Raw genomic sequence first — 288358 nt, 5'->3', positions numbered from 1 at the left:
GTAAAAATGTTACTAAATAGCCGGGTGCAATGGCACACACCTAGAATTCCAGCAACTGGGAAGACTGAGGAAGTAGGATCATAAGTTCAACTTAGTGAGACCCTGTCTCAAAAAGTAAAAAGATCTGGGTATGTAGCTCAGTGGGAAAGTTCCCCTGGGTTCAATCTCTAGTAAAGAAAAAAAGTTTTGAAATGGGAAAAGTCTAAGAATTAATACTTATTAATAATAGGAGGTAGTATCGAGAGGAGAAACAAAATAGATGACAGAGCTAGGTCCAGGCTGAGAGAAGACGGAAGACAATAAAGAGCTGGAGAGGAATTAGTCTGATCAGAGACAAACACTTCCTGAAGGTGTAGGCCCTGGGTTCAGGGTAGGTTGTCTGGGCAGGAAGTTGGCAGGAAGCTTTTCACACCTAGACAACTGGCAGGGTCAGAAGGATTTCAGATATCCATCTGGAAAGGGGGAAGCCTCATGTTTCTCCTCCTCTGAGGCAGAACTCATCCTACATGTTGTTCCAGATTCTTGTTGGTCACCTCAGTGCTTGGTGGGTGTTCCTTTTTCTACAAATGCTGTGCGTTATTTGCTTTCTCTTGTTGATCAACATCTACCACATTTTGATTTTTGATTTTCATCTCAGAAAGTAACTCTAACTATGCATTGGGGGAGCTCTGCAAACTCCTTAATGTTTCTTCATGTACAATATGATGTATGGGAGAAACTGGCCCATCAGCCCTGGGCAGAAGAGAAACCGAGAGGCTATTGTGCCCAGAGTCTTCTTCTCAACTCCATTCGTGCAAGTATTATCACTTGAATGATCCTCAGAACCTCAAGACCATTATGTCCAAGCAGAATCCTGTCTTTTTCTTTCTAACCCTCCTCCTTCTCCTTTGTCCCTTAGTCTTGACCTCCATTTCCCCAGTACCTGGGCTCAAAACCAGCAAAAATATTTGACATGGCCTTCCTGTTTGCATCACTAAATTCTCATAATGCAGGAGGACTGACTTTGGACAGTCACAAATGATACTGTTCAAGTTGTGACTATTTGCAAGCAACTTCAAAGCCTGACCTCCAGCTACTTTGAAGGAGATCACCCCCGACCAGTAGGGTTGTCATCAGGTGTACACCAGAAGGTGCTGCAAAGCCCTAACAAGAACCTGAACCACAGCTTTCCATGTTGCTTGCTGAGTGGGGAAAGACTTGTTTAGCCTAGAAGCCAGGAATCCTCAACCCAATGCATGATGCCCTCAACTTCTGAAAAATTTGCAAAAGTACCCCTCATAAATGACAACTCATCTATAATGCTAGGGTCCCTCCCTTTTCAGCTCCTCAGGCCTCAATTAGGCTTACCTGCACTTGATCTCTGACAGTGACTCTGCTTCCTTCTGTCCTTGCACGAACAGCCTCCATGGTAAAGTCCTCAAACGCATACCTAACCATGACTCTTCCTAGACCTTTGGGAGGAGCCAGTCCTGCAGAGGTGCTCCAAGTGCTCACAGTCAAGCCTAAAGCTTTCTTTTCCTTCTCCTTCCAGCCTTTTCTTCCCCAGTGCTGCCTCCTCTGTTCTAATTCAATTCATCTGCTAGGCGGGGTGTAGCGGTGCCTGTAATCCCAGTGAGGCAGGAGGATCTCAGGTTTGAGGCCAGCCTCAGCAACTTAGCGAGGCTCTAAACAACTTAGCAAGAACCTATCTCAAAATAAAAATAAAAAGGTTTCAGTGATAAAGCCTTTGGGTTTAATCCCCAGTATCAAAGAAAAAAAGAAAATGGAAAACATTCATCTGCATGGCTACCCTGTGATAAAAACACCAGCCCATGTCACATGCTCTGTCAATTTGGTCAGGATTTCCAGAGTCCTGCATCATGATATTGTTACCTTTACTAACATTCCAAACTATAAATGATCAACTAAGAAGAGCAAGACCGTACAATGCCCAAAACTCAGCAGATGATTCAATTTGCATGAATCTGTGGTATAGGTGAGAGAAAGAAGAAGACAGGGATCTGGTGCTAAGAGGCCCCTGGACTGAGAGGCTCACTTGAGGACCGGGAATTTGGAAGATGTGGCAATGGAGAGGCCGTGCGGTCTCCTCTGCACTCCCAGGCCTCGTTAATGGAGTCAATCTGCTGAGTCTGCCAGACTCCCAATGTCACAGAGTCAATCTCGCACAGAGTTTTCACACTCCATGGCTAGGAAAGTTCTGGAGGCAACTGTGTTCTCCCCAGAGTGCTGGTGGACTAGAGCAGGCACTGATGTGAGTAGACAGGAAGTAGAGGAAATGATGCGGCCTCTCCATGACCCCAGACTTGGTCCTCAAGATTTTAGGAAAAGGGAAGAAGAGACGGGAAGTAGAGAATAGCAGAAGCAGCCAAATGTGAGAGGAAGGCAGGTGAGAGCAGAAGACCAAGACCGTAAAGCAGGGAGAAAGCCTTACTGCAAATGGAGACAGTGGGCTTCGGTGACAGCAGCCCATGCTGGCTCTCCTCGTCCTCTCTCCTGTGTTTTAAATGGACGAGGATTTTGTCTTTATTCAGGAAGGTGAGGCCCACAGATTAGGAGATTACTGCCTTTTAAAAGTAGCTGTTTCCTAAGAGGAAAGGGAGTGTCCTGCACCACGTGCCAGAGTAAGTCAGAAGGCAGGAGGAGAGAGGGGAAAACAGAGGCCAGAGCCTTCATTGTGGTTTTTGTGGGAAGGCACAAGAAAGGCAGGCTAAATGAGCTGAGTGGTTTTGTATTGGGCAGTGGCTGTAACTTCAGTGGACGCTGGCTTCTGGGTTGGTCTCTAGCTGTCTGATACGTGCCCCTGGGTGAATTAGGGCAGGGAGATAGTAATCAAGCCTGATAAAAGGAGATGGGGGACTTGTGGACTCAGGATTAGCTGGTTCACATAAGAAAGGTGAGCTTGCAAGCAAGTAATTTGCCATCTCTGGGGATTAGTTAACCCGGCCACAGAGGTAGTCAGGAAATACACAACATGCATAATACATCTATAGCATGTGTCACATGATCAGGGAGTATTTGCAGGGCCCTAACCTCTCTATACGCTTCTCCTGTCAAGTTAGGGAACAAGAGACAGAAATGGCAGTGAGAGCCCTGTTCCCAAGTCCCTCAACAACTGTTCTGACATTAACCCTCTCTAGGCTTCAATTTCACTTCATCAGTTCCTGCTGTATGACCTTAGGCAAATGAATTCTCTCTGAGCCTAAGAGAAGAATGAAAGGAATCTCTGGACAGAAGCTTCTCTACTTAGTTTGTCTCTCAGGCTCTACAACTTCTGTCTCTGAGAACTCTCTGGAGCCAGCTGGACAGGTTCTGGCATCGCTCCATATCATCACCTGCAGGTAGCTGGGCCCAACTCTGTAAACTGAAGATAGTTAGCAAGACCAAGAGGAGTGACTGTCTAATGGAGACATTTCAGGTAGCAGTAGAGAGGCTCTGGGGCAATGTCACATGACTCTAAGCAGACAGAGATCAACACCATTAATTGAGAGGGCTGTTTGGGCCAGTGTGGACAATCACCAAGCAGCAGCTGAAGTGGACTAAGAGAGGACTCAGGACACAGAGTTGTCCCAGAGCATGAGAATTCCTTGCTAGTTCCACACACAGAAGGCCTGTACCCCTTGGCCTGTCAAGAGACCTGCTATAGCCCTAATAATGAAATCAGGGCTCTTCAGTAAACACACAGTAACTGTTTTCAGCTCTGTTAGGCCCTATAAGAAATAAATTCACAACCTCAGAGGGAAATATCCTGTCCTTTTCAAGTTGCTGGTAGTCCCTGTGTGTTTCCAACTAAAGAATGGACTGTTCATTTAGAAGTGGACATTTTAATTTTTATTTTCAAAATATTTTTTAGTTGTAGTTGGACACAATACCTTATTTTATTTCTTTTTATGTGGTGCTGGGGACCAAACCCAGGTGTGAGGATATGTGCTAGGCAAGTGCTCTACTGCTGAGCCCCAACCCCAGCCCCTAGAAGTGGACTTTTGTTTTTAAGAGAGAGAGAGAGAGAGAGAGAGAGAGAGAGAATTTTTTAATATTTATTTTTTACTTTTCGGCAGACACAACATCTTTGTTTGTATGTGGTGCTGAGGATGGAACCTAGGCCACACACATGCCAGGCGAGCGCACTACCGCTTGAGCCACATCCCTAGCCCAAAGTGGACATTTTTAAAAGCAAATTTGTTTCTCCTATTCACCTTATTTCTACAGATTCCATAAAGGCTAAAAACCTAGAGTTCCTCACTGCTAATACTCACTCCTCAATGCTGCCTACTCCCCACAGAAAGATATCTTTGTATAATTTCTGTTGAGAAGGCAACATTTCACTGAAGTGATTTCACAGAATTCTGTGGCCAACACTCTTGTCACCCTGACTCCCAGACAGCACTGTGATCGCGTGACTCCTAATCTAGGACCCGGTGGTACCATTTCTAAAATTCTTGACTCATCCTACCCAGGCTTTCTTGAAGAATGTGAAATTCAACCCTCCCACATGCCCTTAAAAATGTCTAGTGTGCATTCCAGTTGTCGTAGTAACATCTTCATCCTGCCTTCCTGCCTTTTATATATTTGGGTGCTGATGGACCATCAGTTACCATGAGAACAGGAATGGCTTTACACAAAGAGAATATCAGTGCTTATCTTTGTGTCTTATGAAAAAATCAAAGCCCACATCCATAAGGACAGCCTTCGGAGAGCTGAGAGAGCTTAACTACAGAATGACGAAAAGCCCTGTTTTGTGGGATGGAGAAAGCCAGTAGGGATCATTTTATTTGTTCTCTGAATTCAGTTTGGGAGAAATGATGTTTTGTGCATTAATTTTTAAAAGATTCAGTTGTTCTAGTCATTCTGGCTCTTCAGTGATTAGATTAGTTTTAAATGCATATTTCTGCCATCAGCTTTGAGGACACTTGTCACTCCTCCACAAAATTGTAATTATTTTGCGTGCTAAGCTCTGCTGAGCTCCCCTACCCTCACCTCACAACCCGCTTACGACAGGGTGGCACCATCTGACCTGGTGTTCCTTGCTGTTTCAGACCCAAGTTCTGTGCATTTTCTCTCTTTCAAAGCTGAACGATTAAAAAAACGCGAGTTCTTTGAGTTCAAGGGCATCATGTGTGCTTCTCCAGAACTCCCTGCATCGTCCTACTTGTTTTGACTTCAAGCTTCCCATTCTGATGTACGTACGGAATTAAGTTTCAACTGCCAATTTTAATTAGTTAACGTCACAGGATTTGTGTGTGGGAACAAACTTGAAGGTAGGAAAAAATCAAATTCACAGTCTGACTAGCAGCCTGTGTCAATGACACATTCTTTAATTAGTCATATCGATGGAATTAACATGTGTGTTTACTGCATGCTAAGCATCTGACGTGTATTATCTCATTTAATCTTCACAGTATCCTATGAGGTAAGATGTAGTTTTACTCTTCCACTTCATGATTGAGAAAACAGAATCACAAATAGGTTAGGCAACATGCCCCAAGGTCCCACATCTATGTATCCAGTGGAACATGGATTTGATACAAGCATCTTGTTCTGAAACACTTGACTTACCCCACTAGCCAAGGGAAATCTAGATTTTACAAAGACATCCTAAATCCAAGGCTCATTGAATGGGTTTTGGACATCTGTACAAAGTCACCATCCAGGGATCTTGTTTTAGCTGCTCATTCTCTGTGTAATATCTTTCTGCATTACCACTTTGCACACCTGTCCAGACAGAAGCAAACACCTAGACTCACTTGTCACTCCTCCACAAAATTGAATCATTCTACAAGTGTGAGAATAAAATCATTGTCCTGTAACTCTATTCCTGGTCCTTTGGAATGCAACATGCCCCATAAAAATCGAGGTCCTATAAAAAGAATCTTACATTTTAAAAAAAGTTGTGGCGTTTTAAAAGGGGATTTTACTCTTTGACACACTGGTCCCACTCATGAGTATTCTAAGAAATTAAAAATAATAAATCTATACACAAAAAGGCATTCAGCATTGTATGTAATAGCAAAAATTGGAAAGAATATAAATGTCCCACTATAATGGATCATTAGGTAAATCCTGATATGTCAACTGAATGGAATACCACACAGCCATTAACACACAACTATGAAGATTAAAACACACACACAAGAAAAAACATGCACTTATTCAGTCTAGCATCTGAAAATTACCCTTCACCTAAGACTATGACAGTGCTTTTAAAAAAATGTTTAGGGCCTGGGGATGTGGTTCAGTGGTAGAGGTCTTGACCAATATATATGAGGCTCTGGCTTTGAGACCCAGTGCTGAAAAAAAAAAAGTTTTTGATGTTATATGAAAAAGAGGGCACAAAATTTTGGAGCTAGTTTAATAATAAATACAGAAAAAATATATGATTATGTTTGTAAATGGCCTGGAGATGGCAAGTGGCAAAAAGAACAGGAATCAAGTGATTCCTAGACAATGCCTACCATACACAAGATTCAGTCAATCAATATTTTTGGATAACTTTTTTAAATGAAAAAAAAATCAATTGTTGTATTAGTTTGGGTGAATCCAATTACTAATTTCATTAATAATTTATTTAATGCTATTGTAATAATGTTAGTATAATTTTTAAAAATTATAGAGTAGCAGATCCAAGGTGCAAGAGCTCTCTATTTATTGAAGGCGGAGCAGGACATAGTCAGCTCAGACTATCATAACAAAATACCCCAGGTGGGGTAGCTTAAACAACAGAAATTGACTTCTCAGCTATGGAGGTTGGGAATTCCAAGATCAAGGTGCCAGCTAGTAGATTTCAAGCTGATACCTCTTCTCTTGGCTTATAGGTGGCCACCTTCCACTGTGCTCATACAATGAGGTGAGAGACATGTCATTTGAAAGAAGGATCTGTCAGCAGTCCACTTCATTTTGATCAGAGACTGAAACTGAAAGGGAAACATCAAAACAGAGATGGGTGAATGAATTCTTCTCCTCAGTCACTCTTTCCTCCTATGCCCGGAGTGACCCTCCTTTCACTCTCTCAAGGTCAACACTACCGAACCTTCAACATCCTTCTCTGTCCTAATTGGACAGTGGTTTTCATCTGTGCCCATTCTGCGGCATTGTGCACACATGATGATGCACAAATACAAAGAGCCTGACCACACCTCAGCACAGGTTCCCATTGCTGCCACGTTGAGTTCTTGGAGGCTGACGTTGGCAGTATGCATACAGCTCAGCCACTTTACAGAAAAACAGAAGCCCACTGGCTATACACACCCAACACCAGGCCTGAAGAGATCAAGGGTGAAGGACACAGAGAGAGACAAGTCAAGTGATTCAACTCACAAGGTCAATAGATAGACCATCATTAGCCTGGAAGGGTGGGTAGGCACTGTTGTTTATAGCTCTGCTGGTGATGTATTTACAGCAAATGTGACTATGGTCTATATAACAGTTAACTGGTGCTCCAGAAGCCACAGATCAGAAGGGGTTTGAGGGACACTGGTGTGGGCAGTGGCCTGAATGCAAGAGCTTATAAGACTGTTTGTGTAGCCTCCCCAAGTCTGCTCTTTGTCCTTGTGCTGGAGCCTGATCTCTCATTTATCATTTGCATATCTTATATCCTAGTGGGGAGATAAAACACCAAGCTAAAATAACTGGGGAAGGCTGTTCACAGAGTAGCAGATCCAAGGTGCAAATCAGTGGGTAGCAAATGCAGATGCAGAACTAAAGGTGTCAGGAGTACTGAAGGGCCAGCAAGGTCACTGTGCACCGTGGAAAGTGGGTATGAGGCTAGTGGAGGGTTAGGGAGTCAGTTGGTCCACTGGCATGTGGCCTTGTTTAGAGGCCAGGGGCAAATTGTGCAGGGACAGTGAGAATACTGGCTTCCCAACCTTAGAAGAGAAAGATACAGGGTAAGGCTGCATGCAGGGGGAAGGGAGTTGGTGAGGGAGGAAAGTCCTTAGAGACTTTCCTTCCTTCAAATCTACCTCTCCACCCACCAACGTGAGAGGAAGCCTCAGGGGGTATTTCCCCTACCTCTGCTGTCCCTCCCCTCTTCACCTCTGCTAGAGATAAAGAACAAAGAGAGAAAAGCCTTTATTTAAAAAAAAAAGAATTGTAATTTATGTACATAAAATTGACCTTTCCAACCATTTTTAAGTGTGCCACTTAGTACTGTTGAATACGCTCGCATTGTGTGTAAACGTGCCCGCCATCCCTCCATCTGAAATTTTTCATCTTCCCAAACTGAAACTATGTACCATCAAACAGTAACTTCCCAGTCCGCTCTTGCCTCAACCTCTAGTGACCACCATTCTACATTATATCTCTACAGATCTACCGGTTTTAGATTACTTACATAAGTGAATCTACATATACATATTGTTTGGGGGTCTGGATTCATTTAGCATGTACCAGAATTGATGTAGCATGTACCAGAATTTTCATTCTTTTTTTTGTTTGTACCAGGGATCGAACCCAGTGATGCTTAACCACTGGGCCACATCAATTTTTATTTTTTGAGACAGGGTCTTGTTAAATCGCTGAGACTGGCTTTGAATTTGCAATTTTTCTAACTTAGCCTCCCAAGCTACTGGGATTACAGGTGTGCACCACCACGCCTGGCTTCGTTTTTAAGATCAAATAATATTCTATTGAAACCATACACCATCTTTTGTCTATTCTTTCATCTACTGATGGGCACTTGGGTTGTTTCCACCTTTTACCATTGTAAATAATGGTGCTATGAACATGGGTGTACAAGCATCTGTTTGGTTCTCTATTTTCAGTCCTCAGGTATATACCTATAAATGGACTTGTTGAATCATATAGCAAACATTTTTTTCTCTTCTTTTTCCTCTTTTCTTGGTGCATTATTTTTTCTTTTTGGTTCTTTTTATATATACATGACAGTAGAGTATATTTTGTATATATACATGCATATAGCATCTTTTTGATTGTTGTTTTGTGGTGCTGGGAATCAATCCCAGAGCCCTATGCATGCTAGGCAGGTGCTCTAACTTTGAGCTACATCCTCAGCTCCCTCATAGAGCATCTTGATCCATTTTGTGTATCATGGACTGGGTGATTTATAGAAGAACAGAAATTTATTTCTTACAGTTCTAGAGGCTAAAAGGTCCAAGATCAAGGCACTGGCATTTGGTATCTAGTAGAGGGCCTCCTTGCAGAGTTCTCCCCTTCCAGGCAAAAAGGGGCTAAACTCCCTCTCTTAAACCCTTTTATAACAGCTTTACTGTTTTAAGTCCAAACGTCTTCAACACCTCCAATAGGCTCTAATTTCCAACACTGTTAGGTTAGGGATTAAGTTTCCAATACATTAATTTGGAGGCAGACATTCAGACCATAGAATATAGTACTTCCATGTTTAACTTTTTTAAAAACTGCCAAACTGTTTTCCATAGTGACTGCACCATGCCTTCATCTATTTAATTATTTTTTTTTCAGTTCTAGGAATTGATTCAGGGGCCTTGAGTGCACTAGGGAAGCATTTTACCAGTGACCTACATCCCTGGTCCACTTTGACCTACTTTCAGTGAAGAGCAAATTTATTCCAAAGTCCTCATGTCAACGTGGCCTGGAAAGATGGTCTCACATCCAAGTTGAGGAGGCAGGAGCCTTACTGTGTGGGGAAGTCACGTGGCCAACCTTAGCTTCAGATGCCCCACCTTAGCTGCAGGGTCAATGAAAAACTGGTGAGATTCAAGATGGCAGATTAGAGGAGGCTGCATTTCTAGTTGTTCTTGGGCTGGGTATTCAAGTAGCAGGAATACGGCTTTTCAGATAGGTGGGTGAAAGAGGGAATTCACTGAAAGTCAATATGGACAGTCAGAGTCTCTCAGAGACTCATAAATTCAGGTGCATTGAACAAAGGACAAGAAAGGAGTCAACCAATTGCAGCAGTGACAGTGGCACTGGTTCACCAAAGAGGGGAGGAATGACACAACGAAACCCGACAGACTCGTCTGGCATGGAAAAATGAAAGTACATGGAAGAGAATGCAAAAAGAAAAAGAAAAATGGAGGCAGACCTCATGAGCCAGCCATGTTTTATTCAGCACTGGAAAGGCACATCTTTGGGGCAAAATGGCCGTAGGCCACCACAAGGGTCTGGGTTTTATAGCTGAACCAGGTCTTGGAAGGAGTTAGTGACTTTGGTGGGCCCTTTTGACAGGCAGGGGGCAAGGCCAGGTCATGGGAGGAGTTTTGGTGGTAAGATGATTTAGGGTGGGGTGGGAGGACAGGTAGGGGAACAGGAAAGTAAGTTCCTTTTGGGTCTATTGTCCATATCCTTCAAAAAGCTTGTGGAGTAGAAAACAGCCTGAACTTTGCTGATCCAGAGGCTGCACAGTGAACTGGTATTTGAAAAGTATCTTGTGTTTCTCAACTGGCAAGTGGAGAGCTGAGGCAGGAGACATCTTGAGGAGGCCATGCTGCAACTTCCTACTGCAGGAGTCTGGGAGATCCTAGCAAATGTTGCTCTCCTGTCCCAGCATGCAGCTACCATATGGCCTAGGGTGGACTTAGCAGAATGTGAGTGAAACAGATACAGAGAAGATTGTTCTTAAGGAAATTCAAATCAGAGCTGTAGAGGGGAGTTCAACTCATTTTCTCTTTGAGTCTGGTGGCTCATGTGACTGACTAACTGAAGGGGGTTGGGAAATGGAACAGGCAGGTGTTTATTCTTGGTGACTAAGCCAGGCAAGACTATTCATGGGCAGCGGAGTGTGAGAGACATGTGCAGAGTCAGCTCTCTACCTTACCAGTAGAATTTCAGGAGGCTCCTGAGATCCAGACTCCCAGCAGAGATCTGTACCTGCCTAGTCCTAGGGTGTGTTGATCTAATCTCTCCAGAGCAGACACCACCCAACGAAGTGCCAAGGTGTGATTAGCTAAACCCCAGCGGATGGAACTCTCCACTTAAAACTCTGTAGCAGCCCCACCCTGGGAGGGCATGTTCATGGTGTATCCGAAGAAAATTCCAATGGACAGTACTTCTCATTCTGTCCTACCTCATACTGGTGAGAAGGGAAACCGAAAGCTATTTCAACCAGCTTCAGTTTTAGGGCACTCCAGCTGACTGCTTGGTGAATAACACAAAAAGAGGAAGGGATTAACAACCCCAAACCCTTGCTCTAAGAGATACATAGCTCAGTCAGGTGTAAGCAGTGATCATCCATCCTCATGGATAGTTTTGATGACCTCAGTGGAGATAATTCTTTAATTTTTTTTTTTATACCAGGGATTGGATCTAGGGTTGTTTAACCACTGAGTCACATCCCCAGCCTGTTTTATTTTCATTTTGAGACAGTTTCTTGCCAAGTTGCTTAGGGCCTCACTAAGTTGCTGAGGCTGGCTTTAAACTTGTGCTCCTCCTGCATCAGCCTCCTGAGCTGATGGGATTACAGGCATGCATTACCATGCCCGGCTCATTTTTCATTAAATATCTTTTTGTCCTCTCCTGCCCTCCCTCTCTTTCTCTCTCCCTTTGTTTTTGGTGTTCTTGCTGAGCTGACTGGTTCATGAAGATATTTGTTTCTTGTTTACCTTATTTTGAAATTTATTTATTTTTGTTGATGTAGATAGACACAATACCTTTATCTTATTTAATTAATTAATTAATTTATATGTGGTGCTGAGGATCCAGCGCAGTGCCTCACATGTGCTAGGCAAGTATTCTACCACTGAGCTACAACCCCAGCCCCATTTACCATTTTTTTTTTATGATTGTTATTTTTCTTTTCTTGTATTTTGATGGTTAGGGCTTTTGTTTGTTTCTTTTGTTTATCCTTCTCTTCTTTCTTCTCCTTACAGCCAAATTCTCTTGTTCTTTCTCCCTCTCCTCACTTTGTTTCTTTTATTTTCCTCCTTCTTTTTAAAAAAATATTTATTTTTTAGTTGTAGTTGGACACAATACCTTTATTTCACTTATTTATTTTTATGTGGTGCTGAGGATCAAACCCAGGGTCTTGCCCGTGCGAGGCAAACGCTCTACCGTTGAGCCACAACCCCAGACTGTATTTTCCTTCTTCTTTATAGACATCACTTACCACATTTCTTCTGCTTTCTCTCTGATCACATTTTGAACATTCTAAATTTTCTTTCACTTTCCTATCATATTTTCTTTTCTCTTAATGAATTAAATTTTTACCACCTTTTATTTGTTATATAACTCCTGCCCAACTATTCATGTTGTTACAGTTATTAGCACTGTAGATGGCATCATTGGCACTTGCTATTTAATGCCAAATCTAGTTCATAGCTATTGATTGTTTTTGCTGTTGTGAAGTGCTGAATCACCATTCCTGTTTTTATGGTAATTGGTGTTATAAATGTCATAGTAGGCACAGGGTATTTATTTTAATGCTGTATATTGTTTTTTTTCTGTTGTTGCTATTGTTTGCTTCCCTCTTTTCTATGAGGTTCTGGGAATATACTGGGTTGTATACTACAAGTTCACAAGGTACAGACTCCTACTGAGTAAATTCAGCTAAAAGAGAACACACCTCTTCCACATGCAAACTAACCATGCTTAAACTTCAATGATTTTTTTACTTTAATATAAAGAACAAAAGAGATGAAAATCTTCTAATGATTATTCCCCAAGTAGGAATGGCTAGGGGAGCCCATCAGGTCCTACTGTGGTCATCCACTTCTAGGCGGAAACAGAAATTAACACAAAGTCTGTGGGTACCACACCTATGAGGGGTTTCAATATAGATAATTTCCATTCATTTAGATCATTGTTAAGTGAAGAAGAGCAATCACAGAGAGTGTACCCCCACATACCCTCCTGTATTCCACAAAATTGCCAGATCGATAAGAAGGACCCCACTCTTTTGAGACATATAGGACAAGTAGAATCTTCAAGCCCTGACAAAATATGCACTACATCAAAATACACTAATCATCAGCAAAGAAGTAGCAGTGAAACCATACTATAAAATCCACTTGGAAATAGTCTAAAAAATTCAAACCACCTGATATCTCAGAACACTTTGGCAATAAAAGCCTATTCCCTAAAAAAGCCCACAAACAACAGTGGAAGAGAAATCTATCCCAACCGATGCATAAAACACAATACAGGAATATTAAAAAATAATAAAAAACAAAGTAACATGATGTCTTCTAAATTTCATAATGCACCAACAACTGACTCTAAAGATAAGTGGATTAAATACCAAATAAAGAATTCAAAAGAAAGACAAAATTAAGATAAATAATTTTTAAAAAAGAATTCAAAATAATTATTACAAAAACAATCAATGAATTCCAAAAGAATGAAGAAAAACAACTGAATGAATTACGAAAATCAGTATTGGGTATGAATGAGAAATAAGGAGATAGATATATAATCTTGGAAATGAAAGACACAAAATAAATCAAAGTGTTCATTTGAAAGTCTTTAATAGTGTACACCATGAAGACAAAATCTAAGAGCTGGAAGACAAAGTGGCAGCCCTTGAAAATTCAGACAGTATTAAAAAAATAGGTAACAAAGACCAGAGTACAGTGCTGGGGTATGGCTCAGTGGTAGAGTGCTTCCCTCGCACATGTGAAGCATTGGGTTCAATCCTCAGCACCACATAAAATAAATAAAGGTATTTGTCCATCTACAGCTCAACAACAACAACAAAACAGATGTATTGGGCTGAGGGTATAGCTCAGTTGGCAGAGTGCTTGCCTACCTAGCATGCCATGCACAAGGCCCTGTGTTCAATCCCCAGCATCACACACACACACACACACACACACACACACACACACAAAGACCAGAGTATACAACAACTCTGGGACAACATTAAAAGATCAAATTTAAGAATCATTGGAATTAAAGAGGCAGGCTAATGGCACGGATAACCTCTTCAGGGAAATAATAATAATGTTTGAACAAGAATGAGATGGACATCCAGAGACAGAAAAAATTCAGAATCCCAAATAGACAAGATTATAAAAGAACCTTTGGTATGCTTAACATACCAAACAAGGATAGAATTTTAAAAGCCCTGAGAAAAACATCAGATCATATTTAGAGGCAAGCCTATCAGAATTATTTCTGATTTCTTTTCTTTTCTTTCTTTCTTTCTTTTTTTTCTTTTGAGTGAGAGAGAATTTTTTAATATTTATTTTTTAGTTTTTGGTGGTCACAACATCTTTTATTTTATTTTTATGTGGTGCTGAGGATCGAACCCAGTGACCCGGCGCATGCCAGGCAAGAGTGCTACTGTTTGAGCCACATCCTCAGCCCTATTTCTGATTTCTTAGCATGAACTTCAAAACTCCATGAACTTCAAAAATCCAGATTTGGAATAATGTGTTCCAAGCCCTGAAAGAGAACAACTGTCAACCAAGATTGCTATATTCAGCAAAACTATCCTTCAGAATTGAGGCAGAAATTAAAAACCTTCCAAGATAAGCAATAACTAAAAGAATTCATGACCACTGCACTGTAGAAAATACTTAGATAAATACTACACACAGAGGAACTAAAAAAAAAAAAAAAAAAAACCACCCAGAATTCACAAGTGGACAAATCTCATTTAAGCAAATGAGAAACAGGGCCAAATTAAATGTTAAAAATAATAAATCAAAATGACAGGAATTAAAAACATATCTCTATAATAACATTGAATGTAAATGGTCTCAATTCTACAATTAAAAGACATAGGCTGGCATTAAAAAACAAGACCCAACTATATGTTGTTTGTGAGAGACTCACCTTACTGGCAAAGATAATCATAGGCTGAAAGTACAAGGATGAAAATTAACAAACCACACAAACAGAGCCCCCCAAACAAGCAGGACTAGCTACTTTCATATCCAAAAAAGCAGATTTCAAGCCAAAATTAATGAGAAGAGACAAAGAAGGCAATTTCATACTGGTAAAAGGAATAGTCCAACAAGAAGATATAAAAACAGTAAATAGTTATGCTTCAAATTCTTGTTTACCTAATTACATAAAACAGATATTACTCAAAGATTCAGTATAATATTACTGGGTAATTTCAACATTCCTCTCTCACAAATAGATAGTTCATCCAGTCATAAATAAGTAAAGACTCTTCAGACCTAAAAAATTATTATAGATCAAAACCGACTTAACAGACATCTATACAATATTTCATCTGGCAAGAGCCAAATTCACTTTCTTCACAGTTACTCAAGGAATCTCCAAAATAGAACATATTTTAAGCCACAAAACAACTTTCAGCAAATATACACACATACACAATTTATTCTTTTCTAATCTAATGGAATGAAATTAGAAATTGACACCAAAAAATAAAAAAGAAAGGAAGAAAACCTACAGATACCATATAAACACATGGAAATTAAATAATACACTTTTGAATGATGAATGGGGAATATGTGATAGACGAAATTAGAGGAGAAATTTTAAAACTCTTAGAATAAAATGAGGATTGTGATACAACATACCAGAAATTCTGGGACACTATAAGGAAGCTCTAAGAGGAAAGTTTATATCCATAAGTGCCTACATAAGATAATCTGAAAGATCCCATATAAGCAACCATGTCATGCATATTAAGACCCTTGATAAATGAGAACAAACCAATTACAAAACCAAAAGGAAGGAAATAATTAAGATTAGAGCCAAAATCAATGAAATGGAAAATAAAAATCAAAACAAAGGATCGATGAAACGAAGAGTTGGTTCTTTAAAAAGATAAACAAGATAAACAACTGTTAGCCAAACTAACCAAAAGAAAAAGAGAGAAGGCCCAAATTAATAAAATTAGAGATGAAAAAGGAGAAACACTGCAGACAACACAGAAATCCAAAATATCATTGAAGACTAATTTGAAAACTTTTTCTCCAATAAATTGGAAAACTTAGAAGAAATGGGCTTATTTTTAGAAATATGTGACCTGCCAAAACTGAATTATAGGAGAACATTAAAAATCCTAAACAGACCAATAACTAGCAGTGAGATAAAAGCAGTAATAAAAAGACTTCAAATAAAGAAAAGCCGAGGTCCAGAGGTGTTATCAGCTGAATTCTATCAGACCTTCAAAGATGTACTAGTGCTAATGCTCCCAAAGTATTCCATGAAATAGAAAGGGATGAAACTCTTCCAAATTTACCCTATGAAGCTAGTATTCCCCTTATACCAAAACTAGATAAGGACATATCAAGAAAATTACAGACCAATATCCCTGATGAACTTAGATGCAAAAATCCTTAATAAAATATTAGCAAATCATATTCAACAACATATTAAGAGTATTATATATCATGACCAAGTTGGTTTATTCCAGAATTGCAAGGATGGTTTAACATTTATAAATCAATAAATGTAATTGATCACATAAATAAAATCAAGGACAGATATCACAGAGTCATTTTAATAGATACCGAGAAAGCCTTCAACAAAATTCAGCACCATTATAAAAACACTGAAGAAATTAGGGATAGAAGCTTACATCAACATCATAAGTCTATATATTACAAACTTAAAGCCAAGATCATAGTGAATGGGGAAAAACTGAAAGCATTTCCTTTAAAATCTGAAACAAGACAAGAATGTCCACTTTCACCACTCCTATTCAATATAGTACTAGTAATTCTAGCTAGAGCAATCAGGCAAGAGAAAAAATAAAGGGGATAAAAGTAGGAAAGGAAGAAGTCAAATTATTATTGTTTGCAGATGACATGATCCCATACTTAGAGGATTCAAAAACCTCCACCAAAATACTGTTAGAGCTAATAAATAAATTTATCAGAAGTCTGAATATACTGAGTTGAAAAGGCAGAATACTATAAAAAACAACCTGAACTGGCCCTCTCAAAAATGTCAATGCTATAAAAGAGGTGTGGGGGGGATTATTTTAGATTATTTAGATTGATTAATGAATTCTAAAGAGACATGACAGCTAAATGTACTACATGACTCATAGTTGAATCATTACCCAAAATAAATATGGACTATGCACTATTATATTAATATAAAATCCTGGTATAAGTGCTTTATGTGCACATACATATGTGTACTTATATTATTAATACATGTAAAGAGTGTGCAGGTACAATTTTGACAAAAAGTTAATTCATAAATTGCCGCAGTCCGGCTGCAGCAAAATAACCAGGGGGTGACAAACAACTTGTGTAGATTGATACAGCAGGAGTGGGAGCCGTTTATTGTAGGACAGGAGGGGTATATATACATTCCACACAGCTTATCTTAATTAACATAAACTAGATACAGCAGTCAACCAATAAGGAATCTCCACACTTAATGGCTTGCTGGCGTTACTTCACAAACCACTCCCCCTGGCAAAATGCCAGGCGCCATCCTGACTTGTTTACAGACCCTAACAATAAATCTAGCTCATTATGGTTCTCTAAGTACAGGTGACTTTGCCTTCTGGGGAATGTTTGGCAATGTCTGGAGACATTTGGTTATGGAACCAAAGTGTGCTACCAGCATCAAGTGAGCGGAGAGATGGTGGTAGCACAGCAGCGCCTCAGCTCCTAGAGTGCACAATGTGGCCCTGCAATAAAGAATCAGAGCACCAAAATGTTGAGAGTAACAAGGTTGAGAACCCAGATCTAGGCAAAGGGTTAGACATTTTTTTTTCCCCAGTATTTTGGTAGGCTCGAATTTTTTTTTTAAATTTATTTATCTATCATTAGTTTAGGTGGATACATTAGTTTGTTTTTATGTGGTGCCGAGCACTCTACCACTGCCATCACCCCGGCCCCTCAAAATTTTTAAAAATACGAAGGTGGCCCAAAAAAAGTGAAAGAGGAAAAAATGTGTGAGAGAAAGGTGAGAAGGTGAAAAAGAAAGTGTAAGTGAATTCTTTCTAGGTTCTTGGCTATAAAGAAAGATGCAAAGGGGCAGGGGAAGCAAACACTCATGGCCACATGGTCCCAACACTTCCAACCTCACAGAAGAATCATCCTGGGTGTCTGTGTTAGTAATGTCTGACACCCCCCCTCCACACACACACACCAACCATCACCACTGAGGGGCCAGTGGGAGGTCCTGATCCTCACAGCTCATCCATTGTTGTTACAACAGAGCCTGGTTCCAAAAGGTATGTGGGGGGTTGTCTATTGGATTCTCTTTCTCTCTTCCAATCCAAAGAATGAGGCATGGCGGAGGGGATGCTGAAGTTCAAAGCATGCATAGAAAGGACCATAAATTTGAGCTGGAGTCACAAGGGATTACAATAAACTGAAGCTGTGGAAAATCAAAAAGCTAGAGTAAGCAGAAGTTACAAAGCAAAGAAAAAATGTGTAGAGCAGAGAGGATTAAGTGTCTCAGCTAGCAGGATCCATAGTCTCACTACAATGGCATACGTGGGAAGAATTGCTGCTCTGGTACTGAAGTCCCTGGTGATGTCCTGGATCCTGTAGCCTAAATACTGGTCCCAGAGGTCCACTGGATCTCATAGGAGCATCACCTCATTCCTCGCCCTTTTCTCTGCTCAGTTCTTTAGGCCTGTCATGTTCCTTCTGCCTCCCACCTAACTTGGTTAATGCCTTTCAGGGGCAGATATAGGTTCTGTGGGGCCTAAAGCTTGGAGACACTCTTTAAGAAAAAAAAAAAAAAAAGAATCTGGAGCCAGGAGCCAGGTATGGTGGTGTACAACTGTAATCCCAGCAATTTGGCAGACTGAGGCAGGAGGATCGAAAATTCAAGGCCAGCCTAAGCAATTAAAAAAAAAAAAAAAAGGCTGAGGATGTGGATGTGGCTCAGTGGTAAGGTCCCCCTCTAGTACCTAAAAAAAAAAAAAAAGAAAGAAAAGAAAAGACATAGCTAGTTCACTGGTACAGCATTTACTTAGCACATGTGAGACCCTGGGTTTGATCCTGAGCACAGAGAGAGAGAGGAAAAAGAGAGAGAAAAGGCTGGGGGCCGGGAGAATCCAACAGCATGAATACAAAATTGCTAACACTTCTCCAGCTTCATGGATAATCTGTCTCTGAGGCCTGTTCCTCTTCAGGTCTCAATTCTATCATTTTCTTAGGGACATCTACTTACCTCTTTTCCCTCCTCAACTAGGTTCGATCCTTCTATAACCCAGTGCTGATACAATAGCCAATAACCAGTACATGTATGAAGACATGATTTGGTGTCAACACACTTTATATACAACCAGAGATAAGAAAAATTGTGCTGTACATGTGTAATAAGAATTGTAATGCATTCCCCTGTCATTTATTTTTAAAAAATCAATAAAAAACCCCAACACTTTCCATGTTAAAAAAATAGCCAATAATTAGATGTAGCTACTTAGATTTAAATTAATTACAAGGAAATCAAATCAGATATCCAATTCTTAAGTTGGGTTTCAAGTGTTCAATAGCCACAGGGCTTTCATGGCTAGTGTGTTGGGTGGTGCAGGTATATTACATTTCCATGATTACAGAAGATTCTGTTAGACCCTGCTAATGAAGGCATAATCAGTAATGTAGTATCCTCATTCTGAAATAGGGAAGGAATTCCAAAATTAATTAAGTTCAATAACAGATTGTTCAGTCCTGAGAGGAAGAGAAGGGTTACGTACGAAGCTGGAAAAGTAGCCAGAGACTAAAGCTGTTTCTTTCTTCTGGCCTTCAGCCCAATGCCTTTCTGATGGAAGTTGCTAGAAACATGTTAATTGAAAGATGAAACAAAGGATAAAAAAAAGGGATAAAAAGGCCACTGTACTAGGAACCAGGAAATCACTGTTGAGAAAAGTTTTGAAGTGAGAACAAACAGAATTGCAGATAAAGGGTCTAGGGTGGTCCACAGGAAGGTGGATGCTTATGGTTTGAATGTCTCCCCTCCAAAATTCAAGTGCTATCAGTGATAATGGGACTTTTAAAAAGTGATTAGGACAAAAGGGCTCCTCCCTGGTAAATGGGATTAAGATCTTTATAAAAGAGGCTTCATGCAGCATTTGGTCAATTTACCCTTCTGCTTTTTGCCATGTGAGGATACAATGTACCTCCCCAGAGAATGTAGCAACAAATTTCTACCTTGGAAGTGCAAAGCAGCCCTCCATAGACAACTTAATGGGCCAGCATCTTGATTTTGGACTTCCCATCCCCCAGAACTGTGGGAAATAAATTTCTGTTCTTTGTAAAGTACCTGGTCTCAGGCATTTTGCTATAGTAGTGTGAACTCGACCACAGTTCAGGAAATATGGCAAACAAGGGAAACAGGAAAAAAAATGGTAATAGAGAGAAATAAAATGAGAGCTGAATGGGGTCATGCCAAGCTTTAAAAATGATGGTCACTAAACAGGGTTGGAAGATGGCCAAGCAGTTGTGAAACAATCATGGAAAATTCATAGTATGGTAGGCATTTAACAAGTGTCCACAGAGTAACAAAAAATTACAGCAGTATCCCATCTGGAGTTAGAATGTAAAGTTACCTGTTTAAAATATCAAGGATGGGGCTGGGGTTGTGGCTCAGCGGTAGAGCACCCGTCTAGGCCCTGGGTTTGATCCTCAGCACCACATAAAAATAAATAAACAAAATAAAGGTGTTGTGTACAGCTAAAAAAATAAATAATTTTTTAAAAAATAAAATATCAAGGATGCTGAAGTATTCAGAAAAGAAATTTTGATTTAAAATTTTTTGATTTGCTTTTGAGTGTATCTAATGAACAAACTAAATAATAAGGGATAGACAAAATGAGTATGACAAAATATTGTAAGTTATTGGAGATGGGGTTTATTGCACTTATTTTGTGTATGTTTATAAATTTTCAAAAAAAAGCATGTGTGTGTGTGTGTGTGTGTGTGAGAGAGAGAGAGAGAGAGAGAGAGAGAGAGAGAGAGAGAGAGAGAGAGAGAGAGAGAGAGAGAGAGAGAGAGAGAGAGAGAGAGAGAGAGAGAGACACCAGGAATTGAACCCAGGGGGTGCTCTATCACTGAGCTACATCCCCAGCCCTTTGTATTCAGGCTGGCATTGAGCTTGCAACCTTCCTGCCTCAGCCTCTTGAGTTCTTTGATTATAGGCATACACCACGATGCATGGCCATAAAAGTTAATTTTTAAATTAAGATAGAAATATCCAGGTCCTGCCTCTTTTTTGCTTTCTTGACTAAGCCTCACTTTCCCTGGGTGGTGGAGGCTTAAGGAGTGGGAGGAGATGAATCAGGAGACATATTTGTGGGTGTGTGGGCTTGCAGAATGGGCTATGTGGTTGAATTCTCTCATAGGTTAAATTATTTAGCAGTAAACTCCAGAGGGTTGGAGTAATGAAAGTGCAGGATCATGGAATGGTCACTATGAGGAAAGTGGGAGCCTTACAGGGCTGCAGGAAATGACAAAGCTGGAAAGATCTACAAACTTAAGGTTGGACTATTTCAATAAGAAATTGGTTTTATAGAGGCTTGATCTTCAGGGTGTTGACACTGGGAGGTGCTGTGGACCTTTCAAAGGTGGAGCCTAATAGGAGGTCCTTTGGTCACTGTAGACATGCCTTCAAAAGAGACTGTGGAAACCTGCAGATCGTCTGTCCCACTTCCCTGCCACCTCTCTTCTTCCTGCCTCAAGATATGCTTCTTGCTCGACTAAGTACCTCCCACCAATGTCATCTGCACCATGGGTAATGAAATCAAGAGGCAATCATCACCAAGCCCACACTATTTCATTAGGACTCTGAAATACACCTGTTCTTTTTATAAAGTTAATTGTCTCAAGTGATTCATTGTAGTAACATAATGTTAATGAATACATCTTCTTGTGCCCTTGTAGAGGGTTCAGTCTCAGAATAAAAATATGTGAGGGGTGGGGATATTTCCCCTTAAGAGAGAAATCCTGTGGCCCGCTGAGTATAAGGTCCAGAGATGGGTAGGTAGAAAAGGTAATGGCAACTGGAACTTAAATAAAGATGGGAAGTTTGGGCTCTGGCAGAATTTCCCTGTGCAGGATATAAAAACTGCCAGTCAGGGCTGGGGATGTGGCTCAAGCGGTAGTGCGCCTGCCTGGCATGAGTGTGGCCTGGGTTCGATCCTCAGCGACACATACAAAGATGTTGTGACCACCAAAAGCTGAAAAATAAATATTAAAAAAAAATTCTCTCTCTCTCTCTTTTAAAAAAATTAAACAAATAAACAAACAAACAAAAAAACCCTGCCAGTCAGAATGTTGAGAGCCACAGCCAAAGGGGCCCCAGCAAACTTCCAGCTGCCAGCAGGCTTCAGACTGCCAGCTGATGATTGGCTCACAGTGGCCCCAGCAACATCTAGCTGATTGGCTCCTCTGCGGTGATGTTCATTGGGCTGTTTCCCTGCCCTTCAGACTGCCAGCTGATGATTGGCTCACAGCGACCCCAGCAACATCTAGCTGATTGGCTCCTCCACGGAGCTGCTCATTGGGGGACTTCTTTGGCTCCGCCCACGCGACCCAGCCAATCGGCCTCAAGAGCAGGAGGATTGTGGGAGGTTGAGAGGTTGGTGTGAGGAGAGGCTTGTGGAAGCCGGTGGTGGCAGTTGGGCTCTGAGGGTTTTTTCCCTGAGGAGCTGTTTTGTTTGGCGTTTGTAGTTCTAAAAATAAAGTTAGTTTCTTTTTGACAAGTGGCTCCTGAATTGTGCCAAGCCAGACTTCGGCACAGAAGTCCCTACTTCTGTTATGGCTCCCAAGTTTACCTGACCAGGCATCTAGCTGAGGGGATTTGATCAGAACTTGGTCCTTCTTCTTCTGCCTAATCTGTTTGAGCCACCTACCTGGCACTGGGACTCACTCCTTTATCTCCCAGTCTTTTGGGACCCTTTCAGGTGCGATCAGTTTGAGACATGATTTACATACCATAACAGCTCCCTTTCAAAGTGTACAAATTCAGTGAAATTTAGTACATTCACAAGATTGTGTGAATGTCTCTACTATCCAATCCCAGGGCATTTTCAGCACCCCTACCCATTAGCAGTCACTTTCTATTCTCCTCCGACAAAAAATAATCTACTTTTTGTCTCTATGGACTTGTCTATTTGAAACATTTCATATACATGGATTTATACAATATATGGCCTTTGTGTCTGGCTTCTTTTACTTAGTATAACACATTCAAGGTTTATTCATGCTATAGCATGTGTCACTACCTCTTTTTATGTTCAAATAATATTCCATAAATAATAATTTATGTTCAAATATATGTTGAATATAGATAATCAACATACACTTAGGTTGTTTTTACTTTTAGGTTGTTAAGAATGCTGTTCTGGGGGCCAAGGTTGTAGCTCAGTGTTGCCAAGCATTTGTGAGACCTTGGTTTCGATCCTCAGCACCGCAAATAAATAATAATAAAGGTCCATTGGCAACTAAAAGCAAAATTTAAATAGAATGCTGTTCTGAACATTCATTATAAGCTTTTGATTATGTTTTTTAAAAATATTTTTTCTAGTTATTGATAGATCTTTATTTATCTATATGCAATGCTAAGAATCGAACCCAGTTCCTCACACATGCCAGCAAGTGCACTACCACGGAGCCCCAGCCCCAAGTATGTGTTTTTTGAATATGTGTTTTCAGATTCTTTCACGTATAACCAGTAGTGAAACTGCTACGTCATATGTAACTCTACTTACATACTTTAGAACTGAACTGTTTTCTACACAGTACCATCCTTTACATTCCCACTGTGACATGTGTGGGTTGCAATTTCTCCACATCCTCACTGATATCACCTTGTCATTCTCTCTTTTATAAGTCATTGGTTTTAGATGAGGCCCTTCCATTTTAAAGTTCATTCTCTTTTCTCATGCCATTGGCCAAACTTCCCTCCTCCTCAGTGGACTCTGCCTCCTCCTAGAGTTGCTGATCCCTTCTCTTTTAAATTCCATCCTCATCCTTGAATAGAGCCTTCCTCATAAAAAGCCCTGAGAGCCTCAAATCATGTGCCTTCATTTCAACCCTTGCCACTTCCAGGTGATCCTTTGGGCCTGCATATGTTTTAACACAAGTTAGAAGCTGCTTTCACAAGTTCCTCTTTGAATCCTCCACTATAGGATGATTCAGAATCCTTGCTGATTTAGGTTTAGGGAAAATAAAGGATCCATTCTCCCATCAGATGCCCTTCAGGTGTCCTATAAAGATCTTAGTTCCATCCTCCTCTTAATCACCTTCATAAACTGTATAATGCATTGATAAATCAAAGTGGAAACAGAAATCTAACTGCTCTCAACTATAATGGAATCAGCCTTCTTCACTGGACCTTTTTATATTTTATTTTGACAGGGTCTCACTAAGTTGCTTAGCCTCACTAAGTTGCTAAGGTTGGCTTTGAACTCATGATCCTCCTGCCTCAGCCTTCTGAGCCAGTGGGATTACAGGCATGCACCAACACACCTGAATGCAATCTGTACTTTTGATAAAATCTTCCAGATGTCTGAGAGGCAATGAACTAGAGTTAGCAGTCTCTAACTGGGGAGGAAGGTGCGCCTTGTTTCTAAAGCCTACAATCACAGTAAACACAAGATCTCTCTGTAGGTTCTCCAAAAGGAAGGCTCCTCTGGCAACTGGCCAAGAGCTTACACTGCATTAGTACAGATAGTACAGTATATAAATGGCACTCCCAACAAGCTCACGTGGGTTATGATCACCCCAGTTCTCTAGTAAAATGATTCATGAATTTCCTTTTTCTAACATTTGTGAAATACTGAATCCTAGGTTGCAGCCTTCCTTTAAAAACACTGTGAATCTCTGAGATCACCACAAGGCACATTGAACATAACTATAAGTAATTCAGTCAAACTAGAACATCCCTAGAATGGTGCTCAATCAGCTTTAAGGTTAAAAGTGTGAAGGGAGCCAATGTAGGTGTCAGAGTGGTGGGATCAGAGGAAGCAGTGAGTTGGGACAGGAAGGCAGAACAAGAGGCAGGGACGAAATGCTGACTCAGAGATGATATTTAAACTTAAAAGGGCACTGAGGCCTTTGGGGGCAAGGAGAAAAAATGCAGTTCTTTCTCTTTCTTGTGTGTGTGTGTGTGTGTGTGTGTGTGTGTGTGTGTGTATGGGATTGAACTCAGAGCCCCACACATAGCAGACAAGTGTTCTACCAGAGCTACAGCCCTTTTCATTTTTTATTATTTGGGTCCCCCCCCACCAACTTCTGAAAATCCAAAGTGGCTAACCATGCCTACCTTACCTGAGAAAGTAAAGGTAGCTCTTCATCATTATTTCATTTATTATGATGATGATGATGATGATGATGATGACACAGTCTCACTAAGTTGCCAAGTCTAGCCTTGAACTTGCAATCCTCCTATCACAGTCTCTGGCATGCAACACAGTACTCAGCCAGTTTTGTCTATTAAAGTCTCCTCACAAGGCTGAGGAGATCTTGGAAAGTCAGCCAAATAATAATGGCTAGTTTCCAGTCACCAGTTCATGACTCAGGGTCATTTAAGTTTAAAGGTGGCAGAAGGTGTGAAGAAATCTAAGGGTGCAGGAGAAGTGGAGACAAGTCAGATGACACAAAAGAGGAAAGGCCTGAGTCCACAATTCATTCCTTCTCTCTGTACCCAACCCACTACACATTGTCAGATCCTTTTCATCACAAGCTTACATGCCCAGTAAGGTCAGAGCACTAGTGACAATCTTAATATCCATTTGGCTCTGTGGCTAATTCAAACCAGAATCAGACTACTGAGAAAAAAATTACAGAAATAAAATATTTATTTTCAAAAAAAAAAAAGTGGGGGGTGCAGGAGAGGACTGTGGATGTAGCTCAGTGGTAGAGACCTGCCTAGTATGTGTCGGGCTCTGGGTTCATTCTTAGCACCACTGAAAAAAAATAAAGAAAAAAGAAACAGTGCCCAAGAAAGGGGTGATTATAATGTAAAGCCTGTGCTTTTTTTGCCGTATCTTCTCTAAATAACAGACCCCTTTTAGCAAAAGAAAATAACTCGTGCAAACTGGAACTGCCTTTTGAGAGCAAGGTTTAATTTCTGGCCCAGAATTATGATAATAAATTTTTAAAGGACTATCAATCCCATCACATGGTGTAAGAATTGTTCAAGTTTTTCCCCTTAACTTCTGAAAATCCAAAGTGGCTAACCATGCCTAGCTTAACTGAGGAAGTAAAAGGCATTTCTTCACCATTATTTACCATAGAAAGCACCCTGAGCTTGCATTTCAAGGTGTCTTCAGTAAAGTCTATTTTGCCTGCAGGGTCGCGTTATTTGATTTCTCTTCCCCAAGTTGTTCTCTGAGCGCGGAGAACTCTATCACTTAAGTCTTGTTCTTCCCTTTTTTCCCTTTGGGAGCCCCTGGCCAGCGGAAGCCTCGCAGATGCAGGCAGTCGGCCACGTTGTGTGCGATGTAGTAGAGGTTCAGCATGGCCGCGGGGCTGAGGATGTCCACCTCGGGCTTCTTCTGCTTCTTCCCACGAGACTTTCTGTGGCTTTTTCCTTTCTTCTCTTTACCTGGCTTTTGAAGACAAGGACAAATAGAGTGTGGCAGTTAGTGTCTATAAACTTGAGATGACTTTCAACACTCCCTTGTTGAATTTAAGAAAAAAATCCAAACAACAGAAAATTTTCATGGAATAGGAGATGTCACATGCCAGCTAATGTGACAAATATTTAGTAAGCACCCCCTATTAAAAGAGACCCAACACAATGTGTGACCCTTGTTTGTCTTCTGATTTGAATAGCTGCAAAAAGGCATTTTTTTTTTTAGGAAATAAGAAAAATTTGATAGTATCAGAGGATAATGAATTCTGTTAGAGTTGATAATGGCATTGGGTTACAAAAGAAAACACATGTCTCAGAGATGTACACTGAAATCTGCAAGGATAAAATCAAAGAAGACCTGAGATTTGCCCTACTCTCCAGTAAGGGATAGATGAAGTAAATGTGGCCAAATCTTTAAAATTTCTGAATATGAGAAATGGATACATGGGGATTCATTTTACTATTCTGTTTTTTGTATATAATAATAAATTTTCACAAAAAATTAAATTTAAGGGCTGGGGATGTGGCTCAAGCGGTAGAGCGCTCACCTGGCTTGCGTGCGGCCCGGGTTCAATCCTCAGCACCATGTACCAACAAAGATGTTGTGTCCGCCAAATATTAAAAAATAAATATTAAAAAAATTCTCTCTCTCTCTCCCTCTCTCTTTAAAAAAAATTAAATTTAAAACAATATAATAAGATAATTCAGGGCTGGGGCTGTAGCTCAGTGGCAGAGTGCTTGCCTAGCATGTGTGAGGCACTGGGTTCGATCCTCAGCACCACATAAAAATAAATAAAGATATTTGTGTCCATCTACAACTAAAGAAAATTTTAAAATATATTAACTCATGTATCAGGAACCTATATAATGGACACCTATAAAAACTTACATTGAGGTGTTCTATGTATAGGATGCCAGAAGATCATTTGAGAGAATGAAAAGCCAAGCCACATACTGGAAAAAAAAATTGTAAATCACATATCTGATAAAGGCCTATATCTAGAATAAAGAACTCTAAAGACACAATAGTAAGAAAATACAAATGCCCAATACAAATAGGCAAAAGATTTGAATAGACTCCAAAAAAAAAAAAAAGGAAAATAGGTACATGAAAGGATATGCAACATCATTAAGTTAGTAGACATATACAATTAAAACCAGAAAATAATACTAATAATATTAGAATGGTCCAAGTTAAAAAGACTGACCATACTAAGTGTTGGTGAGGATACGGAGGAAATGGAACTCATACACACTGCCAATGGAAATCTAAAATGACAAAACCACTTTGGAAAACAGTTTGGCAGTTTCTTATTAAGTTAAACACATTCCTATCGTATGACCCAGCCATTTCCTAAGGTATTTATCCAAGAGAATGAAAGTATTTTCAATTTAAAGACTTTACTTGTAACAGCAAAAATCTGGAAACACCCCAAATGTCCATCAGCAGAAAAATGAATAAATAAATTGTGGTACAACCATACAATGGAGCATTAATGAACAGTAAAAAGGAATAACTATGGTAAAGGATCCGAGGTAGTAGAAAATATGTAGAGTTGAAGGGCCCAAAAAACCAAACAATTAATGTGGCCAGTCTACAGGCAACCTGGGGGACCAGCTGAGTCTAGAAAGGTAGGTAGGGCATAGCTTTGTTTGAAGGCTCTGTCAACTAATTTGTTTGACCTTGATTCCAAGGGCCAAAGGAAGTTATTAGCTTAAATGACTGTGTAAACCATTCTGCTTCAGTTCCTTGGGCCCCAAAAGAAAATGGCAGTATTAAACATGTGCGGGTAACTCAGGAATGACTCTCCTAAATCAAGAGATATTTACCTAGTGCCTTTCATTCAAGGAAATGGAAGACCCACAGAGTTATCAAACACATTTTTTCACTACAATCTAATGGGGATAAGGAGTAAGACTTTCCGAGGCAAAACAGGCAAAAAGCACCTTAAGTGAGGTGCAAAGGGCTACATAAGGAGGCACTTTGGGCTGGGTCTTATAAAAAAAAAATTGAAAGAGCAATAGCTTGAGGTGAGTCTGGTTCAGGAGACTTTCAGAAGCACGTGGGTCTACTGTGGGATGTGGGTTTTGTTTTGTTTTGCTTAAGCAGATGACATGGGATGTTATAAGGTCACAGACGTTATAGAAAGAACAGTGAGGGTTAAGGAGGACCAAGGAGCAGGAATGCTTGTGAGGGCTGGCAGTGCAGGTGGTGGGACCAGGGCTGCCTTCTACTTGAGTCAACAGCGCATCCCACAAGGGACTCTGGAGCGGAAGAGCAGCCAAGTGCCTGAGCCAGTCGCTGTTGGCTTGTACTGGCGTTCTTGGGTTCCATACAACTTTGCCGATCTCCCTCTCCTCCCACCCCCCCCCCAAAAAAAATCTTCTGGGTGTGACAATTTTGCAACAGAACCAAGGAACGGCAACCAGACACTTAACAGAAGAAGATCTCAGCCTGATTTTGCTGCTCCCATCCCCCTTAGCAGGCTCAGACCACCCGGGATCACTCTCCCACCATCTTACATCGCCCGTTCAGACCGCTGGGTCAGACACCACCCACCCACGCGGACTGGAGACGATCTCGGCGAAAGCACTCCTCTCAAACGCTGGCGGGCTTAAAGCAAAGGAGCGAGTGCCTGGGAAACTCCTACTTCCACAAGACGGGTATTACCATGGTCATTTCTTTCTCAGCTGAGCGGGTGAGTAAGACGTGTGATTCCCAGTCCCGAAAAGCAGAAGGCAGCCCAAATTCTTCGTCTACCCCGCCTCCTCCTGCCCACTTGCCAGCGAACCGCCGCCCTCTCGGGCCTCGGCGGCGCCTCCCAGGAAGGAACCCGCCAGGCGGCGCGCGGGGACTTGGGGCAGCCCAGCGTGTTCAGGGGACAGCTAGCCACCTAGCCGCCAGCACACCAGGCGCCTACTTGGCCACGCCAGGCACCCACACGCGTTACACCGAGCCGGCAGGATCCCTGCGCGGGGCTCGCGCCCCTCGGGGGCGGGATTCGTGCGCACAACGCCACCAGCGCGCGCCGCGGGGCGGGGCCGCTCAGTGTTTACCCGTTGCCAAGGCACCCGGGCCTGGAGAGCGGCGGTGGAGCCCACCCTGGCTGTTCTGGGATGCGCGCTGGCGCTCGCCGGCGCTGGAGCTTTTTCTTTGCCCGGATGACCGCGCCGTGCTGGCTGAGCCATCACCTCCAACGATGGCGACGGTGGCCACGAACGTCCAGGACACCTGCTTGGTTCTGGGGCGTCTGGGTTGGGGCTGTGAGACCCGGCTGGGCACTTGGCGAAGGGGCGGGCCGCGGGCGGTGTTCGGGCGTGGGCGGTACCAGCCTTGGAGTGGACCGACTAGGGTGAGTGAGAGTTGCGACGCTCTCTGGGCTTACCTTGGAGAAACGTGGTGACCTCTTTTGGAAAATCAGAATAAGGACTTTGAGGGTAGAAGTGAGAACAACGTGGAGGAAATGTTTCTAAGAGTCCGGTACAGGCCCCAAGAGAAAAGGGGGAGCAGAATTCTTGTATTCCTGCTTTCCCTAGTTCCAGAGCCCTGCTGCAAATTTTTAAATTCAGCCGTCTTGAAAGGAGACCTGTGGTTGGGTTTTGCCACTATGGTGTGTTGACTCCGTAAAGGACCGAGAAGAAAATATTCTTTTTGATGAAAATATTCTTCATCCTAATGGTGGTGGTATACACAGGTGCAGGGCTAGCTATATAATTTGCAAGGTTCAGTGCAAAATAAAAATGGAGGGAAGCAGGAAAGGACACTACTAAAGGTACTTAATTATAAAACTTTTTTTCTGTGTCCTCTATCAACTTATCACGCTGGATTAATTTGCTCTTTAATGTTATGTTTCCTTATATACTGGAACACTCCCCTTCTTAGGGGATAACGGATGGATGAGCCCTAAGGGATTGAAGTGTGTGTGTCAGGAATGTGTTTGGTACCATGTTAGGGAAGATGTTCATCAGTCTCTGAATGTGCTGGGGTGCAGCCCTGCCCTGCCCTGAAGTAGGGGTGGGATAGGGTAAAGATTGGGGGTCATGGACGGTGATAAGAAAGAGACTCAGCAAAAGCTAAGGCTCTAAACCCCTCCCCCCAAATGCTTCATTGTCCCATCAGATTGCATTTATAAAACCCAAGTTCAAAGAAAGCTTTGGCACCATGAATTCAGCTTTAAACCCAAAGCAAAAGGCCCTTCTGAAAATAGGACCTAGTGTGAATACTTAGGTTTCATATACCCATGAAGCTGCTTGCACAGGTGTTTACATTTGTCAGATTCATTGAACTATACACATCAAATAGGTGCATTTTATTTTATGTAAATTACACCTTGATAAATTTGATTTTAAAACTTTGGCTTTTAGAAGCTTCATCCTACCATATCTGAAACACTTCTCATAGCATATGTGCATCCCTCTATTTGGATGATGACATCAGTAGCCATGTAGGTACCCAGGCTATGAATTAGTCATCTTTGATCCCTCCCTTTCTCCTTTGATCCTTGCCTAGAGCTCTCTCTTTCTCACTGGCACCTGAGACACCTTCAGTCTTTCTTAGGTCTCTGGATGGTGCTACCTGATCCCAATGCCCAGTCTCAAATCCCTCAATGTACCCTTCACCACTCCTTGTTAGGCCCTGACTCAGGGGAATTTCCTTTTCCCTACTTCCTCTCACTCAGATCACCACCCTCTTCAGACCTGTACAGTCATTTTTCTGGGTTGCTACAGAGGTCTCTTGACCTACCCTGATGCCCCTGCACTACATCCTGATATTCTTTTTTTTTTTTTAAATGTTTACTTTTTAGTTGTAGTTGGACACAATACTTTTATTTATTTATTTTTTATGTGGTATTGAGGATCGAACTCAGAGCCCCAAACATACTAGGTGAGCATTCTACTGCTAAGCCACAACTGCAGCCCCCATCCTGATATTCTAAAGCATAGATTTAACCATGTCTCACTCATTTTCAAAAGTTGTCGATAACTGTTTCCTGATACCTGAGGCTGGATCGTTTATAAAGAAAAATTAGTTAAGAACTCTTCAGCATGGTATCTATGACCTTTCTTAATCTTGCTTCAACCTGCTTTTCTAGCTTTATTCTCACTGGCCCCACAAATGTATATATTTTTCTTTAAAAAATTTTTTTGTAGTTGTAGGTGGACAGAATGACTTTATTTTATTTGTTTATTTTTATGTGGTGTTTATTTGTTTATTTTTATGCTAGGCCAGTGCTCTGCCACTAAGCTACAGCCCCAGCCGCCACATGTTTTGTATTTTGTGGCACTCCTCTGTCTTGGAATTTGTTGTGCTGTCACGTTCCCCAGCCTCTGCATATATGGTCCCCTTTACCTGGAATGCCCTCTCCTCTCTACCCATTGGAAGCCTATTCAGTCTTCAACATCTCTGGGAACTTTTAATAACTAGCAACACATTTTGCCAATTAAACTTGGCCTAGACCTCTGGCAATGCATTATCTATCCATAGTTAGTATGATACTGTCTCCTTCACAATGACAACCTCTTTAGGCTTCTTATTGTATGCCACTGTAGTTAATGATAGAAATGGAAGAACTTTCATGATACAACCTTCATTCTGTGAAACCCATGGCTACTTCATTCTCATTGACCAGTGAGTCTGAGTTAATGGGGTTCCCTTGTATTATAATCTGTTTCCATTGTCATAATGAGATACCTGAAGCTGGATAATTTATTTAAAGAAAAGTTTACCCCTTATATTTACATATCGATAGAAGAAATTTTAAAAAGATTTATTTAGCTCAGCATTTTGGAGGCTGAAAGATCAGGTATCCCATTAATTTGGCCTCTGGTGAGGGCCTAATGGCAGATGGCATCATGGTGGGAGCATATGCAAGAGGGAGAGATCACATGTTAAGACAGGAAGCCAGAGAAGGAGTCAAGGCCTGCTCTTCTGTAATAACCCACTGTTGTGAGAACTAACTCAGGATCTCATGAGTTAATTGCCCTTAATCCCTTCTAAGGGCAATGCCCCCCAATGACCTGTCCAACTTCCACTAAGTCCCACCTCTTAAAGGTCCAGCCACCTCTTAGTATGGCCACACTGGGACCAAGCTTCCCACACATGAATTCTTGGGGGACACACTCAAACCATTCCCAATCAGTCTTCTTCAAGTCTCCCCACTTGTTTCTGGGATATGCATTTTGTTCCCGGCTCAACAGAACTTACTTGGTCATCACATACCTATACCAAAGTCCAGTCCTTCAGCCTCATGTCCTTCTCCCCCAGTGACCCTAAAATGAGAGGTGGAAACATTAATGACTCCCTCTCTGGGAATGACAATCTCTATGGTGAATAATTGCCTCCTTTTGAGCTTGGTTCTCAGCCTCCATTATTCCCTATGCTTAGGACACCTCCCATTCATTCCACTTGCTCACCTCCAAGTCTCCACCATCAATGGTAGCACTACCCTCCGAGTCTCATGCTCTTCATCTTCTCTCACTTATTTCTATCCATCTCAGATGGTAAGTGCATCACCCAGGCCTGGGTGACCTTTGGAAATTCTCTTATACCAGCCTTTCCCTTGGCATCCTCCTCATGTCGGAAGACGTTCATCCTTTCGGCACTGCAAATGATAGTGAACATGAAGGGAGCCTGATGCCAGGCAGTGCTGAGGGCCATTACCAAGTAGGAATGACGCATCGAAATTTCCTTGCCAAGCGTACCCCATGCTGCTTAGAGGACATTTGATGGAACATTGCATGCATGCTTTAATAAGGTGACCTTGCTCAAGGACCAAGGCGGATTTGGGTTTAGAGCTGATCAGGTTTGAGGAAGTAACCGGCTCCTTGAGTTTAAGGCGTTGCCAGTTTAAGATAATGGGTTTTAGGGAAGTTGGAAGTTGAAGATTATTGCTGGGATTAGGGTGTTCCTGCTGCTTGTTCCCATTGAGTTCTCGTGAGATTAAAATGGGATTTGGAGAGAGCCTCGTGGAGTAGGTGGTTGGTGCGGGAGGCGGCAGAACGCGTTTGCCCCTGGACCTGTGTGAGGTGGTGTGAGAGCTGGAATAAAGAATTGCTGTTTGAATCTACAAAGCTGTGTGGTGGCTCGTGATTCTGGTGCCAAGCCGAGACATTGGCCTTGGCATTTTGGTGGCCCGTACGCGGAACGTCTGAAATTTGGAGGTGAGTAAAATCGCTCCCCCCTGAGGGAAGGCGAGAGAATGGGTGACCATTTCAAAAAACAATGTGTTCTTGTTTTGATTTATTTCGTTTTTGTTTCAAGCTGCCTATCCCTAGAAATTTCTCAGGCAAACTGGGAAAAATGGTTGGCTCAAGGTTTGAAGTTTGTTAGCCCCGAGAAAGAGAAAATTGATACAGTGAATTTTTATTCAGTTTTTGTTTCATTCATTTGTGGTTTTGTTTTGTGTTATCTTATTGGGTTGCGTTATCTTTATAGAAGATTAGAAATTATTAAAAAAGAAGCCGAAAAAGTGTTAAGTAAATTGTTAGAGATTCAGACCATGGAGGAAGACATTTTAGGTCAAGCAAAAGAGAAGGTCTCTCGAGCTAGTCAGAGAAAGGGAGAAAATTTAAAGGAAAAGGGGTTATTAGAAAAAAGGCCACAACAAGAGGCTGTCACTAACTCCGTTTTACCAGAGGGTGTAATTCAACCAACAGCCCCACCGATGGAGACAGCTGAGTGGCCCTCAAACCCCGTAGTTGATAGATGGGATCCTGAGACAGGACCTCAAAGATTAGCATGCCCTGTATTTGAACAGGCAGGAGGGCGGCGAATTCACCGTATTTTAGAATTTAACACAGTAAAGCAGTTAAAGGAGGCTGTAACAACCTATGGTCCTCAAGCCCCCTTCACGGTAAGCATGGTGGAGTCCATTACTAACTTGGACATGACGCCAGCAGATTGGGCTAGCATGTGTAAATCTGTGCTAAATGGAGGACAATATTTGTTATGGAAGGTTGCCAATGAGGAATTTTGCATGGAGACAGCTAGGCGAAATGCAGCAGCCGGTTACCCTCAAAGAAATCTTGAAATGTTATTAGGAAGGGGACCTTATGAGGGTCAGCGGCAACAAATGGAATATGATCCTGCTGTATATGTACAGATTGCTGCAGACGCAGTTAGGGCATGGAAGACTTTACAAGGACATGGAGATTTACAAGGTCAGCTATCTAAGGTAATACAGAGACCTAATGAACCTTACGCTGACTTTGTAGATAGGCTTATTCAAACGGCTGCCAAAATTTTTGGTGACACAGAACAAGCAATGCCATTAATAAAACAACTGGCTTATGACCAAGCAAATCGTTGCTGCAGAGAGGTTATTAGACCATGGAGACATGAAGATTTAAACACATATATTAAATTATGTAGAGATGTTAATGAACAAGGGCAAGTCTTGGCAGCTGCAGTACAACAGGCTTTAGATGCCAGGCTAGAAACATGCTATAATTGTGAACAAACAGGACATTTTAAAAGGAGTTGCCCCATAAGAGGAGGGTTTAACAAAACTAGAAATCAAAGGAATAGAATACCGGGTATTTGCCCACGATGCCGTAAAGGGAGACATTGGGCTAATGAATGCCGTTCTCAAACCACCATAGAAGGTACTCCCTTATCAAAAAACGGACAAGGATCAGGTATTTACCCACGATATCGTGGAGAAAGGCACCAGGCTTCATTGCCAAAAAACGGACCGGGGGGCCCAATGCTCCGGGGCCCACAACCACAAATATACGGGGCAGTGGAGGAACCCAGCAACCCCATCAGGGTGGTGCCCAGGACACATTGTCCATTAAATCCCTCATCAGACAAACCCGAGGGAGCGCAGGGTTGGACATCTGCGCCTCTGCCAGAGCAGTATTAACTCCAGAGATGGGAGTTCAAATCATTCCCACAGGAGTAAAAGGACCTCTTCCCCAAGGAACAGTAGGCTTATTGTTGGGACGTAGTTCATCTACATTAAAAGGACTTATGATAAGTCCTGGGGTAATTGATCCCGATTATGTAGGTGAAATAAAAATTATAGCTAGTTCTCCAGGAGGTATATCAGTAATTTCACCTGGAGATAGAATAGCACAGTTGTTAATACTACCCAGCCTACATAATAAGTTCTCTAGTCTTAATGTAGAAAGAGGTTCCAAGGGATTAGGCTCCACAGGTGTAGATTGGGCTATGTTGTCTTTAAATTTAGATTCTCGCCCAATGTTAAAACTAAATATTCAGGGTCGTGACTTTAATGGACTGCTGGACACAGGTGCTGACCTTAGCATCATATCTCTTCAAGAATGGCCAAAACATTGGCCATTACAACAAGCCACTCAAACGCTTCGAGGCCTAGGAGTGGCGACTAATCCCCATAGAAGTGCTATGGTATTAGATTGGAAGGATCCTGAAGGATGTGAAGGAACTATACAGCCATATGTTTTGGATCACCTTCCTATTAATTTATGGGGACGAGATGTCCTAGATCAACTAGGTTTGATGTTAACAAATAACATCAATCCTAATGTGCCCACTACTAGGGCTAGACAAGGTATCAGGAAAGAAAAAAGATTAGGAAAACAAGAACAAGGTATAGCAGCGCCAATTCAAATAGATCAAGGAACAGACAGACATGGGTTGGATTTTCAGAAAGGGCCACTGAGACAATCAAAATTACTTGGAAATCAGAAAGACCAGTGTGGGTTCCTCAGTGGCCCCTGACTAAAGAAAAGATACAAGTAGCCCATGATCTGGTCAAACAACAATTAGCGGAAGGACATTTACAACCTTCCGTATCTCCCCATAATACTCCCATTTTTGTTATCAAAAAGAAATCGGGTAAATGGAGATTATTACAAGATTTAAGAGCAATTAATAATGAAATGGTCATTATGGGACCTGCTCAATCAGGGATTCCTCAGTTGTCTGCTTTACCAAAAACGTGGCATGTTTTAGCTATAGACATTAAAGATTGCTTTTTTTCGATTCCAATTCATCCGGAGGATAGTCCACGTTTTGCATTTACTATCCCTGCATTAAATCATGAAGGTCCTGATGAGAGATATGAATGGAAAGTACTCCCTCAAGGAATGGCTAACAGTCCAACTATGTGTCAAATATATGTTAATAAAGCAATCCAGCCACTTAGAAATCAAAATCCTGAACTAAAAATATTTCACTATATGGATGATGTATTATTGGCACATAAAGATAAAAACATATTGCTGGAATGTTATGCCACACTTACAAACTTGTTAAAAAATTATAATCTAGAGATAGGAATAGACAAAGTACAATTAAATTTTCCAATTAATTATTTAGGAGTTCTATTATCCTCAACCATGGTCCGTCCACCTAAAATTCAAATACGAGTAGATCAACTCAAATCACTTAATGACTTTCAAAAGTTGTTGGGAGATATAAATTGGATAAGGCCTTATCTAGGCATACCAACAGGAGAGTTGGGACCTTTATTTGATATTCTAAAAGGTCCATCAGATCCAAATTCACCCCGAATGTTAACTCCTAAAGCTAGAAAGGCATTAAAAATTATTGAGACATATATGGAAAATATGCATTTAGATAGAATTGATATAAGTTTGCCTTTATTATTTATTGTACTACCAACAAAAAATATTCCTACAGGAGTATTTTGGCAGGAAGGTCCATTATTGTGGATACATTTATCTTATTCTCCTAACACTATTCTTACTAGGTATCCTGAGGCTGTAGGACAATTAATACTCAAAGGTATAAGAGCAGCAAAGACAGTGTTTGGAATTTCTCCCAATAAAATTATTACTCCATATACTATGGAGCAAATTGATGAGTTAGCTAATGAATTAAATACTTGGGCAATAATCATGTGTAAATCGAATGTTTCATTTGATAATCATTTACCATCTAATCCTTTGTTGTCTTTTTGGTCTAAGCATCCTGTAGTTTTTCCTAAAATGACAAGAAAAACACCTATCATGAATGCTCCAAATATATTCACTGATGGGTCTAATAATGGTACAGCTGCAGTAGTTACCCCTGATCAAACTTTTACATTTTTAGTTCCCAAACAGTCAGCTCAAAAGGTAGAGCTTAATGCAGTTCTACAAGCTTTTGTAATGTTCAAAGATTCTGTATTTAATTTATTCTCTGATAGCCAGTATGTAGTTAATGCTATAACATCCCTTGAAGATGCTGGTAGGATTTCCCCTTCCTCTACTGTTTTCTCTTTGTTTTCCACTATACAAAGTCTAATCTGGGATAGAAAAGATCCATTCTTTATAGGACATATCAGGGCACATACAGGATTGCCTGGAGCCCTTAGTTTGGGCAATGATTTAGCAGATAAAACTACACATGATATACATATTTTTTCTACTGTAGAAGAAGCTACAAATTTTCATAAAAGGTTTCATGTTAATGCTAATACTTTACAAAAGCGTTTTAAAATAACTAAGGAACAAGCCAGGCATATAATAAAACAATGTCAAAATTGTGTGACCTTTTTACCACAAGTTAATCTTGGAGTCAATCCTAGAGGATTGATACCTAACCATATTTGGCAGATGGATGTCACACACTTGCCAGAATTTGGAAAATTAAAATATTTACATGTTACAGTTGATACTTCTTCCGGATTTTTGATGGGCTCCCTTCATGCCGGAGAAAAAACTAAAGATGTTATAGCTCATTGCTTACAAAATTTTGCCACTGTGGGTGTTCCTAAACAGTTAAAAACTGATAACGGTCCTGGTTATACGTCTAAATCTTTTAAACAATTTTGCTCATCATTTGGTATTACTCATATAACAGGAATCCCATACAATCCACAGGGACAAGGCATAGTTGAAAGAGCTCATCAAACTATTAAAATGTACCTATTAAAGCAAAAAGAGGGAATTGGAAAGGGGTATATATCCCCCAAAGATAAACTTAAAATAACTCTTTTTACTCTAAACTTTCTAAATTTGGATTCATCAGGACTTAGTGCTGCGGAAAGACATATGTATCCGAAAAATGTACATAAGCCTAAGGTACTTTGGAAAGATATTCTAACAGGACAATGGAAAGGTCCCGATCCAGTTATTGTCTGGAGTCGGGGTTCCGTTTGTGTGTTCCCACAGGGAGAACAGCAGCCGATTTGGATTCCAGAGAGGTTAACCAAAACAATTTCTACAGAAAAAGAAGATGATTTGACTGAAATCCATAACAGCTGAAATCCAGAGCTCCAGCTTGGCTATTCTTACATCTGCGACAGTGATTAACCACGGTGCCTTTTTTTTTTTTCAATATCTATTTTATTATTGCATTTTTCCCACATCGTAGTTCTATTTTATTTTTTGAGCTCATACAAACCTAGGTTAATGTTTTTCTGATCAGTTTTGTTTTTTGACTATGTTTTATTTTTTGACTGTGGAGTTTTTAAACATTGCAATGGAGATTTTACCTAGGTAAAGCTACAAGGCCGTTATTATTGTCTTATATGTTGTATGTTATGTGTGCCCTGTTTTGTGTTGCATGTCAGTATGTGTGTATGTCCATATTTTTATGAGGAGCGCTCATGAAAAAATGGATCCGAATTTTTTTTTATTCACGTGATTTAAGTGGTTTAATCTAATTAGGTAAACAGCTGTTAATGATTGTTTTCAAAGGTGGTTAATAGATCTGTTTGCTTACTATTGTTTTTAAAGGTGATTAACAGATCTGTTTGTTTACTTTCACTTTTCCTTTTCATTATATTTAATAATTCTGTTCAGGATAATGTCTCTTTAACATCATTGCCAGAATTCCCATCTCCATCCCAGTGCCGGTGAAGACTAAGAAAACCAAACTACAGCTTCTATGATAGCTACCACAGTAAACTGTATAAACTGATGCATCAATGAATATAACTCAACAAGTAATGCTCAATCAAGGATTTGATTTACTTTGGGAGGAAATGGACATATTGATAGACTCCTCCGATTTGAACTGCCTGCAGAACCTGACTGGACTATTTATCAGTTGCATGCATTGTGAACTATCGTCTGGTGCAGCGAATGGTGGTAATGCTGGCATATTTTTGCTGATGGTGTCACCAGTGATGCAATTTCCTTGCCAGCGCACCCCATGTTAATTGTGGTAATGCTGGCATCTTTGCTGATGGTGTCACCAGTGATGCAATTTTTCCAAAGGAGCCGTCAATTGGCTTGGTGTCGTGGCATTTCTGTATCTTCCTCCCTTCTACTAGTGATGGTCTAAAATTTGGGGGCCAACAGAGGTGAGGCAAGAACCTCACCCCCCCACTGGCACCAAGGTTAAATTTGGGGGCCAACAGAGGTGAGGCAAGAACCTCACCCCCCCACTGGTGCTTAGGCCTATCCACAAGCATGGCTGAATGCTGGACCGGTAGTCAGCGACGGGTTGATCTGATTGCAGTGGATTCAACCTAAGACAGGGGACTGACGCCTAGAGGTCAGTTCATCCGATGACGGGTAAGAACCATATGTTGAATTGGACAACCTACCAGGCACGGTCCTAAGCCACATTGCTTGTTGTTTAATTAATCAGAAGGGGGGAGATGCTGAGGGCCATTACCAAGTAGGAATGACGCATCGAAATTTCCTTGCCAAGCGTACCCCATGCTGCTTAGAGGACATTTGATGGAACATTGCATGCATGCTTTAATAAGGTGACCTTGCTCAAGGACCAAGGCGGATTTGGGTTTAGAGCTGATCAGGTTTGAGGAAGTAACCGGCTCCTTGAGTTTAAGGCGTTGCCAGTTTAAGATAATGGGTTTTAGGGAAGTTGGAAGTTGAAGATTATTGCTGGGATTAGGGTGTTCCTGCTGCTTGTTCCCATTGAGTTCTCGTGAGATTAAAATGGGATTTGGAGAGAGCCTCGTGGAGTAGGTGGTTGGTGCGGGAGGCGGCAGAACGCGTTTGCCCCTGGACCTGTGTGAGGTGGTGTGAGAGCTGGAATAAAGAATTGCTGTTTGAATCTACAAAGCTGTGTGGTGGCTCGTGATTCTGGTGCCAAGCCGAGACATTGGCCTTGGCAAGGCAGCTTGCTGAGCACTTTGCACGTGTTCTGGTATTGTCACTTTACTAAAACCAGTATGTTAGTTTTCATTATATTCTCTTGTTTGCACATGGGATTGGAGAGTAAGTAATTTACCCAAGTTCACTCTGGCAGGGTCAAAGCCCTCTCTGTGCCTCCAGACTGTGCTTTTAAACACTACAGTTATTCAGAAAGGTGCCCTGAACTTAAGGCCAGATGTGGATGTAAGTCTTGGCTTCATTACTTATTAGGTGTGCAATTTTGGGCAATTCGCTGAGCTTTGCTTTTTCCCTGTGGTTTGCTCTGAAGGTGATATGTTAGACTGAAAGTGAAAGTGCTTTGTAAATTAATATTTTTTCCAGTAGATCTTACTTTAAAAGGTATAAAGCACAAGAAAGTTTGCTATATCAGTAGATAGACAGGACATCAAATAGCCTACTGATAATCGAACAACATCAAAGGCAGGACTGTTCTGCATTGCCTGAATCAACTGTCACCCTTTGCAGTGGAGAAATCTCTAGTATTGACCTGCAGGAAGTGAGGGGGTGCTGCTGAGGTGTGCAGCTGTAAGGCAGATTTTGTTATAACACACATTGTAGGTTATTGGTAGAATCAAAAGATGATGTCATTGGCCATGTATGCATTTTTTTGAGATACCAATGTGTGTAAGAATCACTTAGGGCTAGGGCTATAGCTCAGGGGTAGGGTGCTTGCTTGGCAAGCACAAGCCCTGGGTTTGATCTCTAGTACTGCAAAAACATGAAAATCAAATCAAATCAAAGTTTAGGACTTAAGTTCGATCCTTTTATTCCACAAGAACTGTATAAATTTTCCTGTGTAAATGGGAAAAAGATGTTAAATTTAGATAAGTATTTGACCTCACTTCAGAAAAGCACTAGTTAATTTTATCTATTTATGAATTCACATCCTTATGTCTCCTTCATAAATAGTAAAGCTAACTGTGCTGTCTTTAAAAACATTACCAAAATTGAAGCATGCATTCTAAGAATATCTAAATTTAGAATATTCTATTACTATCTTTCTTAGGAGTTACACTTAAAAAATCCTTATTTCTTCCTTTCTACTCTGGACTGACTGAACCTCCCTCCTTCCTTCCTGTCCCCTTCCCTTTCCTCTCTCTCTCCCTCTTTCCTCCCTTTCCTTTTTTCTTAGTACAGCACTGCATTCACCTCACATATGACCCCAACTTATTATAGCTCTAATATCAAAGAGGAAGATACAGAAAAAAATGAAATTGTTCTTTGTAGGTTCTTTTCTGTGGTCAGCCACTAGGGTCCCAACGGTGAGAACCCTGGGGAGCAGTAAGACCAGCTGAGGCAGAGCTCGGAGAGCAATCATTAAGAGCAAACTCTGTGGAGGGACAGAGAGTAAATATTTGAGTCTTTGAGGACCTTATGTTCTCTTTTGTGACTACTAAACTTGGCTGACATAGCATGAAAGCAGTTGCAGACAACACTTAAATGAGTGTGGCTGTGTTCCAGTAAAACCATCATAGAAACTAAAATTTGAATTTCATAGAATTTTCATGTATGAGAAAATATTTTCCTCCTATGGATTTTTTTTCCTCAACCATTTAAAAATATAAAAGCCGTTCTCAGCTTATGGGCTGTATAAAACTAGTGATAGGCCAGAATTCCCATAGGATGTAATTTACTGATTCCTGGTCCAGAGAATTGAAGCGCTATTTGTTTTTCATGCTGGGCAATTCTTTGAGAGGGAGTAGTGAGGTGGGAGGTAATAGTAATCATTGATCACTCATGTTTAGCAAGCATTATTTTAAACAGTATACACACATTGACCCATTTCATCTTCACAACCACAGAAGGTAAATAGCAGTATGTTACATTTCCACTGAAGTGGAAAATACCTGAGATAATCAATTCCAAAGGAGGAAATTATTTATTCTAGCTCATGCCCTATTGCATGTAGTGTGTGGCAAGGCCATATTCTTCATCGTTGGAGGAAGTGGCAGAGGTAGCTACAATTGCCAGGAAGCAGGGAGAGAAGAGAGGAAGAGAGGGGTTGGAGAGGTAGCTCAGCGGTAATTTAATAGAGTGCTTGCTCTGCTTGAGATCCTCGGTTCAAACCCCAGTACTACAAAGGAAATAAAAATGGGAGAGTACAGCATTTCCAATATACCCTTCAAGAGCAACGCCCTTGGTGACCTAACTTCCTTCCACCAGGCTCACCTCCTAAAGATTCCAACACTTCCCAATAGTGCCTGAGGCTGATGACCAAGCCTTCAACACATGACCTTTGGGAGACAAAGATCCAAAGTATAGCAAATAGTATTATTCCCATTTTACAGATGGGTAATCTGAGGTATAGATAAATAATTTGTTGCATATTACACAGCTCATAGAAGTAGATCAGGCTAATAGCTCACAAAGTTGGGTCTAGTATCTGTTTATGCCATTATGCTGTATTTCATTTCTGGGTAAAATATCTTGTGGCAAAGACATATTTCACAGCCATCCACATGGAGGAACTTTGTCTTGCCAACTCCATTAAGCATGTGAACAAAAAGTTACAGAATGTTCAAAGTAATGTTTCCATTTGGAAGCAAGGGGACAGATGGCACTGTCTTATTTAGTAAGGAAGTCACTGTCACTGAAGGTGTTTGAGCAGAGGTGGGATGACTTTTGTACTCTTTCAGTTCCTTAGAAAGACTTTAGTTATTTTCTATAAAATAAAAAATGTAAATCTTTGCTTTTTGAAATTTAAATCAGGCTGATTACTAAAAGAGCAAACAACTTTAACATATCCCCATAGCATCCTCAAACATAATCTCATTACACTTACAGACTCAGGAATCTGAATATCCAGAAGAACTGCTAGGAGGGAATTATATTTCAGACTGCTCTGACCTATTGCTATGGGAACTGAGTGAATCTCCCATAATCCCATTCCCATCTTAAGAAACAGAAACACCATTCTTACCATCTATAGATGTGTTAGTCAGCTTTCCATGATTGTAACAAAATATCTGAGGCAATTAACTCATAAAAAGAAAAGTTTCATTTTGGCTCATGGTTCTGGGGGTTCCAGTCCAAAATTTAGTTGCCTGTTGCTCTGGGCCCCTGGCAAAGATAGCACTTAAAGGCAGGAGTGTGTGGTGGAGCAAACTACTCACTTTAGGAGCTAGAAAGCAAATCCCTATGATCCCATAATCCCCTTTGAGGTAATTCCTCCCATCCCCATGACCAAAAGGACTCCCACTAGGCTCCGCCTCTAAAAGGTTCTATCACTTCCCAATACCACCACCCCGTGGAGCAAACCTTTAATACTTGTATCTTTGAGGGACACTCTTCCAAACCATACCAGGTTGTTAGGACAACTTTGTATTTTCCAAAAATTATCTATTTAGATTTACCCATACCAACATTTCCAAAAGTATTTTCATGTTGTTACAATGTTTTGCAGATGTAGATGGAGCTTTGGTCTTCCTTCTGTGGTATCCTAGTTTAGAGGTCATACATTTTCTTATATTGTTAAACAGCCTCCAGGGCCTTATGCATACTAAGCAGGCCTTACCACTGAGCTACTCTCCTGTTCCTTTCATTCTTTTTGTTGTTGTTGTTGTTGTTGTTTAGAAAAATGAGAAAGTAGATGGAGTCTCAGAAGTAGGCAAAGATTATATTTCATGTATAGATAGATAATCATGCTGTAGTCCTTTTTACTCTAAAATGTATTTTTTTGTTTTCATATTGCAAAACATCATATAAAGTACATATTAAGATATGTATTATTATTAACCACATGTAAGAATGAACTAGTTGCTATAGAACCTACTGAGTGTTTCACAAGTGTTGATTATAGCTAATTTTTTTTTCTGTGCTGGGAATCAAATTCAGGACCCTATACACATGCTAGGCAAGTGCTCTACCCCTAGGATACATCCCCAACTCAATTATAAATAAATTCTATCATTTGTAAAATATTCTTTTATTACAGAAAATATTCTTTTAGCACAATATTATATAAAAGTCTGGCCTGGAACTATATTGTAGGAAGAGTATTTGTTCATTAGCTGTGCCCAGTATTTCTGATATCATGGGAAGACTTTTTCTACCTTTGCAAAGTACCTAAAACACGTACTTTAGCATCCACCTTCTCAAGTGCCAAAAGAGTGGCACCCCTTGATCCATCCTGGATTATTAAGGTTGTAATTTAGCTAGTATGATATCAATAAGATTAAGATACAAGTTTGGTTAATATATGAACCAGTATAATTTTTATTCCAGAACCACAACTGCATTTTTCTTTTTTCTTTTTTTTTTAGTGAGAGAGGGAGGGGGAGAGAGAGAGAGAGAGAGAGAGAATTTTAATATTTATTTTTTAGTTATCGGCGGACACAACATCTTTGTTTTTTTTTTGTATGTGGTGCTGAGGATTGAACCCGAGCCGCACGCATGCCAGGCAAGCGCGCTACCGCTTGAGTCACATCCCCAGCCCAGCATTTTTCTAAAATATTTTTTTTTAGTTGTGATGGACACAGTACCTTTATTTATTTTTATATGGTGCTGAGGATCAAACTCAGTGCCTCACATATGCTAGGCAAGGGCTCTACCACTGAGCTACAACCCCAGCCCCACAACTGCATTCTTAATTTCAGCTTGTTTTGTTTTTAAACATGGGCTGCCTACAAAAGGACTAGAAGAAATAATTCAAACTTAGCACAACTATTTGGTGGAGAAACAGAAACTATGAAAATATGTGTCTTATAGCACTGTCTTTATACAACAATGATAATTGTTAGGTGGCAGAACTGGAGGAGCTATGGACAAAGGAGATCAAGAAGGTCAATATGAACACCTCATAATACACTTAAATGGATGATTCTCAAATGCTCATTTGGAAGCAATTGAAATTCTCAAGAATCTCTGAGAAAGACCCACCACAAATCTCAAGAACTTACTGGAAATCTGCTATGACTCATGTGTACCCATATGTCTGGTTACAGTTGTTTCCAGAGAATAATGGCTTCTTTTCTCCTTTCCACAAAATTTAAGTACCTTCTGTTAATAAATTATAACTTGGAATCATGCATGGCAGGGGATTTTGAGGAATGTAGTTCCAGGTTTTTCTTTTGCAATACAGAGACCCCAGAAGAGAATGGTGACTCAGGATTGCTAACCCACATCTATAGTTAACTTCTTCACCCATATTTAGCTTCTGACTAAAGACAATATTAAAAAACTGTGGTAGGTGTTGTGCTTGTTTTTAATTATACACTTCCTCCTCTGCAAGAGTATAAACAGGCTTGCCTTCCTGTAGGCTTGGCCACATGAGTTGCTTTGGCCAACTGCATGTGAGTTGTGAATTATATCTGAGCAGCAGCTGTAAACTCATTTAGTCTCTTGCTCCTGTTTTCACCATGATAACTAAGACTACTCCATCAGTCAGTCAAAAGTCCAGAATGAGAAGACACATGGAGCAAGCAGGGTTCACCTCATAGCCACAAATGAGAAGGAAAAGTTTGTTGTTATTAGTCACTGAGATTTGGGGGTTGTTTGGTGCTAGAATATAAGTATACTGAAGCTAGTACCAACAGTGGGGTATTACCATAAAAAAGCCTGAAAATATGTGGTCTTGGTTTAAGAGCCAATGCTTAAATGAGAAAAACGTAAAATTACAAACCCTCCTTAAACAATAGCACAATTTGGTAAAATCAATGTCCTAAAAACTTGCATGAAAAGTGTGGTGGGTAAAGAGGTTTTAAGACAGAATGTTGGCAGCATGGGTTGGTTAGTTTTAGCTGCATTTGTTAAAATACTACAAGCAAGGGGTGCTCATAAAATTGGCTTATTTTCAAGCTAGTATTATAGGGAAAAGAATATAAAACAAATTTCAAGACTTATAAGGTTGAAAGTTGCAACTGTTTTCGTTCAACTTATGAGAAAATTTTAAAATGCCTTGAATCAAAAAGGCTATTTAAGACAATGCTGAATTGAGGGTGTGATGTTCAGGCCTTCTAGTAAGATCTCTGATTTGATTATGTGGACCTCAGTAAACTCTTTTAAGTAGACAAAAAAACTCAAGGAAAAGTGACTAAAGGCTCTATAGAAGCCTGATAAATACAATGTATCTGCAACCAAGTCTAGAGAGGAATAAAAGGGCATTGGCAGGGAATGGGGTTGTAGCTTGGTGGTAGAGTACTTGCCTAGCACACGTGAGGCACTGGGTTCAATCCTCAGCAGCACATAAAAATAAAATAAAGGTATTTTGTTCACCTACAACTAATATGTGTGTGTGTGTATGTGTATTACTTCATATTGACTATAGCTGTTTACAAATGGCAAAGCACTCTATGCCATATATATATTTTTATTTGTTTTAATTAGTTACACATGACAGTAGATTATATATATATATATATAATATATATATATATATATACCTTCTGTTAATAAATTATAACTTGGAATCATGCATGGCAGGGGATTTTGAGGAATGTAGTTCCAGGTTTTTCTTTTGCAATACAGAGACCCCAGAAGAGAATGGTGATTCAGGATTGCTAACCCAATATATATATATATTGGCAAACAGACTGGAATTCGATTTTTTTAAAAAAATTTACTATTGTTTGATTGTAGTACTAGTGATCGACCCCAGGGGTGTTCTATCACTAAGCTACATCCTAAGCTCTTTTTATTTTGAACTTGTGATTCTCTGGCCTCAGCCTGGGATTGTAAGTATGTGCCTTAGCACATCTGGATGAAACAGATTTTTAAAAGCTATATTACTGAGTACTGGTCCAACTAAGGACAATGGCTATTCAAAATATAAAATGATTTTTGGGCCCAACATTCCTTAAGCTGGAAGCTATGAAATCTGTTCAGATACCAAGAACTCAGTGGGAGTTTTCTCCAGTACTTTTTCAGATGTGGTCAAGGATATAAGGAAGACCTTACCTAACCCCAGAGAACAATGAAGGTTGGGGAGCTACATCTACAGAGCAGAGTGAAGAGTTTTCTTTCCTCAGGTTAAGAAGACCCTACATTTCCCCAGTAGGATTTCAGAATTGCTATGGGTCAGTAATTGCTGTGTGCCTCTCATTTTTCCCCTTAGAGGAGAAATGTTTATTAGGACTATCTTCTCTCTCTCAGATGTAAATATGTATGGGAGGAGGTGAAGCAAATTACTTGTTTTTATTTATCTTTATTTACTTAAAAAATAGCTCTATTGAGCTATTCACACAAAAATTGTATGTTTAAGTTGTACTGATTGGGCTGGGGTTGTGGCTCAGTGGTAGAGTGCTCTCCTAGCATGCATGAGACACTGGGTTCAATCCTCAGAACCACATAAATGTAAAAGAATCCATCCTTAAGGAAGGATTGGGTATATTTTGTCTACAGGATAGGAGCAGATATTCATGACCATGACTGTAAGAGATAGTGCCCCACCCTTGTCACTTGAGGGTACTGTATACTTCTCTGGTCTAATATTAGGGTTGTCCTCATTCAATTGCATTTGGTCAATGGAATATGAACAATTTGACTTATGCTATGTCTAGGTAGGAACTTTAAATGTGCTTGCATGGTATGGTTTGTTTCTTGCTCTTGACCTTCATTGTGAAACAGTATGTACTAGGTAGGGGATAGTCCATTAGCCTACTAGTAGAATAAGAAGATTTATGGAAATGAGTTAATCTAGCAAACCAGGCTGAGTCAACAGAACTGTGGCTGACCCCCCAACCCATGATGTAGAAATAAATATTTGTCATAAGTCATTGATATTTGGAGTTATATATTAACCTGCTATTAAATCATATTAATTTGACTTTATTCCATTTATGTTGAAGACTTTAAAAGACCAACTTTCTAATTCAAGCTTATTTTTCTTTTTATTATAGTGCTTAACAAGATAAATGGTATTTTCAACAATCAACACAAACAAAAAACTACTCTACTTTATAAATCACTCAAATAGTGTTCTATGTAGAAACAGTAATCACCATTAGAGGGTGGTTATTTGGAATTTATTCCTAACCACACACACAGATTCTCAAATTGAGAGATTCAGATTTGTTACCTTAGATATGGGGCTGGATGTTAATACCTGAAAGCTAGTACCAGCATATCAGTAAAAAAAAAATGATGTGATTTAAAGTCAGTTATTTATCATTGGTACTTCAATTTCTCTATCTGCATTGAGAATTAATCTTCCTTTAGAGAAGAATTATCAAGTATGAAATGTTAAAGCTTGGCATACTCCTGTGCCTCAGAAAGCACCCATGTGTATATTTCTAAAGGGCAACTAATTTGTTCTTGACACAAATTGAGTATTACATGGCTTTAAAAGAAATAGATTGATGATTGCTCTTACCTTGAAAATTATCTTTTCATTCAAATAATATTAAAATCATACTAGCTGGACCCCAGATTAATATAATTTACAGAAGATATTACTCAGTAAATTATTTGATTGCAATGAGGACAGGTGTCCTACTTAGGTAAAGATTTTTTTAAATATTTAAATAAGTGTCATCCACTATATACTTAAATTCTTCATGACTTTTCCATAAAGACAAAAATCCTGCTATCCTAAAGGAAAAAGAGGTACTTATTAGATTCTGGTATAATTCCTTTGGATATTATCAGGTACCCTATCATAACCTCCAAATAGTTGACAAAGCCAATTTAGACAAGACCTCTTGGCATAGTGTCCTGATGCCATCATAAAAAGAATCAGTAGTGTCTGTTGGAAGGGTGGAATTTAAAGTGAAAAAGCTAGAAGATATAGATGACATAACTGGGGAACACAAGAAAAAATGATCCTGACTGAATTAGGAACCTTTCTAAAAACCTTGTTTCTTTTGGAAAGTATGCAGTTCTGCTGCAAAAAGAATGTAATATAAAAAGGTTGATATATCAGCCCTTTTATTTTCTATGAAATGTGCAACTTTTAGGTAGAAACAGCATTGCTAAATCTCCACAGGACACTTTGCTAGCAGTAAAAAGAAAATAAATCAATCAACATTTCAGAAGAAAAAATAGTAAGCTGTGATTCTCTTGCTGTTCTTTTCAATTAAAAAAAATAATCAACACAAATGGACATGCCATCTCAATAAATAAAACCTCCTGTGGTTAACTTGTCATTTAAAAAAATGAATTAAATGAAAAGGATAATTTTCTGCAGTGTACCCAACCATTTAAATACTAAGTAATTTCAGAAAAACATGAAACATCCTTAAAGAAGGCCTGATCATTTCATATTGACTATGGCTGTTTACAAATGGCAAAGCACTCCATGCCCCATACAGAGTATACAAGGAAATAATTTTCACATTGAACATAGCTCTCTTACAAAATAAAAGAACCACTCTACACAATACACTCTTTTATAACATGCAATGTTTAGGGAATAGTAAATCATCATCCTTCGCAAAAAGGTGCAGGTGCTCTAAAATCATCTTAGAACTAATGATTTTAGAAAGAAGTGTCCAAATTTTAAATGTAAAATGCAGTCTTAAAGTTGGTTTCACCTAGTTTTTTTAATTTTTTAAATTTTTTTAGTGGTACCAGGAATTAAACCCAGAGTTTGTGCTTGCTAGGCAAGGCTCTACCACTGAGCTATACCCCTAGCCCTTTTTTTAAAAAAAATTGAGACAGGGTTTCATTAAATTGTCCAGGCATTCCTCCTGCTTCAGTCTTCTGAGCAGCTGGGATTTCAGGCATGTGCTACTGCACCCAGCACTTTCTTCTTATTTGTGACTTGCTCCTGTTCCACTACCTATGATAAATGCCATGGATCAAATACCATAACAAATTTCCTCTCATTCTTAGGGCCAGCAAAGGTTAGCCTGGTTCTAGGCAAGACTAAAGCAGGTCTCATCAAAAATCCACCAAGAGATTTCCAAGGCTGATGTTAGGGCAAGCAGATCAGTTTGTTGTGACTCAGGAGCCATTTCCAGGCTAAACTTCCTCCAGAATAGCCCTGAACTATGCTGGCTGCCTCAGGTATGGGCCAGATGCTCCCTTGACATGCATCCTAGAGCCAGAAACAAAGGCTAAATGGGCAGAGCACCATTTATTTGGAGCCAACCTCCATCTATCAGATGCTTTGTCAATAAGAGCTCAGTCAGTGATTTTGGAGCAGTTCCTCCCAACAGATGGGCTGTGAAAACACCTCTCTCTCCAGCCACAGCTCATAGGAATAGTGGAAATCTTCTGGAAGATCCAACCTCTGCCCCAGAACACTCTGTAAGCAGTTATCGACAGGTGAAAATTCAGAGTCCTGGGGTTTGTCATATCGGCGGCTGTTAAAAGCCTCGATGTTGGCTCTCAAGGTGCATTCTTCTGCTTGGAAGTCCCATGGCCTGGCATCAATGTCTGCATTGAGAAGAAAGGAATAAAAGAAGTATACCACCAAGACACCACTTCTCTTCTATAGAGCATGGTCTACGGGATTCCATCAGTGAAACTGCTCAGAACTCTTTTATAAAGAACAATGTACAAATTAAATATATAGCATGCTGACATTTAGGCTTAGAAGATACACATATGCCCTCCAACTTAAGTTTGTATATACAGAAAGGGTAGTCTTGAAATTGTGTACAGTAGTTACCTCTGAAAAAGAAAACAAGGGCTCTGAAGGAGGTGGACTCTTTCCTTCCTCTCTTTTTCTTTTTTCTTTTCTGTTCTTTTTTTTTTTTTTAGGGCTTCATGCATACTAGATAGGGGCTCTGATACTGAGCAATGTCTCTAGCCCTTTTTAAGAATTTTATTTCAAGACAGGCCTTGCTAAATTGCTGGGTTCTCAAACTTGCAATCCTCCTGCCTCAGTCTCCCAAGTAGTTGGGATTAGCAACCTGGCTTATATTTCCTTTTCTTTATCCTACTTTCTTTAAAAAAAATATTTTTAGTTGTATTTGGACACAATGCCTTTATTTCATTTATTTTTATGTGGTGCTGAGGATCAAACCCAGGGCCCTGCACGTGCTAGGCAAGCACTCTACCTCTGAGCCACAACTCCAGTCCCTCTTTATTCTCCTTTCTTACTAGTTAGTTATATACTATGTTTTCCAAAAAGATAATTAAATATCCATTATTGAGCTTTCCTAGGGTAAGGAATAAGAGTTTCCTATTTGAATGCAGTCATCAGCTCTCAAGAGAACAAGAGGAGTGGACATGGAGAATGAGAATGGGCTGCAGGTGTAGCTCAGTGGTAGAGCACATTCTTAGCCTGAACCCTGGGTCTAATCCTCACCATCACCCGGCTCCCCACAAAAAAAATAAATAAATAATAAATAAAAATAAATGGACCAATTATTAAGACTTTCTCAATTCCTTGAAATCTCCCCTAGCACATGACAAATTGGTGTCACCTTATTTTAAGATTATGAAGATGTCCATGGAAGTAAAAGCAGAAAACATAATCTGATTTGCTTTCATTTTTCAGGGCTAGAGATAGAAATTTCACAAATTTCTTATGTACTACATTCAGTAGTTTTTTTTGTCTTTCCAATTAATGGGTATTGAACCCAGAGGTACTTCACAATGAGTTATATCCCCAGCTCTTTTTAGTTTTTATTTTGGGACAGGATCTTACTATATTGCTGAAGCTGGCCTCAAACTTGGATTCTCTCAGATTACAGGTGTGCACTACTACTCCAAACAGCCTATTCAATGATTTATCACAAAAAGTGATAAAAAAAGTTTGTGTTTGAGTTCATAAGGGCAGCAACCAGAAGTATGTCATTTTTAGGATAAAACATTTTTATGCTTTGGGCTGGGGTTTTAGCTCAGTGGTAGAGTACTTGTCCAGTATGGGTGAAGCACTGGGTTCAATCCTCAGCACCACATAAAAATAAAAGAATTGTGTTCATCTACAACTAAAAAAATTTTATGCTTTAAAAATGCATAAGAAGGGCTAGGATTGTGGCTCAGTGGTAGAGCGCTTGCCTAGCACGGGTGGGACCCAGGTTCAATCCTCAGCACCACATAAAAATAAAGGCACTGTGTTGTGTCCATCTACACCTAAAAAATAAATATTAAAATAAATGCATAAGAACTTATATAATAAATTGCACTTTATGTCTTACAGTAGAAGTTACATGCTGGCTTGTCATATACCAGCAATATATACCCAAATGCTTCCCTTAGTTCTCTGAGTTCTTTATTGCATCAACCTCTAAAATTTAAGCAGCTTGCAAATTCCAGAAAAAATAAGTTATTTATCACCTTACTAAAGTTTTTTTGTTTGTTTGTTTTTGGTGTGTTTTGTATTGCGATGTGAACTCAGGAGTGCTTTACCACTGAACCCCCTTTTATTTTTATTTTGAGACAGAGTGGCATTGAACTTGTAAACTTCCTGCCTTATCCTACAGAGTATCTGGGATTATAGATGTGCAAAACTATGCCTGGTATAAAAACTCTTAAATACAATTATGGAAATAATGGTTATATCCCACTACACCAAATGCAATACCATGGGGGGAAAAACTCTCCCAAATAACATTTTTCCAAACTCCATTCAGTCTTAGTATAAGTTCTGATTGCTCAACCAGATATTATGCCTCCTGATATCAGTCTATATGTCAGTTTCCAACATTGGCTTGGAGGTATGATAGCCACACAAGTTTAAATTGAATTTACCAAACCTTAAGATCTAACTTTCAGCATACAGGTAATGACATGGATAAAGAAATAAGGTAAATGGTACTTCAAGACAATTGGTCTAGTTAATGTTATGGAGGAAAGAAGACTGCTATATTAAAAATGAATTAACATATATAATAGCCTGATGCAATTTGAGATTGTGAATAAGATTCTGACTTGGGAAAAACAGCGATAAAGAATACCTTGTGGGTGATTCTGACCGTTGAGTATTTACATGGACCATGTTAAAATTTTTATTAAAAAAAAAAAAAAGAACACTTTGCGGGGCTGGGTTGTGGCTCAGTGATACAGCACTTGCCTAGCATGTGTGAGGCACTAGGTTTGATCCTCAGCACCACATAGAAAAATAATAATAAAGGTATTCTGTCCATCTACAACTAACATATATATATATATTTATATATATTTAAAAAGAACACTTTGGGACAATGTAAGAATTATGAATATGGACTTGATTATTGGAAAAAAAAAGAAAATATATTGGTATGAAAAGATAGAGTTGGGGCTGGGGTTGTAGCTCAGTGGTAGAGCACTTGCCTGACACATATGAGGCATTGGTCTGATCCTCAGCACCCACATAAAACAAATAAAATTTTTAAAAAGAGAGGTAATGTTAACTAAAAAGAGATTATAAAGAAGCATATACTATTTACTTTCTTTTTAATGAAATATACATAGAAAAGGATCTGGAAGAACATACAATGTCAACAATGGCAACCTATTGTGGTACAAATATGATGTATATTCAAGGGTATAGTAAAATGTTTTATTGTATTTTATTTTTTTTTCTAACTGCTTTGTAATAATAAAAAAAGTCATAAGCCAGGTGTGTAGTGTATGCCTGTAATCCCAGGTACTTGGGAAGCTCAGGCAGGAAGATTACAAGTTCAAGGCCAGCCTCGACTCGACAAGTAAGTAAGACCCTGTCTCAAAATAAAAAATAAAAAGGGCTGGGGATGTAGCTGGGTGGGGTAGTATCCTGAGTTCATTTCCCAGTACTGAAAAAAAATTAATTAAATTTAAAAATATCTTTTGAAGAAAAGATCATTGAAAGGAACATTTGGAAAGGAGTGTTTCTCTCAATTTACTTGCTTTTTTCCCCCCAAATAGATAAAAATTGGAAAAAAGATACATATACTTTATAATAAGCTACTTATCATACCATATGATAGTTCAACACATGTACATGTTGTATAATTTTTCAGATCAAGGTAAGTATATCTCCTCAAACATTTTTCATTTCTTTGTGGTAAAAATATTCAATATTCTTTGTCCTTTTTTCTCTTTCCTTCCTTCTTTTATCTTTTTCCCTTTTTTCTTATTTTTTTGCAGTACTGGGGATTGAACCTTGGGCCTTATATATGCTAAGCAAGTGCCCTACCACTGAGCTACAGCCCTAACTCTCTTCTAGCTTTTCTGAAATATCAATTTACTTCTTTTATCAAATACGTTTTCATAGTTCATATAGAACAAGGTACAAACTAGAGTGTGGGGCGTTAAAAAAGTTTGGTGTATCAGCCTCTGACCTATTTTCTCATCTAAAATATGTAACAATTCATGCCAAAAGAGTAGAGACAAATGTTTATTTAGTTTATTTAAATCCTGGGCATCTCCTGGAAGTCAACAGCTTTGAGAATACTCACCATTCCCATAAGCCCAGTCATCGTTCATGCGGTGACGCACTTTCTGGTAAATGGCTGACATGGTTTTCATGTTGCTTTTCCTCCACTGGCGCCCCAGGTACTTGGTCTGTATCTTTAGCAGCTTCAAGACATAAAGTTGCAGCATGGCCTGTTTGACTTTGAGGGCCCGTTTTAAGATTGGTGCTGATTTAAACACCACCAGCATCTGTCCAATGAAAGGGGGTGGGGGTAAAGAAAAGAAAAAGATATAAAGATATAAAGGAAAAAGATATGAACTTTATAAAGATATAAAGTTTCTTGGAATTTCCAACTGACAAATTAAACCTAAGAAAGCCTTGGGGAGCTATTGGGAATATAAGGTCTAGACCCTAAGATTTAGTCTTCAAGAATATAGAGAGCTTGAGGCTGGGGTTATGGCTCAGCGGTAGAGCGTTTGCCTACCACATGCGAGGCCCTGGGTTTGATCCTTAGCACCACGTAGAAACAAATAAATAAAGGTATTTTGTCCAACTACAATTAAAAAAAAAAAAAAAGAATATAGAGGGCTAGACTTGTGGCTCAGAGTGCTTGCCTAACATGAATGAGGCACTGGGTTCTATCTCCAGCACCATATTAAAAAAATAAAGGTAAATAAAGGTATATACACACACACATATATACACACATTATATATTTTATATATATAAAGAATGTGTCTTTTAAAATGAATATACAGGAATCACCCAAGAAAACTTGGAATGGAACCACCATTTGACCCAGTCATCCCACTCCTTGGTATACCCAAAGGACTTAAAATCAGCATACTATAGTGACATGCCATATCAATGTTTATAGCAGCTCAATTCACAATAACTAAACTATGGAACCAAGCCAGGTGCCCCTCAACAGATGAAAGAAACTGTGGTATATATACACAATGGAATATTACTCAACCTTAAAGAAGAATGAAATTATGGCATTTGCAGGTAAATGGATGGAACTGGAGAATATTATGCTAAGTAAAATAAGTCAATCCTAAAGAACCAAAGGCCTAATATTCTCTCTGATTTGTGGATGCTAATTCACAATAAGTGGGTGGGGAGAATAGAGGTATTTTGGACTAGAGAGAGGGGATTGGGGGGAGGAGAGGGGGCACAGAGGTAGGGATGATAGTGGAATGAATTGGACATTATTTCCTTATGTACGTGTCTGATTACATGACCTGTGTAATTCTACATCATGTACAATAAGACAAATGAAAAGTTATACTCCATTTATGTATGATGGGTCAAAAATGCATTCTATGGGGCTGGGGATATGGCTCAAGCGGTAGCGTGCTCACCTGGCATGTGTGGGCCGCTGAGTTTGATCCTCAGCACCACATAAAAATAGAGATGTTGTGTCCACCGAAAACTATAAAATAAATATTAAAAAATTCTCTCTCTCGCTCTAAAAAATGCATTCTACTGTCACATATAACTAATTAGAACAAATAAAAATATTTAAAAAAGAATACAGAGGAATCATTCTAAAGTTTCTAATATTCAAAGGGCATGGCAAAAGAAGTTTTGTCTGCCATAAACCCCATTTCACTGTTACCAGTTTTTTGTATATATCCTGAAGATAATTCTATGTATAACATGTTACTTTTGTTTTTCTAATACTAATGAGAGGCAACTATCAACAGTATCCTATCATACTATTTCATATCTTTGTTTTTATTTTACAAAATAACCTAAAAATTATTCCATACCAGTATAACACTGCCTCATTCTTTTTAATGGTTATATAAATACTTACCATCATTTCAGTTGGGTCCTACATTAATGGGCATTTAGATTGTTTCTGAGACAGCTAAGTTAGCTTTGTAGTTTTAGGGGGTTAACAAACATAACACAATATTGGGAGTTAAAAAACAGACCAGTCTTTAATGCTATAAAATTAAAATAACACACCAGGAGACAGGAGGTTGGAAAGTCACCTCAGCCAACTATATGGTTGGCAGATGTACCAAAAACAGAGTGAAGAAAAACAAGATGTTTAAAATCAAATCCACTGAGGCAGGTAAATGATCTGTCCTGCTCCAAAAACCACTTAGAAACTTTCCCAGGTGATAAGGAAAAAATTCCAGGAGGTAAGAGACAAATGCATGTGTTAAATAGTCACTAAAGTAACATATGTTGCCTTTGCTTTATTTGCATAGTAAAACTCACACTTTAGTGAAGACTTAAGGAGGGAATGAGACATGATATTGAGAGACTGGGTCCCTGCCTACCCTATAGATCTTTTTCCTTTGTTGGAGGTTAACCTGGGATTTGTGTCTCCCAAGTGCTACTTTCCTTCTGATTGAACATGAGAATACAAAGCCTCGTTCCAGGGCTAATGTTCCTTTATTTGATTCTTTTGATAAAGATCACAAATACCCAAAGAGCCAGTAATATTTCCAATCTTTGGTTATTACCAGCAATGCCTTAATGAGTAATGTTACATTTGAATCATTTGGAATGTGTGAACTACCAACCCTAAAGGAATGTCCATATTCAGTTCCCTGGTGAACAATCATTTTATTTCGAATAAGCACCCAGAATTAGGTGATGAAATTTATGTAGCATCCAGTGTCTAAGATCTCATAAAGCAGGTTGTGCATAAATACTTATTAATGATTAAAAAATTCAGTCAGATAGATATTTCTGTGATCTAAAGCCCCACTCACCATGGTCCTGGAATGTTTCCATTTGGTCAGTTTATTGAGCAGCCTCAGGAGGTTGATGCAAGAAAAGAGATTTCTCCAGCAGAACTGGTTGTTGTCTCCAGCTTCCTGAAATAAAGAACATCCATCATTATCTCAACACAAGGTTTGTAATACCCTTAGAGGCCTGCAAATCACTGTTGATCAGTTTAGGTTAGGGTTTCCAATATGGAATGCTACCTCCTTATCTTCATGCTCTTTACACACTTAAGAAATCTCAGAGCACATAATATCCTTCACTTGGAAACCTACTCAGCTGAGATGGGGGTATAGCTCAGTGGTAGGGCACTTGCCTTTTATGTGCAAAACCCTGGGTCTGGTCCCCAGCATGCACAATGGCCAAACCAAAATCTTGGAAATTCCTCAAGTCTACAATGTGACAGGAGAATGCAAGAATAGGGAGGTGTATATATGTAGAAGTGAGCTATTGTCTGGCAACCATAAAATTACCTCCTCCTCCCCTAGATTAATTTGATGCCAGCAAGACAGGCATACATCTAATGTAGAATGAACATCCAAGAGTTTTGAGGGTATTAGTCTTTCCTAATTCCTAATATCGAGAGTCAAAAAGTTTCTCAAAAACTTTATAAATAGTATTTAGAAATAATATTCTTCCTATAATAAATGTTTAATATTGTGCTTAGAACTAGTCCCAGGAGAAGCTGGGCGTGGTGGCACATGCCTATAATCCCAGCTAATCAGGAGGTAGGAAGATCGCAGGTTTGAGAACAACCTCAGCAACTTAGCAAGACCCTGTCTCAAAAAATAAAAAGAGTTGGAGATATAATTCAGTGGTAGAGAGCCCCTAGGTTTGATCCCCAGTCCCCAAAACAAAAACATTTGCCCATGTTCCACAATCACAAATAAGTTATTTGTTTGGTAATATACCTTGAGTCTAAGGATTCATTTCAGGGACATCACATTATACCCTATCAGAAGATCTCCAAGATGCATTACCAGGGTTCTGTTCTGAAAGATCCTAGCTGAGTGAGCAAAGCCAAATAAAAACCCAGGCGACACCAATTATGTGGATAAGTAAGACAGATCATCAAGAACAGAATGTTTTCTTCTTTTTGGACTGATGGAATCAGTTTGGTCAAAATCTGAACACTAGAAGGGATTTAGCTATTCTAGTCCAATTCTGTCATCCATAGAAGCAAACATTAAGGCCAAGAGAGAAGGGGCTTGTACAAGGTCACACATGAGTGCTCAACCATAAGTGCCTAATCTCTATTGAATCTGAAGATTGTTTTCTGTTCAACTTCTAGTTACATTGCTTTCTGAGCTTCCTGAAGACCCGAGGGTAGAGAAACCCCTTCTGATATCCTGCTACAATTCCAGCAGAAGATAACCGTGTCCATGAAAAACAACAAGAGCTGGGTGTAGCTCACTGATAGAGTACTTGCCTAGTATGTGTGAAGTTCTGGGTTCAATCTGCAGCACTGCAAAAAACCAATTATGTGGATAATTCTAATCTCTTCAAAAAACCCCACAAAAACTAATAATAAAAAACAGTAAGGTTTCCTGCTTAAAAAGCGTAACATCAGACTTGAGTTCAGTCAGCCTATGATCAGACTGAACTTTTAAAGCAGGGCTCTGACTGTGAAATCCGATATATCTGGAACTCCTCAATAGCTTATTGAAGTCTGTAAGTGATGATTCTTACTTTCTAATTACAAACCAGCTCTGCATTGAAAAATGAAAGTTATTGATATTAATTTGTTTTCTAATGAATGCAGGAGAATTTTATAGCTATAGGAAAGTCAAATGTTCATCTAATGACCCAATCCCTCCCCTTCAACTGATGAAAATCCTATAATCTATAGAAACCTGCTCAAGATCCCTTCATGGCAAAAACAGATCTGTCTGTCTTTTATATATTTCCAGCTACTAATTCTTTGTTTTGTGCTTCAGGTTATCATGTCTGTCATCCTTGCATTTATTTGAAACTATTACAAAAAATTGCTAGATTTAATATTCAATGACTGCAAATTCACAATAGCTTTTCTCAGCAAATGATTCTTTGATCAATTTCTTTATTATGGCTCATATAACTCTCAAAACAAAGTCATATTTTTTATTTTAGATTTTCTTTTCCACATCATTATAGAATAATTCCCTTATCATATGGGTTTCTGACAGATTACGGCTAGATTTAAGGACCTAGATCTAGTATCATAAAAGAGAATAATGGTTCTCAAGTGGAGTTAATAGGTAAGAAAGAAGAAAATTTCAAGATCCTTCTGGGTACTTTAGTGAACTACATGTGCCTTGGAAGGGATGTATGCATGTGAGTTTGGAAAATCACCCCAGAGATTCTAATCTCCCCAAGAATCCATTATAGAAATAGTGACCAACAGGAAAATTGATAAAATGCTAAATTTTCTTTTAATCCATGGTTCTTTCTCTGTATAAATAATTCATGGAAAATTGATATATACTTTGTGGTATATATCAAATATAGTATGTGTGAAGTTCTGGGTTTAATTTGCAGCACTGCAAAAACAAAACAAAAAAATTATGTGGATAATTCTAATCTCCTCAAAAACCCCCACAAAAACTAATAACAAAAAACAGGTTTCCTGCTTAAAAAGTGTAACATCAGACTTGAGTTCAGTCAGCCTATGATCAGACTGAACTTTTAAAGCAAGGCTCTGAGTGCGAAATATGATATATTTTTATCTGTGATAGAAAAACAATAATGCTAAAGGTATCATTGGTTTTAAATAGTGATGGTAAATAGTAGAATAAAGACTTTTTTTTAAATCAAGGTCATAAATCATTGGTTAATAATGCCTTAAAGGAATGTTATAGAACTTAGTGTTTGAACATAATGATTATTTACATTCCAAAAAGAAAACCAAAACAGGAGCTGGGGTTGTGGCTCAGTGGTAGAGGGCTCACCTAGCACGTGTGAGGCATTGGGTTCAATCCTCAGCACCACATAAAAATAAATAAATAAAATAAAAGTATTGTATCCAATTATAAAAAACTAAAAAAATATTTTAAAAAAGGAAAGAAAACCAAAAACAACAGAAATCTGAGGTGTCTGGAAATATCTGGATTAGGAAGTTATAAAAACTAAATTCAATAAGGTTGATGAAAAGATTCAGTATATAATTTTAAGTGGTGTGAACATATTTCTATAAGTTTTTCTGAAAAGATATTAAATCCAAATTTGAACAATTTTGATGACCCACGTTTTAAAAATTAACTTAATAATTTCACTTGCTTAGATCTGAAAGGAAATGTCAAATATTTCTTTGCAAATGGCTAGTCATGCAATTTCTGATCCACTGTTGACTGACTCTGTGTAGCCCTTTATAAGGCTTTCAACATCAGTTCACCACTCTGTTTCCTCATCACTAAAGGGTGGCATTGGGCAAGATAGGGACCAAGAAACTTCTAACTCTGGTACTGCATGATTCCATAAATACTACCTTTTCCTCATTCCTTCTCCTGAATCTACATGTGGACAGCTTGAATACCCACACTGTTCAAAACATGTCCTCCTCTGTATGTGATACTGATATTTTAAATGACATTCTATAGCATGGGAGGGAATAATCATTTGGAACTTTAGGTCAGCTTTGTAGCAGTGACAATAGATGCACAAAAACTTTTTCACATTTTCTTTGCCCAAATCTGTTAGAAAGGAGAAGAATGAAACCAGGTGTGGTAGTACATGCTTATGATCTCAGTTACTCAATAGGCTAAGTCAGGAGGATTGCTGAGCTACATCCCCAACCCTTTTTATACTCTACTACTTATTTTTTTAAATACTTCTCTTTTACCATTGGACATTTATCTCAGTTTTTCTCATCTAACCTCAAACAAATATCCTTTCATATTTTTCTGATCTCACTAAGGATCTCACTAAATTGCTTAGGGCCTCACTAAATTGTGGAGACTGGCCTCAAACTTGCAGTACTCTTGACTCAGCCTACTGAGTTGCTGGGATTACAGGCATGCACCACCATGCCTGGCTGCATGATTTCTCTTTAGGTCTTACAGGCCCACAAAGAAAACTGACCTAAAAACTTGCCCACATTTCACAATACTCTAAAGCAGTGTTCTTTAAACATTGTTATTGCACATACCTACCATAAAATAATCTTTGTGTACTCCCACATATATCTATGTTGGCTCATACATTATAAATGCATCATTATAATAACATTACATTATAAAGTATATATAAAGAAAGAAAAAAGACATTAATATATATAAACGATCTACTATCCCCCAAAACATCAATTTGTGCCACCGCTCTAAACAACCATCCAGATGTTGAGCATCTGACAGGCTGGGCTATATCCACTGCCTTTTACAGCCACACCTAACTTCCCCATAATCATATATTCACCGTCCTTCATTTAAGTTTAGATTTGAAATTTAATTTTGTCCTACCTATTGAATTTGAATACAGACAATGGAGATCCAGAAACCTTAATTACTCCTACATGGGTGAGGATGACCTATTCTAAAGCTAACCCTTCTGACAGAATGGAAAGAATTCAGAAATAATATGCCATTAACTATTTCATGTCCACCATGCTATGCAGCTGGAGTTCCAAATGAAACTGAATTGAATTCAATTAAAATTCAGAAAACATAAAAATATGAACCAAGACTACCTTAGCCTAGTAACTCTATTTCTAGGAGTCTCTTTTAGGGAAATAATCAGAAAAATATGAAAGGATATTTGTTTGAGGTTAGATAGGGAAAACTGAGATAAATGTCCAATAGTAAAAGAGAAGTATTTTAAAAAAATAAGTAGTGGAGTATAATTAATAATTATGTTCTCAAGAATGTTTAAGGGGGCTGAAGTATATAGCTCAGTTGTAGAGAACCTGCTTAGCATGCATGAAGCCCTGGGTTTGATCACAAGCACCACCAAAAAAATGTTTAATAAAGTCATATTGTGAACACAAATTTTACTATGACAAGTGAAACAACTATATAAAATCCTTATTTTTCAAAAAAATAATGTATCTATATGCTTGAGATATTGTTTAAAATAAATCCTATACTTAAATAGCCAGTACATTTTCTGTGCTTTCAATTTGTTAAGACTTAAAAAGAGATAAAATTTTACTCTTATAAACATCAGCGTTTTTTCTGAGTACAGAAGTTGTCAGTTTAGATAAATCATTATATTGAGATCCCATGTGGGTAAACTTGTTAATCAATGAAGGCCATGACTGGGCACAGGGAATATACTTGCAATGTATATTCAAGAGAAAAAGAGCAGGAAAGATGGTGGAATGAGATGGACATCATTACCCTAGGTACATGTATGACTGCACATACGGTGCAATGCTATGTTGTGTTCAGAGAAATGAAAAGTTGTGCTGTAATTGTGTACAGTGAGTCAAAATGCCTTCTGCTGTCATATATACCTAATTAAAATAAATAAATTAATTAATAAAAAAATTTTTAAAAAATAAGAAGAAAAAAGTCTGTGGTTACTAAACAAAACCACCAGGTGCCACTATTGTTCCACAGAAAGGACTAGCATGACTTTTTTTTTTTTTTCTTAATTAAGAAGGATCAATGGCCAGGTGTGGTGATACAGGCCTATAATCCTAGCTACTTGGGAGACTGAGGTGGGAGGATTGGAAATTTGAGGCCAGTTTGGGCAGTTTAGCAAGACCCCATCTCAAAATTAAAAATTAAAAGGGCTAGGAGCCGGGTGTGGTGGTGCACACCTGTAATCCCAATGGCTTGGGAAGCAAAGACAGAAGGGTCTCGAGTTCAAAGCCAGCCCCAGCAATGGCAAGGCCCTAAGCAACTCAGTAAGATCCTATCTCTAAATAAAGTATGAAATAGGGCTGGGGGTGTGGCTCGGTGGTCAAGTGCCCCCGAGTTCAGTCTCCAGTACCCAATCCCCCCCCCCCCCCCCCCCCCCCCCGCCAATTAAAAGGGCTAGGGATATAACTCAGTGGTAGAGCACCTATGGGTTCAATCCCTAATACTGCTAGGAAAAAAAAAAAAAGGATACATGCCTCATGCTTTCACCTACTCTTGGATAATAATAAAGTCTTTAAGAAGGCATAATAATCATTTCGATAATTTTATGCTCATATTCCAAAAGGTCAGTTGCAATTGATGTGAAAATATAGTTCTCATCAATTTCTGTATATGAATCAACACAGCTGGAATGGTATCAAAGAATAAAATTCAAGCCTAAAAACTGGCTTTTTGTTCTGAAATACTCTACTAACAGAATTTTATTGCTACTGTGTACCACTATTTTTGTATAAAATGTATCCTTCATTCAACTATGAATGGCAGGGATGCATGTCTTTATCCTGACTCTGCTATTTCCCACTGTAATGTCTTGGCAGTTAGTTCTCCATTTACAAAATAGTAATATCAAACTCATAGAGTTGTTTTAAAGATTGAATATAATCATGTAAATAAGCTGTTTAGACAATTTGTTATTTCTCTGTAGGAGTAAAAAGTTTCCAGTTTTTCCAGCTGCCGAGACCACATCTAAATAAGACAGGGAATCTCTGTACTGGTGGCAAAAATATGCTAGATTGGTATCCTCAGGGTCTTTAATCTCAGGTCTAATTTGGGGTTTGTTAGCTGTGAGGAGTGTACTCTATGAGCAGACAGTTTCATCTACTGGGAACTCAGTTTTCTCATCTTTGAAATATAAGGGAATTGGGTCAGTGGCTCTTAGGTCCCCTCCAGGCAAAACTCCTAAGGGTCATAAAACCTGTACCACAGAAATATATTTTTGCATAATACACTTATTTGACTCAACATTTTTCAGGTATTAAAATTGGGGGGAAAAAGGGTTGTAGCACCCATGGGTACCATCATTCAATCATTTAGCATTTATTGAAGTCTTCAATGTACCAGACATAGTGCTAGATTCTAGGGACATAAAAATAAAGATGGTGTTATCCCCCCATCAAGAAGTTTACCATCAAATTGAGAAAGTTGCAGATAAGTAATTACAATGCAATAGGATAAGGTTATGGACTATAGTATTCTAAAGAACTGTGGCAATAAATGATGAGGTAGACAACTTATCTTTAAATATACTTTTTGGTCAGTCAGTTGCAGGGAATTCAGAATAACTCAGAGGAACTTTTCTGATTAGCCTAGAGCTCTTTCCAGAATGAGGAACTTTCTGGGATATCCTTCTATGGCTATACTGACTTTTGCCTCAGAGAGGCAAGGTATTTTCTGAAGTACATGCCCTGATTTTTATAACTAATATGAAAATGAGAAGCAAATGGGCTATAGCAGAAAGAAGATAATTGTGCTCAGTAGAAATTCTGCCATTTAGCATAGATGTTCACATTGAATTTCAGTCCCATTATCTTTCTAAATTCCTTCTCCTCCTCAGTGTTTTTCACTGGCTCTTTTCTCTAAAAAAATGCTAAGCTCAGCGTTTCCAAATCATTCTCAACTGGGTCAGCAGCTCTTAAACCCCTACAGCCTCTACACACTTGCCAATATGCCTTCATTGATCTGAGACTCCCAAACTAGGACATTATGGGACTGGAGAAGAAATGAAAGAGCAAATGCCAGCTTTTGCCACCTGGAAATTTCAAAGGCTACTAAATCCCCATAGGCTTACCAGACTTTCGGTAGTGAGCTCTGGCAAATCCTGGATGGTACAGCCGGGGTAATCCAGGACTGAGATGCTGTAAGATACAGAGATAAGGACAGGATTTAGGTAAATGGCAACAGCAGGAAATGGCTGCATCTGAAAAGGGCAGGAGTTATTTTTCTCCAACAGGCTCCATCCATTTCCAAAATTGCTTAGTGACCTCAGGTGGAACTGAGGGCACTGGTACTGGAAACCCCACCTCCAGTTTTCTCTCCTTAGTCATGAGAATAACCAAGGAATTTTTTTCAGGCTGGCCCTATCTAGCAGATGTAGAGTTAAAGCAGAAAGGGAGTCTCTTTTCTTAGCTCTCTTTGCTTCTTTAAGGAATAAGTAAACTTGAGCGCACTTGTGCCTCTGCATTTAAATGCATACATGAATATAATTGCTCCCAGAGACGCTGCCCAAACCCATCTCGCTAAATAACAATCTGAGGATGTGAGGATGAAATGAAAACTTCTCTAATGTCTCTCACCAGATCTTTCTGAAAGCCAGGAGCTCTAGGGAATGACTATAGACATCACTCCTAAAGGAAGATTGAGGCAAGGGCAGCTTCCTGCAGCAGGGCCAGTCAAATAGATCAATAATGGTAAGAGCATCTGTTCCTAAAATCAACAGTGGGGAACTGCAAGAAAACTACAGGCTCTTTGGTGAGCCTGGGAAGCAGGCATGAGGCAGGAAGGAAAATAAGTCACCACATGATGACAGAAGCATAGTCCCTCAACAAATGACTGTTCTATTTCTTTCCTTTTCTCCCTCCACTGGTATAATGCAGAATTTGGGTATGTGTTTTTTTTCTCTCTCTCTCTCTCTCTCTCTTTCTCTCTCTCTCTCTCTCTCTCTCTCTCTCTTTGGTACTAGGGATTGAATCTAAGGGTGCTTAGCCACATCCCCAGCCCTATTTATATTTCATTTAGAGAGAGGGTCTCACTTAAGTTACTTAGGGCTTCATTAAATTGCTGAGGCTGGCCTTGAATTTTTGATCCTCCTGCCTCAGCCTCCTGAGCCACTGGGATTACAGGTGTGTGCCACTGCACCTGGCTCTGATGCTCAATCTGATATTCAAGGTGGTTTTAAATACCAATCTATCTGAGTAAGTGCAGTTCAAAATGAGAAAGGATGTTGGCAAAGCAGGGGATAAGAAATATAAATATGGGGTTTCTTAGACCTGCCTCCACACATCAAAGGTCAAATCATATATAAAAAAGGAAACAACTTATTTGGTTGGAAATATTTATCATTATCTTTAAAAAATCTAGGCCAAAATAACCTAGGAGAGGCAAGGTAGGAGAGGGGAGGAAAAGAGCAGTGAATCTATCTGTCATCTTGATTCACTCTTCTGGATTCTCCCAGAGTTTCCAGTTCTGTATTGCCCTATTAGGATAAACATTCATCTACCTGTCTAACTAGCTCCACTGACAAAGCCCCATGGCAGAATAGGTGCTGGTGATTAGGAAGTGGGGGCAGGAAATCAAAGATGCAATTTATTTCTAATCTCTCACTGAATAGAATTCTAGCCTAAGGGAATATCAAAGAAACTTACAAGCATCTAGAATATCTAGATTGAAAGAGCCATAAGAGAACTGTTCAATGATGAGCTGTGGGTGTTCTAAATTCTAAGGGATCATTTAAAATAAAACATATAGGTTTTACACCAGAGGACCATTTTGTCTAGGGTAACCTAAGCAAAAGCTGTAGACTGTGACTACCATTCTTTGAATTATAAAAGAACCTGATTGGATACCTTGTAGATTGTCTACCTCTTCTTTTCAGGCCCATGGACTTGGGGAGGGGACATTCAGGTTCTATACTTCCCCAGCCATAGTTAGATCTCTAACCCTGGCAATCTTGAATAAGGATTGAAAGTCCATTCAGTCTCTGAGATGGCATTGTGACATGTTCAGCTCATGTGGGCATATATCACCAAGTCATCTGAGCAGTAGATAGACAAATCTATCAGTGAGAGAGTCTGAATGGAGTATAGCCCTCATGTCCACAGATGGAGGTACAAGTTTTCCTGGGCTCACCACACTATAGACCAAACCACAGCCCCAAAGCTCCATTCCTGCCTTAGGTTCCTTTTTTACTTTTAAATATATTTTTGTGGTTCTTGGGATATAACTTGGGGCCTTGCTAGGCAAGAGCTCTATCACTGAGCCACATCCCCAGCCCTGACTTAGGTTCCTCAAGATAACACCTCTTGTTTTCTTCTAATAAACTCCTTATTATGCATGAGTCTAGTCTAGTTGGAATGGATTACTTATAACCAAGAGTTTTGACTGATATACATAGGTGCCCTCATGCATTTGTGGCACTGACACAGCCCAATCTACACTTTCATTTTCCCTGATAACCCACAAGAATATCTTAAGTACCATTTTTTAAAAGACCAGAGCAGAGGTCTCCATGTAATTAGAACAAAACTCATTCTCCAGTGTTTCCCCCCAAAGCAACAATATTTAAAGCAGCACTTTCATATACACTAATCTTAATGCTTATTAAAGCTCTTTGGGGGGGGTTATGGCTCAATGATAGAGCACTTGCTTAGTATGTGTGAAGCACTAGGTTTGATTCTCAGCAGTATATAAAAAAAAAGTAAAATAAAAATATTGTGTTCATATACAGCTAAAAATATTTTCTTTAAAAAAGCTCTATGGAGCTGGGCTGTAGCTTAGTGGTAGAGCACTTGCCTAGCATGTATGAAGTTCTAGGTTTATCTCTGGGACTGCAAAAAGAAAAAAAGGGGGAAAAAAGCTCTATTATATAGTTAGAGGAGGTATTCTCATTTTAAAGATGCAAATATGTGGCTCTGAGAAACAAAGTATTTTGCTTAAGATTACATAGCTAGCAAATGGCAGATCCAGGTCAGGAATCCAGGTCTCATGGTTTCAGGCTCTGTGGTGGAGGGTGTATGTGCATTTTAAACTACAAACAAGAACTGCCTCTCAAGGAATTCAGGTGGTATGACAGACTAGTGAGACAACCTCTCCTAGTCCTTCCCTCATTAGTCACCTCAAGTGTGACAGCAGCCCCTTTACTTCTACTTTAAGAATTTAGCCTCTAGTAGAGGAATTCTGGTAAATTCTACTAACATGTTTCCAATTCTCATGAAAGTAGCAAACTTAGGGTGCAATTCCCCAATCCTAGCTTGACTAAAGGGGTGAAAGGCAAACTACATTCATAGAAAATCCTGTTTTGATCCTGCCTGATGCTTACTTTAAGAACTCACAAGCATTGTAGTCTTGATCAAGTCAGTTAACCTGTCTGAATTTGGCTCCTAATGAGAAATAAACTTATAATATCTCTCAGCACTGCTGAGGAGATTAAATGAAATAATTAATATGAAAATATCTTATTTTTTTTAAACTACAAATTGATCTACCTAAATAAAGGCCTATTGTTTAACACTTGATGGTTTACAAAGCAGTGTGATTGCTCCAGATGCTTCAACATGATTTATACAAAGATCAGAGATGGCCAGACTGCTTGTTGTAGTGAAGGAAAAAAAAAATCTCCTGAGTCTTTGCCACAGGTCCTTTCGTTACAGAAACTTCATCATTGCAGCTTCATTTCTATAATTCAATAGTTTTCAAAACTATTATAATACAAGAAGCCAAACTATACATCAGCTAACACTTCAGGGGAATTAAATTTAATAGGGACAGCTCCAAGACAGGAGGGACTAGGGTCACCAGGAAAACTGAACAGTACAGACATGATATAGATTTTTCAACCACCCCAAGATAGCTCCTTGAAATAAACCTGTCAAGAGTCCATACCTGTTTTTGGCAGTGATGTAGGATAAGATGTTTTGATTGAAGAACTTCAGGATCAAAGGGATGCAGTTGGCAAATACCAAATGTTGTGATACATATTCAAACTGAATTAAAAGATCAAAGCAGAAAGAGCTACTGACTTCAGGGAAAATAGAAGGTATGTATGAAAAAAGAGAAAAGTACACATTTGGTATCCATTCCTAAGAATATTGGGGTTGGGGTACAGCTCAGTGGTACAGCATGTGTGAGGCCCTGGGTTCAACCCCCAGCACCAAAAGCAAAACAGAACAAAATCAAGACGAATAAAGAAAAAAGAATATCCACTTTCTACTTGTGTTATCAGTCTTCCTTTCTATGAAATGATAACATTTATCTTCTGCCAGCCCATCCTACATGGAGAGGGACAACCTGCAATGTATTGTAAGCTCCTGACCAAAAGCAAAATGTAAACAAGCCAGAGCGAAAAACACTCCACATAAATAGAATCACTGTGAGATTTGTTCCTAAGCTTAACAGGAAAAGAAGGCTCCCTAAGAGAGCTGTTTTCCATACCAAACCTCTGGCTCATAATTTCAACTGTGATTGATATAGCAGGGACAGGTGCAGCTTACTCCTGGCAACTGCTGGCATCACTCCATCAGGATGGAGACAGCACATAGTAAGCAAATGAACCACTGGAATGTGGCTCCAGCTGCAGTCTGTCTGGTACACAACATTATTCCTAGTACTTAGAATATCAGTTAAGAATTTTAATGAATGAATGGCCCTTCAGCCAACAGACACTGCACTGAGAAATCCAAGATGTCTTTGATGGGATAAGCACTAGAACATGGGGGCTCCATTTGCCTTCTTGAACTTCCATAGCGTTTGTGTCCAGGTAGACCTAGTGAGGTATATTGGTCAAAAGAGCAGTGTTATGGGACTAGTCACCCTGGGTTTTGTCTATGATATACCGAGAAGCATCAGAAACAATTTCTCTACAGATGAAGAAGCTAGAACCTGGGACAGTACAGAAACTGGGTTGAGAACTGTTGTGTTTTCAATCTCCTAGCTCTGCCTCATCAGCAAAATGGCAGCAAGCAAAATGTCCCTGCGTATGTGGTCAGAAGTGGGGAGTAAGCTTGTATCATAACTACTTCCCTCTTTTGCTCAATATTTTCTCCCTGGAAACTGACCCAGAGTATTTTCCAAAGCCCCAGACAGAGGAACCAACACATATCCATTATCGAAGGGCAGAAAGTTTTTTCAGGTTGAGCTATGTCCAGGCCCTGTAAGGATTCACCCACACTGACACACAATGGCAAGGCCTATCAAGCTGCACACCAGTCCAGTTATTTATCTACATACCACCCACCAAAAGAAGCAGACATAAACACACATCCATAGTTCTCTGTTCTCTTTCTGCTGGGAATACCATCTCTTACCCACTCTTATTCCTCCCAACCCTGTTGCTTCTCAGCAAACATCAATAGAAGTGTAAATAACCAGAACACCCTATCACACCCAAAGATGTCATGAATGTACTAAAGTGGAAGGATACTCTGTTTTAGTCATATAGGGCCATGGTCATAAAGTCTGCAGGGGCCTGCTTATACTCCGAGGACCTACTTTCTATCAGCAAGCTTGATTCTGACTTCTTAGGAGGAAAATGGAAAAAGCCTCTGGGCAAGAATGAGCTTCCTCTCCTCCCTATAGCCTCCCAGGTGGGAAGCCCCCATCTTATCACTAATCTTGGTAATGCCCACAGGACCAAGTCCAAACTCCTTAGCAAGGCAAACAATGCCTCCATGGGAAAACGAAGCAGGGTCTTAGCTTTTCTTAATTTTGTGGGGTTTTTTCACCCATAAAACAGGAATAAAATAAGACCTTCCTTATAGGGGTGAGAGAATTAAGTGAGGCCCTACACAAGCTTAGGGGTGCCAGGCACATTATGGGTACCCAGTAATTGTGTGCAATCTACTTATTACAATCTGTCCCTGCCAACTCCTATGGTTCATGTATCATCAGGCTGTGTTCATCTCCCCCTATTTCAGGCAGAACTTCAGCAACATTTAATTACAGTTTCTATAAGAACTTTGCTCTCTTCCCTCTGGACCTATTAGCTTTTCTGCTTGAATTGCTTCCTGTCCTCCTTCCCTGACAACTCCCATATACTGACTAACATCTGTTTCAGGACTCAGGTTAGAAGTCACCTCTTCTTTGTCTCAAGTTGGATTAGGTATTTCCATAGCAGCTAATGTTTACCTGCATCACAGTACTTATCACTCTACAACTGGCTATTTATATCTGTATTCTTTACAAGACTTCAACGCCTTTAAGAATCAGAACAGTGCCTTATTCAGAATTACAACTCAAATTACTTTACATACAGAAAAGTACAGTCAACTTACTGCCCCCACTTTTTGTGGAACATTTGAATTCTGACTTACATTGTTTCAGAACTGGCTGGGCATGTTCCTAAGAATTTCTATCCATGACCATGAGCTATCTTTCCAAGGACACTGACATCTGTATCTTTCTAGGGCAGTTTCCCACATCCCACTCTATATCCTTATCCCAAGCTTACACAACAAAAACTAGGTTCTCTCAATGAGGAAAAAGAAAAAGTCAAAAGATGCTTAGTGGGACTATAAGGGCCCTTGTGTCCTTCACCAGGGCCAGGAAAACACTCAAAGTACTGTGGAGAAATGCTCCTAGATGCTCACCTGGTAGATATGGTTGAGTTTGAAGTGTTTGAGGAGTAGTAGGAGCAGGGCAGCAATACTTTTTACTATGATCTCCTTGTGCCTATTCACATCAATGCCTAGTTTCATGCTCTGGAGAACAGTGATGCTACAATGGAGAAAGAAGTCAGTGTAGAAGGTAGCCCCAATTGGAGGGAGGGCTATAAGAACACAGGGATTTGGGTCAGATACAATGATACACAAGAGAGCCAGAACCTGGAAAACTTGAACTTCTATGCTAGGAAAACCCCCAGAGTTCCCACTTATAAACTTGTCTGGAGAAAAGCTCCACTGATCTCTTTGTTGCCATATCTCTCTTTGGCAAACTCATCCCTCAGCAATGTCCACCCACATACTCAGGCAGCCAATAACTGGCACTGAAATCAGACCCCCCAGTGCTGGGTTTTTAAATAGAGCACAGTAGAAAGCCCTGCAGGAAAAGGGGATACTGATGGGAAAGGAGAGACCTCTTTGAAGACAATCCCTGTGTTAATAAGGTGGGGTAGGACAGAGAGGCCTTGCAGACAAGACATAATATCTAGCAGCTGCCCCAGTGGGAGTACTCACGGCATCTCCTCAGGCAAGACATCGGCCAAAATATTGATAGAGTCTGTCTTAGCCTTGGAGGTTGGGGCTGCAGCCAGGAGAATCTTAAGCAGAGCAATCTGGGAAGTAGAAAAGGAGAAGTCACATTTCTTCTACCCCTCACCAGCACAATGAAAAGTGTTTTAAGCATTTCTCTTAAGTTCTTCTTTCTGTGACCAAATCTCCCCCGCATCCAGAAGTGCAGAGGTGACCAGTCCTGAGGTTTGCCTGTGAGACTAAAGAGGAAGCCAGAAGGGAGCTTACATACAGTTTAGCTCTAAGATTTCTCTTTCCAAAGGGGAGAATGGAAGAAGTAAAGTGGGAGGGGCAACACACAGAAATAAGATGGAAGAGGCATAAGCCCAACTTTGCCTTTCTTTTTCCTTCTCTAACTCTGAAAACCATCAGCATTATCACCACTCCCAGCCTGAGGATCTCTAAGACATGACAGATAGTGGCAGATCTCAGGATTCTGGTACTTACCTAGAAGGTTGGCCCCTCAATGCATTCTATACAGAACCCATCTCATTCTCCACTCCTCCCAAAGAAGGACTAGGGAGAGGAGCTCTGAGACAGGCTCAGAATTCTAATGTATTAGAGAATGCTCTGTATGTGGGGCAAAGCCTCAGGAAAAAATTCAAACGATGGACAGCTCAGTCTGAAATGGTTCTTAGCTGTCTCTTTCTAGCAGCAGAGAAGGGCAGTTCTGGCCCAGCCATCTCCTTACCATGTATTGGGGGAGGCTGTACAGCATGCCTTGGTAAAGGATTTCACATGGTGTTTCTGGTACCACCTCTTCTCCCTATGGCAGGAAACACATAGTTTATCCAGGCCACTTTCTGGGTAACCAAAGGCCACATTTTCTTGGTTATAAGAGGCAGAATGAAAAAAGCATCAATGTGGGAGTCAGATCTAGGTTGCTATCCTGGCTGTGCTAATGACTTGCTATATGACCATGGATAAATGACCTTTCCTCCCTGAGCCCTAGTTTTCTCTTCAATCAGATCAGTGGGTTGGCCTGGATGCCTTCTGAGGCCTCTTCCTATCCCAACAGTCTAAGAATCTTGTTTTCTCATTATTTGCAACTTATCTAGAATTTTTATTTCCATGTCACATGACAGATCAAGAGTCAAAACTCCCACCTAGGAGTTGGCTCAAACTACTACTTTGCTGGACACACACAGAACCACTCTGGATAAACATGGGTTTAACTTAGGCTATTGATACTCCTGGGAAAAGATACCCCATTCTGAGATCAATGGAGAGCTCTAGAATGCTCTACGAGGCAGAAAGGTGGGGTAGGTGGCTCAATAGGGAGGATTAGTAAGGGAGTTAAGTAACCTATAGCCAGAGAGCCAGAAAACAAAACAAGGATGCTTTTTAGGTGGATGAAAACTAATTTTTCCCTCTTCATTAGTCTTACCAATATCACTTTCTCCTTTCTGATCAGGCCCTTCATGCATGTCTGACCTCTTGATGACCCTAACTTAGTCTTTATCAGAATGGGGGTGCAGGTACTCAAAAGGCTGCTTAGACCTCAGTGTCATCTTTGGCAAATACAGTCCCTCCTCCATGAAGGCCCCTCTGTTATAGGGCAAGGATCAATGCCATGAGACCCTGAAGCAGGGTGGAGTGACTGGGCCCCTTCTATCCTACATTACTCAGCTAAGGCTTACTGGACATAAGTCTTAAATGGGCATTCAACAAAGCCTGGAAATCCTGGCAGGTGTGCCTTTCTCTTCCCCAAAAGGCCTACTTCCTAACTTCTTCCCTGTCTTCAAACCCCCTTGCCCATAATCTCTCAATGGCTTCTGACCCTACTCCATGCTTCATGAAGAAAACAGAAGCAAACAAAAAGACACACCATCTTTTCAACATCAGATCTGCCCAGTCTCTGACTGCATTCTTTTATTCTACCTACCCTGACTACCCAATCTAAAGTAGTCTATTGGGCTGAGGATGTAGCCTGGTGGTAGAAGGTTTGCTTTGCATACACAAGGCCCTGGGTTCAATTCCAGCATCACCCCCCCAAAAAAAAGCTACAAAATATACCTGTATATTACAGTAGTCTACTATAGATGCTTCTATCATGTTATCCTATTTAAATTTTCTTCATTGTATCTATCATTCTCTGATAGCCTCATTTATTTATTATTATCCATTCTTCTCCTTTTTTTTTTTTTTTTTTTTTTGGTGGTGCTGGAGATTAAACCCAGGGACTTCTATACACTAGATAAGCACTCTACTTATATACACACTGGGCTATATATCCCCAGCCCTGTTCATTACTTTCTTCCCAAACTTTAAAATGGCATGGAAGCAGAAACTTGGTCTTGCCTGACACTCAGAAAAAGACCAACAAGCTAAATCAATGCATGCATATATGCTCTGTAACAGTACTGAAGACAGAGTCCCTTCTTCCCTCCTCCTGTGCAGGACCCCCTTGGCTCACCAAAGACATGGGGCATTTCTCTAGTTCTTCTTCATTTTTGATCTGCACATCTGCGATGGAGACATACTTGTGCTGGTGAAGATAAGAAGACAAGGACTGAAGGCCTCAATCACATTATTTAACTTCTTCACTAACAAGGAAATGTTCTACTGTGGGTCTGTTACTCCAAAAAGAGATGAACTCTTTGAAGGCAGGAGTCTTATTAATCTTGGTATCAGCAGCACTGATCAAAGTGCTTCACAAACAGTGTTTTTATGTATGACATATTTCTACCTTTGTTGAACAGCAAATACCTAAGCATTTACCTTCAAACAAAGTGCTAAGGGAAACCAAGAACAGGTTTTTGCCCCTAGACCACTGCCCTGAGAGTCTTGATGGCCATGCATGTGTGTATGGAATGGTGACTCCGTACTCTGTGCTGACACCCACATAGATGTGGAGCAGATTTCTACCCAATCTTGGGCCTTTGAAAGTAAGCGGACCTATGGGGAGAGAAAAGTGAAAGGAAAGGAAAGGAAGCAAGGAGTGGGAAGAAAGAGAAGAATGGAAATAGGGAAAAGGAATGAGAGGAAGAAAGGAAAACTTTTTCATCTATCTGAATGTAGTAAACTGGATAAGTAGAAAGGGATTTGGTTTTCCCTATTTGGCCAAAAGGCCTGCAGGGGAAATGGAGAAGGTCCTGAATGTGTCTGGTAGAAGAGCTCCTCCCAGTACCCCAAACCCTGGTAATTCAACTTGCCTTGATGGCTCCCTATCCCTGAAGATTGAGAGCCCACCCTGGTCACCTGCTTTAGGGTCTTCACACTTTCATGGATGGGTCTGGGTAATCCAACCAAGGTATCTGTGTCCCTGTGAAAGGCCAGAATCACCAAACCATAAGCTTCAAAAATAACAGAAAACTACCCATGCATCCTGGAGTCACAGGGACAATGCCACTTTCAGCATCTACCTCTGATACTCTGGACTTTCTTCTGCAAGCTTCCCCCATCTTGCTTCAGAACACAAAGATAACAATGGCACACAGAAGTTTTCCTGAAAATTAGGAGATTCCTTGGAGACTCGCTTGGTCTGGCAGTGATAGGTTTCTACTTTAAAGGGTATGCAGCCCAAAGACACTTTTGACATTAAAACCCCAATAACAAAGCCTTCTAGGTTTTGTAGAGGCCAGTGGGAGGCTTTCATGATAGTGAGGAAACATGGGAAGACTGGATCTGTTATGACCATAATCTCCTCTTCTTCATCTAATCTAACACCCTCATGAGTAAATTTGTGCCCAGTTGGGAAATGACTTGTTAATTCAAGATGCTATGCCTCACTAAAAACACAAGAGTTCTTTGAGGAATCTGGAAGGAACCCAAGGAAAAATTTCCACAGAAAGAATGCAAAGTAGTAACTGGGGCCTGGTGGTTCTAGGGTACATTATGACTACTTGAAACACCCCTCATTGCAAGCCACCTGCTCCTCTAGTCCCCTAGGAACCATTTTATAGCCAGTTTTGACCACAGAGTCACTTACTGCCCCAGGGTGAATCCGATGAACTTGTTCCTGCTCATCTCCAAGAAGTGCTCAATGTCCTTTTGTCTAAGAGGATGGTAGAGAGAACAACCCCAGAAAAGGGAAGAAAAGCAAACATTGAGAGAAAGAAATTTTCTGGGCTCTTGCCCCTCCAACTGGAAGCTTGGAGCAGTGGGGGGACAATGGCAATCAACAGAGGGAACTTCAAATCCAGAAGTTCCGACTGTCAGGCCAGATTAAAAAGCATTGAAAAAAGAGTACTCCAGGGGTTGGAGTTGTAGCTCAGTGGTAGATCTCTAGCTTGGCATGTGTGAGGCACTGGGTTCAGTCCTCAACACCACATATAAATAAATAAATAAATAAAAATAAAGGTCTACTGACAACTAAAAAATATATTAAAAAAAAAAAAGTATTCTGCCTTGGACCTTTGGTCATTGAAACTCCAAAGCTCAGGGTCCCTGGTGTAATAAAACCTACCTGACCTTTGGGGCCCAGGGCAAGCCCTTGGGAAAGGCCACTCTCTCAGCTGAGAGGGGTCCCTGTGAAGGTGGAGGTGGCACCAGAGGGTCCTGCTCTAGCAGGTCTAACTCTCCATCTAAGGTTCGTTCTCCATCACCAGCAGATTCCTCTTCCTCCTCTGTGGCTGGATCCTCAGTCTTGAAAAGATCCCTTTCATTGTAAATATCGAGGCTATCCTGCTTAGTGAGGAGTTGCTGGAGGTTGGGGGAGGAAAGCACATTAAGATCTCACCCTGAGCACTGTTGTCTAAAGCCACCCTCTTCCTACAGCCTTCCAGACTTTAGGGAACATGGAATCGGACCCCAGCTTATGTGAGAAACATTCTGTTTCTTATCTTGACCTTATAGCCTAAGTAGCCAACCCCAGGACAAGCAGCCCTCTGGCAACCATGTGGCTAGGAACAGAGCATAGATAATCCTAAAGTTATAGTTATTTAGCTTTCAGATAGCATTGATGCCTTTTTAAATTTTTTTGCCAGAACCTTCCTTCCTAATTATGATCTGTTGAAGTGAACATTCAATTAGTTTGCCTTATGTAAGCATACTCCAGCTGGCTGACTGAGGAAGAGGAGCACAGAAGATTGCTTCTAGGCAAGAGAAGCAAGTTCTGAATTTCAAATTTTGTTATAGAAAGAGATTGGACAGAAATAGGCCAAAAAGTTAACAGTCACTGCCTCTTGTTGTTAAGTTGTGGGTGATTTTTCTTTCCTCCCTTTGTCACATTTTTATATTTGTTCCAAATTTCTACAATGAGTAAGCATTACTTTATAAAATAAAAAACAAAGATCAAAAAAATTCCACTGCATATAATGCAAATTGGATTGCTAAGCATGACTGTCTGGCTCTGTTATCTTTAGTTGGTGGACTCAGATAGGTCAGGCAGATATTTTCATGGGAACATGGCTAAGTCTCGGTGTATCTTATTCTGACTTTTTCAGGACTGTACACTATACCTAAAACCTTAACTAGTCATCTCTTGACTGTAGGTTTGTGTTTTCATGGTCAGACAAGAGTATGACTGGCTCAAGAGTGAATCTTTCTGCTACTAAAAAATGCTAATACCTAACCTCAGACATGAATTTGCTGGTAGCCCCTTTCAGGTTCCATATCCCCAGGACTCTACCCCAAATAATGTTCAGGATGCTTAGGAACTTCATTCATTGAGGCCCACATCAATGATCCTGAAGAACTCATGGCCATGATATGATATCACAGAGTTCCATCAAAGACAGCACAGGGGCCTGTCAGGGCTGAGTATAGAGGACAAAGTAGAGATTCTAAGGTTTTGGGTTGATCACAGGGCCCACCTGGAGCAGAAGCCAGGTAATTTACTTCCCTTTCCTACCATACCCAGAATGGTTTAGAATCTTGATTCTTGGCCACCTGGTGTTGCAGTGCTACTGTATGCTTTGGTCCATACCCTTCGAGAACCACGACGGCCTCGCAGCTTGGAGGGTGGTGGTGCCAGCTGAGATTCCCCCAGGTCAAGAGTGTAAGAGGGTGGGGAGGCAGCACGCATGCTCTTCACCACCTGGATACTGTCCTCGGCCAGTGGAGGCAGGCCCAATTCTGCCCGCTTCTTTATTTTGAGAGTCTGCAGATGCTCAAATCCACCAAGGGTAAACTAAAAGAGGAAAGGGGCAGAGAAGAGAGAGGAAGGGCGGGAAGTCAGAGATAGTAAGGTCAGGGAAACATGGATTGAAAGAAAAAGTCAAAATCTCCAGTCTCTTCAGATTCCTTTCTAAATAAGGAAGTAGTAAAACAGCAAGGGGCAGACATGGTTCCCATTTCAGTCTAAGGAGCTCAGAGGTCAGGATAAAACCCTATTTACTGATCCAGGGTTGGAAACAGAAGTTAGAAAGGGAATTCCTGGGAGCCTCCCCTGAAAAAACAGAAAATGATCTTGGTTTATTAAAAATTTTCCACTTGAGCTTACCTTTTCATAAATTATTTTAATTTATTTTTATTTGTTTTTGGAATCAGGGATAGAACCCAGGGGCACTTAACCACTGAGTCACATTCCCAGTCTTTTTTAGTTTTTGAGACAGGATCTCAGTAAGTTGTTTAGGGCCTCACTAAGTTGCTTGAGGCTGGCTTTGAACTTGTGATCTTCCTGCCACAGCCCCGAGAGTTGCTGGCATTACAGGTGTATGCCACCACACCTGGATTTTTTTTTTAAATCTTACTTTTTAAGAGGCTCATGAAGATGTTATGAGCCCACAGAATTAATTTCTTCTGCAGTCAAATGACAGTTCCCCCTATGAGGCCTGCCTGAAGGGTATGTTGATCAGGCAGTCCTGTGGAATGGGAGCCAGAGATGAAGATTAGTTGAATATACTTGCAATCATATACTTACCAGAACTTCATTTTGTAAAAAAAAAAAAAATTCCTTTGTTTATCTGGAGGGAGTGCAGGCATTAGTCCCAACATTTTATAGCTAAAGAAACTGAGACACAGAATTTCCCAAGGTTCCTTAGAATGAATAGAACTATTTCTCCCAATTTTCAGCCAGTATTCATTCAATGAAACATTAGCTCTATAAAGGGAAGGTGCCATTAACACTCCAGCTCATGGAGTGGCATCTCCCATTTGTCCAACAGAAACAGTAACCTGCTCTGATATAGAATATCTGATGTCTTTAGGATGGCTTTGTTACCACGTCTTCTTAGTTATTGACTAAAAGCTGGTCATTCTGCTGCCTAGCTCTAGCTCCTGGAATCAGACTAGAAGAAATTGAGGTTAGGCATTGTTGATCTGATGAGATGGAATGGGAAGGATCGGCGACTCACCATAACCACTTTCCAGAGCAGAAGAAGGACCTTTTTAATGGGAAAGTGGGGGGCTAGGCCACTGCAGAACTTGGTAACCATGGAGAAGAGCAGAAGGGCAAAAGGTTCCTCATTATGCATGGAGAAGCCTGAAAGTATAAAGAAAGACAAGTGAGAAAGTGAGGATGAAGTAGCTGAAACCCTGCCCCTGTATCCCTGATTTTGAACCCACTAAGGAAAGTGCTTGCCTATTCTGAAGAATACCAGAGTCTTTGGTCCTGAGAATGAGTCTTAGTGAAACTCAGAGGGAAGGCCCTCAAGAGCAGAAAGGGAGGCTATAGAGGTAAAATGACTTGACTCCAAGAGCTTAGGGTGATGCTTTGTGGATAAATGCCAAACAGTTATTTTGGCATTTATGAGGATATTGCTTTCTGGCTGAAGGAATTGAGATATTTCGTGGAACACATTTCACTTTCCCACATCAATAAATGTATTTTAAAAACCTCATGCAAGCCAGGCGCAGTGGCACATGCCTGTAATCCCAGCACCTCAGAAGGCTGAGGCAGGAGGATCATAAGGTCAAAGCCAGACTCAGCAATGGCGAGACCCTAAGCAACTCAGTGAGACCCTGTCACTGAATAAAATACAAAATAGGGCTGGGGATGTGGCTCAGTGGTTGAGTGCCCCTGAGTTCAATCCCTGGTACAAACAAACAAACAAACCTCATATGCCTTCACATCCTATCCCTGTTAGATGACCATTACATTTGAAAAGAGCTCAGTTTTCAAAGAGGTTTAACTCATTTTTTCATGTGGGATTCATGGAATGGGAAAAGGATAGCTATCCCCACTTCTAAGCATATAAAACAAGGCATGGAGAAGTTATGACTAGTTCTCGCTCATAGACACAGGGGAATGGACAATCAAGCCCAGTCCTTATGCTTGCCATGTAGTATCTATCCCAAAAGAAAGTATGTTCATTTTAAAAAGAAAAAGGAAAAATAAAAAGACTATGTTCCTATCCTGGGCAGATGTTCTACTTCCCCTCCATCATTAGCACTCCATTCCAACCCTTTCTTGAGCGCAGCCACTTCTTACTCAATTCAGTGCGGAAGGTCTCCCGTGCTGTCCTCCACCCATAGGGGTCTGTCTCTCGCTCCAGGCGGATATTTTCCACCATTAGGTACATGACACTCAGCAGTACCCTGGTGTTACAGAAGAGTCACATGAGGTTTCCAAGACAGTTCTCAGCTTGTAGTCAGAGACCCCAAAGATGGGAGACCTCCCCAGTGGGAGTCCAACCCAAGAAGACTAGTTAAAGGGCAACTTCCTAGTGGTAGGATTTGGGGAAAGGGTAACCTGGTGCTAAACATGTCCCTGTCTCAAACTCACATCAGTCTCACTTACCGGAGCTCTGTGCTATCAGCAATGGAGACAGCTGGTTTCCGAAGAGCACTGCTACAGGCCTGGCTGTTGCTGCCGGGGAGGAGGAAGACAACAGGAATCTATAAGGCCTACTTTCTTCCTAAGCTCCCACTTATCATACACATAAACAAGAACATCTGTCATTCCCTGGCTATGCAGCCGCTAATAACACTAGTCTAAAGTAAGTGAGTTCATAGTATTCCCTTGTCCTCAGCAAACCTTCATCTGTGGTGAAGACAGGCAAGGTGGGTTCTGTGATATCATTCTTATGATCCCCAATATGCCTTCCTTGCACTGTGCTGGACACAAAACAGATGCTAAGCAATACCTGATGAATAAGAAGTAGATTTTACCCCATCTAAACTGGTGGGTGACAGACATGAGACAAAATGAGGGGTGACTGTAGTAGCAGCAGATAAAGCCACTGCTAGAGCTATAAACTCTAGGAAGAATTGGGCACAATGACAAGAATTGGTCCTGTTCCTCTTGGGTCATGTTCATAAAGGTAGAACAGCTTCCTTCATGAATTCCAGAATTTGGCTGAGATGAAAAAGTTCTTAGATAAAAAAGGAGCCCAACCAGGATAGGTTCCAGGATTGAAGCTATAGTTGGGGCAAAAGCTGGGGCTGAACACAACTTCAAGAATGGAGGACAGAATATTAGGAAATGGCCAGATGGAAAGGAACTTTCAGTGAGCTTTGAGCTGAGTAGACCCAGCTCCTATAGGTGTCTCTACTAAGGAAATCATCATAGAACATGAGGTACCATCAAAGAAGAGGGTTATCTAGGCCAGCCCCTCCCCTAAGGTTTCTTACTCGATTTCCATGTGGAGAAGCTCCAGGAAGGCCGAGAAGGTCCCCATCTGATAGAGCAGGAAGCAGTTGTACCTGGACCAGTGTAGCACATCAACCTCTGAATCACATTCCCCAAAAGTGCCTAAAGGACCAGACAATTGCCATAGAAGTTGAGCAGGGACAGGTATCCCAGTTCTTTCCACCTTGCCCCATGGTTTTAAGGCTTTTCTCTAATACCCTGCCTAATAAATAGACGAACAAATGTAGGGCAGAACTTCAAAACCCCAAAGAATTTTATCAAATGAGTAAGGGGAGAGGTGAGGTAATCTCCAGAGTTAGGTCCAAAGTACTCAACAAGGGAGTTTTAAGTTTGGGTTCCCCCAGTTGTAGATCCTGAGATAAGTAAGGACTGAATCCAAGTAGTTTATTTGGGAAAATCAGTAGAGGAGTAGAGAAATGAGATAGAGAAGGCAGCCCAAAACACTCAACCCCAGAGGAAGCTCTGGAACTCTATAAAACAATTCAGAAATATTCCAACCATGAGGGGTGAGATAATCAGGCTTTTCATCTACTTACTACTGTCAGTCATTTTATGAGGTCTGCTGGACTCAGAAAGCATATTAATTACCTACACTTCCTGGCTGCAGAGAATATCCTTAGGCAAAAATACTTCCATATTGGCCACTAGTCAGAGCATCAAACCCAAGAGATGGGGTGGCACCACCTTATTTGTTATAGTTTTTCCTTTACTCAATGTCCATCTTTTTTCTTCTCCATTTATTTTTCATTTTTTACAATTTCCCAACTAGTTGGTTTGCTAACAATCCTTATATTTATGATCTCAGGGCTTATTTTCACTACTCCAGGTAGGCTATCTATCTCCTTTTCCTTTCCAACACCTAGCTAACAGGTCTCTTCTGGGAAGAGTTCCCCAATTAATCTCAATTAGTTCTAATTGTCACCAAATTACTCACAGCATCCCTTCCTGTTGCTATGTTGGCTTGAATCTTCAAAATGTCAACAAGAAACCATGCAGAGTGTCCATGTGTGATCTGTGATATACCCTTGCCTTCCTTCAGTGTTGGGGCCTACAAACAACTGAAAGACATCTCTATGCTTAGCTGGTGGTACACTGTCAGCTTTGACCACACTGACTCTCTTGGTAATCTTCACATATGCTTACAGTCCAAATTAGGAAAAAAGAATCCCATAAGAAATTCTGACATGCCTAATAAGGTCATATCCCAAGGGATCCAGAATAGTACCCGACACCAATTTATCTTCCTCATAAGTGTGGGTTATTCCTAGCCCATGGCAAGATGTGTCCTTGAGAGGCAAGCGGAACTTGCTTTCCTAGCACAGTTTGCCTCATTCCACTTCCCTCCTCAGCCTCTACTTGTCTCTAGAAATAGTCGGTGCTCACCTTGGGCCAAATACAGAACAGCCCTGGCCACCTTCAGTCGCCGCTCCCTACTGACCACTTCCAGCCGGTCCAGAAGTCCCATCACATAGGTCTTTTGGGCATCTTCTTCCAATTCCAGCCATTCCTTCCCTTGCACTGGGAATAAAAGACCATATACATACAGTATTGGCTATTGCCAACCCTTCTCAGAAAGGCTCCTGATAGCACCTCTGATCTCAGCCCCTAACAATTCTTTTTTTTTTAATTATACATGGATACAATGTCTTTATTTCATTTATTTATTTTTATGTGATGCTGAGGATCAAACCCAGGGTCTCACACATGAGAGACACATGCTCTACCACTGAGCTACAACCTCAGACCCCCTAACAAATATTTTTTTCCAAAAGTTTTCCTAATTTGTTATGTTTTGTAGTGCTGGGAAAACAAACAAACAAACAAACCCAGGGCCTTACATGTGCTAGGCAAGTGCTCTACCTACAAGCTATATCCCCAGCCCAAAGTTTTTCTTATTTAGCTAAGAAAGAAAAAGGAACAGGAAAAGGACCCAAAATGTTCTGTGCTGAACCCATTCTGTAGCCTCATCGTCAAAATTTTCTCAGTCTTACACATACACAGAGCCTATTCTGTCCTATTTTTCTGCCTTTCTCAAGGAGTTCCTGCTATCTCCATCCATACCTAACTCCTAATCATCCTTAAAGGCCCGAAACAAGATGACCTCTTTTACACTAATGCTCCAGTCAAAGACTCTTTTTTATTTTTCTATGACATTTAGTATTTTTCTCTTGGACTCAACTAGTTTTGTATACACTTTCCCATTGCTATAAACCATAACTTCTTTGTAGAAGTGGAAAATTTATCTTCTCCCGGATTCCTGCATCTAATACAACACATACTCACCACACATTTGTTGAATTGAAAATTGAATTGCCTTTTACCAAGTAAGAAAATGGAGATGTGAAGATACCATAGTGTGGGCACAAAAAATTGCTATTGAGAGTGGGGCAGAGTTAGAGGCAGAGGTTAAACATTAATGTCAAAGACTAAAGTAGGCATGAGGTTCCATCAGGCAAAAGGGCACTAGTCCAGCCTTGCCTTACCACCCTCTGTTCTCTTGGACCCTTATACCAGGGAAAGAAGCCCAGCTCAAGATTCTCTCGCTTCTACCCCATTACCTCTTTATTTGAGATATAGAGAATCCTGTATCCCACGTGCAAGAGGGAAGGGTATATGGTCATGGGGGAGGAAGCTGAAGAGTTATATTTTGCTATAGCCTTTTAATAGATCAGACTGGGATATCATGGAGGGAAAAAATCATGTCTCTATGAGTATGGGTCTGGGATCACCTTGAGTCTTGAAGTCTTCTTCAAAGCATCTCCTGTTAGTGGTGAATTCCAGGTTCTCAGTGTAGCTATACAATTCTGTAGCAGGAAAGACAGAACAGGGTCACATTTGGGAGACCCTAAAGAAAGGGACTGAGGCCAGGCGCAGTGGTGCATGTCTATAATCCCAGTGACTGGGAAGACTGAGGTAGGAGGATCGCAAGTTTGAAGCCAGCTTCAGCAACTCAGAAAGGTCTTAAGCAACTTAGTGAGACCCTTTCCCAAATTAAAAAAAAGGGGGGGGGGCTGGGGATGTGGCCCAGTGGTTGAGCATTCCTGGGTCCAATCCCCAGTACAAAAAAAAAAAAAAAAAAAAAAGCGGGAGGGCAAGGTGGAGAGGGTGGCATGAAAGAGCTGAACTTCCAACACATTCCTGTGTCCAATTCAATTCAGAGCCAGCTTCCTCCCTTTCAGAGCAGTTAAAAATAGCCACTTGTGTCCCTGGGTGATTAAACCATCAAACCTGTCCTCCTCCTGCCAGCTGGCTGCTGCAGCAGAGAAGGCAGCCTTCGACATTTGGTGAGGACCAGGAGGAGGATTGGAGCACAGAAGGTTTAAAGTCATCCCTCCTGTTTCTTAGGGCTGTCACCCATTCTACTTTGTCAACTCAGAATGGAACTATCCTATCTCTACAGAAAAGAAAGGCAATACAACTCCTGAAATTTAGTGGCAAGATCCTTGTGTTGTTCAGGAAGCCAGCACAAGGACTGAAAAAAATACCTGCTGATTGCTCTTCAGGGTTGGAGGCAGTTCACTCTCCCTGCTGTGTTTCCTTGAAAGGTATAAAAGTTTAGGTTTCTGTCCATAGCCACCTGGGCAGCAAACCATGTAGAAAGCAGTTATGGTTGCAAAAGGGCTGATTATGCTCAGGAAAACCTAATTTAACTAACAGTAGTCTCTAATATAAAATACAGAAAGCTTGAGAATAAAAATGTTCATTCCTATAAATACACAAATTCTAGAACATTCTACCTGTACCCTTGTCTTATAGAAGATAAAAAACTGAAATTTTAAAAATCAATAGGTGATTAACAAGAGTTCCTTAAAATCTCTATTCCCCACTCCCCTGTCAGAGATAATTACAAAAAAGAGAAATTCCTTTATATTTCAGTCAGCTGTCTAATAAGAAACCCCTTGTCAGAGCTTCTGAGTCCCAAGTTCCAGAATCTGGGAGTGACCAGAAGTAAATCTCATCTCTGAATCTTAAATAGTTTAGTCATTAGTGGAGAATGTGGATATTATATATCTTATATATTTTTTGAACCAGGGTCTCACTAAGTTGCTCAGGCTGGTCTTGAACCTCTGGGCTCAAATGGTCCCCCTGCCTCAGCTTTCCAAGTAGTTGGGACTACAGGCATGTGTAGGCAGGCAAAGATTTCACTGTGACTTACTTTTTTTCTTTCTTTCTTTTTTTTTTTTTGCGGTGCTGGGGATTGAATTTACACAAGTTCTCTACCATTGAGCTACACCCCAGCCACTATTTTTTTTATGAGTAGAGCATTACAAGCCCAGTCAGAAATGTGAACAAGGCTTGTCCATGGCCATACCACCCTGAATATGCCCAATTTCATTTGATCTTGGAAGCTAAGGAGAATTGGACTTGGTTAGTACTTGAATAGGAGAAAAATAAGCAAAAGCTCTTAGGTACTGGGCTTTGATTTTTAAAGTTCTTATTTTTTAAGTTTTAGATCTCAAGATTTCATATACAGATAAGTAAAAACACATTTAAGACACCTGTGTATCTTCTACCCAGATTAAACAAATGTTAATTTGCTATATTTGCTTCAGACTGTTCCCCAGTCTTTTATTCCCTTCTCTAGAAGTAATCACTATAATAAAATTGGTGTGTGGGCTGGGGATTTGGCTCAAGTGGTAGCGTGCTTGCCTGGCATGCGTGCGGCCTGGGTTCGATCCTCAGCACCACATACCAACAAAGATGTTGTGTCCGCCGAGAACTAAAAAATAAATATTAAAAATTCTCTCTCTCTCTCTCCTCTCTCACTCTCTCTTTAAAAAAAAATTGGTGTGTATCCTTCACATGTATACTTTTTAAAAAAAAATTTTTAGATGTTGATAGACGTTCATTTTATTTATTTATATGCGGTGCTGAGAACTGAACCCAGTGCACACACATGCCAGGCAGGTGCACTGCTGCTGAGCCACAGCCACAGCCCCTCACATCTCCACTTTTACTACACATGTGTATATCTGTAAACATCATATGATATTGTTTTGTTTGAAAAGATTTTATCTAGTGGCACACACCTGTAATCCCAGTAACTCAAGAGGTTGAGGCAGGAGGATAGTAAGTTTGAGTCCAGCCTAGGCAATTTCATGAGACCTTGACTCAAAATAAAAAATAAAAAAGGTTGGGGATGGAGCTCAGTGGTAGAGTACTCCTGAGTTCAAACCCAAGTACAAAAATGTTTTTATCTAAAACAGTATCATATTGTATAAATTGTGCTGTCACTGCTTTCCACCAACTTTTGTTTTTAGCATTTATTGATATAGAAGCATGTTGATACAGATCAACTATATTAATGGCTACAGTGTAGACTGCTGCCCATGCTGAACTAAAGTCACTTGTGTGAATTTGGGGTGATGCAAAATACCACACAGACACAGAATACCTTTTATAAGCTTCAGGACGGCTTTCCCTGGCTCCCGGCCTCAGGCTCCCCAAAAAGGGGGGCAAGAGAAGAGGCTGATGAGAGAGAGAGAGCAGTTTTGAAGTGGGCTTTTATTTGAGAGGAAGCTGTTTCTTAGGACATTCTATCCTAAGAAGGCAGAAGGGGTAGGATTACGAAGGAACAGGTGAGGGTAACTTAACCCCACGAGGTAACGCCTACTCCTGAGCAGAGGTAAAACCCAAGTTATTGTGGGGTGCAATAATTGTTTAGTATCTCTTGCTCAGGACTTAAGGGTATTTATTTCCAGAGCAGCTCCTGACAAGTAGACTATAACACTGATATACTATAGTTTATCCATTCCCCTACTGATGGGTATTTTAGATTGATTTAAATTTTTCAGAATTATAAACAAGACTGTAATAAACATCTTTGTACATTTTTTTGTGCCCAAGTGTAAGGTTCTTTAGAATATATATCTAATATATCTAATAGAATTACTGGGTCATAATAGATTTTATATTTTCAATTTTATTAGATATGACTTGTATGCAGCTGTAAACAACACATTATATTGTTCTGTTTGAAAATATTTTATCTAAGTAAGCATGGTGGTACATGCCTGTAATCCCATTGGTTCAGAAGGCTGGGGCAGGAGGATAATAAGTTCAAGTCCAATTGCCTTCCAACTTTATATTTAGCTTCCCCATACTGCTATACGTAGCAGTGCAGAAAAATGCTCATTTCTTTGCATCCTCACCAACCTTAGGCTTTTAAGTTTTGCAATATGATTACTGTGAAGTTATATCTCATTATTTTGCCTTTCCCCATTTACTAATAAAGCTGAACATCTTTTCATATGTTTGTTTATTTTTGTGGTGCTGGGGAGTGACTGCATGCTAGGAAAACATTGAATTACACCCCAGATACTCATATAATTACTGACCAGTTTTCTCTTCTATGAATTCATATTCATATTCTTTGTTCACTTCTACTGGGTTGTTCATCAGTTCTTTGGCCATCCCTCTCTCTCTAATATACATACATACATATAAACATACATATTCTGAATTTGAATCCATTGTTCATTATTAAGCTTAGTTCTCTATTTCTCTGTCACTCATGACAAAATTTATTCTCTGTGCTTATTCACAGAAACTTCTTTTAAAATGTTTGTCTTTTTACTCTGAAAAAGTATGTTTCAAGTCTCACTTCCATGTGACAGAATATTTAACTTCTGTACCATCTTCACTGAAGCTCGTTTATTAATAACTAACATTCATAACATGTGTAACACTGAGGCTCTTAATGTGAGGTCACGTTTACCCTAAGCTAAAAATCTAGACAGAGATGCAGCCCAAAGTGAAAGAAGAATGGGATCACTTAACTCTAACTCACAAACATTCAAAGGCAGAGCTCTGCTATGATGGATGCAGGTGACATGGCTAGTCTTGCTCAGCTGGCCAGTTGTCTATAGAGTTTTCTTTAGACATTGCTGAGATTTTCATGAGGGGCAGGTATTAATGGAAGGGAGAAAGATGGAGGTAAGAGAAGATTAAGAGAAAGAGAGCGAGATTAAGGGATAAAGAGAGGGTAGCAGAAAGAATGGGCATGCAAAGACATGAAGAGAGAGAAGTTGATGGGAAGAAGGTGGAGAAAAAACTGATTTGAAAATGTACCAAAACAAATAAATAAGGGTGAGCAGAAAGAACACTATAGCCAAAGAGAATTCACAAAAGACAATATGAAAACAAACACAGAGATAATTACCACTAGAGAATGGAGAGGAAAAGCAATGTGGAGAAGAGCCTTTGTTCAACAGCCACTTGCTGAGACCAGAGAAACTGCCAGAGATCACAGGCACCTTCCTCTCCTCCTGGTTATTGTTCCACTTCCTAGTGACCCATATATTTCATACCTGACAACTCTGCTGCATGCCCATCTGCATCTCCATATTCAAACTCCAGAGTGGGGCAGTCCACAGAACCCTGTAATGGAAAATTTTTTCTGGTAACTAAGGTAACTTGGGGAAAGGATTTGCAAAGGGAAATTTATACCTTCATTTCACCTTCTTCCCCTGTTGGAGGCCAAGGTTAGATCAGGGAATCAATTACAAAGTCCATTTTGGCCCTTTCACCTGAGAAGTTCATTTTTCTAAGCTAAAACTTGAGGCTTGGTATAAAAAGGGATGAGGGTTCCTACATAAAAATCAGAAAGTGGTAAAGGACATGATTTGTTAGCAGAAATGAAAGCTACAACCCATACCCTTATCTAATCTACATAAACATGGACCAGAGGGGCATCTAACTGATACCTTAAAAAATGAGATGGACAACTTATTAGAGAACAAGAAATGGGTCCTAGCCTTATTTCTGTCATTAACCCCCTGTATGATTTGGGGCATGTCTCATACTGTGGATCACAGGTCCTCATTTACAAAGAGTTTTTTCAGCCCTAATATTCCACAACTTAAGGTTGTCAAATGGGGTACCATTTCCACTCCAAGTTGAATTAAAGGCTTAATTTCCTATGATGTTGCATATATAACCATATTAAAAATACTTTTAATATAATCCTACCACTTTAACATTGAGGGTATTTTCTTTAAGTATACTTTTACACAACTTTAAAATTTTGAATTTTAGCTGTCACAAACTATGCGATCATGGGCAAGTTAATCTCTCTGTGCCTCAGTGTGGTATAAAAAAATATATTTCATCTTTGCCCTTGGTTCTTGGCACAGAGCTCCTAATAACTTTAGAACTTCTTGATAGGACTGTCTGTTATTCATAATGAGCCCCTGTCAACCATATCAGAAATTATGCTAATGAGGTGATTCATGGAGGATCCTTAGATAGTTTCAAGGCAGGAATTGGCCCTGCCAGAAAAACCAATGTGTGTTTTGAAGATATAACTTGGCACCACCCCACCTGAGTTGTGGTGACTATAGACTGATTTCAGTCACATGATCAATGGTTTAATCATGCCTAAGAAATGAAACTCCATATGAAAACCATGAAACAACTACTTGGGTGACTTTTGGGTTGGTGAACAAATAAATGTGCTAGGAGTATGGCTCTCTAATAGAGGGCATAGATGCTCCATTCTACTTTAGGCTCATACCTTTCATTTGGCTGTTTCTAAGTTGTATCTTTTACTAAAAATTTGTAATCATAAGTATATGCATTCCTGAGTTCTATCGTTATTCTACCCACTGGGGCTGGTATCTAAAGTGAGATTGAGAACTTAACATGTAGGGTATGAGATAACTCTAGGTAGTATCAGAATTGAATTGAAATGTAAAATATCCAGGTTTGTCAGGGAATTGTTGGAAATTGATGTGCTCAGTTTTCTAATCTGTAAAATGAGAATAATAGGACTTACTTCACAGAGTTGACATAAGGACTAAATGAGTTATTAGGAAAGGCACTTAGTATAACACCTAGCATTTGGCAGCACAATGTGGGTGGTTACTCTACTTATAATTTTAATATTTTATTTTAAGAGCATTCTTCTCATATTATTATGACAATTACTTTAAATAGTTACATACATGGATGGGTATCTATTGGTTTACTTAATCAATTCTCCAATTTTGAACATAAAGTTATAATACTCTTACAATTTTTTTTAATACTTGGGATCTTTCCTAAGATTCTTATAAATTCTTATAATTCTTATAAAGGGAATTTTCAACTCTTATGGATATTTTTGTGATTGTCTGTATACCACAAGATGTTTACTTACACTGCCAACAAAGCAAATCATGTAATCATGTTTAACTCTACTATAACAAAATTTCCAAGTTTTTTATTATGGGCACAATATATATGTAATATCTTTATTTTATTTATTTATTTTTATGTGGTGCTGAGGATCAAACCCATTGCCTCACGCATGTGAGGCAAGTGCTCAACCATAAGCTACAACCCACAATATTTTATTCTTATTCTGGTAAGGAGAAACTTAAAAAGCTTAATAATCCAAAAATGGGAAGAACACAACCTCAGAATAAAGTGGTTTCATTAAAAACAGTGTTTTCAGAAAATAATAAATATAATTTATATATTGTGCTAACATACAAGAACTGGAATAAAAATTTACCCTTACTATATGAGATGAACTGATGTTTTCTATTATCCTATTCCTCAAAAAAATAAAAAAATAAAAAAGTTGGTCCCATTTATAGGTTGCCCCCTACAGTTTGAAAACCACTGTTTTAAAATTTTAAATTGCATACATCCTTTGAATTCAATATAGAGAGGTTAAATTTTAGAAAAACTCACTTTGTTGCCCTTAATTTTCCCACACAACATTAAAAACTTTGTCAAGGACCTTAGGAACCAATAAACAAGAAGATCTGGCTAAAAGAAGTGTAAGAGTGAAATCTTTTTCTTTTTTCCTTCCTTTCTTACCTCTTCTCTTCATGGTACTGGGGATGGGTGGGGGTAAAACCTATTATGAATCTTCTTTTTACAGCAGGGGGTTGTTTACAGGGGTTTGAACTCAGGGACACTCAACTACTGAGCCACATCCCCAGCCCTATTTTGTATTTTATTCAGAGACAGGATCTCACTGAGTTGCTTGGCGCCTTGCTTTTGCTGAGTCTGGCTTTGAACTTGAAATCCTCCAGTCTCAGCCTTCCAAGCCACTGGGATTACAGGCATGCACCACTGAACCCAGCTATGAATCTTCTTATTAAGCAAATAATTATTCTCTAACTTCCTTTTTTAGTTCATGAGATGTTCATGTACCTTTAAGGCTTTGGAAGAGGGTAGGTCAACAGTGCCCTCTGTACCAACAGTAATTCTCTTCTAGTAATTATCTACAAGCCCTAGAGAAAAAAGAAAATAATTTCCTCTAAGGATTGTCTTCCACAGGACAGCAAAGAGAAGGAAAAAAAAAAAAAGAGAGAGAGAGAGCAGATCTGGCTTCTGGGTATTGTAGTGACAGGGGATGTACTGACAGGTACATCCTGCTGCAGTGCAAGGTGGAGGAAAGCTAATCTTTCCAGCTAGGCTTTTGGCAGGCATTGAACCCAGATAGAGATGATCACTGCAGTTGTTCATTTCCAGGCATGAAGAATACAGCTGCAGACAATAAGCAGGTAATCTGTAGTGCAAGTGGAAAGCTCTGAGTCTCCAGACACCGAGCTCACTGGCAAAAGCAAAGTACTATCAGAGCCTTTTCCTGAAGGACAACTTGATAGTTGGAACATGCCTCCTACTTCAGAAGAGATTAGGGGTAGGGAGTGTTTTTGAATTCTCTCATAGACTATATCACTCTAAAATTATTTTATTTGCTGATTGTCAGCCTCCTGCCCCCACTTTCTAGTTAACTGCACAAGGGCAAAGACCTTTCTTGTTCCCTGATGTATCCCTGGAAACTAAAACAGTGCCTGACATATCAAAAGGCCTCAATAACTTTGTGAGACTGAGAACTTAACATGTAGGTTCTGAATTAACAATGTATTGCTGAATTAATAAATAATTCATCCCCTACCATTTTTTTTTTTTTTAGCAATTTTGCAGGGGAAGGAAGCATACCAGATCCCTCAGGAGGGAGATGATGTAGATATGATCCAGAAGACAAAAGGGCTGAGCTCTTGCTTATATGAGATGGTGACTTTGGGCCGGTCTTTTCACCTCCTCTATCTTTTAAAAAGCAAGGGTTGGAAGTTTAAGTGGTAGAGCACATACTTAGCATTTTCTAGGCGCTGGGGAGGGAGGGGAAAAATAATGAAAAGGAAGATAACAATTCCTATGTGGCTTGTGTCTGATTAGGAAGCATACCTGAAATCACTTGGGAAGCTGTGAAATACTATCCAGTGATAAACTGTGGACTGGAACACCAAGACCTAGCTTTTAGTGCCAGCTCTGATGATGATGTTGATGATGATGATGATAGTAATATAGTTAAGAGCTACTATGTTACTGACCAATTAATTACATGAATTGTGTGAACATTTTAGATTCAATCATCTCATTTTGACTTTATCACAATCTTCTGCGGTAGGGAGCTAACCCCATTTCACAGATGAAGAAACTGGAGCTCAGAGAGGTTTGGTAATTTACCAAAAGCCACATAGACAGCAAAAGGTAGTGTGGGATTCAAAACCTGGTTTGACCAACCAAGAAGCTTGGTGTTCTTAGCCACTCACTATGCCAGATGTCTGATCTTGGACAAGTTAGTTCTGTCTCTTTTACTCTGTAAATGAAAGGGATAGACCAGTTGATACCGAAAGATTCTTCCACCTCTGACAGTTTCTGATCTATTCTCCTGATCCCTGCTCAGATCCAATTCTACTCTTGGATAGTTGATGAAAACTGGCTGGGTGAGGGTGTGGAGGAGTGATAATAATTCAGTCCTTTCGTCGTCCTAGTTAGGATTTCTTTTTTAGAAGAGGAGGAAGAGACCCAAATATTCATACTCCTAGCGGTATCTAGTTCCATTCAAACAGCCCCAACCTGAATCCTGTCTCATTTAACCCTTACGGGCAGGGGCCCGATGTCCTCAAGTGCTCCCCACACCCAGCGGGGTGGGTGGTGGCAGGAGACCCGCGGCCAATGTAGACCATCCTGGGAGCCCATCGCAGGTACCCCGGAGTGGGAAAGGGGCCACGCACTCGTTGACCTTCCCTCCCGCAGCCAGCTATGGCCTCCCACCCCTGAGTTTGGCCCCTTAACCTCTCTGAGTCTTTCCCTCCCCTGTAAAACCGGATCCGAATTCTTGCTTCCTGGGACGAACAAGTGAGATTAATATTTGAAAAGTATCTGGTACGCTCACTGCCGCGCTGCGTCTTGGTGCCAGAGGGGGCAGGGGAGGCCAGAGGGCTTGGGGCAAGCCCCACAGCCAGACGTGCGAAGGGTCGCGCTGCAAAACCAAGTCCCGCTGCGGTGGACCCTGCAGGCACCGGCTCCAGGAGGGCCGCCCGCGAGCGCCGGGGGCTCCCGGGCCGAGGCTGAATCACCTCAGCCGCCGCTTCCCGCCTTCAGGCGTCTCACAGCCCCAACCAAGGTTCTCCGAACTCCTCACCTCCGACTCCCGCCGCTGGCTGCGGAACGCCTCCCGGCCCTTGGGTGCCGCCGGCTTCCCTTTGCCGCCGCCGTTGCCATTGCCATTGGTGGGCGGTCCCCCGGCCCCGGGCGCCGCAGGGTCCTCCATGCCGCAGGTCAGCGGCGCGCCTCAGCGATCTCTGCCCGGGGCGACCCGGCCGCCGCGCGCCCCGAGCCGGGCCCTGCCTCTCCGCCACTATTGGCTGTGACCTCTCCCAGAGGCCCCACCCCGCTGCGCGATTGGCTGCTGGGCCGGTCGGAGCGGGACTTGGAGGAGGTGGGGGCTCTTTCAAGGAATATTTTTCTCCCTACCCCCCCTTTTCTTTTCTTTCGTTTTTTCTTTTTTTTCTTGCTTTTTAATTCCTGCAGCGTTCCTGGTGCCTCGACACTCTTAGGTGGCTCCCTGCTCCACCTCCCTCCCTCCACGGGTCCTTGATCTTAAGGCGGTTTACGTCTTCGCTTCTCAATGGGTGTCTCTCAGCGCTCTCCCCTTCCAAACAGACATTTTCCGGGAGCTCTAGTCACCGCTCCCTGCCCCACTGCGTCTGCATTTCCCTATTATCACACCCCAGATCCCCAAATCCTGGCTGCTGCATACGTCCCATATTCCGCTTAGCCGAAGGGGAAGGTTGGCACCGCCGGGTGGAAGAACTCGCTCTCTAGGGAAGCTTTCTGAAGAGAACGCATCCCTCCCAGAGTGAAGGCTGGCTAGGGGACTGAGGGTTCAGAGTAGGATTGGTGCTTTGAGGGCTGCTCCTGGTCATCTTCCCTTCTCTGCTGTACGGGCACCTTACTCATAGTGTGAATAGACAACAAGCCCTTCTTCCTTTCCTTCCTTTTCTTATAAGATCCTTCCTAGGGCTCAGAGTTACTAGGGACAATTCAAGGTTGTGTGGTTTTTCATCATTTATCCAAAAAGCAGCTTGTGGCAAATATTTTTGGCAGCTCTGACTTGGTAATGGACTCCAAACAAGCACACTGAAGGGAATGGGTGGAACCAGACCACTATCCACAGCCCAGTTCCTGTAGGAAAGGATTTGGGGACTTTTTGAACTGTGCTTAATGCCAGGCAGGCATTACACTAGGCACTTTACAGGTATCAGTCATGCCTCTGACAGGTTATGCTCACGAATCAATTATTATTGATGAGGAAACAAGTACTCACAGAGTACTCCTTGCGGGCAGTTCCCAATGTATCATATTGTATCTTGTCTGTGTCCTGCCTATGTTGATCTCTGAAGGAAACTTTTGTTTTCTTGGTTGACTTCGGTTATTCCTTAAACATTCTAGTTATCACCCCCTTCTTTTTCAGAAAGCCTTCTTTTTGACACTCCTCTTTGCCTTGATACAAATCTTAGCATTTCCCAAAGGAATTATTCCCCTTTTCCATATCTTAGGGATAACTCCAACCCTTTCTTGCCATCTCTCTCCCTCATTCTTCCCTTTGCCAGTTGGTAGATGACAGATCACCGCAGGCATGTGAAAACACCGCTTGGAGATTTCTGGATTCCTTTCTATGATCCCCTACATCTCCTTACTGACCTCATCCATCTTCCCATTACTCTCCCATTCCCAAGACTGCCCCAACGTGAATATAAACTTCTTGTGAGTAGGGCCAAGTTTCATTCATTTTTGTATACTTCATTTCTGTAGGTTTAACACAGGATTTCACCACCTCTGTCCTATTGACATTTGGGGCTGAAAAAAAAATTATAAGAGATTGTCCCATGCATTGTAGGATTCATGGCCTCCCCTCAGTAGATGCCAACAGCATTCTCTGTGACAACCAAAATTGCCTCAAGATATTGCAGATGTCCTGGGTAGTGAAATGGCCTATTGAGGTCTCCTAGTTTTCAGAATTGAGCTGATGTGAATTTCCAAGAAAGTCATTGGCTCAAGGCCTAAATTATTTAATTTTGAAATCTTTTCAGAGAATAATTTTTAAACTCTTAAAAATTTATACTCTGCATTAAAATTCACAACCCACGCCTAGCTCATCACTGCTTTAATTTGATAAACCTGCCACAGCACAGCCCATTGAGTTTCTTACTAAAAAAGAATTCATTATCTACTGTTCTTTCTCCCAATATTTCTCCTAAGCAGTCATACCTCCAGGACAGATAGTCCCAGAACTTTATATTCTTTTGAGAGCCTACTAAATCAGTAGTATCCCCACCAGAGGCAGCAATCTCTACCAGTGGTCAGTTTTGAGGCTTTGCTCATTTTCCTGCCTATCCCTAGGGCAAAGAAATCTACTGGGAGCAGAAATGAGGATAGGCCTTCTATCTCCTCTGGCCTCTAGAGCCAGTTGCTGACCCTAAAGCTCCACCTGGCTTTACTTTCAGAGAAGGGATTTGAAAAATTGGTGCTGTGGAGATTGCAAAGGATGAACAGATATGACAGAACTTGTCATATATAGGAAGATATCCAGAAAAAAAACTAGAAGAAGTAACAAGAGTCCACAGATTAACTGAAAACTTGATACTATTGGCCACGGAATTGGCATACAAATTTTCTTTTAGCTTGTATTTCAATGAAAGAATGACAGTCATCAATACCACTGACCACAGAGATACCCACAAATATACCTGGGAGATAATTAGTCAGGTCTGGTCTACATGTCTTTTCATATTGCAAGGATGGCCACAGTGTTGGGTTATTTTAAAACCTACACTACCAGCTGGGGGCAGTAGTGCATGCCTGTGATCCAGGCAACTTGGGAAGCTGAGTCAAGATGGCCGATCACAAGTTCCAAGACCAGCCTCAGCAATTTATTAAGGCCCTAAGCAATTAAGTAAGACCCTGTCCTTAAATAGACTGAGGATGTAGCTTGGTGGTAAAGCACCTTTGGATTCAATCCCTAATACCAAAAGAACAACAACAAAAAATCCCCCAAACCCTACACTACCAATTTCCCTTGTCCTGAAACTCAGGCTGCTGTCAGAGGTTCAGAGGTATAGATTAGGTATAGTTACCAGTCACAAGGATCAAACATACCTTCTTCCCATTTAAGCGCTCTAATCCATGGAGTCAAATACTTGATTAAGTAGATAGCACTTGGCATTGAGACAACTTTAAATTGTCTTAAATAAGATGCAGGGTGATTTAAAGTACCTTGTTTTTTAGGGTATTAGGCAGCCAGGATAATACAGTAGAAAAAGGATAGAACACCCTCTTTTCTGCAGAAAGGGCATGTGTGGGTGTAATAATTCAACGGAGTCTGTAGGGCCCTAAAATGAGAAAGGGAATTAATGTTTATGCACTAAGCAGTATGTGCCAGGTTTCGTAAGCAGTACTTTTTACACAACAGGTCATTAAATCTTTATCCTAAGAGATATGCATTATGTATTTTACAGGCAAGAAAACAAGAGCTTTGATTGGGTATATTATTTGGCCAACTTACACAACCTGTAAATGGCAGAGCTGGAATTCAAACCCAAATTAATCTGATTCAAAGTCCAAGCTCCTCTCCACAATACTGTGAGGTAAAGAAACTTGCCCAGCAGTGGGCAGCCAGGCTGACCCTGTGAGTCTGAAACTAAGACCCAAATACCCATTCTTCACAAAGGAGGTGTCAAGCCCTGCTGGAAGGGAACAAATCCTGCCAGTTGACTCACAGGCCTCATTACATGCTGCTAGCAGCATTCTCCTCTTAACTGGAATGGCACAAGCTTTGAGCCACTACCAACTGCCCCAAATATTTTAACCCAATGGCCCTTATTTTAAATAAATGGAAGTCAAAGAGGCAGAAGATTCTGATAGGGAGGAAAACACCTTGCATATAGTACATAGAACTAGTTTAGGTTGTCAATTAAAGGAGATGGCTACCCTGGTAGTTGGGAAAAATCAGGTGAATGGATTCATCCTCCAGGTTACCTGGGTTAGAATAAAACCTCCATGGGCTGGGGATGTGGCTCAAGCGGTAATGCGCTCGCTTGGCATGCGCGGTGGTGCTGGGTTCGATCCTCAGCACCACATAAAAATAAAATAAAGATGTTGTGTCTACCGAAAAAACTAAAAAAATAAATATTAAAAAGTTCTTTTTAAAAAAAAAAACAAAAAAATCCTCCATGATTCATTTTGCTCTTCCTTTTGGCTGGTTGTAACTAGGTCCTGAGTATCTGGATCCTTTGGTCCCAAACTGTGGGGATATTAACTTTCTGTACTCTCTAGTTAAAGGCAGGGCATAGAGGGCTTGAAGGACCTAGAACCATCCTTCAGTTTCTGTACCTTGATAAGACTATAGCCTCAATTCCCCAGGGTAGTGGTTCTGACAAGGCACCTTCTTTACAAACATAGCCAGGATGTGGTGGTGGGAGAGAGGAGAAGCTATTAGTGGAGGCCCAGCATGGAATAAGGGTTTCAAGGTATAATTAACTCTAACACACCAGTAGTAACGGCTTTGGTTTTTCACATCCTTGCCCTATAGCAGGCTTGTTAGCTCATTGCCCAGAGTCTTCATTTCTGAATTCCTAGTAAACAGAAGGAATCCTCTCAAGACAAGAATCCATTTTAAGAATATTTTATTTTGTCTTTTGAGATTACATAATCATTATTGCTGATCTAATACAATCACTTAGACATAAAGATTTCCAAGAGCTTCTCAGAAATGGCGATCCTTAGAAGTTTTTGTTCCTTTTAATAAGATGATAGTGAGAACTAGATGATTATTTTTTATATATGTATATATAGTTTAGGACTTGTCCACATATAATTTGCTGGTGTTGCCTATTTTCTTTCCATAATTTTCCTTTATTAAAAAAGCTTAATGCAACAATGCATTTTGATTCTTTTTAAACCATGACAAAGTTAGTTTTGAGATAACCACAGGAGCAGCAATTTCAGATCTGTTCAGATAAAAGCCAAGCAGCAAAAAAGCTTTGCAGGAGTGTGTGGCCACAGAGAGCCATGCTCACTTGGGAAGGTAGGATGGGGAGTTGGGAGGGCAGAGGGAAGGTAGACTAGATGCATTTTTTTCTCAGTGAGAAAAAAAGGAAATTGAATATTTCCATTAAGAAGGCAAAAAGACCTTGAAACTAGCATGAATTCATTGGAGATAAAGTGGTATGTATCCCCACAGGCCAGGGTCACATACAAAGAGATAATCGGCCTTCTTTCCCATGCCTCCTGATACCTAGGATGCATCTAAGACGAGAGGCTGGAGGAAAGAAGACATATTTGCTCTGATTCCAAGGGTAGAGGGAATAACAATCAGATTCCAACATTAATAATCAATCCAAATTGGAGGCCTGGGACTCCTTCTTTTTAATGGTTGATGAAACAGGGTCCCCAGAGAGAGAGGAAGGGAGGTCATCTGAAACTCAGAGGCAAATGGCTCACCATGGGCAGCAACACTGACAACCTAACTTAGAAGCCCATGTGGCTCCTCTTCTATTTTGGAGTGAGTGTCTTCACTATCGTGAGGCAGAGTGTTAAAAGTACCAGCACATAGTAAGCTCCACAGAGAGCAAGGCTTTGCTGGGAAACAGCAGGTTATGATTTTTGGTCTAAGAACATAATAGGCAAGAGTCCAGATATGTCTAATGGAATCTGCTGGACATAGATGAGGTAAGATTTGAATCTTTTGGTAAAGAGATCCAATTAATACAACCATCAGAACTGGGCAGGCAAAAGAACTTAATAGTCTAGCAGAAGTTTCAGCATTTATAGTCTTCCTTATAAATTAGAATATAGTCACGTATGTGGCACTTTTCCAATAGTGCTAAGAAACGGCCTCTGAAGAACCAGACTCAATGGGCTGAGTCTATATTTTATTTAATGGTGCAAATAGCCATCTACCAAGTTATACCTCCGTATCTCCAGAAGAAAGGACATTTCCAGACTAGCTCTAAGGGTATATGTGAAGACCAGGGGAAGTTGAACAGGGTGGAGGTAGAGGGTGGTCAGGATTGGAAGGTTTTAGTAACTCTGGATGGTCTGGTATTTCCTTGAGTCACCTTGGTCTTGAGACTTTTGAGGCAGACCATCATAAGGAAAAAATGGGAAACAAACATGAAAGCATTAAATAGGGCTGGCTGAGGGAAGAGAGACTTATTTAATTCAAGATTCCTAGAGTCATTCCAGATTTCAATCCTTAGAACTAATGTGGTCCCAATGGAAACCTTTAAGTCAGCAAGTTAGCCTCTAAAAGGAATTCAGCTTTTGGGTGGGATATAAAATTCCATGTTGCTTGCATTACTAATATTTTTTATAATGCTGGAGTTACTCAAGAAATGAACTCTGAAACAGAAATCTTAAAAAGGTCAGAACACAAAAGATATGCCAGCTGAACAAAGACCACTGATCAAACTGTAGTTGGTTTTACCATGGCAATGGCCAAAGGGATAAATGAATGATGAGGTTCAAGCTAGTCAAACTAGCTTTGGTCATCTGGATACAGGTTATAGTGTCATCTCTACCCCTCAGCCAGTCAAGCTGCCAAGTCTTTTCTGGGAACAAACATACCTGCTTCTTAAGAGTGTCAAGTAGTGGGCCTAAAACACCTGTCCCATTTCGGAGGACTTAAACCTTTAAATCCCTGGGAAAGTATAGCCTTCCCTACTTGTTTCAGAAGTATTTTTAGATAATAACAAAAGTTTAAGCAAGCAGTGTTCCACAACAAGCCCTCCTTTTCTGAGACAGTGCCAATCTGAAGGGGTCTTCCTGGGAAAATATCCAGTAAAATGACAAGAAAACAAAACTATGAGTCCTGGTGGTACTGGCTCTCACTTCCTGAGTAGAGTTTGATGGGGTTGGAAAGATGGTTTAAAAAAAAAAAAAGTCTGACAAACATCAAGAGCTGTTGATGAGATCATGAAGGTATATCCCTCTTGGAACCAGAAAGCATCAAAATGGACATAAATATTCAAGAAGAAAGGAATGCTGGGTAAGGAAGGACACCCCAGTAGGCATAGTCACAGGCCCAGCTAAGTTCTTAATGCAGTTTGCCAAGGCCTTAACAATCCTTGCTGACTAGCCTTTTTATAGAGAAGGCAGTGATAGTCAAGGCTGGGAACTCAGGTCACGTTAATTCAGTGGCTCCCAAAGGCCTTACCTGGGGAAGGGCCAAAGCTAAGAAAGGCAGCTGCTAAAAATTTATTCCAGAAAACCCAGGGAACAGGAGGCCTGGAATCCCTGGACTAACTCCTGAGCCTGAACATGAGAAAAATGGCCATTGCTGAGGATTCAGAGTCAATGGGGAATGATGTGTATGATGCATTAGGAATGGGTCCCCCATTTCTTTCCTTCCTCAGTCTGTCCTCTGTAGCTCTCATGGCCCTCGGAGCAGTAACCACACTCTGGGCCAAGGCTACAGGCACAGGATTCTAGATTTTAATAAATAAATAACCTAACACACAGGGTGAGCACGGCGGGCAGCTGATTGAAGGAGCAGCTTGTAAGGTCTTTCTTGGATAGTAGTGGAGAAAAGGTGTGGAGTTCTATTCCTTATAATGTCTTCTGGCTTGAGTTACAGGCACTTAATACCTGGAGGGAAATAAAAAAGATAAGACTGATTTTATCAGGTAGTGGGGGATGACAGAACAAGAAGAGCCTACTTAAGGTGTAACAGGGAGGCAGGGGCTTTTCTGGAGAGTATGGTGAGTGTAGATGATTGTGTTTTTTCTTCACATCAGTGAAAAAAGAACAGTATTTCTTGGGGAAGGGAAACACTAATATATGCAGAAGATCTCAAAGAATCTCTTGCAGGTGACACTGAGGGAGTGGTGGGTTTATTCTGTGTTCATGCAGATGTATGTGGTAGGGGAAAAGAAGACCAATTCCAGAGCAGGAAATTCTTCACTACACAGGATTCCCTGGTTTCTGGGAAGCCCAAGCACCTGTAGTAATTAGGCTTGAAGGGCCCATTCTTGTTGAGTCCCAGATACTTGGCCTGTTCATCTGTCAGTTCTGTCAGGTGGGCATCAAAGGTGGGCAGGTGTAGGCTTGCCACGTACTCATCTGGAATAGACCACAGAAGCCCTGGTATGAGCATTCATGCCTCCTATCTGGCTGTCCTCCCTAAGTAGGGCCTGAAAAAGTTTAAGATACCTTCTAATTCCTGAAGCCAAGTGAAAAAAACTTAACTTTTGCTCACTGACCCTCAATTCTAAGGAAAGGCTGCTTTTTTTTTTAAGCCCAGTGCCTTTCAAAGTTGTAACATTTCTTCTTCTTTCAGCCTTCAACCTTTCCTTCTTCCCAGAGGGGTGAGAGAGATGAAAAAAGCAATAAGTCTTAGGGTCTAAAAGAAAAAAATGGGATAGTAGGAGGACTAAATAATGGGAGGCTATAACTTTAGTTCTGCCTTGGACTCTATTCTTTGGGTCACTCAAGGAGACTGGAAAGAAATAACTAAGAATACTATTAGACTGTTTGCTTTACTTTCAGTACTCTTCTGTATTATGAGTTTTGATTTATATTTTATTATCTGTACAATAAGTAAATATTCATAAATTATGAATAACACAACTTTATGTAATTTCTTAAGTATTTGGTCTTCTCAACTTTATTATATATTCAGTCAGAACATGAACTGCTGTATTTCCTTTATATTCTTTTAATTGTCTATTAAAGGGAAAATATCCAATTTGTAACAGGTGCTAAAACAAAACCAGAAGTTGATTATATTCTCTGATCTTTGCCTGAGGTATCTGTAAACACACTGGGTCAATTCAGGTGTTTAAGGCAGGCTTTTAAAAAATTTAGTAGAGTTTAATGTTACCTTTGTACCAAACACCCACATAACTACACTCCTACCAAGAACCACTCAGTCTCTTCCTTGATCTCAGGCAAGGGGGCTAGTTGTTGGAAGGTGTAGTATGAAAAGCAAGGGCTGTTTAGCAGCCTAGAATGGAATAAATCAGATGTCACATGGTGGAGATGATTCTCTTTTGGAGGGGGATATTTTTTAATCTCCGAGATTCTTACATACAAAATACTTTGAGAGATAAAAATCCTTAAAATTCACAGGTAGGTAACCTAAATCACAACAAAATGTCAAAACTCCGCTAGGGTAACCCATGTGGAAAATGGGATAAATCAACTGGGAGTGGAACCTAGGACTCCTAGCTACTACTTTATAAGATAAAGATTTTCCTACCCATAAGAAATTATTGCCCCAAGCTTCCTTTATTTAGCCTCTGACTCTGAACAAAAGTAAGATTGGGGAAAGAAAAGTATGTGCTTACCCATTTTCTTAGGCAACAGGTAGACATCCTGCTTATAGCGACCCTCAGGAGCATTGTAAAGCTCTATCAAGGCGAGAGCCTAGAAGAGTAGAGAGATGGATGCTGACGTGCCATTCACAGCCATCTACCCTGTATAGAGTGAAACCCAGCTGGTCTAAGGACCCTTTTCAGCCCACTGCTATTCTACTCTGGAGGTCTCACCTGAGTAGTAGCAGTGATTGAGAGCACAAATGTAGGCACTGTGGAGCAGCTTAGGTTCAGTAGACGGCCCTAGTGGTCAAAGGTAAAGACACAAAGGGGTTAGGAATGTCACTGGCTATTGAGGAGAGAGAGAAGAGAATGACTGCCATTTCCCAAACCCTTTCCTACTAACATTGATGGACAAAAAGCAGGTGTTCAATACATACAAGTTACTTGACATCTATTTTATTTTTTAAGTGTTTTAAAATTTTTATATAAAATATTTTTTTAAAGAGAGAATGAGAGAGGGGGAGAGAGAGAGAGAATTTTAATATTTATTTTTTAGTTATTGGTGGACACAACATCTTTGTTTTGTATGTGGTGCTAAGGATCGAACCCGGGCCGCACGCATGCCAGGTGAGCGTGCTACCGCTTGAGCCACATCCCCAGCCCCAAAATTTTTATATAAAATATTTTTAACTGGTACATAAAAACTAAAATTAGCTGGGCATAGTGGCATAGGCCTGTAATCCCAGCAGCTTGGGAAGCCGAGGCAGGGGGATCAAAAGTTCAAAGCCAGCCTCAGTGGTTAAGTGTCCCTGGGTTCAATCTCTGGTACAAGAACAAAACAAAAAACCCCTAAAATTGTACGTATTTATGGGATACCATGTGATGTTTAAATACACGTATCTATTATATAATGTTTAATTCAGGGTAAACACATCAATCACTTCAAACATTTTTCATTTCTTTATGGTGAAAACTTTCAAAATCCTTTCTTTTAAGCTGGGAGTGGTGGCACGTGCCTGTAACCCCAGCTGCTTAGGAGGCTGAGGTAGGAGAACTGCAAATTCAAAGCCAGCCTCAGCAACTCAGCAAGGCCCTAAGCAATTTCACATTTTTTTTTTTTTTTTTTTTAGGAAGAGTGAAAGAGAGAGAGCGAGTGAGAGAGAAAATTTTTTAATGTTTATTTTTTAGTTCTCGGTGGACACAACATCTTTGTTTGTATGTGGTGCTGAGGATCGAACCCGGGCCGCACGCATGCCAGGCGAGCGCGCTACTGCTTGAGCCACATCCCCAGCCTGGCCCTAAGCAATTTAACAAGACTCTGATACAAAATAATAACTAAAAAGGGCTGGGAATGTGGCTTAGTGGTTAGGCACCCCTGGGTTCAATCCCCAGTACAAAAAAAAAAAAATTTTTCTTCTAGCTTTTGAAATACACAGTACATAATTGTAATCTGTAGCCATCTTGCTGTGCAATAAAACACCTGAACTTTTTACTCCTATCTAACTATGACTTAGTACCCATTGACCAACCTTTCCACATCCCTCCCTCCCTGCTACTCTCCCCATCCTCTGGTAACCACCATACTATTCTTAACTTTTATGGGATCCATTTTTTTTAAACATTCCATGTGTGACTTCATGCAGTATTTGCCTTTCTGTGCCTAACTTATTTCACTTAACATATTGATTTCCAGTTCTATCCATATTGTCATAAATGATAGGATTTCATACTTTTTATGGCTGAATAGTATTGCACTGTTTATATGTACACATTCTTTGTTCATTTATCAGTTGATGAACACTTAGGTTGTTTCCATTTCCTGATCATTGTAAACAGTGCTGCAATAGAGTGCAGATGTCTCTTTGACAAACTTATTTCATTTGCTTTGGATATATACAAGTAGTGGGATTGCTGGATGATAGTTCTGTTTTTAGTTTTGAAGAACCTCCATACTGTTTTTCATAATGGTTGTACAAATTTACATTCTCATCAATAGTATTCAAGGGTTCCCTTTTCTCTACATCTTCACCAGGACTTGTTATCTTTTTGTCTTTTTTTTTTTTAAAAAAAAATATATATATAATGGTCATTCTTTTTTTTTTTTTTGGTACTGGGGATTAAACCCAGATGCACTTTAATACTGTACTACATTCCCAGTCCTTTTTATTTTTTATTTTGAGACAGGATCTCACTAAGTTGCTTAAGACTTTGCTAAATTGGTACTGACCTTGTGATCCTCCTGTCTCAGCCTCTTGAGTTGCTGGGATTACAGGTGTGTATCACTGCACTAGGCAATAATGGTCATTCTAAACTAGAGTGATGTGATATCTCATTATGGTTTAAAATTACATTTCCCTGGGCTGGATATGTGGCTCAGCAGTGGACCACTTGCCTAGTATGCACAAGACCCTGTGGTTCAATCTCTAGCACCACAAAAAAATAAAAAATTAAATTACATTTCCCTGATGATCACTGATATTGACCCTTTGTGTGTCTTTGAAGGTACTAACTAAATAATTTATGGAATTATGCAAAAAGGAGTAAGCACAGTCACATAATACTGCCAAGGAAGGGAATATTTCTCTTGGATTTTCCACACTCTATAGCAAAATACGCTCCTTCTGAGGAATGACATCCCTTTGAAAGACTGTCATAGACAATGATCTTGTCAGGTGGGGGTCTCTCCAGGTTGTGAAGAAAGATATCTATGAATTTAGGAAACTGATGATTTTTTGCTTCTTTCTCAGAATGGGTCTTATGAATTCAAGGGCAGCCTTGATTCTTTTTTTGGTGTGTTTGTGGTGCTAGTGATGGAACCCATGGCCTCATGCATGATGGACAAGTGCTCTACTATTGAGCTACATCCCCAGATCACAGCCTTGAATTTTAAGTGTGTAATTCAGGCAGAAGAGCTAGAACTGCCTCCATGCCACATTTCACTATTTCGTTTTCTAGGAAGCCTGACCATTCTTTTTGCTCAACAAAATAGCAAAAAACACCTGTGGTGCTTGATTTTGACAGCAAAATTATTAAATGGGACCTCCCAGGAAACTAAAAATAAGTTACCAGACAGTGGGCTATTAATGCCCATTTAACCAACCTGCCCATCCCTTATCCATACCCTTTATTATTTCCTTGTGAAGAAATAATCAGTCCTTGTATAAATGTCCTAAAGTATTTGAGAAGGTGAGATGAGCTATGAAAAGAAGAAGAGAATAGTAAGGATGCTCAAACTTAACTTTATGGAATTTATTTTCTTTAATATAAAAAATAAAACTAACTGAAAATTAAAACCCAAGGAAAGTAGTATTATCCTTGTTATTTTGGTGTTTTTCCCTAAAGAGAAAGCAATAAGAATAGGGGCTATCATAGCAATCAGGATTCCTATGACTGGGGAAGAGAAGCCTTCAGGAAAAGAAAGAAAACACTGACACGAGAGGGAAGGCTACATGGAATGAAACTCAAGAAGAAACCAGGAGGGGGAAATATGAAGAACCAATAAAGAGTTGAGTACCTACTAACATCTGGCTCAATTCATGGGAGTGGACACTCAAAAAAACAGATCAGCAAAGACTTAGCTTTTCCAGAGCCTACCCAAGATAGTCTGAGTTAGTCAGGAATACCTACTTTGTGCTTTCTGATTATATCATCCCACAAATGCCATTATCTCTTTGTAAGCATCACTCAAAGAGATTCTGTTCTGTTAATTCCTTCCACAGTAATAGTTATTATGTGACTCAATGTGGAGAGTGACATGGAGAGACAGGATAATTGGTGAAAAGTGGGGAACTAAAATAGTTTCTTAATTGTTGAATGAAAAGATCTTTCATAATTCGAAGAAAAATCTCTTGGTAAAGTAGTTAAACTTGTGTTTAAGAGAAGGGGTTGAAAAAGATAAGGGAACTTGAGGAGGAAAGGACCAGGGTACTGGAGTCTCCCCTGACAGCGGGGAGTATCTCTGCCAGCCTCAGTCTTACCTCTGCCAGCAGTACTATCCTCTTGCCATCAGGCCATATCACATGGTCAACTTGGGATCTCACTCGTTCCCAGGTCAGTTCTGGTGTCCGCAGACTTGCCTAGAACACATACAGCAAGAGCATCATTAGCCATGGCAAGTCCCATGTTGGGGACAGAAAGAGGTTGAAGGAAACCATTTCAAATAGCAAGTTGAAAAGAGCAACCAACATGCCACATGGAGAATACCTGTCCTGGGTTGGTTAGGACTGTTCCATTTCAGGGAATTTAATCTTAGGCCCAGCCAGGGAGAGATCACTCAGGATGTCATTCCACAACACATATTGTACGCCCACTCTGCTGAGCACAGTAAAAGGTGCTATGGGAAATACAAAAGAAACCAAAGGCATGGCTTCTGCCTTCAAAAAGCTTGCACTTTAGTTGGGGACACAAAACAATACATATGTGAGAGGAAAATACTTACAAAGCAACATGCAAACTAGTGCAAACTAATATAGTGCAAACTGAATACATAAGTGCTGAGAGACACAGACAAAAAGTAGGATAAGAGCTGAGTGGGATTAGCTAGAGAAGGCTGAATGTCCTAGACACAGCATGCTGGGGCCAAGGTTCTACCCTCATGTCCCAATGTCCCAAGTTCCACCTTATTAATGATGGTGGTTTACCCTAAAGTTACAGAAGCTTTGTGACCTAAGTGCAAATGTGAGGTAGGCTTTAAAGAAATGCTTATGATAGAGTAAAGCTCCCAATGGCTCACCCTCCTTCCATTTCTGTATATTGTATATTCAGAGAACAAGAGAAAAAATGTTAAGTTTATTAACAGCAGCAAGTAACAGTCTCAGGGTGAACACTTAAGACAACTGCTTCCTTCTTTCAATGGGCAATGCCTAAAATAGAAAGGCAGTTCATATTTTAAAACTACTATTGGTTCACTTGATAAAAATGAAAATTTCTGCCAAATACTAAGTTTCCAAAGAGAAATACTTTAAGTTATACACTGATCATTATATTAAGCACATATCATATTTTAAGTATTGTAGTAAAGGACACAAATATAGGTAAGGTTGGATTCCTTTACTAGAATGCAAATGATTTATAGACAGGGACAATATCTTCTTTTCATTTCTATACCTCTAAGTTCCATCTAAACATACAATGGGGTGCTCAATTAATGTTTGGAAATTCACAGGTCCTCGCCCTGAAGAAGTACCAATCTAGTGGGAAAACAGACATAATTATATTTCAGTGTATTCAGAACCATATTCATGGACTGAGGCATTTCTTTATTAGGTAGATGGGAAACAAATGAATGCCCAAGAATGTTCAATCTAGCATTATTTAATAATAGAAAAAAATAATCAACAAAGCAATGGCTAAGCAAAGTTCTATACAATGGACTATTATTCAAGTCTTTTAAAAAAAAGTAGGGGCTTTGGGATGTAGCTCAGGTGTAGAGCACGGGCCTGGTGACTCTAGAGGCTGTGTACTAAAGCTCCAGATTGGCTCTGATTCAGGGAAAAGAACCCAAAGATCAGTTAGAGAGAGAGAGAGAGAGAGAGAGAGAGAGAGAGAGAGACAGACAGACAGACAGACAGACAGACACAGACACACTTATCTCTACCATTGGCCAGGGTGCTCCAATGACCTGACTAGTAACATCTGGGTGGTAGTCATACTCCTTGGCAGAAGTGTTCCTAACCTACAACTGACACAGCTTTATATGTCTCAAGGCACAAATAGGGGCTGGGGGTGAAGCTCAGTTGTAGAGCATGTGCTTAGCATGTATAAGACCTCAGTACCACTACCACTGCAAAAAATGAAAGAAAAGAAAAAAGACATTCAGATGGCTTCACTCTGGATTTATAATCTTTAAGCAATCTACCAGGAAAAGTTTTCTCTATGCATACTACAGTCCCAAACTAAGCATACATCCCACTGTAAATTAGCCATTATTATGCTTGCACAAACTGATATTATATGATTTTGAACAGTGCACGTCAGTCGTTGTTCCCCCCACACCACAGGAGAAAAACTGTGGTTGTAGTTCTATAAAGCATATAATCAACAATAAGTCTCAGGCTAAATCATTCTTTGCCTGAAAGAACATTTTTAAAGTTTCTGAGTTTAATTTTTTAAAACACAAGTCAGATTTTGTTACTAATTTTTCTGAAGCCATCCAATGGCTTCCTTCCTACTCAGAATAAAGTTCTTCCTTATCATAGCCTATAAAACCCCTGCAAGCCCACGACCTCCTTGAGCTGCCTCTGTCTTCACTCCTTTGCCCATTTTGTTCCTGCCACCACAGCTTCTTTTCTGTTCCTCAAATACCAAGCAGGTTTCTACCCCAGGATCTTTTATTTGCCATTCTTTTTTCTTTGATGGTGCTGGGGATGGAACCCAGGGCCTTACCCTTGCTAGGGAAGTGCTCTACCACTGAGCTATACCCCCAGCTTGCTATTCTCTGAACAGAATGCTCATATCTTTTATTCATGTTTTCCCCCAAATGTCATATCCTAAAAGAGACCTTTCTTGACTGCCCCAATAAAATAGTATCGTCAATATTCTCACTTTGCTTTTTTCTTCAATACTATGCACTGACAATAACTATTTTTTATCTGTCTCCCACAACAGAATATAAGCTCTGTGAGAAGCAGGATGTTGTGCACTGCTATTTCTCTGACCAATTACTACTGGAAACAGAACAGAATGAGTACTCAGTACACATTTGCTAAACAGCAAATGAATATTCTGGTTTCAACTATTAATTGCTTGCTATTTCCTTAAATTTCACTTTATATGTCTTGAAACACTATCACCAAAGGTTGACAATTTAATCTTTCAAAAGTCCTTCTGAGTATGTCCCTTTCTGGACTATATAATTTAGTCATATACCTTTCTGCCAAGACCACAAAAAGAAGTGAGAGACGGTCTTTGATTCATGTCATGGCAAAGATGGCATCTACCTAGCAATACAAGCAAACTAGACTAGTTAAAACTAGTCTAGTTGCAACACAACAGCTATTGTAATCCTTTTAAAATAAAAGTCATCCTGTTAATACTAAGATGAATTGTTATAAGCCCTAAAATAGCTCCCTGTTTCTCTCAGAGTATAATCAGGAAAACTTAGGATGCACTACAAGGCCTATGAAATCTGGCCTGATCTCATCTTCATCTTCCCTGCCCTGTACTCATTCTGGGCCGAGCACACTGGCCTCCTTGTTGTTCCCCAAATAGACTAGGCACACTCTTTCTTCAGGGCATGTGTACTGGCTGTTTTTCCTGCTTGAAATGCTCCTTACCAAAAAATCAACATGGTGAATTCCTTACAGTCTGCTCAAACAGGCCAGGTGTAATGGTGCACACCTGTAATCCCAGCTACTGGGAGAACTAAGGCAGGAGGATTTCAAGTTCAAGATCAGCCTCAGTAACTTAGTGAAACTGCATCTCAAAATCAAAGATAAAAAGGTCTGGGAATTCGGTTCAGCGGTAAAGTGCCTGAATTCAATTCCCAGTACCACCAAAATATAAATATATAAAGTTTGCTCAAATATGGCCTTCTTGTGTGATTGAACCTTCTTGTGTGATTGTACCACTGAGCTACATCCCCTGCCCTTTTTATTTTATTTTGACACAGAGTCTCAATAAGTTGTTGTTGAGGCTGACCTTGAACTTGGGGGTCCTCCTGTCTCAACCTTCCAAGTTGCTGGGATTAAAAATGTGCACTACCATGCATGGATAACTAAATTATTAATAAGTAAACTATCATACATGGTGAGACACAGTAGTGGGGCCATTCCACTGACAACCCAAGGTACAAACATGCTTTAGTAGATTGTGTTGCCAGATTTTATTTATTTCTGTGGTACTAGGGATTGAACCCAGGGCCATGAGCATGCTAGGCAAGTGGTCTACCACAAGGTACATCCCAAGCCCCTACCAGCTATTTTTAATAACAACAGAGCACAGGGTTAAAAGAAAGAACCAGGTAAAATAGATATTATCCAATAGGCTCTCAATATATCAACTAATCCTTACCTGGAAATGCTGAAGCTCAATCAGAGCAGCCCTCAATGGACATGAAGGATGCTATGGTTAAGCCATTTACTCAGAGAGAAATACAGTTGTGCCATAAAGATGCCATAAAAATGTAAAAACCAGGGTGAAAGTCAACTGAGAGATACTATGGTAAGCCTGAAAAGAAATAACACCTTCTATTAACTATGACTTGGGACCAAGTATTATTAGGACCAAGTGCTATTATATCTGGAAAATTTTAGGGTGAATATAATCAAATTAGAGAAGTACAGTGATAAAGTTACCAGGTTTGAGGTATACATATTATTACACAATAGCACTGGATTGTTTGTGAATCCTACAGACCCAATTACTATGGTTCAGAAAACATGTTAAGTAAGGGGAGAATTAGCCTAGTAAAAGAGGAAGAGAAAAGAAGAAACCAAAGTATTTGACAGTCACAGTTAATCTTAAGCAATGTACTCATCCTAGCCACAGGTTTCTCTCCCTTGACCTGTTTATATGGACCAACCTACTTATCTTTATGGTAAAATCAAATACCACAATACTGACTACCATTCTGACTCACATTCATTATATCTTGTAGTTTTTGAGTTTCCCCAGCTCTCAATGCAAAAATAAGAGAGAAAATGGCTTATAGTACATAATAGGTATCAAGCTTGGGTGGAAGAAGACAATCATTTGAAATGATTAAATTAAGACAAAGAGGCTTCAAGATATCCACAAGCATAGAGGGCTAGAAAGTGAACAGATGTGGACAACTCTGCCAGGACAGTTGTGTTTATGATGGCTGATGATCCTGTTCTTTCAGTTTGTTTCTTGGAAAATAAAAAGAAAAAAGAAAAGGCCCCAATAATGAACACTTGATCTTACCACATCAATCTCCGTGTTGGAATGTCCCATGTTACAAACGATGCAACTATTCTTCATACGGTCCAAGTGTTCTCTGGTTACCACATTCTTATTACCTTAAAAACAGAAGAGAAATGAAAAGAAGTTGGACTCCTACTTTATATGATATATAAAAATTAACTCCAAATAGATTAAGACCTGCCACGAGACTAAAACTATAAAACACAAAAATAAATCTTTTCATCTTAAGCATATCAAGAAACCAAGGAAAAAAAACAGGTATACTAGATTACATTTAAATCAAAATTAAACACTTTTGTATTGCAAATGACATCACTAAGAAAATGCAAAGACACCTAATTATCACAAACAAGACAAAACAAATAATAAACAAACCAAGTCCCCGTACTCCAACAAACTAGTGAAAAGATAACCCACAGAAGGGGACAAAATTCTTGCAAATCATATACTGAAAAAGGATTTGTATCCATAATATGTAAGAAACTCACACTCAATAATAAAAAGACAACCCTATATAAAAAACAAAGAATCTGAATAGATATTTCTCCATGACCATGTGAAAAAAAAATGCTCAACATAATTAGTCATTAGGGCAAAATAAATCCAACCTATGATGAGATATTACTTTATACCCAATGGGATGGCAACAATAATAAATTGGTGAGAATAGAGAGAAATTAGAACCACCATGCACTACAAGTGGGATTGTAAAATGGTTCAGTCAGTTTGAAAAACAGTGTGGCAATCCTCAAAATGTTAAAAGTAGAATTACTATATATATGACTTACCTATTCTATTCCTAAGTATATATCTAAGAGAATGAAAAATATATATTCACACAATAATAAAAAAATACTATGTTCACAGTAGTATTCATTCACAACTACTTCAAGGTGAAACCAAGCCATATGTCCACATAAATTAATTAATGGATAAATAAAATGTGGTATATCCAAACAATGGAATACTATTCAGCAACAAAACGAATGAAGAACTGATACATGTTGTCATATGGGTGGACCTTGTTTAAAAAAAAAAAAGCGCCAGTCAAAAGATCACATATTATATGTTCCATTTACATGAAATTTCCAGAATAGGCAAATCTTGAGACAGAAAGATTAGTAGTTATACAGGGCTAGAAGAAGGGGAAGGATGGAATAAGGAGTGACTGCTTATGGTATAGGGTTTCTTTTCTTTTTATTTCCAGTGCTGGGGACTGCTCTGGACTGTTTCATTACCAAGCTACATTCCTACATTCCTGAGTCAGGTTCTCACTAAGTTAGTTGCCCAGGCTGGCCTCAAACTTGAGATTCTACTGCTTCAGTCTCCTGAGTTGCTGAGATTACAGACATCTGCCATTATGCATGGCCAGGGTTTCTTTGGGGGATGTTGAAAATGTTCTACAATTAAATAATGGGATTGCTATGGTTTGGATGGGAGGTATCCCTCAAAAGTTCTTGTGTTCATGCAAGAATGTTCAGAGCTAAAATGATTAGATTATGAGAGCTGCAATCTAGTATGTCCATCCTACTTTGAATGGACTGACCAAGTGGTAACTGTAGGCAGGTAAAGCTTAGCTGGAGGAGGTGGGTCACTAAAAGTATGCCCTAGAAGGGTGCATCTTCCCTGTGGTCCTATCCCTTCCATTTTCTCTGCTTCCAGACCCCACCATGAGCTGTTTTCCTCTACTGGGCAATTGCCTATGATGTGCTGCTTCATCTTGGGTCTAGAGCAATGGCGCTGGCAGTCTATAGACTGAGATCTCTGAAACTGTAAGCCCCAAATAAACTTTTCTTTCTCTAAGTTGTTCATGTCAGGTATTTTGGTCTCAGTGACAAAAAGCTCACTAAAACAGAAATTGGTACTAAGAAGTAGGGGTCACTGCTGTGACTGACATGACAATGTAGTTCAGAAGCCTTTGGAGCTGGTTAGTGGTAATTTTGAAAAGTGTAGAGATGCAAGCTAGAAAAATTTTAGAATGTTATAAGTGGAGTCTAATGGTTGATTCTGGTGGCAGCTCGGAAGGTCAAAAGGGTAATGCTCATGAAGACTGAGGGAAATGAGAACTTTATGGGGAGTTGGACTACAGGTCACTCACGTTATATTCTGACAGAGAACTTGGTTACATTTTGCTCATGTGCTAAGATTTTGTGTAAGGATGAAATTAAAGGTGGACTAATTAATTTGATAGAGGAGATTTCAGGCAGGACAGCATTCAGTTAGTGGCATGGATATTTCTGGCAGCTGTTAGCCAGGTTTACATAAGAAAGAGGAGCAAAAAACAGAACTAAATAATTTTAAAAACTTATAGTTTGCCTAGAAAAGGCTTTTAAGACTGGGACCAAGTATGCTTGTTGAAGATAAGTGTTAAGTACTTTGCATGAAACAACAGGAAAGATGCTTTGAGGGCATCTCAGGAATTTGGAAGACCACACTCACTGGGGGTTCCAGGGTACAGAAGAGAACATTCCTTTGAGAAGAGATCATGGCATACCCTGCTTGCGGGGCTAGAAAGTTGTTTTACCATGCTGAACCATGTAGCACCCAAAGGCCACTGCAGCCCTGATTCCAGGGGGCCTGGGTATTACACAAGCTAGCAGCAGACTTTGACATCATCTATGTGGAGCTGGTTCTACAGGATGTTAACATTAAGGAATCATGGAGGCTTTCACTGAGATTTCAAAGGAAGGCCTGTGAGTCCAGGAGAAGTGTAGCAAGTTGGAGTCCCTGTAGGCTGCCCTTGAGAGGGTGAAGCTATGAAGGTGAAGTCAAAGCTGGAATGGAGACCCCAGGAATTAAGAGATGCCAGTAATGTAGACTGTCCACCAAGAAAAGCTGCTGGCTGCAGAGAAAGCTGGGCTAAGAGAGAGCTATGTACACTGCAACTAGCAAGGCCAAAGGGGCCATGTGCTCTAGATGCTATACAAAAGTTAGAAAGGGGCAGAGGACCTATTTGCCTGGCTGGGTTTTGGTCTTGCTTTGGCCCCATCCCTTCTTTCTATGCCACTATTCCTCCCTTTTGGAATCATAATGTTTATTCTGTGTTACTGTATGTTGGATATATGTAACTTGCTTTTTATTTTATAGGGGCTCACAGCCAAGAGTTTGCCTTGAGTCTCAGAGGAGACTTTGAACTTAGACTTTTAAGCAATGCTAAAACTGTTGAGACTATGGGACTCCTGGAGCTGGACTAAATGCATTTTGCATTGTGAGATAGACATAAACTTTTAGGGAGCAGAGGTGTAGTGTTATGGTTTGCATATGAGATGTCCCTCAAAAACTCCTGTGTTAAGGAAGGAATGTCCAGAGATACAATGATTAGATTATGAGAATGGTAATCTAATCTGTCCATCCTAGTTTGAATGGACTGACCAAATGATAAACTGTAATGGAGTTGGCTGGCAGTCTATGGACTGAGACCTCTAAAACCATGAGCCCCAAATAAACTTTTCCTCCTCTTTTGGGGTATTTTGGTCACAGAAGTACAACTATCTTACTAAAAAAAGAAATGTTGTACAACTTTACTAAAAACTACTGAACTGTACACAAGGATGAATTTATGCTTTGTGAAGTATATCTTTAAAAATTAGGTTATGGTGATGGTTGTACAACATTTGAATTTATTAGAAAATACTGAATTATATATTTTGTTTATTTTGGTGCTGCGGATTGAACCCAGGGTCTTGGGCCCCCAGCCCAAACTGTACTCTTTAAATAAGTGAAATATATGGTTTGGAAACTACATTTCAATTAAAAATAAAAAAAGATTCACAGAATTGATGAATCTTTTAAAGTTCCTTTTCCCTTCCACCAGCTCTTCCTGAGGCTATAAATACACTTTTATTCTTAAATATGCTGAGTTCCCCCCTTAAAGTAGAATTATAAAAGAAAGCCAGTGTTTCTATGATTTATAAAAATAAAATAAGCTTCTCAATCTAAAGAAATTAGCTCTCTCTGCATATTCCTCTCTCAAATTCAAAATCTATTCATTTGAGAATTAATACAATAACCTCTCTCATTTTCTCTATTAAGAATTTTGCTCTAGCCTTGACTTAATTCCAGGGACTAAAGACATACTTCATTTTGGAGATAAAACAAATAATTAAGGGACTAGGGGTACAGTTCAATGGTAGAGTATGTGTATTTTTAGCATGCTTAAGGCCACTTCATTTTGGAGATAAAACAAATAATTAAGGGACTAGGGGTACAGTTCAAAGGTAGAATATGTGTATTTTTAGCATGCTTAAGGCTGGGTTCAATCACTAGCAACAACAACAACAAAATCAACTGTATACATTTAAGATCTGGCTTCCCAAATAAACCTCTACAAATGAGTCTCATCTTAAGCTGTATCCTAGGTAGCTAAAGATGGATGGAAATATAACAGTAATAAAGGGTATAAGCAGGAAGGAAAGATCAACATTAAACAGTTACAATAGGTGGGAGGGAAAGGGAGAGAAAAGAGAAATTGCATGGTAATGGAGGGAGACGCTCATTGTTATACTAAAGCACTCATAAGAGGTTGCAAGGGGAATGGGTAAATAAACAAGGAGAGAAGTAAAATACAGTAGACGGGGTAGAGAGACAAGATGGGAGGGGAGGGGAGGGGGGATAGTAGAGGATAGGAAAGGGAGCAGAATACAACAGATACTAATAGGGCATTATGTAAAAATGTGGATATGTAACAGATGTGATTCTGCAATCTGTATTTGGGGTAAAAATGGGAGTTCATAACCAACTTGAATCTAATGTATGAAACATGATATGTCAATAGCTTTGTAATGTTTTGAACAACCAATAAAAAAAAAATAAAATAAAAATAAAAAAATAAATAAAAAAAATAAAGGGTATAGAGAAACTTTCCTAAAGGGAAGATCTAATGATGTACATTTGGTCTGAGTTCTTAAGAGGCAGGAAAAATATGAAAAAGATTGACTGGTTTTATGGACTAATATCCTGGCTTTTGTGTTTGGTTTTCAGAACATTTCCAATCATATTTCAATTACTCCATGAAAGAGTTCCCAAGTATTACTCCATTTAATATGTCATAATCATACCTGTACAGGTAATAACAATGTCCACTTGTCGGATGACCTCATTCAATTTCACCAGTCGAAATCCATCCATACTGTAGAGATAAAGCATGATCATTTCTTAAACAGACAGCTGGACAGCCTTTTGCCACTGAATCTCAAATGTTATTACCAAGTTCCTTTGGTACCTGAAGTGTCACTTCCTGAGATAGCTGGAACTATTTCTATCAGTGAAAAATCCAAACCATTTACTTAGCTTATACAAGAGAAATAAAAGTTACCTTTGTATCACTGGAACTTATTTCATTCTACATGAGTTACATGAGTTCCCAGCCAAGTTTCTAGAAAGTACCACCTAGTCACTGAATCTACTTCCCCCACCGAAACTGCTCTCCCAAGATCATCAATGATCATGCTGAAAATAAAAGTATGTCTTAGATTCTTTCACTACTTGATTTCTTCTGTGACATTAAACATTACTTACATTCTTAAAACGCTATACTCTTTGAGCTCCTTGATACTTTTACTTCCTGGTTTTTCTCCTACTTTTCTAATCATCTCTTATCAACCTCTACCAACCTTTAAATACTGGTACTCTATTGGATTCTGCATAGACTCTTTATTCTTTCAGTATTCATTTATAACCTGACCTTGGCTGCAAATGAACACTTTTAGGTAGATAATTTGCACATTTGTATCTCTTAACTCTCTCCAAAGCTTCATAGCAAAGGACCAAATTGTCTACTGGACAGCTCCTCACAGATATCCCAGAAGAATCTCAAGCTTACCATGTTTGAAAATAAACTCATTATCTTCTCCACATTCCTATCCCCAGCTACTCTTCCTATATATTTTCTACCTTGATCAGCAGTATTACTGTTCACCAAACTGAATTAACCAAAGAAACTAGAACATCCTGGCCTATTGCCTCTCCCTAACTGAAGCTGTCCCCAAATTTGGTTGATTCTATTTTCTCAATTCCTTAAAAAATCTCTTGAATCTATATGTTCCCTTCTCTCCCACATGCTGGCCTTGCCTAAGTTCATGTCTTTTTATTTCCTTAATTACTGCAGTAACCCTCAGCCAAAATCTCATTACTTCTAGGCTTACATCTCAAAATCATTTTGCAGAGTGACATCCCTAAATGCAATAGAAACTTGTCACTTCCTTGCTTAAAATACTTCAGTGAGATTGACTATCTTCAGGATAAAATCTAAATATTTCTACCTAAATAAATATTTATGTATCAGTTCATATCTATAAGCTAATACGAATTGTACTGCAATCAGTATCATATTCAGGTTTCTCTAATGAACACTGAAAGTATTTGAAGAATGATGATTCACCTCATATGTTAGAGCCTTAACTCAGAGGGTCAGCAAGTCTGCTGGGGAAACCTGTGGGTTTAGGGTTAGGATGTATGAGGAGTGGCTGGACACAGGGAAATGGCTTTATACCATCCTGAAACCTTACCCTAGAGAGTTAGTGGTAAAGACTGAGTGGGGTATAATTTGAAACTTAATAATTAAAAGAAGAGTGCAAATAAATTCCCATATACCATTCATTCAGAGTTAGTAGATTTTTACCCTTAATTTGGATATGTCTGATGTTTCCTCATGATTGGTGTTATGGTTTGGATGTAGTGTCCCTCAAAAGCTCATGTGTGAGACAATGCAAGAAAGTTCAGAGAAGAAATGATTAGATTATAAGTCTTAACCCAATCAGTGAATTAATCCCCTGATAGGGATTAACTAAGTGGTAAATGAAGTGGTAGGTGTGGCTGGAGGAGGTGGGAATTGGGGCTTGGCTTGGGGGTATACATTTGTAGCTGACCAGTGGAATCTCTCTCTCTCTGCTTCCTGATCACCTTGCGAGCTGCTTCCCTCTGCCACACTCTTCTGCATGATGTTCTGCCTCACCTAGAGCCCTGAGGAATAGAGCTAACCTTCCATGGACTAAGATTCTGAAACCGTGAGCCCTTAAATAAACTTTTCCTTCTCTACAGTTGTTCTGGTAGAGTCTTTTAGTCACAGAAGCAAAACAGCTGACTAAAACAATTAGATTCAAATAATACATTTTGGGAAAGAATGTCATAGAAATGTTCTTTTTTAGTGTATCACATCAGAAAGCATCTGATACCAGCCTATTTCTTTCCCCCTTCCCTCCTTTTCTTCTTCTTCTTCTTCCTCAACTCCCACCCCTTGGGTGTGTGTATGTTTGTGTGTCTATGTGTTGGGAATTGAACTCTGGGCCTTGCACATTTTAATAAGCACATGTTCTATCCTTGGTCTCACTATTTCGTTTTCAAAGGGTCACAGACTACATATGCAGAAAATAAAGGGTCTTTGGCTCAAATTCTAAAGCTTAACTTTTCTCAGACCGTAGCTCCTTGACCTTTGAAAGTCTGAGCTTACTATTTGGCAGCCTTTCTCAGGATCTGGACTTCTACAGGGTGAGAGATGGTACTACGCAGGCCATTTCTTGGAGGTATCTCCAAAATGGTCTATAAGACTTTAGTGTGGAGGAGGAAACAGGTCTCCCTTGCATGCTTACCAGGCCTGCAGGGCACAGATGGGGTCTATCTCAGTAACGTACACAATGGAGCCCATGGCTTTCAGAGCAGCACAGCACCCCTTCCCAACCTGAAGTGGGGAGAGAGCACACATAAAAGAACAGGTGGTGAGAAATAGTTTCTCAAAGCTTCTGGTAAAGTGTACCTTCCTTCCCACCCTCAAACGGAATTTTGTTGAATAGATTCATGCTTGAGTTAAAACAAGAAAAACAAATGCAGTTCATAAACAAACTCTGGGGGCCCTTGCTTAGCACATTCATGTGCACAGAACACCCACACTCACGATTTATAATCAAAACACAAGCTAAAGGAACATCACAAACATTGGTGCTGGAACAAGTCAGAAAAATCAACCTAAGAAAAAATGGCAAAACGCAAAGGAAAAAAGAAAGACTGCACTTCAACCAGAAAGCCTCTAATTTTTTTTCTCTCCATCTAAAGTGGTAAATGAACATACTCTTACGTCCATAAGTATGGGCAATAGTTCTAGAATATGTCATCAAAACACATTTTTTAAAAAATATTTTTTAGTTGTAGATGGATATAATATCTTTATTTATTTTTATGTGGTGCTGAGGATCGAACCCAATGCCTCATGTGTGTAAGGTAGGCGTGATAACACTGAGCTACAGCCTCAGTCCCATCAATAATAAGTTAAACTTTACCTCTCCGTAGCCACAGACTACCACTTGCTTTCCACCAAACATCATGTCTGTTGTCCTTTTAAGTCTAGGGGGAAAAACATTTAAGTTAAAACAAACAAACAAATAAATAAATAATTATCTCCTGAGGTTAAATCAGGTTTCTTTCTTTTTTTTTTTTTTTTTTGGTGGTGGTGGTGGGGAGTACCAGGGATTGAATTCAGGGGCACTTGACCACTGAGCCACATCCTCAGACCTACTTTTGTATTTTACTTAGAGACAGGGTCTCACTGAGTTGCTTAGTGCCTCACTTTTGTTGAGGCTGGCTTTGAACTTGTGATCCTCCTGCCTCAGCCTCCGGAGCTGCTGGGATTATAGGCATGCCCCACTGCACTCGGCTGTTTGTGTAGTTCTTGTTGTTTATTTTTCATTTTGATGAAAAGCTTGGTTTCTACCCTACAGAAACTAATAACCAAAAGACTAAAGAACATATTTTCTCACTCCTTGCCATCCAACCAATTCTACGTATATGAGAGATTCACACCACCCCCCTTTATTCATGTTTTTCTTGGGAGTGGTGGGGAAGAGAAGATGAGAGTTATGTGGTAATTTTTTTCCCCCAGTATAGGGGATTGAGCCCAGGGGTGCTCTACCACATAGCTACATCCCCAGTCCTTTTAATTTTTTATTTTGAGACAGGGTCTCACTAAATTATTGAGACTTGCAATTCTCCCGCTTCAGTCTTGGAACTCTCTGGGATTATGGATATGTGCCCAGTTACAGAGTAACTTTTAAACATTAACAGCAATATATATAGACTTAATATATAATATTTAGAATATATAATATGTTTAAATAAGAGGAAAGATAAATAAGAAATTAAAGTGATTTTAATTTAGGAGCTCTGGTTTCATGAAAACATTATTTCAGCTTATTGATTCAGATAATATAACAATGGTACATGAGTAATACAGTTAGTGGTTTCAGAATGGCCAGTGGGTCCTACATTAATTCAACAGGGAGAGTAATTAGCAACAGAGTGAAGGAGAGCTTTGACACAAGTTGACACCGACCACAGAAGTAGTCAGTGAGTTTTATGGAGTTGATCCCTTCTCAGACATGTTCTATCTCAGTCTGTAATTCTCTACAAAGCTGATTCTGTTTCTGGGGTTTCTCAAAAGAATTTGTCAGAGTGATTTCTGGCTCCTCTTGGGATGCAATAAGACTCCTTTCTCTGGGAATCCTGTGCTAGGCAAAAGAAAGTTTTCAACTAAAAAATGGACTGTGTTGCAATAGACAATCTCTACAAATATTTGTAGGTCATTTTACTCTTTTATCTACCTGTTTACCTCTTCTGTTGAATAGAATCAATAAAATGTTCCAAAGGCAAAGTAGTAATCCTTCTTTCAATGATTTGGCAACTCTACCAATAAGTATACACACCCCAGTTAAGATCATCAAATACCAATAAGTGCAGAGGCAATTCTTGTTGAGTGAAGAGATAAGTCTGGCAGGGCTACTACTATACTTAGAAATCGTGGCTTAGGGGAGTGGTTCTGGAATGGCTAGCACAGCAAGGAGAATCAAAAGATCATATTTCTGGGTCTCCTTTGCTTCGACTACCCTCCACCATCCTTTTCTCCTCTCTTCCCAAGGAAGACACTCTCTCACTGTGACTACAGGGGGCTGTGGGGAAAAGGAAATATCATCAACCACTACTCTGCAAACAACAGCTAGGCACTTTTGTGGATGGATTCCAGTTAGGTAATGATTTCCCTGGGATCTTAAAATCCATATCTGTCATAAGGTTCAATGATAAAGAACAGAAAAGACCTCAGCCAAGAAAGGATTTTTTAAAAAATTTTCTTTTTAGTTGCAGATGGAATACTACCTTTGTTTTTATTTATTTTTATGCAGTACTAAGGATCAAACCCAGTGCCTTACACGAGCTAGGGAAGTGCTCTGCCACTGAGCTACAGCCCCAGCACCTCCAAGAAAGGATTTCTTTAAAAAATATTTTTTAAGTTGTAGATGGACACAATACCTATATTTAATTCATTTATGTTTATGTGGTGCTGAGGCAAGTGCTCTGCCACTGAGTCACAATCCGCCCCCCCCCCCAAAGGATTTTGGAAGGCTGGGTGCAGTAAGCTGTCTGGTGCTGAATTAGAATCATGCCAAGTTCCTATTTCTGTCTTAATTCTTCTAGCCCTAGGGTCTCTAGAGGAGCTCTTACATGATCTGAAAATCCTACCTGAAGCACTACCTTTGAAGCACTGGGAAAGCCTCAGTCTCCAGAAGGCTGCCCTTGCTGCATTTACACTACATCCTAGTTATAGGACTTCCCTTGTTGCCATGGGGAACCAGCCCAGAAACACAGAAGGTCAGTCACCAACACCTTTCTCATATAGACACTCTACTGGAGTGAGTGTTCTCCCCTTTCCATGCATCCCTCCCTGGAGCACAGTTTGCCTCTCCTTTCATCTCTCTGGCTCTCAGCTATGCTGAGAGGAACAACTGTTCTTGACCCAGTTGGAAAGTTTTTCACTATTGGCAGGTTCCTACAAGCTCTTAGCACTCAGAGAGTTTCTAGAGAATAGTTGACGTTTTCTTGTTTCTTTGCTGTGGAAACTAACTTTACTCCTGTTCCACTGCTTCTAGCTTTCTCACTTCATACATTTCTGACTTTAAAGAACATTTCTTACCTTCAGGGTAAACCCTGATTGGGAAGGATTCTGTCCATTTTTATGAACTGGTGCAGGTATCTTTATGAATTTTTTACTGAACCTAGTATAGGCTGCTTTTAGTTTCACAGATTTAGGAGTTGAAAAGTCAAAAAGACAGCTAGTTGTGTGGATAAGCAAATGGTTTAAGGAAAATACCCAGATTACTATTGATTTGATCAGGCTCAAGTATTCACAACAACAGCAACCCTTTTATCTACATAGAACTATGTGCAGAACTATAACAGACTAGACTAAAAATCTACTAAACTGTTCAATCTATCAGCTAATACTGTTGATCCTATAGTAGTAATAATTAACAATAGATGGAATTTGTATTGGATAGCCCCCAAATAAAAAAATTCAAAGCAAAAAGCTTCCCCTAAAGTCTAACTCAACCCTAGAACTTATTGTACAGAGTCCTAGAAAGAAGGGCAAGGGAGATTAACACTGAGCAAACTTATCTTCTCATTTAATCCTCACAATAACTCTTTGAGGTAGGTCTTACTGTCACCATTTCACAGATGAGGAAATACACATAGGAGAATTAAATAACCAGTCTATTTTTTATTTACAGTTAATAAGTAAACAACAGAGCCATCACAGTGATACATGCTTATAATTCCAGCTACTCGGGAGGCTGAGGCAGGAGGATCATAAGTTCAAGGTCAATCTCAGCAACTTAGTGAGACCCCTGTCTCAAAATAAAATAAAATAGGATGGGGAAGAGCTCAATGGTAGAGTGAACTTGGGTTCAATCTCCAGTATTGCTAAATAAATAGATAACAGAGTTCATTCTAGCTCCAATGCCCCGAGATTCCAGCAGGTTAGTAATATGTTCCATAGAGCCTTTCTTCACTTTTCCATTAACATACACATGATGGGAACCATCTGACTTGGCAATATTCTAAACCATTTTAATGGTTTCACTTAGGAAATTATGGTGTACTATAGTTTGGATCTGGAATATACCCCAAAGCCCAGCTGTTAAAGGCTTGGTCCTCAGATTGGTGCTATTGGGAGGTAATGGAAACTATGAAGTGGGGACTAGTGGAAGGTCTTCCAGTTACTGGCATGTCCTTGAAAGGGAAAGAGGGACCCCAACCCTTTCCTCTTCTTCTCTTCCCATGTCCTGGCTGTAGGGTGAACAGCTTTGCTTCACCACACTTCCCCTGCCATGACGTGCTGCTTTGCCACAGGCTCAAAAGAAACAGAGTCAACTGACTAAGGACTGAAACCTCTAAAGCTACAAACCAAAATAAATTCTTTCTCTTTATAAGTTGATTGTCTCAAGTATTTGTTACAGTAACAGAAAGCTGACTGACAAGTGGGATATTCCTAGCAACAATGAATGAATGTTAGAACACAAGTATAGAAACAAACTGAGTATTAGAAGAACACAGGATTTGGTATGAAATGAGTGGATTTTGTCAGACTTGCAGTACCTACAGATCTGAAAAAGCTAGAAATTCCTCTGGAAATTGTTTCTTCACCACAGGTTTCCAAATGGCCACAAAATTACATGACAGTTAGAATTTAAGAATTTTATGATACAGCATGAGACAGGACCTAGAATAGGATGACTACGAACTGTTTTCTAAATTATTAAAAATATTTGCTTGTTTATACTGAATTTAGTTAATGACTCACAGGTCTGATAGGGTCACAAAGTAAGAATTCTGCCTATTAATAGATACGAGCTAGTCCCATTGCTTAAGTAAAATGGATTTTCTTATAATAGTGATACCAATGTAGTTCTGGGTTATAAAATATTGGGTGTGAAGTGGTGACAGATCCAGAGGGGCCATATGAATCATTTCTAGAAATAACCAAAACCAAAAAGAAAGTAACTCAAGCTCATCTCAAAGATAATAAACATTACCCATCAAGAATTGATTCACGGCAACAGTACAGGTTGTCAAATTTCTGTTTGGTGACTGAGTCATTGACATTCATGGCTGGGACACAGAGCTTCCCAGCTTTGGACAGTTGGTACAGCCTGGGGATAAGAAAAGTCAAGAAGAATATAAAACAATGAGATGTTACAATCTTCTGTTGGTTTCATATCAAATCCTAAAAATGTATTGAGGAGGTGGGCTTGAGGGCATGAGACATGACAAGTTCCATCCTGTTAGGTGGATACTGAGAAATGAAGAATGTGTTTTAGAGGCTACATACTGCTTAGGAATAAAGACCTTATCCAAAAGTCATGTGAAGAAAATCCTTGACCTAACTTTAAGGCCTTAAATGTAAAAATTTTAAGTTTCATACTAATTTTACTTTACTCCCCCCCACCCCAGCTTTTTTTGTGGTGCTGGGGATTGAATCCAGGGCCTTGCACATGCCAGGCAAGTGCTCTACCACTGAACAAAATCCCCAGCCATGATTTTCCTTTTTAATTATAAAAGGAGTAACTTTAAGTACAATCTTAAAAATCATGCATAATCTCACTATTCTAAGGCAATAATTTTAATTTTCAAATAGCCTCAAATTTATAATGTCCATATACATACCTATAAATATGCATATCTATGAGTTTTATATTAAATTAGTCATTAAAATCAGATCTATTTGTTTTATTCAAAATTCATACCTTCTAAGAGTCTAAAGTTTATGTTATAACTTATGATTTTGTATATTCAAAAAGTTCATGATACACTGAAGTAGTCATGGTGGCTTATTCAGAATTTTCTTCCTACGAATTTTATTTCATAAGGTCTTTGTGGGTGAATAATTGCAAACAGAAATGATTTCAAATTTTATTAAGGGAATTATGTTCATTTGGGAACAGAACTCTAAGTCCTTGCTCTTTACATAAGCAAGTAAACTCTGTGAGGGTACAGTTTTTGTCTGTTTCGTCCACTATTAGATCCCTAGAACCTAGAGCAATTCACTGTAGAAGTTCAAAAAACATTTGTTGAGTAAATGGATTTGTCCAAAAAAGAACAAGCACTCACTGCATCACATGAACTAGAAAACATGAGAACCTCATTTGTTTTCCTTTCACTATTTTGTTATTTGTTATTTTCAAAAAAAGTGTACAATCTCAGATCTCATAGCAGGATCCAATTTTTAACATAATATGTTCTACAAGTACGTGATTACAAAATTATATATCTAGGCTGTATGAAGCCACTTTGCTCATGTTGAATCTTACCTATGGACTCCAGTAACACTCTCCTCGACTATGCCCTTGATTTTCTTAAACATATTGGGGTACTTTTTATAAATCCAGTGAGTAAGATCCCCTCCATCATCCAAGATCTGCAACAGTAAGCATCAGTAATGTTATTCATTTTGCTGAAGACTCAAGGGTTCTCTGGGTCTTGTGTCTCAATTTCTAGTTACCTATTTAAGGACATTTAAATTTCTCATATGGTCATACAAAGTAACTTAAAGCCAGAGCTAATGTAATAATCTACCAGTAATGATACTCAAGTAAAAGACAACAAGGGGGTAAAAGGCCAATTGTAATTCTCATAGCCAAATGACCCTCCCACATAACACATCTACTATATTACAATACCCTGCAATATGATGAGGATCTTTCTTTTTATGGGTTGACATCTTAAGTGGTTTTCTAATTAGCTCATGAATGTACAAAGATATTCACAAAGCCTAAACTTCATGTAGCTAATTTCTATAGGTTAAATTCGGGACTCTAAATATATTCAATCAAAGCTTAGCTTAAATTAAAGGATGAATAATTAGTCTCCATCTCAGAACAATGGTTTATAAAACTGCATTTGTTAATACTTTACTTCTCCCAAAGTAGAGGCACTCTCCCACCCAATGTATCAGGCAGCATTGTTGGGTTTTGCCTAGCACAACCTCACACTCTGTATAAACCAAATTAAAAATAACTAGGAAGCCGTGCAGCATGTAGGTGTGCAAGCATGCCTCTGAGCAGCTCATCACTATTTCAGGTTGGGATTAAAGATAAACACAATGCTGTGCCCACTGGAGCTTTCATCAGCAGAGGAAAGCTACTGAATTATAAATAAACTGAAGAAAGATCAGCTTAGAATACTATCAGGCACTAGGCTACGGCACTTGAGCCCTTCACTGGGCTGTCAGAAGTGTGCTTGGCAGAACTTTCTAAATTGTTATGCCTATCTGTCTAGAAAATCCCCAGAGCTGGCACGTGCCCATTTTACAGTTCCATCATATCAACCCTACCACAAGTACTAAAATGTCATCCTGAACCCCGAAGTACACAAACTCCCCAACTTCATGTCTACCATCTGGTCTTTTTCACTTCCAATCTATTTTCTCTGACTTACTCAATCTTGCTTGAGAGGAGAGACTGAGATAGGGCTCACATTAGAACTCTTATCCTCATTCCATACTTCAAACAGAAATCCTCAGAACTGATGCTCTAAAAAACCCAAAGGATTTTCTGAGTTTCTCTCTCCATTTTTGCCTGATGGAATCCCATGAGATTTTCTGTTTAGTCTCTAATCCCACAAAAAAGATCAGAGACAAAAAGGACTGAATAATTGTAAACTCTCTGGTCAGTCCCTCCATTCTCATCTACTTTTCCCTTTTAACAAAGGTATATGATATAGGCTATCTCTAACATTTATATAATGAATGTAGCTCATAATTTTCCTCATGTAATTCTATTATAGAAATTCTGTTCATCTGGGAATCTTCCTAAGGTTGGAAAGCAAGGAAAAGCATTAGATCTTGACAAGATCCAAAGAAGTACAGGGTCCTAATTTTTCTGGGGTGACAACTATTTTTGTCCTTGTATAATTGTCTTTATTAACTTTCCAGCTATTTGTGCTGGCTCCACATTTCATAAAAGCTCTCTGGGTTAAATACCATATCCTCCCTGTGTTTATGACTATAAAATTAGAGTTTTATTCCCAAGAGAAACCCCTTGGCATATCTTCTCTAGTGTCTGTCAGTCATTACTCTCTTCTGTCACTGTTAAAATTGCTAAAACGAGGTGACTCATCTTAGAGCCACTGTATTATATCCCTCTGGGATACAAAAACTTTAACCCAGCTTCATCAAACCAGCACCTGATGCCATGTGACTTGGACTACAGAATTCAGAAAAGACTGTTTCTCTGTCCTGTACCAGGTGAAGCCTGCTCCGTGGTCTTTAGCAATAAGCAATGGTTTCTTTTTTCAGTGGATTCTCTAATTTCTCCTCTCACTAATATGCAGAAATGTTTGCAAAGCCGGGGTGCCTCATACTCAGTGTAGCTTTTTGCCAGTATGTGAATCTAATGTGCTATATCAGCCTTCAAGATTTGTTCTTTTACAAAAATGAAACAGAAATAAAAATGAAGAAAAAATTTAAAAAAAATCCCAAACTTTGCCTGGTCATCTTTTTTAGGCAGGAAATGAATAAAGAGAAGAAATTTGAACTTGGAAGATCTTTGGGTATGCTATAAATTCAGTACATTAATTCTTTTAAAAAGCTCAGTACATCAGGGGCTGGGGGTTTTCATTTATTTAGTGTTTTTGGTGGTTGCTACTGGTGGTGTGGGGTGGGGGTAGTGGTAGGCAGTGGCAGGAGATGGAAATGCATTACCCTTGCTTTTAAACCAGCCAATGCTCTTGGGCAGAATTTTAATATTACTGAGAAAAATGAATGCTTCCAAATGATCAGTACCAACAATTAAGTCTCTGAAGTTGCTTGTTTTAAATATTTTGTTTTAGTTGTAGTTGGACACAATACTTTTATTTTATTTTTAGGTGGTGCTGAGGATTGAACCCAGGGCCTTGCACATGCTAGGCAAGCGCTCTACTGCTGAACCACAACTCCAACCCCTAGTCTCTGAAGTTTTAAGAGGTTCAATTCTCTTGGGAACCCAGGTATCGCAGATAGAAATAGAGCCATTTTCCTTCCTTCTTGTTGGGAAATCCTCTCCCAGGTCATAGAGCCCTCCCTACCATCATCCTATCAAACACACACAGAAGTGGGTTAGCAGAAATCTGACCCACCATGTTTGGCTGCCAGCCCTCCACATTCACACATCTGTCAATGCACCACCAAAAGTCATCTTCTGACTCTCCTTTCCAGGCAAAGACAGGAAATCCTATGAAAAAGAAATAAAGAGAAACCAGTAAAGGTTGTAAAAAGAGCTGACTCCCAATTTTTGGCAAGAAGTCACTGATTTTCCCCAATTCTAAACACTCTCAATCTTGTTATATTCCTTGGACTGACTTTCTTCAATGATTAGTATTGCCTTCAGCCCTTTTACCCATTCTTTTATCTTTGATGGTTATTTTGTTCTTGTTAGCCCAAAGAGGATAAGCATAAAGACAGGAGTATGGTGGTTTCTAAAAATATGACTAAAGGGAAAAAAGAAGAAACCAGAAATAAATACTTCTTGATTCAGTCAAACTGGCACTCTTACCATTTCCCAACTGCACTTCGATCTTTGTTGCTTCTATACTTTAGTCATCCCACCCTCAGGAAAACTTCATCAGGAAAACTCTCATGCTTTCCTCCATCTGCTAAAATGTTTGCTTCATGTCATAGCCCAGTTAAGTGTCATGTTCCTAATGAAGACTAATTAACCCAGTTGGAAGCAGGTGCTCAAGGAATCCAAACTTTTCTAAATCTACTGTATGTGTACTGAATATGAATTCATGCTCAATTGTCATATTTACTACATATGTCCTTATATTATCATTATTTATGCAAATGTATTCTCTCTCTTCTAGTACAGTGTAAGATTCTAAGGGCAAAGATATTGTCTCATTTGTCTTTTTTTGGGGGCGGGGGAATCGAACCTGAAGGGCCTCTACCACTGAGCTACATCTCAAGCCCTTTTAATTTTTTAAATTTTTAGACGGTGTCTTCTCACAAAATTGCTGAGGCTAGCCTTGAACTTGAATTCTTCTGCTTCAGCCTCCTGAGTCCCTGGGATTTCAGGCATGTTGTACTGCACAGGGCCTCATTTGTTTTTTGATCTCTTTTTTAAAATTTTATTTATTTTTATTTTTTTAGTCATACATGACAGCAGAATGTATTTTGACATATAATACATAGATGGAATGTACATACATCAATCATATTGTCTATTCTGCTGCCCTTCCTATCCCTGTTTTTTTATCTCTTAAAATAATAAACATTTGTTGGGAAAGAAAAACAATGATACATATGTACAACTCATTGGGCTATTCATTTAATATTTGTGTACTTTTCTATCATATGTACATCAATAAAATTTTATAAATAAATGAATATAAACAACAACAACAAAAAACCACAAATGAAATGCCAAAAGTACTAGCAAAAGGAGAGACATGCATGCTGTGTAAGGCTTTTCCAGGGGCTCTGACATATTGCTTGGTTGGTTCCCTGATCTGTGCCTTGCATCAGAAAGTGAAGGCAGGAAGCTGACAAGGTCCATACTTCCCTATTTCTTTTGTCCTTCAAGTGTCAGTAGATGTTATGATCAAAATTAATTTGCCAGGTCAAGTCCTCTTTACTGCTGAAGCAGAAACACCAAACATCAAACCAGAGGAAACTATTGATTGCAAAACCTGCAAGGCCACAAAACTGTGGCTGAAGCATTCTTTTCTCTAATCCACATTATCTTAAGACAGCCAGTAACATTCACCAGTGTTCTATTTGTCAAAGTGGAGCACGAATAACAGAATATTACATATAGGTACATATATGCCAACTACAAAAGAACAAAGTTAACTAGATTGTATTTGACAAGAGAAACCTAGAAAAAGAGCAAACTTATCAAGAACAGGGATCCATTTCTTACCAGGCAAATGCTTTACTGTCAATCTTTCTAAAACATTTATATACAGACAATGGCACTTCTGGGAGACTTCCTTTAGCCAAAGACATTAGAAAACAAGCAAAAGAACTTACCACTTTCTGCTAGAGCAGCAGCCACTTCATTGAGAGTGGAATAGATGTTACAGGCAGCCCATCGGCACTGTGCCCCCAGAGCACCCAGAGTTTCCATAAGTACCTGTGTTAAAGAGAAGACAGGAGATGAACAAGCTTATACTAACATATATTTTTTAATAATTATGTGTATGTGTATATGTGTGTGTGTGTATATATATATAGCTGTAGATGAACACAATACCTTTACTTATTTATTTATTTACTTATTTATTTTTGATACCAGGGATTGAATTCAGGGGTACTAGACCACTGAGCCACATCCCCAGCCTTATTTTGTATTTTATTCAGAGAGAGGGTTTCACTGGGTTGCTTAGCACCTCACTCGAGATCCTCCTGCTTCAGCCTCCCGAGCCTCTGGGATTACAGATGTATGTCATCACGTCTGGCTTTATTTATTTTTTAGGTGGTACTGAGAATTGAACTCAGTGCCTCACACATGCTAGGCAAGTGCTCTATCACTGAGTTACAACCCAGCCCAAGTTTATATATTTGACAATGAGAAAGTACATCAGGAATAACAGACCAATAATTTTTAAACCATGCTCTATAGAACCTCTCCAGGAGCCGGGGACATGGCTCAGTGGTAGATCACTTGCCTACCATATGGGAGGTTCTCGGTTTGACTTCCAGCACTGTCAAGAAGAAAGGCAAGAAGGAAGGAAGGAAGGAGGATCAACAGAACCTCTTCAGTTTTCTGAACACAGGGCAAGGCAAGAGGCTCCAGCTGAATTCTATGCTTCACCCTATTTGTATACTGAATCTGCCTAATATTTCATAAAACTAAGGACTTCAGAAACCCCCTCCCTTTTTTTTTTTAACAAAACATACACTTACAGTTCTGCTTCTGCTTAGGATTCAGAAAAAACAAGAAAAACTTCCACCACCCTAACAACAAGAAAAATCTGGTAATCTATAAAGTTAAGCTTCAGCCCATCAAAGAGCCAAGGTCGTAAAATGACCAAGTAAACTGAACTCCCAAGAGTGATAAGTCTTTATTTTTTTAATTGTAGTTGGACACAATAACTTTGTTTTATTTATTTTTATGTGGTGCTGAGGATTGAACCCAGTGCCTTGCATGTGCTAGGAGAGTGCTCTTCTGCTAAGCCACAACCCCAGCCACTGATAAATCTTTTTAAAGTAGGAGGAAAGATTGTTTTGCCTTTGGCAAAATATGGGAGGAATAGGTGGTACTGAGATAAGAAATAGCTGCAATACTTGAGATAAGAAAAATTAACTAAAATTTTAATTAAAGGCTAAGCATTGGCTAGGCATGGTGGCACATGCCTGTAATCCTGGAGTCTTGGGAGGCCGAGGCAGGAGGATCGAGAGTTCAAAGCCAGTCTCAGCAACTTAGCAAGGCCCTAAGCAACTCAGTGAGACCCTGTCTCTGAATTAAACACAAAAAAGGGCTGGGGATGTAGCTCAGTGGTTAAGTGCCCCTGGGTTCAAGACCTAGTACAAAACAACAACAAGAAAAATAAAAGGCTAAGCATTGGAAAGTTTGTCATATGGATTTCTGGAGCCCCAGTTAGACATGAGGAGTTTCACATGCAGAGAGCTGATGGCTGGGCCCAGAGGCAGGCATGGAACCTGGACATATTTCTATATTTTTCTCACTGTAGGAAGAATAGGATTCATGACTGTCTTCAGGTACCATGTAAAGATTCAGTGCTCCTGAGGGGGGGCAGAAACAAAAACTCTCTGCTTCTGGGAGAGTAGCAGGGAACCCTCTTGAGCACAGGACAGTTCACGGATCTGCTACCTCTCCAGGAAGGGCAAAAAACATCTTTTGCCTGAGACTCCCACAGGTACAAGGCAAAATCTGGCTGCTACATAAAGGAGAGGCAAGAACGCTGCCTGCCTAACACTGACTGGACTTCTCCAGCCCTCACCAGGAGGCTGACCCTGGGAAACAAAGAGCAACCACTTGTGCTATAGTGGGGGCAGGCACTTGAAGACAGAGTTCCCTGTAGAATATATATACTGAAGCAGTTGAATGCTGAGGATGATGGCAGAAACACTAGAAAAGCCCTCTGGAAGTAAAATCAAATCACAAGGTAACAGTATCCCACTGCTAAAGGAATTTGAAGCCTTTGATGCACAACAACAAAAGCTAAATCTAGTTCAATTCATAGCTGTAACAAAAAATAATATGCTGTCACTCAAAAAATTTTAAGGAACACAAAAAAGTGACAAAAGTAAGCCCAGTGTCAAGAATTACAGCCAGAAGCTAGGAGTGGTGCCTGAAGTAGGAGGATCACAAGTTCAAGCCAGAGTCAACAACACTGTGTGACTCTTCTCAAAAATAGAAGGGATACCTGGGCATGGTGGTCTATAATCCCAGTGACTCAGGAGGCTGAGGCAAGGGGGTTGCAAGTTCAAAGCCAGCGCTGGGCAACTTAGCAAGACTGTCTCAAAAAAAAAAAAAAAAAAAAAAAAGCAAGTACTGGGAATTAGCTCAGTGGCAAAGCACCCAGTGGGATCAATCTCAGTACCAATAGATATGCATAAAAAAATAAATAAATAAAAAGGGCTCTAGCTCAGCAATAGAGCACCCCCAGATTCAATCCTTTGCTGTTAAAAAAAAAAGAGTTAATAAGCAGTTATTTTCCAAAATTAATAAAAGAGGATCCAGAAACAATGACATTCCAATAGCAAAGATTATATTAATGCCCAGATCTTCTTAAAAGAGCCAGGGGTCCTTGGAAATATAACTGATTCCAAGGCTACAGCAGAGCTTAGAATATCTTCTACTGCAATCAAGAAAACGTTCAAAGACATCAAAATACAAGCCATGGAAGCCATACCAAAGGGCTCCTCCTGGCCTGGGGACAACATAAACATCAAAGTAATGATAGTAAGGCCTATCACCCACTACATAAAATAAAAAACAAAAATTTTATACAAATAAAAATAAATGAAGGCTGGGGCTGTAGCTCAGTGGAAGAGCGCTTGCCTGGCACATATGAGACACTGGATTCGATCCTCAGTACCACATAAAAATAAAATAAAGGTATTGTGTCCATGTATAACTAAAAAAAATAAATGCAAAGTCTAATAAAGAATAGGATAGTTACAAAAATGCATTAATTACAAAGAGAAAAAAATAACTTTTATGAAGGAAAAGCAGGGAGATTTCATCTTACGGGATCAAACAACATCAACAATATGGAACAAAATGAAATTATAACCACCTAATTGGATTCAGTGGGGAAAATGCAGCATCATTTCTGTGATAGTCCTATTATAGATGCATAATCTCAATCAAATAATGAGGAAGCAGCAGAAAAACATAAACTGAGGACATTACAAAATAATTCCTCTGTAATCTTCAGGAGTATCAAGCTCATGAAAAGCTAAGAAAGAATGAGTAACTGTTCTGGACTAGAGGAGATTAAAGATATCCAAAGTACATGTATGAAGACATGAATTGGTGTGAACATACTTTATATACAGAGATATGAAAAATTGTATTCTATATGTGTAATAAGCATTGTGATGCATTCCACTATCATGTATTTAAAAAATAAAAGCAATTAAAAAAATAAAAGAAAATAAAGGAGACCAAAGAGAAACATGACAATCAAGTGTGACACAGGTATGGACTGGATTATTTTGTTATGAAAAGTCCTACCGAGAGGCTGGAGTTGTGGCTCAGTGGTAAGAGCACTTGCCTAGTATGTGTGAGGTCCTGGGTTCGATTCTCAGCACCACACACAAATAAATAAATAAAATAAAGGTCCATCAACATCTAAGAAAAATATCTAAAAAACAAAGTACTACTGAAACAACAAGTGAAACTCGCATTGGATCTGAGGAGTAAGTGGTAATAAACAATGTTAATTTCCTAATTTTGATGAATGTACTGATTGTATAAAAAGAATGTCCTTGTTCATGGAAACTATACACTAAATATTTGGGTATTGCTGTGGTCTGAATGTATGTGTACCCCAGTGTCTTATGTTGAAATCTAACCCCCAAGGTAGCAGTATTAAGAGGTGTGCCACCTATGAGGAATAAGCCTCAACAGACACTGAATCTGCTTGTCCTTGCCCAGCCTCTAGAATTGTACATAATACATTTCTTTTGTTTATAAATTATAATAAATAGCAAGTTTATGTTGTTTATAAACTACTCAGTCTAAAGTATTTTATTATAGCAGCCCAAGATAACTAAGACAAAGGTGAAGGGAGTATTAGGTTAGCAACTTACTCTTCAATGGTTCAGAAAATAAAGTTGTCTGTGCTGAACTTCCAATTTTTCTGTATATCTGTATTTATTTTGAATTTTTAAAAATTATTAGAGCCAGGGACAGTGGCATATGCCTGTAATGCTAGTGACTCTGGAGGCTAAGGCAGGAGTATTACAAGTCTGAGGCTTGCCTTAGCATCTCAGTGAGACCCTGTCACAAAACAAACACACAAACAAGATAGTTGTTGGTGGTGGGGGGTGCTGTAGCTCAGTGGTAGAGCAACCCTGGATTCAAGCTCCAATACTAAAAAAAAGAAAGAATTGTGAGTCAAGACAGTTGGCTATTTGGGATCAAACAGGAGTAAAGGCAGGTGAGGAAGCAGAGGAGGAGGATAGAGCTTAGAAACTGTTTAACATGACTTCAAATCATTATTATTTAGAAGGAAAAGCAATGGAATTAGGGTTAGAAGAACTGTGGGAAAACACCTAAAATATATAAATAGATCTGTGTCTATTAGAAATATGGACAGGAAACCATTAACCATGGTAGTTATTTGTGGAGACTGGTTTATGAGACTTTTTCTTTCTTTTGTGAATGCACAGTTTTTTTTTTTTAAAAAAAATCTTTTTATTTGTTGTTTTTAGATATACATGATAGTAGGGTGTATTTTGACATATTATACATACACGGGGTACAACCTATTACAATTTTGATTCCATTCTTGTGGTTGAACATGCTGTGGAGTTATACTGGTCATGTATTCATATAGGAGTAAAGTTATGTCTGATTCATTCTACTATCTTTCCTATTCCCTTCCTTCATTCCCCTTTGTCTAATCCAATAAGTTTCTATACTTCCTCTCCCTATCCTCCCTTATTATGGGTTGGCATCCAAATATCAGAGAGAACATCTGACCTTAGGTTTTTGGGACTGTCTTATTTCACTTAGCATAATATTCTAGAGTACCATCCATTTATCAGCAAATGTCATAATTTCATTCTTTATGGCTAATATTCCACTGTGTATGTATGTATGTACTGCATTTTCTTTATCCATCTGTTGAAGTGTACCTAAGTTGGTTCTATAGCTTGCCTACTGTGTATTGAGCTGCTATAAACACTGATGTGGCTGTGTCACTGTAATATGCTGATTTTAAGTCCTATGAGTTGGATAATGGTGGTTCATCCGAAGTTTTCTAAGGAGTTCCCATACTGCTTTCCAGAGAGGTTGTACCAATTTGCAGTCCCCCCAGCAATGTATGAATGAACCTTTTTTCCCACATCCTCAGCAACATTTAAAAAAAATTTTTTTTTAGTTGTTGATGGACCTCTATTTTATTTATTTATTTATATGCAGTGCTCAGTACTACCACTGAGCCACGACCCCAGCCCATCAGCAACATTTATTATTACCTGTATTCTTAATAACTGCCATTCTGACTGGAGTGAGATATAATCTCAGTATAGTTTTAATTTGAATTTCTCTAATTGCTAGATATGTTGAAAATTTTTTCATTTATTTTTGACCATTCATTTTTCTTCTGTGAAGTGCCTGTTCAGTTCCTTTGCCATTTACTGATTGGGTTATTTGTTATTGGGTTATTTGTTACTGAGACTTTGTCTTTCTGCATTATAATCTTATGGTAATGTTTGAAGATTCTTAAATGGACATGAATATGTAATCAGGAATATAAAATAGAGATCTAAAGCAAAAGGAAAAAATACTCTTGTAACTATTTTAAGGAAAAAGAAAAATATAAGGAAGTAATGATAAAATAATATTAAAATTGATAAACAGTGATTAATACTAAGGAAAAATAGAGAGGGAACCCTGAAGGCTGGTAATGTTCAGCGAGCGTGGAGATAAACAACAAACTAGATATAACTTAGCAACATGAGACAGTAGAGAAATACTTACTATTTTAAGTCACCATGTCTCATGTCCCTGACTGAGGAGGCCCAAAAAAGGTTTCAAGAGCATTTCTGCCTCAATTCATTAGACTATAACTTCAAAAAGAGTTAGCTTTCAATTTATTATATTAATTTTGGTCAGTCAAGGCACTCTATTCCTCAGAGAATATAGAACCCAGAAAAGTCTCAGAGTGAAAACAGAAATCATCTGTCTTGAGGAATCTCTACTGTCCTTAATCAGGAATGTGACCACATAAGAGTGTGCTTCGGGAGAGACAATCTTTTGAAAGTCAATCTGGACTTTCGCATATTTTTTGAGCTATACAGATGACTCAGACCTTATAAATTCCATAATAGACTATTTTCTCAATCTACCTATTTCCCTCTAGTGGTATCAATATGGTTGTATCACATCTTTATTTTTACTTATTTGTTTATTTGTAGTGCTATTACATCTTTGAGGATGACTCAAAGAGAAGATTTAGAACACTAAAGGAGCATTTTTGGTTGTCACAATGATTGGCAGGGGAGTGCTACCAGCATTTATTGGGAAGGGCCAGGGATCTGGACATGATGAAAGTGCAGGACAGCCATTTATAACAAAAAATCTGTGCCAGTCTGGTATAATTTTCAAATGTCCCACTGAAAGTTCACAGGTGAAAAAGCCATTTATAATTCTCAGAGTTAGAACCCAATTTCATGTTATACATTAAGAATATTTTTATAGTTTTAATACAAAATAAGAATAATTTTTTCAGGAAGGCAACAATTATGTAAATCAAGAGAAAACTCATACTTTTCATTGTGGTTGTTGCTCAGAAATTTACAGAGTTGTTTTCTATTTCAGAAAATCATATAATTTGGTAATGCTGCCCTGATGCTCTGGAATCAATAACACACATATTCTTCCACAGTGCCCAAGAATCACATACTGAAATTTTTAAAAATTATAAATTACTTTCCTCTTATTCTTCTTTTGTATATAAGATCTTTTTTTTCCAGGACTGGGGATTGAACCTGGGATACTTTAAAATGGGGACTTTATCTCTAGCTCCCCTGCCTCTTTTCAACATTTTATCTTATTTATTTACTTATTTCTCTTTTTTTTTTTTTTGACACAAGATCTCACCAATTTGCTAGATCACAGGTGTGTACCACTGTGACTGCCTTAAGTTAATATATATTTTTTTTAATTTAAAATTTTTGTGTGTGGGCTGGGGATGTGGCTCAAGTGGTAGCGCGCTCACCTGGCATGCGTGTGGCCTGGGTTCGATCCTCAGCACCACATACAAAGAAAGATGTTGTGTCCGCCAAAAACTAAAAAATAAATATTAAAAAGTTCTCTCTCTCTCTCTCTCTCTCTCACTCTCTCTTTTAAAAAAAAATTGTGTGTACCTAAATATGCTATATCTGAATTTCATTTTGAGACAATTTAGGGACACTAAAATATTTATAGATAAAAAGGAGTCATTAAATCTGTCAAGGGCAGGAATCACTGTTCTAAGCCCACTGTGATTCTAGTCCCCTTCCCAGGAATGGAGGAGCATGGGCATGTGATCAGTTCTGCTCAGTGAGACCCAATGGAGAATCCTCAAGAACTTCTGGGAAAGGTTTCCTTGCTCTTAAGAGAAAGGAAGAAATGGTTCTTCCTTTTCATGTCAGCTTGTTTTGACTAGACTAGTTGTAACCACCTTACAATCAGCAAGCACACTGAGGAGGCAGCCTAAGTGAGTTATGGAGAAATGCAGTGGAAGCCGTGAGATCTTGCATCTGAAGTCACTCTTCCCACTGGACTCTCCTCCCTGATGAAGCCAAAGGGTGCTCTACCACTGAGCTACATCCTCAGCCTTTTTCATTTTTTATTTTCAGGGCCTCATTAAGTTACCCAGACTGGCCTCAAACTTGTGATCCTCCTTCTTTAGCCTCCAGAGTCACTGGATTATGAGTGTGTACCACTCTGGCTCCCACTGCACTTTTAGCTATGTAACATAATAAATTTCTTTACATATAAGTCAGAATCAGATGTTTTCCTTTCTGCAACTGGAACCAGGCTAACACAAAGTTGCACCGTAGAGATGACAGTGGAAGGGATAGTAAGAGGAAGCAATGTAGTACAGTAGAGAAAGTCTAAGCTTGCTTATATTGATACACTGATGTATTACTAAACCCTCAGAGCTTTAGTTTCCTTGTTTACAAATGAAAAGAGGAGTCTCTGTTTTACATCATGTTGTGAGGATTAACGAACTCCATGTCCAGCTGTTAACTTGGTGCTGGCATGTTATAAGCACTCAATGGCTGGTGGCAATTATTAACTATTGCTGTTAAGAGGAGAAGGAACAGGACTCACAGCAGTCTGCGCAGTGATGTGTGTGCAACCCACAATTTTGGCTCCAGCCAAAGGCTTTTCTCCTTGAGCTCGCTTCCTCAAAGCCATCAGTGCAGGCATTTCTGAAAAGGTCCAATACAAACAGCAATATTAGGAAGGAGGGAACAAAAGATAAAGGAATAAACAGAAAAACTTATTCTCTTAGATTTCTCCTAAAACTTGGAATAGAACCACCATTTGACCCAGTTATCCCACTTCTCAGTGTATACCCAAAGGACTTAAAATCAGCATACTACAGTGATGCAGCCATGGCAATGTTTATAGTAGCTCAATTCACAATAGCTAAGCTATGGAACCAGCCTAGATGCCCTTCAACAGATGAATGGATAAAGAAATGTGATATACATACACAATGGAATATTAGCCATAAAGAAAAATGAAATTATGGTATTTGCTGATAAATGGATGGTACGCTAGAATATCATGCTAAATGAAATAAGCCAATCCCCAAAAAACCAAAGGGAGAATGTTCTGATATGCAGATGCTAACACACAATAAGGAAGGTAAAGAATAGAAGTTCATTGGATTAGACAAAGGAGAATAAAAGGAAGGGAGAATGAGAATAGGAAAGACAATAGAATGAATTGGACATAACTTTCCTATGTTCATACATAAGTACATGATCAATATAACTACACATCATGTACGACCACAAGAATGGAAGTTATATTCCATATATGTATAGTATGTCAAAATACACTCTACTGTCATGTATATTTTAAAATAATGAATTTTTTAAAAGGGAAAAAAATTTATTCTCTAAGGTTAAGATTCTTCTGCTGGTCAGGTTCTCTGTTAAATCAGGTTTCTCAAGGGATCAAGATATTAACCAGAATTTTCTTTTATAAGGGGATTTCAGAGGCAAATGTAGGGTTCTGACTCCCTATATGCCAGTCCTAATAGTCCCTTCTATACCCCCTAGAGTCTCCTTTCCCATAGTGTTTTCTGAACTTGGAATTTTTCATTTTAAGTATCCTTGACTATCACACTGAAATTTCAAAAGCTAGTAGGCCCCAGGATGAACAAAGAGATTAACATGGACAAAAGACACAGGCAGGTGGAGAAGGTGCTTGCTTTCTTTACCTTGTTCAGCAATTTCAATTTCTCTTCGTCCAAATTCTGCCTGTTTGATGTTCTTGACACAGAAGTCACTGCTTCCCTTAGAGTTCTTTTGCTGTTTGTCCCTGGGGGATGTCTCATCATCAGAGCTATCTGTATATGAAGCCGCTGGAATGATAGAAACAAAAACCCTTAGGGAAAAAAAATTTGCTTCCTCTAAAATTCCAAATCATGGAGGAAACTGAGGTTTCTCTATTCCTTAGCACCATACAAATTTACACCTTTGGTAAGCACCTAAATGGCACAATGGAGCTGCCCCATCATCTGTGGTAAAGCACTACCCACAGGTCAGAAAGGAGAACCCAAGAGATTGTCAAAAACATTCTCCCTAGATTATATCAATTTAGAATCTAGGGCTACCTGTTTTTTGTTGTTGTTGTTGTTTTGTTTTTTTGGATACCAGGGATGGGGATTGAACCCTGGGTCACTTTATCACCGAGCTATATCCCCAACCTTTTTCATTTTTCATTTTGAGACAAGGTTCTCAGTAAGTTGCTGAAGGCCTTGCTAAATTTCCAAGGCTGGCCTCGAATGTGCAATCCTTCTGTCTCATCCTCCTGAGTTGCTGGGATTATAGGAAAACGTGTGTCACCACATTCCACAATGGCTAACTTTATCTTCAAAACATGTAGAGGTTCTTGATATGCAAAAAAAAGAGAGGTTACACCATGGTAGCAATAGGTAAACGTTCCTGATGAAAGATTGAAGTAATTAACTTATGAGTTTCTGGGATCCCAGCTATCCTTCTCTATCTGTTGCTTAAATGCCTGATTTCACTTGTATTTTAGTACAATAACTAAGACCTAGAAAATAAGAAACCCATGAGAAAGTAATTAAGAACCACAAAAAGTGTTTGTCTGATAACAGAGCTTTCTTTTTCAAGACTGGCTTTGATGGGGCTGAACCATGCCTGCAGACCCAATTAGACACTGACAATGAAGTATTCAATGTGCTCTTCCTTTTTCTTGGCCTCAGTGGGTCCTGCATTAAGCATTTTAGATTCCCAAATTGGTGAATAAGTTCTCTTTTGGTACAATAATGTTCTCATAACCAATCCCTTTAGTGATATACATTAGTAGGGGAAAAGTCCAAGTGACCAACAGGTAGCTGCTGCTACTGCTATTCACATGCTTAGCTAAAGTCTTCTTAGTCTTCATATAATTCTGTAGTTGCTAATGAGTTACTGGATGCTTCGAACCAATTTTCCTTCTTTAATTTATGTTCAAGTTTCAGAGGATAGTTCTTCCTCACTCTCCGAGTTTTTAGGGGAGTGGGGAACATAAAGCATTGCTATAAAGTACCTTATATTACTCAATAGAATAAAATGTTTACCATCACTTTTAAGGGTAGAAAGCTGCAAAAGCACAGAGCTCCTAGGGCCTATGGTGCTCTGATCTGCTTATATCCAGAGAATTAAGACATTGCTGGGATTTCTTAGCAGAGGGTCTATCTCTAGGGGTGCTGTAAAAGGCAAGTCTGACTTTGTCCAGTTAATCAGGCACAGCTCTGCAACACTGTTGGGGCAGCAGGGGCTTGAGGATCTCTCTTGAGCTGGAAAACTGCCCTGGAGCAAAGTCCTAACACGAGGCCACAGGAATGAACAGGGGCACCATGGGAGGTGAGGGAATTAGTAAATTCCCAAAGAGACTTTTGTTCTTTAAAGGAGCTAATCTGTACAAAAAGTTTCTGGTTCCCTCTCCTAAAGTGAGTAAGAGCTCAAAGTACTTTTGGCAACAGAACTCAGAAAGAGCTTTCTGGGCAGTCAACTGTTTTACTAATCAATATTCTGATATAGCTTAGGAGTTGAGGCTTAGGGGAACTATCCTTCTTCAACCTGAGAGAAGAAAGATAACAGCCTCCCCCAATCCTGATCCAAATTTACAAGAAAATTACTTTTGAAGAAAGAGTCAACATTCAGAATGACTTTGAAATTTCATGTTTTCCCAAAGCCATGATGATTTTTATGCTTCCCAGTAGCCATTTAAATATAGTGGTCACATGTTCTGGAGTCAGACAGACTTCAGTTGAAGACTCAGTCTCTATTTCTGGGTATATAAAGTACAGATGATATCAGAGCCTATTCAGTAGGGCTCCAAACCTATTCATGCATTCAGTCATTCACACTTTCATTTGTTTATTGAACACATTTTATCTATGCATCTACCATGTACCAGGCATGGTCTAGGTGCTGGGAATATAAGACAGATATAGATGGTCCCTACATTTATGGAGTTTTCAGTCTAGCAGGTGAGTCAGACATGAAAGAACTAATTATTTAGAGATTTTTTTTTCCTCCCTTCCCAATACAGCTGTAATGTGTGCTGTGAAGCCAGAAATCAGAATGCCATAAGATAGCATAATTATTTGTCAGGGTTGAAAATGCAGCTCAGTGGGAGAATGCTTGCCTACCATGAACTAGGCCTGGGGTTGAAGCCTAGTTTGATCACCAGCATGGGCAGGTGGTAAGGGCTGGAGATGTTGTTCAATAGTAGAAAGCTGGCCTAGCCTGCACAAGGTCCTGGGTTTGATGCCCAGCACCCCCAGAAAATAAAAAAAGAAAAACAAAACCTTGTCAGAGTCAAGTTGTTGAAAAAATTTAAAAAAAAAAGACATTACTAAATAAAGTGCTTAGTATAATGCTTGGCATAGAGTAATTAAGTCTTCAATAAATTATACCTGATATTATTATATGCTTTTGTACATAATTTAAATAATACCAGATATAAAATCTTTAAGCATTCTTACTCAGCTTTAGAATGAGTAAAGAATGACATACATACAAAATTATTTAGCAGTTTCTTTTTTTTTTTACTATCTCCGTCATCTCCTACTTAATCTACCAAAGCAGCAGGTGGTTGGCTGGCAGTGATTAAAAAGGTTGAGACACTAGTCCTAACTACTCAAAATAGCTCTCCCCGCCTATGTCTCTTTAGCCTCTAAGGATGAGTCAGGGGAAAAAACAAAACAAAAAACTAAACTAAAAAACTTCATCTTAAAGAGAAGCACTCCAATTTTTGGCTGGAGACTGCACCGCCCCCCATTCCTCCTACTTTCCCACCCTCTCTTTCTTGTACCAGGGATTGAACCCGCACTCCACCAACAAGTCAAATCCCCAACCCTTTTTATTTTATTATTTATTTTGAGACAAGGTATTGCTAAGCTGCTAAATTGCTGAGGCTGGCTTTGAACTTGTGATCTTCCTGCCTCAGCCTCCCAAGCCACTGGGATTACAGGCATGTGCCAGTGTACCCAGCTCTCCCTAATTCTAAGAATAAAATTGTTTACATCACCTCTCTATTCTAGATGCTAGAGGGAAAAATAGAAATATTTTACTTTCTTAACTTGGTCAACTGGTTATAATTAATTAAACCAATGTTTTTCTTTGAGCCAAAATGAATTTTTCCAAGTCCTTTATACAGAACTCCTGTCAGGTAAAAATCCAAAGCAGTAGTTGTTTAAATTGCACTAACGTGTGAACACAAAACAGCTGAAAGATCCAGACCAAGAGAACGTGTTATTTTTGCAAACATGGTGGAAAGATTATTCCTGAACTTAGAGTGACAGTTATATGCATTTATATTTTGAACCCACTCATTTCTGCCACTATATTTAAAGTGGCACATTCAGGGGCTTGGGAGAGCTCAGTGGTAAAGCAGTTGCATAGTATGTGCAAGGCTCTAGGTTCAACCTCCAGCACTGTGAAAAATAAATAAATCAATTAAATAAAATATAGATCAAGTTGCAGATGATTCCAATGTAGCTAGTGAAGTCTAACTAGCCCATCCCCTAAGATCATAGGCTGGAGGTTTGGTTCAGAGGCAGAGCACTTGCCTAGCATGCTGGAGGCCCTGGGTTTTGTCCTTAGTACTGCAAAAAAAAAAAAAAAAAAAAAAAAAAAAAAAAAAGATTGCACATTCTTGAAAATAGTTGAGGTAACATTAAACTAATATTCTTTCTAGAAAAAAATTAGAGAAAGCCAATACCTTAAGTCTGAATAAAGTTTCTAAAGTATTTGTAATTGTCAGCATACTCTGAAATAGTCTAATTTCATTTAAAAAAAAGGGGGGGGAATAATTAGCTGGTTGCAGTGGCACAGATTTGGAATCCCAGCTACTCAGGAGGATGAGGCAGGATAATTACAAGTTCAAGGCAGGCCTGAAGAACTTTGTGAGACCTTGTCTCAAAATAAAAAGTAAAAAGGGTTGGGAATATAGCTGAGAGGAAGAGTACCCTTGGGTTCAATCCCAGTACTAGGGGGAAAACAACAACAAAAAAATGCATTAATAAACTATTAGAGTATAAGATCCTAGATCTAGCTTTACCCCAATAGGTTAAGCAACTAATTTTCAATTTATCCAAATGTAAAATGGGGAGTATTAAGGAACCTCTTTCTCCCCATGCTCACCCTTTTCTCTAACTACCACTAGAAAGATTCTATCAGTAAATGAGATAATACCCTTCAGTTTATATGTAGAAAAGCAATATAAAGAATGATGTAGCTTTACTATTAGATGTGTTTCTGTTTTATGAGTTCCCAGAATTAAAACAGTTTGATGAATCACTAACCACAATCTAAGCCACAGAACATACAGAACATGCATCTGTGCATTCTGTGGCTTATACCTGATCTAGCTTTACTTCCTAGCAGCTGTAATACTGTAGGTTACTGCTAGAAGAGCAGTCAGAATTCTGGCTGGATTAATTCTATTAAACTACTTTAAGTCAAGAAATTCCTCTTGGGCCCAGTCTATTCATTTGGTAATGGAAGGAACAGTTGGGACCTTCGTGTCAGTCACTGTACAGCAGATTTCACCAATAAGATATGTGAAAAGCTATGACAGCAACCCAAATACAAACAAATAAAATTTTGTTGTTTGGAAGATATTTCAAACTTTATAAGCACCAATCATGAAGAAAGTGACTTCTGCTCATCTTTTACCAAATTAACTCACTGAAAAAACAGGATTTTTTCCAGAAATTTGTTAAAGAACACTCTGACCTTCCAGGATTTTGTGTGTGTGTGTGTGTGTGTGTGTGTGTGTGTGTGTGTTATTGGCAACTTAACCGGGGGTGCTTGACCACCGAACTATACCTCCTGACCTTCTAAATTTTTATTTTCATGCAGTCTCACTAGGTTTCTGAGGCTGGCCTCAAACCTGTGATCCTCCTGCTTCTGTCTCCTGAGTTTCTAGGATTATAAGTATATACCACTGTGCCTGGCAAGAATGAGCTGACTTTGAAGAAGACTCTTGTTCTTTTGCTTTTATGAGGCTTTTTGCTTAGGGGAAGAGTTTTGAGAAGTTTCTTCCTTATAAATGAATTTCAGAGATTAATATAGCCTTTTCCAACCTAGGTTCCCCTAGGATTAAGTCCTAATGCTTTGAAGCATGCATTGTATATAATGAATTAACTTCTCTCCCACACATCTAGAAAGGTACTAGTTATATATCATCTTTTGTAGAATTAAGAAAACAGCATATCAAATAATTTTCTATGTTCTATAAAAAATCAGAAGAGGAACTTTGGTTGAGAAAGGCTGGTAGCAGTTCTTAAAAGAAAGCATGGCAAAATTGGGTGTGAGGATGGTTAGAAAGAGAGAGAAGGTCATTGCTTATTTAAATCTCTAAGTATCTTCAGCAAAACAAAAGCTTTGGATGGGAAGGTATCTTATTTTGATATGTCATAAACCTTCTTTTGGCTGCTTATATATATGTAATATATCATTTTACACCTAAACAAAGGTGTAAAATATAAGGCTTCTGGGGTTATGGGTGCTGTTTAGTGGCACAGTGCTTGCTTAGCAGGCACAACTCTGGGTTTAACCTACAGCAGAGGGGAAAAAACAAAGAAAACAAAATTCTCAGAATGCCTTTTAAAAATATTTATTTATCGACTACCTTTTATGTATTAAACTTAGTTCTAAATGCTAGGAATACAGCAGTATAAAATAGATAAAAATCCCTGCTCCCATAAATCCATGATCAAATAGGTGGGAAAAGATAAAAATAAATTAATAAAATATATAGTATGGGACTGGGGTTGTGGCTAAGTGGTAGAATGTTCACCTAGCATGCATGAGGCACTGGGTTCAATCCTTAGCACCACATAGAAATAAAATAAATATATTGTGTCCACCTAAAACTAAAAAATAAATATTAAAAAAAATATAGTAGGTCATATGATAATAAGTGCTATGGAGAAAAAGGAAGAAAATATAGAGAGTGGGTGAGGTGATTGTACAACATTTACATATAATTAATTTTCTATTAAATTATTTATTTATTCTAATTTGTTATACACCATGGCAGAATGCAATTCATCTCATATTACACATATAAATAATTTTTTTAAAACGTAAAGGGCAGAGGGAATAAGGTTTAAAGTCACAGTTCTGTGTTTAAGTTCTTTTTTTTTTTTTAAATCTTTATTTTATTTATTTATTTTTATGTGGTGCTGAGGCTCAAACCCAATGCCTCACATGTGCTAGGCAAGCACTTTACTGCTGAGCCAGTACCCCAACCCCAGAGCACAATTTTTCAAGTCACTAATTGTACACTATATGATTAATTTTTAATTGACAAAATTTTATATATTGCATTTATTGGATACAACATGATGTTCTGAAAAAGTATATATTGTGGAATGCCTCAACAGAACTAATTAATATATGCCTCATCTCACAAGCTTTCTTTATGGTTAAGAACACTTAAAATTTACTTTCTTGAAATTTTGAAGAACATAAGCCAGGCTGATGAGGCACAACTATAATCCCAGTGATTCAGGAGGCTGAGACAGTAAGATTGAAAGTTCAAGGCCAGCCTCAGCAACTTAGCAAGGCCCTAAACAACATAGTGAGACCCTGTATCAAAAAATAAAAAGGGCTGTGGATGGCTCAGAGATTAAGTACCCTTGGGTTCAATTCCTGGTACCTCCCTGCCCTCCACCCAAGAACATAATATAATAATACATTGTTATTAACCATGGTCACTATGATGTATAAAATTTTAAAAGAATAGCCAGGATAGGCCTGAATGTGAAGGTGATATCTGGTGAAGAACTGAAGGAGGCAAGATAGCCAGCCACTCATATATCTGGGGAAAAAAAAAAAAACTTTTTAGGCAGGAAACAAGTGCAAAGGTTTTGAAACAGGACAGTGACTGGCATTTTTCAAAATAATAATAAAGAGGTTGGCTACTATGGTTGGAGGGGACTGAACAATTATGGGAGGAGAGAGTTTTGGAGAAGTAGATATGATAAGAAACACAATGGGAGGCTGGATGGTATGGAGCCCTTTAAGCTACTGTAAGAACCTTAGGCCTTATATTTATTTTATTTTATTATTGTGCTTGGGATAGAACCCACAGCCTTGCATATGTTGGGCAAGAGCTATACCATTGAACTACACCCCATCCCCTAACCTGACATTTTAAAAGAACAAATTTGGCTCCATGTCAAATAGACTGAAGATGGGTAAAGAAGAAACTAAGAAGCTCAGTTTTTAAGGTATGGGAGGTTTGAGATGTTTATAAAACATCTAAGTGAAAGGCTGAGCGGGCAGGTGAATATACAGTCATTTTAGTAGGAGATAAAATGAGAGAATCAAACACCAATTGATTGAGTATTTAAAACTCTAAGACTGAATTCACTTAGGGAGAGAATATAAACAAAGAAGGGAAGAGGTCCAAGGATTAGTTTTGGGGGCTCTCCAATGTTGATTTCTGTAGTCATTTAAATTATAATGCATGCTAAAAAGGACCTCAAGTTCTTATTGATATGCATTTGCATATCTTCTCAAATTCAGAAAGCTGTGAGTAGATTCTATTATTGTTGGCTCACTTGATGGGCACAGAGCTCTTTCTGTACTACCTCATCTGTACCACTGGCTCACTTACGAATGTGCCAGGATGCACGAGTTTTCCAATATCACCTAATAAGGCAAACATGGATCAGAAACTAGAAATGGGGTCTATCCTAACTCCCAGTATAAGAATCAAGGCAGTAATACCTCTTCCTTCAGATTTTGTTTACAAAGGGATTAACGACTATGTGAAGAAAACAAAACCAAAACCAAAAATGAGGTAACAATGTGTGTGATGTAGTTGCTGAAAGAAAACATAATCTTAGATTTTATTTTTTCCCACACTTTTTATTAGTGCATTACAATTATACATAATGATGGGATTTGTTGTTACATGTTCATGCATGCACACAATTTGGTCAATATCATTCCCTATTAGGTTTCATTTTTAAAGCACTAAGTTTAAGGAGGTAATACTTCCTGTGGATTAGATCAATCATATCTGGAATATTATGGGCATAGATTTGCTTTTAAAAAGAAAATCTAGAATGCATCCAGATGAGCAGGTTAGTAGGATGCCTCCTAACTCAAGCAATAAAAGATGTTGAGTTTTATTTCTAATTAAAATCTTTAAATTCCAGAAATTACTTAAGAGTTCATCAGACAATAAATAAATAAATGAAGCAAGGAGACACCATATCATCTAAAATGTTCCCAAAGAGGCCAGATGGACATTTGCCAGAGATGCCACAGAAGCAATTTCAGCATTCCAGTGAATTATATGTTTAAAATCTTTTTCATCTCCAGGATTTTTTTTTCTTTTTCTGGTGCTGGGGACTGAACCCAGGGCTTTGTGCATGCGAGGCAAGCACTCAACAACTGAGCTATATCCCCAGCTCCAGGATGTTTTGACTCCCTGTTTCCAAATTTAATATCCTTAAATGGGTATATTGACAACTTTTAAGCTATAAATATGGCAGTTTCATATAGTTCAATCTAAAAGGTCCAAGTTTAGAGAACTGGGGTTATAGCTCAGTGGTAGAGCACTTGCCTAGCACAGGTGAGGCACTGGGTTCAATCCTCAACACCACTTAAAAATAAATAAATAAAATAATGGTATGTGTCCACCTACAACTAAAACAGATTTTGTATATATAAAGGTCCAAGTTTATCAGGTTGACACCAGTTTAATATCATTCACCAATGATATTAGAAACCAAGGGTATCACCTACATTCTTTTAGGTACAGAGATATTTGGTAAGTACCCTCTCTGAACATAGGACTTGAATGAGAAGGCAGGTATTGGTTTCCTCTGCAGGAACACAGATAGATATGTGGATCTAGTTATGTAGGGAAGATACTATACTGGAGTTAAAAGTATCATTATTTATCATCCACCTTTTGCATATGTGTGTGGTGGGGAGCTTACTGGGGATTGAACTGAGGGGTACTCTACTACTGAGCTACCTTCCCAGTCCTTTTTATTTTGAAACAGGTTCTCAATAAATTGTCCAGGCTTCCCTTGAACTTGAAATCCTTCTGCCTTAGCCTGCTGAGTAGCTGGGATCACAGGTGTGTGCCATCATGCATCACCATACCCAGCGTTAGCGTTGATCTTTAGATAATGTGCACATATTTTACAATTCACATTTTCACATTTTTTATGGCTTTTAGAGTTATGTTAACCAGTTAATGAATTTTTCAACTGTTTATTTTAGTGCAGTAAGATAGTATGAAACTCTGTATTTTTCTATGAAAACTCATAGGCATTTATGTCACAGTTATTGTGGGAATACAGTAAAAAAGAAAAATTAAAAGTGTGGTCATGGGCTGGGGTTGTGGCTCAGTGGTAGAGCACTTGCCTAGCATGTGTGAGGCACTAGGTTCGATTCTCAGCACCACATATAAATAAACAAATGAAAAAAAAAAATGTGTACATAAGGCCAGGTGCGGTGGCGCATGCCTGTAATCCCAGAGGCTCAGGAGGCTGAATCAGGAGGATTGCAAGTTTAATGCCAGCCTCAGCAACACTGAGGTGCTAAACAACTCAGTGAGACCCTGTCTCTAAATAAAATACAAAATAGGGCTGGCAATGTGGCTCAGTGTTTGCACGAGTTCAATCCCAGGTACCAAAAAAAGGTTGTAAATAACAATCTACTTAACCTTAAAGCTACAGCTTCCAAACAATCCTTCTTTAACTTTATGTAACAAATATTACTTTCCTATATATATGAAGAATAAAATTTCAAGTCATGATAAAATTTTTTAATGAATATTACTATTTATAATGTGAAGAAGTAATAACTAAGGCAAACTCTCAGTTCTCTACCCCATTCTACCACAAAGCAGAAATAAAAGAGCCCCATACTAGATCAGACTCATCCTGGGTACCACTAAACAAATGGCCCTTACCTTCCAGGGGTCTATATAGTAATAGCTCACATGGCATTAAATCATAACTTGGCCCCAGAGCACATATACTTGAATTAATGCTGCTGCAAAGGAAGGAGTAACAAGAACTACAATGTCACAGCTCTGGAGAAAAGACAAAGGGCCCACTGCTTGAACTAGCTACAATGTTTTCATTGTTCATTGGAGTAACTGAAGTTTCCCCTTTAATTTGCAAGTACCAGATGGAAGGTTGGGAAACTTTTTTTTTCCCCCAAAAGATGGAAAAAACACAAGTCTTTATACATGCTATTCAATGAAGGTCATCATCAGTGAACTGCGTACTCCCATCCTTCGGAGTGGATCAAAGAACTTAATTTCCTTAGTGACCCTCTCTGCCTCTACTGGAAGAGAGGGCCTCTGTGAATTTCCACCCTGAATTCCCAAGGGAAATCCAAAGATTCCATCCCAAATTTTGGTTTAAATTTTGATTCTAAATATTTATTCAAGACACAGGCATCAGCAAGCACAGTTAGCCTTGGATAGAGGGGAAGGTCTGTTGTACACCTATTGGCCTTGATAGGTGGGTTCATGGCAGCTCAGTACTCACCTGAGCTATAGCTGTCAGTAGATGACTGAGAAATGGAACGAGAGAGAGAGCGACGTCCAATTTTGGTGGGACGCTTGTTGAATTCTTGCTTCTGGTCAGCAAACTGGATCTGCTAAGAAGAAGAATCCTAGTTATATAAAGAAAAAGAACCTCTATTTTGAGACAGCAATTCAAAGTTATTGTTGTTGTTATTACTCATTATTTTACCTTCCCTACACTTACCTGAAAATTTCAGAATATTCAGAATATTTCATTAAGCCAAATAGTGCATATTTGGAATATTAAGACTCTTTGGAGAAAAGAGTAATTTTTCACTTTTCACCTACTATATTTCTATTAAATTTAAATCTTTGATCCACTCTATATAATACTTTTTACAATAAAATTGTGACCAAAAAATGAAAAGGAAAAAAGAATGTTTTTTTTCAAATGAATTTTTAGTAAGTTGAGTCATATTTAGAAATCTCTTCTATAATTTCACTGAAAATTAAAGCTGAGAAGAATCTTAAAAGACTATCCATACATCTAAACCCTTCTATATTTCCAGATGAGAAAATTACCAAGATCCAGGTTTCAAGATTCTCAGGAAATTAATGGCACATCAAACTTTGAAAAAGGCTTTTTATCCAGACAGAACATTCTGGAATTGCACTGAAATCCTGGCCATGCCACTCATTAAGCTGTGTGATATTGGCCAAGATGTTTTTCTCTTTTTCCCATAAATACAACAGACATAAAAGTACTCACCTTACAGGTTTTAGACAAAATTAAATGAGACAATGCATGTAAACTGAAACAGCATGAGATTCAATAAATCCACGCCATATCCCCACTTCTACATTTCAGTATTCTTTTCACTCCCTTGCGGGTAGATATTTTAAATTAGACTTTCTAAAATATATTAGTTAGCTATACCAACTAGTAAATAAACATTTATTATTTTTAGTGTTTGGTATCATAAAGTACCTAAAGGCCACAAACTTGATCATTTATTAACTGTAACATAACAGATGTAGAAACAGTGGATAATTGAGCTGAATATACATAAACCCCACATCATAATCTGTAGGATGCAACTGGAAAATATCTGACAATGACTTTCTTACAAAAATTTTAATCTCTATCTCCGACAGTTTAGCTGATACTTTTTAATACTTCACAAATCAAGGCTACATCATTTATTCATTTAATAACCTTTTTTCCCCCTACCAAGTGTTTACATAATTACTCAGATTCTTCTGGACCAAAGGTGGCACTGAGGAGGGTCTACTGAAAAGAATCAAAGATCTGACAACTGATTCTCCCTTTAATGATGGAAAGATGGATCCCTGATGAGCAGAACAGATACAGTATAATAGAATGAAAGCAGCAACTGACGACTATACTTCCTGTAGTTAGAGGTAACTATTGAGTCATTTAAGTATTGAGATAGAGGGGGCCAGCGCCAAGCCAAATTGAATTAGCTTAGCATTTATTGCCTTTTAGGGGAAATCATAGCATTTCCATAGCTATAACAATAAATAAAACCTTCAAATTGTTTTCGGCAATGGGAAAATGCATTGTATTGTATTGCTTGTTGCAAAATGAAAAATGACAAATTTGATTATTTTGCTAAAGTAGCAATTTATTCTAAAAGGACAAAGTACTCTATGTACTCCCAAGGAATGTACATGAATTTCATGTACTTCTAGCACAGCATTAAGCACATTGAATGTAACTATCTACCTACCTACCTGTATTCTCTATAAATTATGGATTCCACAAAGGCAGGGGCTGGGTATCTTATTCACCCTTATATCCTCTGGCACAAATGCCTGGCATTTCCCAGCACTCAATCATGTGCTGAATCAATGAACCTAAAGCAACTTATTCTATCTTCACTGTCTGTACTCGGTTGAATATTGAGTAAATATAACAAGCAAAGGCCAAGTCCAGAGTTAAAGTAATTTTTAAGAGCAAAAGCTGGGAAGGGGAAGAGGGAGGGTGGGAAGCTGTGGAGGTGGACAGCAGTCAGGTTCAAAACTCTGGTGTCCATTTCACCAATCTCATTCATGAGAGTTATAGTCTTTATTCTAAGAAAAGGAATAATTGATTTTTGCAAAGCCCAAGCTAAGTCACTAACTCAGCTGTGTTCCCTTAAAAAAAATAAAATAATAAGTAATAGCTGGTGTGGTGGCACACTCCTGTAATCCCCAGTGACACAGGAGGTTGAGGCAGGAGGACTGAAAGTTCCAGGTCACCCTGGGCAACTTAGTAGACCATGTCTCAAAATAAATAAATAAATAAATAAATAAATAAAAATAAAATAAAAGGGCTGGAGATGTAGTTCAGTGGTAGAACTGGTAGTTCCCTGGGTTCAATTTCCCAGTACAACAACAAAAAAGAATAACAGCAGAGACACCGTGCCCAGATATGCAACTCGATTCCCCATCCCAACCACAGACCTGCACACATACCTAAGAGCAAGTGCACGCGTACCCACACACAACCCACTAGAGGGGGTCAGTCACTTTCATTCTTGGGATTTGTAGGACTGGGCTAAGTACACAACTGTTTACCCCAGTAACACTAAGCCATACGGCCATCTCATAAGTTTCCCTAAACTGAGTTCCCTTCTCTTCGTCTTTACATTCAGAGTAATCCCTTCACCCAACAGCAAGTTTAGGATATCTTTTAAACTGAAAAATACGCTGTGTAGGTTTTATGCATTTAGAACACAGGGTTCTTGCTTACTGATTAGATATTGAATTCAAATTCTTCAAAGACAGAAGAATATTAGAAACTAACCACTTATATATTGTTAAATTATACAATTTTCTCAAGAAATAGATGTTTATCTTTTGCTGATAACCAGAACACATGAGTTCAGTGGGTCACACCTGATGCGTGCCCCTCTTCAATGGTTAAGCACCATTATATTCCTCACTCAAAAGTCCATTTTGTTATACAATCATCTGCCCACCCCAGGTGTAGTACTTTGGTAGATTTTACCCCTGACTTTCTTACCTCATCTGAAACCAGAGTGCTTTCAGGTAAGCTTCCTTTTTCATCCTGGAGAACACTGCCTAATTCCAACAGGCAGCAAGGCAATGGAGGGAAAAGGTTGTTAAGAAAGAGGTAGCTCAATGTTCAACGGAGGGACAAAAGCAGGACAGGAGGAGAAGAAAAGTAGAAGCAGCTGGCTTTGGACAGTAAGTAATAGCTACAGGAGCAGCAAAACTGGTAAATAAAAGCTTAGCCTCACCTGGGCTTTAATCCCAGAGTTGCCATTGACAATATATTTCTTCTTGCTGCTCAGCATAGTGAAATTACCAGCCCCACTGCCACCTCTTTGGTTCAGGGACCCTTGTGGCCAGGCCTTTAAACTTTCCTCATCAGCAATTCTCTTGGCTCTGGTTCCAGCTAGCTTTTTTTTTTTTTTTTTTTGGTGTGGGGGTGCTAACCTTCCTTGGAATCCCTGAAGCAGCTCCAATACCCTGTTAGCATTATACCCCCAATATAATAAGGCAGTTCTGTTAGTGGCTCATCAGCCATTTCTAATTCTGTTAACTGTTTTAGCTGTTTTGCTTTTATGATTATTTTTTCCTGAATACCTAATTACAAGGATCCTCTGACCTCTAAACCTTAACAAGTCCTTTGACAAGGCCCAACTTGCATGTGTATAACAATAGCTTATTTATATAACCTGTGTGCTTTTTTGCCTGCTATAATTAACTTGCTAATTAGGTTCTTTTTTAACCTTACCTCCTCCTTTTCCATGTCAGATGATTTTAGTTAACCTAGTCTCATTAGAAAAAAATTAACTACAGAGACACTAAAACAATGAGGGAATTTATTGAGAGTAAGGGAAAAAAAAATTAATAGTGCCAAGTGCTCAGCAGCCCCTATTCTGCACTCTGTCCTTGGATTAGCCAAACAGGGGACACTGATTTCAGTTCTATCACCAAGGAAATCAACTTTCTCATTCCATTTCTTTACAATTAATTGTGTATCCTCTATACACGTTTTAACATTTAGTTTCTGGTCCCATCTCAAGATTGTTTCTGATTTGGCACTGGGTGGCCCAGTTTGCTTTTTTTCCAAAAAAAAAAAAAGTGTGTTTCCTGGAAGGTGTGACTACAAAGGAGAATTTCTGATCTCAACTCCTCAGAATCACAACCACCTTATTACATGCCAAATAAAGACTCAAACAGGAAAAGAAGCACATTGTTTATTTGATTCTGAATGGGACCCAGTGAATAAATAGGAAAGCTACACTGATTGTTGCAGAGATACAGGTGGGGAGAAGGAGAAGAAGAGGGAAAGCTTCAACTTCAGGAGACCCTGTCTCAAAAAACAAAAAAATGAGTCAGGGTGGTGGCTCATGCCTGTAATCCCAGAAACTCAAGAGGCTGAGGCAGGAGGATTTCAAGTTCCAGGCCAGCCTCAGCAAATAAGAATCTGTCTCAAAATAAAAGATGAAAAGGGGTAGGAATGCAGCTCAGTGGTAAAGTGCCCCTGGATTCAATTCCCAACACCAAAAGAAAAACAAAAAGGAAAACCAGATTCTTGGGGAGAATAGAAGATCTATTTACCCTGCAGAGGATCAGGCTGAAAGAAACAATGAGTTTCTTTTTAAATACATAGCTGTATCTTAATATCTGTAATGCTCATTTATACATTAGGGAAAATAATACTTATTTCACCTAACTTCAAATGTATGCTAAAACACAATAAAATAAAGTAATATAAGAAGGTTTTGAAGACCACATGATATCTAAGTCTAAAATATAAATATTTCTATTCTCTAAGGACCAAGGTTTTTAACTTAGAATCTATAGATGTCTAGAATCCCCTAAAAGAGTATGCAAAATTTGTGGTTTCCTGGGGAGAGAGACTGCAGTTTTCATCAGTTTCTCCAACGAATCCCTGCTGTAAGTACTGAACCTGACTGAGGGCTGTAGTCAAGCTACCACTACCACCAATTACCAGATACCTTAATGGTTTTTGTCTTGCTTCCTAAGTAGAGACAGTTTAAATATTCTTCAAGACTTCTTTCCTTTTCAAGCTAAATGAGCAATTTTGCCTACAAAAGGGATTCCTTCTAGCGGAAAGAATAGTGAGCTGGCTCTGTACTCAAGAAAGTCTCAACCAGATTTCACATGGAAAAGTACTAAGCACTACAGACAGACTCGGTGGGAGGAGAAAAATATTAAAATGTAAACACATTAAAAAAAAAAGGCTTGTTGCTGATCTCTATGTACATAAGACAAGGTATTTTACCTGACATAGGAACTAAAGATTTCTGGAGGAAGTAAAACATATCAATAAAGACAATGTTTGGAAGGACTACATTTCCCAACATTTCAGGAGTAAAATTGCTGAACAAAGCTAAGAAAATCCTTCACGTGAAAAATAACTGAGGAGCAGAGAAGCTCCAGCAGTTTTCCGGTGGCTGATGGAACATCACCTCAAAGGTCTACTTTGTCAATTCTTAAGTTTGGGGTTCTTCATGCTTCATCCTTGCCTGTATTCCTGCTGGGAATCTGATGTGAGTACAATCAGCTGCTGTGTGTGGACTTGAGCAAGTCCCTTTTTGCTGGTGATTATTATTATTTTTTAAAATGAATTTATTTTTTAAGTTTTAGGTGGACACAATATCTTTATTTTACATTTATGAAGGTGCTGAGGATCAAACCCAGTGCCTCATGCATGCTAGGCGAGCGCTCTGAGCGCTCAACCCCAGCCCTTGCTGGTGATTATTATCAAAGTGAGGTGCTGAGATTCACCTCTCCTGAATGGAGGTTCTGGAGGTTTCTGCGTTTCCTCTGGTGGTGGGATCGCTTCTGAGGGAAGTTTATTACACTAATGTGTGGTCTGGGATGCAAGTCAGACTGACTTGTGTTAAAACTTTCTTAACTTGATGTTTTGGCCAAACAGAAGAGCTGGCTCCAGAGTTTTCTCTTGGGGATTAAAAGACACTAGGACAGTTCACAGATAAGGTCTGGAATCTACAGGTAATACACTCAAAGGTTTTCTGCTAGGCAGCCCAAGGAAGCACTTTCAGAACAGGTCAGAAGTTAATGACTTATGCAGTATCTAAAAGAAAGCCTCAAAAGACTTTGGTAAAGAAGATAGCAAATGAAACATCTGCATTACTGACATCAAGCCCCTCCCTATTGCTTCTCATTCTTGTTCAAAAACTACTGATCAAAGGTATCTTCCTGGTTTTTGGGAGAGAAGGAACAAAAAATTGATACATGAAAAAAAAATTGATAAAAAAAAAAGAGTACAGCTATGCTTTATTTTAAAATGTTCTCTAAAAACTAGGAAGACCCAGGTCATATCCCTTAAGCAACAGTCATAATTCTTTTAGGGCAGTTTTCCTGTTCCTGTAAATAGAATAGTAAATGGACAAAAGTGCAGGAGAAACTCCTCTCGAGGGCAAGTGTCAGCAGGTAAAATGGTGAGGACTATTCTTTACAGCCATATGACTTAGTATAAAGTTTTTATTGATTCTGAATTGGCACACTTACGTTCAGTAAAATTCTTCTGTAATATTCCTTTATAGAAATAGTTTAATAGTTTAATATCTTATTGTGGTCCCTCCTCAATAAGAAAATCAAATTTCTTGCTCCCCCTTCTGGTTATTGATAATGGTCTAAAGATTAAAAAATGACCAAAACAAAAACAAACAAAACGTTAAAAAAATAAAACACAAAAACAAAAAACTGGTTACCAGAATTGAGCACAACAGAGCATGCCTGTAATCCCAATCACTTGGGAGGCTGAGGCAGGAAGATCGCAAGTTCAAAGCCAGCCTCAGTAATTTAGGTTCTAAGCAACTTAGTGAGAGCCTGTCTCCAAACAAACAAACAAACAAACAAACAAAAAACAAAAAAGAAAAAACAACTGGGGATATAACTTAATGGTAAAGCACCCCTGGGTTCAATGGGGCAGGGGGGGGGGGGCGCACAGAGATAAGGATAACAGCATCAGTTCCCCTGTTGGCCTCTGTTAGGTTTACTACATATTCAGTCTCATTGTCAATGGTTATTCTTCAAGTCCATAATTCCATAAGCACTTAAAAGAACTCTGAATATGTTGTAGAGAGTCTAACCATTTACCATAGAAAAATACACATATAGGATGCATGAAATCAGACTAAATGTAGAGGAAACCAGTTAGGAACATACAAAATTTTTAGTAAAAGTTGTAATTGGATCCAGAAGGTTAGATTTTATGTGCTATTTCTTATCAACAAATAAATCTTTGTAATCATTCTATTTAAACTATCAGGCAAATACAATATTTTGAAGAACTATACCAAGAGAAGTATAATTTCTGCCTTGTAGAAATACACATATAAAAAATAGCTGGAGAAGGGTTTTGACTGGAAAAAAATAGGAAGGGAAGAAATGTTTTAAATCTTTTCAGAAACTTGAGAGAGCACCAATTTTATAAGGGCTGCATTTTTTTTTTTTTGCCCTCCCTTGCTACTCATTTTCTTTATCCCCATAAGAAATTAAGCATCAGAAGCAATCACAGAACAACAGGACCCATGCAGTAGGCCAGCAGCAACAGTGGGCCAGCCCCCGCCCACCATGGAGACAGCTAACAATCCATGTGGTCTCTGGCCAGGAGGCTCTCAACCTTCCTTTCCTAGCTTCACTAGTAATTAAGAAACAGGGGTGAACCAGTGCATAGGAACTAATCAGAAGTTAGAACAATAACTGTTTTCCGAACTACAGATCTTGATGGAGCTTCTTACAAGTGTTCCTGTCACCTGTCAGAAAAGGTTGTCTTTCATTATAAAGAAACAGAAGGAAAAACAAAGCAACCAAACTCACCATCCACTCGGGCATGTGAAAAGCTGAGGTACCCTCATTACCGTCCCACTTCTCCATTGTGCAGGCTTGGGTAAGATATGTCCTGAAGCAAAAGGGAAAGTTGGTTTGGAAATGCCAGGGTTATCTGAGGGCCCCAAAGCAGACCCAAACCTGGTGATTCAGAAGGTCACTGACCAGGAGAAACCGCATCCCCTTTCACAGAAGCCTCCTATTCAAATCAAAATCTTTAGTCAACTGCCTAACAAATCCCTTACCAGCCAGCTTCAAAGCCTTCTGCTTCGGATTCAAAACCAGAGCGGTGCAAAGTTCTGCACCCTGGCACTGTACTTCCTTCAGGGCACTCTGTTCAGTGCTACCCAAACACTCTACCCCACCTCCCCAGTGGGGACTTTCTGCAACAACAAACTGTCTTCCTTCTTCCCTGTGTATAAGGCACTGGTTAATTTTCTCCCGCCCCTAAGGACACGTCACTAGAGGTGCTGATACCAAGATCAATACAGATTGAGGTCAAGAAGGCGCTCCCATTTCTCAAGAGCTGCTAGATTTGAATCAGTACAGTAAACAGGCGTTTCCTTGAAATCAGAGTTCCTTATGGCTTTCAAGTTCAAATAGCTATGCAAAAGCTCCCCACCTGCTCCCACTAGGGGTCTGGCACCATGCTCTGGCATATCTCAAGTTAAATTCTTACTTCATGGGAAATTCAGATGGAGCCAGGGAAGATATTTTTGCAAAATCAAAACTTCTTAGAGGGCCTGAAGAAAGTTCTGGGGCCACTACTCCCTCTGCTGGCTCCCTGTACAATGTACACAAAGGTCTGAGAGCCTAGAGCTATAGAAACAGCATGGTGCTGACTATAAAGCTGCTACAGCAAGGTCAGTGAGGAGCCACCACAGCATGGGTTTGTTTACAGGAGGGCCAGGTTCCCAGCCAAGATTCATGCTAGTTTTTATTCACGGTTCTGTTATCAGGAAGAAACAGGATGCCAACCTGACAGCCCTAGAACTATTTATTACCTTAAAGGATCTCAGAAGTTCCTTCCACTTTGTGTCTCCACACCAGCTCTAAATATCTCTAAATATCTCAGAAGTTGGGAAATAAGATATAACTAGTAAAAAGGTGATTCGACTCTATCCCCAAGTATATTATCCAATAAGAGTGGTAGAGCACTTGCCTTGCATGCTCAAGGCCCTGGGTTTGATCCCCAATGCCATACACACACACATACAAACACATGGAAAAATCCTACCATAGATTTCAAACACAAAGGGAGCCCAAGAAGACAAAACAAGACAGGCCTGCTTTGGCTCTCTATGAGCACCAGAGAGTCTTGTGTAATTCCCATTGCAGATGACAATTTCTTTGGAGCTGAGAGTCATAATGTCATAATTATGATTTTAGGTACATTCCCTTTTAGGGCTATCACTGGTTAAGAGAATAGCTCTTTGGATATGGAATGGAAGGGAGGACAGTAATATCTAGGCTCTGAAGAGGTATTAAAAGATGCCAGAGAGGGAAGAATTCAAATGACTGACGAGAGATATAAACTAGAGAGAAAGGCAAGTGAAAACAGAACAGGACTGTTGGACCAGGTACACACACAGGTGTCAGGGATTAGAGATTACAGGGAGCGTAGAGAGCAGGTGCAGTAAGAAGAGAAAACAGCAGAGATAGAACTAAGGAAGCTGTGGTCACAAATCTCTTGATTGAAGCAACCACAGTAATGTCAAGATACAGAAGGCTGATGAGAGCCAGGTGCAGTGGTGCACACCTATAATCCCCGTGGCCTGGTAGGCTGAGGCAGGAAAATTGCCAAGTTTGAGGCCAGATTGGGCAATTTAGTGAGAACTTGTCTCAAAATAAAAAATAAAAAAGGCTGGGGATCTAGCTCAGTGGTAGAGCATCCCTGGGTTCAATCTCAAGTACTAAGCAAAAACAAAAACAATTAAACCAACCAACAAAACAACAACAACAACAACAAAAAAAAAAAACAACCCAGCAGGCTGATGAGATGCACAGGATAAAGCCTGCTGAGGTCAGGGTGTCAACTTTAATGGAGTCTTAGCTCTCAGCAACTTCCAGTAATTGTCCTCAGGTCTTCCTTTAAATCCAAACTTCTTCAAATGAAAAGTCACATCTGATACCCAATTTCCAACGGTGTACTTCATCTGTACTTTAAATGCAACATGTCTAAAATCAAAATTATTCCTCCATCTTTCCTTCCATTTCTCACTTTTCTATTTACGCTAATGATGCCATTGCTCCCTCAATCAGATATGAAACCTCAGTCCTCTTTGATTTTCCTCTTTCCCCATGACCCTAATCATTGCCAATTATTTCTGAGCCTTCCTCCTCCAAGACTTCCTGCTATCCCTCTCTGTTCATTTCCACTGCCTCCTAAAAAGGATTCCTCTCTGTTCGTTTCCACTGCCTCCTAAAAAGGATTCTAAAAAGCCTTTCCGAGATGATCTTTCACTACATACCACTCTAAATATACTCTATTCTCCAGGATTCCTTGCTATTTCCTGAGAATAAAGACTATACAGTATGACAGCCATGAGCACAGGTTCTGGAATGACAGACTTGGGTTAGAATCCCATGCTGCTACTTATTTAATCTCTCTATCCCTCCAATTTTCTATTCTGTATGGTGGAAATAATTATAGTCATCTCACAAGATTGATGCAATGATTTAAGTAGGCTACATACATTAAGGACTTAATGATATCTCTTAATTTTATCATTCCTATGCTGTCCTTCACCACCTCAATGGATGTTCCAATGCCACTTTCTCAAATAAAAATGCATTGGTTTCTGTCTTCATATCCATCATCTTTGCTTATTCATATTCTCCAAGGTTCAGCTGAAATGACAGCTCTACTATGAAACCTGACCTTAAAAATAGGATAATAGGATACAGCTTTCTGTATCTTAACATGACTCTGGTGTTTTGCTCAAGAGCTCCTTTGTGACCACAGCTTCCTTACTTACGCATCTGCTGTTTTCTCTTCCTGCTGCACCTCTAACACTGTTCTTTGGCTACATCGTTATTCTTACCCTTCCTCATATCACAGTCACTGTGAACAGTGACTCTTGCCTGACTCTAGGCTCTTCAGGGGCATAGCAACTTCACTTTGCTTATAGTGCCTGACACAATAGAAGCTTAAGAAATGATCAACCATGTTTTAAAATTTCGTATACTTTGTACTCTGGGGCACCTTGCATAACTCAACATATTCAATATGTTTATTTTATAGGCTCTGCAATGTGATTTTATATTTATATAGCTAGTTACATTACTGACCACAGGTATGACTTACTTGATGGTTAGTCCAGGATAGGGTTTTAACCCTTAATTATAACACTATTTCTGTAGAAACATATAATCCATTTTCCATTGCTTGATCTACATCATAATGCTTCTAAGAACATATCAAATCCAAAGTCTATGTTACTGCTAATGTGAAGCCCAATCCTTAAAATAATATATTTCAGTAATCAGCAAATTACTACATATTGGCAATCTCATTTATATTCTCTATATACTGATTGGTAAAGTATTATAGGAAATAGTTGCTTTTGTGGTAGTATTAAATCCTGGAAGAAAGTGACTTCTAAAGAAACCAGGATTAGGAATTAAAAAATAAGCACAATTAAAATATATCACTTTATGGGCTGGGACTGTGGCTCAGCTGTAGCGCACTTGCTTTGTATGTGTGAGGCACTGGGTTCAATTCTCAGCACCACGGATAAATAAATAAAATAAAGATCTAGGGCTGCGGAGGTGGCTCCAGCAGTAACACGCTTGCCTGGCATCTGCGGGGCGCTGGGTTCGATCCTCAGCACCACATAAAAATAAAGATGTTGTGTCCACCGAAAACTAAAATATAAATATTAAAAAAATTCTCTCTCTTAAAAAAAAAAAAAGATCTATCAACAACTAAAGGAAAAAAATATCACTTTGGTAGGCTAAGCTAAATGTTAATTGCATTTTTTTTTTAGTATAGGTTTCAACTAAAATACACTTCATTTGAAAGCTGCAACCTCACTACGTCTTTCTGTACTGATTCTGAAATGAACATAAAATATCAGCGGTTACATTTGAGAACTGAAGGTCCATTTACTGACAAGGACTGAGTAAGGCATGAGATCTAGGCATAAGTACTAGTTATAAACTTGCTTCCAATACAATTTCTTTTTTTTGGTTGTTTTTGTAGGGCTGGAGATCAAATCCAGGGCTTCATGCAGGCTAGACAAACATTCTACCATTGCCCCCCGCCCCCCCCCCAAGAAAACTCCATTTACCATAATGTGCCCTACAAGATATACCTACAGCCAGAGCAAGAGTGAGACCAGTGCATGAGATTATAACACCTTAAATGATTAAAGGAGGAGTTAGTAACTTCAACAAAAAAGTTGTACTAACTATACCAGCCCCTGCAACCTTTTGCTTTGCAAAAATTGTCTGGGTGAGTGAGCAGCTCAGAAGAATGTCATTTTAACTCCAAAACCAGCTCAAAGTCCTGTATGTCAGCAGTGTTCCTACCAATGGTGACTTGAGAGTGGGATCATCATTGAGAGTGTGTCAGATGATCCAAAGTCAGAGTGAATACATGCTCACTCTGTACAGAAGGAGAAAGCACGAAAATCTACTATTTCCAGAAGTCAAAGATAGAAAGAGAACCAGGATGTGAAGAAGTTACTAACACAGTAGAACAGTTTTAAATGAAAGGTGATGAATCTGGATCCTAGGGAGTCATAAGGCACAATGCAAAGAATACAAGAATGTAATCCTGTCCTCTATTCCTGGCTTGTCACTAATGGTTTTATTAGACCTTGGCAAGTCACCTGACTACTCTCTTCTTTGATTTCCTCACTATAAGTGAGAGGGAGGGGAGAGGCTGAACTGGAAGGTTAGAACTGGTTCTTTCCAGTCCTAACATTTAATATTTCTAATCCATCTGTTTTCTCTCAGGCCATAAGAAATGATAGTAACCAATCTTTAGTCACCCAAGTTACAGCTTATTACAGAGACCAAAGTTTCTAACCTAGCTGGCTGGAATTGCCAGCTAGGCCTCAAATCTCCCTAGCCCCTTCAACTAGGCATCTTACCTCTCAGTTCCTCACTGATTAAAAGACTCACACACTTTAGGCACATTAGACTCAGCATGGATCTTTACCAGTAAAGACCACAGGCTTAAAGTTTGATAGACTGGTTTGAAGGTAAGCTCCAGGACTTATTAACTGTGTATCCTCAAATAAACTACACAACTTTTTTGAGCCTTTGTTTTCTCATTTGTAAAACAGAATAAAAACACCTTACATTGTTTCTAAAAAGACTCCCCCCCTCCACCCCTGCAAAGGGAAGGGGGAAGAGTAAGGGCTGCACATCACAATGATGATGGGGGAAAGAAGGAAGGGTGAGGAGAAAGGTAGGAAGGAAAAGAAAAAGAGAGTATAAGAAAAAGGGGATTAAGAGAAAAATAAATACTAAGCACTTACAAGGAAAAGGGAACTGAGAACAGTGGGAAAGGGAAGGAGAGGAGAAAGGCAAGAGGGGAGAAAGAACTTCATAAAGATTAAATAAGAAATATATATATGTATTATCTGGGAGTGGTGGCACATGCCTGTAATACCAGCACCTTGGGAGGCTGAGGCAGGAAGAAAGATTGCAAGTTTAAGTCCAGCCTGGACATTAGTGAGGCCTTGTCTCAAAATAAATTTTAAAAAAGGCTGGTGTGAAGAAGTTATCTTGTCCAAAACTAGATATAGCAGAGCAATACAAGACTATCTGGTTGAATCACCACTTATTAATTGGGTAACCTTGTGCCTCTGTTTTCTCATCTGTAAAACAAAGGAAATTAAGAGTATTGACCTTCTAGGATTACTGAGAGGAGCAAATGATATACAAAAAGCACTCAGAAAAGTTCCTGGAACTTGTCAGTGATAATTAAAATTTACTATTATTATTAATAATTATAACATGTACATTCTTCTTACGAACATACCCAAATCCATCTTTTCTTCTATATATGAATTCATTAATAAAACCATAAATATTTATTGGTGCCTACCATGTCCCAAGAACCTTATAGATAGTCTCAGCCTTTATGATGTTTAAAGTCTAGAGAGATGCAATTAAGTTAGTAATTACAATACAATTGTGAAAATGATAATGTCAGTACAGGGTATATTGCATGTTGCAAGGGAACCAATGACATGTATTGGGGGCATAGCACCAGAAAAGCTCCCCTTAAATGAAAAGTTAAAGGGTATGCAGGAATTGTTGGTGTGTGGTGAGGAGGGAGTGAGAACAGTATTTCACATGGAGAACAGAATGTGTACTACAAGATGTCTCCACCTCTCCTTTCTTCCTAATACAGATGTCTGAAGTCTAGCCATCATCATGTCCATTCATGTCCATCTAAATCAGTGTTTCCCAAACTTGAATGTGTGTATAAATTATTTGAAATCTTATTAAAATTCCCAACTGGATTTGGTAAGTCTGGATAGGTCTTAGTAGGTCCTAATATTCCTTTTTTTTTTTTTGGCAGTGCTGGGGATTGTGCCAGGGCATTGCACATGCTAGGCAAGCACTTAACCACCAAGTTACATTTTTTTGTTTTTAAACAGCTCTCAGAAGATGTCATTATTACTGAGTCTATACTTTCAGAAGTAACGGCCTAAATATTTCCATCCCTGTAATGGCCTACTTTGATTTGTTAAATTCAATTTATTTATATGTGATTATCAACATAGTGATCGTTGTGAAATCTGATCATATCACTTCCTTTGCCACTAAAGCTCCACAAAATCAAATACAAACTTCTCAGCATGATGACATACAAGGCTTTTTGAGTTGGCCTCTGATACCTCTAGAGCCTCAGTCCTCTGTATTTCTAGCCCCTATATTAGGTTAAAAATCAATTCTACAATTACTAATTCCCCAGAGTGATCTCTATCATAGCACATATCAGTGTGGATACTAAAATCAACCATTTGTCTATTTCCACACTAAAACTGTGAGCAATTTGAGGGCAGATATTATGCATTTTATCCCTGTATTCCAAGTGCCTAGGACATGGTAAACAATAATGAATATGTGAATGAAAAAATGACTTAATCAGGGGATGAGGGGCTACTACAGTTGTAGAGCAATTGTGTAGCATGTATGAAGCCCTAGAGTTGATCCAAAGCACTGAAAAAAAAGGAGGGGGGGAGACTTAAAGAATAAATAGCTAGCTCAGAAGAAACCCCCAAAGGATAAAATACAGAACAGGTACCTAAAGAGTAAAGGGAAGAAAAAGGGAAACAGATACCAGTAAGAATTAACAAAACCATAAACAGAAACATAACTATGACAAAACTGCATGCCTACAATCTAGCAACTTGGGAGGCTGAGACAGCAGTATCACAAGTTCAAGGCTGGCCTCAGCAACTTAGTGAGGCCATAAGCAACTTAGTAAGACCTTGGCTCAAAATTAAAAATAAAAAGGGCTGGGGATATAGCACAGCAGGAGAATGCCACTGGTTTCAATCGTCACTTTGTATGTATAAACAAACAAAGGACAAATAAATAAAATACCTAGTATAGCTAAATGGACCTCCTCATCACTGACTAGTCTAGTCAGTATTTCTCAGAACAATGCAGAGACTACAATATATTGAAGTCTGCACCAAGCCATCCTCTTCACTCCCTGTTAAGTCCTTTAGAACGTGGGAGTGGAGTGTGGACTTAAATCTTCAATACCTCTGACACAGCTAATATAGCTCCATTTGGGTCAGGGTTCAGTTTGCTATATGGTTAACACCTCCAGATAAAACTGTCCTCAAAGAGAATTCATACTTAAACTTGAAAACAACCAGCATAAAAATCAGAAGGAATTTTCATTCAGGCCCCTCAATTTCTGGGAATAAGCTGGCATGCTGGCAAAAGGAGGCTGAGGCAAGAGGATCACAAATTCAAGACAAGCTTCTGCAATTAAGCAAGACCCTATTTCAAAATAAAAAATGAAAATAGGCCTAAGGATGTGGCTTCAGTACCACTAAAACACAACAACAACAACAACTGGGAATAAAGGATGAGGGGTAAAATAATGAAGTACAATGCTATTAAATAAACACTGACTGTGGATTTCTGACAATTTTTTTGTGTGGGTATGCGATTGAGCCCAGGGGTGCTCTACCACTGAGCATCATCTCCAGCACTTTTTATTTTTTATTTTGAGGTGGGGGGGTCTCACTAAATTACTAAGGCTGGCCTTGAATTTGCAATCCTCCTGCCTTAGCCTCCCAAGTTGCTGGGCTCACAGGCATGCATTACCAACCCACCTTTACTATATTCGTCATTTTTGGTACTGCAGATGGAATCTTGGGGGACTTTACCACTGAGGTACAACCCCAGCCTTTAAAAATTTTTTTGAAAAAATTTATGACAGGGTCTTCTAAGTTGTTGAGGCTTCAAACTTGAATATTCAATTTATTGAATCCATTAATTTGTTAATGGGCCTCTGGTTGTTTTTAATTTAGAGGCTATAAAAATGATGTTGCTATGAATATTCTTTTTAAATTTTTTTAATTTGTTCTAATTAGTTATACATGACAATAGACGCACTTTGACTCACTGTATACAAATGGAGCACAATTTCTCATTCTTCTGGCTGTACATGGTGTAGTCACACCAGTAGTATAACCATACATGTTTATAGGGTAATAATGTCTGTGTCATCCTACCATCCTTCCCATTCCCACAGCCCCACTCCTCCTCTCACTCCTCTTTACACAATCCAAAGTTCCTTCATTCCCCTCACCCCACCCGTGGATCAGCATCTGTTTATCAGAGACAACATTCAGCTTTTGTTTTGGGGGGGATTGGCTTATTTCATTTAGCATGATATACTCTAGTTCCAGATATGAATATTCTTCTAGATGTCTTTTAGTACCCTTATGAAAACATTTCTGTTGATTACCTATCTAGGAAAGGAATTGCTGGGTTATAAGGTGTGCATGTTTGGCTAGATAGTTAATGCCAAGCAATTTTTTTGAATTACTTTTACTAATTTATATATCTACCAGTAGGAAATCAGTGCTCCAGTTACTTCATATCTTTGGTCTTTTCTTTTTTCATTTTAACTGGAACTGTGGCATGTAGCACTATGCCCAGCTTGTTGCTTTTTCTTTTGTTTTGTTTTTTGATACTGGAGATTGAACATTGAACCCAGGAGTGCTTTATCACTGAGCTATATCCCTGTCTTTTTATTTTTTGAGACAGGTAAATGCTTAGGACCTCACTAAGTTGCTGAGGCTAGCCTTTGAACTTGATATCCTTCTTCAGTCTCCTGAGTCACTGGATTACAGAGGTGCACTATTGTGACTGGCCAGCTTGTCATTTTAAATAATTTGTTGTTTTGAATTATTTGTAAATGATTTTCGAAACAAGTTGCAAAAATAGTATAGGTAGTTCCCATGTAAACTTCATCTAGCTTCTTCTAATGTTGCTATCTTATAAAATCATGGTAATTATCAAAACTAAGAAAGTGATATTGGTACAATACTATTAACTACAGATTCTAGTTGGAGTTCACCAGTTTTCCCACTAATGTCCGTTTTCAGTTCCCAGATCCAATCCAGGCTGCCACATTGCATTTGGTTGTCTTGCTGTTACTTTCAACCTGTAACACTTCCTCAATTTTTCCAAGGCTTTTCATAACCTTGACAACATAAATCAACAGAATCCTGGAATATGGCTGTACACTGACTGGATTAAAAAACAAATTAGTCAGTTGAGGTAGAGCACAACAGTAATTACATGGACTCAAGAGGCTGAGACAGGAAGATTGCAAGTTCAAAATCAGTCTCAGCCATTTAACAAGACCCTACACAATATAGTAAGACCCTATCTCAAAATAAAAAAATAACAAGAGCTGAGGATATGAGTCAGTGGTTGAGCACCCCTGGGTTCAATCTGTAGTCCCCCCCAAAACAAACTTGTTTGTTATCTACTAATCTCTTTTGATCAATTTTTAATAAAATGAAGATATTAGCCTTTATTTTTCATTTTTTTGGTATGGGGATTGAACCCAGGGGTGCTTTATCACTGAGCTACATCCCCAGCACTTTTTAGTTTTTATTTTGAGACAGGGTCTCGCTAAGTTGCTGAGTCTGGCCTTGAACTTGCTTCCTTCTGCCTCAGTCTCCCAAGTTGCTAGGATTACAAGTGTGCATGACTACACCTGGCTTGTCTTGATTTCTGATAAACTTATGCCCTAAATGTTCAGAATCCCTCCCTTCTTACTTAACATGAAGTACAATTGTACATTAGTACAGTCATCTATTAATATCTGTGGGGGACTGGTTCCAAGACACCCCTTTTGCCCATACGAAAATAGGTAAACACTCAAGTCTCTCATCTAAAATGGCATAGTACTTTCATAGAACCTGCATATAACCTTAATAGTTGTTCTAAATTGTTGGGAATGATGACAAAGTCTATAAGTGTTCAGATACAATTATTCCCCTAAATATTTTCAACCCATGGCCAGTTGAATCCAAGATGTAGAACCAGGAGACACAGAGGACTAACTATATAACTAACTATATAACTATATAACTATTTCCATTAAGGAATCAACAGGGCCTTGGGGCTGGGATTGTGGCTCAGAGGTAGAGAGATCACTAGGCATGTGTGAGGTACTGGGTTCGATCATCAGCAACATATAAATATAAAATAAAGATATGGGTCTACCTATAACTAAAAAATAAATATTTGAAAGAAATCAACAGGGCCTTGGAGATGGGGTTGTGGTCAGTGGTAGAGCGCTTGCCCAGCATGTATGAAGCACTGGTTTTGATTCTCAGTACGGCATTTAAATAAATAAAGGTCCACTGACAAAAAACAAAAGGGAGAGAGATCAACTGGGCCTAAACAGTTTCAGAATTGTTGGTCTGTTTTCTAATTTTTCTGGAATGAGGGTTACAATAATTTTTTTATGTTAAGAGGAAAAAAAAACTTATGGTAGACAGAATAATTCTGGCCTAATATTTTTTCCTTTGTCACAGAAAAAAAAAGAATAGATGCAGGCAGTTTTTTGTTGTTGTTTGTTTTGTTTTTGTTTTTTAAATATTTTTAGTTATAGATGGACACAACACCTTTATTTTATTTGTTTATTATTTGTGTGATACTGAGAATTGAACCCAGTGTCTCACATGTGCTAGGCAAGCATTCCACTCAGCCCCGATGCAGGCAGTTTTATAGGTTTGGTAGTAATAAAATAAGGGAATTCACATCTACCAGGTTCCCACACACAGTGAACTTGGACAATAATATCAATTATGGGGTTCAGGAAAAGGGCTATAGGAGAATCAAGAAGTATCAAGAAGCATTACTGGTTTACAGTAATTTAAAAATAGATAACTAGTGGCCAAAGAAAGTTTCTAAGTAGGCAATAATCTCTGCAGAATGATGTGACAAAATATTTTCAGGAAAGAGGCTTACTTTGTGTAACTGATAAGTCAGTTAAAGAGACTCTCAGGTGTAGTGGCATATGATTTGGCATTTGATCCTCCTGCCTCAGAATCAGGATTCTGAGGCAGGAGGATCAAAAAGTTCAAAGCTAGCCTCAGCATATTAAAAAGACCTTCAGCTATTTAGTGAGACCCTTTCTCAAAATAAAAAATAAAAAGGCTGGGGATATAGCTTAATGGCAAAGCACCCCTGGGTTCAATCCCCAGCACCAAATAGAGAGATAGATAGATAGATAGATAGATAGATAGATAGATAGATAGACAGACAGACAGACAGGCAGGCCCTAAAGAGATTAAAGCCTGGATTTCCAGATTATAATCATGTGAAAGAAAAAGGATAGAAAATTTGAGAAATCACATAAAGGAAGAACTAGCAGAATCTAGACAATGATCTGGATTTAGAGTCAAGGTTTTAAGTTCAACTTTGTAGTATCAGTTTTCAATACAACACATTCAATTCCATGTATCCAGAAATTATATCATTACTATTTTTATGTTTGTGATAATTACCTCTACCTAGCACTTTTCTGCCAAAAAATTCTGACTGCTTTTCAAAATCCTTTGGCATTTCACCTTTCCCATGACAGTCAAATAGAGAATATTCTAATGAGTTCCAAAGCAAATCAATCAAGCATAACCAGGATTAGCAGATCTTTTTACAGCCAAAACAAGATACTATATATTTAAGAAACAAAAACATTCCTCATGCTAACCAAATCAGGATTAAGAACTGCTGCTCATCATCTGAAAAAAGAAAAGAACTCTTCTAAAATAAGTGACATTAATTGCTCACCTTTAATAATTATTTTAATATTTCTTCATTGAGCCTGTTTTCCATAGTTTTCATTAAATGTGGCTCCCTCTCTCAAAGACCTCCACATTTTCAAAAATAAAACAAAAAGTTACAGAAGAATGTGACTTTAGAAATTTTATAATTAAATCATAATCTTCTGTAGAAGAAAAAGTAAAACTCAAAGTTGGGCCAAAACTATACAGCTAACTATTGGCAGACAAAAATCTGTACTTCCTAAGTCCTGTATTCAATATTATTTCCCTATTCTCATCTGCTCTCATTTTAAAACTATTGTGGTTGGAAGCACTAAGAAAATATTAAACCATTCTTTTCTGTGAAAATAAAAAAGAAACAAAAAACATAATAAGAAGCAAAAATAAGTAGAATATAATTCTTAAAGAAGAGCTACTGAGTAATTTTCTTTCTATCCCCTCAAATAACCTATGAGTAGTCAATTTCTAGAACTTGTATTAATAAATGATAAAAGTACTTGTATGGTACTTTAAAGTACTTGGAGACAAATATATATAATACATCAAATCTTATTCTCTGAGGTAGTTATATTTTATAAGGTTGCAAAGAATACTAAATTTGCCAATACTAAACCATTGCTCCTAGGGGAAATACAAGTTTTGGTTCCTGTGATTGCAGCATTTTTGTTAATCAATAGATAGCCTAATTTTATATGTATTTCTAAGGGGTTTATTTTGTTTTTTTGCAATGCTATAGGGATTGAACCCCTTGCCTCACACATGTTAAGTACATACTTTATCACTAGCTACATCACCAGCCCTATGTGTATTTGTCAAAAGATGTCATATTTAATACATATTGTTGATTTATTTAAATCAAACCCACAATGAACAGTATGATGACTCTACTTGAACCAAGCTTATCTAAAATGTTTTAGCTCTCAGACTTTTTGTGCTTAGAAATATAGTACTTTGGCAATATACTCAAGGGCCATTTTAATTTTGGGGGTACTGGGGATTGAATCCAGAGGTGCTTTATTGCTGAGCTACATCCCCAACACTTTTATTTAATTATTTAATTTTTATCTTTGTTTTTTGGTACTGGGGATTGAACTCAGAGGCACTTAACCACTGAGCCACATCCCCAGCCCTTTATTTATTTATCTATTTATTTAGTATTTTATTTAGAGACAGGGTCTCACTGAGTTGCTTAGTGCCTCAATACATTGCTGAGACTGGCTTTGAACTCAATATCCTCCTGCCTCAGCCTCCCAAGCCACTGCACCTGGCTTATTTTTTGTTTTGAGACAGAGTCTTGCTAAGTTGCTTAGGGCCCTCACTAAATTGCTGAGGCTGGCTTTGAACTTGCAATCCTCCTGCCTCAGCTTCCCCAGTTGCTGGGACAATAGTTGTGCACCACCATGCCTGGCTTGAGGGCCATTTTAGATAGCAAAGTCAGAAAAAAAAAAAAAGGAAATGAAATAATTTAAAACACACACACAAAAAAAATTTTAAAGTGACAATAAATTGATCACAAAAAGGACTCAACATCTTTATAAGAGATGAAACAATAAGACAGAGCACTGTTTTGTTTGACCTCAGCTGGAAACATGCATATAGGGTGACTCAAACTTTTTGCCACTCTGTGCAGTGTTGATAAAGAATACCCGTGGTCCAAAAAGGACCACAGGTATTGATTTTGAAGTTACAAATAAATTTCAGTGAGCACACAAATCCACAAACAAGGTATCTGCAAATAGTGAGGAGTGACTGTGCTACCGGATTCCCTTACTCTGGGTTCCTTTGCTCTAGATAATTGCAAGGCAAATTTACCCTGATGTTAAAGATTCTCACAGAAGTCCTACTTGCAGGTGCTATAAGTACCTCTTGTGAAGTTCATAAATCACCTCAACTTTGTTTCTAAGCACACATGTGCTAGTCAAAATCTTCTGCCAAATCCAAATGTAACAGTGACAGGAAAAAGAAGAAGAGAATTCAATCTATTTTCTTTTATTTTTTGGTAGTACCAAGGATCAGACCCAGGGGCACCATGTATGCTAGGCTACCAATCTACAGCCTGTCAATCTATCTTCTTAAAGCAATATTCACCAACATTGTAGTGTTAACTGGAGCCTATGACTGGATGCAAGAGCAAGTCTTAAACAATGTATACGTGTAGGCTTATAAGGGGTCATATTCAGACATGCAAACTATCTCTACCCAAATAGGCATACCCATGCTTGGGCTGTCTGGCTGCTGAAAACAACCCTGGCACACATACAACCTAGTGCTTCTTTTTTTCTTCTTCTTCTTCTTTTTTTGTACTAAGAATTGAGCCCAGGGTCACCTTCTACTGAGCAACATCCCCAGTCCTTTTTATTTTGAGACAGGGCTTTACTAAATCACTAAGGCTGGCCTTAAACTTGCTACCTCAGTATCCTGACTTGCTGGGATTATAGGTGTGCACCACCATGCCCATCTACAATCTTATTATTCTGCCATGCTTCCTTACTCAGTCTCTTCCTCTTGTCTCCATACCAACTGTCAAATGTTCTCTATTCTTCTCAAATATCCAACTATGATATCTATCCTGTGCTCTCATTACTTCTACTCCTAACTTCACAGAAAAAAAAAAACTAGATTAAAAAATGTGTTTCCAACTTCTTGACAATAAAACCTTTAAACTTATCCATATTCATCCTCCCCTATTACCTTCCTGTTTTAACAGAACAGAATTCTATCTTCCCAACTAAATCAAATCCTACTATGCCCGTAATCAAACTCTTTCATCTTCTCGGGGACTACTCACCATCAATTATCCCTTCTCACTTTTGTTTCTTCAACTTTTCACCCACTATTGGCTTCTTCTCATCAGCACAGAACGAATTCAGGTTTTTCCCATCTCTCCAAAATAAATCCTCTACCTTCCTTTCAGGTATTGCTCTCTGCATTTATCTTTAAAGTCAACTCCTTGGATTTCTAAACTCACTATGTCCCTCTTTTTTTTTTTTTTTTTTAATTTCCATTCAGTCCTGAATCTTTTATGGTCTATCTTCTGTTTCTGCCAATCCAATGAAACTATTTGTGCCATCCATGGTCACTGTATCCTTGCTGCTAAATCTTTTTGTTTTGCAGAGGGTACCAGGGACTGAACTCAGGGTTGCTCTACTCAGGGTTGCTACATCCCCACCCCTTTTTATTTTGTACTTCTAAAACTTTCTTTCAAAAAAACAATTTGGGAACATGCCATGAATCACTTTAATATTTCAGGTGCAAATTCTTTCTTTCTTTATTTTTTTATGTTGTGCTGAGGATCAAACCCAGTGCCTCACACATGAGAGGCAAGTGCTCAACCATTGAGCTCCAACCCCAGTCTTTTTTATTTTGAGACAGGGTCTTGCTCAGTTGTGTGGGGCTTTGCTAAATTTCTAAGGCTGGCCTGGAACTCACAATCCTGCTGTCTCAGCCCTTGAGTTGCTGCAATTAAAGGTGTACACCATCACAGCCAACTCTTATTGCTAATCTTATAAATGCTTCTCAGGATTTTAATATTTCATAATACTTCCTCTTTGCAAGATTCTCTTTCCTCAGCTTTTCTGACCACCTTTCCTTGATCCTTTTATAACCACCTTCCCCTTAATATCTAAAATACCTTTATTCAGTCTTCGTAGCTTCTTTTTCTCTTTTGGTCCCTTAAATGTAGGAATTCTTGAAGATTCTATTCTATTCTATTCTCATTTCTTCTTTATACAAAACATTCTCTTGCCCACATACATGGCTTTAGTTACTGGATTTTTTTTTTTAATAATAATACTAGGGATTGAACCCAGTAGTACTTTACCACTGAGCTATTTCCCAGCCCTTTTTATTTTTTGAGACAGGGTCTTGCTAAGTTGCTGAAGCTAACCTAAACTTTCAATCCTCCTGCCTCAGCCTCCAGAGCCCCTGTGCCTGGCTCATTTACTCCTAATGTGCAAGCAATTTCCAAAACTCTGGACTTAATACTTTTGAGCTTCAGTCTAGACAATGATTTACTAGATGCTTCACTGTATGGTGTTCCCAAAGCCATCTCCTCTATAACAGATCTTAAATTATTTGCTTATTTTTTCTAAGAAAGGGAAATAAGTAATTAAATTTATGATAGGTGCTACAAAGGAAATGATCAACAGGCTAAAATATGAAAGAAAGAAACTACCTTAGATAGAGTGTCAAAGGGAATTTTTAAGGCAGTAGTGTTTGAGATAAGACAAAGACGAGAAAAAGCTTGCTTATGAAAGGAATGAGATAGTGGTTGCAAAGACTTGATGTAAGAAAGAATTTGACATGTTTAATAAATGGAAAGCTGACATATGTGGCTGGAGAATGAGGCTGAAAAAAAATACACAAAGACCCAAACATGAAAGTCCTTATAAAAGCTAAGATAAAGAATTTGGATTTTATTCTAAATATAATGGATGTTATACAGGAAGCAACATAAACTAATTTATATTTACACCTGCTGCTGTGTAAAAAAAATGGATTACAAACAGTCAGGAAGGGAAGATTAATCAGAAAGTTGATACAATGGATAAAGTGAAAGCTATACTCTGGAACAGGCTGACGACAATGAGATGAAGAAAAGCAGACAGTTTTGAGGTGATTTTAAAGGTAGAACTCATAAGACTTGCTAATGCATGGCATGTAGGAGGTGAGAAAAAAGAAAGAATGATTTCCAATTTTAGTTTGAACTAGTTTAAAGGTGATTTACTGAGAAAAACTTGGGTGGGGTGAAAAATAAAAGGTTTTATGAGAGAAATCAAAGTTCCATCGTGTACATGTTAAGTTCAGAAAATCTGTGAAACATGTTATGGACACAGAATGTATGATGATAGGCCCATAGAAGTCTGGAGTTCAGTAAGAGAGGTACACTGGAGACAGTGTGACTGGAAGCTGCCAAGCTCACAGTGGCAGATTTTTATTTGAAAGTCTGAATTTTATCACCGATAATAAATACTATGAGTACTTTTTCTTGCTCTCTCTCTCTCTTTTTCCCTGCTATCACTTTTCCTCAAGGTGACAGGCTTACTTTGTCCCAAAAAAAAAAAGTCTGCCAAATACCCAAGTATAATTTATTAAGGTCTGTTAAAGTGGTATTCTGTTTAGAGGAAGGGTTGTTCAGTTTGCAACTCAATCATGAGTGCTTTCCCTTCAAGATAATCACCATACTCCAGAAAGAAACAGAAGTGCTTTATATGCATTTCCCATTTCACAAAAAAAAAAAAAAAAAAAAAAAGGAGAGAGAGAGAGAATGAGAATGGCATACCAGAGTTGGTATTTAATAAAATTAACAATTTAATGGTTTCATCACAGGCATTCCTAAGTAAAACTGTAAAAAGAAGTTAATCACAAGTGCATGGCAATGGAGAATTCAATGACAACTCACGAAGTTTGCTACCACTGCCTTGGTAAGCTCAGGAAGTTTTATTTTCCATTGGGTAAGTACCATTAGTGCAAATAGTCACATGATAGACAAGGCAAACAACATCTTAGCATTATTATCAAAGTGTTTTTGACCATACAGTCCCTGTGGAAGGGTATCAGGGACACTCAAAGGAGACCATGAACCATACTTTGAGAATCACTGCCAGGTCTGGAGGTTAACAAAGGTTGTGGGGAGGAAGAGGACATGAATGTTTTTACCTGATGACAGGTATCTCAGAAAGTCTTTTCATTTTTACAAACTTTAAGACTTTACTTATATTTCAGAACTTATGCACTGCCAATGGGGATTTCCTTTTCATCTTTCTCCTTTTAGTTCAGGGTCTTTTCAAGGTCAAAAGAATTTTCATAAAAATACTAAAATGTCATTTAGTTTTTTACTCTTCATTCTCTTGCTTAGTACAAAGAGGAGTTTTCCAAACCTCCAATGATATCATCTCTGCACTGCCTAATGGATGTAGCCTTGTGTTTTTTTGCTAAAAATTTCCAACATTTGAGAAATGTAAATAAAAGTGTTTTGTCTCATTACTTCTACTGTGCTCCTAGCTTACCTGCTAGATTCTCTGTAACTTCACATAATAAATTATTTTTAAAACCCAAAGGTGTGTCAGGCATCATGATGGATGCCTGTAATCCCAGGGACTCAGGAGACTGAGGGAAGAGGATCCTAAGTTTGAGGACAGCCTAAACAAATCAGTGAGACTCTGTCTCAAACTAAAATGATGAATAAAAAAAAAGGGCTAGGGATGTAGCTCAGTGGTAAAGCATCCCTGGATTCATTCTCTAGTACAAAACAAAACAAAAACTTCTACCATGGCTGCATCATCATCTATGTCTAAAGATACTGAAAAAGAAGAAACTAACATATTAGAGCATTCTCTGACTCATAGAAGAAGCTACTCCAGAGAGAAAATTTTTAAGTAAAAAATAGAAATCTATACTTCACTTAGATTTAAAAGATAATAATACAGCTTAGTTTGTCTTACGCAACATTATTTTTTTAACAGTATTATGGTGCAAGTTAAGTTATAGCATCATTTTCAGACTAAATCATTTACAGTTTAATAAGAAAGGAACTAAATATTTACAACAGAAGCAAAATGAGCTCTTTAAAGTGTGTCACATGATGTGAAGACTGACTCAACACAAAAATGAAATGAGCCATGTGTGATGGCACATACCTGCAACCTCAGTGACTCAGGAGCCTGAAGCAGGAGGATCCCCAAATTTGAGGCCAGCCTTAACAATTTAGCATGGTCCTATGAAACTTAGTGACACAGTTTCAAAAAAAAATTTTTTTTAAGGTGTGGGGAGGGGCTAGGGTTGTGTCTTAGTGGTGGAGTGCTTGCCTAGTATATATGAGGAAGTGGGTTCGATCCTCAGCACCACATAGAAATAAAGTATATTGTGTCCACCTAAAACTAAAAAAATACAAATTTTAAAAAAAAAGGTCTGGGGAGCTGGGCACGGTGGTGTACACCTATAATCTCAGCAGCTCGGGAGGCTGAGGCAGGAGGATCGGGAGTTCAAAGTGAGCCTCAGCAATTTAGCGAGGTCCTAAGCAACTCAATGAGACCCTGTCTCTAAGTAAAGCACAAAAAAGAATTAAGGTGTGGTTCAGTGGCTAAGTGCTCCTAAATTCAATACCATCAATATAAAAATCCAGTACCCATACACAAAAAAAGAACAAAGATGAGATGACCCAAAATCACCACTTAAAATGCAGTCATTGTAAATGCTTCCAGAAAAATTGCCAATAAAAATTTGAAAAAGCTCTACTTAGGAGTTTTTTTATGTTGTTGAAATAATCTGTAGACAGTAAAGGGGTCTGTATTTCTAATGATAAGAATCTTTTTTTTTTGTATTGCTGGGGAGAGAACCCAGGGCCTCACACTTTCTAGGCAAGCACTGTATCACTGAGCTATATATCCCCAGCCCAAGAATCTCCTTCAATTCTGTTTCAGATAGGTACCTAGCAAGGATCAGAAAAAAAAATCCACAAAACCCTTCTCTGTGGAAATTCCAAGTCTCAGAGGAACAATGTAGCCAGAGTAGTCTTCCAGAAATCCAACAGCTCAGAGTTTGGGCTGGCTGCTTTCCCTTCTCTTTACTATCAAGAAAACAATGCAGGGGGTGGGGTTGTGGCTCAGCGTTAGGCCCTGGTTCAATCCTCAGCACCACATAAAAATAAATTAAAGATATTGTGTCCAACTACAACTAAAAAAATAAATATTTTAAAAAAAACAATGCAGGGGGTGGGGGAAGCATGACTACTTTTCTCAAAGAAATCATTGCTATGGGAGTTATGTAACAAAGTGGTCTTGGGGAAGAACTGGCTCTTAATTTTGATAATCATCTAACTAAGTACAACAGAGGAACATTTCTTAAAGAAGTCACCAAAATTTTCCAGAGTACTCTGCCTGAGTGGTAACAGAATGGGTGAGCTCCCAGAAGAGTGATTTGAAGGTCACCATGATGCCTCCATGAACAAAAGGAAGAGAACATGTTTTTCCCAGATTCAAACTAGCTTTGAAGGCCTAGATTTCTGTTCAGTAAAAAGCTACCAGGTAATCTCTGAATTAACTACTGTTTACAATTCCCAGATCACCTATATTTATAGTGACTAACATATCTCTAGTTTTTACCATGAAGTTTGCTTCAAATTTATTATGTACTGAAAGAATTTAATGAAGTAATAAACAGCATATATACAAAAGAGAAATGTCTGTAGATAAACTCTGGGTATCAAATTAAAACATGGATAAACAACAGACTCTTAACAAATCAGCTTCAGAGTTCACATGTGGAGAGAAAGGGAAAGCAGAAATACAGAATACGAATACATATGGAAACTAAGACTGAGCAATCAGCATTCTAAGATAAACCTGAAGGAAGTGATCATGAACATAATCAAAATTGTAATGTGGGTGGTGTGGAGGAATAATATATTGTTACATGCAATCTAAGGAGCTGAGATTTACAGGCGAGTTGCTGGGATCACAGGTATAAGCCACCTTGTCCAGGAAGTATAGGCTTTTTTTGTGTATATAGGTGTAGCCCAAGATCCCTCTCCCATATATTCAGAAAGGAATCCACAGGGGAAGTTGGTGCTGGTACTCAAAGTAGATTATTTATTACATTATATTTGTGAAAAGCTTTCAAGTAAGTATTTGTGTACCATTCAAAAATGGTAAATAAAGAATACAACTGAAAGGAAATTGAAATCTTCCTTAGAATAGTGAAATAAGTGTCTTTTAATTACTGGGGTTCAATATTTTCCCTCATCATTTCTCTCCATCAATATAAAAATCCAGATATTTATTTTCTGTTCATTCATTAGATTAGAATTCTATCTTTCCAAGGACCATAACTGCACACTATCACTGTAAAAACACAACTGACAGTAGTAGTAAAAGTGAGAAAAAGAACCAAAATTTTCCCATTAAGCAAGTTTAGACCAACAGTCCAGAATTATTGACCATCTCCATGAAGTTTCTTTTTACTTTATTTCATTTTACTTTTGTGTCATACCATGGATGAACCCAGGGTTGCTCTACTACTGAGCTACATCCCCAGCACTTTTTATTATTTACTTAATTTTGAGACAGGGTCTCATTATGCTGATGAGGCAGGAGGATCGCAATTTTGAGGCCAGCCTCCATGTAGCTGGACTACAGCATGTAACCTATTGAGATTGGTTTCTTCATTTAGAAAAATTCATTTAAGGTTCTCTCATGATTTTTCATGGCTTGATAGCTCATTTCATTTTACTGCTGAATAAGAGTCCACCGTCTGCTGTGCACAGTGTTTCACACCTGTAATCCCAGCAACTCAGGAGGCTGAGGTAGGAGGATTCCAAGCTTGAGGCCAGCCTGGGTAAATTAGCTACCCTGTCTCAAAAGATAAAAAGGGCAGCTGGGTAGTAGAATGCCCCCGTGTCTGGGTTCAATCCCCGGTAGTGGGCAAGGTTTGGCAGAAGGTGTGGGGTGTAACAGTTTATTTACATTCTGAAACACATCTTGGCTACTTCCCAGTTTGAGAAATTATAAATAAAGTTTCTATAAATACCTATGTATAAGTTTTTTCAACTCCTTTGGGTATATACCAAGGGTGCAATTGCTAGATCATATAGTTAAGAATGTTTATTTTACTTGTCCATGTGCAGTATTATGAATTGAACTCAGGGCTTTCTGCCACTGAGCTATATCCCCAGCACCGGTTTGTACCAGCGATTGAACCCAGGGGTAGTTAACCAATGAGTCACATCCTCAGCCCTTTTTACATTTTATTTTAAGACAAGGTTTCACTGTGTGGCTTAGGGACTCACTAAATTGCTGAGGCTGGCTTTGAACTCGGCCATCCTCCTGCCTCAGCCTCCCCAGCCATAAATCAAAATAAATCATTACTCCTTTAAGTTGAATTATCTCAGGTATTTTGTTGCAGTGATGGACGGCTGCCTAACTGTGGGGAGCCACTCTGAATGATTTTGCCTTCCATCCTGAAGCATGAGGCTTTGACCAGTCATGTTGTCCTGGTCCAGGAAGTTGAGGGCGTGTCTTCAAATGTAGATGTGTCACCCATGGAATTGACCTACATTCACCTATTCCTTTATAATACTACCCCTTTGCCCTGCTTGGGATGGAAAATTCCATGGAAATGCCCTTTGTGTGTCCCCTTCTGTGGCTCTGCCTTTGGGAGTGGCCTTCCTAGATGTCAGTCAACCTGCTCACAGCAGACATCATGAAGCTAGACTCAACTCCCTGAAACCTGACCCCTGGTCTCATTTGAATGGCTTCTCCTCAATAAAAGGGTTCAGCACCAGTGGCGCAGGTGATCTCTCTCTCTCTCTCCCCCCTTAAGGTGAGTGGAGCCATCATAGGACCCCCCAAAAAGGTATCTCTGTCTCTTGTGTGGTTATTTCGTGCAGCCCAGTTCACCTGGAATGACCCTGAGTGTTTTAGTTTAGAAGAATGTGACACTTAACACTCTTCCTAATTATTAATTTTATAGTTGGGCCCAAGTAGTTAAATATTATAAGACAAAAACTATGTTACTAAGCTGTCAGATTTTGCTTTAAACTAATCTTCCCAAAATCAAATGGGCATCAATAGTACCTGCTATCATCTGTATCATGAAAGTCCCCAGATTGCCAGAGTGATGCTATTGGAATGTGGTGGAACCTTCCAGAAGAGGGGCTGAGTAGAAAGTATTTAGGTCACTAGGAAAATGCCCTTGAAGGGAATTTGGGATGGTGCCCCTTGTTGTTTATTTTCTGATTTCTGCCAATGAGGTGAGCAATTTTGGCCACCATGAACTCCCAGTGTGATGGATTACCTCACCACAGTCCCAAAAACAATGGGGCCAGTTGGCTGTGAACTGAAACCTCCAATAACTATAAGTTTAGAAGGTGACTACCTCAAGTACTTGTGAGAGCGATGGAAAGATGACTAACAAAATACTTCAGTCATCTTACAAAGTTTCTTTAGTAGACACATAACTCCTCTGCCCTCTCTTGGGAAAAATATCACATGTTATCCCCTCAAACATTTTCTTTCCTCACCTTATCTTAGATAGAAAAAAGGAAAATTTAATAGGAAAATATTTCTTACATTCCAACTGTGGACATACCTCATCTGCTCAGACTCTCCTTCCACATCCTCTCATAGATGGGTCTTGATTTGTGCTCTAAAGTTCATTCCCTAGCTCTAGAGTTCTCACGGACTTGACTCATTTCTGGTCCTTATATAGCTCTCCAATTCCACTTCTCACCACTCAGCGACACTTGCTAACTATACTCTACCAACAGTCTTCTAATTTAAGACCTTTGAACATACTCTTGTCTGCCATGTTGACTTTTGAAACAACAATTTACAATTTTTTGTTTACCAAAGCTGTTATCTGTTGCTCCTTTGCAGCTAGCAGACTCCTTCTGCCCCACATCTACCAGTGGTCTTAGTAAACTTTCTTTACTACATTCCTTTAATGGAATGGAATGTAAACAAAACCATGAAATCCTTCTAAGGAATGTCAGGTAAACAAAACCATGAAATATACGTTCTTTTATATCTAGCTTCACATAGCATAGTAATTGAGATTTATCTGTATTGTTTCATGTGTATGTCATTCATTTTTCTGCTGAGTAGTACTTTATATGATTGTGGTATATTTATCCATTTACTTGTTGGTGGGCATTTGGTGTTGTTTCTATTTTAGGATTATTAGGAACTAAAGTGCCATGAACGTCAGAGCATTAAGGCTTCATTTTCTCAGGCAAATATTAAGGATGCAATTGCTGGATCACTGGGTAGTATACATTAAAATGGTAACAAACTGGCCAACTATTTCCTTCCAGCAATGTGTGAGCATTACAGCTGCTTCACATTCTTGTCAGTACTAGTCTTTTAAAATTTAGCCATGTTAGTAGATGTGCAATATTTTGTTGTATAATTTGCACTTCCCTAATGACTCATGAAACTTGGTATCTTATGTGCTCATTTGCATTCATATAGCATCTGAGACATGGGTGTTCAAATCATTTGTTCACTTAAAAAAAAACTAAGTTGTATATCTTATTCAGTTGAAAATTTTTTTGTATTATAAATACCAGTTCTTGGTTTGTGTATTGTGAGTATTTTCTCCTATACAATGGCTTGCCTTTTTATTTACTTAACCATGTCTTTTAAAAGAATTTTTCAGGGGGCTGGGATTGTGGCTCAGCAGTAGAGTGCTCGCCTAGCCCTGGGTTTGATCCTCAGCACCACATAAAAAAATAAATAAATAAACAAAATAAATGAATTAAAAAAAAAAAAAGAAGTTTTCAGACTTTTTTTTTTTTGGTGGGGGATGAAGTTCAGGGGTATATAGCACTTGACCAGCATGTGTAAGGCCTTGGGTTTAAGCCCCACTATCACAAAAGGAAAAGTAGTTTTAATTTTGGAACACATCTTTCTTTGAGAAATGTATTTTTTCCCCTTTTTTTTTGTCTGCCAAGAAATTTTGCCTACCCCAAGGCCATGAAAATTTTCTCCTTTGTTTTCATCTATAGTCTGTAATCTATTTTAGTTCATTCTTATATGGGAAGTAAGATAAGGATCAAAGCTCATTTTTCTGTCAAATGGTTATCTATATTTAATTATTCCAGCAACATTTGTTGAAAATAATAATAATCATAATAATAGTAAGCTACTTTGTTAAAATTCAATCACTGCATAGGTACAGGTCTATTTCTGGATTCTCTGTTTCATGCCAATTACCTATATACCTATGCTTTTCCCTACTGTGGCATAAGCAGAAGGTAATAACTTCAGTCCAAAAAAATTGCAAATTCTTTTCTATTGTTCCAGGCCTTCCCTCTCTTTTTTTGTTTGCTTTTAGCCCAAAGAGTCTTCCAAATTAAAATTACTAGCAGGGAAGGTAACTTAATTATCCTCATATCCCATACGCAGAGTGATCTCAGAATGAAAATTTTATTAATACTATTAGGCAGAATAAGTAAGAAAAATTAAGAAAAAATTAATTCTAAAGTCACTATAAACATCACTAAAAACAAATAATATCCTACTGCCCTCTAGTGGAGAAAAACTGTAGCAATATGCCAAGCAAGAAAAATGTGATTAATATTTCCATTATTCTCTTCATTCCTCTTAAGACAAAAAAAAAAAAATTAAAAGAAAAATATTTTGCCATTCCAAATCCAATTTGAATACAATGAAGTATTAAACTGGATAAAACAAAACAGTTGTTTAGAATTTGTATTCTCATGATATATATTCCTATACAAAAGAAATGAGGTCAGAGTTCAAGGAAAGAAGAAATTATTTTACATAATGTGTTAAGCAAGGATGTAAATGAAATGGTTTCAAGATATGTTGTCTGAATACATGGTCAATACATACGTTAATAAACATGTGGATGTAATGTAACACCTAATAATGTATTATATACACAACACCTATTTTTTTCTGGAATGGAGTACAAGAAGCTGTCAACAACAATGATGACCTCTGGGGAGCAGTGGTGAGTGGACAGAAAGGGAGGATTTATGTATCTCTAAATTTTAAAAATATGTAATAAATGCTCTTTTTAAAATGTGCACCAATTGCTTTGAAACAAATGGTAATTTTATGTGCTTACACATGAACCCCTAAATAGGTGACAAGTGATGTTCAGAACAGTGTGTTCCGACAGTTGGTTATAATTAACTAACCTCTGTTAGGTCCTTCAGAGAACACAGCTACAGAGCAGCATACTCAAATACACAGAAGGGAGAAAACAATAATTAAAAGTATATTTTGTTATCAATTCTGTTCAACATTTTGATCCTTTAAATATTCCTTTATAACCCCCAAAACCCTCATTTGAAGGAAGAAATACAAAAATATCTATTTTCTAAATAACTGACTCTTGAACAGGGTTAGCTCTAAGGTCTAGCTCTAGCTTTGGTATATCATAAATTTCCATCTGGTCTTGAAAATTCACCCTACCCTTCCCACTTAATCTTTTGCTAATTCAACATACACCTCCACCTCTCAAGAGTCTTAGTCTTACTTAGACAATGAGTTTTTTCCTACTAGAAGACTAAGATGACTGTACAATTGCTCATCTTTTCATCAAAAAGTAGAAAGGTTCCCCTGAATTCAATCCCCAGTACTAAAAAAAGAAAGAAACTTTATAAGGAGTAGGCATGAGAAAGTATGTGGGAATGGGGTCAGCTTGGCAATCACAAGACATTTCCAGCAGTCTCTCCTTTTCAGGATATTTAGGTTGACACTGCCTCCTCTGATTAACACATAATGTTGAGTATTAAAGGTTTCTTAAAATACATCTTCCTTCGTTAGGCACTGGGATTACCTGCCTGTAATCCCAGCTACTTGGGAGGTTGAGGCAGAAGAATTGCAAGTTTGAGGTCAGCCTGGATAGCTTAGTGAGACCCTGTCTCAAAATAAAATAAAATAAAAAGGACTGGGGCTATATCTCAGTGGTAGAGCACTCTGGGTTAGATCCCTAGTACCAAAAAAAAAAAAAAAAAAAAAATAACTCCCTTTGTTTTATCTAACCTAAAAATACACTGTTTAAGTTAATAATGCAAGTCAAAGTAGGGTAATAAGACTTATAGATTTCTTAGGAATTTGGAAGTGATAGACCTGAAAAAAAAAAAAAAAAACCAGACCTGAGACTAAAGGTGTGACTGATTATGGGGCTTTTAGATTTACAGCTACTGTCTGTTTTTCCTTCCTTTTTCTCTCCCTTTCTACCCTTCATTATTTCTTCTATTCTACCTCACATTGAAGCACTTGGTAAGCGTTCCCCAGTATTAGTAAATTTTCAAGAGTATGAGCAGATTGCTTCTTTTTATTTCTACTCTCTTACTCAAAATAGGTTTTACACAGTAACAATGACGTGTCATTTCCACTGTATCACAAGAATTCCACAGGAAAGCCTTGGGGACAATAGGCACGTCTGCTATTATCAATGACTTATCCATACTCAGCCTCCCACATTCACCTTCCACTGCCCACACCAGCACCACTGCTACCCAGCTCTCCAACTCCCTTGACTTCTAGACCTTTATTCTTACCTCTCTGGTAAGTAGTAGAGCATGCCACCCTAAAATTTAGAAGTCTGTCATGAGGATTATTCTGAGCTGAAGGCATCTGAGAATTCTAACACAGATCCTGGGTGAACTCTCTGTCTCCCCACTGTCTACCTGAAAACAATATAAATTCCTTTTGTGACAATGCCCCCACTCTAACATCAGCCACTATTTCCCTTACTAGGAAGGGGATAAAAACCCCATCACTGGAGACAAAAAATGACACTGACAAAGAGGCAATGCAAACATACCTGACTAAACAGCCCTTGCCTACCAATGGGGAGTCCCCCCCCCATATTTGTCTTCTCCCAATTTTTCCACCCTTGGAAGCACAAAGTTCTTTTCCTTTGTCTTGTCACTTCTCTACAAAATTACTACTCTTTGTCAAGATGCTAGATAGGACTAAATTCAAACTATCCTGCTGTATTACTGATCACTGAGTTCTCCTGTGTGTACCATTTCTTTCCTTTAAATCTGTCTTTTGTCAGTCTAATTTGAGGCCCTAGCCAATGAACCTAAGACAGGTAGAGAAAGTTTCTTCTTCTCTCCTCTATCACATATATAAGTGATTTGTATTTCCAACAGTATAATGTATAGAATACAATGAATTATCCTCTTATCAGAAACAACTGAATATTTAGTATAAATACTTGCTTAAATCCATTCTTTGGCTGGCCAAATATTATGAATGTGCAGGGTCAAACGAAGAAATTGAAAGTAGTAAGCAAGAGATGAAGCAGCTTCTCTTTAACTCCTAAATCTTGGGGACCTTGGGCTTTCACTTTTATGACACATGGGAGAGGAGATAAAGTCTATGATACACACAAGGTGGAGAATATAACAGAGGAATATCCCACATAAGGCTAGGACTGGTCTCAACTTTGGGCTGAGTGAGGCTTAGAGAACAGGGAGATAATTTCCCTACAAGCTCTCACCTTAATTTTTAGTTGAATTCATGATACCTAGGTGTTCTGGAAAATTTCAAGCAACTTTTCTAAATTGCTGAGTTTGGCCTCAAATTTGTAGTCCTCTTGTCTCAGCCTCCTGAGTCACTGGGATTGCAGGAAAAAAAAAAGATTTTTAAAGCAACCATAATAAATATACATAATTACCAATGAAGAAATTACAATTAGAATGGTGGCTGACTTCTCAATAATAGTACTAGAAGTTAAAAAAAATTCAATAAATAATGTCTTTGGTATCCTGAGAGAAAGTAATTGTCACTCTAAAATTTGTATCTAGTAAAACTGCTTTTCAAAGATGCAGGGATAAGGGCTAAGCAGTGTGGCTCAGTGGCAGAACCCAGCTTACACAAGGCCCTGGATTCTATCTCTAGCACCTAGAGGGAGTGAGGGAAAATTTAAAAGATTTTATGGGGTTGGGGGAAGAGTTTAAAACCAATAGATCTTCAATAGGGAAACTTCAAAGAATATTCTTCAGATGAAAGGAAAATAATCCTAGATAGAATATCTGATATGCAAGAAGGAAAGGTAAAACATTGATAATTAAGAGTTATTGTAGGGGCTAGGACTGTAGCTCAGTGGCACGGGACTCGATCCTCAGCACCACATAAAAATAAACAAATAAAATAAAGGTATGCTGTCCATCTACAACTATAAAATTTTTTTAAAAAATTAAATAAAAAATAAAATATTACCACATACTATATAAGATAATAATGTCCCTTAGATTAAAAAAAATAAAAATAAAAGCACAGCACTAAACCTAGAAGAAAGGATTTTGAGTTTTCACCATAAAGAAACCATAAAAATAGGCTGAGGCTGGAAGATCACAAATTTGCAACTAGACTGGGCAACTTAGTAAACGCTGTCTCAAAATTTTAGGGCTGGGGATGTAGCTCAGTGGTGGAAGCACTTTTAGGTTCAGTCCTTAATACTGCTAAAAAGTAAAAAATTGAAAAAAAAACAGAGAGCTCATGAACAAAATATCAGTGAACTGGTACAATGCAAAACAAACATAAATTTATTCCATAAATGCAAGAGTGATTAATATTTTAAAATTATTTAATAGAATTACCACAATAAAGCCAGCTGTTGGTACACACCCATAATCCCAGTAATTTGGGTGCTAAAGGAGAAAGATTCCAAGTTCAAGGACAGCCGGGGCAATTTAGAAAAGATTCTGTCTCAAAATAAAACAAAAAGAGCTGGGGAGGGCTGGGGATGTGGCTCAAGCGCTTGCCTGGCATGCGTGCGGCCCGGGTTCGATCCTCAGCACCACATACCAACAAAGATGTTGTGTCTGCCGAAAACTAAAAAATAAATATTAAAAAATAAATAAATAAAACAAGATGTTCATAAAAGTTTAAAATAAAATAAAAGAGCTGAGGATATAGCTCAGTGATAAGAGTATCCTGGGGTTCAATCCCTAGTACTGTTCCAGACCCCAAAAGGGATCTCATTTAAAAGAAAGCAGCTTTCTTTGTGCTCACATGGGAAAAAAGAAAGGTTCAAATTATACTACCTTTTGTGTAAGCAAGGGGGGTACAGGAATAAATAAATGTACTGTTCACATTTATATAAAGAAAGAACAAGAAATGAAAACTAGGCCTTGAAAATATGTTTTTGGATATTTACAATTAAGTTCATTATCAATTTTACTGCCCAGTGAGAGACCTAGGGTCACCATTAATGGCATTCCTTATTTAACTTTTGTTCTTTCCTAACTTAAGGATGAACTGGGCCAAGGGAATGACAATGTTTATTTAGTCTTATATGGCATAATATGGTCTGAAAATTATGTTTTTGCAGCTGATGGATTTCCAAAGCCTCATTAGATCAGATAAGAGATGAATGGGAATGTTTGGACTAAGTGAGGAAATGCCATACAATAACAGTTCTATGTTTATGTCTGCTATCTCCTAATCAATACTTGCAAGTTAAAAAAATGACTTATGCTCTTTTCATTAATGATTTCAAGTATTAGTTTCTGTGTCATGTGTTTCAGGCTTCAGCTGTCTTTGTTCATCCAGTGGTGACTATAAATGCTTATAAGTTACTGCCTTTGTATGTAGTCTTTGTCCGGCATCTCCAGTACATTAAGTTAGACACCCTGAAACTATTTTTAATGCCAATACCCAAAGAGAACCCTCTGAAACCAAAAATCATAAATTAATTCCCTGGTTTTCCAGTCCTGAAATATAGCTCCAAATCTGTTACTTCTACCCCAAATAGTGACAGGTTCCAACTGACAAACAGAAAAAGTTACTAATTAGTTGTATCTTTCAGCTGCTGGGAAGAATGACTAAGAACCAACACAAACAGCTATATGTATCATATTCTAAATAGTTAATTAAAAGAGTAAGAATCAATGTCAGAAATATAAGTACAATACTCTTATCTCAAGTTTCCACCTCAGTTTCCACCCTTTTTAGTCCTCCTCAGTTACCTTCCCCACCCCTTCCCTTCCTCTAGGGAGGGAGGAAGCAGACAGCAGCTGGTTTATTCATAGCTGCTTTATTTCGTTGACAAGGCAACAGAAATGCAAGAAGAGTCAGGTACAAAAGAGAGCTATTTCTTTATGATTGGTTCCAGTTCTTTTCATCCAGGTAAAAAGACCCTTAAACTAACAAAAAAAGAATTGAGAGAAAGTAGAGGTAAAGCAGAATTTTCTAGTGAAAAGCTAAGGGAAAAGTCTGGGAGACTGCTCACTGTACGGTACGTACGTTCTGGTTTCTGAATCCTGTTGCTAGTGGCCATGGTCCCAGATCAAGGGAACTGAATAATGGTTACAATTATATTATTTAAAGATTTTTTTCATCAGCTCACAGCTTCAGATCTCAGAATAACATGACCGTTTCAACCTTCTAGTTTTTAGAAACTAGTGCCAAGAGGAAATTTCAGGCATTGAGTGAATACACCCAAACTCAAAAATGTCTTAGAAACACACCCAGAAACAGAGGGAAAGAAAGAATAATTATTCTTTAGTCCACCCCATCCCTCTGCTATGAAATGAATATCTTTTAAAAACTTTAATTATAAAAGCCATGTTCACTGTGGAAAAACAATAACAAAAGAAGAAACAAAAAATCTTCTTTGCTGACATTTAAAAATATACCCTTCTGATAATTTTTGTTTCAGTTACTCACCCTAGGGGTGCTCCATCACTGAGCTACACCTCCAGTCCTTTTTTAAAGTTTTTACTTTGATACAGGGTATTGCTAAATTGTTGAGGCTAGAATCAAACTTCCAATCCTTATGCCTCAGCTTCCTGAGTTGTTGGGATACAGGCATGTGCCACTATATCTGGTCCTTTCGATCAATTTTTATTTGCAAAAAATTGAATCATGTTATAACCTTTTTCATGTAAACATTATGACATATTTTCATATCTGTAAAGTAATTAAATACATTAACTGTATGAATTTAAGTCGGACAGATGAAACAGTCCTAGCTATCCCATTTACTGTGATCTTAGACAAGTTATTTAAAATCTGTCAGTGTCAAAATTTCTTTTTACAGAAATGAGAAGTACTTAACTCACTGGATTATTCTAAGGATTAACTAAGGTAACAGAAACCAGGCATTGTGGCACACATCTGTAATCCCAGCAGCTCGGGAGGCTGAGGCAGGAGGATGATTCAAAGCTAGCCTCAGAATCTTGGTGAGGTCCTAAACAACTCAGGAAGACCCTGTCTCTAAATAAAATTTAAAAGGGTTGAGGATGTGGCTCAGTGGTTAAGTGGCCCTGGGTTCAATCCCAGAATAATGATGATGATGATGATGATGATGATGATGATGATGATGTAGGAGGTAATAATGTACTGAGAACAAATCTGGTGCCTGGTATTTGACAACATAACATAAATTACATAAACTTTGTACTTCTATGACACATTAAGTGGTCAGTATTCCTCGGAATAAATATATTCTAGTTTGTGGAAAATTCCCTATTTTCCGAGATTAAGCTATTTCTAAAGTCATAATGTTATAAGTAGCAGTGAATTAGACACTAAATCTAAGTCTTTATGTCTGTGATTTTTTTTATGCCATCACTGATGGCTTCCTTTCAGGTCACATCACTTATGGTTTAAAATTATAGAAAGTATTCATTTTATTTATTCATGATGAAAGTATAGAAGTTATTCATTAATGTTTATTTAAGCTCTAAAAATACATAAGTAGAAAGAATAAAAAGCGAAATAATTCTTCATACTCTTTCCCAGCAGTGACTGCTACTAACAATTAGTAGTTGATCCTTTCAGATCTTTAACTATGAATTTACAGACACAGTCAGATGTAATTTTTAAATTAACCAATTTTTAAATTGACATAATAATTGTACAGTTATGAGGTCATAACATCATTTTTAAAAATAAACATATGGATTCTAATATTAAAACAAAAATAAATAGAAATATGGTCATACATCAACAAATAACAAAAGTGGTTTTCTAACCCCTCCCCTTTTTATTTTAATTTACCAGAATATACTGGAAACCTGTCCTTATCCACATACATAGATCTCCATCATTCTAAGACTGGACAATATTTCATTGTGAGTATATTACTGTTCACTTAATCATTCCTCTGTACTCTATGGTTTCCAATATCTCACTCTTATAAACAGTACTTCAGCAGAAAATTCTTATACCAGCCACTTTATGGATTGTGTGACTATTTTTCTAGGATAAATATATAAAAATGAAATTGGTAAGTCAAAGAGTATGAGTATTTTTCATTTTAATAGCTACTGTCAAGTGTCTTGAAAAATAGATTAAAAATTTATTATATCAACTATATGTAAATGTGCTCATTTCAAATTTCCTTGCCAACACTGAATATTATTAATCTTTTTAATTTTTATAATATCATGGGCAGAAATGGTCTCCTAGTATAATCTGGGTTTCTCTAATTACTAGCAAAGCAAGGCATGGTCATAATTTAAACAGCCATTTGTAACTTTTTGTTTGTGTAACTCTAGTTTATACCTTCTTTACATATTTCTGTGGATTGTAAATTTCTCATTGGTTTAGATAAATAATATTTATTGGACATTAATTTTTATCATACATATTAGAAACATTATTTATGTATTATCATTTCTTTATGATAGAAACATTCAAATTCTTCCTCCTAGCTTTTAGAAATATATAGTATGCATTAACTGCAGTCACCCTAGTGTGCAATAGCATACTAAACCCTCTAACTCTGTCCCCGTACTAGGATTTGAACCTAAGCATACTCTACTACTAAGCCGTATCTCCAGCTTTTTTTTGCTGGCGGGGGGGGGGGGGGGGGGGGGGTGCGGGGTGCGGGGGGGGGGGTGCGGGGTGCGGGGGGGGGGGGGGGGGGACAGACACTCACTAAGTTGCCCAGGTGAGTTCAAACTAGGCAATCTGCCTGTTTGAACTTCTCACTCCAACTATAATTGATTGACCTTTCTCTATCTCCCCCTGCCTGCTGGTAACTATCATTCTACTCTCAACTTTTCTGAGGGAATTTTAGATTCCATCTAAGAGTGAAAACAACCAATACTTGTCTTTCTCTGCCTGGCTTGTTTTCACTTATCATAATGATATCCACTTCCATCCATGTTGTCACAAATTATGGAATTTCATTCACTTTCATGGTCCAACAGTACCATGAAATGTACTGTTGTAAAATGTACCACATTTTCTTTTTCATTGCTGATGGACACTTAGGTTGTTTCTGTTCCTTGGTTATAATGAATAGTGCTGCAATACATATGGGAGTGCAAATGTCTCTTCAATATACTGATTTCATTTCCTTTAGATATGTATACCCAGTAGTAGGATTTCTGGATCATATGATAGTTCTACTTTTGATTTTTTTGAGGAAACGCCATACTGTTTTTCATATTGGCTGTACTAATTTACAATTCCCCCAAAGTGTGAAAGGGTTCCCTTTTCTCCAAATCCTTGCCTACACTTGTTTGCTTTCATCTTTTGAATAACAGTCATTCTCACTGAAGGTAAGGTGTATAAAAAGTCTTTGATTAGATATTTGGAATCTTGTTTAAAATAGCTTTTCTAATCCCAATACTCCACACATCCAAGTAAAACACATTTATACCTCATGCTGTATTTATATTTATTCAGAATTATTTTGATTATATTTTCTGTTTGTTTTGCCTTCTCCAACTTACTAACATTAAAATAAATTTAGGGGGCTGGGGATGTGGCTCAAATGGTAGCGTGCTCGCCTACCATTTGATGCTTGTGGCCTGGGTTCGATCCTCAGCACCACATACAAACAAAGATGTTATGTCTGCCAAAAACTAAAAAATAAATATTAAAAAATTCTCTCTTTAAAAAAAAACAAAAAACAAATTTACTCCCTATGATTCAAGATGGTACAGAATAACAAAAAGTAGATAAAGAAGTTTGTACCTTACATATCACATTTGCTGTTCACAAAAAATATACAAGGAGCAGAGTGCAGTGGCACAAGCCTATAGTCCCGGTGGCTCAGGAGGCTGAGGCAAGAGGATCAAGAGTTCAAAGCCAACCTCAGCAATAGCAAGGCGCTAAACAATTCAGGCAGACCCTGTCTCTAAATAAAATACACAAAAGGGATAGGGATGTGACTCAGTGATTGAGTGCCCCTGAGTTCAATCCATAGTACCCCCCCAAAAAAATACACACACACACACACACACACACACACACACAAAGAAGGAATCATTCCATTAATTTTACAAATGAATAAACTAGGGACAAAGAGATCTCAGCCTCATGAAGGCTAAAACTAGGATCTTAACCTATAGATTCCAAAGATCTGTTCTCCTCCACCAAACCAGAATGGCCATCATTCATGCCCCATTATAATATAATATATAATATTATCTAAGAAATTATTACATTATAATATATGATATGTAATATTGTAATAACATTATAATATATAATATTATCTAAGAAATTGATCTATAAAACATTAATTACAAGTCTCTAGTAATCACTGGAACCCAATCCTCTGACTTACCTTTTTCAAAAGATGTTCCAGGTAGATATTTCATTAAAAAAGATTAAAAGTCCACATTCAAATCAGTTTAAGAAACACTGCATTACAAGCACAATAAAAGACTGTCTCAGCTAGGCATGGTGACACATGCCTGTTAATTCCACCAACTCAGGAGGCTGAGGCAGGAGGATTGCAAGTTCAAGGCCAATCTGGAAAACCCAGAAAGACTTTTTCTCAAAATAAAAATGTTTTTAAAAGGGCTGGGGATATATTTCAGTGGTAGAGGGCCCCCAGGTTCAATCCTCAGTACTTCTAAAAAATAAAAAACAAATAAAAGACTTCCTTCATGTATTAAAAGATAACTTAAAAGGAAAATGAATTATTTAAGCAAAATAGTAGGATAAATATTCAAAGCTGAAATATTAACTAAGGATGTCACACAAATTAGAAGAAAAATAATAAGCACTAGGATTAGAACAGTTTCTCATTACTTTTAAAATATTTTTCTCCCTATCACTTCCTAGGTGTTTTAACCTGCTCAGGCTGTTAAAATATTATAGACTAGGTTGCTTAAACAATGAACATGTCTTTCTTAAAGTTCTGCAGGATGAGAAATCCAAGATCAGTGGGTCAGCAGATTCAGTTCTTAACAAGAGCCCAATTTCAAGCCCACTGCCTGGCTTGCTGATGGTTGCAGTCTACGTGTATCCTCACATGGTAGAGAAAGGAAGCTTATGGTATTTCGTCCTCTTCTTATAAAGGTACGAATCCCATCATGAGTGTTCCACCCTGGTGACCTCATCTAACTAATATGTAGTAGGATCAACTGGATTCATCCTAATATCTCTAGGAGGTAGCATCACTGCCTGTGGTTTTTGTCCATCTCTCAACACTTGAGAGGATGACTAAAAGGAGGAAATTGTTGATAATAAACCGACCTAAGTAAAATAAACTGGCCTAAATCAGTCTCCATACTTGAATGGTGATGTGATCTAAAGAGCCCTCAATATGTAGTGAACTACAACCTAATTTGATAAGAAAGCAGGTGTACAGGTGTAACCTAGCTGAGTGTAGCCTTATAGCTAAGTAGCTGAGCTCAATCACAGCAGCCAATCCCTCAACCAATTTCAGACTAAAGGTTGCCAAATTATGCCCAACTAGGTCAAATGCCTGACCATACCAATCAGGTAATTTCTGTATGTCTTTCCCATTTTAATGGTTGTAGAAGTAATTCACTACACTGTAAAAGGGGAGTATTCCAAACCATCCCTCACTCTGGAATGCTGCCAGTTCTATAACCTTTTACTTATTCAAGTAAACTGTTAAATTGAACTGGTATGTTTTTCTTTTAAAAAAAGTGATCAAGAAATAGGAAACAACCATATCTCCTAGCTGGTCATCCTATTTTCGACTCTTACTGATTGCTAAACCTTCTTCCACACACCAGTAAGTTCCCCCAGCTTAAAAACTCTCAATCGCTTATCACAGCATTTAGAATAAAATTCAAAATAACTGTCTTGGCCTTCAGGCCCTATATGATCTAGTCTCTGCCTCTCTACACTTCCTCTCACAGCAGACTCTTTCTCACTACACTCTAGCTACTCTATAGGTCTCAATCCATGCCTCTAACATGGCAACTTTTCTGCCTTGGGGCTTTGTACTGTACTTCATTGTGCTTGGAACACTTTTTTCCTTACTTTCTTTGTATTCTTCAAGTTTCACTTTAAAATTCTGACATACTGGTACCAAGCATGTGATCCTGGCCCTCATAAAGAATAGGAATTCAAGTAGTTGAATCCTCCCCCTATTAAGACTAGCAGTCTTTCAAGGACCTGGGTTCAACCCTCAATACTTCAAAAAACAAAACAACATAAAACAAAAAAGCAGTCTCAATAGTTTTTAAAAAGTAATATCAAAACATATGGAGAGCACTGCACAAAAATATCAAAATCTTCATAGAGAAAAATTTATCCTAAGAAAATGATTACAGATGTGTGTAAGATTTTTGAATATAAATGTTTGTCACAGTTTTATCCCACCTGGGGTACCAAAACATAAAAATAAGAACAAAAACAAGAAACAAATGTTTATCACACTATTATTTCTACTAAAAAATCTTAAAAATTCAGCAAAGGGGAATACACTATGGTGATATTTCAAAATACTCAATAACATGGAAAGATGGTCAAGGATGGTGCAAATGGTAAATATCCCTAAGATACATCACTGAATATAAATAGCAACAAATGACACAGATATAATGTGAAACCAGGTATATTGAAACAGTGCCCAATACTTTTTATTTATAAACATACACATTTTTTCAAGGGTATAAATATATAGGAAAAGTCCGAAAGGATACCTATCAAACTGATGATAATAGTGGTTATCTTGGAGGAGGAAAGTGGGAATAGAGATTTTAAAAAAGAAAAGCCTTATGAGTATCCTTGTTGAGTAAATTTGTTCATTCACATCATTTTAAATTACATGATATAATAATGATGATAAAGGTAGTAACAGAATAATGGAACCCAATACTTAACTAACCCATAATGCTTACCATACACCTGGTTCTATTCTAAATACTATATCTACATTAGCTCATTAAATGTCACAACTCCTATAATCCCAGCTACTCAGGAAACTGAGTCAGAAGGATTGTAAGTTTGCGATCAACCTGGGCAACTTAGCAAGACCCTGTCCCAAAATTTTAAAAAATTAGAAGGGTTGGGGATGTAGCTCAGTGGTAGAAGATCCCTGGGTTAAATTGCCAGTACCAAAAAAAAAAAAAAAAAAGTCTTACTTAGGAGGAGACTAAGGACAAGATAAATAACTTATCTAGGACTATACTGCTGATAAATTATAGAGCTCAGATGAAAAAACAAGTGCTATTCTACATGCTAGACAACCAGACAAACTTCTTCACCTTCTGAAGCATACATTCTAGTCACTGGTTATAGAATTTAGTAAGATGAAAAGACACCATAGAATTTTGTGCTATAAAAATGAAAAGTAGGGCTAGCATGTTAGATCTCTAGCACCTGGGGTAAAAAAAAAGTTTTCAGAGTTCATTTGCAAAGTGTGTGTGTTCATTATGCACGATCATTTATGTTCTTTATATAATTATTAAGACAGATGTGCAACTTCCCATTTTTTTCTCAATGAACAAAGTAGTTATGATCAGAAAAAAATATTAATTTTAAAACAAAGATCTACAAGACACTACCAAAATGATATATTTTCTTCAAGATGATTAAAATATTCTAAAACTCTTGGAGGATACAGCAAAAGAATAAACATAGCTTTCAAATGAGTCCTTTTTAAAACATTTTAAAAATTAAAAAATTAGCTTGTTATTAAAACATTTATATATTGAATCACAGATAACTGAATTTGATACTAATGTTATTATTCCCATTTTACAGATAAGAAAATGAAGAAAAAAACCTACTTTTGTCACATAACCAATATGTGGTACAACTGGAATTTGTAGCTAGATTAATACTACTACTTGAATTCCCAATTATTATGTTTTTTTTTTTCTGGGGGGATAATAACTTTTTTCTTTCCATATTTTTTAACCAGAGATTATGTTTTACAGTTTCTCTAAAATGTGATCTCTGTTTTTTCAAATGAAATAAACAATCTTATTTTAAACTTGTCTTGATGATTATTAGTCATTCTTCTGAAAACCAATTTTTACAATATTCTAAATGTGGACAAGGGTTTAGAATAAACGGAGTATATGGAATTAACTGAATGTTACCCTAAGAAAAATCCTAATTTTCTTTAAATATCCCTAAATGAAATACTAAGACTTGTTGGATCTCCTTCAAAATAATAAGGAGGGAAGACAGTGGAAGTACAAATGAAGCAAGACTAGCTCTAAATTGATAAACGCTGAAGCTGGCAGATGGGCACATGAGGGTTCATTATATTTTTCTGTGTACCTTAAATATCTCAAATATTCAAAACAGTTCCCGTTCCAGCCAAAATGGAAGAAAGAAGACAAGATTATACTCTTGGCTGAAATAACAAAGAAGAAATAAAATATATGAAACAACAGCTTTCATACCAATGAGGAAATTGAACAATAAGGAAATCAAAATATTATAAGACCTAAAATCTCCCCAGTTTACTTTCCAGTATGCAGCACAGGAAGGGAAAATCTGGGTGGAGCTCAGCAATGCCCTGAGTGAAGGAGATAAGAGTTAGAAATCTAGGGAGGCAAAGAAATTTAAGAATTCTCAGGAAAGAAAACAGCTACAAAGAGGGAGAGCCCGGGAGATTATGCAAATCACCCTTAGGCTTCAAGTGAGTACCATTTAGGATGGGATGTAAAGAAACAACTCCAGGATGAGGAAATAAGGACGGAAAGGATTAAGGAGAACTATCCCTGGATCTCATGTATGGCCCAGAGTAGTTCAGGCCGTCACCAGAGAAAAGTGGGAACACCTTTCTTTACAGAGGATCTTTCAGTGCATAGAGTACTCATAAGGGTACTGCCTTCAGTACTAGGGAAAATTGGTTTTAGACTTAATGCAGCTCTGACTGGGCCTCACCAAGTTCAAAAGGAAGCTTCTAAAAGCTCAAACTGTTTCCAGGAGGGTTCTCACTGAAAAGAATGCAGGCCCCCAAAGAGTACAGCAACACCTTTAAAGTAATGAAAGAAAAATGCTATTAACCTAAAATTCTACAAGCTAAAAATATTACTTAAAAAAGAACTTGTCATAAGCAAATCTGTATTAACAGGAATTATTAAAGGAAGTCCTTCAGGAAAAAAAAAAAATGTTACCAGGAGTAAATGGCAAGTAAGTATTACAGAAGGGAGGAAAAACAAAACAAACAAACAAAAAAACAAAAAACCCTCTGTTAAAAGGGTTAAATTAGTAAAAATAAAGGAGATAAAAAGGACATTAAAAAATTAACAGAATATTAGTGAACTGTATTGCAATTTCAAGTAATTTAGAGTACATATAAATGGAATCCCCAAAGGACAGGTGAGAAAAGGGGTAGAGAAAACAACAGAAGAATAGCTGAACTATTTCCAAATTTGATGAAAACTATAAACCTACTAATCCAAGAGTCTCAAGAAAACTCAAACATAAAAGGTATAAGAGGTAAAATCTTATCAAGGAACATCACAATTAAATTGTTCAAAATTGATGATAAAGAAGACGACGACTAAAGGGGCTGGCTGGGGCTATAGCTCAGTGGTAGAGCGCCTGCCTTGCACATTTGAGGCACTGGGTTCGATCCTTAGCACCATATAATAATAAATAAATAAAGATATTGTATTAAAAAAAGGAGAAGACTGAAAAAAAAAACAACCAAAGGGGAAAAATACATTTATGTACAAAGGAAAAAAAGCATGGATGACAACAGACTTCTCATGGGAAACCAGGAAAGTAAGAGGACTGTGGAGAAATTCTTAAAGCACTGAAACAAAAAACTATAAACCAAGTATTATGTACTTAATAAAGATGTCATTTTTAAAAAAAAAGCAAAATAAAGATCTTTCTAGATGTATAAAAACTGAAAGAAAGCATCATCAGCAAGCGCGCAGTACAAAATGCTAAAGGAAGTTGTTTAGGCCCAAAGAAAATGTTACCAGATAGAAAGACAGATCTACACTAAAGAACAATGAGCACCAAAAACAGCAGCTACATGGGTAAATACAAAAATTTTTTTTCCAATTGTAGTTTACAGTCTATTAAAATAAATAAAACAAAAAGGTACTATGGTATTATATGCAGAAGTAAAATATATGGCAATAGTTGTTGAAAACCTGGGTGGCGGGTGCTAGGGATGTGACTCTTTTGGTGAATTCTACAAAATATTAAAAAAAAATTACAAACTTCATACAAACTCCTCCAGAGAATCAAAAAAATTGGGGTAGGGAAGGGGAGTATGGGAGGAATAGATGAACTCTAGATGGCACAAAGGGGTGGGAGGGGAAGGGAGGGGGCATGGGGTTATAAATGATGGTGGAATGTGATAGACATTATTATCCAAAGTACATGTATAAAGATATGTGTGAATATACTTTGTATACAACTAGAGATATGAAAAATTGTGCTCTATATGTGTAACAAGAATTGTAATGCATCCCACTGTCATATAAATAAAAAAATTAATAAAAAAGAATCAAAGAAATACTTTCCAACTCATTCCATGAGGCTTACATTACTCAGATACCAAAACCAAATATAGTAAGAGAAGAAATCCACAAACTAATGTTTCTCCCATACCAAAAAATAAAAGTTCTTGATAAATGATTAGAAAACCTATTCCAACGGTACAATGAAAGAATAATGCATCACAACCAAGTGGGGTTATCCCATGATGTGACTGATCTGAGATATGAAAATCAATGATATTCACCACATCAAAAACTTGAAAAGAAAAAGCATATAGTAATGTGTGTGTGTGTGTCCATGCATGTGTGTGAGAAAAATGGACTACTGAGCCATGTCCCCATTGCTTTTTATTTTTTATTCTGAGACAGAGTTTTGCTAAATTACCCAGGCTGGCCTCAAAATTGTGATCCTCCTGCCTCAGCATCCTAAACCATTGCGATGACAGGAATGTGCCATAGCAACTGGCCCATTCTATTCTTATTTTTCTAACAATTTTTATCAGGAATGGGTGATGGATTTTGTGTAACGCTTTTTCTGCAACCATTAACGTTGCCATATGGAAAAAAAATATTTCCATATGCAGCTGGGCACAGTGGTGCACACTTATAATCTCAGCTAGCAGGCTGAGGCAAATGAATCACAAGTTTGAGGCCAGCCTCAGAAATTTAGCAAGACCTTATTTCAAAATTTAAAAAAAGAAGAAGAAGAAGAGCTGGGGATGTAGTTCAGTGATAAAGCATGCCAAAATTCAATCCCTAGTACCACCAAACAAAAAACAAACTTTCTTTACTTGATAAAGGACATCTACCAAAAAATTTAAACATCTAACACCAGATTTAACAATGAAAGACTGAATGCTTTCTTCCTAACATTTAGAACAAGAAAAGAATTTCTGCATATTTGTATTCTATTCAACCATATAAGCAAGTTTGGGGATTTTTGTTTGTTTGTTTGTTTTGTAGGTACTAGAGATTGAATCCAAGGGTGCTTACCACTAAGCTATGGCTCCAATCCTTTTTTTATCTTGAGACAAGATCTTGCTAAATTGCTGAAGTTGGCCTCAAAACTCTGATCCTCCTGCGTCAGCCTCTAGAGTTACTGGGATTACAGGTATGTACCACCATGTCTGGGTCTTTTTGCAGTACTGGGCATTGAAACCAGGTGCACTAGTCCTAATAAATTGCCGAGGCTAGACTGGAACATGACTGCAGGTACAAGCCACCATGTCCAGCACAGGGCAAGTTCTAATCAGGGAGGGAGGGAAGGACAGAGGGAAGAATGAAGGAAGGAGAGAGAGAGAGAGAGAGAGAGAGAGAGAGAGAGAGAGAGAAAGAGAGAGAATGAACCAAGATAGAAAAGGAAGAAGTAAAAGTCTTTATGTGCAGATGAAACAATCATCTATGTAAGAAAATCCTACAGAACTTACAAAAAAACCTTACTAAAACGAATAAATTTATAAATACCTGTCTCAAAAAATAAAAAGGACTGGGGATACAGTAACTAAGTGGTAAAGTGCTCCTGAGTTCAACTCCAATAATAATAGTAGTAGTAGTAGTAGTAGTAGTAGAGTAGTAATAATAATATACATAGATAAATAAATAAATGCCGAATGTTTTCTCTTGATATGTACATGCTGATCCACAATGGATATGTAGGGGGAGCATGGGAGGAATGGAGGAACTTTAGATAGGGTAAAAGGGAGGGAGGGGAAGGGAAGGAGCAAGGGGGTAGGAAAGATGGTGTAGAGATGGACATCATTACCCTAAGTACATGTATGAAGACACGAATGGTATGACTGTACTTTGTGTATAACCAGAGACATGAAAAATTGTGCTCTATATGTGTACTATGAATTGAAATGCATTCTACTGTCACATACAACAAATTAGAATAAACAAATTAAAAAATAAAAATAATAATATAAATTTTGCATGGCTGTAAGATTCAAGATTAATAAACAGAAATTCCCTGTATTTACCAGTGTCCATCAACTGATGGCTAGATATACAAAATATGGTATGCCATTACTCAATGATAAAAAGGAATGAAGTAATAACACATGCCAAGACATGGGATAAACTCTGAAAACATTATCCTGAGGGGAAAAAGGCGAGACACAGAAGGGCACGAATGGTATGACTTCATTTATACCAGTTTCTAGAATCAGCAAATCCAGGAGTGGATTCATGGAGGGGAAAATAAGAAGTGGCTGCTAATGGGCAGAGGAAGCCCAGAAATTTAAAGCCAGCCTCAAAAGGGACAATTTTATGGCATATGAATTATATCTCAATTTTTTAAAAAAACATAATAAAGACACTGTGTTACAGACTGACAGAAAATATTGACAAAACATATAACTAAGAGAATATCAAAAACTAATAAAGAAAACCATATGGTTTTTTCCATATGGTTTCATATTTAGAACATATGAAAAATCTCTTTAAATTTAATAATAAAAAGACAAAAATAACCCAATTAAAAATTGGGTAAAAGACTTGAAAACACTTTTACAAAGATAAATAAATATAAAAACAAACGCACATGGGCTAACACTGTCAGACATTATGAAAATGCAAATTTAAACAATGAGACTATTACATACCCACCAGAATAGCAAAATGAAATGGAGAAATTAGAAATTCCACATAGTACTAGAGCGAATGTAAAAATGAAATAACCAATTTGAAAACTAGTTTGGCAGTTTTAAAAAAACAAAATTAAATATAAATCAATTATAAGATCTAGCTATTATACTTTAAAATATTAACTCAAGGAAAATTAAAGCATACGTACAAAAACTTCCCCAGACTAAAAACTACTCCAATGTTCATCAACAGTAAAACTGGTAACACATTATTGTCTATCCATACAATGGAATGCTACTCAGCAATAAAGGAATGAACAATATTGGTACCATACAGTAACAAAGATGAATCTCAAATAAAAATGCTGTTAACAAGTCAGACAAAAAAAGAGTACATATTATGTGGTTCCATTTGTTTAAGGTTCTAGAAAATGCAAATTTACTGGGACAGAAAGCAGATCAGTGGCTGCTAAAGAATGTCTCCCCACATATTCACTAATATAGTGTATTACTAAACTGACTGCTATTTGCTTGTCTCAGATGTCAAAAATATTATCTGAGTAGTTTTTATTTGCATTTCTCTTAACAAGAGTGAGAGGTTGAGTTTCTTTTCAGAACTTTTCTTTTCATAACATTTGTATTTTATTTTTTTCTGAACTATTTATTCATATTATTTGCCCATTATTCTCCTAGATTACTAGTGTTTTTCTCATTGATTTTTTTAGAGCTCTCTGTATATTTGGGATACTCAGCCCTTTAGGATATGAATTGCAAATATACCCCCCCCAGCTTCTTGTCTTTTGTGATTTACAGTTTTTGCCGCCACCCCTTCACTCTCAAATTGGAAATTTTGGAGTTTTTGTTGTTGTTGTTGTTTTTAACCTTTGCAGTGCTGGCAATGGAACCCAGGGCCTCACACATGCTAGACAAGCACTCTACCACTGAGCTATAACCCCAACCCATTTTTTTTTTCAGTGCTAGAAATCAAATCCAGGGCACTGAGTCACACTACCCATGCCCCCACCCCCCAATTGTAATCTGCTCTTTTATGATTTTTAGAATGTTTTATCACACTGTACAAAAAATGTTTTTTTTTTTTTAATTCTTCCATGATTTCCTTTAGTACTTTACCATACAAGTACCACAGTTCCATATACTAGTAGTATAGTTCAGTTTCCTACAATTAATATTTGGTTCTTTTTAAATTGATCTTGGCCTAGAACGCGAGGTATGGATACAACTTTACTTCCCATGTAGATACCCAAATTTCTGTACATCACTTATTAGATAGTCCATTCTTTCACACCATTACATCTACCACCATCAATTGAAATGCCACCTTTATCTAATGTTACAAAACTTTGGTTTGTTGTTAAGTCTTTTATTTAAGAAATATAATTCTAAGCAGTTTCTATTCCAAACTTTTTATCAAAAGTTTGTTTGATGGGATAGGGTTGTGGCTAAGTAGTAGAGCGCTTGCCTATCACATGAGGCACTGCATTCGAACCTCAGCACCACACAAAAATAAATAAAGGCTTAAAAAAAGAAACACAATTATCACACACATACATACATTAAAATAAAAGTTTGACAGAAGTCATATTTATGAAAGATTATTTAAATGCTGTTCAGGCTAGGTGCCTCCTATAATCCCAGTGACTTGGAGGCTGAGGCAGAAGGATTGCAAATTTGAAGCCAGCCTTGGCAATTTAGGGAGACCCTCAGCAACTTAGCAAGACAGCTTCAAAACAGAAAATAACTAATGCTGTTCAATACATCTCCTTCTTTGAGAATTCCAAGTCCTAATCTTAACTCCAACATTATAGATTATCAGCAACATGACTCCTCTATATAATCTTGGCTTTCACATTACTATCTTCAATGAGTTGTATTTTATATTAAAACCTTAGCTTTCCTCAAAACATACTATGTAAAAAGCCATAAGAAAATAATATAACTAAGCATATTTACTGCAAGAATAATATGATCCTGGTAGCTCAGGAGGCTGAGGCAGGAGGATGGCGAGTTCAAAGCCAGCCTCAGCAATGGCAAGGCCCTAAGCAACTCAGTGAGACCCTGTCTCTAAATAAAATACAAAATAGGGGTGTGGATATGGCTCACTGGTCAAATGCCCAAGTTCAATCACTAGTACCCTACCCCCAAAAGAATACTGTGGACAATGAATAACTTTCACTTGGGCTGGGGATGTGGCTCCAGCAGGCTCGCCTGACATGCGCGGGGTGCTGGGTTCGATCCTCAGCACCACATAAAAATAAAATAAAGATGTTGTGTCCACCAAAAATTTTAAAAAAAATAAATATTAAAAAAAAATAACTTTCACTTAGTACTTGCAATATGAATTCTTCTTGAGAAATATCTTTCAGAATTTAATGACAGAAGACTTTTGTTTACCCTGAGAAATTAGAAGTTATATAATTTTTTTACTTTAACTTATATTTTTCCTAATATTTATCATAGAAATTCTCAATTTTCCATCACTTTCCATGGTTTCAGGTATCTGTGGTCAACTGTAGTACAAAAATATTAAATGAAAAATTGAAGAAATAAACAATTCATATTCTTTAAATTACACATCATTCTGAATGATATGATGATAGCTCATGAAGTCTGTTCCATTCTACCTAAAATGTGAAACATACCTTTGTCCAGCATATCTACACTATATGTTCCATCCACCTCTAAGTCACTTAGTAGCCATTTCTCTTGGTTATCAGACCAACCAATCACAGTGCTTATGTTTACATAAATCTTGTTTTACTTAATAATGGTCTCAATAATAAAGCAAGAGTAGGATGCTGGAAATTCAGATAAGCCAAAGGGAAGTCCCATAAAATGCCTCCTTTAAGTGAAAAGGTAAAAGTACTCAACTTAAGAAAAAAAATCATAAGCTGAAGTTGCCAAGATCTATTATGAGAACCAATCTTCCATCTATGAAGTTATAAACAAGGAAAAAGAAATTGTGCCAGTTTTGCTGTCATGCCTCAAACTGAAAAAAAATATGGCCAGAATGTGTGATATATGCGTAATTAAGATGGAAAAAGGCATTAAATTTATGTATGTAAGAGTAGGAAAAAACATAGTGCATATAGGATTCTGTGCTACCTGCAGTTTCAGGCAGCCACTGAAGGTCTTGAAATGTATCCTGAATAGGTAAGGGGAGACTACTGAATTCTATTGTAAACATTTACATTGCAAGACATATTAAACTTTATTAATCTTGTTACAAAATGAATAAATAAACTTGTTGGGTAAGTGTGGTAGGCATGATGATGTGTCACTCAGATCTCCTTCAAGAAAACCTATTGTAAGGAGCATAGTTCAGCCTCCAGCTACCAGCCCCATTAACACTGACAGCATTCTTTGCCTGAGTTGCTCCCAATCAGTGCAAGAGCTTGGCAGTGATAAAGTGCCACCCATTCCCTAATTCTATAGGATTCCAATATCCAGCAACTTGTGTTTGCAGATTCCACATCTGCTTGGCTGAGATTTTCTCAACTCTACTATGGTGTGAGGCATTTCTATCTAAGTTTTCCTTCCCTATCATCCTTTATAGGAAACAGACTTACATCCATTCTAAAAGCTCTCCCTACCTACCTCTGACTCCACTCCTTTCCTCATTATTCACAGGTTCTCCTTCCAATAAATCTTGCACCTCTAAATTTGTCTTGACATTTGCCTGTTGTAGGATCCACACTGATGTAGAGATGAAAGACTCAGGTGCTTATTTAAATGGGACATAACTCCACATTCTTCATACTCAACATTATCTTTAAAGGTGTACCAGGGCTTACAAGGACAAGCAACTGGAAGCTATGAAGCCCAGAAATGAGGGAAGACATTCAAATTTGTTGTTTGATTTGTTGTTTAATCTCAGTAGGCTTTTTTTTTTTTTTTTTTTTGCTGTTTCACTTTAAAATTCAAGGACATTTACTTCAGGAAAGAGAACTGTCTCTAAGTGAATCACCAAATTTTTCCTTGACCTATTTATCTTGAATTGAGAAATAATTGCGCCAGCAACAAAAACAAAAAGCACCCTCTCTGGCATTTAAAACATCCTTCAGAAAAAATATGTTATCAGCTCAAGGTTTCTTCATCCCTATCACCAAAGAAAATCTTGACCCGCAAATACGTTTTATGAAAGATGACATTCCTAAGTAGGACCCATATGAAAAAGAAAAAAGTTTCTATGTTGCCTATTTCTACCATTATTCTGTTTCAAAGGGATAGTCTTATGAAATCTGACTAGTGGTTTTACTTTAGAATCTGAAAAATCATGTGCCTTGTTATGTATCCCTAATCTAGTCACAGACAATCTCATTTTAATTTTTAATTCATTTATTTATACACTTTTAATAAATATTAAACCAATCATCCATAACCTGCCTTCCATGACAGAAAACTTCTCACAAGACCAAAATATTTTTCAATTTTCATTTCTCCAGGGAAGAGCTTCTTAAACTTTATATTTTGGCTTTACAGCTTCAAACTATAAAAAAGTCCTGAGGTATGGAGTCAATACCATGACCCCAAACAACATCAGGGCATTCCTTTCAGAGAAGTATATACATTTGCCTGCCCTTAGTTTCAATCTCTCACAAAGTTCCATAGTCCAAACTAAATAATTCCTTTCTTGCTCTAATGTTAACACTTCAGGTATTTGGGAGGGGACTTTATAGTTGCCAGAGTTCAGTCAACCCTGCCCACTTAAATTTCTAACCTTTCCTAAATTCATCTACACATCCTTTGCAGGCCTTCAATTGCTCTCAGAGATCACCACCTTCTGCTTCTATTATGCTGACACTCTGCTAAATGTAATACTCCCAGTGGGCTCTTGCTGACTCCCTACACTGTGGCACAATTCTTCTTTGTTAGCTGCCTAGAATAGCACTAGCTTTCCTTGGACTGCTAGATCACATTTCAAGCCCAATCCAGAGTATTATCTGCCATTACTGTCAAGTCTCTCTTGCCCTTTGAGATTTTACTTATTTATTTATTTTCTCTGTCAGATCTCTTCTATCTCCCTTTCAATCTTTGAAAAAAGAGTAGAATTATGTCCTAATGCTAATTTCCCAAATAAATGAATATTATTCATGTTCTGGCCTGATATCAGTACTTAAATTACTTACAGATAATTTTCATAACTGACATGGATTTTCCCCCCCTTTATGGTCTACCTAAGCTTTTTCCTCATTCAAACTTTACTCAAACCTTTCTCCTCCTCTGAGTTACTGTTATAGGCAAATCAAAATAGGCTATATACTCTCTATAGTCACTTTAGTTATATAAAAATTTTTATTTTTATTTATTTTTTAATTGTTTTAAAGTTAGGAATTGAATGCACGTGGATTCAATCTATAAGCTATATTACATGCCCAGCCCTTTTTATAAATATTATTTTGAGACCAGGTCTCACTAAGTTGCCAAGGCTGGCCTTGAACTTGGGATCTTTCTGTCTCAGCCCCGAGTTGCTGGGATTATAGGTATGTACCACAAATGACTTTAATAAACTTTTATTAAATATCCACTACATTCAAGTGTTATAGACAAAGAATATATAGCTTTTGCCCCCAAGTAGCTCACAGTCTAGTGTGAAGAAATATGTGTAAATGTATATTTACAATACAGTGTAATGATGCAAAAATAGAAAAATGTACTAAACTGGCACCGGGTGTGGTGGTGCATACCCATAATTCCAGCAACTCAGGAGGCTAAGGCACTAGAAGCCAAAGATCCAGGCCAGCCTCAGCAACTTGATAAGACTCTGACTAGGAAGGGAAGGGAAAAGAAAGGCAGGGAAGGGAAGGGAAGGGATAGAAGAGATATAGCTAGGGGAAGAGGATTTAGCCCAGTGGTAGAGCACCCCTGGAATCAATTCCCAGTATGACCAAGGAAAAAAAGAAAGAAAGAAAAGAATATTTGTCAGGATGGTGACTTTTAAGATGAATAGGAATCCATCAGACCCAGAATGAGGAGAATGACATTCCAGTCAGAGAGGAATTCAGAGCAAAGGCAAAGAATGTTGAAGAGAATAGAATGCTTGGGAAACAAGTGACGATGTCCTTGAAGCATAATGGACAGGGTAGGGGAGAAATGGCAGAACATAAAAGTAGGGAATTAGGGGGAAAACAATCAGAAGTGCGTGGAATCCTAAACTAAGGAATCTGAATGTCAACATATAAATAATGAGCAGAGGTTAAAAGAATAGATAAAAGGAAATGACATGACCAATGTTTTAGAAGAAACATTCATCATAAATATAAAAAAGGAAATGGAAGGAGGGACAAAAGCAAAAGTATCAGTCAGCTGCAAAAGTCCAGGTGAGCCATAAGGCTTTTACATGGCTATTTTCAGCCTATCATTTACTGAGCACCAACTATGTGGCAAGTACAATTGTAATGTATTTTTTTGTTGTTGTTGTTGTTAGTTTCTGGTTAACATTTTATCATATGGTTATATATATATATATATATATTTTAGTTATTGATAGACCTTTATTTTTTATTTATATGTGGTGCTGAGAATCGAATCCAGTGCCTTATGTATGCCAGGCAAGTGCACTACCACTGAGCCCCAGCTCCAGCCCTCTAATGTACATTCCATATTTAATCTCACTATTGGTTATCAGAGCTCTGTCAGGTAAGTACCAGTATTCTAATCTAACACAAGGAACAGGCTCAGAGAAAACAAAGCTAAATATTTCAACAAATAAGCAAATTACCAAAACAGAATCAAATTTAATAAAATGTCCTGATTACTGTCATTTTAGCTTTTAGAGCCCTATTCCAGGGCACATCCCTAATCTACTCACAGGCAGCCTCATTTTCTTTTTCAATTCTTTTTCAGCAAATATGAACTAAGCATCTAGAACTTATGCTATAGACTAATGTTATAACTCCCCCCCAAAAAAATCATGTTGAAATCTAATCTCCAATGTGATACTATTTGAATGTGGGGCCTTTGAGAGATTATATTAGGTCATGAGGGTTTAATGAGATTAGTACCTTTATAAAAGAAACTCCAGAGAGCTCTCTCACCCTTTCTGACTGGCTACAAACCAGGAAACAGGTACTCATAAGTTTATGATTTAAGATACCATCAATTGGAAGATTCACCATTAATTCACATAACAATAAGAAAAGTGTTAACCTAAATTCACATTTCAATCTCAAGAAATATGAAAATGGTGTTAACCTAAATTGACATTTCAATCTCTAGAAATATGAAAATGGGGGGTCCGGGGAAAGCAGTACTTTGTTGATCCCTTGATAGTGGCTTTCCTAATCTCCAGAACTGTGAGAAATAAACTTCTTTTGTTTATTAGCCACCCATTCTATAGTAGTTTGATATAATAGCCATAATAGATTACAAAAGTGTATTATAAACTATGTAAAAATTCATAATTCCTAAAGTCAATGAGTTTACTATTTAGTAGAAGAGAGACATGAAACAACCACATGATAAAATGTTAACCAGAAACTAAGAAGCCAGGTGCAATGGTGCACATTTATAATCCCAGTGGCTCAGGAGGCTGAGGCAGGAAGATCATAAGTTGGAAGCCAGCCTCACTAATTTGGTGAGACTAAAAGAAACCTAGTGAGATGCTATATTAAAAAAAAGAATTTTTTAAAAAGTGTTGAGAATGTGGCTCAGTGGTTAAGTGTTCCTGGGTTCAATCCCTGGTACAAAAAACAACAACAATAACAAAAAAAAAACCTTAACAAATATAAAAGAAAAGGCACTGAGTATTTGAGACACTGTAAGAAAATAAACTAATTTAGACTTAGGGGAAAGAGATATAGGGAAAGATCTCTTGAGGAACTGACATTTGATACCTGAAGGAAAGACTGCTTGAAGGGGAAGCTATTCCTATCTATTTCTATGAGTTATCTGCTACCTCTAGACACTCCAACTCAGTTGCTGAAAATTTACCGTTAGTTCATAATTCTAGGTCTTTAAACTCCTTGGGTATAAGGTATCTAATCAAATATTTTACCTCTACTTTTTTTTTCCCCCCCTTTGGTACCAGGCACTGAACCCAGCTGAGCCACAATCCTAGGTTTTTATTTTTTGAGACAGGGTCTCACTAAGTTGCTTAGGGCCTCCCTAAATTGCTGAGGCTGGCTTTGAACTTGTGATCCTCCTGTCTAGGCCTCCTGAGTTGCTAGGATTACAGGCACGTGCCACAGCGCTTAGCTATTTCACCTTCACTTTCTAGTTACAAGTAACTTCAATAACTATACACTGATAACCTAGTTAGTACCAACAACTGCTATCCTTCTGGAATCTAAAATTCAAATGTTTAATGGTATTTAAGATACTATCAATTGGAAGATTCACCATTAATTCACATAAAATAAGAAAAAAGTGTTAATCTAAATTGACATTTCAATCTCAAGAAATAAGAAAATGGGGGGGGTCGAGGGAAGCAGTAGTCCTTAAAAGTCAATAAACTATGGTGCTTTATCTTTGATGACAACTACTAATCCTTTTATCAATATCCTACTCTATTTTTCCATTATAAATATATGTATTACAAGTTATACGTGTGTGTGTGTGTGTGTGTGTGTGTGTGTGTGTGTGTGTGTGTATTTCCCCCTCGAACCTCAGCTACACTTCTGGAAATTTGCTCCTTTTATACTATCCCAATCTATTTGTCTTGCTTGTTACATCCTTCACATGCTAGCCAAAATTCAAGGTATAATTAATACTTCAAACATTCAAGTCTGTCTATGCTGCCCAAGTCCTCACTACTCCCATTCCCCTAATATTTCAAACTTTGAAAAAACAACAACAACAAAAACACAGAACACTGGGCTGGGGATGTAGCTCTACGGCTCAGTGGTAGAGCACTTACCTAGCACAACTAGGCACTGTTCAACCTCCAGCACTGAAAAGAATAAAACAGAAAAAACAAAACTTATAAAATACAAAAAGTATTCTCCCTAGATCCTGCATCCCTCTCAGCATCTGTAGCTCTCTTATCCTTCACAGTTAATATTTTCAAAAGTTTTTTTAATCCCTTTCTTTTTTCCCTACCAATGTCTCTAACCAGTACAATTTGGCTTTACTATCGATTAAAACCTTGAAATAACTGCTTTCCTGCTAAATCCAGTGAATTAATATATTTTTTTTTAATTTCTTCTTACTGGAACACCATATTCTCCTGATTTTCTCCTTTCACTGATTTTTCTCCTTCCATTCTGGCTTCTAATTTCCTTCATTACATTTCCTTAACCAATTCCCTTAAATGCTGGTATTCATTGGGATCCATTTTCAGCCATCTTCTCCTGTCACTTTATATAATCTTCCTGGTGACTCCACTAAGAGAGTGAATGACAGTTAAGACATTCTTATGATCTTAGCAAACATGGTTTCAGAGAAAAGGAAAAGAAAAATGCTTTATTATTGAATATGAAATGGAATAAATCCAAAAGAATAGGGAATTATGAAGTTTGTTTTATCTTTTTTTTTTTCAAGAAAAGATGGGAAAGGAGCCAATGGAGACAAAAACATTGAAGATCAAAAATATAAATGATGCTAAGTCACTGAAGAGATGGATGACATGGTATTAAGAACAATCTATTTAGATAGATGTTAGAACTATCCAAAATAGGAAAAGCAAAACTTTGTACACCGGGGTAAGAAGAAAAAAGTTAAAGACAAGTCAGGACAGAGGCAAGTGATGAGAAAGTAAGGAGGAAGTTGAAAGAGTTCATAAGCAGCCTTGACTTTTTTTCATGGCCCAGGTCAGATGATGACAAGATAAAGATGACATAGGGGTGTGAGGAGAGGAGAGGTCTTTAGTAGATCCTAAATAAAATAGCAGCACAAACTAAGCAAGTCAAGTAAAAATTTTTTGATAAAATGATAATGCAAAAAGACTACAGTTTAGAGAAGCAGCAACCCCATAACTTTAGAGCATTCAGTTATAAAGTCATAGACAGAAATAGAGAAGGCAGACTGCAAAACTAATTCAGGAATCTGAGGATGAATAAAGGATAAAAATCAAGGGGATTGAAGGTACATGTATGTGACGAACTAAAATGAATTACCATCAAACCACCAATATTTTTAACCCAATGTTTTAAAATAGTTATTTCCTAAAACATAACAGACTGAGAATCACATGACCACAATGACATCAACTGAAATTGTAATAAACAATCTGCCTCACCCTACCCATGTTCCATGACCCATATTACCCAGTACCAACATCACATGCCCTTCACTATAAAAAACAATTCCTTAGTCTTAATGATGGCTTCTGTTTTAAAATAATCCCATAATCTTTTCTTTATGTATAATTACATGCAGAAATCCTTGTGAAAAGTCCTTCTAGTGTCTTGTATTTATAGCTACACTGTGGATATGCAGTAACACCATAACAAATCAGATCCCACATGTGTGGTCCACATACACAAAGTTCTGCAATGCTACACCATGTGGTTGGCGATGGTGGTGAGCAGGTACAACTTTCCTGAAGAGCTCTTGTCATGAAAGTATTCTTAAAAGTTGGGAAATCTTCTTCTAGACTTTCACCTCTATTGAATAAGAGAATGTATTAACAGATTTTATAAATGTTTCTAAACATACACTAGGGGTGAGCAAACTATGGTTAGAGACTAAACTTGACATACTGCCTAATTTTGTATAGCTCATGAACTAAAAAGGCTTCTACATTTTTAATAGTTGAAACAATGTTAAAAAATAGTATATCACAGTACATAGAAATTATATTGAATTCAAATTTCAGATTTCATAACTAAAGGTTGTTTTTGGAACACAATATTTATCCATTTACATATGGCCTACTGTTGTGTGACAAAAGCAGAGTTGACTGGCTGCAACAAAGACAATATGGCCTGAAAAGTCTAATAACTTATTAACACTGAAGAAAAAAACTTGCTGAACCTTGACCCCCACCAAAGTCTTATTTTGTTATATAATTCAGTAATGACAATGACAATTATTTCCAACTGAGCGTAAGAGGTTGGAACAATAGCAATCTGGGAAATAGTGACCTTAGTCTATTAGAAGTAACAAAGCTTAAACAGTTTAATACATACATTAAACTTCATTCACCTGGTAAAATGGCAGATACCAAATGTACTATTGCAAATGGGCCACTTATGGAAGTTTACCTCTTTGGTTTAGTTCTTGACATCCTTACATGGTCTTTCTTCAGTTATTCCAGGACAATTTTAGCAAGAACTCTGCAAAGCTCTTCTAGCAATTTAAGAAAAAACATAGAGGTATAGTATTTGTTCACTGCTACCTTACCAGGTACCTTTCATAACTGTCATACATTACAAGAAAGCAAAACAAAACAAAAAAGCAGGGGTCCTCAAGTGAACTGTGGCCAGTAGATGGAGACAGTTTCTAACCAAACCAGAGCAGCAAAATGTGATACTCTGTCATAAAAATTTAACCTATCTTCAGATCCTTACCTTGAAATATTTAGTTAATTAGTTAGGACAAAGTGATTTGTGTCCCCTAGTTTAATAATAAAACCAGGACACTTTATTTTTCCTAAATCAGGCTTCACTAAGGAACCTGAAATAGGCTGGATAGGTGAATACTCCATTCCCTACAAAAATATGATCTGAATACATATGTTAAATTAAATAAATCAAGGTTTTTCTTCACTTACGATTAGAAAAAGAATATTTTCCAATCATTTTTTCTCCATGAGGTTAGTATCTTTCCTATCAAATGAAATCACAGGCTTTCTTCTCTTCTACTTTCTAGCTTTGATTATATAAACTGGAAATAACTGATTATTCAATAATGATTGTGGTAACAGCTCAGTACCACCTTATTGAATATCAAATACTTTTAGTCATAAAAAAACACCTTCGGGGCTGGGGATGTGGCTCAAGCGGTAGCGCGCTCGCCTGGCATGCGTGCGGCCCGGGTTCAATCCTCAGCACCACATACCAACAAAGATGTTGTGTCCGCCGAATACTAAAAAATAAATATTAAAAATTCTCTCTCTCTCTCTCTCTCTCTCTCTCTCTTAAAAAAAAAAAAACACCTTCCTCAAAGATATTTCTCATTTTATAAACAAGAAAAGCCAGAAGTGGTGGTACACAATTATAGTCCCAACACTGAAAAGGCTGAGTGAGGCTGGAGGATCACTTGATCCCAGGAGTTTGAGACTAACCTAAGCAATGTAGCAAGACCTCATCTCAAAATAATATATAGCTATTTTAAAAAAATTAACATATTATAATTGATAGGAACAGAATCATGTTAACTCTGAGCCTCTAGTACAGAACCACATGAAAATTTCTAGCAGTATATATGACAAAGGATGCCATTTCTATTAGGCCTCAGGCAAATATACTTTCAACTTCCTATTTCAATTTCTGAGCCTTCTGCTATCCAACACGCAGTGCTCAGTGCTCTTCGCCAGCTTTCCAAAGTCCACAACAGGCACTTCTGTTTGGGCCTGTCCACCCTACACTGTTTTCAGTTCATCTAATTTCCATAGTGTGTGTGCGTGTGTGTGTGAGTGTGTGTGTGTATGTATATAAAATTCAGACAGATTCTAAATTGCAACATAATCTCAAAGTAAAGCATTCCAAGTGCAAAAGACTCACAGGAAACCCCTGCTACCACCACTACCTAGGGAACATACACATTTACAAAAGTATTTATTAGAATAAATGAACAGTGATATCTTCCAGAACTTCCTTCTCTTTGGAATAGCCACTGTTACTATCTCTAAAATCCTTTTTCCTGTCATGTTCCTATCATACTTACAGTAACATTTGAGCTCAGGATACAACAAGCAAGGGCAGATGAGTAAGCAGGCACATGGAAAACACACACACACACACACAGACACACAGTTTTCACAAGTAGGTTACCCACTTCAGAAAGGCTGACATATACCAAATCTTAGACCATAAACTAATGCCTTCAAAAACTTCAACTCACTGGACAAGAGTAAGGATTTAGTTAGTGTAGTCTAGTATTCATCTTTCTTTAGGACTTTTTTCAGAAACCATTTTGAATTTTGTTCTGAACTAGTTGGTAACAGAATGTCCTAAAATTTTTATTTTATCTTCCAGATTATGTGAAATAGAGTTATAAACACCCTAGTCCTTCCCAGCAATAAACCCCAGGGATTGACCAACTATCAACTATGTGGATTACTATAGGAAGTCAAAACATTAAAATCCAATGAGCCGGGCACAGGAGAACATGCCTGTAATCTCTGCAGCTCCAGAGGCTGACGCAGGAGAATCACAAAGTTAGAAGACAGCCTTGGGCTGGGGATGTGGCTCAAGTGGTAGCGCGCTTGCCTGGCATGTGTGCGGCCCGGGTTCGATACTCAGCACCACATACAAACAAAGATGTTGTGTCCACCGAAAACTAAAAAATAAATATTAAAAATTATCTCTCTCTCTCTCTCTCTCTCTGTCTCTCTCTATCTTTAAAAAAAAGAAGACAGCCTTAGCAACTTGGCAAGGTCCTAAGCAACTCAATGAGACCCTGTCTCAAAATAAAAATTTTCTTAAAAGGCTGGGGAGGCAGCTCAGTGGTAAATTGCCTCGGGTTAAAATCACCAGTACCCCCCCCCAAAAAGAAAATTCTAATAAAAGTCAATATGACACAAGAAAATAATTTGCTCTCTTCCTTTCATGTTTCTAATTTTTTGAGGAGGTATTTAATTTGAAGGAAAAGTCTGTAACTTAAAGAACATTAAGGGTATTAAGTGATACAGTAGTTCCTCCTTGGCTCCCTTCATGTAGCCTCTCTTTACTCCTACCATTTTCTTGATTTTCTACTCTCAACCAAATATCTATTTTTTCCTAAATACAGTTGTAAGAATTTTAAGTAACTATTATGAGTAATCATTTCCCCAAAATGATCCCTATCTAACTATATTTCCAAAAGCCTCTAATTAGTTTCTCTAAGTAATACATAATAGGGATTTGATTTATCCAAAATCAATTTAGTAAATAAATGTAACATTATGAATGTAGACAAGTTTTACAGAAACTAATTAATTATTTTATCCTGACTTTTGCCAAATAACTTAAATAAGTAGCTTTCAATCTGCATACATACACACACACAGAGAGAGAGAGAGAGAGAGAGAGAGAGAGAGAGAGAGAGAGAGAGAGAGAGCAAAGCCAGAAACTGTTTGAAGGATAAAGAATGAAGCAACATCAAACTAATTAGAGACAATATGAGTTCCACCAGAGCATGCAGTAATCCTCCAGGATGTATGTAGTTACAGAAACTCATTTCAAGTAGTTTATCTGGCTACACACTGGCTTCATCTCAAAGACAATTATTAGGCAACATTCTCTAATCTTTTTTTATTAACATTCATACACTTATCAAATGCCTACTGTGTGTTGTGTGTTGAGCTTTAGTTTTCTTTTTCTATATAAAAGAATAAAGCATTGAGTCCACTCACTAACAAAGATCTGGAGAAATACTAAATAATGCCTAAATGGGGACTCAGGTCTACAGTCTATACAATAGTCCCCAACTGCCTGTTTTTTTAGTTTCAGAATCTAGGCTTCTCTTTAAGATACTGCCGAACTGTTGAGGACTATTCCCTGAACTTAAACTGGTCTCAGTGTTCTGTTCTCAATCTAGAGACATAGACTGACTCATATGTAACATTTTTTAAAGCTCCTGCTCTGCAATGAGCATCCCTCATAAAACCTTAATCACAATGAATTTAGTTAAATCCTTTAAAACCAGATTGCTCTGGCTTCATAGAACATGTCTGACTGCTCAGCTTCAATTCCCCAGGGAGAAGAGAGAATCTCTACTCTATTATGAAACCAGCTTGCCTAATCAAATTCCCTTTCAGAGAAAGAGGTCAAGGAGAATAACTGCTGTGCCACTTTTCAATTCTTCCTTCCAAGAAATGACTGTGATTGACAGATGTTATTTCTTTGAGTTCCCATAGTCTACTGCCAAAATCAACTAATTGTTCCTTGTTTAAAAAAAAAAATAGTAACAATCTACCAAGCCACATTACTCTCCATAATCACAATACATAATACTTTACATTAGTAAATCTTAAAAATTTCAAAGCTTTCACATAGATAAAGACAAACACACCACTGGAATGTAGAAAAAATACTATTTTCATTTTACAGACTTAGAAACTACAACAATGGCAATATAATTTGTCCAAGGCAAACATATCCATAGTAAATCGAAACACTAACTTACATGGTTATTTTAGAGTCCTGTAATATGTAATCTCCTAAGTATGTCTACTAATACCATTATCTGTGTCCCCTTACTGAAATATTTACTAACTGCAGATAGCCTGCTCAGATGGTGGTGTAGTAAAGAAAGGATATTTAGAGACCAAGACAGATTCAAATCACAGTCCCTGCCACTCAAGCTGAGTGACAGGGTAAATGATAACTAGCCTCAATATTCTTCTGTAAAACTGATATGCCATCTACATCATAGAATTCTAAAAATTAAATGAGCAACATATATTAAAAGCCTAATACATAAAAAGCACCCAAGTGTTAATTTTCTTCCCTGGAACAGTTCTAAACAGATTACCAGCCTCTAGGGAGAATATAACTTATCTCATTTCAGTGACCCCTTAAAAACTGAGAAGAAGATTAGGAAAATTGGAGCACTAACACTTTCCTGGCATTTCCCTCAGATGTGGGCTTTTTGGGCTCTCAGATTAAAAAGCACCTTTTAGAGATGCAGTAAAACTAATTAAGGAGAAAAACAGGAAAAAGCAAATGTGTCCAAATAAATAACATCAATCATGGGCACACAAAGTAATCATTCTACCAACTAAACATCTTTGAATGCCAATTAGAACATACCATTCAGTATCCACTAAATAAGAGATGAATTAATATTACTTTTACTACAAAGTGACTAGTTAGATCCATTAAAAGAGAAATACTATGTTAATTTAAATTATCCTTTTCTATTTCTACCAAACAGGACAATGAGATATTTTTCATACCAACAAATGAACAATCATGACATAAATTCCTAAAAGAGAATAGTCTCTAAATTATTTACTTTAGAACAAATCACATCTGAGACTGAAGTCTAAATACTATATAAAAAATTACATTAAATTATCCCTTTCCTGGAATTGTCTGAGATCTGAAATGCTCTGAAATCCAAAACTTTATGAGTATGCACATGATGCTCAAAGCTTCAGATTTTGGAGCATTTCAGATTTGGGATCTTCAGATTAGACAGGTTATTTTAGTCAGCTTTCCATTATTGTAGCAAAATAACAGAAAAACTACTTTATAGAAAGAAAGGCTTACTCTGACTCACAGTTTTGGACATTTCACTCAATGGTTAACTGACTCTGTTGCTTTTGAACCTGCAGCAAGATGGTACATGAGAGAGGGAGCATGTAGCAGAGGAAGCTGTTCGTTCCATGGCAGTTAGGAAGCAGAGGCAGGGGGCAAGGGTAGCAATAACCCCTTTAAGAGCACTCATCTCAATAACCCAACTTTCTTCATAAGGTTCCATTGCTTAAAGGATCTATCACCTCCCAAAATAACACCATGAGCTAGATAACAAACCATTAGCCCAAGGGCCTTTGGGGGACATTTCTAATTCAAGTATAGCAGATGCCAAACTAGTAAAGTCTGCACAAATATTCCAAAATCTGAAAAACTCAGAAATTGTAAATATTTCTAGTCCTAAGCATTTTGGATAAGAGACACTCAACCTATATTTCAATAGACAGTTAAGAGACATAATTGCTGTAAATACTTGAATAATTTCAACAAGAACTGACATATAAGAATTTATCCTTATTACACACCTGTAATCCCAACAGCTTGGGAAGTTGAGCTAGGAAGATCATAAGTTCAAAGTAAGCCTGAGTAACTTAGCAAGGTCATGAGCAACTGAGCGAGACCCTTTCTCTAAATAAAACATAAAAAAAGGATGGGGAATGTGGCTCAGTTGTTAAGCATCCCTGGATTCAATTCCCAGTACCAAAAAAAAAAAAAAAAAAAAAGAAGAAGAAGAAGAAGAATTTACCCTTGTAGTTACTGTTTTGTTTTTCTGTTTGAAAAAAGTTTTTTGTGTGTGCTAGGTCCTCTAATTTTATTTTATTTTATTTTTTGTAGTTGTAGATGGACAGCATGCCTTTATTTTATTTGTTTTTTTTAATGTGGTGCTGAGGATTGAACCCAGTGTCTCACATGTGCAAGGCAACTGAGGATTGAACCCAGTGTCTCACATGTGCAAGGCAAGCACTCTACCACTGAGCCCCAGCTCCAGCCCAGGTCCTCTAATTTTATTCTGTGGTTATATTCAATCCATGATTTGTACTAGAATATTTAAAATGTAACATCTAGACTGGTATTTGTTGCAGGGGTAGACATATTTGAATAACTTGCATGTGTTTTAAGAGTATTTTTAACCTCTCAATTTTGAGATACCAGCAAAATATTAATTATTACAATAAAGTTTAGCACTGTTATTTCTTGGTTTCCTGTTTTTAAAAATCCTTTTCCTTGAGGCTGCAGTTGTGGCTCGGTGGTAGAGTGCAAGCCTAGCACATGTGAGGGAGGCACTGGGTTCAATCCTCAGCACCACATAAAAATAAATAAAATAAAGCCATTGTGTCCATACACAACTAAAAATATATTTTTAAAAAATCCTTTTCCTTATTCATTAAAACTGAGCTTCGTTAAAAAAATAAAAAATAAAAAACCTGAGCTTCCCAGTTGAGCACAATGGCACATGCCTATAATGCTAGTGACATGGCAGGCCAAGGCAGGAGGATTGTTTGTAAATTTGAGTTCAGCCTTAGCAAGACCCTAAGCAACTTAGTGAGACCCTCTTTCAAAAATAAAAAGGGTTAGGGGTACAGTTTAGTGGTAAAGTGACCCTGGGTTCAATCCCTAGTATCTAAAAACAAAAACTGAGCTTCTCAATGCTAAAGGTTGAAAGATACAAAGAATGCTGGAAGATCTCTTTGCTGAATCAATTTAAAGAAAAGCAGTTAAGAAATATGCTTTTTAAGAGTAATGTTTCTCTTGGAGCAAATATGTAGTTCAGCACTACAGTGCTTGCCTAACATGCATGAGGCCCTGGGTTCAATCCCCAGCAGCACAAAAGAAAAAAAAAAAATGTTTCTCAATCTCGAAGTCAAGTTGTAAAACTGTGTCCCAAGTAATTTATTCCCAATAATTTCAAAGTACCCTTTTATGAATAAATTAAATTGGAATCAAAGTTTTCCCTATTAATGTCACTTTCATTCTAATATTACATTCAGCTTTACTGAATGAGTAAGGACTGACATAAGACAAGAACTTCTGGACAACCAATGGCTCTATTAGATATGCTTTAGTCACAGTTTTAACAGTCACTTAGTATTATAGTGCTTTGAGTTATTTTCTCTTTATCCATGCATAAATTCATAATAATGAAGGAAGCAAAGACAGATGAAGAAATCATGATGACTGCCTCTTCAGAGCTAATGTATAAGATTACTCTGACCTGTAAGCAACCACATAAAGTAAGTTATGATTACTTAAACAAAGGAAAAATGATGGTAAGCAAATTATAATGTTACAAGCACTATTCCAGCTGAAAATGTTTAAGATTTATAAATTCTATGAATTTCAAACTTTTCTACAAAGAAATTACATAGAAATATTTTACACAGTTACAAATTCCATGAGTTCCAATTATTTTAAAACAAAGCATAAGAAAAACTTATTCTTGGGGATGGGGATGTGGCTCAAGCAGTAGCTCGCTCGCCTGGCATGCGTGCGGCCCGAGTTCGATCCTCAGCACCACATACAAAACAAAGATGTTGTGTCCGCCGAGAACTAAAAAATAAATATTAAAAAAATTCTCTCTCTCTCTCTCTCTCCCCCCCCCCACTCTCTCAAAAAAAAAAATAGAACTTATTCTTCAAGAGCTCCTACTTGTTTCCCTGCCTATTACCTAAGAAATGATGACTTAGGAAAAATATTCAGACATTAGGAATATAGCTCAGTGGTAGAGTACTGGCCTAACATGTGCAAGGGCCTGGCCTTGATTCTCAGCACCACCACACACACACACACACACACACACACACACACAAAAACAATCAAACAAACAACCTGGCTTAAACCTATTCACTTGTCATTATAAAACAACAGATTTTGTGATATTAAATATTACTTGAATGATTGTAAAATCTTTTTAAAAACACTATCATCTCCTGCAAGATAAATCCATGATAAAGTCATTAAAGGTAGTTTAACAGCACAAGCTCTGACAACAAATATATGATTTGAATCTTAGCTCTAAAATTCACTAGTTAAGTGACCTTGGAAAAATCCCTTAATGTCTATGCCTTAATTAGTTCATCTATAACATGGAGATGATGATAAATAACCCTATCTGCTTTATAAGGCTGTGGCAAGGAAAATAACTGGTATAATCATGTAAAAGTGTTCAGAACAGTGCCTCGCACATTGTTAATTAAAGTTAGGTTTGCTTTACTTCCCTGCAAAATTTGGAGAAGGATGTAAAATAAATGTATAAAATAATGGGGAATATTTTATGTGTCATGAATGTGAATGTTATGTGCCATTTAGATTCAGAGAGAAAAAAAATGAGGGAAGGAAAATGAAGTTTTAAGTATCATATATCTTACAGCAAGAGAAATAAAAACAAAGACTCTGACTTACTTTTTTTGGACAAAAATATAATGAAAAATCCACTGGGAACAATGGAGTAAAAATCTTCAAGTCTATTTATAAGCAGCAATTAAATAACATTTACTTTTTTTTTTTTTTAAACACAAAGAACTTGCTCTGTTGCCCAGACTGGTCTTCAATCCTCACCTCAAGGGATCTTCCCGCATTAGCTTCCTGAATAGCTGGCATTACAGGTGTGCCTCACCATACCCAGTTAATATTTATTCTTCTCCCCTGCCCCAGTACTGGGGATTGAAACCCAGGGGCACTCTCCCACTGAACTACATCTCTAGCCCCTTCTATTTTATAATATTTGAGATAGGGTCTCGCTAAGTAGCCAAAGCTAGACTAGAACTTGTGATCCTCTTGTGCCAAGCCTCCTGAGTCACTGGGATTACAAGCTATTATTCATTTTTTTAAAAGCACCTTTTTCTTTCATAGTCACACAGGATATTTTTCACTGTTTCATTGCCTTTTGTCAGAATAAGAAGAAAACCATCCTTGACAGTGTTCCTTTGTTATGCCTCCAAAATGAACTTACATTTTAAAATGCTGCTCAGAATATCAGTTCATTCAGTCAACAAGCATTCATTGGAAGCCATGAGCTAGGTAGGCTCAAGGTCACTAAGAAATGTCCTCATCTTCAAGCTTAGTCTATTAGAAGAAACAAATATGTAAAAATTATTAGAAAAGGAATAAAGTGTAAAAATAGTATCAACATTGACACATACTCAAAATGTTCAAATCTAGCAGTTCATAATGATATTTATCCCCCCAAAACCAAACAAACAAATCTCAACCAATAAGTGGTTACCATTAGAGAATATTCGTGAACCAATTCATAATTTTGAAAACTGATAAATAAAAAGAAAGAATGAACATTTCATCCTGATTTTCTTATACAAACTGTACTAAACTGTATCTACTTAAAATAGTAGATAAATGGAAGTTTATTTTTAAGAAGTAGTCCAGCTAATAAATGAAGAAAGAATGATAGAATTGGAATATCACCATTTGTAGCCTTTAATGATTTAATGGATGTAAGCAAAGATCAATAGCTACTGACATCACAAAAAGAGAGACAAGCAGATATTATGTACCTCCTAATGGAAGAAACCACTCATGAGAAATCTGAGCAAACTTCTAAATATAAGTACCAACTTACAGGAAATGCAGAGGACAAAGGAGGATGTTAAAAAAAAAAAAAAAACCACTATGGAGGGACTTGGAATGTAGCTCAGTGGGTAAAGTACTTGCTTAGCATGTGCAAGGCCCTGGGTTCAATTTCTAATATCAGAAAATAGAAATAAAAATTTAAAAAAAAACACTATGGAGAAATCAGTAAAATTCAAATTCTAGGAAACTACCAGACAAATGTCAGTTTGTACAACAAAAAACTGTATGAGATGCACAAGATGTACAAGGCACAGTGTTACAGGCCTGTAATCCCAGCAACTTGGGAGGCTAAGGCAGAACTACAAGTTCAAGGCCAGTCTGGGCAACTTTGTGGAAACCCCATCTCAAACTAAAACAAAAAGAAAGGGCTGGGGATGTGATTTATAGGTAGAGTGTCCCTGGGTTTAATCCCCATTACCAAACCCATACACACATACCAAAAAAAAATTTTTATGGGGCGGTGGGGGGAGAGGGATGAATGATATAAAGTGTTAGGAGACAAATAAAACAACTTCTCTGTATGAAACTTACTTTCATCCTGACTCAAACACAATGGAAAAAAATTTGTGAATGACACAATCAGGGAAATATGAACAGTTTTTTATACTATTAAAAAATTATTGTTAATTTTTTAGTATAATAATGGAATGGAGGCTATTTAAAGTCCTCATCTTTTAGAGATATTTGGTGGTGTGTTTAGATGAAATTATAATTCTTCTATTTGTATTCAATAATATAGGGAATGGGGTGGCATGGGTAGTATACATGAAACAAGTTTTCATGAATTCACAATTGCTGAAGGTGAGTAATGGGGTACATGGCTGACAATTACTACTACATTAAAAACAATCAGTAAAGGTCAAAACGACAAGAGGAGAGTAAGAAAGAGTCAGAGACAGACAGAAAGACTATGTAAATCTGTGCTTTACAAGTAGTAGTTATAATTATTACAAAGCTTAAAGAGTTAAATGGGATGACCTCTCAAAGTCTCAATTTTATGACTCAATTATCTTCAAAGGTCATTTATATCTCTAAAATTCCTTGATTCTTCTTTCTCAGGGATCCGGCTCAATTTTCTTCTCCCACAGGTTAGCAATGGCCTACAAAAATACTGAACAGCAACCACTTTTATAAAGCACATGTACTAGAACTAACTCCCACTTCAGTGCTTGGAGGTTTCAACTAAACCACCCACTTTAATTCTGGAGTCTGGATGTTATACTGCCTAATTAGGTTAAACAGCTTGTACTGATTAAACACATGGAAAAATGTGTTGTACCCAATGGTGACAACTCTTTGCTTTTCTCTTTTCCCACATATAAGTAATTTGGGAATAGCAGTTTCAAAATGTGGTCCCCAAACCACTGCAAGTATCCTTTCGGGGGGGGGGGGGGGCTTGAGGTCAAAAGTTCTTTCGTGATACAAGCTAAACATCCCTTATCCAAAAAAAACAAAATCTGAAACTTTTTCAGTGCTGACTTGACACCAGAAATGGAAAATTTCACACCGTGAAACTGTTTCATACACAAAATCATTTAAAATACCATATAAACTTATAGGCTATGTATATAAGACATGTATGAAACAGAAATTTTTTTTTCAACTTAGGTCTCATCGCCAAGATATCTTATTAGATATATACAAATATTACAAAATCAGAAAAACTCCAAGATCCTATTCTAATCCCAAGTATTCCAGATAAAGGATACTCAACCTACAGTACTAAGACATCTGCCTTGTTTACTCTCATCACAGGAGCATCAGTGGAGTTTTTCAGGGGGTACATGATATATGGCAATGCACACGATTATCATGACTGCAAAAGCCATCATGAGAATCCAGTTGTTTTTATGAAGCTAGATATCAAAGAAATTTGTAAAAATGTTTTTTATGTTAACCCACTTAAATAGACAAAAGCTCTTTGGGATCCTCAGTTTCCTAAGAGAGTAAAGGAAACCTGAAACCAAAAAGGCTGAGAATGACTGTTCCAGAATACAAACAACTTCGTCTGATTATGTTTGTCACTCTATCATCTCTTAGGTTACCATTACACTTTATATACTGTAGCCTCAACTCTTTCATTTTTACCCAACAAAGAAGGACACTGATCTAAAACCAGTTGGTTTTTGATATACCTTAGATTTATATTTTGTGGGGTTAGGAAGAAGGTGGTCCTAGTTTAAAAACAATAGTCAATTACTGCTCAGAAATCTAATAGGGACACGAAAAACTTTCATCACATGGATTCTATGGGGAGAAAAGAACATTTCTGTCTGAAGGAGGCTGGCACTAAGTCCAAGGACCTAAGTTCTTTCTTTTGTGATGTTTTTTCCCTTTTCATTAAGACTTGCCAAAAAGAGTACCAATCTCCATTCTCTGACACCATGGGAAGACTCTGGCAAAACAATCCTCCTGTTCTGGGCAGGAGAAACTGGTCAATTCAGGACACATAGTTCATTCCTGGTGAATTCTTCATTAGGAATTACCGTGATCAGATTCCTGCCCAGTCCAACAACCTTTAGTTCAATTCAGTTCAACAAACTTTGGGTGAGCTCTTGCAAGAATGATTCAGGGAGGTCTCCAGTGAATGAAAAAAATGTAGCCCTGGGGCTGGGGATGGTGCACAAAAGTACAGAACTTGCCTACCATGCAAGAGGCCTGGGTTCGATCCCCAGCACTACAAAGGAAAAAAGAAAGAATTCAGTTATGCATAGCTGATGCCAGCTATAGATACACACATACTTTCATCATGGAGGCTGCATACACAAATGTATCAAGGAGACCATAATGAGAAAGAAATAAAACACCGTAGCCCTAAACAAACGCTAGCCTACACATGCATGTACACAAACAAATATACGTACATATACATACACATACACTAACAACTTAAGGTGGCTACCAAGCCATCCTCATTAACCTCAGATCAGCACTATATTTTTCTTCTCATTTTTATACTCTATAAAAATATTGTAGCAAAATTTGAAACTTCCCCACCTATCTGAGGCTATAATTCTATAAATTGGCATTCAATAAAAACTGAAATATTCCAGTTTACAAAGAATAAAGCTTTAGAAATTAATGATTTAAATTTTTATTTCTTGGGAGGGAAAACTTCATTTTCATTCCTTTTTAATTAATCAACAATTGCATATTGCATACAGAAGAAAAAAAGAGAAAGTAGAAGTGATTCTATCACAAGGTAGAACACTCCAACTAGATTCTTCATCCTCATCCTCTTAAAGGTGAGAATCACATTATCTCAGGATATCTTAAGCTTTCCCCATCTGATCCAGAGGTCAGTTTTTCCTATATTTTACTCTTATCAGATAATCCTACTTCCTTTGTTTTTGGTACCAGAGATTGAACCTGGGACACTTTATCACTAAGCTATATATCCAGCTCTTTTTATTTTGAGACAGGGTCTCACTAAATTGCTGAGGCTAGTCTTGAATTTACGATCTTCCTGTGTCGGCCTCCCCAGTCACTGGGATTACAGGCAAGCACCACTACCCACCACAGGGGATGATCCTACTTCCTGAGAAGACCAACAAATTCCCTCGTCTTAACTACAAATCACCTTGGGTTCACTTAAAACCAACTCAATATATTTCTTTCCTTTATTACTTCCACCAACAGAATTCATGGGCTTATCACTTCCTTTAAATTATTCAGTTAGAATAGTTTTTCTACCTCAAGAAATCTTAAAAATCAATTATTTATAATAAAATAGTACTCAAATTATTCATTAACTAGAGTAAGGGACGATGCTTTCTTTCTTTCTTTTTAAAAGTTCCATTGTAGAAAGTTTAAAGACACTGGATTTTGTTTTTTAAAGCCTCAGGATGTAAAAACTTTCATTTTTTTTCTACTCCTGGGAAGTTTCTTCCCTGAGATCACAAGATCAAATAGATGTACTGCTTTTAAAGTAAAAAACTGACCACCTGATGCTATTTGGATGCTAATATGAAACAAGAGAGTGACACTGAGTTTGAATTTCAGGGCCTGTAGGACCAGAAGTATATACAATAATAGGACATATTAATAGATAAAAATCAAACCAAAAGGAATTACTAAAAACACTTGAAATGTGAAAATATCAGTTTCTCAAAATGACTGGAGAGAAGAAGGTAAAGTTAAACTCAAGTCTGGAAAAATTCAATCAGTGCACCTATCTTTGACAAATATGCCCATATGATGTTCAACATGGAACATTGGATGTTCAATATGAAACATTTTAAGCACACATACAAAAAGTATAGGGAACAGGGTGCATCCATTCTAGATAACATGGAGTAACAAATACAGGATTTATATATCTGCCTGAAACAAACAAACAAGACAAAATACAAGAAACGATGGCTTGGGCTGGGATTGTGGCTCAGTGGTAGAGCACTTTCCTAGAATGTATTAGGCATTGGGTTCCGTTCTCAGCTCCGCATATAAATAAATGAATAAAATAAAGGTTCATTAATATCTAAAAAAATATTTTAAACAGAAAGGAAGGAAGAAATTATGGCTTTAAAGGCACATCAGGCAATGAAGGATGGTGTGCCCTAAGGGACAGAAAATAGGTGAAGTGAGTTCTATGAATACCCCTGCTTGGTGAACATCTGCAGGGCACAGTTCAGGTTAGAAGAGCCCAGGAAAGTACAGAGGCAAATCTTAGTTAAAATTTGGAGCTAATAGCCTGGGGAAGACCAAGGCAGTGAGTTTGCAAGACATAAGAGAGAAGAAGGAGCTGCATACTGGGAGCACCTTGAGTTGTGTAGTGAGCACTCCTTAGTACTCAGCAGGGTACCAAAGCACTCAGGATTAGAGGGAAAAGTAACTGGCACTCAAACAGAATAGAACAATGTCCCTTTCCACCAACCAGAATGGAAAACCATTCAATTTACATGGCACTAGGTGGAGTAATTCCAAAGGTCTGGGCAATAACTACTCTGGATGAAAAATGCTTGGGACCCACCTAAAAAATCTTAAGGAAACAATCAAACTGTATTAACAACTTCACTGTGACACAGAACAAATAAAAATGAAAAAGATTCAGTACCCAACAAGGGGAAATTCATGTTTGGTATCCAAGCAAATTTAACAGACATACAAAGAAGCATGAAAATATGACCCATTAAAGAGGAGAAAAAAATCACTCAGCTAAAACCAACACACAATTGACATAAATGGTAAAATGTAGGACCTGAAGTATATACAATCATAGGACATTAATACCCTTATTTATAAGGGTATTAAAATATACTCCACACTCAAAAAACTAAGTGGAAACGTGAAAAAATATTTTTTGGTTTGGGGGATTTTTGTTTTGTTTTGTTTTGTTTTGTTTTTTTGGTACCAGAGATTGAACCCAGGAATGCTTAACCACTGAGTCACATCCCCAATCCTTTTTCAATATTTTAATTTAGAGAAAGGGTCTCACTGAATTGCTTGGGGGCCTTGCTAAATTGCTAAGGCCGGCTTTGAACTTGTGATCCTCCTGCCTCAGTCTCCTGAGCCTCTGAAATTACAGGTACACATCACCACATCCAGCTATGAAGAGCCTAAACCAAACTTCTAGGAATAAAAATTAGGACATCTACATGAAAACTACAGTAGGTGGGATTAATGGTAGATTAGATGAAACACAAATTAAAAATGAATAAATCTGAAGACACATAGATATGATTCAAGCTGAGGAAGGAGGATTACAAGCTCAATGTCACCTTCAGCAACTTAGCAAGAGCCAGTCTTAAAATATAAAATAAAAGGTCTGGGGATGTAGCTTAGTGGTAGAGCACTAGGTTCAATCCCTAATGCAAAAAAAAAAAAAAAACAGGAACCAGAGAGGAAGAAAGACCATCAGTGAGTTCTGATAATACTTAAAGCAGTCTACTATACATGCAATTGGAGTTCCTTAAAAGAGTAGGTAGGAGAGGGCTGGGGTTTTGGCTCAAGGAGGAGCACTTGCCTAGCATGTGTGAGGCACTGGGTTTGATCCTCAGCACCATATTTAAAAAAATAAAGTAAAGATATTGTGTCCACTTACAACTAAAAAATAAATGTTAAAAGAAAAAAAAGAGTTAGGAGAAACACCTTAAAAGAGTAGTTGAAGAAACAATGGCTAATTTTTTTTTCAAATTTGATAAAAATAATATACTCATTGATTCAAGATGCTCATGAAACCTAAGAATAAGAAACACAAGGAAAACTACACCAATAACAGAAAATACACACTCTTTTCAAATGAACACAAAAAACTTAACAAGATAAACCATATTCCAGGCATGAATATAAGGCTAATAAATTTAAAAGAAACAGTTATAAAAATATCTTCTCCAACTACAATGGAATTACATTAAGAATAAACAAAGAAAAATATCTGCAAAACTGCCAAATACTGGGAAACTAAAGAATATACCAACCTAAGTAACTCATAGGTCAAGAAGAAATCAAAAGAGAAATCAGACTACTGCAGTGATATTATTTTATATTATGTTACTTAAATCAGTGCCATAAATTCTAATTTCTTAAAACAGATATAACACAATATTGATAACAGTGTATTTATTTTCATTATTTTTTGTGGTACTGGGGATTTAACTCAGGGGCACTCTACCACTGATCTACACACTCAGCCCTTTTTTTATTTTTTACTTTGAGAGAGGGTCTCACTCAGTTGCCAGGACTGGCCTCAAACTCGTGATCACCCTTGCCTCAGTCTCCCAAGTTGCTAGAATTACAAGCAAATGCCACTGTGCCCTGCTAATCAGGTCATTTTAAAAATCCAGGGTAATTTTCCTTCAAATGAGTAAGTAAAAAATATTTATATATGCATTGGTCATCAAAGAATAAATAAGGCTGGGGATGTGGCTCAAGCGGTAGTGCGTTCGCCTGGCATGCGTGCGACCCAGGTTCGATCCTCAGCACCACATACAAACAAAGATGTTGTGTCCGCCGAAAACTGAAAAATAAATATTGAAATTCATTCTCATTCTCTCTCTCTCTCTCTCTCTCTCTCTCTCAAAAAAAAAAAAGATTAAAATAGTAAAAATTGAAAGCATTAACACTTCATAGTAAGGAATTACAGACACTATTTTACAAAAATATGGTATTATTTTACACATTTCTCACATGATTTGTATATAGAAATATACATATGTACATATGAGAGCTTATTTATATCATTCATTTACTCAATAACTTCAATAATTATGTTTCTACTGTGTTGGGCACTATTGTAGGTGTTTGGAATTCAATTATGAACAAAACAGACAAAAACTCCAGGTATTGTGTACATTCTCATAGAGAATACAAATATTAAATAATAAACAAAATAAAGGTAAAAAAAAGGAATTAGAAAGTGTTTTGAACTGAATTGTAATGAAAATGTCACACATGGATATGTATAGAATGTCACTTAAGGAAATTGTAACTCTAAACATTCCAGCCTGGATGCTTTTTCCTAAGATCAGGAATAAAACTTATCTACATTACCACTTCTATTTAATAACGAAGGAGGCTCTAGATAATACAATACGAAAAATACTTAAAAGGCATCTAGATTGGAAAGTTAAGAAATAAAACTTTCTTTACCTACAGATGACATGATTGTCTCAAGGTAAAACGCAATGGAATCTACAAAAAGGTTACTAGAACACAAAAAATTCAGCAAGGTTAAAGAATTAAAGACCACACCTGGCACTGTAGCACATGCCTGTAACCCCAGTGACTTCAGAGGTTGAGGCAGGAGGACTGCAAGAAGGTCAGCCTCAGCTCCTTAGCAAAGCCTGTCCCAAAATAAAAAATAAAAAGGACTAGGGATGTGGAAAGTAAAAAAAAAAAAAAAGACAGGGGATGTAGCAGGGGTAAAGTACCTCTGGGTTCGATTCCCAGTACTGGGGGGTGGGGGGGGGAACCAATTCATAAAACTCTTATTTGTTCTTCTACAAACTAACAAAGAGAAATCATAGTGTCATTTCATTTATAATAATATAAAAAATGAAATATTTAGCAATAAATTGAAAAAAAGATATACAGGACTTGCATACTGAAAATGACCAAACACTCCTGAGAGAAATTAAAGATATTCATAATAAATGTAGACATTCATGGCCAAAAAGATTCAATTCTAAGCTACCAACTTTCCCCAAATGCAAATTCAATATAATTCCAATAAAAATTCTAGAAGCAAAAAAAATAAATAAAAATTAAAAACTTTTTTAAATCTAGAAGCTTTTTCTTATAGAAATTGACAAACTAATTCTAAATTCACAGGGGTGTAAGAACTCAGAATAGCAAAAACAAATCTAAAAAGGAAAAATAAAGCTTAAAAATCAATTTTTAAGACATAAAAATTATAGCTATCAAGAGCTGGATACAGAAGCACACACCTGTAATCCTAGTGACTCAGGAGGCTGAGGCAGGAGGATCACAAGTTGAATGCCAGCCTTAGCAACTCCAAGGCCTAAGCAACTTAGCAAGAACCTATCTCCAAATAAAAAATAAAAAGGACTGTGAATGTGGCTCAGGGACTGAGCACCAAAAAATTTATGTAGTTCAGTGGCAAAGCACCCCTGGGTTCAATCTCCAGTACAAAAACAAAACAAAGCAAAAACAAAAAAAAAAAAAAAAAGCATACAGTTATCAAAATACTCTTCTGGTAGTGGTAATCAAGTTAGACAATAGATCAATGGAACAGAACAGAAAGTCTAGAAACAGTCCATGTTTCTTTAGAAAACTGATTTTCAACAGTGGAGAAAGGTCAATCTTTCAACAAATGCTGCTATAACAATTAGATAACCATATGAGAGGGTGGTTTCAACACAAACTTTGCACCACATTCACAAATTAACTCAAAATGAACAATTGCAAAAAATGTAAAACCAAAAGTTATAAAACTTCCACACACACACACATACAAAAAGGAAAAAACTTTTTAACGCAGGATTAAGCATTGATTTCTTAGCTAAGACAACAAAAACACAAGCCATTTATAGAAAAGCAAATTGATAAACTGGACTTCATCAAAATGAATAGCTTTTGTTCTCTGAAAAGATTTAATAAAAAACAAGCCACAGACTGGGAAGGAATATTTGCAAATGATATATCTAATAAAAGATTTGTATCCAGAATAAAACACAAAACAAAACAAATAAAATGGGCTGGAGGATGTAGCTCAATTACAGCACTTGCCTAGGATGTATGAGGCTTTGCTTTGATCCCTATCACTGAAAAAGCAAACAAACAAAAATGGTCAAAAGAGCTGAACAGGGCTGGGGATGTGGCTCAAGCGGTAGCACGCTCACCTGGCATGCATGCGGCCCGGGTTCGATCCTCAGCACCACATACAAACAAAGATGTTGTGTCCGCCAAAAACTAAAAAATAAATATTAAAAAATTTTTTTTAAAAAAAAGAGCTGAACAATCAGGTGGAGTGGCACACACCTGTAATCCCAGTGATTCAAGAGGCTAAGGCAGGAGGATCACAAGTTCCAAGCCAGCCTCAGCAACTTAGTGAGGCTCTAAGCAACTTAGAAAAACTTCTCTCAAAATAAAATTTTTTAAAAAAAGGGCTGGAGATGTAGCTCAGTGGAAAAGCACCCAGGTTCATTCACCATTAACAAAAAAAGATTTGCAAACTTTACACCACAGGAGACACATAAATGGCAAATAAGAACACGAAAAGATATGTAGCAGCAGTCATTAAAGAAAAGGAAATCAGGGCTAGGGCTATAGCTCGGTGGTAGAGCACCCACCTTGCACGTGTGAGGCACTGGGTTCGATCCTAAGCACCACATAAAAATAAATAAAGATACTGTGTCCACCTACAACTAAAAAAAATATTTAAAAAAATAAATTTTTTTTTAAAATAAAGAAAAGAAAATTAAAGCCACAATGAAATACTATTCTACACTTATCAAAATGGCTAAAAATAAAGACTGGACATATCAAATGTTGATGAGAATATAGCAAAATTCAAGCCTCGTGGGAATGTAAATTAGCAAAACCACTTTTGAAAAGTATATGGCAGCTTCTTAAAAGTTAAATATGTTTATATAATCCAACCATTACACCCCCATATATTTAACAAAGAGGAATGAAAACATATGTCTATGAACACTCCTACTTAATGTTCACAGCAGCATTGTCTGTAACAGTCCCAAACTGGAAATGAACCAGCTGTCTGTCAACTGATGTGGTCTAGCCACACAATGGAATACTATTAAGTAATGAAAAGGAATAAATTTTTGATCACTCAACAACATGAATGAATCTCAAAGCAATAATACTAAGTGAAAGAAGCCAAATGGCCCTATTCCTTCCCCCTTAAAAAGAAGCTATACTGGGCTCAGGTTGTGGCTCAGCAGTGGAGCGCTTGCCTAGCATATGTGGGGTTGATCCTCAGCACCACATATAAATAAATAAAAAATAAAGGCATTGTGTCCAACTACACCTAATATATATATAAAAAGAAATATATATATATATATACATATAAATAAAAGGTTATACTGCATGATTCCGTTTATAAGAAAGACTAGAAAGTGTGAAGTCATTTATTATAATATAAAGCGAATCTGTGGCTGCTTGGAGATAAGGTTGGGTGGTAGAAAGGGGCAGCAGAGATTTTAAAGGTAATGAGCACATTCTTTTTTTAAAAGTAATGTTTAATTTTTAGTTGTAGTTGTCAATAACTTTATTTTATGTATTTATTTGTATGTGGTGCTAAAGATTGGACCCAGCACATGCTAGGCAAGTGCTCTACCACTGAGCCACAACCCCAGCCTGGAACACACTCTTTATCTTAATGATAGTTTCACAACTGTATACATGTTCAGTTTTTTTCTAAATCATACACTTTAAATATGTGAAGTTTTTAATGTGTCAATTATGCTTTTATAAAACTCTTAAAACTCCCACTGGAGCCTCTTTTCTTTGGGTCGACTTTTACTTTCTAATTCACTACATATAGTCCTATAAAGAAGACTATATAGGGCTGGGGATGTGGCTCAAGCAGTAGCACGCCTGCCTGGCATGCGTGCGGCCCAGGTTCGATCCTTAGCACCACATACAAACAAAGACATTGTGTCTGCCAAAAACTAAAATATGAATATTAAAATTCTCTCTCTCTCTCTCAAAAAAAAAAAAAAAAAAGACGACTATATTTAGATTATAGGTCTTTGGTCCTTCTGTCTTTTTTTCTTTCCAGTGCTGGGAATCTAACCTAGAACCTCACACATGCAAGGCAAATGATCTACCACTGAGCTACACCTCCAGTTTCATTGTTCCTTCTTGAGTTAATTTATATATATTTTTTACAGTTGTTCTTTTTATTAAATTTTCCAATTTAACTGAACATATTTGTTATTTAATAATTTATGCTGTATTTGTAGATATATCTTCTTGTTCAGTTCTAGTAGTATTAATAAAGCTTTCAGTAGTTTTTTAAATTTTTCATAGAAAATCAACTTTTGATTTTATTGATCTATTACATCTTTGTTTTCAATTTTACTGGGTTCTGCTCTTGTTTTCATTATTTATTCCTTCTACTTTTCTTGATTTTTCTCATAACTTTTTATAACTTTTTCAGTGGAATACTTACACTAAAACTTAATAAGCCTCTTTTTTTTTCCAGTATAAATACAAAAGGATGTAAATTTTTTCTAACTACTGCTTTAGCTTGTAACCCACAGTTTTTAGATAGTATTTATATTATCAGCTTTACTTCTTATTTCCATTATTTTTTTCTTTGACCTCTTAGATATGTGATTTTTAAATCCCCAAATATTGTTATTATTTATTTACTTACTTATTTATTTGCCATGGTACAGTTGTTTGAACCCTGCGACACTCTACCATTGAGTCACATCCCTAGCCTCTTTTAGTTTTTTAGACAAGATCTTTCTAAATTGCCAAGGCTGACCTCAAATTTGTGACCCTCGTGCATCAGCTTTCCAATTCGCTGGGATTATAGGTGTGCACCACCGCACCCAGCTACTGTTATTTTAGTTATCTTTTCTTCTTTGCAGTGCTGGGGATTGAACCTAGGACCTCATGACTGTTAGACAAGCATTCTACCAATAAGCTATATGTCCAGTCACTGTTCAGTTTTAATCTTAACTAAATTAAGAAAACATAACCTGCATCACACTCCTTTACTAGTTTTGTTTAGACTTACTGTGAACTCAGAATATGTTCATAATTTTTAAACTACCTAAAGTCAGATGTGGTGGTATATGCCTGTAATCCCAGCAACTCAGGAGGCTGAGGCAGGAGGATCACAAGTTCGAAGACAGCCTCAGCAACTTAGGCCTAAGCAACTAAGCAATAACGTGTCTCAAAATAAAAATAAAAAGGACTGTGAATGTGGCTCAGGGGCTGAATGATTCTAGGTTCAGTCCCTGGCACCAAAAAATTTATGTAGTTTAATAGCAAAGCATCCCTGGGTTTAATTCCCAGTACAAAAACAAAACAAAGCAAAACAAACAAAAAACCCCAAAACAAAAAAAAAAAGCATACAGTTATCCAAATACTCTGGTAGTAGTAATCAAGTTAGAAATAAATCAATGGAACAGAACAGAAAGTCCAGAATTAGTTCATGTTTCTTTAGAAAATTGTCTCAAAATCAGAAGAAAGGGCTGGGAATATAGCTTAATGGTAGAGCACTCCTGGGTTCAATCCCCAGTACCACAAAGGAAAAACAAACTGCCTAAAAAAGAAAGAGAATTCTCATCTACTAGGTGCCAGGCTCTGTACATGCCCACCAAATGAAGCCTTTTGGCTGTTCAAATCTTCTCAAATTTTGTTTGACCATCAATTACTGAGAAAGATATGTTAAAATATTCCAATTCATAGATTTATCAATCTATTCCTATATTTCTTCATATGTGTGAGTGTATGTGTGTGTAGAATATATGTATACACATATATACACAATTGGTTTGGGGGTTGGGGGTTTTTTCTTTTGCCTTTTGAGAGGAGGTCTTGCAATGCTGCCCAGGCTGACCTCAAGCAATCCTGTGCCTGGCTTTCCAACTAGCTGAGATTACTGATATACATCACCACGCCCAGTTTATCTGGTTAATCTATGTATTTTGAATTCTAACTGTATTTGTTTCTATCTATCTAGTTAGGATTTTTGTTTTACTGCAGTACTAAGGATTGATCCCAGGGTTTTGTACACACTACTAAGTAGTGTTTTCTAGTAGTTTTGTATACACTACTAAGCTACTCTGAACCCCTTTTATTTTATTTTCGAGACATAGTTTCATTAAACTGCCCAGGCAGTTTATGATTATCCTCAGCCTCTCAAGTACCTTGATATTATGGGCATGAGCACCACTGTGCCCAGTTCTATTAGATGCATACTATTAGATGCATATTGATTTGGAATTAGAGCTTTTTGCTTCATTATTCCTAATCTTCTCCCCTCCCCACCCTGTTTTTAGCCTTCAAATGAACTTTCTTTCTTTTGTGGTGCTATGAATTAAACCCAAGTTCTTGCACAGGAAGGCAATTGAGCTACACTCCAGTAGCTCTGCCAATTGAGCTACACTCCAGTCCAATTTATCCTACTATTATCTACTATACCAGCTTTCTTTTAGAGTAGGTTTTTTCCATACCTTTACTTTCAATTTCTCTGATATCTTATGTTTGAGATATGTCTCTTACACTGCATATAACTGGGTTATTCTCTATTCAATGGACAACATTTCAGTTATTTACTGCTAGAATTAAAAAAAAAAAAAACTACCCCAGGCTGGAGTTGTGGCTCAGCGGTAGAGCACTCGCCTAGCACAGGCGGAGCTCTGGGTTCGATCCTCAGCACCACATATGAATAGATAAAATAAGCATATTGTGTCTAACTACAACTAAAAAAATAAATAAATATTTTTAAAAAAACAAAAAAGGGGCTGGGGATGTGGCTCAAGCGGTAGTACGCTTCCCTGGCATGGGTGCAGCCCGGGTTCGATCCTCAGTACCATACAAAGATGTTGTGTCTGACGAAAGCTAAAATGTAAATAAAATATTAAAAAATAAATAAATAAAATAAAAAATAAAAAAACAAAAAACACTACCCCAAGGCTGGGGTTGTGGCTCAGTGGTAGAGTACTTGCCTAGCATGTATGAGGCACTGGGTTCAATTCTCAGTACCACATATAAATAAATAAATAAACAAATAAAGGTCTATCAACAACTAATAAAAATATTTTTTAAAAAACCTACCCCAAAACTTAGTGGTATTAGAAAATATCATTTTATTCTTCTCATTGCTCTATTGGCCAGAAATTCCAGCAGGACACAGCAGAGATGGCTTGTCTCTGATCCACAATGTACAGAATCTTGACGTGTAGTAACTTATGCATGAAGATGGCTGGGATTCTTATCAGGGGCTATACATCTGGAGCCCTTGTACTTGTCCAACTGGTGTCTGCTAGGGCTAGACAGTCCAACATTGCTCCTACACTTACTCATACAGTTGACAGCTGATACTTGCTGTTTGCTAGTAGCTCACTAGGGCTTTTAACAAATGCCTACATGTGTCCTTTCCATCCGACTCTGGCTTCTCACAGCACGGTGGCTGGGTTCTGAGAGTGAATTCCAAAAGCCATAAGTGGAAGCTGCAAGGCTTCTTATGACCTAGCCTTAGAAGTCTCAGAAAATCATTCTATTATTTAAGCAAGTTTTCACTAAAGCAAGCCCACATTCAAGAGGAGGAGAAAAATTAGACTCCACCTGTGAATGGTAAGAAGGGAAGAAACTGATGGTAGCCACTTTGGAAATAAGCTACCAAAGACCACCCTCTGGCCCCAAGTCCCTCCCACATGCAAAATACACTCACCCTCTCCTAAGACCTTCAAAATTCTCATCTCATTTATGGCATCAGCTTGATGTTCAGAATCTCGATATCTAAATCAGGTCCAGGTGTGGTTGAGGCTCCTCAGATGCAGTTCCTCAGGTACAGCTACTGCAGTATAGTTCCTCTTGATCTGAATTAAAGAGACAAATTATCTGCTCCCACACACCCAACATACAAACACACAACACCAAGACTGACTCAGGATAACCATATGGACACTCCCATTCAAAATACGAAGAAAAGGGGAAAGGAACAAGAAATAAACAGCAGTTACTAGCCCATTCAATTCTGAAATTTAATGAAAAACGTGACACCGTTCCTCTCTTACAGTCAAGGCCTATTCCCTGACAGTGATTCTTCACACCTCTTGGCTCCACCCTTGGAGTAATCCTTCCTTTTACATAGAGATAGTTAATGTACAATTTCTTAAAAGCCTTGTGAATTTCCAATGAATCTTATTTGGGACACAGATCCAGTGTACAAAAACTATATCCACTTTCTCCATCTCAAGTGTTGTGTAGACCTGTACTGTAAGACAATACCTTTAAAATCCTTACAAGCCATGTGGTTTGAGTGGGTCTCATAGTCCCTTAAGATCTTTAGACATTCTTTTAACTAACTAAAAGGTTCTATGAGGCCCTGCCTTAAATCTTTATGAAGTCTTAGCAAAGGAATTTATAATTGCACCCTTGAGATCTTTAATTGAGGTCCTATTTTATTCCCAACATCTTGAATTTTATGCTTCCTCTAAAACCATTTCTTTAAAAGGCATTGCTCATCTGGAGCAACTGGGGATGAGAAAAAATTTTTTCTTTTTTGGTGCTGGGGATCCAACTCAGGGCCTTGTGCATGCAAGGCAAGCACTCTACCAACTAAGCTATATCCCCAGCCCAAAAGTTTTATTTTCTAACATAATCAATATTAGGTTTAAAATATTTTCTCTTAATAGTTTATTTTTTGCTCATTTACCCCCTATATATACAAATACATCTGTACCTTATCAAAGGCAATTAAAAGAAGCTACCTAGTACTTCTCAACATTCTGCTTAGAAATTTCCTTAGATCAATTTCATTATATTTTATATCTTCTCTGTTACCGCATAACAGTGCCAATAAATCATGTATCACTATATAATAAATGTTTCCTCTTTTCCCAGCCTCCAAAAACACCTTTCTCACTGTGTTTCAAACCTCCACTAACAGCCTTCTCAAGGTCCCTCCATCTTCATGGTCTACTATCAAATCCCAAAGCCAATACAGACTTTAGATTATGGCAGCACTCATTTCCAGGTTCCAAGGTTTGTTTCAGTTGGTACAAACCAACTACCCCAAAGCTTTGTGGTGTAAACTATTACCATTTTATTATGCATACAATCCCAAGGGCAGAAATTTAGAGAGGATACAGCAAAGTCAGCTTGTGTCTGGAGCCTCAAGTACGGTGGCTCGAATGGTTAAAATGATTAGACTGGGACCACATGCTTAGGACTTGAGTTTTTCTCTATATGATTTCTGCTGCTTCTGGAATGTCCAAGACAATTTCTTCACTCACTCACATAGCTGGCAGTTGATGCTGGCTGTTCAGCTAGCCTCTCCATCTGATTTGAGCTTCTCACAGCATGGTACTTAGGTGCCCAGATTGAGTGTTTCATGGGAGAGCATTTCAAAAGAAAATGCTCAAAGAAGCCTAAATGGAAGCCATTCTAGGTGGTTAAGTCCTCATGCCTTAGCCTTGAAAGTTCCTGAATGTCATTTCTGCCATGTTTTATTCTTCAAGTCACTAAAGTCAGCCCAGATTCAAGATAAATGGAGGAATAAACTCTGCCCCTAAATGGAGGAATGGTGTATACACAGAGCAAATGAACTAATATCAGTCATCTTGGCAATACACTACAACAGATTATCTGTCTTTTAACTGGTAAGTGTAATTCATTTGCATTTAGTATGATACTGATACATTTGGATTTATTTCTACCATCTTTTATTGTGCTATTTATCCATTCTTTTCTATGACATTTATCATATTTTCTTTTCCTGCTTTTTATTAGCAAACAAGTATGCCAGTTATAAGCTCAAAGACTTACCATAAAGTGAAACAATCATGCAACTATCTCCCAAGTCAAGAAAGCAATGTTACCAGCACCACAGAAACCTCCTTCATTCCCCCTCCTAATCACCATGTCTTCCCTCTTCCTCAAAGGTTATTATCATGACTTCTAACAGCATATGTTAGGGTTTCTAGCTTTATATAACTAAAATCACCAAGTATTTTCTGTCTATTACCTTTTAATTTTTGTCTGACTTTCTTCCTTTAGTATTACTGAACCAAGATAATGTGCATAGCAGCAATTTATTCCTTTCTATTATTTAACAGTATTCCGTTGTATGAATGTACCACAATTTATCCATTCTACCATTGATGTTGTCCACTGAGTTTTAAAGGCCAATGGCTACACTTTCTTTTCCTTTTATTTTTTAGCAGTGTTGGGAATTGAACCCAACACTGTTAAAAATCTTTGGATATTGAACATCATTCTTTGGACAAGAATATCATTCTTTACCACTGAGCTACATTCCCATCCCTTTTTATTTTTTATTTTGAGACAGGGTCTCACTTAGTTGCTTAGACTGGCCTCAAACTTGCAATCCTCCTGTCTTAGCCTCCTGAGTCACTGGGGGAGGCTAATGACAATATTTTTTAAAAGTCTATTAAAAACAAAACAACAGGGCTGGGGTGTGGCTTAAGTAACACACTCGCCTGGCATGCACGGGGCACTGGGTTCTATCCTCAGCACCACATAAAAATAAAGATGTTGTGTCCACCGAAAACTGAAAAATAAACATTAAAAAATTCTCTCTCTCTTCTCTATCTCTCATTAAAACAAAACAAAACAACAATAACAAAAACATAAGAGCACATTTTAACTATCAAAATCTTTTCTGGCCTAGGTTGAAAATATCTCTATAGAGAAATTTAGCATTTGTTTCAGCCTGATTCCATAAGACTTTCACTGAGCTAAGACTACCTTTTGTGTTAATTTCTTGGCTTGGGGTTTTCCCTTACCCAAAAAGAGGAAAGATGTACATTCTAAACCAAACTTACACGAGAACAAGCCCAGGAAACAAATTCTCAGAGAAAAGTTTCCCACCAAAAGGCTATACAAAGTGGACAAACTTCCTTGACATCTCTGTGCCACTGGGAAGATGTTTTTCTATATCATCTCATCAACGATGTAGTAATCTTTAAGAAACCAAGCTTTATGGACAGAATAAAAAAATAAAATAAGGGCTGGGGATGTTGCTCAAGCGGTAGTGCGCTCGGCTGGCATGCACGGGGCACTGGGTTCAATCCTCAGCACCACATAAAAATAAAGATGTTGTGTTCACTGAAAACTGAAAAATAAATATTAAAAAAAAATTCATTCTCTCTCTTTAATTAATTAATTAATTAAAAGTCTCCTATTCCCATGTGGCTGTTGAAACTGAAGTCTCTTAGTAACCCAGAATTTTTTACTATGAATTAGGTTTTCAATTCCCTGTTCGTTTTTTACCCCTGAGGATTTTTCTTACTTTTTCCACAAGCTCAGCTATGAAATTTAAAATAATATTTATCACATAGTTAAGTAGCATTTGCCTAGGAATCATGAGTATTCTTCCCCTGGTTGTCAAATATAAAGCATATGACAAGGGGGAGAAAGGTCATAGGAAGAGAAACTTGAAAAGACAATGAAGTAAACATTTTTCTGTCTTTTTTCATGGATTAAACAGAACACCCACAGACCCAAAAAGTTACTATTTGTACTAAGAAGATTCTAACTAAAGGAATGTACACCTCTTTACCTTCCTGTCTGAATATTTTTGTGTTCTGACAAATAATAGAAGGAATATCAATACCAAGGCAGTTCTAAATAAAACTGACATTATGCTTGCAAGGTAGAATCCCTTAATTACAGTGTTCCACATTATATAATGAGGAAAGACTAAAGGAAATGAGAAATGAAATACTATGGTATACCTAATAGTCTCTTAGTGGGCTTAATTTTTTCTTTCAGTAAACTTTTGACCTCTCCCACCAAATAATGTATAATTAAATAAATCTGCAGGAATAAAGAGGGCTTAAGTAACAAACTTTCCATCAGCAGTGTAAGTATAAACACTACTCAGCTAAAAATTGAATATGTAAGAGCAAAAACAGGAACAAAAGAAATTAAGACACAGAAACATCAATAAAAAGAATTTTTTTCCTTCCATGGTGCTGGGGATTTAACACAGAGACTCTCCACCAATGAGCTATACCCCCAGAATTCCCTTTTTTTTTTTTTTTTTTTTTTTGAGACTGAGGCTGACCTCAAACTTGTGATTCTCCTGCCTCAGCCTCCCAAGTAGCTGGTATTACAGAATTATGTCACAGTGCCTGGCTAAAAATAAATCTCTTTTAATGTCCATTAAAAACCTATCTAGGGGGTTGGGATTGTGACTCAGGGGAAGAGCTCTTGCCTAGCATGTGTGAGGCACTGGGTTCATTCCTAGCACCATATAAAAATGAATAAAATAAAGGTATTAAAAAAAAAAACTATGTAGGACTGGAGATGTGGCTCAATGGTGGACTGCTTGCCTGGCACATGTAAGGCACTAGGTTTGATCCTCAGCACCACATGAAAATAAGTAAATAATATAAAGGTGTTATATCCATCTACAACTAAAAAAAAATAATAATAATTTTTTAAAAACTGTGTAATAGTACAAATTATTTGGCATATACTATGTATCTGTATTAAATGAAAAGACACAAGTATGAATTAAGAATCAAGCAAATTTATCAGACAAGACAGGTAGAGACACTAGTGAACTCTAAAATATGGAACACAAAAGAAATCATTTAGAAAGGAACAGACTTTAAAAGTCAAGTGGTCTATATATATTGTTATGATTTCATTTATATAAAATGTTCTGAATATGCAAATCTAAAGACAGAAAATAGGTTAGCAGTAGTATGAAAAATGACTTACCACAGGTTTCTTTCTGGAATGATGAAAATGTTTTAAAATTAACTTATGGTGACAGTTATGACTCTGTATATATACCTCTCCCCAAAAAAATTACTCACTGAATTGTATGTTTTAAGTGAATGAACTTAAATTTTGAAATATGAATTTTTATGTCAATAAAGCTAATTGTAAATACTAAAGAAGTCTGGGTTTTTGTTTTGTTTTGGCTTTTGTTTGTTTTGTTTTGTTTTTAGTACTAGGGATTGAATCCAGGGGTGCTTTACCAATGAGCTTTATCCCCATCCCTTTTTTATTATTATTTTTTTAGATGTATGAACCTTTGTTTTATTCGTTTATTTATATATGGTGCTAAGAATCAAACCCAGTGCCTCACACATGCTAGGCAAGCACTCTACCACTGAGCCACAGCATCAGCCCTTCCCCATCCCTTTTTATTTTTTATTTTGAGACAGGATCTCACTAAGTTGCTGAGGCTAGCTTTAAACTTGGAGTCCTGTTGCTTTAGCCTCCTGAGTCTCTAGGATTACAGGCATGTGCCACAGCAACCCCACCTGGCAAGACATCTATTTGGGGGAAACTAGAATCTTCTATTTAAAGAGAAAGCATCCTTCAGATTTTGTTGTTTATTTGCTCAAACTCAACATCAATGTTGTCTCCAAGAAGGCAGAAACCCTACCCCAAACTCCCTAATGCCTCCTTCAATGTTATAGCTTTATTATACTTAGATCTTTCCCAAACCAGGCTCTGTTAAAATGCTATTTCTAATTGAGCTTCTTTAAGATCTAGCTGATTAAAAACAAGATCCTTAAGATAGCACAGGGGTTTAGAAGTTGGATCATGATTGCTAAAATATTAGATCCCCTCTTCTTTATTTTTTATCTTAAGTCAGGCCCTGATTTTCTCTTACTTAGAAAATTACTTGGGGCTGGGGGTGTGGCTCAAGCGGTAGCGCGCTTGCCTTGCATGCGTGCGGCCCGGGTTCGATCCTCAGCACCATATACCAACAAAGATGTTGTGTCCACCAAAAACTAAAAAATAAATATTAAAAATTCTCTCTCTCTCTCTCTCTCTCTCTCTCTCCTCTCTCACTCTCTCTTTAAAAAAAAAAAAAAAAAAGAAAATTACTTGGACAATAGCCTGACTGGTCTCAATATTAGCCTTACCCCCACCTCCAATATATTGTCCAAATTAACACTGAAATGTAATAAGATTTAAGTGAATTCAATAAATTTGAAGGCTTATACATGTGCATGCACAATCATACCACTCATACTAAAATTTAACGGAGATTTTGTTATTATTTTATAATCTGTTTTCTTTTTCTACTTAAGGCAATGATTATTTTTCCTTCTCATTACATATACCTGTGTAATTTCTGATGACTATAAAGTATTACATTCTATGTGTATACCATAATTTACTAAATCCTCACAACATTTATTATTCATGCTGCTTTAGTGGACAAAAATGTTTCTCTAACATATTCTCATGCTTAACTTTCCTTTAAAACCTATTAAAATCTAAAGTTAAAAATGAGATATGGTTGCTCATGAGTCATATAATAACCTTTTTCCATATCTGTTAGCATCAATGGTATTTATTTTACTAATTTTAATAAATTGTATACTATTAATTCTACTCTAATATAACCTCCAAATTTATGTTCTGTATTTTATTCACTTTGAATTTTCCCCATACTCCCACAATCAACATTTAATTCAATATCGTTACAAAATTAGATACAATGATGAAAGTGATTTATCCAGAAGGGATAATTCTGATTTAAAACATTATATCCATTATGTTACCTACACTCCAATGAGATGATTCTAGTTCAGAGCTCTTTCCAAAGTGTGATCCTTTGGCCCTTGCTTTAATTCCAGTGAACAACCCCTACTGTCCATATAACTCCCCTCTCCCTTTTCTAAACCCATCCTCCTACTCCATTCCTCTTTTTGTTTAAGCCAATTAAACAAAGTCTACTTTGGTCTGCTTTGCAACTATATAAATCTAACTGATAAAGGCTGGAAAACTCTGTAATTGTTCAATACTAATTTGTTTGTTGAGTGAATGAATTTATGAAAGCCAGTTAAATGTGCACTGAGAAAAAAGAAAAAGATTCAGAGACAAGAAAAAGGATTTATTTTGGGCTGGGGATGTGGTTCAGGCAGTAGCGTGCTTGCCTGGCATGCGTGCGGCCCGGGTTTGATCCTCAGCACCACATACCAACAAAGATGTTGTGTCCGCCGAGAACTAAAAAATAAATATTGTAATTTCTCTCTCTCTCTCTCTCTCTCTCTCTCTCTCTCTCTCTCTCTCTCTCTCTCCCCTCTCTCACTCTCTCTAAAAAAAAAAATTAAAAAAAAAAAAAGGATTTATTTGATTCTGTTTTACTTTTATGCAGTACTGGGGATTAAACCTAGGCCCTTGTATAGTCCAGGCAAGCACTCTACCACTGAGCTAGGTTCCCAGCAAGAAACAGGAATATATTGAAACAGAAAGATACTGACTATACATACGACAGCTAACTGTACCAATTTACCTGTTCCCATCTTGGATAACTTATCCCTATTGCTCTTATCATTCCAGTTGGTCTGGCCAAAGGCTATAAGCATCCAAAATTGTTCTTTTCTTTCAAGCCTTGGTAGAATACATAAAAGTGTCCTGTTTGCTCTATTTTCAAAGTACACACAGATCTTCACTGTTTTCATATGATCCAAACTACTATCATCTCTTATCTGATTATTATAACAACCTCCTGAAACAAGGATTTAAGACTCTTCATTTTTGCCTGCAAATGTCCAATGGGTAGCTAAAAGCAGGATTAAAGATTTGAAATCTTTGCCTCAGTTTTGCATCTGTCTCCCTTGCTCTGAGTCACTTTGGATTCCAGTAACAACAGGTCTGATCAAGAAATATCTTATGGTGAGGGAAAGCTACCCAACCAGGCAACAGCAATTTTCTTATCTCAGACAAGTCTCCACTGGATGGATCCTGATGTAAGGATGGACCATACCACACCTGATCAAGATCACTTGCTTTGGCAGCTGTGAAAGTCTCCAGCCATGCAAACTCCCAAACTTTGCCCTTGTTCCCCTTGCTATAAAACTTAGAATCACTGTCAGACTCTTGTTTACTGGAGTAGCTATACTGATTAAAGTTTTTTCATGCTTTCACCATTACCTTTTCTGTTTGGTTTTTGGGGTGAGTGGCTGACCTGATTTGTTGAATCCCCAGAGTCAGGACTCTGATAACACTCCTACCTGGTCTCCCGACTACCACCCTTGACCCCTAAGTCTATTCAACCTCAAAGTCAGAGATATCTTGTTAAAACTTAAATCAGATAATGTCACACTCTGCTCAAAATCTTTCAGAAGTTTCCTATCTCATTTAAAGCAAAAGTCAAAGACTAAAATCTTTAATATGACCTATTAAGACTATATGTGATATCTGGCTCTGTGCTACTTGGTGGCCTCGTATCTACAAATCTCCCCCTCACTTCCTCTACTCCAGACACACTTGCCTTCTTGGTAGTCCTTAAGAGTACCTGGCATAATGCCCCATACACACCCTGTAAACCTTTCTCATGTGCCATGAGGGTTCTGCTGGAACACTTTTACTTCACTCTCATTTAAAAAAAAAGCTCCCTTAAGGTCATGCATTCAACTAGCCATCTCTTCCCCTCCAATTTACTACCATCTATTAAATTCCTCTCAGATGGTAGTCATTCCACCCGTCAACTGGTGTTTATAAGATGATAAAGTGAAGCTGCTGGGTGGGACTTCTGGGAAAGCCCTTTTTGTCTTTTGTCCTTCCTCCTTCTTGCTACAATGTACAGCAATATTGCCTTTGGCTCCAACAGTCATCTTAAACCATGAAAGCATCCCTAAGAAAAAACACACTAAGAATATGTAGCAAAATTACAGGAATCTGAAGGGTGAAGTGATGCATGCCTATAATCTCAACAATTTAGGAGGCTGAGGCAGGAAGATCACAAGTTCAAGGCCAGCCTCAACAATTTAGCAAGACCCTATCACAAAATAAATAAAAAAGGGCTAGGGGTGTACCTCAGTGGTCTAGCACCCAAGGGTTAAACTCCCAGAACCACAAACATAAAAAAAGGGGGGGGGGGAGAGGACAGGCACATGGGCCTCTCATTTTTGTGAAACAAACATACCAAACTCAAGCTTACGTTTATCTGTATATTTCTTTACAAATAAAATACCACATAGATGTTCTGAGGATTATAAATGAGTAGAATTAATAAATCATGTACATAACTTAATTTTTTTTACAGTAACAAATGCTGTAAAACACGTGAAAGAGATGATTTTATATAAACAAAGATTATCATATTTTATGATAAAATAAACCCATGTACCAGATATAAATCACTGTTATTGGAGGTTACTGTCATATGCAATTGAATTTAACTTTTAGTTTTTTCAGTGCATATTGCCCAGGGTTCTGCTAGTAAGGAAGAGGAGATACTGGTTACATATTGAGCAGAAAACTAGGAGTCTCTCCCACACTGGATGATTTCAATAATCCATGTGGTGGCCCATGAAGACCTTAGCTTTGAGTACCTCAATTTCTTCTCCAATAATGTTCTCCAAACCACCTCGGCTAACCACTATCAAGGTCACACTCCAAATTTTTAGCTGCTCACTGATTCTTTTCAAATTCTTGCCTTTGGCCATCTCCTTTTATTCCTTTCCTTCATATCTATGATTTCTTACCATCAAATTTCATGACTTTTGCTTTTGGTTTTTGTGATGCTGGGGGTTGAACTCAGAGCTTTGTACATGCTAGGAAAGTGCTCTACCACTGAGTTGTGTTCCCAGGCCTATGAATTGATCATTTTAATAATATTCTTTACATTCTGAGAGACAATTAACCAATGTTTACTAGTTATCTCCATTTAGATGTTCTATAGATAACAATCACACAAATGCTGGAGAATGGGCAAAACTGTCTGCCCTTTTAGTCCTCCACCCAGTAACCAGGACCTGATTCAGCATCTGGAGTAATTCTAAAAGATTCATTTACATCTTTCCATTCCTACAGCCAGATGTCTAGTTTGTGTTTCTGTATCTAAAACAGATTACAAATCATTCTTTCTGCACAAAGTTCTAATTTCTTACTGAATCTACTCTGATGCAATCTCCCCATTCTCCATACTGCACTGAAAGCAATATTTCTAAAATAGAATTCTGATCATGGCACTCTTCTGTTAGCACACAGACACAAATGAAAAGTTTCAGGAACCAAAGCAGCACTAGGGAGTGCAGAAAACTAAAGTTGCCAGGATATTTTCTGGTCTCTTTTCTCTGTCCCACTAATAGCTTTACTGCCTCAGGCTACTTCAACTCACTGGAGGAACATGGAAACCAGTAGCACCAGGGTAATCCCAGAAAATAAATAATTAAATGATTTGATGAATGTACATTATATTACATTATTATTCAAAATATTCACTGTTCCTCCCTGGTGAATGTTTGGCATCCCTGAATGTTTGATGTCAGCTTGGCCATGTGGCTTGTTTAACCAATGAAACATGGGAAACAAGAGGAAATGACATATTCCACTTCTAAACAGATTTCAGATCAACAAAGTGATTCTACCAAGCCTCATTTCCCTTTGGATAAGAGATGCATCTCTAGTCTGAGTCTTGGAACAGAGATACACAATGGATATGCATCATGAGGGGGAGGACAAAAAACCCTTATTATTGTAAACCAATGAAACTTGAGGATTGTTTGTTACCACAACATACCCTAAAATGGCATGTAGTATGTCATAAGGAAGGACTCTTGACTGGCTTGGTTTTGATCACATCTACTGCTTAAAACCCTTCAATGATACTCCTGTACCTCCTAGAGTTCAAATTCTAGGATAGCATGTAAGATCCTTTTTCATATGGTCCCACTCATATCTGCAGCCTCATTTCTTGGGACTCCCCATTACATACCATATTCAACCATAAGGGATTTTAAGGTTTTTCAATATAGCATGTTGGCCTTTACCCTTCTTCATTTATTTCCATTTATTACATGCTATTCATGAATTCTTTCTTTTTTTTTTTTTTTTGTTGTTGTTGTTGTTGTTGTTGGTTTGGTACTGGGTAGTAAACCAGGGGCACTTTACCACTGAGCAATGTCCCCCATCCTTTTTTATTTTGAGACAGGGTCTCGATCTCACTGAGTTGTGAGGCTTGCCTTAAACTTGAAATCCTCCTGCCTCAGCTTCCTGAGTCACTGGGATTACATGTATCATCACTACACTCAGCTATATGTTGTTCTTCATTAAAAAGACTGTTATTCTTCCAATCCCACCCTAATCCATCTCAAATGTCTGTTCTTCCTTTATACCAAAAGAAATTTCACCTTTATGTGTACAAAATACCAATCAAAAATAAATAAACAAACAAGTGAAAGGAAGATCAGTAGAGGAAGGAGAATGGGGGAGGGAAGAGGGGAGGAAAAGTGGAGACAATAGGGATTGAAATTAAATCTCATGAATGTGTGATTTTGTCAAAGTGAATCAAACTACAATGTATAACTATAATACTATAATGAAAAATATATAATTTTTTAAAAATCCACTTAAAGCCAGGCATGGTGGTGTACACCTATGATTGCAAGGACTCCAGAGGCTGAGGCAGGAGGATGGTAAGTTTGGGAGGCGGGGAGGACTGGGGATATAGCTCAGTGGCAAAGCACCCCTGGGCCAATCCCCAGTACAAACAAAAACAAAACCAAGAATCCATTAGGAGATTCCTCTGTGGAGGCTTATATAAACCTGCCCTATTATTCATAATTGGTTGCTCTCCACAGGATTTTTAACATCCTCTATTAGTCCTTATCTTGCCATATAATAAATATTTGCATAGTCTGTATAGCTGGAATATCTTTAAGAGCACAGAAGGGCTGGGGATGTGGCTCAAACGGTAACACGCTCACCTGGCATGCACAGGGCTCTGAGTTTGATCCTCAGTACCACATAAAAATAAAATAAAGATGTGTCCACCGAAAACTGAAAAATAAATATTAAAAAATTCTCTCTCTCTCAAAAAAAAGAGCACAGACTATGTTTTTATTCATCTTTGCAGCCCAAAATATCTAATGCTATGCCTGACACATAATAGAAGATCAATATGAGCTTATGAAAAATGCTCAAATACAATCTTTTTTCAAACACAGTTCTATACAAAAATATACAAGACAGGGTCTTCTATCATGTTAAAAGATATTATAGAAAATTTCACCTATTCAACTCTTATTTTGCTTCTTTTTTTTAATCAAGAATAATTTTATATACTAGAAAGAACAGAACACAGATGATTAAATGTAACTGATGCCTGAGACAGGAGAAAGATAATAATAAAATAGCATCCAGTTGCTTATGGTGAGTTCAAATTTCTGGAACTAGATAAATTAGAGTCTTAAGACATCCAGATCTTCATGGTATCTCATAAAGAATGGAGAAAAGCCAGAAGACTAAAATAAGAAAATTCAATTAATTTTCTCAATTTCAAAGGCAGAGGGGGGGGGAGACCCAAACTAAATTCTTTAATACAGATTCAAAGTTTAACAAGGACCCCCAAAAAATTCTACATTAGCTGATGGTAGGGCAAAAAGAGGCATAGAGAACACCAGAAGTCAGTAGATTCACCAAGAAAAAAAAACATGCTAACCTAATTTTACTGATGACAAAATTACTAGACAGATATTAGAGAAATAACATAAAGTAGGTCAAATACATATTGTTGAAGTTAAGATAAAATTTCTTACCCTGAGAGGTGATCAATACAATTGAACAACCTTCTCAGATTATTACCAATGGCTTAATATCAATCTATAAGGAAGTATCTAATGGTTGCTAAAACAGCTCTGTATTTGGGTTAACTTCAGTAATATTTATCAACACCTTGAAGATTTAAATGTAGCTTATAAATTTTCCTGGTTATATAAACCTATCTATAATACCATGAGATAATTTTTTTATAATACCAATATCTAAATAAATAAAAATAATGGGCTGAAAATACAAAATGAAGTTTATCAAGGTTAATGTACATCTATTTATCTAAAAAATGCATATGATTAGCAACAAATCAATTTTAACATTAGTCGATGAAACAATTATAAACTCAAAATGAGACTTCAATGGGAAGTGTCAACTCAAAAAACTAACACAAATCAGCAAATAACAGTCCAGTGAATAAGGAAGAAAATTGCTACAGGTCAGGCAACATTTTGAGAATTATCATTTGGATTATGACCTGTTACAACTGACCCTAACTTCAGGTAATAGATTCAGAAAAGGATCACCAAGACGGTAGTAATGGGTATGTCATATATATCACATGAAGAACAAACAACTAAGAACCAGGAATGATTTCCATGGAGAAAAGAAGATGTAGGGTCGGAAAAGTAACATCAGAGCTGTTTCCAAGTGTTTGAATGATTTATAGTCAAAGGCAGGAATTATATATTTATATGCCTAGATATTTTTATATATTTTGTAATTCCTTATACACACAATTTCAAGTTTTGCATATAACAAATGCTCAAATTTTTGAGGTTAAGGATCATCTGCTTATGACTAAGCCAACAAAGACAGTTATTACACAAGGTTATCTGTTATGATCTGAATGACAACTCAATAAAAATGTAAGACAGGAGAAAGGAAAGGTAAAACCAAAATAAAAATGTAAAAGCTTTAACTAAAGCAAGCTAAATAGGCCATCTCAGGTATATTACCTTAAAATTTAGAATCTCTATCTTATGTCAGAGGATATTCTTGACCATACCATTAGTTATATTTTAGTTCCTTTTGTAAATATTGCCCCACAATAGAGTCATTGTTTTTACTGCTACTTTAGTAAAAGAAAAACTGAGGCTCAGGGAAGCTATTTACTTAGCACATCATAACAATAGTTAACCTTCTACAGGAACCTTAAAGTTTTTACCCACAAGCCCTTTGTTAAAACCATTGGACTCATTAGGGAGGTAGTAAACAAGTGAAGTGCTTAACATCACAACTTAACCTCAGTTGTTAATTACCTTGGTTTCATTTTTATGACTAGATCCACAAAGAGTAAACCTGCAGTAAAATTTTAAAGTTTATAGGAAATTTTCTTAATGTTGAAAGGTTAAAACAAACAATAAAAATTTGAGATCATAAAGATTTCTCTCTCACGCTACGTAAGAAAAAGCCTTGGCAGCACTAGTTCCACATAATCCAAATTTTGGCCACCACAGTGGACTGGGTACACACCACACTATTTCTCCGGAAAGTAAGTGGCTTCCTTTGTGTATTAAGAGATTTAGTACACAGCTGCAACAACATCAATGCCAGAAGGCAGTGTGAAAAAGATACTGTTAGTAACAGAAAAAAAAAAGAGGTCTTAAAGTGTATGAAGAAGAGACACAAAGATTAATTTTATATTTCATATACATATTATAACATGGTGTTAGCTTCTCAAACTAAAATAAGTTTGGAATATCATGGGTCTCAAAAATGTCCAAAGGGCAGCTAACACCATTATTTTAAAAGAGCAAAATTACATTTACAACTGCTCCAGTTTTAAAAATAATAAAGGAATGCCCTAACAAGTGCCCACGCTCCCAACTTCCTTCCCAAGGAGGCTCATTTACATTATAATGGTTGCCAAGGTTACTTTAATCCCATCATGGCTTCTTTCTCCAGTTGCTAATCTGAAGCTTGGGTGGTACAAATTAACAACCAGAAACCTTAATTGAGACTAACTCAAAACTCAGCCTACTAAAAAGTTCATGACCTACAAAAGGATTTTGTTCTAATGACAAAAACTGCAGAAAGGTGGGGACTGTTTGTTTCCTATACTCCATTCTACCCAAGATTTTACTGTTACCTCAGATGGGAGTCAGTATTTTTATCTGACTTCAACAGAGGTTCATATAGGTAAAACAAGATAAATAACATCAATTTTATAAAGGGTAATGGATCAAAGGAGCGACTGCTATATTCCAAGTATTTACTATTCCAAGCTTTAATAAGACAAGACCATTATGCAAAAGCACATTTAAAAGTCAATTCATTATCAGTATTTTTTTTTTAATGATAACATGTAGTGCTGGCTAAGTAGTATCTAAATCACTCCATTAATAATAAGGCTAGTATATTCTGTATTAAGTCAACAACCAAAAAGAACACAGAGTACCGTAAGGAAAAAAAAAAAGTAAAAAGTGACGGAAAAGGGAATAAAGGCAAAAAAATTAAAAATAAGAGCAAGATTTTGTAACAATGAATTTCTCATTCACTTTAAGAATAGATTAACAGGGGTGGGGTTGTGGCTCAGCAGTAGAGTGATAGCCTAGCATGTGCGAGGCCCTGGGATTGATCCTCAGCGTCACATAAAATAAATAAAATAAAGGTATTGTACCTGTCTACAAAAAAAAAGAAAAAGAAAAGGAAAGAAGAGATTAACAGGGGGATGTGGCATGTGGCTAAGTGTTAAGCACCCCTGGGTTCAATCCCTGTACCAAAAGAAAGACTACATTAACAAAAAGTGTGTATATATATATGTATACATATTACATATTTTATATACATATATATGTGTGTATGTATATATATATATATACATACACACATATATATGAACATAAGTATATATTTCAATGACAATGTATTTTCAGAAATTTTACTCCCAAATGATAGAGAGGTACTAGTCTATAGATGTCCTATTAGTGACCCAACAGATGCTTCAAAGTTCACCTCAGCAGAGAAATTTCACATTTATGTATTTTTATTGTTTATTCTTTAATCCCTATTTCCATCATCTCCAAAGGAGACAATCACTATAATGTATGTAATGTGTTAACACATTTTCTAACAAACTGTATAATGTATTTTACTTACAACATTCTAAAATTTACATAAATCCTACTGTTATATATCAAATAAACTCCATCATTTTATGGCCATATGCACATGTAGACCCATTACTTCACATTGCTTGATGGTATTCTGTAGTATAAATTTATCATATTTTACCCATCACTGGGGAAAGGGAATCTTCAAAAAACTGTTTTCTACAAGCACAAATAATGTCATAATAAACAACTCATTACAAACCAGTATGAGAATTTTTTTTCAGATATATTCCCAGGGGAAAAAACTGATGGATCACAGGGTACACATAAAGCATAACCTCATTAAGTACTACCCTCCAAAATGGTTAGAACAATAATACACTCACAACAATAAGGAACTAGCATAACTGAGCAGCTACTAAGCACCAAGCAATGAGTCAAGCACTCCAGATCCCTTTTGTCCTATACCTCCTCATTGTCTTCAGATAGTCCACTCATTTGACCCTTCATAACAGCCGCTACCATGTCAGAAATACATTAGAACTTCCCCCTTTCTTTCCCTGACACCCCTAAATTCCCTATTATATTCCAAAGATGGCTTCTAGCTCCCAAAGCCTATGCTAACCATGATGGTTACAAAAACAAAATGAAACAGCAAACAGTATTTTTAAAAGGTTTAATTTGGAAAAAGTCATTACACAAAACACTTCATATACATTTCAGAGCCATTCCTATTCTTCTCAAAGGATTATATATTTCATCTTTTTTCTACTTTTTCCATGACCTTGAAGGAATAACTACACCTCTTCAGAATGCTCTTCTTTATATATAAAATAAAGGGAGCTAGAATAAAATCAGTATTTTTAACCTATCCTCTGGAACCATAGGGTCTTCTCTGAAGTGGCTCAAAAAAAAGAATCATGTCTAAGCAAAGAAGAGCCTATCTATGCTTCCTCAATTAGTTCAATTATTTATAAATTGTCTTCTCCTATGATTCAGTTTGGAGAATCAAAACTACTTGAGAAAAAACATTATTAGTTAGGAGTATCAACTTTTATCACATACATGTTCAAAACATATACAGAGATGTTCATTACAACATTGACTAAGGGCAAATATTTGAAAACAAACATTGACAACTGGTTCTATAAATTATGACACACCCATACAATGGGACATAATGGAGACTTTCAAAACACCAAAGCAGCTTTAAGATATAATAAGTAAGAAAATAAGCAAGATGTGCAGGGTGTATGTATTCTGCTACCGTGTGTTTGTGTGTGTGTGTGTGTGTGTACACACACACACACACACATATATGTATTTAGTTGTAGATGAACACAATATCTTTATTTATTCATTTTTATGTGGTGCTGAGGATAGAACCCAGGGCCTCACACGTGCAAGGCAGGCGCTCTACAACTGGTCTACAGCCCCAGCCCGAGCTTTTATATATTTTTAAAGTGATACATATACTTGTATATGCATAGGCTACTCCTGAACAACATATAAAAAACTAAATATTCTGGATGTCTCTAAAGAAGGTTAAAGGATAAGAGTTTTATTTTGCTATATAACTTTTTTATGTCTTTTGAATTTTTATGGGGGGGGGGGCGGGCTGGGGATTGAACCCAGGGCCTTGTGCATACTAGGCAAGCACTCTACCAACTAAGCTATATTATTATTATTTTTTTAAGAAGGTGATGAGGATCAAACCCAGTGCTTCATACATACAAGGCAGGCACACTATCATAAGCCATAACCCCAGCCTCTTTTTTGAATTTTATACCATTACGTGTACTATTTAAAATGTTAACTTTTTAAAACATTCTAAATAGCAACCCATTATACTATTTTCTAAAATTTCTTCTAGTTCTTACATTCTGATTGTAACATCCTGACTTCTAATTAGATAGTAGTTCTCTCAAGTAATCCGAAAAAAGAAAGTAGTTGATAGGCAGTATTCTTCTTATTCCAGTTTTTATTCAGCAAGGAGAATGTGTCTACACAGGATAGAGGTATTAAGTTCAATCTTGGTACTACCTTTTCCTTTGTAGTGAATTTACACTTTACTGGATCTCACCTTCTTTTTTACTCATATCAATTTCCCTGAGTTAACCAAGCCGGTCCAATAAATGAATTGTCTTACCCCTAAGAATTGTTAGAAAAAGAATATATTGATGTAAATAACAGATGACAGTGTCTATTCAGCTCAAAATTTATTTAATTACTTTTCAATTGCACTATCCAATAGATAGTCACTAACTGCATATGGCTGAGCACTTGAAGTGCGGCTAGTTCAAATTCAGACTTGCTGTCAGTATATAATATGCCAGATTATGAAGACTCACTCCAAAATAAAAAGCAAAATATCTTGATTTTTATACAGATTATATATTAAAATAAAAACCTTTGTTTATACTGGGTTAAATACAGTATTATTAAAACTAATTTCTCTTTGTTTCTTTTTGCTTTTTTAATGTGGCTATTAGAAAATTCAATTCTACTTTATTTTCTGATTAATACAGAAATCCTACTACATTTCTGATTAATTTACTTGCTCACACTACACCAGAAAGCTATTTCAAACTTTACTATCTCTGGACCCTTTTCTTCCCCACCTCAACCTATATGACCTAACCTCAGAGAAAACAGAAGGGTAGTTATAGAGTTGTCTTCAGGTTATTTACAAAGTTATATCTTCTTTGAAATAAACTTATAGATTTTGAATTAGGGTTGTAGCTCATGGTAAAACACTTGCTTCACAATTAGACTGGATTCTCAGTACTACATATACATAAACAAAATAAAAGTTCATCGACAACTAAAAAATTTTTTTAAAAAAACGTATAGATTTCATTGCATTAGCTGGATTAAAAAAAAAAGATCCATATCTTAATGAACACTGATGGTTTTAAGTACATTGCCACAAAGAAGCCCAGACAGAAAATTAAGATAACTTAATAAGTATCTGTCTCAAAAAATAAAAAGGGCTTGGCTATGGCTTAGTGGTTAAGCAGCCTTGGGTTCTATGCCAGGTATCAAAACAAGACAACTTGGTTCTAGTTTCAATAACATTAATTTTCCCTGAAAAACATTAACAATGTACCATTCAAGTATAAAATAACCCAATGTAAAGTATCAAGGGTTTTTTTAATCATAGTTTTTAGACAAAATAATAATAGCTTCTTTGAATTTATTAAATTATACTAAGTAGTTACCTATTTTATTTCAAACTATTTCAATGTCAATTAAGATAATGGATTTAACTAGACTGAAAGGAATAAAGAGCTACACAAAGGCAAAATTGTTGTTGTAGGATAATAATGTAATTTTGCCAATACTTTTCTTCTTTTTGTCCATTAATAGTGCTTTGTACACAAGGCTCTCTCATTAGCCACCTTGGTCTTCCCTATACCATAATCCTTAAAAGTATAGCTATTTATGACTGGGACCTTAGAATACCTTCCAAAGCTATTTCTTGGACCCCCTCCCCAATTCCACTATGAATCCAATTTCAACAATACGAGATATGTAATTTTACTGAAAAACTAAACTTGAGTTCTTATGCTATAGTATTTTATCCAAGTACTCTTTATCATGAGTCAAACAAATTCTTATTCTGTGGTACTTTTGGTTCAAGTACCACAGAATAAGAATTCAAGTTCAGTGCATTGCCTTGTGTTTGGTACCACAAAAAAAGAGTGTTTATTTTGCCAGGCACAGTGGCACAGGTCTCTAATCTAAGCAGCTTGGGAGGCTGAGGCAGGAGGATTGCAAGCTCAAAGCCAGCCTCAGCAACTTAATGAGGTCCTATGCAACTCAGTGAGACCCCAACATCAAAAATAAAAGGGCTGGGATGTGGCTTAGTGGTTAAGTGTCCTTGGGTTCAATCCCTGGTACCTAAAAAAAAAGAACAGTGTTTATTATAATCTTGTAACTCTGAAATCATTAATTTTCACATAGAAATTGAAATGCTGCCTCGACAAAATTCAGTATGTGTTTTTTGCATTTATGATTGTCTGTTCTAGAGTTGTACACCAGCACTACATAAAGTGCTTAATGGCATTTAACATTAATTGAAATTCATTTTATTCAGCCTTCCTATTAGTAAGCTATAATTGCTTATCACAGTGCTAGTATAAGAAATAATTCATATTTATAGTGCTCAAAAAAGGGTGTTCTTTGATACTGTTATATTTTGGCAAGATCCTACCTTCCTAGGGTAACTTCCTTTTTTTTCTCAAGATTGGATCAGAGACTTCAGGAATCTGCCCACGAGTCCAAAATATTACCTGCCACCTTTGCCTCCTTTTCTTTTTTTAAATTTGGGGTGGGGATTTATTAGGAATTAAACTTCAGGGTGCATTTCTACTGAGCTTTACCACCTCAAGTCCTTTTTATTTTTTCTCTTGAGACAGGGTCTCATTAAGCTGTCCAGGCTGGCCTCAAACTTGCCAGAGTTGGCCTTGAACTTGTAATCCTCCTGCCTTAGTCTTCCCAATACCTAAGATGTCAGGTATATGCTACCATGTCAGGTTCTCTGCCTCCTTTTTAAGTCAACAGTCTTCCTGCTGAGTCTCCCAGTCTTCAAGTAGAGATGGAGTGTGCAGATTTCAGAAGGCAGTGCAACGGTAAAAGAATTTAGAATTAGCTATGTATACTAATAGGTATATTTACCATGATCTCTGCTATATGTTCAAAGAACAATTCTGGAGAAAGTGAGTACATCAAATGGTAAAATCTGCAAAGTAGCTCTGATGTTAAAGGAGTCTTAGTTGGTTTAATCTGATGCTCTTGAATAAAACCAATATTCCTATAGAATTGCCAAATATCAAATCAATATGTACTACACACTGTTCCTATTGTTATTGGCTAGCCATTTATCATCAATGCCACCTACTAAAAAATGTTATATAAAGAACTGAAAAATTAATACTAAAATCTCCATGGATGTGATTTAATCACAAGGTTATGTTCAAGAGACAGAGGTAATAAGAATGCTAAGGGGAGAAAAATATAATTAATGGTTCATGTCTGGGACTAGGTTTAATAATCATTAAGATTTATTAAGCCCTTATTATGTGACAGCATTAGGTTGTACAAGATCCACCAGGCCCCATAACTAATGAACAAATCTAGCAGTTTGGCCAGGCAAGATTAAAATATACTACCCCAAGGCAAGGAGAAAAATGTTCCCATTCAATGATTTCTGGGATACCCCAAAAGATCTCAAGGACCATAAAATTTATAAGTTACTATAATAACTGAGAAGACAATAGATAGGAAAAAAATCAGAATTAACTGTGTAGATTAATGGGCATATTCAAACTGGAAATAATTATTTTCAATTACTACCAAACTATGTGAGATCAGTATCAAGCAGTAGAAAACAGATGAAAAAATTATGGGCTAAATAAGTTCACTGACGAATCACTAAAGTGTGTAAGGACTAAGAAAACAAGGAGCCAAACCTTTAGTCCGCTCCTGATGAGAAAGTTCTTAAACAGTCCTCCATGTTACATAGAGGTCCTAGTGAGAAAAGCAGAGAAAAATGGGGAACAGGTCTCAAATGTCAAACGTGAGTTTGACAAAGCAACCCAAGTGAGCTGTAAAATTAGAATGTATTTATTAGTCCATCACACACACCAAATAGATAGATAGATAGATAACAAATGCTGACCCCTCTTCAAAAGAAATGTCATTTTATAGTGGGGCAGTATGGCACACGCCTTGTAATCCCAGCTACTTGGAATGCTGAGGCAGGAGGATCATAAGTTCAAGGTCAGCCTGGGCAATTTAAGGAGACCCTATCCCAAAATTTTAAAAGGACTAGGGATAAATCTATGGGAGAACACTGGCTTAGCATGTACCAGTCCAGAGTTCAATCCCAAAATACAGCTAAAAAACCCCAAACATTTTACTAAAAAGATGTCAACTTTCTTATACACAATGGAGTATTACGCAGCACTAAAAAATGACAAAATCATGGAATTTGCAGGGAAATGGATGGCACTAGAGCAGATTATGCTAAGTGAATCTAGCCAATCCCTAAAAAACAAATACCAAATGTCTTCTTTGATATAATGAGAGCAACTAAGAACAGAGCAGGGAGGAAGAGCAGGAGAAAAAGATTAACATTAAACAGAGACATGAGATGGGAGGGAAAGGGAGAGAAAAGGGAAATTGCATGGAAATGGAAGGAGACCCTCATTGTTATACAAAATTACATATAAGAGGTTGTGAGGGGAATGGGAAAAAAAACAAGGAGAGAAATGAATTACAGTAGATGGGGTAGAGAGAGAAGATGGGAGGGGAGGGGAGGGGGGATAGTAGAGGATAGGAAAGGTAGCAGAATACAACAGTTACTAATATGGCATTATGTAAAAATGTGGATGTGTAACTGATGTGATTCTGCAATATGTATTTGGGGTAAAAATGGGAGTTCATAACCCACTTGAATCTAATATATGAAATACATATGATATGTCAAGAGCTTTGTAATGTTTTGAACAACCAATAAAAAAAATAAACTAGGAATCACCAGTAAAAAAAAAAAAAGATGTCAACTTTCTAGATTACACTATAATCATCCCTGACAACCGGTTATCTCCAAGGTTTGTAGCTGATTATTAAAGCAGTTTCCTTATAAAATTACCCAAATTAGGGGCTGGGGTTGTGGCTCAGGGGTAGCGTACTCACCTAGCATGCTTGAGGCACTGAGTTCAATCCTCAGCACCACATAAATGTAAAATAAAGATACTGTGTCCACTTAAAAATTTTAAAAATAATATTAAAAATAAATAAATTATGGGGCGGGGATGTGGCTCAAGCGGTAGCGTACTCTCCTGGCACGCGTGCAGACCGAGTTGATCCTCGGCACCACATACAAAGATGTTGTGTCTGCCAAAAACTAAAAAATAAATATTTTTTTAAAATTCTCTCTCTCTCTCTCTCTCTCTTAAAATAATTAATTAATTAATTAATTTAATTACCCAAATTAATCATGACTGTCTAGGCCTAAAAACAGGAAAGCAGTTTGGCAGAAATAATGCAGATTTACTTGACTCTACCAAATTGTAAAGAAGAGATGCGTTTTAAACTTTTTAAAGACTCATATGTAGAACTGGGGATGTAGTTCAGTGGCACATTACTTGCATAGCACGCTCAAGGCCCTGGGTTCAATCCCTAGCACAGGTCAAAAAAAAAAAGTACATGTGTAAGACAATTATAAACTTGGTAATATTTACTTTAATTATTAAGAAAAAAACAGGGACAGGTCCCATTTAAGCTAAATACCTAATAATCTCTACTCTGCAATGATTTAAGGATTTAAAGAAAGAAAATTTACCCTACAGTAAAGTCAATTTATGCTAATCACTCCTCTTCATCCAAGTACCACAAGACAAATTGATTTCTCCCCTCTACTTCTGGGGATTGAACCTAGACCCTTGCACACACTACGCAAGCACTCTGCTGCTAAGCTATATCACGAGTCCTTCATTTTGTTAGTTTTTATTTTGAGACAGGGTCTTGCTAATTTGCCCAGGCTGGCCTCACACTTATGATCCTCCTGCTTCAACCTCCCAAGAAGCTAGAATTACAAGATCCACACCACCCAGTGCCTTAATCTTTCTTTCATTTAAAGCCTTTACTGTCTGCCAGATGCTAACAATACAATTAACAAAACAGACATGATCTTGAGTCCTTGTGGGGTTTACAGTCTAAAGGATAAAGGCAAGTATTCAAAATATCAAACAAACTTACCAATCAAGGTATGTAAACCTCACTGTTGCCTTCAAAAGGGAGAAGGATGTAACCTGTGCACAACAGGCCCAATGACAGGTTTGGACTATAAAATAAACCACACCTATTAAAACATATAACCACATAATTTTACTTTAAGAAAAAACGTGACAGACTCTCCACATAAAAGAGAAAATTACACTGAACTTTAAGACAGCATCAAGGAACATAAAGACTTCAATGTTTGGGATCACAAAATACATACTCTAGACCTAATTATGAGCAGGCAGATATGAACTGCCACTTCAGATTACTAAATCAAAAACTTAAAGATTTAGAGTAGAAACTTATACAGTACCATAAAGGTTGCCCCATTGTACAAGGAAAAACATGGAGTGCTAATCTTATAGCAAAAAGAAGTATAAATGTCAAGAGGTGATATTCACTAACATGTTAACTTATTCAGTCTCTTTAAGCAGCTAAATTAAGATATTATAAAGATTAGGAGAGGGGGCCGGGGTTGTGGTTCAGTGATAGAGTGCTTGCCTAGCATGCTCAAGGCACTGGGTTCGATCCTCAACACCACATAAATGAAAGTAAAGATATTGAGTACACTTAAAACTAAAAAATAAATATAAAAAAAGACCAAGAGATGTCTGTCCTATAACTATCAGCTAATATTATATTTAATGATGAAAGACTGAAAATTTTTCCTATAAAATCAGGAACAAGGCAAGAGTATGTACACGTACCACTTCTATTTAACATTATTCTAAAGATTCTAGACAGTGCAATATGGAAAGGAAAACAAAAGGCATAAATATTGAAAAAGAAGAATTAAAACTGTCATTTGTAGATGAAAAGATCCTGTAATTAGAAATCCTAAGGAACACCTCATACCAGATAATAAACAAATTGAGCAAAATTGCAGAATATATGACTGACATGTAATAATTAACTGTAACCAAGCAATACCACTCCTAGACATGTATTCAAAAGTAATGAGAACAGGAACAACATTTGTACACCAATGTTCATAGCAGCACAATTCACAATAGTGAAAATATAAAAACAACTAAAATGTCCACCAACAGATCAACTGATAAACAAAATGTGGTATACACATACAAAGGAATATTATTCAGCCTTAAAAAGAGTGAAATTCTGACATATGCTACAATATGAATTGAACCTGAAAACATGCCAAGTAAATTAAGTCAGACACAAAAGGACAAATATATGATTTTGCTTTACTTAAAACAGGCAAATTCACAGACACCAAAAATTGAAGTTTTCAGAGGCTGAGGAAATAGAAAAAATGTTGAAAGGGTACAGAGTTTTTGTCTGGGATGATAAAAGTGTTTTGGGATAGATAGTGGTGATGGCTACAAAACATTGTGAACACACTTAATGCCAATGAATTGTTCATTTTAACATGGTTAAAATGATAAATATTCTGCTATATATACTTTACTGTAATAAAAAAATCAATTTTATTTCTATATACTAGCAATAAGTTATCTAAAAGCAAAATCAAGGAAACAATTCTGTTCACAATAGCATAAAAAATAATAAATTTAACAAAATGAATGCTTGATCTATACACTGTGAAGTACAAGACATTACCAAAGAACATTTAGAGAAGATCTAAAATAAATTGAGAAATGTTCCATGTTCAGAATCAGTATGGTATCCAAACAGAAAAATTGGAAAGGATATTATGGACACATTACAGAGAAAGGAAATCCAAATGGACTACACGCATATGAAAAAAGATGTTCAACTCACAATATCCATGAAAATGCAAATTGAAACAACAGAGATACTATTTCATGACTACCTGACTGACAAAGTTTAATGTCTGGCGAGGCTCCATCTTAGTAAGGATTCAGAAAAAAGAAATAAAACCACTTTAAAAAGCAATTTCAGATTATTATGTCTAGTAAAGTTGCTAAAACAATTTTGCTTCCAAAATTTACCCTAGAGAAACTCTCACACATATTCATATGAAAACATGATTAAGCGATGTTCATAGCAGCACTATTCACAATAGCTAGACTGTGGAACCAACCCAGATGCCCTTCAATAGATGAATGGATAAAAAAATGTGGCATTTATACACCATGGAATATTACGCAGCACTAAAAAATGACAAAATCATGGAATTTGCAGGGAAATGGATGGCACTAGAGCAGATTATGCTTATTGAAGCTAGCCAATCCCTAAAAAACAAATACTAAATGTCTTCTTTGATATAATGAGAGCAACTATGAACAGAGCAGGGAGGAAGAGCAGGAAGAAAAGATTAACATTAAACAGAGACACGAGATGGGAGGGAAAGGGAGAGAAAAGGGAAATTGCATGGAAATGAAGGGAGACCCTCATTGCTATAGAAAATTACATATAAGAGGTTGTGAGGGGAATGGGAAAATAAACAAGGAGAGAAATGAATTACAGTAGATAGGGTAGAAAGAGAAGATGTGAGGGAAGGGGAGGGGGGATAGTAGGGGATAGGAAAGGTAGCAGAATACAATAGTTACTAATATGGCATTATGTAAAATTGTGGATGTGTAACCGATGTGATTCTGCAATCTGCATTTGGGGTAAAAATTGGGAGTTCATAACCCACTTCAATCTAATGTATGAAATATGATATGTCAAGAGCTTTGTAATGTTGTGAACAACCAATAAAAAAAGAAAGAAAGAAAGAAAGAAAGAAAAGAAAGAAAGAAAGAAAACATGATTAAAGATGTTGACTTCAGTGGGGAAAAAAATGGAAACAAATCAATGGGCATTAATGGGGGAATTGGTAAACTGCAGTATATTCATAGTGAAGTACTACACAAAAGTTAAAAAACAAAACAAAATCTTGGTATATCAAGCATGTTAAAACAACATAAGTTTTTAAAATTATTTTTGACACATAATAATTATACATATTAAAGGGGTACAGTATGCAATATTTCAGTACATATATACAATGTCTAATAATTAGAGCAGGGTAACTTGGTATATTCATCACCTCAAATATTTATCATTTCTTTGTGCTGGGAACATTCAAAATGCTACTTTGAAAGTCTACTAGCTCTTTTGAAATATACAATTAGTTTTTGTCAACCATAATTACTGTATTGTTCTAAACAACATAAATTATTCCTCTTATCCAACTATATCCTGTACCAGACTCTGGTAATGAGTATTCTTTCTACTTCCATGAGATCAACTATTTTAGCTTCCACACATAAGAACATACAGGGTCTTTCTGTGCCGTAATATCTCCTCCACTTCTAACCATGTTGCTGCAAATGATAGGATTTCATTCTTTCTTGCTGGGAGGGGAGTACCAAGGACTGAACTTAGGGGCCCTCAACCAGTGAGCCACATCCCCAGCCCAATTTTGCATTTTATTTAGAGACAGGTTTCAGTGAGTTGCTAAGTGCCTCACCATTTGCTGAGGCTGGCTTTGAATTCAAGGATCCTCCTGTTGCAGCCTCCCAAGCCACTGGGATTAGAGGAGTGCACCATAGCACCTGGTGGATTTCATTCTTTTTTATGGCTAATATTCCATTGTGTTTATATATCACAATTTCTTCATCTATTCACTCCATTAATGGACACATTGACTGATTCCATATCTTGGAACTGCTGCTATAAACACAAGAGTAGAGGTATCTCTTCAACATTTTATTTCATTTCCTCTAGATTTCTACCTAGTAGTGGGGTTACTAGATCAAATGTAGTTCCATTTATAGTTTCTCTGAAGAAACTCTATATTGTCTCCCATGATAGCTGTATTAATTTACATTCCCATCCGTGAATAAGAATTCACTTTCTCCACATCCTCACCAACATATATTATACTTTTTTTTTGCAGGAGGGAGTAGGGGGATTGAAACCAGAGGTATTTTATCATTAAGCTACATCCCAGCCCTTTTTATTTTTTATTATGAGACAGGTTCCCCATGCTAAATTGCTAAGGCTGGCCTTGAATGTGCAATCCCTGTGCCTCAGCCTCTGTTGTCACACAGATTAGAGGTGTGTGTCATCACACTTGGCCAGCATTTGTTATTCTTTGTTTTTGATAATAGTCATTACAACTGAGGTAAAATGGTTGTCTCATGATTTGCATTTCTTTGATTAGTTGGGCATTTTTTATATACTTCTTGACCATTTGTATATCTTCTTTTGAGTAATGTCTATTCTCTGTGTTATTGCCTATTAACTGCCTATTAACTGTGTTATTTTTGTTGTTGAGTTCTTTATATATTCTCCATATTAATCCCTTCTTAGATGAATCATTTTTAAGATTTTCACTGCAAATATTTTCTCCCATTCTGTAGGCTCTATTACCTTGCTGGTCCTTTGCTATGCAAAAACTTTTAATTTGATGTAATCTCATTTGTCTATTCTTACTTTTGTTGAATGTGCTTTTGGAATCCTATGCAAAAAAAAAAAAAAATCTGTTCAACCCAAGGTCCTGAAGCACTTTCCTTATGGTTTCTTCTACTAGATTCAGTTTCAGGTCTTAAATTTAAAAGTCTTTCATCATTTTGAGTTGATTTTTTTAATAGATTACAGATATGCTCCAGTTTCATCCTGCATGTGGATATCCAGTTTTCCCAGCACCATTATTGAAGAGACTGTCCTTTCTCCAACATATGTTCTTTTGAAAATCAAATTTTCAACATACATAATTTTCTTTGGGGCAAGGGCAGTACTGCAGATTGAGCACATGGGTTCTCTACTACCAAATTACATCCCCAGCCCCTTCTTTAAAATTTTGATACAAGGTCCCACTAAGATGACCAGACTGGCCTTGAACTTGCAATCCTCCTGCCTCAGTCTTCCAAGCTGCTGGGATTGCAGGTGTGCACCAGCATGTCTGATTTTATGAGCACCATACTGTTTTGGTTACTACAGATTTGTAGTGTTAAAGTCTGAAGCTGTGATGCTTCCAGCTCTCGTTTCTTTGCTCAGAATTGCTTTGGCTATTCAGAGTCTTTTGTGATTCCATATTTTAGAAGTGTTTTTTTCTAATCCCATAATAAATACCACTGGAATTTTATAAATATTATATGAATCTGTAAATCACTTCGGACAGTAGAGATATTTTAAGAATATTAACTTTTTCAATCCATGAACATGGTATGCCTTTTCATATTTTGTGTCCTCAATTTCTTTCATGAGTGTTGTATAGTTTTCATTGAAAAGCTCTTTCACCTCCTTAAATTTATTCCTAGGTAATTTTTTATAGCTATTATAAATGTGATGCCTTTCTTGATTTCTTTTTCAGTTAGGTAGACATTTTTTTAATGTTGATCAAAAATCATTTATCATTGGTGTTGTTGTTGTTGTTATTTGTTTTCCTTGTTTTCTACAAGATCATGCCAACTTCAAACAGAGAAAAACTGACTTCTTCTTTGCCAAATTAAATGCCCTTTATTTCTTTGTCTTACCTAACTTCTCTAGCTAGGAAAACAACGTAAAGTTGACTTAAAAAAGCAAGCTCCAGCTGGGAAGGAAGCATGCCTATAATCCCAGTGACTCAGAGGTTAAGGCAGGAAAATCCCAAATTCAAGACCAACCTCAGCAACTTAGCAAGGCTAAGCCCTAAGTAATTTAGCAAAACCTTGTCTCAAAATAAAATATAAAAAGAGCTGAGGATATTGCTCCGTGGTAAAGCACCCCTGGGTTCAATCCCCAGCACCAGAAAATATTTTTTTAAAAAGTAGGCTAGGGGCTGGGGATGTGGCTCAAGCGGTAGCACACTCGCCTAGCATGCATGCGGCCCGGGTTTGATCCTCAGCAGCATCACATACCAACAAAAAAGATGTTGTGTCCACCGAGAACTAAGAAAATAAATAAATGTTTAAAAAAATTCTCTCTCTCTCTCTCTGTCCCCCTCTCTCTCTCACTCTCTCTTTAAAAAAAAAAAAAAAAAAGTAGGCTAATGGGGCTGGGGTTGTGGCTCAGTGGTAGAGTGCTTGCCTAGCATGTGTGAGGCAGTGGGTTCAATCCTCAGCACCACATTAAAAATAAATAAATAAATAAATAAAGTAAAGGTATCGTGTCCATCTACAACTAAAAATTTTTTTTAAGAGTAGGCTACAGAATATTTTTAACACCATGTATATTAAGTTTGTTAACAGAACAATGTTATATCTTATTTATGGAATAAAGTTGATCTTTTTTTAAATATTTTTTTTTTAGTTGTTGATGGACCTTTATTTTATTTATTCATATGCAGTGCTGAAAATTGAACCCAGGGCCTCACACATGCTAGGCAAGTGCTCTAACACTGAGCCACACCCCAAGCCCCTAAAGTTAATCTTGATAAACAATATATAGCAAGAGTATTATAAACAGCAAAATTTGACTGGTTACTTTTGTGTGGGATGGAAAGGAGAGAACAAAGAGAAAGTAATAAGAGAAGAGATATAAAGGGGTCCTCAATCTTACCTATAATGTTTTGTATCTTTAAAAAAAAAAAATCTAGAACAGGACCCTGTCTCAAAATTTAAAAACGTTAAAAAATATTTTTTAAAAAGGGCTGGGGATGTAGCTCATGGTAAAGCACTCCTGGGTTCAATACCCAGTATGGAAAAAAAAAAACCTAGGAGATGTGAGTTTGGCTCAATGGTTCAGTACACATTGGGCCTACACAAAGCCCTAGGTTCAATCTTCACCACTCAAAATTTTTTTTAAAAAACAAGAAAATTATGCAAAATAACATTTGTTAAATTGGACAGTGAACACAAGTCTGTTAATATTTATTATTCCATTGTTTGAAATAAAAATTTTAAAGAAACTTTTGGTCAAATAAATACATATACATGTTCAAGCAGCAAGAGAAAATGATCTCTTTTTTGAACTTACATTTATAAAACTCTTCTAATACTTCCAGTGTCTATTAACCTTAGTGTGATAGAAAGCTTTAGGTACTTATTCACAAAAACACACTGTACATGTTGAAACACCTTTTTTCTAACAAGATAACTTCTCACATGATGCTGCCAGAGACACTAAAAAATCTGGCTGGGTAGTTACCGGGGATTGGTATCAACCAACACAAGCCACACTGCCATCCTACATCCACAAAAGTACAATTTTAAAATCTTTTAACTTACAACTAAATAATTCTCCAGAGCCATTCTCAAGTTTCATCACAACTCTCTATGCAAATGAGAGACCATGAATGATCAACAGATTTTTTTAAAAGAAAAAAATTACAGCTCTATTTTTTATTTTATTTTATTATTTATATATTTATTTATTTATTTATTTATTTATTTATTTATTTATTGGTACCAGGGCTTGAGCCCACTGAACCACATCTCTAGCCCTTTTTATTTTATTTATATTTTTTTAATTGTAGATGGACACAATACCTTTATTTTATTTGCTTATTTTTATGTGGTGTGGGGATCAAACCCAGGCATGCTAGGGCAAGCACTCTACCACTGAACCACAACCCAGACCCCCTTTTTATTTTTTGAGACAGAGTCTCACTAAATTGCTTAGAGCCTCGATAAATGGCTGACCTTGAATTTGCATTCCTCCTGCCTCAACCTCAGGGATTACAGGCATGCACCACCTCGCCTACTAGGCTCTTTCAACTTAACATAATCTTCCTTCTACATTCCTCAGTCACACAGCCTTAGAGGACTCGGTGCAAGTTCCTCCACATAGGTACAATGTTTCTGGAGTGTCTAATCCTAAACAGATTTATGTAATTCAGATAGCACCATGGGAGTATGTTAATTAGCACCAAGGGGAAATGAGCTTGGGACTCTGCTTAACCACCAATCTAGGATGCAAACTCCTAAGAGAATTACTTCCCACCCAAGCATGATTAGTACATCAAACTGAAAAATATGTCCAGGAACAAGCAGTTCTAGAAATAAGAATTCAAACAAAACTGGCCCCGTGGCATTGACTGTTCTGCAGACCCAATGGCAGCCCTGTTTTTGCTTCATTTCCTGGCTCAGTTAAAAGTACCTTAGAGAGAATACGTGTCTCTTCTCAAAATAAACTTGGAGAATGCTACACAAGTTTCATGAAAATCTGTTTTAAGCATTATCTACTGGTTGTCTCTGTGTGTATTTTTTTATTTGTATGGACCTCAACGGGTTGTGGGTCTGTGTGGGTTTGTCTCTATGGGTACAGGAAGGGCACTCTCTGTGGAGACACACGGGGTTATCTCTGTAGGTGTGGAGTTCCCCATATGTGTAAGGGTGTAGAAAGAATGTTATTGGGGAGTTCTGTTGTATATGTGTATATGGGGAGTTCTCTGGGTATAGGCAGTTTTTGTGTGTTTCTCTTTGGATCTCTGACTCTATATATCTGCCTGTCTGTGTTTCTATGTCTCTAAAGTGTTTTATTACAAGTCTTGAAACAAATTTTATAAGTTTGTACCCTTCCACAAAAACCCAAAAAAAAATTTCTTGCCTCTCATTAAGTTTCATAAAAAAGAAACATGAATTGAGACCAATAGCTAAGGCAACTTCTTCTCAACAATGAATTAAAAATTGAGGTTCTGCAAGTTTACACTAGTACCAAACCAGAGTCATTCATTTCTTGCAAACCCCCAGGTGATAACAGTGCTTCTGATTTAAGCAGCAAAGACTGAAATTATTCCCAACTTAATAAATTGTAATTAAGCAACCTATGTAGATTTTCCAGCATATCCTCTGACTGATTTATACATGTATCAGATCATTTTGATACCTGATCATAAATCAGGAATTATCATTTTGTTTTAAATATGTCTCCTGTGAGTTGGGTTTGCATGAGTCAGTTCTATGAGGTAAAAAGACTTGAAAGTGTACTAATGTGAATTTCTGGATTTTTTAAAGCTGGAACAAGGAAAACTTCACAAAGAATTTGCTAGATTGCGAAATCCTTTGGGTAGACAACCAACTGGTTTTCCAAAGGTGATACAGCTCAATTTCAATGCTATTTTCTTTAAACTATAATTTCTTCTTTCAATATTGCTCATATCAAACTAGATTATAGGGGCTGGGGATGTGGCTCAAGCGGTAGCGCACTCGCCTGGCATGCGTGCGGCCCGGGTTCGATCCTCAGCACCACATACAAACAAAGATGTTGTATCAGCCGAAAACTAAAAAATAAATAAATAAATATTTTTAAAAAAAAACTAGATTATATTTATTTCCACACATTTACATTCCCTATCCTCTCCTCGAGGGCAAGAATGGTATCCTACTGATTTTATAACTCTAGCATTTAGTAGTATCTGGCACATATAAATAATTAGGTTTTACAAAAAAGAAGCTCACAGTGTATTAGGGCAGATTATTAGTATGCCTAATACTTATACTTGGTCTATGCAGTAAAATTACAACTTCTCCATTTCTATAATACACCCTAGCGTAGACCCTGAAAAAGACATAGCATGAGACCCATCTTCTTTTCTCCTTCATAGACATAAAGAACACCAATTAATAAAAATTCCTATCTCATTTCTGTGTCTCAAAGTACAGAGTAACCTAAGATGAGTTTATCCAATAAAGCTTTGTTGAGGAGAAGTATTTACCTTCCAAGAAAAGAAGTTCCTCTTTACCCTGGAGCAAATAAAGTCAACTTTGAAAGCTAGATACACATACCACTATCTAACCAGGACAAGACTTTTTCTTTGTGCACTCTAATCACACATACTCAATTCCTGACAATGCCTTAAAGAAAAAAATGCTGGGCATGGTGGTGCAATGCCTGTAATACCAGTGGCTTGAGAGCCTGAAGCAGGAGGATCATGAGTTCAAAGCCAGCCTCAGCAAAAGTGAGGCACTAAACAATTCAGTGAGACCCTGTCTCTAAATAAAATACAAATCAGTGCTGGGAATATGGCTCAGTGGTCAAGTGCCCCTGAGTTCAATCCCAGTACCAAAATAAATAAATAAACAAAAATTTTAAAAATATATATGTGTGTATATATGTATATGCATACATATATATACATATATATACATATATATACACACACACACACACAAAACTATCAGATGTTATTTTGAAAAAGAACCACATAGTATTATAATTTTCTAACTTAATAGAACTGCAGAAGATAAGTTCCTCTGTGGACCACTGGTACACAGGATTTGTTTTTGAAATGCCACTGAGGTTCCAACTTCTGTCAAAATAAACTACCAATAAGTAAGAAAAATTTGCTAAAATAACAAGTGTTCCTGTGAATAACTCATTATAATCCCTAAATTAGTTGTACTAAGATGATAATTTTCAGTGTCATTCTTGAGTTAATATGGACACTCTTCAATCAAAAGTTACTTGTAACATCTAAAAATTAAGAGGAAAAAAGCTTAGAAGGACAATGTAAAGGAAAAGAAACAATCAGAACAAATCAGAAAAAAGTAAAATATTAGATTTTATTTGGGGACCAATAAAGCCATTTTAAATTATAAATATAATATAAAATATAGTCCCTATCTTTTATATTACAAATAAAATAAATTTCTGATGTATTAAAGATCAAAATATGATAAACACAACCATAAAAACAGTTGAAGAAAATAGAGGATAATTTCTTTATAAACTTTAGGTAGAAAAGGCCAAGACACAAAATGTCAAAGCCAAAAAGGAAAAAAAATGGTAAATCTAACTACATTAAAAACTTAAGGGACTGGGGTTGTGTCTCAGTGGTAGAGCACTCACCTAGCATGTGCAGGGCCCTGGGTTCTATCCTTAGCACCACATAAAAATAAATAAAATAAAGGTATTGTGTCCAACTGCAACTAAAAAATAAAAATATTTTTTAAAAAACTTAATAGAGTTATAAGTCAAGAAAAAATACAGGGCTGGGGATGTGGTTCAGGCGGTAGCGCGCTCGTCTGGCATGCGTGCGGCCCGGGTTCGATCCCCAGCATCAATACCAACAAAGATGTTGTGTCCGCTGAGAACTAAAAAATAAATATTGTAATTTCTCTCTCTCTCTCTCTCTCTCTCTCTCTCTCTTCTCTCACTCTCTTAAAAAAAAAAAAGAAAAAGAAAAATACAGTAGGAGAAAATATTATACTATATACACAAAGAATTAATAGCCAGAATATTTAAAGATTTTCTACAAACCAACATGAAAAACCTCCACAGAAGTGCAGAGGTTTGTATCTGTGTGTGTGTTTTTTTTTTTAAGTAGCTTTGTTTTTATGTGATGCTAAGGTTTGAACCACAGTACCTCACATATACTAGGCAAGTGTTCTACCACTGAGCCACAACCAACCCTTTTTATCTGTTTTGTTCACTGCTGTATCCTCAGAACCTGGCCCACAGGAGTCACTCCATAAATAATTTGTTAATGGCTATGAAGAGGCAATTACAAGAAAAAGACTATGAACTGCCAATCTGTGCATGAAAATATTCTCAGCATCACTATAAGCAGAGAATACAAATCAAAAGATTTCCCCCAAAGATGTAAACAATACAATGTTTTGGTAAAGATGTGGGGAAAGTCTTGTCTCATATATCATTAGCTGATATGTAAAATGGTACTACATTTAAGGCAACATAGCATTATAAATTTAAAATATAAATATCTTTCAATCCCCAAATTCTACTTCTAGATATCTTAAAAAAAAAAAAAACACTCTACAAGAACACAAAATGCATACTGATAAATACTACAGCACTGTTTATTAAGAAAGAAAAAAGGTTAGGTATGTATCAGAGAAGAATGCTTAAATAAACAATGGTAAATTCTTTGGAAATCAATTCCACAATTGAAAAGAATGCCACAACCAAACGTATTGATACAGAGAGAACTCCAAGACAGGCTGTTAAATTACAAAGGAACCTTCCAAACAATGTACACAGAGTATGTTCTTATTTATGCATGTTATTATAAAACCATAAACTTCTCTCTATATAAATCTGAATGTAAATTCATAGGAAAAAAAAAAGGAAGATAATCTGATAGTAAAGATCACCTCAGAGAAAGGGAATAAGACATTGGCTGAAGACCAAGGAAAGATTTCAGCTTTATTTAAGTTATTTTATAAGAATATATTCAAAGGGCTGGGGATGTGGCTCAAGCGGTAGCACACTTGCCTGGCATGCGTGTGGCCCAGGTTCCATCCTCAGCACCACATACAAACAAACATGTTGTATCCGCCGAAAACTAAAAAATAAATTTAAAAAAAATTTTTTAAAAAAAGAATATATTCAAAAATTACTTGCGTAATTAAAAACGTTTTTTTAGAGGCTGGGGATGAGGCTCAATGGTAGAGTAAAGGCCTTGGGTTCAATCTCCAGCACTCCCCTCCTAAAAAAGAAAAAATAATAATGGAAGTGCCATTTAACTGATATGAAGAAAACAAGAACAACAAATTTTGGAAATTAGATAAATAATTCAATGTAGTTCTACTGCAAGTAGGCAGATATACATACAGAAGATTGGCATTCAGAAGAGTGGTCTCTTAGCTAAAGGAATAATTTTGGAAGCTGCTTAGATGATACTTAAAGAAACAGGAATGGTATGGATGACTTGGGGAGTAAACAATGAAAAAAAGTAGAGGGCCCAAGGGCTGGGGTTGTAGCTCAGTGGTTAAGAACTTGCCTCGAATGTGTAAGGTACTGGGTTCAATCCTCAGTACCAATAAAAAATATAAATAAATAGGGTTGGGGTTGTGGCTCAGTAGTAGAGCGTTCACCTAGCATGTGTGAGGCCCTGGGTTTGATTCCTCAGCACTACATATAAATAAATAAAGGTATTCTGTCCACCTACAACTAAAATACATATATTTAAAATAAATAAATAAATAAAACAAAGATATATGTCCATCTACAACTAAAAAATAAAGAAAGAATAGAGGGCCCAAGACCAAAGAGAAATAGTCAACAAAGAAAGAATACGGAGTAGAAATCAGATGAAAACTAATGAAAAGCAATGTCACAGATGCCAAAGGAAAAGACAGAACCTTTCATAAGGAGTTGGCACAAATGCTGGTAAAAGATCTAATAAGAGGAGGACTGAGGGGCTGGGGTAGATATAGCTCAATCGGTAGAATGCTTGTCTTGCATGCACAAGGCCCGGGTTCAATCCCATGCACCAAAAAAAAGGACTGAAGCTGGGCACTGTGGCGCACACCTGTAATCCCAGAAGCTAAGGCAGTAGGATCATGAGTTCAAAGCCAGCCTTAGCAATTTAGCAGGCTTAGTGCAGCCCTAAGCAGCACAGTACCCCTGGGTAACCGGCAAACACATAAAAAAAGGTGAGGATTGGAAAAAAACAGATCATGCTTCCCAATATTATGGAAATTAGAGCAACGTTAGCAAGAGGATTTTATTTTGGTCAGAATATTAGAGTAGGAGTGGGTTAAAGAATTCATGAGAGGGGGAAAAAAAGTGTACATACATAGAAAACTCTTTTCTGGCTGTAAAAGAATACAAAGACAGGACAGTAACAGAAAAGAAAAAGGCAAGTGGGATAGGGTTATCAAAATGGGGGTTGTGGCTCAATGGCAGAGTGCTTGCCTAGCATGTGTGAGCCACTGGGTTCAATTCTCAGCACTGCATATAGATAAATCAAGGTCAATCAACAACTAAAAAAATCTTAAAAAAAAAAAGTGGGAGATAGTACAGCAAGTCTGAATTCTGAAGGCAAGAATGCAGCAGAAAGACAACTAATAAGGACAAGGTTGTGGCTCAATAGCATGTGTGAGCACTAGTTTCAATCCCCGGCACCATATAAGAATAAACAAATAAAATAAAGGTATTGTGTCCATCTACAACTAAAAACAATTTTAAAAATAAAAAGAAGACAACTAATGTAAGAATTCTTTAAGAAGACAGAAGAACTGAGTGTGGTGGACCACGCCTGTAATCCCAGTTATTTCAAAAGCTGAGGAAGGAGGATTGAAGGTTTGAGGTCATCCTGGGCAGTACATATAGTATGTATAGCAATACGTGTCTCAAAAAATAAACAGGGTTGGGATGTAGCTCAGTGCTAGAACATTTCTGGGTTAAATCCCCAGTACCTCAAAAAAAAAAAAAAAGAGAGAGGAAAGAACATGATTAGAGCATCTGTGAAGGGCCTTGTCTAATACTTCCTTTATCAATACAGGAAGGAAGGAGGAAAAGATGAGTTCCAAATACACAAGTTTATAGATTTGGGAGACAGAAAGATAAAGTTGTCATTTGGTGGTTTCTGTTTTTATAATGAAGCATAAGGCCTATCACTGGTTTAAAAAAAAAATGTGAGAGATTAATGGAATATTACTCAGCAATAAAAGAGAATAAAATCATGGCATGTGCAGGTAAATGGATGGAGTTAGAGAAGATAGTGCTAAGTGAAGTTAGCCAATCCCCCCCAAAAAACAAATGCCGAATGTTTTCTTTGATATAAGGAGGCTGATTCATAGTGGGATAGGGAGGGGGAACTTGGGAGGAATAGATGAACTCTAGATACAGCAGAGGGGTGGGAGGGGAAGGGAGGGGGCATGAGGTAATTAATGATGGTTGAATGTGATGATCATTATTATCCAAATTACATGTATGAGGACACGAATTGGTGTGAGTATACTATGTATACAACCAGAGATATGAAAAATTGAGCTCTTTGTATGTAATAAGAATTATAATGCATTCTGCTGTTATATATAAATAAAAACATAAAACAGTATGAAATAGTCATTTGCAATGAGTAGGAAAGTGAACTTACTAGAGAGATGTACAACACTGCTAGGCAAATGCTGATTACACAGGAGGCTGATAATTATGGATAAAGTGACATTGATCTGCCTGGTTTTCTGATTTTGGCTACCAACTCTCAGCTCCACGGGCACAAGCAACTAAGAAGACAGATGGTTAGGTTCAACTAGTGCATCACTAAGAGTTCTGCAACCAGCAGAAGTCACTTCCAATAAGTAAACAGAAAAAGAATTTACACAAAGGATATGAGGTAGCTTTCAGGGTAAAGAACCCTCTTCAGGGATACAGCTAAAAACACTGCCCCAAATTACAGAATTGGTTTAGTAAAGATGTCATGATTAGTAGGGCCAAGCAAAAGATGTGGCCTGGTTTGCACCATTATAGTTCTAGATATCAGATGCTAACCTTAACAACATTGTCATTGTCACCCCGTGTCTTGATCTTGCTGCCAGGGACTGATACTACATGGGGATTTGTTGAAAATGGAAGGGGATATTGTAAAGAATGTTGTGGAAGGGTTGAAGCAGCTGAAAAGATGAAGAGAGTGGTAAAGGGACTGAGTATAAGGAAGATAATGAATGACACAATGTCACATAGTGACTAAAAAAATAAAGAAGGATGTGAGGCATGATGGTTAAAGCCTCATCATGGAAGAGGGTAGAGATCCTGAGATCTCTTGAAGAGATTTGAAGAGAGAGGTTTTAGCAGCAATTAAACACAACTGAAACAGACTTCACATGGGAGTTTGGTCAGAGGAGCAGGGGTTTGGCTATATGACAAAGCCTCCTACTGCTGCTATGGGTGATACTGCATCTCACTGATCCCAAAGGCATCACAAATTGGCAAAGCCTTGGGCAAGTTAATTACTCTCTTTAAGCTAGTATTTTATCAACTATAAAAGATAGTACAATTCATCTGATAAAACTGTTATGAGGCTTAACAGAGGAGATAGATGTCTAGCACAAAGTTAAGTATTCAGTAAAAGGTAGTCATTATAAGTGTCACCAAAGCCAAGAGGAAGAGTTTCCAAGAACAGGTAGTCAACACTATCAAATCTTTTTAAAAGATCAAAAGGGGGGCTGGCGTTGTGGCTCAGTGGTAGAGTGCTTGCTTCACACATGTGAGGCATTGAGTTTAATCCTCAGCACCACATAAAAATAAATAAAGGTATTGTACCCACCTATAACTAAAAAAATTGGTTTAAAAAAGGGTAATATTGGAACACTGCAGGAGATAAGACTATAGAGAAGGGCTGGGATGTGGCTCAAGCGGTAGCGCGCTCGCCTGGCATGCGTGCGGCCAGGTTCGATCCTCAGCACCACAAACCAACAAAGATGTTGTGTCCGCCAAATACTAAAAAATAAATATTAAAAATATTCTCTCTCCCTCTCTCTCTCTCTTTAAAAAAAAAAAAAGACTATAGAGAAGACGAAGTTAGTTTTAGTGTTGAGTATGTAATATTCAGAAAGGCTTTTAGGAGCTGACAGCAGTGGCACACAACTATAATCCCAGAAACTCCCAGAGACTTGGGAGGCTGAGGTAGGTCAATCACAAACTTGAGGCCAAATTAGCAACAGAGCAAGACCCTGTTTCAAAATAAAAAATAAAAAGGACTTGGAATATAGCTCAGTGGTAAAATACCCCTTGGTTTAATCCCCAGTACCAGAGAAAAGAGAGAAACAGAGAGAGACAGACAGAGAAAGGAAGGAAGGAAGGGGTGGGGGGCGGAAGGGGGAGAAGCACAAAAGCTTTAAGCCTTATAGTCAGCAACTCAACCAGCAGCTCTAGTGCCCATTTAATATAGGTACTAATCTAAGAGCTAGCAGGTGCCCCAAACTGACACATTTCTACTGATGAACCCCTGAAAACAAAATAGGAAAACACCATCGATGAATGCAAGTGTCCAAGACATAAAACAGTTTATTGAACTGTTGCAGAATATAGTTAGCAAGGAGGGAGAATGAAAATTAAACACATCTTAAGTTATTTACTTTAATCGAAAATAGTTTTAGATTAAGAACTGTTAGAGAAGAAACTTTCTTTTTCTTTCCAAATCTCTGGCCATAAATCATAGACTATAAAAAGCTCCCACAAATTTCAAGCTTACTAAACCTGTCATTGGGTGACCAGATTTTAGCTCCTCTAATTGTGCCTTCTACTGGAACAAAATGGCAGAGCTGTGGGTCAGACCAATTGTCAAGATAGTTCTCCTCCCACCCACCTCAGATGTTAGGCTCTGAATATTAAACAAGAACTACCATGAAAGAGACAGCATATTCTTCATAAACTCAACTTGATAAAGGGTCTGAAATAAAGATTACAACAAATCTTTTTCCTCTCTCATTATGAGAAATGGGATAGCCTTCAAGGAAATGATACAATAACTTACTCTCCCTTTTTCATGAACAACTATTCATTTCTTAACTGAATACTATGGATAAGTATTTTCTCTCAAAAAATCAAACACAACTGCAAACTTCTAAAATAGCTCTTAAAATAATGTTTAATCTTTCCCAAGCTCAAGGAGAAGAGTATTCACAAATAATACTAGTCAATAAGTAAGAAACTGTTTATTATATAACAAAAAAAAATCCACCAAAAAAATTCAGATTAAGATTTAGCTGGGCACTAAAGCACATGCCTGTAATCCCAGCCATTTGGGAGGCTGAGGTAAGAGGATCAGAAGTTTGAGGTCTAACTTGACAACTTAGGGAGACTCTGACTCAAAAAATAAAAAGGGCTGTTGAGTGTAGTATCCCTGGGGTACAATCCCCAATACCCGAGAGGGAGGGAATAAGAATTAAAAAGTCAAATCCTAAATTTTGAGTAGAGGAATAATTTGAATTGAAAAGCTCCAGAATTAGGGCTTTGGAGTCAGATTAGGATTGTTAGCTCCATCTTATTACTGGGCAACCTTCAAACAAATTTCTAACCTCTCCAACCTGTTTCCTCAATAAATCATACACTACCTTAAGAGTTTCTTAAAAGTATTAAATAAAATAGGAGCAGGGCACAATCATGCACACCTGTAATCCCAGTGGCTAACGCAGGAAGATTGCAAATTCAAGGCCGGCCTCAGCAATTTAGCAAGGCACTAACCAACTGAGTGAGACCCTACCTCAAAATGAAAAATAAAAAGAGCTGGGGATGTTTCTCAGTGGTTAAGCATGCCTGGGTTCAATCCTCAGTACTCCAAAAAATAAAATAAAATAGTATATAATAAGGCTCTACATCCATAAACTGTCATTTTCTAATATTCAAAGGTTTAATAAGTTTGATTCAGAGAGAAGGTAAAACAAACAGCAGAGGAAAATCATTAACTGAACAGAAAGGAAGAATATATTGCTCGCGTATGCCAGGTTTATAACTTTAAAATTAAGGATAAGCTTCTCAGTTAACAGTTAACCACAAACGTAAGGCTGCATCATTGATCTTGAAATGCTTCTCTGTATGTGATGTTCTTCCTCCCTCCTTCTAATTTAACAATTCTTTGAGCTGTACATTTGTACAATTTTCTCTTGTCCTTTTCCTAAAGTCCTGACTCACACTCTCCTTTCTTCGGTCCTGGGATGACCTAAGCCTTAGCCAGACAGACACACCTTAGAGTTTACTGACTATTCTAGGGGCTGGGGATGTGGCTCAAGCAGTAGCGCGCTCGCCTGGCGTGCGATCCTCAGCAGCACCACATACCAACAAAGATGCTGTGTCCGCCGAGAACTAAGAAAAAAATAAATAAATGTTAAAATTCTCTCTCTCTCTCTCTCTGTCCCCCTCTCTCACTCTCTCTTTAAAAAAAAAAAAAAAGAGTTTACTGACTATTCTAAAGATTTCAGGAAGGCCAAGCATGGTGGCATATGCCTGTAATCCCTGCAACTCAGGAGGCTGAGGCAGCCTCAGCAATTTAGCAAGATCCTGATTCAAAATAAGAAGGGCTGAGGATGTAGCTTAGTCATAAAGCATCTAGTTCAATCCCCAGAACTGTTTAAAAAAGTTCAGGGAGAAGGCCAGAACCAGCACCTAAGACCTAAGAGGTCAGAAACAATCCATGTGACATAATGAAAAAGACATGGGAAAGGGAAAAAGACAGATGTAAATGTAAGTCCCACCTCTGCCACTTCCTAAATTTATAACCTTGTACAAGGCACCTACTCTCTCTGGACCATATTTCCTCATCTGTAAAACAGAGATAATGACAACTATATCTCATAATATGCTTGTCAGGATTACAGAAACACTGACAATTCCTGGCACATAAAAGGCCAATAATGGTAACTATTATTAGGGTCCAACTGCCAACTGATTCACTGAACATTTTGCCAGGCTGTACTTTTCTAACTGGCAAAGGAATCACACTGTTCCTACATTCCCATGCCTATATCCAAAACATTCCATTTCTGTAATCTATAATTAACCAAATCAAGAGTTTAAACAATTCAGGGCAAGAAAGCACTAAATCCTGACAACAAAACTAATGCAAGGTATAAGTTTGCCAAGAGAAATACGGAATCTGTTTGAACATGGTCATTACCCATAGTGATGTAAGCACAAGTCAGTTGAGGTTCCTGGGCTTGGAGTCTTATTATCAGAAAGTCTTTTAACTTTTCTGAAATAAATCAACTTCTGCCTTGTTTTTGCTACTGTGCTCCAACTTTCCTATCACCCATTTCCAAGAACACAGGGAAGAGATCCTCTCAACTGTCACTTCATTTACTGTAGAAATTTTCTTCCCATTTCACAAAGTACTTCTTACAGAGATTTTTGGTTTGCTTAGTTCACTTAATGTGAGCTTATTTAAAAAAAATTATATATATATATATATATATATATATGACTGGAGTTGTGGCTCAGTGGTAGAGCACTTGCCTAGCATGTGTGAGGCACTGGTTTTGATTCTCAGTACCGCATATAAATAAATGAATAGTTACATCAACATCTAAAAAGATATTTTTAAAAATCATTATATACAAATATATAATAACCACAATGACAAGATCTGGTCCTCAGAGCACCAGGTCACAGGATGGAGGCAGGTGTCAAAGATAAAATGTGACTGAGTAACCTGCACACTGTGTGTTCATTCTTACTACTACACTTGGGAATTCTGCTCTTATAAAAAGTTTATTTCTGAGACTGAAGATGTGGCTCAGTGGTAGAGTGCTTGCCTTGTATATAGAAGGCCCTGGGATCTAGCCCCAGCACCACCAAACAAAACAAAACAACTGTATTTCCCTTGTGTGGGTAGGCAGAGTAAAAGAGCTAAGAAACTAATGACAAATACATAAATAGAGTAAGGGAAATCATCAATGGAAATGTGATTTAACATAAACAAGTTTGTACATGAGTTACAAAATAAAAGCAACAATCACAAGTTACATAGTCAAAGGCAACTTTTTCAAAACCAATGTTCCCTTCAAACATGAAATTTCATAAAAGCAGAAAGGAGTCAAGGTCAGAATGATGATTTAAATAGACAATCAAGAAAGGCTCAATAAATCCAAATGTCACACTGCAGTTCCTTGATGAGGTGACTTTCTACTTGGGGAAAGAAGGGCAGACTTGTATATTTCTTTTCATTTAGCCAATATGATATAAAAAAAGTCAAGATTCTGTCTCTAAAAAGCAAATCTGCAGTGCCCTTACTTTTGTTCAACATCTGCATCTTTGTCCAGAACTCCACCTGCTTAACTTTCAACAGAAAAGTTTTTTTGGTGCAATTAACATTGTCTAAGGCAAGCTCAGCCCTGTCTTCCATAGCCTTGGGCTGCTGAGTAAATCTAGAATCATGGGACATACACTTTGATACTGAAAAACAACAAGAAGAAGGTGGTTTAGTGACAAGGAAAACAGCCAAGAAGCACATCTAGAATTAAGAAAAAGAGACTCTGGTAGGTATGCTGCCTTGTTATTTTTTAACTTCTTTATATAGAATCTATTGAACTGTTGTGTACCGTTCAGAGAAGGTCATGGGAGCATAAAAATCAATTCTTCATAATAATGATAGCTATAATTTTTAAGACCATACTAGATGTGATAAATTCAAGGCTAAAACCTTTGCAAATATTTCTAATTCTCAACCATAATTAGTATTTTTATTTTATAGAAGAAGTTGATTTGTAGAATTTGGAAATTATCCAAAAGCTAGCAGTACTAGAACTCAAACCCAATTCTGCCTGACTAAATTCCATGCTCTGAAAGCAATTTGTTAAGCACTTCTACCCTTAAAAAAAAAAAAAAAATCTAATTACAGATTTTAGACAGAAAGAATCTTAATCACAAGAAAAAGATTTGGCCAAACTTTATAAAGCATCCAAACTAGTCTAAAATATGCTTCAGAATTCCCAACTCTCAAGTAGATACTTTCAGCACTGCTGCCTATGCTTCCTCCTTCACTATAATTCCTCCTAGAAGATTCATTTTACAAGTGACAAGGGTATTGTCCTAAACAACTCATTCAATCTTGTACCTAATGTCATTTAACACTGTATTTGGGTAGTCAGATTGAAAAGGTTAACCTGCTATACCTTAACCATAAAAGCAATTACAACAAAATGTTTGGCTGATCCAAGGTTCCAATTCAGCTCAGTCCTTCACTGTAAAACCAGTGCAGATTTCACACCCCTTTATTGCTGTTCTGATAAAACAATTAAAAATAATTCACAATTTTAAAAAATTGCTGTTTGTATTGTGCCTAGGAAAATAGAACCACAATCCCTTTTTACATGACCCACATCTCTGAATTTTCCAATATTTACCTTTTTTCCCCCCTGTGCTAATTTGGCATTGAGAGAAAGGTATGATGGATAGCCAATGTTCGGGTAATATTTTACATCTAGGCATGCTTACTCTTTGGTATTCTGAGGCCTCCCCACAACTATGTATGAGAGAAGCTGACAGCTGAGATAGAAAGCCACAATGATCGCTTTCCCCAAAGTGAGCATTTCTTACTAACGCTTTCTCATCACAATGAAGGAACCGATACAACCACCATTCTCTTCATACACAATCTAATAATACTGACCCAACTACCGAGTAAGGATACAAACCTCTTAAGATAAAAGAGGGATGAATCTCTCCATTACCCTTCTACAATTAAAGAAAATGCAAGAGTATTACAGTTGCTGAGAAGGAAAGGCACAGCATGAGTACTGCTCTGGGGAAGCGGTTGGCCACAGAAAGGGAGAAAGTCATCATCTGTACAGAAGCCAGACAACTCAGAGGACTTCAATGAGAGCTAACTACTGCTTACTCGTTCTCCAAAGAGAAAAGATTTTTCCACCTTTATTGGTGGGTGGGCTTCCGAAAACGGCAAGGTTTTTCTATACTACCAAGATCTCCTCCTCCGATAGTCCGAAAAATAATAAGTGGGAGTGTTGGGGCGCGGGGGGCGTAGTGTAAGGTGCCTCTCTTCCCGGTGCTTATTCCAAGTAGTAGTGGAGAGCGCTACCTCCATGTTACCCCTAGCGAAGTACAGCCGTGCCACCTGGAGTCTCCGCTTCTCAGCCACGGGGGCCAGGTGGGGGTAGCTCCAAGAAGGTAGGCTTAAGCGGGAAGGGGTCTCACTGCCCCCACAATAAGAGAAGTGAGAGCGTGGAGGGTGGTGCAGCTTTGCCGAGAGAATCTGCGGTTCCCCCTCGCTCCCCTCCCTCCCTCCCTCCCTCCCTCTCCGAGCTAGGCAGCCCGGCCCCAATACCTTCTTGACTGTGCGTGGCGCCTCGGTGACTGTGCCGTCGGGGCTGACCAGGGCCTCGCCGCCGTCCCGGTGCCGCTGATGCTGGTGATGTGGGTCGCTCCGCTTCATGGCTGACGCCTGAGGCACCTTCCCGGCAGCAGGGCTGAGAGCGGCGGCGGGCCCCGAGCCCGGGCCAGGGGCCGGGGGCCGCTCCGCGGCTGGAGCCGGAGCCTCAGGATCCCCGCCGCCTGCTGGAGGGGCCATGGCGCCCACTGACGCCGAGCTCAGTCCTAGTTGCGGCTCCGCCTCAGAGGGGCTCAAATCCTTCAGGTCCACTTCAGGCACCTTGGCGGCAGCCGCTGCTGACACAACCTGCACCGACATCACCGCCTCCGCTGCAACCGCCGGCTCAGGCTCCGGCTCGGGCTCCGGCTCCGGCTCGGCCCCGCCTCCGGCCTCCCTTCCCCTTCCCTCCCCCATTCCCCCACTCCTCCCCTCCATCGCCTCCGCTCCCACCCCCTTCCTCCGCCCGCCAGTCCGCCTGCCAGCCTCGGCCCCTCCAGCCCCTCCCAGCCCCGGTCCGGCTAGCGCGCGAGGCTCCACGGAACCTGTAGTGCGCTTGCTCCTGGCCGCACGCGGAGAAAAGACAGTGGGACCTCAGCCCCCGACCTACACTGCGCGTGGGGCGGAGCCGCGAGACCCTCTGGGAGATGTAGTCCCCTTGGCCTTCCTTCCAAAGTGAGGTTCTGCGGCGGAGAGGGAGCACCAGGGCCGACGACTAACGGAAAGGAGGATGGGTGACGCGACGGAGGGAATGAGGAAGGGAAAGCCTCTAGAGGACTTGGTGGCTTCCGGGGAGGGAAAGCCAGAAAGCCTAGAGAAAGCGAGGGAGAAATAACTCGCTCCCCTGACAGTGTAAATTTCCTCCGTGTGCGCGTCTGCAATCACGTGGCCTGGCCTTTAAAGGAAAAGCAGTGGCGTCACGTGAGGAGAGAGCCTGCCCCAAGCTTGAAGACTTGGATTTTTTCTCTGTGAAACTGGGAACTTAACACCTTTCTGAACTTAAGTAACTTGGTTTTTAAAAAGAATGAAATAGGTTTTTACCTGCTGTGGGGGTTTCCAACACATTCTGGTCTTGGAAGCCAGAATCAATTCCAAAAAAAATTAGTTTTCACTTGATTGAAATTTCACTGCTAAGGAATTAACACGGTTCCTTAAATGAGGTCTTGCCAAACAAGTGTTTTGGGTTTTTGTTGTTGTTTGGTACAGGGGATTGGGTGTTCCACCACTAAGCTACATCCCCAGCCCTCTTTATTTTTGATTTCAAGAAAGGTCTCTTTTAAGTTGCTGAAGGCCTCCCTAAGTTTGCCAGATCTTTTCACCTAGTAATTCTTCTAGGGCAATGTTCTGAAATTCTGATACATATGTAGCATAGCGCAATATTAACTAAAACCCCCAACAGTATTTCCCTAAGTCATGCAACTTTTGCAATTTTACACTGTTTTAGAGGGCGCAAGATCAAGGACTTGTATAGCAATTTATTTTTAATAACAAAAATCGTGCAGGGGATATAGCTCAGTTGGTAGAGAGCTTGCCTCACATGCCCAAGGCCCACAAAATATAAAAATAACAAATAGGTATTTGAAACTAATGTTCCCAACAATAAGGGGATGGTTTTAGCCTTTAAGAAGTGTTTTCCAGCCGGGCATGGTGGTATATTACTGTTCCAGTGATTCGGTAGGCTGAAGCAAGAGAATCCCAAGTTTAGGCCAGCCTCAGCAACTTGGCCAGCTTCAGCAACTTAGCGAGCCTGTGTCTCAAATTAAAAAAAAAAAAATGAAAAAGGTTTAGGGATGTAGCTTAGTGGTTAAGTAAAATCACTAATATCCTTGGAGCTTACAATATTGTATTAGTGAAAGAACATACTGTTTCAAGGAATGAACATTCAAAAAAAAAATGACGGCTTTAAAATGAAAACGTGCTGGCAGAATTTTTTAAACTCAAAAAAATATTAAAATTAAAAATATTAAAAGGAAAGATGCATTTTTGCTCAGATTGTTGAAGAGTGGTGGCTTATTTCATAATTTTTATTATTCATATATATATTTTGACTTGATAGATATAATACATTGAATAGCTAGTTTACTGAAAAAGGCAATCTTTTAGTACCAAAAAAGGTGGGGGAGCGGGGGAATTGTTTTCAGGTGGGTGTAGAAGCATGCTTCTGTAGGCCCAGCTACTTAGGAGGTTGAGTCTAGAGGCCAGCCTGGGAAATAGACCCTCTGGCTCAAAAAAAAAAAAAAAAAAAAAGCTTTCCAATAAGATTTTTTTTTTAATGACAGGAGGAATAAATACCTATGATTAAAATAATATATTAAGCTAAAATGCAGGAGACAAAAATTGCAAATCCATTTGATTTTACGTAAATAAGGAAAAAAACTAAGAAAATACATTAAAATGCAATTGGCTGGACCGATTGTGAGGTAGGCTTTTCTCTGTTTTTAGAGAAATTAAGGTAAACGATATCTTAAGTTTTTTCAAAGGGTGACAGCTGTGACAACGCAGGTAGGCCACTGACCATCTAGTCATTGGAGTATCTATTTTTTCTTGGCAAGAAGGAGAAAAAGGGAGAAATCACCTCCCCTGATCTCCTTTTCTTACTACCAACTTGCAAGTCTGTTCGGTTATAGTCCAGCATTAAATGGAAGCTTTCATTTCTTGGTCTCCAAATTTGTGTATTGGAAGACCCCTGAGCATAGCCATTTCTACAGGCCCAGGAATCCACCAGACACAAGAGCTTCTTAAGCTTTCTCTTCACATTTCTGGCTTTCAATATTTCCTTCCTGTTATAAAGAACCAGCCCAAAGCTTCATGCTCCAGCTGTCCAGGCAGAGATTAACAGCACTATAACTGATTTCTTTCTTCCCCCTAATGCACAAGGGAGCTTCAGTACAGCCACCTGGCATGCGTAGGAGTTCATAGGCAGCAGCTGCCTACCTGGATTGCCTCTAGAGTTAATTACTGAAGGAACAAATTAATTCTTCAGTGGGATGTGGTTATAAAACATAAAGAATTGCAGCACTGGAAAAGAGACAGATATTCTTCATTTATCAAGGTACCGCCACATTTCAGAACCAATGGTCAGGTGATGCTCTTTCCCCCATTTTCAGCTCCATCCTGCATACCTTCTACTTTTCTGACTGTTGCTGAAGGTGAAATTGCTATACTGGAAACAGGATGATTAAGAACAAACTTATAAAGTCTTTAATGAAATATTTAGGTTTCCTTCACCTGTCTCATTTGGTTTCCAGAACCCTGGCAGACAGGAATATGTCTTCTTTGCAGAGCACTGGAAGAATTTTTCTGGGATATCAGACCGTCCAGGAAAGAAA

The 288358-nt window shown here is 38.0% G+C and overlaps 3 protein-coding genes and 1 long non-coding RNA gene across 10 annotated transcripts; 1 reads left to right on the top strand and 3 right to left on the bottom strand.

Annotated features, from left to right (window-relative positions):
• Window positions 1-25870: 25870 nt before the first annotated feature.
• Smkr1 (small lysine rich protein 1) lies at window positions 25871-33061 on the bottom strand. Its single transcript, XM_040290868.2, has 3 exons — window positions 32918-33061; window positions 29461-29751; window positions 25871-26377 (listed from the first exon to the last, which is right to left on the bottom strand). Exons 1-3 carry the CDS (start codon window positions 33059-33061, stop codon window positions 26180-26182), a joined length of 633 nt encoding a protein of 210 aa, XP_040146802.2. The 3' UTR covers window positions 25871-26179.
• A 16245-nt stretch (window positions 33062-49306) lies between these two features.
• On the bottom strand, window positions 49307-94299 carry Strip2 (striatin interacting protein 2). Of its 2 annotated transcripts, XM_005331113.5 has the most exons (21): window positions 94088-94298; window positions 88971-89040; window positions 84390-84464; window positions 83044-83178; window positions 81642-81762; window positions 80809-80877; window positions 80500-80606; window positions 79424-79551; window positions 78055-78258; window positions 76594-76829; window positions 76117-76182; window positions 75387-75450; window positions 74602-74673; window positions 72877-72951; window positions 72132-72229; window positions 71547-71673; window positions 68845-68945; window positions 65036-65102; window positions 57400-57504; window positions 54708-54912; window positions 49307-50775 (listed from the first exon to the last, which is right to left on the bottom strand). In XM_005331113.5, exons 1-21 carry the CDS (start codon window positions 94214-94216, stop codon window positions 50525-50527), a joined length of 2505 nt encoding a protein of 834 aa, XP_005331170.2. In that variant the 5' UTR covers window positions 94217-94298; the 3' UTR covers window positions 49307-50524. The 2 variants fall into 2 exon arrangements, with proteins under 2 accessions (XP_005331170.2, XP_077896630.1); XM_078040504.1 differs by lacking the exon at window positions 84390-84464 and having other exon boundaries at window positions 94088-94299.
• A 4314-nt stretch (window positions 94300-98613) lies between these two features.
• On the bottom strand, window positions 98614-285427 carry Ahcyl2 (adenosylhomocysteinase like 2). 6 transcript variants are annotated; one of them, XM_021730394.3, is made up of 18 exons: window positions 159499-159657; window positions 159245-159326; window positions 151416-151527; window positions 140583-140726; window positions 139460-139560; window positions 130969-131071; window positions 129075-129169; window positions 126272-126378; window positions 124997-125113; window positions 120416-120479; window positions 119732-119820; window positions 117203-117273; window positions 112146-112240; window positions 107240-107338; window positions 103494-103562; window positions 103293-103371; window positions 101946-102066; window positions 98614-101592 (listed from the first exon to the last, which is right to left on the bottom strand). In XM_021730394.3, the coding sequence occupies exons 2-18, from the start codon at window positions 159299-159301 to the stop codon at window positions 101586-101588; spliced, it is 1530 nt and encodes a 509-aa protein (XP_021586069.1). In that variant the 5' UTR covers window positions 159302-159326; window positions 159499-159657; the 3' UTR covers window positions 98614-101585. The 6 variants fall into 6 exon arrangements, with proteins under 6 accessions (XP_021586069.1, XP_040147378.1, XP_021586068.2 ...); XM_040291444.2 differs by having other exon boundaries at window positions 151416-151524; window positions 159499-159656; XM_021730393.3 differs by lacking the exons at window positions 159245-159326; window positions 159499-159657 and adding an exon at window positions 284988-285427.
• LOC120891846 (uncharacterized) lies at window positions 156641-198191 on the top strand. The gene is made up of 4 exons (XR_005736414.2): window positions 156641-156945; window positions 176878-177002; window positions 192045-192115; window positions 195143-198191. It is a non-coding gene; the product is annotated as an uncharacterized LOC120891846 (long non-coding RNA).
• Window positions 285428-288358: the final 2931 nt, after the last annotated feature.

Source organism: Ictidomys tridecemlineatus, chromosome 2, assembly GCF_052094955.1.
Source record: "Ictidomys tridecemlineatus isolate mIctTri1 chromosome 2, mIctTri1.hap1, whole genome shotgun sequence".
Classification (NCBI taxonomy): Eukaryota; Metazoa; Chordata; class Mammalia; order Rodentia; family Sciuridae; genus Ictidomys; species Ictidomys tridecemlineatus.
Note: the sequence above shows the minus strand (reverse complement) of the source record. Positions and strands in the feature narration are given on the sequence as shown.

Bases quoted from the DNA above. Each gene is read 5' to 3' on its own strand.
- Strip2 (XM_005331113.5), bottom strand. From the start codon at position 94,216: ATGGAGGACCCTGCGGCGCCCGGGGCCGGGGGACCGCCCACCAATGGC. The intron at 72,230-72,876 runs GTAAGGAGATGG...TCTACTTCCCAG, and splicing joins ACAGCCTCCCCCAATACATG to ATTGCTCTGCTTAAGATTCT. The intron at 71,674-72,131 runs GTGAGTACTCCC...TCTCCATTGTAG, and splicing joins GTCTTGCCTGAGGAGATGCC to CATCACTGTTCTCCAGAGCA.
- Ahcyl2 (XM_021730393.3), bottom strand. From the start codon at position 285,350: ATGTCGGTGCAGGTTGTGTCAGCAGCGGCTGCCGCCAAGGTGCCTGAA. The intron at 131,072-139,459 runs GTGAGTCCTGTT...TCTTTAACACAG, and splicing joins ACATCACTGCGCAGACTGCT to GTACTTATGGAAACTCTGGG. The intron at 129,170-130,968 runs GTAAGTTCTTTT...TCTTTTTCATAG, and splicing joins TGCTGCTCTAGCAGAAAGTG to GATTTCCTGTCTTTGCCTGG.
- Smkr1 (XM_040290868.2), bottom strand. From the start codon at position 33,061: ATGGCCCTCAGCACTGCCTGGCATCAGGCTCCCTTCATGTTCACTATC. The intron at 29,752-32,917 runs GTGATGCACTTA...CACTCACCCTAG, and splicing joins CAAAGGTCACCCAGGCCTGG to TCGGTCCACTCCAAGGCTGG. The intron at 26,378-29,460 runs GTAAACACTGAG...TGTCTTCAAAAG, and splicing joins CCCGGGTGCCTTGGCAACGG to CCAGGTAAAGAGAAGAAAGG.